Source organism: Oryctolagus cuniculus, chromosome 10 (genome assembly GCF_964237555.1).
Source record: "Oryctolagus cuniculus chromosome 10, mOryCun1.1, whole genome shotgun sequence".
NCBI lineage: Eukaryota > Metazoa > Chordata > Mammalia > Lagomorpha > Leporidae > Oryctolagus > Oryctolagus cuniculus.
The window spans coordinates 100,032,705-100,292,820 of record NC_091441.1 but is presented as its reverse complement, the minus strand read 5'-3'; the positions used below and the strand labels follow the sequence as shown (position 1 = coordinate 100,292,820).

Genomic DNA, 260,116 nt, shown 5'->3' with positions numbered 1-260,116 from the left:
AAAGGGGAATGAAGGCCCAGCGGGGGACGGCCTCTCTGCCCGTTCCTCCTTGCCAGCACACCCACCAGGGTCCCCAGGTCTAGGTCTGCACACTGCTCTCCCCAGAGGCCACCCTGGGCCAGCATGCTTGATGCAGTGGAGCAGTCCACAACACTGGGAAGGGGACCCGGGTGAAAGGGGGAGGCCAGGCTATTTCCCACCTTGCTCCCATCCTCCCGACAGCCTGGAAAGGAATAGGAAAGGGGGGAGACCTTCATGGGCTGTCCATGCCGCAGCTTACATGCTGACCAGAGGCCCGGTGAGCCTCTAGAACGATTCTCCTCCCTCTCCTTGCCAAGCCCAGCCAGGCAGTCGGCAGCTACAGGCTTGGGAACCTGAAGGGCCTTTGAGATGCTTAAGCATCACCTGGTAATTACTCAGTATTAATTAAAATCCTCACTAGCACCTCCCATACAGGCTTGGCAAACAGCCAAGAGCTCAGAGCTGCAAAGAACTAAGCTGCCCATAGCGGAAGCCCTTCATTTCTTCATTTCTGTGGTGCAGAGGCCAGTACAAGCGCTAGGCTAGGCAAGCCTGGGGTTGCAAACTGTAGTGTTTCCCTAGAGACACCTGACCCCTGTTGCCTGCTGGCTCCGTGTTGCACACTTTTGGACAAGGTTTACTGACAAAGGTAAGTTTCAACAGAGCAAGCACAACCAATGAAACTAAGCTCTCCCAACCTCAGTCTCAAGATATGGGATCCTGGGGCCAGCGCCGTGGCACAGTAGATTATTAAGCTTCCGCCTGTAGCCCAGCATCCCATATCGGCACCGGTTGGTGTACAGGCTGCTCCTCTTCCGATCCAGCTCTTTACTTATGGCCTGGGAAAGCAGTAGATGACCCAAGTGGTTGGGCCCCTGCACCCACGTGGGAGACCCGGAAGAAGCTCCTGGCTCCTGGCTTTGGATCAGCCCTGCTCTAGCTGTTGTGGCCATTTGGGGAGCGAACTAGCAGATGGAAGACCTCTCTCTCCCTGTCTCTGTCGCAAATAAATAAATATCTGGGGGGGGGGGGGGTGAGTAGAGCTGTGCTAGCTGCAGTGCTGGCATCCCATACGGGCACTGGTTCTAGTTCCAGCTGTTCCACTTCTGATCCAGCTCTGTGCTATGGCCTGGGAAAGCAGTAGAAGATGACCCAAGTCGGCCGTCGCCATGGCTCACTAGGCTAATCCTCCGCCTGCGGTGCCGGCACACCGGGTTCTAGTTCTGGTCGGGGTGCCGGATTCTGTCCTGGTTGCTCCTTTTCCAGTCCAGTTCTCTGCTGTGGCCCAGGAGTGCAGTGGAGGATGACCCAAGTGCTTGGGCCCTGCATCTGTATGGGAGACCAGGAGGAAGCACCTGGCTCCCGGCTTCGGATTGGCGCAGCACGCTGGCCAGAGTGGCCATTTGGGGGGTGAATCAATGGAAGGAAGACCTTTCTGTCTGTCTCTCTCTCTCTAATTCTTCCTCTCAAAAAAAAAAAAAAAAAAAAAAAAAAAAAAAAAAAAGAAGAAGAAGAAGAAGAAGATGGCCCAAGTGCTTGGGCCCCTGCACCCATGTGGAAGACCTGGAAGAGGCTTCTGGCTCCTGGCTTCACCTGGGCACAGCTCCAGCTGTTGCGGCCATCTGGGGAGTGAACCAGAAGATGGAAGACCTCTCTCTCTCTCTGCCTCTCCTCTCTGTGTAACTCTGACTTTCAAATAAATGGGTCAATCTTTAAAAAAAAAAAAGATCTGGGTTCCTTTGCTTCAAAGACTTGCTTCTAATCTCAGAATATGAAGACCTCACTAAGGACAGGCAGTAAGTGACCGGCTGGAGGGGAAGTGTCCCTCAATTCTTTGCTTTTTGGTAGACAACTCTTCCAAGTTTTCCAGGGTCAGTCCATGACCGCAATACTCAGGAAATCTGGATGTGAGGCCCACTGTACATCTTACCTGGGATCTGCTTTCTTCAGGAAGTCCTACCACCAACACTTTGGAAAGGCAAATTCACAACTTCACTCCTTAGTTTGCCCAGACTGTCAGGTTTTATAGGTTCAAAGGGAGACAAGTAGGATTAGAATTCCAGCCTCAATTACAAAGTAGAGAACAAGAAAGCTGCTTCAGGGCTGAGAACAGAGCTGGACCTAAGTCCTTTCGTTGCTCTAAGCAATCCCCAGTGGCCTGTGCTGGGCTGATCTGCCTGACTTATTCTCAGATACCCACAACCCAGCCAGCCAGCCAGCCACCGGGTTTTCAAAAGGCATTCCTGGGCTAGCATTCTGTCGTAGTGGGTAAAGCCAGCTCCTGCGATGTCAACATCCCATATGGCACCAATTTAAATCCCGGCTGCTCTGCTTCCAATCCAGTTCCTTGATAATGGCCTGGGAAAAAAAGTAGTAAATGGCCAGGGTGTTTGGGCCCCTGTCATCCACTTGGGAGACCTGGAGGATCCTGGCTATGGCCTGGCCCAGCCTTGGCCATAGTGGCCATCTGGGGAGTGACCAGCAAACAAAAGATCACTCTCTGTTTGTCCCACTGCCTCTGTAACTCTCAAATCAATCTTTTTAAAAAAAAATTTTTTAAAGTCATTTTATACTTTTTTTTTTTTTTGACAGGCAGAGTGGACAGTGAGAGAGAGAGACAGAGAGAAAGGTCTTCCTTTGCCATTGGTTCACCCTCCAATGGCCGCTGCGGCCGGCGCACTGTGGCCGGCGCACCACGCCTATCCAACGGCAGGAGCCAGGTGCTTCTCCTGGTCTCCCATGGGGTGCAGGGCCCAAGCACTTGGGCCATCCTCCACTGCCCTCCCTGGCCACAGCAGAGAGCTGGCCTGGAAGAGGGGCAACCGGGACAGAATCCGGCGCCCTGACCGGGACTAGAACCCGGTGTGCCGGCGCCGCAAGGCAGAGGATTAGCCTACTGAGCTGCGGTGCCAGCCTAAAAATCATTTTAAAAGGAGAGGTGGCCAGCCGGCGCCGCAGCTCACTAGGCTAATCCTCCGCCTAGCGGCGCCAGCACACCAGGTTCTAGTCCCGGTTGGGGACGCCGGATTCTGTCCCGGTTGCCCCTCTTCCAGGCCAGCTCTCTGCTGTGGCCAGAGAGTGCAGTGGAGGATGGCCCAGGTGCTTGGGCCCTGCACCCGCATGGGAGACCAGGAGAAGCACCTGGCTCCTGTCTCCTGCCATCGGATCAGCGCAGTGCGCCGGCCGCGGCAGCCATTGGAGGGTGAACCAACGGCAAAAGGAAGACCTTTCTCTCTGTCTCTCTCTCTCACTGTCCACTCTGCCTGTCAAAAAAAAAAAAAAAAAAAAAAGGAGAGGTGGCCACAGAGCTGCTCCTCACCTCTCTACAGAACAGCCTCAGAGTAAGGATGGACACTCCTTCTTCAGGTCCAACCTGGCTCCCCGCTCCTACACGTGGTCCCCAGAGCAGGGATCCATCTCTGCCCCTCCTGACCAACCCTTTGTAGCAAGTGGGGACCCAAGGGCCTTCATGGATGCCAACCTGAGCTGTCCAAAAGGCCCTGCAATAGGAGACAACACCGTTGACGTGAGACATCTTCTACCCTTGTCCTGCATTCATCCTGCCTGCATCGAGCCAGTCCAGCTGCACCAGTGGAGGTGACCATAGCAACCAAACCCACAGGCAGCCAGTAACTGGAAAAGAGCTGCCAACAGCAAGTGACAGTGGGTGAAAAGGCCAAGAGCAGAGACCTACAGAAGCGAGAGAAATACAGAGAAGACAGAGAGACACTGAACATGCTCCATCCCAACCTAGTCCTACTTAAAACCTAGCAGGCAATCAACATCCTGCACAGACACTGACACAAAGGAGCTACTTCTCAGAGATGTCTACAACTAGGGATGCAGAGTAACCCCGGTGAGCAGCAAGTTGTTTAGCCCAACAGCAGTGGGCCTTGAAAATTATTACAGTGAGGGCACCTACTGCTTTTCTGATAAAACAATGGCTTTCACGTGCTCTTGATAGGTTTATTATTTAAAAGGTAGCCCCCCTTTCCAGGAAGAAGAGAGTCTAAATCCCCTGTGACAACTCTGAGGCCTGCTCTTGGTCTAGACTCCCAGCTTGCATTCATTAAGCTTTCTCTTACCCTCTGCCTACTACAGGGTTTCAGTCACAGCAAGAACACCTCTTCAGTGACAAGTGACCACTTCTTTAAGCCACTCAAGCCCCCCACCCACCTCCTAGGAACTGCTGGTCACTTGCCAACCTCTGCATGCCAGCTCTTCTCCGATCCAGTCCTCCCAGCTCACTTAGAACCCACCACCAGTTTTTATTTGGCCTTAGATGTATTCCTGCGCCTCTGGTCGGCGGGTGGAATGGAGGAAGCAGGCCTTACCAAAGCTGTCCTGAGTATCCATCGTGCCACTGCCAGGAGCTCTGATCTGTTTTACCCAGAAGTCCACGCTCCACAAAGCAGTTAATTCCTGGACCACCTGTGAGCCCCGGGAAACTGTAGCCCAACAAAGCAATGGACTCCACAGCAGACTCATTTCTGCTTCTGAAACACTTCGGGGCAAAGAAAGAACATGGCTGGAGAGCCACAGGCCTAGATGCTTACCACAGCAGAGAAGGAAAAGGAAGCCCTCAGGGAGCACTTGGCCCTGGGCTTTCCCAGTGCCTATCAGGACTCTGTGTGCCACTCCTGGCCTTACTGAAAGGCCAGGGGCCTAGGCTTTGTCCCTGTATGACAGTCTCCTGGAGCCTGAGCCAAGTAGCCCCAGGACAGCCTCTGATAGCATCACAAGTCTTTGTTCAGGAAACCCAGACACCAGTCCCCACTCTTACCAGTTTGCCAATGACCTCTGAAGATCAGTTTACCCTGTCTGAGCTTTGGCTTCTACATCTGAAAGGGGAGTAAACATCCCTAAGCATTAAACATTGAGTTACATGGGGTTGAAGAAATGAGAATGAACCTGCAAGGAGGTAAGGTATAGGGCCTTCCAGCCTCACAAGGCTGCGGGGTAGGAACTGTTTGGGATATGGATGGTGTGACTTTATGGCAGAACGGTACTGCTGGGCAGGAAGTCAGGAATTAGCCTGTGTGTGTGTGAGACCAGCACCTACCCTGGAAGCCCCTGGAGCCCAGCAATTTGCACTTGAAGGTCCTGCTCAGTCCCTGATAACCTGGAAAGGTCTTCCCAGCCCTTCCCCCAAGGACAGCTCCCAGGAGAATTCTCTCCTCAGGAATGGGTTACCTGACTGGATAGCACAGGGCAATAAATTCATCACAGAGCCCTAAGGGAAGCCCCTCCACTATGATCCCCCAGCAAATCTGGGGAGGAATTTGTTCATTTTCACCCAACAAACCCTTCTGCTAGGATTCCCCATCCTTTTTCCTGGAGGAGAGGGGGAGGTGGGTAAACAGACTCTCTTAAAAACCCGACCAGCACTGTGGCTCACTTGGTTACCCTCCGCCTGAGGTGCTGGCATCCCATATGGGTGCCGGGTTCTGGGTTCTAGTCCTGGTTTCTCCTCTTCCAGTCCAGCTCTCTGCTGTGGCCCAAGAGGGCAGTGGAGGATGGCCCAAGTGCTTGGGTCCCTTCACCCGCATGGGAGACCAGGAGGAGGCACCTGGCTCCTGGCTTCAGATAGGCGCAGCGCACCAGCCATAGAGCCATTTGGGGAACCAATGGAGGGAAGACCTTTCTCTCTCTCTCTTCACTGTCTATAACTCTACCTGTCAAAAAAAAAAAAAAAAAAAAAAAAAAAGGAGTCTAAACAGACTGCTTGCTTGCTCAGCCCTCTGCTCTCTGCTGAGCTACTCGCCTGGCCTGCCCAAGAGTATTCTCTCCATTCAACCATATGATCTTGCTCTCCCCCAGTCCCAGTGACTGGGCACTGTTCTCTCTATCCCTTCCATTCTGATGGATGCCCTATCCCCAATAAAGCCTTATCACTGGAGTCGGCGCTGTGGTGTAGCGAGTAAAGCCACCGCCTACAGTGCCAACATCTCATATGGGTGCCGGTTCGAGCCCCAGCTGCTCCACTTCTGATCCATCTCTCTGCTATGGCCCGGGAAAAGCAGTGGAAGAAGGCCCAAGTCCTTGGGTCCTTGCACCCACGTGAGAGACCTGGAAGAAGCACCTAGCTCCTGGCTTCAGATTGGCGCAGCTCCGACCATTGTGGCCAACTAGGGAATGAACCAGCAGATGGAAGGCCTCTCTCTCTCTCTCTGCCTCTCCTTCTCTGTGTATGTGACTCTGACTTTCAAATAAATAAATAAATGTTTAAAAAAAACCCACCACCTTATCAATTTGCTCCCTGTCTAATGCCTGAATTCTTCCTTGTGTGAAGACAAGAATCCAGTGGCTTCCATGGCTCTTTTCTCTGGTGACAGTACCCTTGTGCTGCTAAAAGATCACTGTTGCAACAACCTGCCCTCTGTCCCTCACCCTTGGCCCACTTTCCCTTTTTGGTGCCTGAGCAAGGCTGCTGTCACCAGTTGGTTGGTTTAGCAATCACTGGCTGCCACTTGACTGTGACAGAGAAATTGCTGGAGAGGGCCCCAATTTGCCCCGCATCCCTTCCCCATCAGGGCAAGAACAGGTGGCACTTCAAAGTGCACCACAGAGAGAAAGCAGCAGCCAGGAGGGAGTCCTCACCATCTGCTCTGTCCCCTTCACAAGGATGCCTCCAGGGGCTTCCCTATTTGACTTATCATCTACTGAACACCCAAAGGAGTAAAAGAATCTACCATCACTAACATGAAGTAACCAAAACACTCTATTTTAGAAGGGAAAATATTTCAAAGGGCAAATTATCCAGAATAACAGAGACTGTAAAAAAGTGTCCCTAAGCCATCGGAATGGCTGGCATTTGGCTGGAATGCAAACACACTTACAAGAGCTTCCTGGCAAAGGCCAAGGTTTCAGGATAGGCTCAAGGACTGGGTGGTATTAGGGATAGCTTCAGGGGGCAGCGCTGTGGTGCAGCGGGTCAAGCTTCTGCTGGCAACTTAGCCATCTCCCACATTAAAGTGCCAATTTGACTAATCCTTGGGGCTGCCACTGTGGCACAGCAGGTTATACCATCTGCAATGCTGGCATCACATATGAGGACAGGTTTGAGACCCGGCTGCTCCACTTTCCATTCAGTTCCCTGCTAATGCACCAGAGGAAGCAGCAGCAGATGTTGCAAGTACTTGGACCCCAGTCACCCACATGGGAAACCCAGATGGAGTTCCAGGCTGTTGCAACCGTTTGGGGAATGAACCAGCCAATGGAAGACATATCCCTCTGTCTTCCCTCTTCTCTCTGTAACTCTGCCTTTCAAACAAGTAAAATAAATCTTAGGTTTAAAAACGGTTTTCAGGGTGGGCATTTGGGAGGTAGCAGGTGATGGCCAAAGTACTGGGGTTCCTGTTACTCATGTAGGAAACCCACATGGAACTCCTGGCCCCTGAATTATTAAGCCTGGCCTCAGTCTGGTTTCGGCAGGGATTTGGGACTGAACCAGTGGATGGAAGCTCTATCTCTGTCTCTGTCATTTTGCTTTTCAAATAAAAACAAGTAAGCAAACATCAAAAAATACATATATGTATGTAAATTTCCACTTGGCCATAATTTCTATCTGGTCATCCAGAAATATCTTCCCAGGAATAAAGCAGTTTTCCTTAAATTCCCAAATCTTCAGCTTCCTGCCAGGTTGGTCACACCCTCAACTCTTATAGGGATAGGTCCCTGCCCCTCACCCATTCACACAGAATCATGGTTCTAAAAGCAAAGTCCAAGGCTCTCTGTGCAGCTGCAGCAAGGCAGGAAGTGCCAGTGGAACTGTAACTGTGCCCGTGAGATGGGACGGTGCCCGCAAAGCCCAGCTCCAGCAGTTAAATCAAGCTCTCCCTGCCACCAGACAAGGACAGCCTCACTTGTAATGCTCCAACTCCTGACCTTTCCTGGCCACACTGGGGATCATCATTTGCCAGATTAGTAGAGCCAGGCTGGAGAAACCAGATCACACAGCAACCCCAAAGCCCAGGACTAAAAACCCAGGATAGCTTCTGCCCTTTGGGAACAACTGACTTTCCATCTGCTAGCTCAGACACCTGTGGGGCTCAGGGCAGAGAGGGGAATGATTGAAGGGTCCACATGCCAAGCCTGCACTACAGAAGGTGGGACAGTTACCAACCAAGGCACTCTGGTCTACCCACCCTCCCTTGAGTAGTTGGGGCAGCCAGAGAAGGCTGGGGCAGCCAAAACTGCTTCTTCCTTCCTACCCCGGGCCCCTGCCTCAGGCTCCCAGGGAAGAATACTGGAACCCTGACAGCCTCCACCTGGCCACAGGCTGCCTGCTGCAATGTCCCAGAATCAAAAGAAAAAAAAATCACACAATGCAAAAATTAGAAACAATATTTATTGCTTCCTGTTAAAATAGAGCGCTCTCATGAGAAAAGTGTGTGCAAAAAGAGCCTTCCTACACCCTGGGCTCTCACTTATCCTGGCAGGCTGGGACTGTCCCGGCTGTGTAGGAGGGAAAGCTCTCTACCCACTCCTAGGAAATCAGGTTACTCTAGCCTTTGTTTTTCTTTTATGGGCCACACTAATCTTCTCTGTATCATTCCAATTTTGGTGGATATGCTGCCAAAATGAGCACATACAGTTTTACTTTTGATTACAAAAAAATATCAAAAGTGAATAGTTAGTAGGCTATCTATTCCTAGGCATTTATACCCTGTCCACTTGGACAAACAGACATGGGCCTTAAGTCCACATCAAACTGTGTAGCCTAGGATTAGATGACACCCTGGAAATCAGATGGGGGTTCCAGGCTAGGGACTAAAAAAAAAAATCCAGCTCCAGCTGGTTGCACAGTGTCTCTAGGGAGAGGCGGACAGTGCCTCTTTAGTGAGGAGAATTTTGGGTGTAGTAGGGCCAGCAGTCAGTCAGTAGGTAGCATTCTGGTCACAGGTATACCTGGCCTAGAAGTCACTTAGTCACTCCACAAATCCTCTTGAGATCTCTTAAACTGACAAGAGCGAATTCAAGTTCCAAATTGGCCCACCAAGTTATACAAGGCAGAAGATGTCATTAAGGCAACGGTCTCCCCAAGTCCACACACAGAGCTCTGATCCCACCATCCCCCTCCCCTCACCCTTCAGGACTGCCTAGTCCTGTCCACCGCTCCTCCTCGGTGATGGCCTCCAGCATCCAAAAGCCTTGAGCAGCCTTTAACCTCACAAGTTGGGGGTTGCCCAATTAAGGAACTTCATGGCAACTTCAAAGCCAAGGAAACAGGCCTGGGAAGGGGTTGGAAGGAAAAGAAAAGCCAGCAAGAGTGACTATTCATTCACAGCCCTCCCGCACTGCCACCAACACTGAGCTTAGCCAGAGCCTCTCCCTAACTCCACTCCCACCAAGGCCCTGGAGGCAAGCTATGTTCTCTCATTCCCAAGAGGAGAAAATGCACATCCCACAACTGCCCACTTCAGAATATCAAAACCAGAGGCTGTGGCTAAGGGTGGGGTTTTGAGAAAACCAAATCCCAGGAGCAAGCAAAAGTCAGCCCAACTACATAATGCTCTGAGCTCAGAAGGAAAAACACTGTGCCCGCCAGCTACTCACCGCATTGGCTGGGAAGGCTCGGATCATCACTGCGTTGAACCCCTTGTACAAAGATGTGATTCCTTCATCCCGGATCAGCTCCCTCAGCACATCTCGGAAGCCATTAGGATATTTCCCAGGAGGTGCTGTGGGTCAGAACCCCATTTTTTTAGGCTTCAGGCAGCTTCCTGCACAGACCATGGCAACCCCCATGATGATAGCCTAGTATTTAAGTCTTCCTTCAGGGTCAGGGCCAGCACCAGGGAGGACATGTTACAAGTCATATGGGACCAACCTACAGACAGCACAATTCACCTTGGAAGAAATGCACAAATGCTTGGATTTTAGTGCCAAGGGAGTTAGAGGATGAAACAGCCCCTGTGACCATGTAGGAGAGTGACTATTTTTGTCATTGTTGTTCAGCTGATTTTTGTTGCTGGATTTGACTTCATATCTCACTTATTTGGGGTTTAGACTGACATGAAAATGAATCTAGGGTTTCTAGAAACCAAAGCACTATGAGGGAGAATGTTGGTGAGACAGATGCTACAGCTGCTGTGGAGACTTTGTATCCCTAGAATGTATTTTTTTTTTTTTAAGATTCATGTATTTTTTTGAGAGGCAGAGTTACAAAGAAAGGGAGAGACAGACAGAGAGAAAGAGAGAGAGCAAGAGGGCTTCCAACCACTGGTTTACTCATCAAATGGCTGCAACAGCCGGAGCTGAGCCGATCTGAAGCCAGGAGCTTCTCCCACATGGGTACAAGGGCCCAAGCACTTGGGCCATCTTCCACTGCTTTCCCAGGCACATTAGCAGGAAGCTGGATCAGAAGTGGAGCAGCCAGGACTCAAAATGGTGCCCATATGGGATGCCACCACTACAAGCAGAGGCTTAATCTACTATGCCACAGCACCAGCCCTTCCCTAGGGTCTTAGGAACTCTGTATGAGGGGCCAGCACTGTGGTATAGCAGTTAAGCAACCACCTGCAGCACCAGCATCCCATATGGGCACTAGTTCGAGTCCTCGCTACTCCACTTCCGATCCAGTTCCTTGCTGATACACCTGGGAAAGCAGTGGAAAATGACTCAATTCCTTGGGTCCCTACACCCACATGGGAGACCTGGATGAAGCCCCTGGCTCCTGGCCTCACCCTGGCCCAGCTCTTGCCAGTGTAGCCATTTGGGGAGTGAACCAGCAGATGGAAGATATTCTCTCTCTCTCCCTCCCTCCCTCCCTCCTTCCATCCCTCCCTCCCTCTCTCTAAATCTGACTTTCAAATAAATACATCTTAGGAAAAAAACAAAATGAGGTGACTCACTTTGAAAAATAAAAGAAGAAATCTGTACCCCACCCACCACGCTATCCACCACTTACCAGTCTGGAAGCGGGACTTGAGCACATCTGGAGGAATTGCCACCGCCCAGTTGAAGATCCCTGCAATGCCACCAGCCACCAGGATCCGGGGCGCACTGAGCTCACTGACACTACAGAACGGCAACCACAGCCTCAGTCAGACAGTGGCTGTGAGAGTGCTGTTCAGACCTCAGCTTCTGAGGCAGATAGGGCAGTGACAGGGAGACGCTGGCTGAGGGAAGGGGTCCAAGGCCAGGACTCCTGGGAAGTGGCAGCTGTCACTCCTTGGAGGAAGCTCCATGCACCTGTTTGAAACACTTGCTCTGCTGAGTGAGGCACAAAATCAGAGGCACTTGCTGGACCTTAGCAGTCACAAGAGGAAGTGCACATGGAGCCAGAAACAAGTCCTGTTTCTGCTTTCAGACCCACCCAGAGGGGAACGCAGCCAACCCATGACTGCGGAAGGTGGTTTTTAAGTTTTGTTTTCCTCACCTCTTTCCCTCTGGAGTGAAGATATTTTTCAACCATTCATAGGTCATGAAATACATCCCAGTGGCTGGAACATCTGTCAGTGGCAAGAAAGAGGTGAATCAAAGTATATAAAACCCTCACAGATTTCTTGAGTCTGAAAAAGCCAAGCACTGGACCCATCACGGTTTCCGGAGAAGTTTCTCAGAGGCCACATCCGACTGGCAGTCATCACTTGGCAGCTACCGTGCACGGCTCTAGGCCAAGCCCCGGCAGGCGTGAACGCAAACACACAGGGCAGCATTTCATCCTTGGCGTTCCCCCAGTGTGGTCACCACTGATGCCCACTGCAACAAGCAAGAACCAGCTAGTGCAGCTGGCTTTCCTCCAAGCTGCCATCACAGGTCAAGGCTGAGGCTGTCTCTACCTCTCCGACTGCCACCCCCCAGGATGTACCTCTCAAAACCAGGGCGTGCCCCATTGTCCTTATGTTATTCTTTCTTCCTACCCTCCCCTCCAGCCACAATCCCTATCCACCAACTTTCTATTTCCTGCCAACTACCAGTATCATGATTATAAATATATATATGTTTTATATATATGTTTTATATATGTTTATATATATATATATATATATATATATATATAATATTTGAGAGGCAGAGGCAGAGAAATAGAGAGAGGTCTTCAATCTGCTGGTTTGCTCTCCAAAAGGCTGCAACAGCTGGAGCTGGGCTGATCCGGAACCAGGAGCCTATTCCGAGGCTCCCATGCGAGTGCAGGGCCCCAAGCACTTGGGCCATCTTCTGCTGCTTTCCCAGGCCACAGCAGGGAGCTGGATCAGAAGTGGAGCAGCTGGGACTTGAACCAGTGCCCATATGCGATGCCAGCACTGCAGGCAGCGGCTTTACTTGCTGCGCCACAGCATCGGCTTCCACTATCATGACTTCTACCAGCAGACACTCATCTGTGTCGGTGCCGGCCATGGTTACATTAGAATGACCAAACCAGGAGGTATTTATTGGAGTTCTGGTCTGCCCAAGGCTAATTGGGCAATCCAGGAAAGACCCTCAGGGGCAGCCCCACCTCAGGTCACCTTCCCAGGTGACCCAGGGTGAAGGCCTCAGAGGTTACCTCGCATAAGGGTAAGCACAGTCCCTTTGTAGATGCCTCGGATCCCAGACTCCTGAAACAGCTTCTTGGCACAGTCCAAGGGACCAGCGTACTTAGTTTCCCCTGAAGAAGCCTGAATCTGGAAGAGAAGGGAGGGCCATCAACTTATAACAACAACATCAAAGACAACAGACACAACAGGCTACATACGGAAAATGACAGTGAGAGTAAAAGTGGCCAATGTGTGTTAGACCAATGAAAGACTGCACAGCCAAAGTGAAGTGTATTTGGAATAATAAAGGGAAATGTGCTACAAAACAAGGCTATGCAAAAATACCCCAAAATATACACAGACTGACTAAACATACAATCAATAGAAAAGCTGGAAACTAAGTTGAGGCACACTAGCAGGGAACTGGATTGGAAGCACAGCAGCCTGGACTTGAACTAGCACTCTGATACGGGATGCCAGCTTCACAGGTAGCAGCTCAATGTCCTCTGCCACAACGCCTATCCGTGTTTATGCTTTTATTACAATGACAATGACTCAGTAGAGGAAAAAAAAAACCTGTTGTTGTTCAAAGAGACAGGGGATTGAGCATTTGGTAGAGAAGTAAAGATGCCACTTGAGATCCTTGCATCCCATATTGGGGTGGCTGGGTTTGAGCTCCAGCTCTGCTTTTTTTAATTTTTGACAGGCAGAGTGGACAGTGAGAGAGAGAGACAGAGAGAAAGGTCTTCCTTTTCCGTTGGTTCACCACCCCCAATGGCCGCTGAGGCCGGCGCACCACGCTGATCTGAAGCCAGGAGCCAGGTGCTTCTCCTGGTCTCCCTTGCGGGTGCAGGGTCCAAGCACTTGGGTCATCCTCCACTGCACTCCTGGGCCACAGCAGAGAGCTGGAAGAGGAGCAACTGGGACAGAATCTGGTGCCCCGACTGGGACTAGAACCTGGGGTGCCAGCACCGCAGGTGGAGGATTAGCCTATTGAGTCGCGGTGCCGGCCCCAGCTCCGCTTCTGATTCCAGCTTCTTGCTAACGTACACCCTGGGAGACAGCAGGTGATGGCTCAAATATCTGGGTCCTGCCATCCACATGGGACATTCAGACTGAGTCCTGGGCTATTAGCTCCTGCTTTTGACCTGGAACAGCCTCAGCTGTTGTGGGCATCTAAAGAATGAATCAGCAGATCAAAGATCTCTCGTTGTCTGTCTTTCTCTGTCTCTCTGCCCTTCAAATAAGTTTGTAAAACTAAATAAATATGCCTTTAAATAAAGAGAGAGAGAATTATTAGAGTAATACCTAAGGCTGGGCGAAAGGGAATGGGACACACATAAGGCACCCAGAGTCAGGGAGAAGGAAAGGCCAATCTTGGATACAACAGCAGGTAGGGAGGTGGTGTTAGAAGGCACTCGGGGGGCAAGTGCTGTGCATAGTGGGTAAAGCTGCCGCCTGCAGTGCCAGCATCCCATATGGGTACAGATTCAAGTCCTGGCTGCTCTACTTCTGATCCAACTCTCTGCTATGGTCTGGGAAAGCAGTAGAAGATGGCTCAAGTCCTCAGGCCCCTGCATCCATGTGGGAGACCTGGAAGAAACTCCTGGCTCCTGGCTTCGGATCAGCGCACCTCCGGCTGATGCGGCTATTTTGGGAGTGAAACAGTGGATGGAAGACCTCTCTCTCTCTGTCTCTTCTTCCTCTCCTTTGCTCTCTGTATAACTCTGACTCTCAAATAAGTAAATAAATTTTAAAATAAATAAATCTCAAAAATAAAAAAGAAGGCACTGGGGATATCCTCTCTCTCTTTTTTTTTTTTTAAGCTTTATTTATTTATTTGAAAGACAGAGAAATAGAGAGAAACAGAGGCAGAAAGATTTTCTGGAGCCAGCACCGTGGCGTAGCGGGTGGAGCTGCCACCTACAGTGCCAGCATTCCATGTGGGCACCAGTTCGAGACCCGGCTGCTCCACTTCTGGTCCAACTCTCTGCTGTGGCCTGGGTGCACAGTGGAAGATGGCCCAAGTCTTTGGGCCCCTGCACCCACGCGGGAGACCCGGGGGAGGCTCCTGGCTCCCAGCTTTAGATCGGCACAGCTCCGGCCTGTTGGGGAGTGGACCAGTGGATGAGGACCTCTCTCTCTCTCTCTCTCTCTCTCTTTCTCTGCCTCTCCTTCTCTCTCTTTGTAACTGTGACTTTCAACTAAAAATAAATAAATCTTTAAAAAAAAAAAAAAAGAAAGAAAGATCTTCCATCTGCTGGTTCACTCCCCAAATGGCTGTAACAGTCAGGGTAGGTCCAGGATGAAGCCAGGAGTCTGGAACTCCATCCAGGTCTCCCATGTGGGTGGCAGGGGCCCAAGCACTTGGGCCATCTGCTGCCTTCTTAGGCACATTGGCAGGGAGCTGGATCAGAAGTGGAACAGCTGGGACTCGAACCAGCACCCACAAGGGATGCTGACATTAACTCGCTGCACAATGCTGGCCCCTCAAGTCCTCTTCTGATGGTTTCATTTTCTCAGAGAAGCAGATCATCCACAGAGAGGGTAGAGGTTGAGAAGAGGAAAGACAGGAAGGGCCTGGCGCTGTGGCAGAGTAGGCTAAGCTTGCAACCGCAGCTTTGGCTTCCCATATGGGCACTGGTTCGTGTCCCAGCTGCTCCTCTTCTGATCCAGCTCTCCGTTATGGCCTAGGAAAGCAACAGAACATGGCTCAAGTGCTGGGGCCCCTGCACCCAGGTGGGAGACCCAAACGAAGCTCTGGTTCCTGGCTTCAGATCCGCCTGGCTCCAGCTGTTGCAGCCATTTGGGAAGTAAACCAGCAGATGGAAGACCTCTCTCTCTCTGTGTGTCTGTCGCTCCCTATTTGTCTGTAGCTCTCTCAAATAAATAAAATAAAATCTTTTTAAAAAAAAACATAACGAAGACTTCACTCAGCAGAGTGCGAGGGTGCAGAGAAGACAAAGGATAAACATCCGAGTTACAAGCAGAAAAGAACTTCAGGCATGGATGAAAAACAAGAAGCTACCATAAGGGAAAAGACCGATAGACAAAGCTACTGAATACAAATACTCCCTAGGTGTAGCAAATACACAGACTTTTGTTTCCCGGGAGATAAGAGTTGAAGTACTTTTCCCTGTTCCCTGACTGCAAAAACAAAGAAAAAAATCTCCAGATGTCATTCTTCAATAGGACAAGCATCTGAAAGCTTAGAGAGAAGGCAGTTAAGTCAGTAACGCTGGGACTTGAGGGATGACAAGGTGATGAGTTCCCTGGGTTTTCTCTGCCTCTGCCTCGTATTTCAGATTTGGAGCTAAGAAGCTAGCAACCCAGAAACATTCATAGACCCAGATCAAAAATATGTCCAAACAAATGCCTGCATTTGCTACACAAAGGGCCAGAAAAAGGACAGTCTTAAACTGTGGCTTCTCCTCTAACCACATCAGCAAAAACCAAGTGGGGAGCACCGTGATGAAGCACCCAGCACACGGCCACGCAGGGGTCAGAGAAGGCCGAGCAGGGAACCAGGGATTCCATGCCCCACAGCTGGGAGCCTGCCCCCTCCTGGCCTGCACCCACTCTCAGGCGTCAACAGAGGCCAAACAGGGAACCTGAACTTCACCTCCACCCAGCAGTCCTGGAGCTGCAGCCTTCCCATTCCTGCTGAGTGATGTGATGCCACAGAAAGTGACCTGAAACTCGAAGTTTAAATAAGGTCCAGAGTTCCGGCATCGTCCATCCATATCTAAGTTTTTTGGTTTTTTTTTTTTTTTTTTTTTTTTTTTTTGGACAGGCAGAGTGGATAGTGAGAGAGAGAGACAGAGAGAAAGGTCTTCCTTTGCCGTTGGTTCACCCTCCAATGGCCGCCGCGGCCGGCGTGCTGCGGCCGGCGCACCGCGCTGATCCGATGGCAGGAGCCAGGAGCCAGGTGCTTTTCCTGGTCTCCCATGGGGTGCAGGGCCCAAGCACCTGGGCCATCCTCCACTGCACTCCCTGGCCACAGCAGAGGGCTGGCCTGGAAGAGGGGCAACCGGGACAGAATCCGGCGCCCCGACCGGGACTAGAACCCGGTGTGCTGGCGCCGCTAGGCGGAGGATTAGCCTAGTGAGCCGCGGCGCCGGCCCATATCTAAGTTTTAACTGAAAAATGACTCATCATACTTAAAGCCAGGAAGATCCCAAGATGAAAAGACAAGCAACAGATGACACCACCCAGATACTGGGAATGCTGGAATTATCTGACAAAGAGTTTAAATCAGCCATGATCCTTCAGTGGACAATATGGTCATGCTTAACGTAGATGGAAAATACAAAAGCTAACGGCAAAGAAGTAGACAGTCTCAGTATAGAAACAAGATACAACGGAAACCAAACGGAAATTGTACAAATCAAACAAAAAGCTTAGTGGGAGGCTTGCTCAACCGGGAACAGACAAGGGGGAATCAGTGAACTGGAGGATGAACAACGAAAATCAGTCAATCTGAACAACCAAGACAGAAAAGACTAAAATGAAATGAGCAGAACCTCGAGGATCTGCAGGACAATAATTTAAAAGTCTAATATTAGGCTGGCGCTGTGGCTCAATAGGCTAATCCTCCGCCTTGCAGCACCAGCACACCGGGTTCTAGTCCCGGTCGGGGCACCGGATTCTGTCCCAGTTGCCCCTCTTCCAGGCCAGCTCTCTGCTGTGGCCAGGGAGTGCAGTGGAGGATGGCCCAAGTAATTGGGCCCTGCACCCCATGAGAGACCAGGATAAGTACCTGGCTCCTGGCTTCAGATCAGCATGATGCACCAGCCGCAGTGCGCTGGCTGTGGCGGCCATTGGAGGGTGAACAAACGGCAAAGGAAGACCTTTCTCTCTGTCTCTCTCTCTCTCACTGTCCACTCTGCCTGTCAAAAATAAATAAATAAATAAATAAGAGGAAAAAAATAAAAGCAGCAGCAGCAGCTGAACAAAACCAAACAGTAAACCTAAAGAAATCTATGCCAAGACTATCAAAATTGAACTTCTGAAAACTAAAAAATAAAGAAAAAAATCTCAAGGATGGCCAGGAAAAATAAACATCTGCAGGAGATAAACAATTTGAATGACAGCAAAAATCAGGAAGTGCAGAAGGAGGAGGCCCAGCACTTTTCAAGTGCTAAAAGAAAACTGCCAACTGAGAATCCCACATTCTGTGAAAAGGGAAAATCAGACACTCCAAGACAAATGGAAGGAAGACTCTGTTAGCAGCCAATTTACCTCCGAAAAATGGCTCCAGGAAGTTCTCTAAACACAAAGGAAACAATAAAAGAAGGAACCTTTGAACACTAGAGAGTAAGAAAGAACAGGTAAGCAAAAATATGGGACATTATGTAATAAAAATAGGAGGGACATTGCATAATGATAAAAAGGTGAATCCACCAAGAAGACACAGTAATACTAAATATGTATAAACCAGGGGCCGGCGCTGTGGTGCAGCAGGTTAACGCCCTGGCCCGAAGCGCCGGCATCCCATATGAGTGCCTGTTCTAGTCCCGGCTACTCCTCTTCCGATCCAGCTCTCTGTTATGGCCTGGGCAAGCAGCAGAAGATGGCCCAGGTCCTTGGGCCCCTGTACCTACATGGGGACCTGGAAGAAGCTCCTGGCTCCTGACTTCAGATCGGCGCAGCTCTGGCCATTACAGCCATCTGGGAGTGAAACAGCAGATGGAAGACCTCTCTCTCTCTTCTGTTTCTACCTCTCTATGTAACTTTGTCTTTAAAAAAAAAAAAAAAAAAAAGATTTATTTATTTATTTGAAAGTCAGAGTCACACACACAGAGAAGGAGAGGCAGAGAGAGAGAGCGCGCGAGAGCGAGCAGTCAGGACTTGAAGCAGCACTCATATGGATGCCAGCACTGCAGGCGGTGGCTACACCACAGCCACAGCACCGGCTCCAACTCTTTCAAATAAATAAAAATAAAATCCAAAAAAAATTGTATAAGCCAAACACAAAATCTGCAAAGTGTACAAACAAAAACTGATTGCACTGAAAGGAGAAACAGATACACCTACAACTCAGGTTGAAGATTTCAAATCCTTCTATCAACAATCGATAGGACTAAATATAAAGTCAGCAATAGAGGAGAGCTCAACACCACCCCTGACCATAGGATCTCACTGGCTGCTACAGATCACTTCATCAAAGGACAGCAAAATACAAATTCTTTTCAATATCTGCGGAACATTACCGAGACGGATCATAAAAATTAACCAACAGGGGCCGGAGCTGTGGCTCAGTAGGTTAATCCTCCGCTTGTGGCACCGGCATCCATATGGGCTCTGGTTCTAGTCCCAACTGCTCCTCTTCCAATCCAGCTCTCTGCTAAGGCCTGGGAAAGCAGTGGAGGATGGCCCAAGTGCTTGGGCCCCAGCACCTACGTAGGAGACCAGGAGGAAGCACCTGGCTCCTGGCTTCGGATCGGCGCAGCTCTGGCCGTTGCACCCATTTGGGGAGTGAACCAACGGAAGGAAGACCTTTCTCTTTGTCTCTCCCTCTCACTGTCTGTAACTCTACCTTTCAAATGAATTGATCTTTTTAAAAAATTAATAAACAACAAATATAAGAGAATTTAAATCATACAAAGGATGTTCCTTGGCCACAATGGAATCAAGCTTGAAGTCAACTATTTCTAAATATCTGGAAACAAAACAATACTCTTCTACATAAACCATGGTTCAAAGAGGAATCAAAGGAAATAAACACATTGCACTGACTGTAAAATGAAAATACAATAAAAACGGGTGGAAAACTCCATACAAATGTGTGGAAAGCAACTGAAGTGGTCCTGAGAGGAAAGCGCTCAGACACAGCACTACCTGCACACAACAGAGGAGCGGCCGCGAGTCGGTAATCCAAGTTCCCACTCAAAACCCTACTAAAAGAAATCCAAAATGAACCCCAACAGATGAAGGAAGTAAAAAACCTAAAGCCGGCGCCACGGCTCACTAGGCTAATCCTCCGCCTTGCGGCGCCGGCACACCAGGTTCTAGTCCCGGTCGGGGCGCCGGATTCTGTCCCGGTTGCCCCTCTTCCAGGCCAGCTCTCTGCTGTGGCCAGGGAGTGCAGTGGAGGATGGCCCAGGTGCTTGGGCCCTGCACCCCATGGGAGACCAGGAGAAGCACCTGGCTCCTGGCTCCTGCCATCGGATCAGCGCGGTGCGCCGGCCGCGGCGGCCATTGGAGGGTGAACCAACGGCAAAAGGAAGACCTTTCTCTCTGTCTCTATCTCTCACTGTCCACTCTGCCTGTCAAAAAAAAAAAAAAAAACAAACAAACAACCTAAGAGCAAAATCAACGAAACTAAAAATAGAGAAAACCAATGAAAGTAAGAGTTGTTTGTTTGAAAATATTGATAAAATTGACAAACTTCTAGAAAGACTGAAAGAGGAGAAAGAAGTCACGAAATGATCAGTATCATGAATAAAATAAGAATACAGCCACAGATGCTGCAGGTATCAGAACCAGGGACACTATAAATAGCTCTACACACAGATCATGTAACTAAGAGGAAAAAGCAAAAGCATGACCTGCTACAACTCACCCCACAGGAAATCAAACATCTGAATTGCCATGTAAGTAACCACTAAGAGAACTGAATCCATATTTTTTTTATTTTTTTAAATAAAGATTTATTTATTTACTTGAAAGTCAGAATTACAGAGAGAGAACGAGAGGCAGACAGATTAAGAGAGATCTTCCATCTGCTGGTTCACTCCCCATTTGGCCACAACGGTGGGAGCTTGGCCGATCCGAAGCCAGGAGCCAGGAGCTTCTTCCAGGTCACCCATGTGGGTGCAGGGCGCCAAGGACTTAGGCCATCTTCTACTACTTTCCAAGGCCATAGCAGGGAGCTAGATCAGAAGTGGAGCAGCTGGGACTCGAACCAGCGCCCATATGGAATGCTGGCACTACAGGTGGCGGCTTTACTCCCTACGCCACAGCGCCAGCCTGGAATTCACACTTTTTAAGCTCCTCCCACAAGCTCTCCAAACCAAGATGGTTTCACAAGGGAATTTTTTTTTTTAAATTTGTTTACTTATTTGAAAAGCAGAGTTGCAGAGAGCAGGGAGCAGAGAGTCCATCCATCCACTGGTTCACTCCCCAAATAGCTGCAACTAGGGCTGGGCCAAGCAGAAGTGAGCTTCCTCCAGGTCTCCCACATGGGTTGCTGGTCCCAAGTACTGGGGCCATCTTCACTGCTCTCTCAGGAACATTATCAGGAAGCTGGATCAGAGTGGAGCAACTGGGACTTGAACCTGCACCCATACGGGATGCTGTCATCGCAGGCAGCAGTTTAACCAGCTACCCCACAACACTGGAGCCTTCACTGGAGAATTCTATCAAATATTTAAATAAAAATTGATAACAGGGTCCATATTGTGGTGCAGAGGGTTAAGCTACCTCCCATGTCATTTGCATCCCATATGAGCACTATGAGTCCTGGCTGCTCCACTTCTGATCCAGCTCCCTGCTAATGCACCGTAACGCGGTGGAATATAGCCCCAGTGCTTCAAACCCTGCCATGAAATAAATCATTTATTTCAGATGGGAGTCCCACATGGAGTTCTAGGTTCCTGGCTTCAGCTTGAACCTTTTGCAGCCATTTGGGGAGTGTACCAGTGTATGGAAGATCTCTGTCTCTCCTCTCTGTGATTCTGCTTTTCAAATAAATAAATACATAAATCTTAAAAAAAAAAAAAAAAGGATGACAGATGAAAATCCCTCATGAATACAGATCCTTAATGAAATATAAGCAAAAATCCTTAATGAAATATAAGCTCCGGGCTGGTGCTGTGGCATATTGGGTAAAGCCGCTGCCTACAGTGCCGGCATCCTATATGGGCACCAGTTTGAGTCCTGGCTGCTCCATTTCTGATCCAGCTCTCAGCTTGGCCTGGGAAAGCAGTAGAAAATGGCCCAAGTACTTGGACCTCTGCACCCACATAGGAGACCTGGAAGAAGCTCCTGGCTCCTGGCTTCATATCAACACACTCTGGCCATTATGGCCATCTGGGGAGTGAACCAGCAGATGGAAGAATTCTTCCCCTCTCTCTCTCTCTGCCTCTGCCTCTCTGTAACTCTGCCTTTCAAATAAATAAATAAATCTTTTTTATTTTATTTATTTGAAAGGCAGAGTTACAGAGAGAGGTAGAGACAGAGAGAGAGGTCTTCCATCCACTGGTTCACTCCCCAATTGGCCGCAATGGCCGGAGCTGCGCCGATCCGAAGCCAGGAGCCAGGAGCTTCCTCCGGGTCTCTCACGTGGGTGCAGGGGCCCAAGGACTTGGGCCATCTTCTATTGCTTTCCCAGACCATAGCAGAGAGCTGGATCGGAAGTGGAGTAGCCAGGACTAGAAATGGCACCCTTATGGGATGCTGGCACTTCAGGCCAGGGTGTTAACCTGCTGTGCCACAGTGCCGGCCCCATCAAATAAATAAATAAATCTTTAAAAAAAAAGAAATATAAGCTAACAGATTTCAACATATATAAAAAGGATTATACACCATATATATTTTAGCAATGCAAGGCTAGTTCAATAATTTGAAAATCATTAATATAATCTAATATATTGACAAGTTAAAGATAAATCACAGTATCATATCAATTGGTGCAGAAAAATATTTGAAAAAAGTCAATAGCCATTCATGATAAAACTCTGAGAAAACTATAAGCAGAATATAATTTCCTCAACTTAATAAGTAACACCTATCTAAAAACATATCTAATATTATGTCTAACAGTGAAAGAATTCATTCTTCCCTCTAAGATCAGGAACAGAGCAAAATGTACACTTTCACCACGCTAATTCAATATAGTACTGAAAGTTCTAGCCAGGGAAATAAGGAAATAAAATGCAAACATCAGATATGAAGAAATTAAACTGTCCTTATTTGCAAATAATGTGACTGTCTACATAGGAAAGCACAAGGAATCTAAGAAAAAAAAATCCTAGGAAAAAAAACAAAGTTCCTGAAGGTTGCAAGACACAAGATAAACACAACCAATTAAATTTCTATAAACTTGCAGTGAACACATGTACAATTAATTTAAAATTATGTATCATTCACTCTTCCATTTTATAAGGCAAAAAGGAGAAAAACGTTTATCTGTAAATGTATGAAAACGTGTATAGGAATTATATGCTGAAACCTACACAATACTAAATAAGAGTTCTAAATAAATGGAGAGACATATCACGTCCATTGGTTGGAAGACTCAAAATAACAAATGTGTCAATTCTACCCAAATTGAACTATAAATATAACAAAATTCTTGTCAAAATCTCAGCAAGATTTTTCTAAATTGTCCTAAAACTTTTTATGAAAATATAAGGAAATTAGAATACTTAGAATAGTCTTTTTACAGGGGCCAGCACCGTGGCTCACTTGGTTAATCCTCCACCTGCGGCATTGGCATCCCAAATCACGCCGGGTTCTAGACCCAGCTGCTCCTCTTCTTCCAGTCCAGTTCTCTGCTGTGGCCTGGAAGGGCAGTAGAAGATGGCCCAAGTGCTTGGGCCCTGCACCCACTTGGGAGACCAGGAGGAAGCACCTGGCTCCTGGCTTTGGAATGGCACAGCGCCGGCTATGGCGGCCATTTGGGGAGTGAACCAACAGAAGGAAGATCTTTCTCTCTGTCTCTCTCTCACTGTCTAACTCTGTCTATCAAACAAAAAACAAAACAAAACAAAAAACAAACAAACAAAAAAAAAACTAAAGGGGTAGACATTTGTCCCAGCAGTTAAGTTACTGCTTGGGATGCCCACATCCCAAATAGGAGTGCCTGGTTCAAATCTTGGTTCTTCCATTTTCAGTCCAGCTTCCTGCTAATGCGAACCATGTGAAGCAGCAGATGACCCCACGTGGGAGACGAGACTGAGTTCTGGGATCCGGCCAGGCCCAGCTCTGGTTGTTGCAGGCATTTGGGGAATGAATCAGCAGATAGAAAACCTGTCTTTCCCTCTGACTTTCAAATAAACAAACATAGGCGCTGTGGCACAGTAGGTTAAGCCTCGACCTGAGGCACCAGCATCCCATATGGGTGCCGGTTCAAGACCTGGCTGCCCCATTTCTGATCCAGTTCCCTGCTAATGAGTATGGGAAGGCAGCAGAAGATGGCCCAAGTATTTGGGTCCCTGCACCCACAAGGGAGACCCAGAAGAAGCTCCTGGCTCTTGGCTTAAGATCGGCCCAGCTCCGGCTATTGCAGCCATTTGGGGAGTGACCCGCAGATGGAAGACCTTTCTCTCTCTCTCTCCATCTCTCTCTCTAACTCTGCCTCTCAAATAAATAAATAAATCTTTAAAAAAATAAAAATAAAATGAACATAAATAAAATTTTTAAAGATATAAATCTGTAAGTAAAACTTTTACAGGAAAACATAACAGAAAAGCTTCTCAAAGTTCTTAGACTTAATACCCAAAGCTCAAGCCATAAAAGGAAAATTAATAAACTGGACTTCATCACAATTAAAAATATTTGTTCTGCAAAAGATCCAATTATGAGGATGAACAGACTAGGAGAATATATTTACAAACCACATAACTCATAAGACAGTAGTATCTAGAATATATAAAGGACTCCCAAAATTCAACAACAAAGAATCCAGTTAACAAAATGGGCAAAACACATGAACAAACATTTCACCAAAGAAGATATTTAAATGGCAAATAAACACGTGAAAAGATGTTTGACAGCCTTAGTTATTAAGGAAATACAAATTAAAACAAAAAGCTATCACGATTTTGCCAATCAGAAAAGCTAAAATAAAACGTTAACACATCAAATATCAAAATAGAGAAATGCCAAACAGAAATTAGACTACTCATCTTACTGGTGGAAACATAAATTGGTATAAATACTTTGGAAAACAGATTAGTAGTATTTTTTTTTTTTTTTTGACAGGCAGAGTGGACAGTGAGAGAGAGAGACAGAGAGAAAGGTCTTCCTTTGCCGTTGGTTCACCCTCCAATGGCCGCCGCGGTCGGCGCGCTGCGGCCGGCGCACCGCGCTGATCCGATGGCAGGAGCCAGGAGCCAGGTGCTTTTTCCTGGTCTCCCATGGGGTGCAGGGCCCAAGCACCTGGGCCATCCTCCACTGCACTCCCTGGCCACAGCAGAGGGCTGGCCTGGAAGAGGGGCAACCGGGACAGAATCCGGCGCCCCGACCGGGACTAGAACCCGGTGTGCCGGCGCCGCTAGGCGGAGGATTAGCCTGGTGAGCCGCGGCGCCGGCCAGATTAGTAGTATTTTTTAAAACAAAGGAGAGAGGGGCCAGTGCCATGGCATGGTAGGTGAAGCCTCCACCTGTGTTGCCAGCATCTCCTATGGGCACTGGTTCGTATCCTGGCTGCTCCTCTTCCCATTTTCTCTCTGCTTATGGCCTGGGAAAGCAGTAGAAGATGGTTCAAGTACTTGGGCCTCTGCACCGGCGTGGGAAACCCAGAAGAAGCTCCTGGCTCCGGATCAGCCTAGCTCAAGCCACTGTGTCCATTTGGGGAGTGAACTAGACAATGGAAGACCTTCCTCTCTGTAACTCTACCTCTCAAATAAATAAATAAAATCTTCACTGACATCCCATATGAGCATGGGTTTGAGTCCAGGCTGCTCCACTTCTGATCCAGCTCCCTGCTAATGTGCCCAGGAAAGCAGCAGAGGATGGCCCAAGTGCTTGTGTCTCTGCCATCCATGTTGGAGACCCGGATGGAGGTTCAGGTTCCTGGCTTCAGCATGGCCTAGCCCTGGCAGTTGCAACCATCTGGGGAACCAGCAGATGGGATCATTGGTTTCTCTCTCCTTTCTCCCCCTTTCTCTTTCTTTAACTCTACCTCTCAAATAAACAAAATATATCTAAGCTTAAAAGGTGAAAACAAAGGATTTGGGGTGGGTGCTTAGCACTGCAATTAAAACACCACTTGGGGGTGTTTTACCTGCACTGTGGCATAGCAGGTAAAGTCGCCGCCTGCAGTGCTGGTATCCCATATGGACGCTGGTTCAAGTCCCGGCTGCTCCACTTCCTGTGTAGCTCTCTGCTATGGCCTGGGAAAGCAGTGGAAGATGGCCTAAGTGCTTGGGCCCCTGCATGGGCGTGGGAGACCCAGAGTAAGCTCTCCTGACTTCAGATTGGCACAGCTCTGGCTGTTGCGGCCATCTGGGGAGTGAACCAAAAGATAGATGACCTCTATCTCTCTCTTTCTCTCTCTCTCTGCATCTCTGTAACTTTGTCTTCCAAATAAATAAATAAATCTTAAAAAAAAAAAAAAACAAAAAGACATCACTCAGGATGCCCACACATTCCTTGGCTGAGTGGCCGGATTTGAGCCCTGGTTCCATTTCTGATTCAAGCTTGCTGTTATTCCAGAGCCTGCAAGGAAACAGGTGATAGTTCAAGTACATAGGTCCCTGCTACCCACACATGAAGCCTGGATAGAGTTGCAGGCTCCAGGCTATAGCCTGGCCTAACTCTGACTGTTATAGGTATCTGGGGGATGAACCAGTGAAGGGAAGACACATCTCTGGATGTCTCTTTCTGCCATTCAAGTAAATAAAAATAAACACAAGTGTAAAACAACAACAAAGAATAAAACTACCACATAACACAGCAACTGGAATTTTGAGCATTTACCCCAGAGAAATAAACCTTATTTTTGCACAAAAATTTCTCTCCATAAGTGTAGCATCTTTATTTATAATATCCCCAAATTAGAAAGAACATAAATGTTCTTCAATGGATAAATGGTTAAATTGTGGTACATCCGGCCGGCGCCGTGGCTCACTAGGCTAATCCTCCACCTTGCGGCACCGGCACACCAGGTTCTAGTCCTGGTCGGGGCACTGGATTCTGTCCCGGTTGCCCCTCTTCCAGGCCAGCTCTCTGCTGTGGCCAGGGAGTGCAGTGGAGGATGGCCCAGGTGCTTGGGCCCTGCACCCCATGGGAGACCAGGAAAAGCACCTGGCTCCTGGCTCCTGCCATCAGATCAGTGCGGTGCGCCGGCCGCAGCGTGCCGGCCACGGCGGCCATTGGAGGGTGAACCAACGGCAAAGGAAGACCTTTCTCTCTGTCTCTCTCTCTCACTGTCCACTCTGCCTGTCAAAAAAAAGAAAAAAATAATCCCCAAATTAGAAAGAACATAAATGTTCTTCAATGGATAAATGGTTAAATTGTGGTACATCTGGCCGGCGCCGTGGCTCACTAGGCTAATCCTCCACCTTGCGGCACCGGCACACCAGGTTCTAGTCCTGGTCGGGGCACTGGATTCTGTCCCGGTTGCCCCTCTTCCAGGCCAGCTCTCTGCTGTGGCCAGGGAGTGCAGTGGAGGATGGCCCAAGTGCTTGGGCCCTGCACCCCATGGGAAACCAGGATAAGCACCTGGCTCCAGCCATCGGATCGGCGCGGTACACTGGTCGCAGAGCGCCGGCCGCGGCGGCCATTGGAGGGTGAACCAACGGCAAAGGAAGACCTTTCTCTCTGTCTCTCTCTCTGTCCACTCTGCCTGTCAAAAAAAATAAAAATAAAAATTGTGGTACATCCATACTATACCACCCAGCAATGAAAGTGAATGAACCATTCACACATGGAACAATCCAAACAAACCTCCAGAAAGTCGTGCTGGACTTTAAAAGGCCATTTCAGGTGAGCATTTGGCCTAGAGGCTGAGACACCAGTTAGCATGGGTCCCACACTGGAGTGCCTGGATCCCATACCCACCCCCAGGTCCTGAACTCCAGCATCCTATTAACACAGACCTTGGGAGGGAGCAGTGATGGGTGAAGTAGGTGGGTCCCTGACACCTGAATGGAAGACACAGAATGAGTTCCCAGCAACTGGGCCCTCCTATCCTTGCGGACATTGCTATACTGACCCAGTAGCTGGGAGCTCGCTCTCTATCTTTCCCCTCTCTATCCCTCTGCCTCTCAAATAAACAAGTTTTTAAGCCAAACTGAAAAATTTACATACAGTGTGATTCCCCTAATAAAACCTTCTTGAAATTACAAAATTCCAGAAATGAAGTATACTGGAAGGGCATTGGGCTTCGGGGCGACTGATGGAGACACACGGCTGCTGGGCAGGAGCAGCCTCCCTTTGCTCTGAGCCGGGACTCACCTTCCAAAGTTCCTGCAGTGGCTGCTAACAAGGGTGGGTAGGCCGGGGCTGACACCTCACAGGTGTGGCATTTTGGCTGATTTTTTATACTGCTCTGGTTCTCGACTCTACTAGGACTGCTTCCATGTTCCTGTAAACCTTGAAACTGTTTTGCACATCTGACCTGAGGCCTTTATAAAAAGTGAAAGGACATAAACATGCACAGAAAATTAGCCGGCGCCGCAGCTCACTAGGCTAATCCTCCGCCTTGCGGCGCCGGCACACTGGGTTCTAGTCCCGGTCGGGGCGCCGGATTCTGTCCCGGTTGCCCCTCTTCCAGGCCAGCCCTCTGCTGTGACCAGGGAGTGCAGTGGAGGATGGCCCAGGTGCTTGGGCCCTGCACCCCATGGGAGACCAGGAAAAGCACCTGGCTCCTGGCTCCTGCCATCGGATCAGCGCGGTGCGCCGGCTGCAGCGCGCCGGCCGCGGCGGCCATTGGAGGGTGAACCAACGGCAAAGGAAGACCTTTCTCTCTGTCTCTCTCTCACTGTCCACTCTGCCTGTCAAAAAAAAAAAAAAAAAAAAGCACAGAAAATTGTACACAGAGAGCGAGCCACCTCCCCCCAGACCCCACCCTTACCTGCAACAGGCACTTGATCCGTTCTCCCGGGGTCATGATCCCTGTGGTGAATACACCAGATAACATCCCAGCCGCAAACAACTGGGGGTAACTGCATCGAAAACAAAACCAGAAGCAAATCCTTGTGACTAACCGCCAAGGACAGAGGCAATTCCAGCAAAAAGGATGATTTTGTAAGAAAAAAATGGGCACTTGAACTGGGTAGAAGGCCGGCTATAAATAAGTCAACGTGCTCCATTCTTCCTGGGATGCCCGAGTGGGGACAGTCTGCAGAACAGGACTTGTGTGTGTGCACAGGGGGCCATTAGGACACTCTATAACCACCTGGCGTCCTCTGCACCCCGCACACCATCCCTGGGAGGTAGCCGTGAGTGATGGACACTCCTGAGCTTCTACCCATGGCCCTGGTAATGTTCCTTTCCCAAATGGTAATGCTTCATCCCCAGATGCCATGCAGGACAGTGGACATGGCAGGGGGCAGGGGCAGGGTCCTGCGGGTCTCAGTCTTCGTTCAGACAGGAAGATGCTGCTCTGAGTATGACATAACGGTATGAGAACACAGGCATGGCCCTTGTACAGCTGTGAGCTGGCACACATGCCAAAGGATCCGGTGCCTCAGACAGGGCACACGGTCCACTAACAGCCTAACGCAGCTTCAAAACCATCTCTCGGCCGGCGCCGCAGCTCACTAGGCTAATCCTCCGCCTTGTGGCACCGGCACACCAGGTTCTAGTCCCGGTCAGGGCGCCAGATTCTGTCCCGGTTGCCCCTCTTCCAGGCCAGCTCTCTGCTGTGGCCAGGGAGCGCAGTGGAGGATGGCCCAGGTGCTTGGGCCCTGCACCCCATGGGAGACCAGGAAAAGCACCTGGCTCCTGCCATCGGATCAGCGCGGTGCGCCAGCCAGAGCGCGCCAGCCGCAGCGGCCATTGGAGGGTGAACCAACGGCAAAAGGAAGACCTTTCTCTCTGTCTCTCTCACTGTCCACTCTGCCTGTCAAAAAAAAAAAAAAAAAAAAAAAATCTCTCACATAGCCACAGCTGTTTACAGAAGCTGGCAAGGATTCCAGAAATACTTACATAGTCTTATGTTACGTCCTAGACCCTTGCTCAGGCTACCATGGACTTCTGTGGTGACAGAATAACCACATGGCATCCTAGGCTTCTTCCCTTGAGCTCCTGGATGCCAGGGTAGGCTGCCTGCAGTCCCTCCCAGGGCTGCTCACCTGCGCGGCTCAGTCTGAGGGCACCTTGTGATCCGACATGTCCACTCAGACTTCTCCTGCATCCTAAGAAGCCCCTCTGTTTTTATTAACTACTTTGTAATTCTGAGCTACACTTCTGATTCAGCTGCCTCTTCATGCCCAAATACAACTCCTTAAAGCTTATCTTACTGTAACAGAGAAACCAGTATCTGAAATCCTTATAGTCATGTTAAAATCATGTTCTAAAAATAAGGAAAACAAAAGATGGAACATACACTTCTCTCAACCAGCTGGTGGCAAACAAGGCGGCTGCTGTCACTATTACGGCACCAAAGACCAGGCACAGTCTAGACTCATATTTTAACATTCAGACCTCCCAATGCCCTGTGGCACTGGGATTGCTGATTTCCCCAGTCACAGACGTTACCCCCTAGAAAAAATCATGACAATCTGGTAAGGGCAGAGGCCAGGGCTTTCTTCTTCTTCTTCTTCCCTTTTGGTTGCTAAGACAAAGGAGACTCAGGTACCTCCTTGATGTGGAACTTCCTGGAGTCCATCTTGGAGCCCAGGAGTGTAGTCACTGCCTGTCCACCAGGGTCCTTCTGCTAGCCCGGTCACACCATCAGCAGAACAGGGCTAAGTGCTCCAGGCTGTAAGTACTCACCTGAGCACATCCTCTGGTCCTTTCTGTTGTAGTTTCTTCCCCAAACCAAATCCAAAGAAGCATACAGCAAACATGGGGGTGACCCCGATGATAGGGGCAGCCATGCCCCGATACAGCCCTGTGACACCCTGCAAGCAAGCACAGGAGCGGAAGCTGTTTACATACACCACCATGCTTCGGACCAAGACAAGGGATGCAGTGTGTCCTCTGACCTGTGCCTGCCTTCTTCTCCAAGGAAGGAGAGCTTTAATAAGGAAGAAAACCCACACACTCACCACATCTAACTGGACTTATACACTGTACAGAAACTGTAAATAGTTTCCATTCTGGAAGCCCTCTGTCAAAGTGGAGTAGAGCCTACCCTTTTACCTGGAAATCCTTGGTCTAGAAATGTATTCTAAGGAAAGAGATATGTAAAAACAAAGACATCGGGAATACACATAAGTCACTGAAGTTTTGGAACAAACTTAAATGCTACCAAATAGGGGATAAATTACATGAATTTCATATAGGAACTACTGTATAACTATGAAATCACATTTAACATGAGAAGACACCATTAAATGAAAAAGAAAAATAAGCAGACTACAAAACAGTATATACACACACACACACACACACACACACACACATATTTTTAAACAGGCAGAGTGGATAGTGAGAGAGAGAGACAGAGAGGCCTCCAATGGCCACCACGGCTGGCGCACTGCGGCCAGCACACCGCGCTGATCCGAAGCCAGGAGCCAGGTGCTTCTCCTGGTCTCCCATGGGGTGCAGGGCTCAAGCACTTGGGCCATCCTCCACTGCCTTCCAGGGCCACAGCAGAGAGCTGGCCTGGAAGAGGGGCAACCGGGAAAGAATCTGGCGCCCCGACCGGGACTAGAACCCGGTGTGCCAGCGCCGCTAGGTGGAGGATTAGCCTATTGAGCCACGGCGCCGGCCACACATATATATATAAACAGTATATACAATGTGATGTGAATTCCTTGGGCTGAGATACAAATGATTAGAAATTTTGGGGTTGGCGTTGTGGCATAGTGGGTGAAGCCACCGCCTGCAGTGCCAGCATCCCATGTGGGCGCTGGTTCAGGTCCCAGCTGCTCCACTTCCGATCCAGCTCTCTGCTGTGGCCTGGGAGGGAAGTGGAAGACGGCCCGAGTGCTTGGGCCCCAGCACGTGCACAGGGAACATGGAGGAAGCTCCTGGCTCTTGACTTTGGATCAGCGCAGCTCTAGCCGTTGTGGCCAACTAGGGAGTGAACCGGCAGATGGAGGACCTCTCTTTCTCTCTCTGTGTAACTCTGACTTTCAAATAAATAAATAAATCTTTTAAAAAAAATTTGAGGGTGGCGCAGTGGGTTAAAGCCCTGGCCCGAAGCACCAGCATCCCATGTTGCCGCCGGTTCTAGTCCTGGCTGCTCCTCTTCTGATCCAGCTCTCTGCTGCGGCCTGGGAAAGCAGTGGAAGATGGCCCGAGTCCTTGGGCCCCTGCACCCACGTGGGAGACCCAGAAGAAGCTCCTGGCTCCTGGCTTCAGCCTGCCCCTGCAATGGCTATTGTATCTGGGGAGCAAAGCAGCAGATGGAAGATCTCTTTCTCTCTGTGTCTCACCATCTCCCTGTGTAACTCTGACTTTAAAATTAAAAAAATTTAAAAATTTTTTTGTACTTTCTAGACATTAAGTTGCAATTTTTGTTAGACCTAAACATATATTTTTAGCTGTACAGTTTAGCAATGACAGTGGCTATGCAGTAGCCAATCAATCATTACAAAGACAAACAGAGGCAGTAACAGAGGTCGTAAACCAAGGAAAAGGCAGATGAGGCACCTGCCAGGGCAGGGGTCTAGTCCAAGAGAGATGGAGCACGTGCCCAGGACGGCACTGGGCATCCACAGGAGAGTAAGAAGACAGAGGACTCCAGGAGGGAGGTTCCCAAGAAAAACAGAGCAAAACCACACACACTGAAACAACAAAAAGTGACTGTTTAGGCAGTGTGGCGCGCCAAACAGAAAGGTACTTTACAGAATAACAGACAGCAAGTCAAAGAAAAGCACACCAGAAATCAACGCAACTGTTAACCCAACTCCTGGGGCAACAAAATGCTGCACAAGGAGTAAAGTCCTAGTACCTTAGCTGACAAAGATACAAAATAGATGAACATACATATGATTAAGAGAAATAAATCAAGTTTTAACCATGAAAACAGTGAATTGGATTAAAGCACAAAGTGTGACAAAATAACATGGAGGGCAGGGTGGAGAGGACTTGGCACTGTAAGATGTATTAATAGGTTAAGCCACTGCTTGTGACTGCCTGCAACCCATATTGGAATTCTGGTTCAAGTCCCAGCTGCTCCGCTTCCAGCTTCCTGCTAAGACATCCTTGAAGGCAGCAGATGATAGCCTAAGTACTATCTGGACTCCTGCCACCGAGGTGGGAGATTCTGGATGGAGCTCCTGGCTCCTGGCTTCAGCCAGATCCAGCTCTATCCATTGCAGTCTAGGGAGTGAACCAATGGATGGAAGATCTCTCTCTTTTTCTGGGTCATTCTGCTGTTTAAGTAGATGAAAATAAACATTTTCTTTAAAAAAAGTTAAAATAATCTACAAAAACAGGTAGCTAAAACACATAAAAGCACATAAAACAGAACAATAACTGTGCGTTGTACAGATAGGCAGACAGCATAAACAATTCAAAGAGGTAAAAGTTGTTGCCTCCAGAGGGGAAGGAATACAGATCACTTTGTTACTTTGCTATAAAGCCTGTCCTAACAAGGCACGTGTCTACATAACTTTAGCATAAAATAAATGCTTAAAAGAAAAATGCTTTCATATATTTATTAACCATTATTTGCTTTTATCTGACCATCTGTTTTTATTCATTCTTCATTATGGGTTCTTTATATAGTCTATCACCATGTTTCAATATTGTCCCAAGTTTATTCTTTGTCTTTTAATGGCATTATGACTGTTAAAATACTTTTTACTGTTAAAAAAAAGTAATGCTTTCAATGTTTTTTCCCTTAAGTCTTCTATTACTGTATGTTTTAATATGAAATGTTTAACCAAAAAAAGGTTAAAGTTGCTCCTTATAGAGGACAAACAGGATGGAGAAACTGCCCCACAGCAGACCCTGGGCATCTGCACCTTTCTACACCCAAAGGGGCACAACTGTACCTCCCAAAACCTGCAGGGGCCACACACTGGTCCAGGCTGCAGGTGGACTCACCAAGCACCAGTGCAGAGGCAGTACACAGGAAAAGGACAGAGACACTTAAAAGCAGCTTCCAACAACTCTGCACATGGGCTGAGAAGGATGTCAAGGTCCTGAGGAGCCAGGATCGGACCTCCTGACACTCCCTTCTCCTGGACCGGCCACTCCGTTGCATGCATCAGCCAGGGCCCTTGCCTGATGGGCCCAGAAAGCAGGGAGCTCAGTCTGGCACAGAAACAACGAGGAACAGAGAGTTGACTCCAAATTTTCTCCCCCACTGCAACTTCTCAGTGTAGTACTCCTTACACCTATCACCATGGTGCCTTCAAATAGTCTGCCTTACAATCTTTTTTTTTTTTTTTTTTTTGACAGGCAGAGTGGACAGTGAGAGAGAGAGACAGAGAGAAAGGTCTTCCTTTGCCGTTGGTTCACCCTCCAATGGCCGCCGCAGCCGCCGCGCTGATCCGATGGCAGGAGCCAGGAGCCAGGTGCTTTTCCTGGTCTCCCATGGGGTGCAGGGCCCAAGCATCTGGGCCATCCTCCACTGCACTCTCTGGCCACAGCAGAGAGCTGGCCTGGAAGAGGGGCAACCGGGACAGAATCCGGCGCCCCAACCGGGGCTAGAACCTGGTGTGCCGGCGCCGCTAGGCGGAGGATTAGCCTAGTGAGCCGCGGCGCTGGCCTCAGATAAATAAATCTTAAGAAAAAAAAAGGTCCTTGCCACGTTGAATAGGCTTCCTTATTCCGTATGTGTTCATATGCTGGCCTTTTGTTTTGTTTAAGATTGTAAGGCAGGGCCGGCGCCGCGGCTCACTAGGCTAATCCTCCGCCTTGCGGCGCCGGCACACCGGGTTCTAGTCCCGGTTGGGGCGCCGGATTCTGTCCCGGTTGCCCCTCTTCCAGGCCAGCTCTCTGCTGTGGCCAGAGAGTGCAGTGGAGGATGGCCCAGGTGCTTGGGCCCTGCACCCCATGGGAGACCAGGAAAAGCACCTGGCTCCTGGCTCCTGCCATCGGATCAGCATGGTGCGCCAGCCGCAGCGCGCCGACCGCGGCGGCCATTGGAGGGTGAACCAACGGCAAAGGGAAGACCTTTCTCTCTGTCTCTCTCTCTCACTGTCCACTCTGCCTGTCAAAAAAAAAAAAAAAAAAAAAGATTTATTTATCTGGGCCAGTGCGCAGCTCACTACGCTAATCCTCTGCCTGCGGCACCGACACAATGGGTTCTAGTCCCACTCGGGGTGCCAGAATCTATCCCAGTTGTCCCTCTTCCAGTCCAGCTCTCTGCTGCGGCCCAGGAGTGCAGTAGAGGATGGCCCAGGTCCTTGGGCCTGCACCCACATGGGAGACCAGGAGAAGCACCTGGTTCCTGGCTTTGGATCAGCGCGGTGTGCCGGCCGTAGCAGCCATTGGAGGGTGAACCAACAGTAAAGGAAGACCTTTCTCTCTGTCTCTCTCTCTCACTGTCCACTCTGCCTGTCAAAAATAAAAAATAAAATAAAATAAAATATTTATTTATCTGAAAGAGTTACAGAGAGAAGGGGAGCAACAGAGAGAGAGAGAAATCTTCCATCTGCTGGTTCACTCCCAAGATGGCCACAACTGCGACCACTGTGCCAGGCTGAAGCCAAGGAGCCAAGAGCTTCATTTGGGTCTCCCATGTGGGTAGCAGGGGACCAAACACTGCTTTTCCCAGACCATTAGCAGGAAGCTAGATGGAAGTGGAGCAGCAGGAACTTGAACCCGAGCCCATATGGGATACCGATGTTGCAGGTGGTGGCTTTATCAGATACCCCACAATGCTGGTCTAGAAACTGGGTTTATACAAGCTATACTCACCAGGCCCCCAGTACCTAGCACAGTGTCTAACCCCTACATGGCACTCAATAATGTTTGCTGGCCTAGAGGTATGTAAACCTGTCTCTCTTCCGTAAGGTCAGAGTACTCTGAGCAGACCTGAGCCTGGAGCCTCCATGAGACTCCACCCTGCACAGCGAGATGTCAGGAAGAGGGCCTTAAAGAGAGGGAAGCATCACGCCACTGAAGTAGAACTGGCTGAACCCCAGGCCCACCTTCTATACCTGCAGGAACCCTGGGAACGTCTCCAGAGCTGAGCCAGCACTCACCAGCACTCCATTTTTATCCAGGTGACACTTACTGCTCAATTTCTACATATTTAACAGTGGTTTTCTGTTTAAGAGATTTCAGAAAGCAAAGCAAACATTCTTAATGAGGTCATTTTATGCATGTGCTAATGAAGTGAGCAATAAATATCACTAATACATAATACTTTAAAAAATCATATTTTCACTATTAAAAATATGAAAAAAATGTAATCAAATACCTCTAAGCCAATTTAGGGGCTGGCATTGTGGTGTAGCAGGTTAAGCCTGCGCCTACGATGCCAGCATCCCATATGGGCATCGGTCAGAGACCGGCCTGCTCCACTTCTGATCCAGCTCCCTGCTAATGTATCTGGGAAAAGAGTAAAAGATGGCCCAAATGCTTGGGCCCCTGTATCCACATGGGTTCCTGGCTTTTGTCTGGCTCAGCCCAGGCCATTGCGCCCATTTGGAGAGAGCCAGCAGATGGAAGATCTCTCTCACTCTGTCTCCCCTACTATCTCTGTAACTCTGCCTTCCAGATAAATTTTAAAAATAAACCTTATTTTTAAAAAGCCAATTTAATGTCCCTGTCTAGGGCTTGAAGACTCTGCTGGCCTCTCTCCAAGACTGGCTGACTTTTCCTCTAGATTTCACACACACTCTGATGCAGATCCTGGTTGAAGTGATTGATCTAGAAGTGCATTTTGCGCATTTCACGTCTACAATTATTCCTTACTAATTCCCTGTAATTTAAATTCTGTCTTCCAAACGGCAGAACCATTTTATTTGCCTTGGCCATCTGTATAAAACAGTAGCCGGAACCATCAAACACTCCAGAGTGGATGATAACAGGAGGACACAGGTGACACCACAAGGGAGGGGCAGCTGTGCGATACATCTCCAGCAGAATCACAGCAAGTTTGGGAGCACCAGACACCATACCTCTCTAATAAGGGTCTTCCGGAAACAGTCAATGGTCCCAGAGTACATGGGAGGCTGTCCAGGCAAACTGGGTGGTTGTGTCTGCAGTCGGACCTGAAATCAAAAGTTAAAATACAGTTACCAAGGCCAGTGTTGCAGTGCTTGTGATGTTGATATCCCATAATAAGAGCTACTCCACTTCTGATCTAGCTTCCTGCTAATGAGCCTGGGAAGGTAGCAGAAGATGGCCCAAGTGCTTGGGCTCCTACCACCCATGTGGAGAACCACAATGGAGCTCCTGGCTCCTGCCTTCAGCCTAGCTGTTGCAGTCATTTGGGGAGTGAGCCACCAGATGCATGATCTCTCTCTCTCTCTCTGTCACTCTTTAAAGTAGTACATACGTTTTATATATAAAGTCACCTACTAGAATCAGAACTGCCTGTCAGCAGCCATGTCCAAACTGTCTACCAAACAGAACAGTGAAACCTGAACATCTCATCTATATATCTATATATGTCTTCAGGATTTACTTAATCTGCTGGATTCAGACTTCTCTTTCATTAGTATTTCATTCCTTTTTTAGTGGGAAATAATATCCCATTGTATAAAATTACCACCTTTTATATACATTCATCAATCAATAGGCCTTTGTGATTTTCTCACTTTGATTATTATGAATACTGATATAAACAACTATATATAAGTTTTGTGTAGATATATATTTTCTTTTTTAAAAATTAATCATTTATTTGAGAGGCAGAGTTAGAGATGTAGAGAGAAATCTTCCATCCACTATTTCACTGCCCAAATGGCTGTAATGGCCAGAGCTGGGTAGAACCAAAGCCAGGAGCCAGGAGCTTCTTCTGGGTCTCTCATATGGGTGCAGGAGCCCAAGCACCTGGGCCATCCTCTGCTGTTTTCCTAGGCACATTAGCAGGGAGGTGGATCAGAAGTAAAGCAGCTAAGATCCGAATCCGTGCCTGTATGGGATGCTGGCACTGGAGACAGCAGCTTTCCCCACTATGCCACAGCCCCCTGGATATATATTTTCAAGTTTATCAGTACTATATTAAGGCTTTCCAAGGAAACAGAACTAACCCTGTGTGTTTATTTTATAAGCAATTGGCTCATGGAGTTACAGAAGCTGAGAAATCTAAAGACCTGCAGTTAGTAAGCCAGAGACTCAGGAAGAGCCAACTTTCAAGTGTGGAAGCAAGCAAAGACTGGATGTCTCGGCTCAAGCAGCCAGGGAAGTTGGACGGGTCAGCCTCTTATCCTAGCCAGGCCTTTAACTGATCGGAGAAGGGTCACCTACGTTAGGGAGGACAGTCTGCTCTTTTCAGATGGTTACTATCCAAAATATCCTCCCAGACACACCCAGAACAATGTGTAACCAAATACGGGGGTGCCTTGTGGCCCGATCAAGTTGACACATAAAATTAAGCAACACAGATCCAGAACTGTGGTACAGCCGGTAAAGCCATTGCCTGTGGCTCCAGCATCTACATGGGCACCAGTTTGAGTCCAGGCTGCTCCACTTCCAATCCAGCTCCCTGCTAATGCACCTGAGAAAACAAATGCTTGGGCCCCTGCACCCACCTGGGAACTTTGAAAGCTCCTGGCTCCTGGCTTTGGATTGGCCCCATTTGAGACACTGTAGCCCTTCCGGAAGTGAACCAGCAGGTGGAAACTCACTCTCTGTAATTCTACCTTTCAAATAAATAAATCTTTAAAAACCTTTAAGCATCACAAGCATTTTATCTATGTAGAATTTCTTGGCCATATGTTAACTCTCTTTAGGCTTCTGAGGAACTACCAGACTGCTTTAAAAGTGGTTTACGTTCTCACCAGCAGTGCGTAGAAGGTTCCACTTTCTCCACATTCTCATTAACACGTGTTATTATCTGTCTCTATTATAGGCATCATGATGGGTGTGACGTGGCATCTCATGGTGATTATGATTTGCATTTTCATCATGGGTAGTGATGTTGAACATTTTTTCATGTGCTTCTTGTCCATTTGTATATCTTTTTTGGAGAAATGTCTATTTAGGTTCTTTCCCTATTTTCAATTAGCTACTATCCAGACTAAAATATGAGAGATTTGAGCCAGACTACCCACACAAGCTGCTCCCCAAAACCAATCCAGCCTTCTGCCAATGCCCACCCTGGGAGGCTGCAGGTGACAGCTCACGTCGTCCCTGCCTCCTACCTGGGAGACCAGGATTGCATCCACCCTGCTGGCTTAGGCCTGCATACATTTGGGAGTGAACCAGTGAATGGACAATCTCTCTGTGTATGTTTCTCCCTGAATTTCAAATAAATAAATAGAATGTTATAAATATCCAAATGGTCTTTGGCAGAAAAAGGGTTCCCCACCCCTGATCTGGGCAGTGGAGGTGAACACAAGTCTATGGGGTTTTTGGGATGCAACAGAACTGTCCAGAAGCTACCATTGCTTTATGGCCAAAATTCCTTGTACTGGCCTTCAGATCCTCGGTCAGGCCCCAACGTGCAAGCCCACACTTGCCTTTAACTCCTGCCCTGCAGTCAAAAAGCACGTGTTTGATGCAAACTTAATCCCTGACGCTACAGTACTGGGAGGTGGGGCTTAGTGGGAGGTGTTTGGGCCGTGAATGGATTGATGCCAACTACAAAAGGTCCTTGGGCTTCAACTGGGTTTCTCGTCCTCTCACCCTCTCTTGCCCTTCCACTTTCTGCCATGGGATGACACAGCACCAAGGCCCTCTCCAGATGTGGGTCCCTGAATCCTGGACATCCCATCTGTGAGAACTGTAAGAAAGAAACCTCTCTTCTTTATTAATTATCCAGTCTCTAGCATTCTGCTACTGCAGCATACAAAGGGCTAAAATACTCTCCTGTGTCAGACTGTCTGGGTCTCCCTTCTTTTCTGGTCAGGGCTCAGCCGGCCCTTCAATGTGGGCCCTATGCCACCTTCCAGGGTCTTCCTGTCCCACAGCTTGGGAGTGCTGAGCTCTGGGCTCCACGAGCCTCATGGGCCATGGCTCAGTCACATGAAATCTCCAAAAGTACTTCAAGGTCAGGCTTTGGCTGGAGCCCGCCTAGCTCTCTGAGGCAAAGGGACAGCAGCCAGCAATGTGTGGTTTGGGTTTACACTAAAAAGAGGCTTTCTGGTTATTAAATATGCCAGTGAGCATTTTCAGTCAATTACAATTCAGTCCAGAGGTCACTGGGCTCCTCCTGGGAGTAACAGCAAGGGCACCAGTATACAGAGATAGGAGTAACATTCGTATCAGGCAGCAAATAAGGGTTTTATTCTTTTTAGTAATACGTCCCAGACACCGAGAACTAAGACCTCTGCATCACAGCCCAGCAGCAGTAAGAGACAACAGACAACAGTGCTACTTGGAATGACCACTGTCAAGGAGGCACTCACACACACAGCACTTGCCACCAGCAGAATCAACATCTGATCTCACGTTGCACAATGCCCTAACCAGCCCAACTCCTTTAACCCTGCTCTTGCTATAGAATGGACCCAGTATGAGCTCTGCCCCAGAGCAGCTCCTCTGTTGGAGCAATGGCAGCAGAGTTTGCTAAGTCTGCCAAAAGAAAGGACCCACGAAACGACTTCCCTGCGGGGGGAAGTGGAATCAGCATCCTATCAAGGCCCTCCGCCCGGCTGATCTGTCAGACTAACACCTGCTCCACACCCGCCCACCCCATCAGGACTGCTCAGCTTCCTTCTAGTCTGCATGCAGAAATACGACTAGCCACCCAGGCTGAAGTGTCAAAGGCTGAGCCACGGGACTCGGACTTTGGTCTCCACCAAGGCCTCGCTGGAAGGTTGCAAAGGGAAGACCTGGGAGCTGTGACCGGCGGCCTGGCCTTACTTTCCTTGTACGGGGCTTAGTCATTGAGGGCATCGTCCCTGATGCCTCTGCCCAGAAAGCTGAGCAGGCTACCTTGGGTGAGTCCCGGAATTCCCTCTCCAGGCCAGAGAGGTGTGAGCCACAGGGCTGGAGCCCTCTGACCCCGGAGACGTCTCCAGAGCGCCCAAGCCTGTCTTTAGCTGTCTTTACGAGGGCCGAGTTTCAGCTTTGATGACAGTGCCAGGGCTGTCTGAAATCAGAGCTTCGGGGAGATGCTTGCCCACCTCCACAAAACCAGTGCCGGGCGGACTGCGGGTCCGGGAGTTTCAGTCGCAACTCTTTGCGCCTTCCACTCTGGGCCGCGTCCCCGGCGTCCCCGGCGTCCCCGCCGTCCCCGCCGCTGAGAGCGGCTCGCGCGCGCACACAAGACCCCACTGGTGTCCGCGGTGCGCGCCTCGCGGGGGACCCTGCTGTCTGCGTCCCGCCCCGGCCTCCTCCCCCAGACCCGCGTCCCGGCTCCCCCGCACCTTGACCGTGTCCAGGGGGTGCCCCACGAACACGAGGCACACGCCGCCGAAGCCGCCGGCCAGGAAGTTCTTGAGCGGGCTGATGGGCTTCGGCTGCTCGGCCATGGCCAGTCCGTCAGTCAGCGCCTGTCCGTTCCCAGCCGTCCCGCTCCGCTGCCCGGGCTGCAGCGCCGGCGCCGCCGACCTTTCACCCACTTCGGGGTGGGCGGGGCACCAACCCGGAGCAGGTCGGGAGGACGGCCCAGGCGGCCCTGCCCCTGCTTCCGCCGGGGGTGCTTCCGGCATCGGCCCCGCCCCCGATGGGCGTGGCTAGCCCCACTGCGGGAGGGGCGGGGTTCAGGAGTGCCGGCTGATGGACTTAATCCTCCAGGAAGTCTTCCCGGGTTTACTTGTCTTCTTCTTCCGGTTCTCGTGCTTGCATGCCCTCCACAGAGGTTGACAACTCCCTGCTAAGTTCCGAGCGCTCTTTTAGGTGCTAGAGGGACGGCTGGCAGCACAGCACACAGGAGCTCACCGATCATAAGAGGGATACTGCAAGGTGTCCGGCGGGTAACAAATCTTCCCAGGCAGACGAATCAATAAATTCAAAGGTTTTTATTGGGATTCCGCTCCCGGGCGAGGTTCCCCGGTCCCGGTTCCCCGGTCCCAACAGAGCAACAGAGCGGGGGCCCGGGGAAGTCGCGCGTCAGAGATTGGGAGGGCTCCTTTTATAGATTCAGGGCATGGGGGTTAAAGGTTGAGGCAGGTCTGATCCTCATTGGTTGACCTTCAGGCACCCGCAGGGACCTTGACAAGGACTTTTCTTCCCCACAAGTACAGGTAGGGGCCTCTCCATTCCCGGAAGTGTAGGCCTTCCTTCCATGCGGATCCCAAAGCTTCCAGATACGTCGATGAAAAGTGCACAGTGTGTCAAATGGTAAAAGCTGCCATGGAGAAAAACAAACCCAGGAAGAAAGTTAAAGGGGGTGTGTGTGTGTGTGGAAAGTGGTATGAAATGTTAATTACTGCAGTAAGGGACTGTCTCACTGAGAAGGTGACAGCCCAGCTCCTACATACGGGTCAAAGGGAGAGGGGCCGTCCAGGCAGGGGAGACGAAAACAAGACGTCCTGAGATGCTGTGTGCCTGCTGGAGAAGCCGCAGGCCCCTAAGGAGGCCAGAGGCAATGGCGGTATATCAAGAAGGGCTTTGTGCGTCACCGTGAGGTCTCAGTCTCCCACCACGTGATGGGGAGCTGGAAGGATTTTTTTTTTTTTTTTTTTTTGACAGGCAGAGTGGACAGTGAGAGAGAGAGAGACAGAGAGAAAGGTCTTCCTTTTGCCGTTGGTTCACCCTCCAATGGCTGCCGCGGCCGGCGCGCTGCGCTGATCCGATGGCAGGAGCCAGGTGCTTTTCCTGGTCTCCCATGGGGTGCAGGGCCCAAGCACCTGGGCCATCCTCCACTGCACTCCCTGGCCACAGCAGAGAGCTGGCCTGGAAGAGGGGCAACCGGGACAGAATCCGGCGCCCCGACCGGGACTAGAACCCGGTGTGCTGGCGCCGCTAGGCGGAGGATTAGCCTAGTGAGCCGCGGCGCCGGCAGCTGGAAGGATTTTAAGCACACTGGTGACATGATCAGATTTGCTTTAGAAAAAATCTTTGGATGAGTGAATTTTTAAGGGGAGAGACTGAGGGCAGGGAGACAGGTAAGAGCAAATTCCAGGGCTGGTGTTGTGGCACAGCAGTTAAACTGCTGCCTGCTGCCCTGACTTTCTCTGTGGGCACCAGTTCAAGTCTGGGCTACTTCACTTCCGATCCAGCTCTCTGCTGTGGCCTGGGAAAGCAGGGGAAGATGGCCCAAGGGCTTGGGCCCCTGCATCTGCGTGGGAGACCTGGATGGAATTCTTGGCTCCTGCCTTCACCCTGGCCCAGCCCTGGCCCTTGCCACCACCTGCAGTGCTGGCTTCCATATGGGCGCCGGTTCGAGTCCCGGCTGCTCCACTTCTGATCCAGCTCTCTGCTATGGCCTGGGAAAACAGTGGAAGATGGCCCAAGTGCACCTGCATGGGAGACCTGGAAGAAGCTCCTGACTCCTAGCTGCAGCCCTCTTTCTCTCTCTGCCTCTGTCTCTCTGTAACTCTGCCTTTCAAATAAATAAGTAAAATCTTAAAAATAAAAAGAAAGGGGGGGGGGTGAATTTATAGCACTCCAGGCAAGGGGCAGGAAGTTACAGAAGGGCGGCGGCAAAGGAGCTAGGGCCCTAGAATGGTGACCAGGACAGCTGCAGCAGTAGTCAGTTTCAGACTCACTGCACTTAGGGTGCCCATGGCACACCTGGGAACATCTTGCCAGCACAAATATACTGTTTGGGGGGGGGGGTTATGGAGGGAAAAGCCACGATAATCCAAAAGTTGTACTTTCAAAATTTATATTTATTATATAAAAGTTTCTGAAAGCCGGCGCCGCGGCTCACTAGGCTAATCCTCCGCCTAGCGGCGCCGGCACACCGGGTTCTAGTCCCGGTCGGGGCGCCGGATTCTGTCCCGGTTGCCCCTCTTCCAGGCCAGCCCTCTGCTGTGGCCAGGGAGTGCAGTGGAGGATGGCCCAGGTGCTTGGGCCCTGCACCCCATGGGAGACCAGGAAAAGCACCTGGCTCCTGGCTCCTGCCATCGGATCAGCGCGGTGCGCCGGCCGCAGCGCGCCGGCCGCGGCGGCCATTGGAGGGTGAACCAACGGCAAAAGGAAGACCTTTCTCTCTGTCTCTCTCTCACTGTCCACTCTGCCTGTCAAAAAAGAAAAAAAAAAAAAGTTTCTGAAAAAAAGTGAAAATCTTCCACTAGATATCTATTATTAAATTTTAACTAATTTTAAAATTAAAAAATGTATTACTGCCAAATATATATATATATATATATATATACACACTGTTTAGGAAGCAGGAGAGGGACAGCGCTGTGGTGTATCAAGTTAAGCCACGGCCTGCAATGCCAGCATCCCACATGGGTGCCAGTTCAACTCCCAGCTGCTCCACTTCCAATTCAGTTCCCTGATAATGGCCTGGGAAAGCAATGGAAGATGGCCCAAGGGCTTGGGCCTCTGCACCCACATGGGAGACCTGGCTGAGGCTTCTGGCTCCTGGCTTCTGCCTGGCCCAGCCCTGGATGTTGCAACCAGCAATAGTGACCTAGCAGATGAAAGATCTCTCTATATCTACCTATCTATCTATCTATCTATCTATCTATCTGTCTCTTCCTCTCTCTCTAACTCTGACTTTAGAATAAATAAATATTTTCCAGAACAGAGAAGGCTGGTGTGGGAAGCAGGGAAGGTTTCACCGGCAGAGGGTTATCCAGCCCCAAGAAGACTGTCCAGGGGAGCAGACGAGGAAGAATCCACAAAGCAGAGGTGCTGCTAGACTTTCAGAGGAAAAGAAGAGAAAAAGAGAGAAGAGGGCCTTAGACTCCAAGGAACAAAAGGGCCAATGCCGGCCGAAGTGAAGGAGTTTTGCGCTCTCCTTGGGCTTGAGTATTGGTCGTTGGTGACATTTGGGAAAAGCTGGCCCCAGGTGTTGATGGAGGGAGATTGGAACCCAGTGGGCAGTCGGCAGGATGGCAGAAAAGAGGACAGGAGAGTGGGGGAGAAGAGTTCCACGTTTGCCTGAGCCGGGACAGAGGCTGTGGGAACAAGGTGCGGCAGGGAGGACATCGCCCCCAAGGTAGGGGCTGGGGCAGAGGGGCCGGGAGGACGGCTGGGCTGCTGTGGTCCGCCTCACTCAGAGCTTCTTCCCATCGCAGATCCTGTGGCTCGGCCTGACTCCAAAGTTCTGGAGTTGAGCCTTGGCACAAGAGTACTGCAAGCTCTGTGGGTGAGTCTGACGAGCACCCACTGTTAAGAACCTCAAGACAGAAAGAAACGTGTTCAGGCCAGGCAAGGAGACAGCTCACAAGGTGGTGGGTAAGGGTGCACAATGTGGGCACATGGCAGGTGCTGCAAAGATGACTGTTATTAATTAGAAGGATTAAGTTCTTAGCATTACACAGCGCACAGTGACCTATTTTACACTTTCTGAGCACACAGAAAAGAGAGGCTGCAAGGCTCCCATCAAAAATAAGAACAAAGAGAGGGAAATGTGAATGACCCTGTACTTGTTGGCTGCATGCATTAAAACATTAGATACACCCCAAAACTACGTGCAGTTATTTTTTTTAAAGATTTTATTTACTTATTTGAGAGATACAGTTACAGACAGTGAGAGGTAGAGACAGAAATGTCTTCCACTGGTTCACTCTCCAATTGATCGCAACGGTCGGAGCTGCACTGATCCGAAGTCAGGAGCCAGGAACTTCTTCAGGGTCTCCCATGTGGGTACAGGGGCCCAAGTTCTCGGGCCATCCTCTACTGCTTTCCCAGGCCATAGCAGAGAGCTGGATTGGAAGAGGAGCAGCTGAGACTAGAACTGGCGCCCATATGGGATGCCGGCGCCCCAGGCAGAGGATTAACCTACTGCGCCACGGCACTGGCCTCACGTGCAGTTATTGTTAATCAAAATAATATTTTTTAAGATTTACCTATTTTGTAAAGATTTTATTTATTTATTTATTTGAGAGGCGGAACTACAGAGAGAGGGAGAGACAGAGAGAAAGGTCTTCCGATTGTTGGTTCACTCCCCAAATGGCCACAATAGCCAGAGCAGGGCTGATCCAAAGCCAGGAGCCAGGAGCTTCTTCTGGGTCTCCCACATGGGTGCAGGGCCTAAGTGTGTGGGTCATCTTCTCTGCTTTCCCAGGTGCATTAGCAGGGAACTGGTTCAGAAAAAGAGCAACTGAGACAAGAACAGGTGCCTATATGGGATGCCAGCAGGCAGAGGTTTAGCCTACTACACCACAATGCCAGCCCCAGATTTATCTGTATTTGAAAGGCAAAGTTACAGAGAGAAAGAGAGAATCTTCCAACCACTGGTTGACCCCACAAATGGCCACAATGACCATGGCTGGGCCAGACTGAAGCCAGGAGCTTCTTCTGGGTCTCCCACTTGGGTGCAGGGGCTCAAGCACTCGGGCCACCCTCTGCTGCCTTCCCAGGCGCATCAGCAGGGAGCTGGATTAGAAGTGGAGCAGCCAGGACTTGAACAGGCACCCACATGAGATGCTAGCACCAAAGATAAGGGTTTTACCAGCTATGCCACAGCGCTAGCCCCCAAAATAATTTTTAAAGATTTTTGTTTGTATCCTTTTTTTTTTTTTTTTTTTTTTTTTTTGACAGGCAGAGTTAGACTGAGAGAGAGAGAGACAGAGAGAAAGGTCTTCCTTCCATTGGTTCACCCCCCAAATGGCCACTACGGCCTCAGCTATGCCGATCCGAAGCCAGGAGCCAGGTGCTTCCTCCTGGTCTCCCATGCACTTGGGCCATCCTCCACTGCCTTCCCGGGCCACAGCAGAGAGCTGGACTGGAAGAGGAGCAACCAGGGCTAGAATCCGGTGCCCCAACTGGGACTAGAACCCAGGGTGCCGGCGCCGCAGGCGGAGGATTAGCCAAGTGAGCTCCAGCGCCAGCCTGTATTCTTTTTAAAATAAGGGCCGGCGCCGTGGCTCACTAGGCTAATCCTCTGCCTTATGACGCCAGCACACCGGGTTCTAGTCCCGGTCGGGGCACCGGATTCTGTCCTGGTTGCCCCTCTTCCAGGCCAGCTCTCTGCTGTGGCCCGGGAGTGCAGTGGAGGATGGCCCAAGTACTTGGGCCCTGCACCCCATGGGAGACCAGGGTAAGTACCTGGCTCCTGCCATTGGACCAGCGCGGTGCACGGCCAGCGTGCTGCGGCCATTGGAGGGTGAACCAACGGCAAAGGAAGACCTTTCTCTCTGTCTCTCTCTCTCTCACTGTCCACTCTGCCTGTCAAAAAAATAATAATAATAATAAGATGGGTCATGAGTTGTGGCACAGCCTGGTTCAGTCTCAGCTACTCTGTGCTTCTGATCCAGCTTTCTGCAGGCAGGCAGCAGATGATGAGGTCTCCTGAGCATCCCTGGATTGCAAACATCTGTGCTCCCCACTGGACACAGAGGAGAGTCATCTCAAAGTCTAATTGGACGTGGAGCTGGCACTGTGGCATAGCAGGTTAAGCTGCTGCTGGCCATGCCGGCATCCCATATGGGCACCAATTTAAGTCCTGGCTGCTCCACTTCAAATCCAACTCCCTAATACACCTGGGAAAGCAGCAGCAGATGACTCACATGCTTGAGCCCCTGCACCCACATGGGAGACCCAGATGAAGCTCTGGGCTCCTGGCTTCCACCTGGCCCGGACCTGGCCATTGTGGTCCTCTGGATAGGGAACCAGCAGATGGAAAATCTCTGTCTCTCTCTCCTAACTCTGATTTTCAAATAAATAAATAAATCTTAAAGAAAAGAGTCTTGGCCAGTGCCGCGGCTCACTAGGCTAATCCTCTGCCTGTGGCGCCAGCACAACGGGTTCTAGTCCCGGTCAGGGCGCCGGATTCTGTCCCGGTTGCCCCTCTTCCAGGCCAGCTCTCTGCTGTGGCCCGGGAGTGCAGTGGAGGATGGCCCAAGTGCTTGGGCCCTGCACCCCATGGGAGACCAGGATAAGCACCTGGCTCCTGGCTTCGGATCAGCGTGGTGCGCCGGCCACAGCGCTCTGGCCACGGCGGCCATTGGAGGGTGAACCAACGGCAAAGGAAGACCTTTCTCTCTGTCTCTCTCTCTCTCACTGTCCACTCAGCCTGTCAAAAAAGAAAAAAAAAAAAAAAAGCCCAAAGTTCAGGGTTTGGTGGTGGTGATGCTACCTCATGTCTCTCGTTTAGGCTTGGAAGGCTGTGGCTGCAGAAGAGGACCTAGTTTACCCTCGACCTGCACTTGGAACAGCTTCAGGAGGGGATGGTTTGATACAGCGCAGCCCCACTGAGAAACCAGGGCATCTCCTTAGCAGATCTCCAGGTGGGCTCCACTCAGGCCCACCAGGTTCTATTGAGTGGCCACATGGGCAGTGGGTGCTTTGCTGAGTGGTTACGATGCATTTGAGATGCCTGTCTCCAACCACGAGTGCCTGCATTCCTGTCCCAGCTTTGTCCCTATTCCAGCCTCCTGTTACTATGCACCTGGGAGCCAGCAGGTGATGGCTCAATTGGGTAGAGAGTCCCTGCCGCCCACCTAGGAGACCTAGATGGAATTCCCAGCTTCTGGCTTCCGCCTGGCAGGACTCCACCTGTTGGGCATTTGTGGAGTGAACCAACAGTTGGAGGGCACCCCTGTTTCTCTGCCTACCTTTTTTTTTTAATCATTATTGGCAGGCAGGTGGTGTTTCCAGCATCCTCGAGCCCTGCGTCATGGTGTGCAGAGAGGAGGGAGTTGAAGGAGGGAGAGGGAGAGAGAGGGAGAGGAGAAGAGAAGAGAGGAGAGGAGAGGAGAGGAGGAGAGGAGAGGAGTAAGATCTTCCGACCACTGGTTCATTCCTCAAATGGCCACAACCGCTAGGACTGTGCCAGGCTGAAGCCAGGACACCAGAGCTTCTTCCAGGTCTCCCACATGGGCACAGGGACCCAAGCACTCAGGCCATCTTCTGTTGCTTTTGCAAGTGCATTGGCATGGCCAACGCCGCGGCTCACTAGGCTAATCCTCCACCTGCGGCACCGGCACTCTGGGTTCTAGTCTCGATTGGGGCACCGGATTCTGTCCCGGTTGCTCCTCTTCCAGGCCAGCTCTCTGCTGTGGCCCGGGAAGGCAGTGGAGGATGCCCAAGTGCTTGGGCCCTGCACCCACATGGGAGACCAGGAGGAAGCACCTGGCTCCTGGCTTCGGATCGGCGCAGCGCGCCGGCTGTAGCTGCCATTTGTGGGGTGAACCAACGGAAGGAAGACCTTTCTCTCTGTCTCTCTCTCTCACTGTCTAACTCTGCCTTTCAAAAAACAAAACAAAACAAACAAACAAACAAGTGCATTAGCAGGAGATGGATCCAAAATGGAGCAGCTGGTCTGGACCTGGCACTCATAATGGATGCTGGGGTCAATGGGCACTGGCTTAGCCTGCTGTTCCCCAACACCAGCCCCTATTTGAAAGGCAGAGGCCTTTCAAACAAGTAAAACTAATTAACTAATTAAATAAAACAAATAAATGAAAATGTCTAAAGTACAAAGAAATCCTCATGAGTAACTGATATAACCCAGTAAACAAATGCTCTCTCTGATTTTGTCGGCCCTCCACACAGTTAGAAAGCTCATCTGAAGTATGATCCAAGTCACGCTAAGTGGAAACCCCCTGGGGGACCTCATTAAGTCAGAATAAGTCGCAAGTGTCAGAGAGCACTGAGGATCTTCACCCCCGCGCTGGCTTTCTTCTTCAGCTTCACCTAGACTGACTGCAGGTCATGAAAATGGTGACTGCAGGTCATGAAAATGGGGCTGTCCCTGGTTTCCCACAAAGGCCATTCAGCCATTCATGAACTGCCCTCCCTCCAGGCCTTCAGCTCCCTCCTCTCTGCACACCATGACGCGGGGCGCGAGGATGCAGGAGACACCACCTGCCTGCCATCTGCTAGACACCCAGTGGTTCTCCGCCATTTCCAGGGGTGCAGAATGCCTGGCAACTTCTCCGCCACGTGTACAAGTGCGTTTTCACCTACCGGCTTGCTCTGTTTCATAAGAACACGTGGCTGAGCTGGCAGCCCGGACAAACAGCCTCATTCCCTTTCAGAGTAGCAGGGGTTAATTTCCTTAAGCTGTTTTCTTCCTTTGGCCCTTTTTTTTTTTTTTTTTTTTTTGACAGGCAGAGTGGACAGTGAGAGAGAGAGACAGAGAGAAAGGTCTTCCTTTTGCTGTTGGTTCACCCTCCAATGGCCGCCACGGCCGGTGCACTGCGGCTGGTGCACCGCGCTGATCCGATGGCAGGAGCCAGGTACTTCTCCTGGTCTCCCATGGGGTGCAGGGCCCAAGCACTTGGGCCATCCTCCCCTGCACTCCCTGGCCACAGCAGAGAGCTGGCCTGGAAGAGGGGCAACCGGGACAGAATCCGGCGCCCCGACAGGGACTAGAACCCGGTGTGCCGGCGCCGCTAGGCGGAGGATTAGCCTAGTGAGCCACGGCGCCGGCCTCCTTTAGCCCTTTCTTCTTGCTCTTTCTTCTCAAAGGAAAATTCCAAATTTAAAAAATTTTTTTTATTTATTTGAAAGGCAGAATTATGGGATGAGGGAAGGGAGGAGGGAGGAGGGGGGGAAGATGTGGGGTGCGGGGAGAAAGAAAGGTCTTCCATCTGCTGATTCATTCCCCCAAATGACCGCATACGTGACCAGGGCTGGGCCAGGCTGCAGCCAGGAGCTCCCTTCGGGTCTCCCACATGGGTGCAGGTACCCGGGCACTTGGGCCATCTTCTGCTGCTTTTTCCCAGGCACATTAGCAGAGAGCTGAATTGGAAGTAGAGCAGTTAGGACTTGAACTGGCACCCATGTGGGATTCTGGTGTTGCAGGCAGTGGCTTAACCTGCTATGCCACAATGGTGGCCCCTGGAAATTCTAAATCTTGACGGAAATCTACCCCACATCAGTCCTTCTTCTGGGTTCCAACACTGCCCACAGGCGTCTCCAACTCAATACACCTCAGAGACAAACGGTTCCATGAAAAAGACCCCGCTAGAAAACGTGAATTCTAAAACTGCTCCAGAAGTGAGCTGAATTAAAACATGGACACTCCTGGAAAGCAAGTTAGAAAGAGGAAAGGCCAATTTGATAAACTCTCTTTACAGGGAAGGCATTTGGTCTAGGGGTTAAAATGCCAGTTGGGATGCCCACATCTCATATCAGAGTTTCTCTGTCTTTCAAATAAATGAAAATAAATAAAAATTTTAAATTAAAAGAAAAATTTAAAGTCTACATCTCCTCTCAGACACAGATTAAGGAGCCCAACTTAAAAAATAAGAATATAAGGGCCAGCGCTGTGGCACATCAGGGTAAGCCAGAGCCTACAACACTGGCATCCCGTATGGGCGCCGGTTCAAGTCCCGAGTGCTCTACGTCTGATCCAGCTCCCTGCTAATGCACCTGGGAGAGCAGCAGAAGATGGCCCAAGTCCTTAGACCCCTCCACCCATGTGGGAGACCCAGAGGAAGGTTCTGGTTCCTGGCATCAGCCTGGCCCAGCCCTGGTCATTACAGCCATTTGGGGAATAAACCAGTAGTTGGAAAATCTCTCTATCACTCTCTCTCTGTAACTCTGTCTTTCAAATAAATAAAATAAATCTAAAAAAAGGAAGAACTGAAATTTGCTTCTTTTTAAAAAATAAGAATGTAAAATATTAGCATTATTTGAGTGTTCTTCTAGGACCCTTTCAATACATCTATCTATGTAGCTAGCTAGCTAGCTATATACACACAAACTTATCTAATCGTTTAATCATTAATTAATAAAAGATATGGAGCCAGCGCTGTGGCACAGTGGATTAACATGCTGCCCTGAAGCACCGGCATCCCATATGGGCACCAGTTCAAGACCCAGCTGCTCCACTTCTGATCCAGCTCTCTGCTATGGCCTGGGAAAACAGTAAAAGATGGCCCCTGCACCCACATGGGAGACCTGGAAGAAGCTCCTGGCTCCTGGCTTTGGATCAGCGCAGCTCCGGCAACTGTGGCCAATTGGGGAGTGAACCAGTGGATGTAAAACCTCTCTCTCTCTCTCTCTCTCTCTCTCTCTGCCTCTCCTTCTCTCTCTGTGTAACTCTTTCAAATAAATAAATATTTAAAAAAATAAAAGGTTATTAGCAGTTTTTCTTTTATCTGAAAGGTAGAGTTACAGAGAGAAAGACAGAGACAAAGAGATGTCCTCCATCTGCTAGTTCACTCCCCAAATGGCTGCAATAGCTGGAGCTGGACCAGGTCAAAGCCAGCAGCCAGGAGCCTCTTACGGGTCTCCCACAAGGGTGCAGGGGTCCAAGCACAGAGGCCATCCTCTGCTGCTCTCCCACGTGCATCACCAGGGAGATGGATTGGAAGTGGAGCAGCCGGGACTCGAACCAGTGCCCATAAGGGATGCCAGTGCTGCAGGCAGACCCTCAACCCATTATGCCATAGCACTGGCCCAGCAGTATTTTTATTTTAGTAAATACTTATTTATTTGAAGGCAGAGTTAAAGAGAGACAGGGAGAGGCAGATAAACAGAGCTCTTCCATCTGCGGATTCATTTTCAAAAGTCTTCAAATGCCAGGGCTGGGCCAGATCAAAGACAGGTCTCCCACATGGGTACAAGGGGTCCGAGTACTTGGACCAGCTTCCACTGCTTTCCCAGGCATATTAGCAGAGAGTTGAATAAGAAATGGAGCAACCAGGACTTGAACTGGTGCCCAGATGAGATGCTGGCATCGCTGTCGGTGGCTTAACCCACTGTGCCACACATTAGCCCCTGGTTACTGACAATATTGCTTTGCTGTTATCGTCCCCATTTCACAAATGAGCAAACTAAGTCACAGAGGGGTTCACACAGTCAGGGAGTTGCTAGCCTGGGATTCTAACCCTTGTTCCCTGGCTCCAGACTCGACCCTCTGAAAGCCTAAAAGGCCAAAGCCTGTAACAGAAAGCTATGGAGGGTTTTTGAACAGGGAAATCACATGTTTTATGTTTTAAAAGGTCGTGGTGGGGCTGGCGCCTGATCCCATATGGGTGCCAGTTTGAGTCCTGAGTCCTGGCGGCTCCACTTCCCATTCAGCTTCCTGTTAGTGTGCCCAGGAAAGCAGCAAAGGATGACCCAAGTCCTTGAGCCCCTACCCCCATGTGTGAGACCTGGAAGAAGCACCTGGCTTTGGCCTGGCCCAGCCCTAACTGTTGCAGCCATTTCGGGTGTGAACCAGCAGATGGAAGGTATCCCTCCATCCCTCTCATTCTTTTTCTCTCTTTGCCTCTCCTCCTCTGTAATTATTTTAAATAAATATTTTTTTAGGGGCCGGTACCGTGGCTCACTTGGTTAATCCTCCGCCTGTGGCACCGGCATCCCATATGGGCACCAGGTTCTAGTCCCGGTTGCCCCTCTTCCAGTCCAGCTCTCTGCTGTGGCCCAGGAGGGCAGTGGAGGATGGCCCTAGTGCTTGGGCCCTGCACCCGCACAGGAGACCAGGAGGAAGCACCTGGCTCCTGGCTTCAGATCGGCACAGCGTGCCGGCCGTAGCGGCCATTTGGGGGGTGAGCCAATGGAAGGAAGACCATTTTCTCTGTCTCTCTCTCTTACTGTCAAATAAAAAATAATAAGAATAAGAATAAGAATTTTTTTTTTTTTTTTGACAGGCAGAGTGGACAGTGAGAGAGACAGAGAGAGAAAGGTCTTCCTTTGCCGTTGGTTCACCCTCCAATGGCCGCCGCTGCAGCCGGCGCACCGCGCTGATCCTGGCAGGAGCCAGGAGCCAGGTGCTTTTCCTGGTCTCCCATGGGGTGCAGGGCCCAAGCACCTGGGCCATCCTCCACTGCACTCCCTGGCCATAGCAGAGAGCTGGCCTGGAAGAGGGGCAACCGGGACAGAATCCGGCGCCCCAACCGGGACTAGAACCCGGTGTGCCGGCGCCGCAAGGTGGAGGATTAGCCTATTGAGCCACGGCGCCGGCTAATAAGAATTTTTTTAAAGATCGTGGATAAGTGCTAAAGTCAGTACAGGTTGGAGATAGAGCACATGGGATTTGCTTATGCACTGAATGTTGGATTGAGAGGCAGAGATAAAGGCAGACAGGGAGAAAGAGAAAGGACTGCCATTTGCTGGGTTTATTCCCCGAATGCCCACAACGGTCCAACTGGGACTGAAGCTGGGACTTGGAACATAATCTAGGTCTCCCACGTGGTGGCAGGAACCCAGTTACTTTAGCCCTCACTGTTGCCTCCCAAGGTCTGTATTAGCAGGAAGCTGAGATTAGTTTTGTTTTGTTTATTTTTTAACCTGGGCACTCTGATGTGGGACTCAGGCGTCTGACTACTAGGCTAAATGCCCACTTATGGATGTGGTTTAAAAGGAAAGAAGAATCACGGAAGACCTATGAGATTTTTTAAAAGATTTTCTAAATTTATTTGAAAGGCAGAATTACAGAGAGAGAGAGAGAGAGAGAGAGATCGTCCATCTGCTGGCTTAGTTCCCAAACAAAGCTGCAATGGCCGGAGCTGGGCTGATCTGAAGCCAGGAGCCAGGAACTTCTGGGTTTTCCATGTGAGTGCAGGTGTCCAAGCACTCGGGCCATCTCCCACAGCCTTCCCAGACCATTAGCAGAGAGTTGTTTGGGAAGTGAAGCAATTGGGACTTGAACCAGTACCCATATGGGATGCTGGTGTCACAGGTATTGGTTTTGTCCACTCTACCACAATGCCAGCCCCAACTTACCAGTTTTTGACCTAACGATGAGAGACAGTGGTATTAACGAGCCAGGAAACATTGTTGGTGTGGCCAGTTTGGTCACACATTTGAAAATTTTGTTTGGGACATGTTAAAGTTTGAGTTACCAGTATGACACCCAAGTGAAGGTATTGAATGGACAATTGAAAATAATGAGGGAGGGGGCCGGCGCCGCGGCTCAGTAGGCTAATCCTCCGCCTAGCGGCGCCGGCACACCGGGTTCTAGTCCCGGTCGGGGCGCCGGATTCTGTCCCGGTTGCCCCTCTTCCAGGCCAGCCCTCTGCTGTGGCCAGGGAGTGCAGTGGAGGATGGCCCAGGTGCTTGGGCCCTGCACCCCATGGGAGACCAGGAAAAGCACCTGGCTCCTGGCTCCTGCCATCGGATCAGCGCGGTGCGCCGGCCGCAGCGCGCCGGCCGCGGCGGCCATTGGAGGGTGAACCAACGGCAAAGGAAGACCTTTCTCTCTGTCTCTCTCTCTCACTGTCCACTCTGCCTGTCAAAAAAAAAAATAAATAAATAAAATAAAAAAAAAAAAAAAAGAAAATAATGAGGGAGGGTTGGTGCTATGGTGTAGTGGGAAAAGTGCACTGTGGATGGTGGGTAAAGCTGCCACCTGCAGTGCCAGCATCCTATATGGGTGCTGGTTCAAGTCCCGGCTGCTCCACTTCTGATCCAGCTCTTTAGTATAGCCTGGGAAAGCAGTAGAAGATGGCCCAAGTCCTGGGCCCCTACACCCACATGGGAGACCCAGCTCCTGGCTCCTGGCTTCTGATCAGTGCAGCTGTTTCCATTGTGGCCATCTGGGGAATGAACCAGTAGATGGAAGACTTCTCTCTCTCTCTTTCTGCCTCTCAAGTAAAAAAAATCAATCAATAAATACATCTTAAAAAAAAAGAAATAGTGAGGATGTGGAACTCTGGCAATTGAGTAGGACTGGAAATAAAACCCTGGAAGTAATCAGTGTAAGGGAAAGTGATTGTGTGAGATCATGGGAATGGGTACAGAGAGAGTGGGGGCTGGGGATGGAGCCCACCAACCTTCCTGTGCAGCACTCCTCAAGGTGATCATTTCATACTTACTGAACTAGTCCACTAATGTCCACGTCTCCTACTAGGCCAGAGTTCTTGCCCTCCGGTACTGTGCTCTCTTTTATTCATCATTATATGTGATGACATAGTGCCTGGTCTTTAGCCAGGCTGAAAGAACCAGATGCATTGGAAAATTGTGATTTGGCAATATCCAATACAATGTGAAATAAGCCTAGCATTTGATCCACCAAATCCATTTCTAGGAATAAAATCCTAAATGTTTTCACAACTATGCACATAGAAGTATATCCAAGGGTATTCACTGAAATCTAATAATAATTGAGAAAGTTTGGAAGCAGATAACCTGCATTAGACCAATGCTCAAATAGATGACAATGCATTTCTATGACAAAATACTGATACAGGATACAGCACTGTGGAAAGAGAGGAGGCTCTGGAGCCAGATAGTCAGGGTTAGAATATTAGCTTAGATGGGGCTGGCGCTGTGGCATAGCGGGTTAAGCCACCTTCTGCTGTACCATGTGGGCTCTGGTTGGAGTCCTGGCTGCTCCACTTCAGATCCAGCTCCCTGCTACTGTGCCTGGAACAGCAGTGGAAGATGGCCCAGGTGCTTGGGCCTCTGCACCCAGGTGGGAAACCTGGATGAAGCTCCTGGCTTCTGTCTGGCCCAGCACCATCTGTTTTTGGCACTGTGAGAGTGAATCAATGGATGGAAAATCTCTCATTCTGAAACTCTGCATTTCAAATACAGTAAATAAAATCCTTTAAAAAACTAACTTGATGACTTCTTTGTGAAATAGAGATAACAGAACCTTGTGCTAAGTGAATGCAGAAGTCTGTTGTTTGTATAAATGTTTATGTGCATAGCTATAAATTCAGGTACATATGTAGATGCACAGAAAGTGTCCTGGAAGGATGTGCATTGAAATCTGGACAGTGGCAGGGCCAGCACTGTGGTGAGGCTGGTTTAAGTGGCTACCTGCAATGCCAACATCCCATATTAGCACTGGTTCCTTGCTCATGGCCTGGAAAAAGCCGTGGAAGATGGTCCAAGTGTTTGAAGCCCTGCACTCATGTGGGAGACATAGATGAAGCTCTTGGGTCCTGGCTTTGGCTTAGTTTAGCCATGGCCATTGTGGCCATCTGGGTAGTGAACAAGTGGATGGAAGATCTCTTTGTGTCTTATCCTCTCATACTGTAACTCTGACTTTCAAAGTAAATAAATAAATCTTAAAAAGAAAAATCTGGACAGTGGCACCAAACCTGGCTAGAGAAGAGAGGTGGATTGATATGATGGGAACATTCATATATTGCTATAAATAATTTTGCATTTTAATTAAAGATTTATTTATATGAAAGGCAGAGTTACAGAATGAGAGGGAGAGAGAAAGAAAGAAAGAGAGAAAGAGAGACATCTTCCAATTTGCTGGTTCACTTCCCAAATGGCTGCAATGGCCAGGGCTGATCCAGGCTGAAGCCTGGAGCCAGGAGCTGCTTCTGGGTTTCCCACTTGGGTGGCAGGGGCCCAACCTCTTGGGTCTTTTGTTGCTTTCCCAAGCCATTAGCAGCAGATCTGCAGTGGATCAGCAGATTAGAACTGGATTGGAAGCAAAGCAACCAGGACATGAATAGGTGCCCATATGGGATACAGGTGTCGCAGGTGGTGGCTTAACCAGCTATGCCACAATGCTGGCCCCAATAATTTTGCATTTTAATTTTTACAGCTTCATTTATCATATATTATTTATAGAATTAAAATCAATAAGGGCAAAAATGAATAAAAGATATACAGATACAATATTGCTATGTGGCAAATTATATTTTCCAAAGATGGTTGTATTAACATAGAACTCATTCTGTGTGCTTTGCTTACAATGTGATGTGCTTATTCCTCCATCAAGGGTAGGACTGCATTCCCTCTTGAAGCTAAGAGGACCTTTGTAACCGCTTTGGCCCCTGAAACGCAGAATGTGGTGACTTGGCATGTTAGATCATAAAGGATAATATTGCCCCACTTGGATCTAAAATAGTTGCCCTGGGAACCCGGCAACCACATGGCCAGGAAAGCACAGGCCACCTGGAGAGCTCATGTGTATGTTCTGGCTGATAACCGCAGCAAGGCCCCCAGCTGAAGCCACCTTCAACCACCTGATACAAAATTCAGCACCTCTTTCTGTGATTGCAGCCAGTCTTTGAGTTTCCCAGCAGAGACTTCCAGCTGAGATAAACCATTGCTACCATGCCCAGTCTGGATTGCTATCCCAAAGAAACATGAGACTTTATATATTTATATTTATGTGCATTTCTATTTTAAAAATGAAATATCATTGGGGGCCAGCGCCATGGCTCACTTGGTTAATCCTCTGCCTGCGGCACTGCCATCCCATAGGGGTACCGGGTTCTAGTCCCGGTAGCTCCTCTTCCAGTCCAGCTCTCTGCTGTGGCCCAGGAAGGCAGTGGAGGATGGCCCAAGTGCTTGGGCCCCTGCACCCACTTGGGAGACCAAGAGGAAGCATTTGGCTCCTGGCTTCTGATCGGCACAGCGCCGGCCGTGGCGGCCATTTGGGGGGTGAACCAACGGAAGGAAGACCATTCTCTCTGTCTATAAATCTGTCAAATAAATAAATAAATAATTTAAAAAATGAAATACTACATACTATTTAATACCCCCCATTTTCTTTCACTTTCTTTTGAGAGACAGAGGAACAGACAGAGACAGATCTTCCATCTGCTGGCTCATTCTCCAGATGCCTTCAACAGCCAGGGTCAGGACCAGATGGAATCCAGGGGCCCAGAAATCAATCTGAGTCTCCCACCTGGGTGGCAGGGACCCAAGAACATGAGTTATCATCTGCTGCTACCCAAGCTCGGTATTACTAGGAAGATAGATCAGAAGTGGAGTCAGAACTCAAACTAGGCACTGATTTGGGAGGTGGGTGCTCCAGGCAGTAACTTAACCACTGTGTCACACACCCATCTCTCATATTCTATTCTTATCACTTAAGAGTAAACCATAGGAGTGGGTATTTGGCACAATGATTAAGACATTGCTTAGGGGCAGGCGCTGTGGCATAGCGGGTAAAGCCGCCACCTGCAGTGCCAGCATCCCATATGGGCGCTAGTTCGAGTCTCAGCTGCTCTGATTCCGATCCAGCTCTCTGCTGTGGCCTGGGAAAGCAGTGGAAGATGGTCCAAGTCCTTGTGCCCACGTGGGAGACCTGGGAGAAGCTTTTGGCTCCTGGCTACAAATTGGCACATCTCCAGCTGTTGCAGCCAGCTGGGGATTGGACTAGCAGATGGAAGACCTCTCTCTCTGACTCTCCTCTCTCTGTGTAACTCTGACTTTCAAATAAATAAATAAATATTTTTAAAAAATGCTTATAATTGGAGTGGGCATTGTGGCACAGCAGGTTAAGCCACTGCTGGGGATGATCAAGTCCCATCTCTGCTTCTCCAGCTTCGTGGTAATGCACACCCCAGAAGGCAGAGTTGATGGCTTGAGTACTTGGCTCCTTGCCACCCATGTAGGAGACCCAGATGGAGTTCCAGGCTCCTTACTGCTGTCTGGCCAGGCAGCTGTTGCAGGCTTTTGGGAAGTGAACCAACAACATCTCTAGGTCTGTCATTCTTTCAAACAAAAAAAAATTTTTTTAGATGCTTGTTTATTTGAAAGCAGAGTGATACAGAGAGAGAGGGACAGAAAGGGGGAGACAGAGATTGATTTTCTGGCTGCTGGCTCATTCCCCAAAATATACATCAGCCAGGGCTACTGGGCCAGGCCAGAATCAGAAACTTGGAAATCCATCTGTCTCCCAAGTGGGTGACAGGGATCCAATTACTTGGGCCATAATTCACTGCCTCCCATGGTGTATAAGCAGGAAATTGGATTGGATGTGAAGGAGCCAGGACTCAAACTGGGCATTTTGATGTTCATTTTTCAATCCAGGGGCCTCTGTAACCTCAGCTTGCTATTGACAAACACACAGGCCAGTGGCATGATGGACTTGGTAAACTAATGACAGTATTTACTGTCAACTACAACACCAAGGTGAGCATCAATCCCTGCCTCAAGAATCCTGAAGTTCAGATTTTCAACGGCAACTGTGCCAAACTCAATTCCTGATGGTTTGAAATGAATCAATAGGACAGTAGACAGGCATGTAATTGCATCTTCACTGTTCAAACATCCAGTTAAATTTTTCACATTTTTTTCCCAACAAAGCTGGGGACTCTGGTTAAATTCTGCTGCAGAAGCTTTACACCCACAGCCGTCACATGCAGGATCACCTTTGTACACCTGAGGGCCTTGTTCTTCCACAATACAAATTAAAGCCATGCAACAGCCTGGTGGCCTCATTGCAGCAATTATTGCACACATTACGTCCACAGGAATTCCATAGCCATACTTCCTTGTGCAGTTAGCTGCCTCCTGGTATACCATCTGTACCTTGGATCTGTTGTGAGCTGTCCTGTTATCACACTGTCAATATTTTCAGTTATCTGAAATAAGTGAGTCACTGTGCTGGAACTGAGTAATTAGGTGCTTTCTCCTGTGTGACAATTACTGAACAGTTTTTCCCTCTGACAGCTACTGATCTAAGGCCACCCTGGTTATTAGCCTTAAAAGCATATTCTAGGGGCCCATGCTGTGGCACAGGGAATAAAAACAGCAGTCTGCAGCGGCGGCATCCCACATGGGCGCCAGTTCGAGTCCTGGCTGCTCCACTTCTGATCCACCTCTTTGCTGTGGCCTGGGAGAGCAGTATAGGATGGCCTAAGTCCTTGGGCCACTGCACCCTCATGGAAGACCTGGAGAAAGCTCCTGGCTCCTGGCTTTGGATCAGCTCAGCTCAGCTCTGGCCATTGCGGTCATTTGGGAGGTGAATCAGTGGATGGAGGACCTCTCTAACTCTGTCTTTCAAATAAATAAAATGGCCTTTCAGCCAGAACCGTCATCTTCCAGTAATTCACCAAGATGACGAACACAAAGAGAAAGAGGAGGTACTTGGTACATGTTCTCCAGGCATTTCAGAAAACATGGAGTTGTTCCTTTGGCCACATACATGCGCATTTACAAGAAAGGTGACATTGTAGACATCAAAGGAATGCCCCACGTTACCATGGCAACACTGGAAGAGCCTACTATGTTACCCAGCATGCTGTTGGCACTGTTGTAAACAAACAAGGGCAAGATTCTTGCCAAGAGAATAAATGTGGATATTGAACATATTAAGCACTCTAAGAGCCGAGATAGCTTCTTGAAGCGTGTGAAGAAAAATGATCAGAAAAAGAAGGAAGCCAAAGAGAAGGGTACCTGGGGTTCAGGTGCCAGCCTGCTCCACCCAGAGAAGCCCAATTTTTTAGAACCAATGGAAAGGAGCCTGAGCTACTGGAACTCATTCCTTATGAATTCGTGGCATAATAACTGCAAAATAAATAAAAGATTTCTGACTGCAAAGATATTTCCTAATTGAGTAGAAGTGTGGTGTCTTGTTTCCAAAGAATTATTTCTATCAAAAACAAAGAAAATGAATTTATTTTTTTTAAAGATTTATTTATTTATTTTAAAGTCAGCGTTACAGAGAGAGAGGAGAGGCAGAGAGAGATAGGGAGGTCTTCCATCCGATGGTTTACTCCCCAGTTGGCCGAAATGGTCAGAGCTGCGCTGATCCAAAGCCAGGAGCCAGGAGCTTCTTCCAGGTCTCCCATGCGGGTGCAGGGGCCCAAGGACTTGGACCATCTTCTACTGCTTTCCCAGGCCACAGCAGAGAGCTGGATTGGAAGTGGAGCATCCTGGTCTCGAACCAGTGCCCGTATGGGATGCCGGCGCTTCAGGCCAGGGCGTTTACCCGCTGTGCCACAGCGCCAGCCCCATTATTATTATTATTTAAAAAAAAGCATATTCTACTTGGCAGAGCAGAACCCTGGGTGACCAAATAGAAATCTGGTGGTCAATACCATTGCTGGAACCCTGAGACACGTTAGTGAACCCATTACTTCAAGCACACTCTCCTCCACCGCCCCTTATTTTTTAAAGTTATTTTTTGTTTTTAGAAAGGGAGAAACAGAGAGAACTTCCATCCTCCGGTTCACTCCCCTCCCCCCCCCCCCCCAAATTCCCAAGTGCTGGGAATTCAGCGCAGCGCGGATCTCCGGGTGGGTGTCTGGGACCCCTGCTACTTCCCAGTGCGCCCAGGAGCAGGGAGCTGAAGCAGAGCAGCCAGACGCCAACCCAAGCCACACGCCCGCCCCAAGCTCTCTCCTAATGCCGCTTTTCCACCAAGTTCGGGAAGTGCTCTCTGCCTGGGTGGGAATGGTTTGAGTTGTTATTTACGGACTTGCACAGCCAGGAGGCTCCCTGACACCAACGGCTTCACGCCAGCGTTTCCACGGTGGTGCAGCAGCTTGCAAGGGTCTCCCTCCCTCTCTACCCACAGCCCTGGAAGTCCTGCGAGTTCCTACACCGTGAGCAAATGTGCGGCCAGGCGGTTAAGAGGCGGTCCTGTCCGGGAAGTGGAAGCCGCACAGCTGGGCGGCCAAAGAGGCCGCCGCGCGTGATCCTGGGCTCCGCAAGACCCAGCGACTTCCTCGGCTCCCCCCGGACCAGAGAGAGGCAACCGTCCTTGCTTCTCTGCGCCCCCGACAGCGCAGTACAAGAGTGAAGCCAGGAACCGGTCAGAGACGCGTCGGTTAAAAATATCTCGCCGGGAGGCGCCGGTAGACGAACGCCGGAAAAAGGAGCTTGACCACCTCCTTCGGAAGCCGAACCCTCTGCTCTGTCTACAGTGGTCTCCGCCCGCCCTACCCGGCCTGGACTCTGGGTCGGAACACAGGATTGCCAAGTGCGAGCGACAGCGAGGCCTCCTGGCTCCGAGCCCGCGGCCACTCGGACGACCGCCGGGCGACCTCGGCCCGGAAGTGACGCAACTGTGCCGAGCACTTCCGGAGCGGCGGGGACAGCTCCGCCGGAGGAAGCAGCGCGGGCCCGACCGGCGTCGGCCCGCCGCCTCCGCCGACGCTGCGCTGCGATCCCACCGCGCTGGCCGGGCCCGAAGTGGTCTGGCCTGTTTGGGCTCAGCGGCCGCAGGGCCGCGGTTTCCGGTAAGTGCGCGACGCGAGTCGCGGCCTTGTTTACCGCGGCGGGCCGGTGGGGGGGCCCCCTCTGTGCGCGCCTCCCGGGCTGGGCCGGGACTCCGCCTTCCCCGCCGCAGCCGGCGAGGCCCGGGCGCCCCCCGCCGCTAGCCGAGGGGTGGCAGGGAGCTGCGGCCGAGGTAGCTGGGCGCCGGGAGTCTCCGCCTTTTCTCCTCCGGCCGCCGTCTCTCAGTTCGCAGAGAGGTCGGAGGCCAGCGCCTCTGGCCGGGCCGGTGCCGGCACTTCTGGGCCTTCCTGGTCGGGAGCTTCCCGGAAACGCACCTTCTCCAGGTGTCCCGACTCCAGTCCTCTGTGGGAGCTCCCGCAGCGTCGCCCGCGCGGTTTGTTAACGCCTGCTTGCGGGGAATCCCTGCAGCGCGTGGGTTCCGTGTCCACCCCGACGTTCCGGAGCCCTCGGCGCCCCCACTGGAGCTGCGGCCTCGGAGCTGCCCAGCCCCCTCGGCCAGTGCCGCGGGAGAGGCCGCAGGGCTCGCCCGTGACTTCGCTCGGGTACTGATTGTTGCTGTGTCCCGTAGAACTTTGTGTCACGGTGGACGCGTTGAGTCTGCAGCAACCAGCCAGCCACACGTGGCCATCGAACATTTTACGTGAGAGAGTGTGGCCGAAAAACCGAATTTTAAAACACTTAATCAGGTTTAAATTGTTAGGTTTAAAAAATAAACTAAATGAAACTTAACGTTAGGTTTAAATAGCCCCTCGTGGCTACTCTGTTAGGACCAAAACAGGGTGTGGGGTTTTGAAACTAAGTTGCTGATTCACAGTTTTCTGTGAAGTGGTTTTCTCTGGAGTAGATAGTAAAAGACCATCCAGCGCTGAATAACCGCATCTGGAAACATCGTTAGAGTCAGCAGACTTTGTGTTGTGTTCTTGTAGGCTTGAGACAGAGTTTGAATCCTTCCCTTCCGTGTGTGGCCAGGCCTGGTGAGCCAGCCCAGGGTCAGTTCTTCTGAACACGTGACTTTAATCCTGGCGACAAATAATTTCTGTTATTCCTTTATTCCGTTTCTTTCCGGGATGCCAGGATAATATTTAACCTCTGAAAGGAATTCAAAGTGTTGCCATCAGTTCTCTTATTAAGGAAGTAACATACTGCCCCATTTGAGCAGTCTTTCAAATAGGATACAAATATTTATCTTTGAAAAGATTAAAAGTTAAGTTTTATTTTTAAGTCTGGACCTAGAACATCAGTAAGTACGAAATGTAGTTCCTTTTCCTTTGAGGGGAATTCCTGAATATTTGGTTAATGAAAAACCGGTGGGCAACTTGTAAGCTCAGTTTTGGAGAGAATGTAGAAGTGTTGCTGGTGTGAGTTCGAAGTGTCTTTCAGTGTGCACAGTGTCAGGCTCTCTGGGAGGAGTGTGGGTAGTTGTGAATCCCACAGACCATGGGACTGATGGAAAACTGATGCTGCACTCCACCACTTGCCAGTTGTATAAACCTGGGTAATTTGCTGTCCTTTATGAACTGCAGTTTCCTCATTTCTAAGAAGGGGACACATAGCCATTTTGTAAGGTTGTAAAGAGCGAATGAGAATGAGGCTGACCTGAAATTGTCTCTGATTCAGTAAGAACTGTTATTGCTTGTGTTTTGTTTTGTTTTTGGTAAATGTAAGCAGTGTTCACAGATTTTTGTTTGCCCAGTAAGTGGTTATCTTATGTAAAAACAGACAAAAGAAAAAAGTTCAAAAAATTATTCTTCGATTATTTGGTAAATAATCTTTTATTTATTTGAAAGAGTTACAATAAGACAGACAGACAGACACACACACATACGCGTGCACGCGATTGATCTCCCATCTGCTCTTCACTCCCCAGATGGCCCTAGTGGCTGGAACTGGGGCAAGTGGAAGGCAAGAAGCTGGAACTCCACCTGGGGCCCAAGTGCTTGGGTCATCTTCCCATGTTTTCCGAGACACATTAGTGGGGAGCTCCATCAGAAGTGGAGAAGCTGGGCTGGCACTGTGGTGCAGTTGGTAAATGCGGTGCCAGCATCCCATATAGGTGCTGGTTTGAGTCCTGGCTGCTCCACTTCTGATACTTTCTGCTACGGCCTGGGAAAGTAGTAGAAGATGGCCCGAGTGCTTGGGCCATTATGCCCATGTGGGAGACCTGAACGAAGCTCCTGGCTTCAGATCAGCCTAGCTTTGGCTGTTGTGGGGCATGAACCAGCAGATAGAAGACCTTTCTCTCTGTCTCTCCCTCTCTCTGTAACTCAACCTCTCAAATAAATAAAATCTTTAAAAAATTTTTCCAGGAATTTACAAGAAAAAACTTTCAAAATCAGGATACCTGTTTTTAAAATAAAATTCTCTGTTTTCATTTTAGATGGAAATCATATGACAGAATACTTGGATGACATTTATTTGAAAGATCTTCAAGAATTACAGGTATTTTTAATGTAAAGATTAACTTTTTTTTCCTAGAGGATAAAATCCCACAGTTCAGTTGTGATTATGTAGTTTTGCCCTACAAAATATTCTGTTAAAAGTTAACTTGCAAGCTTTATTTTTTTCCTCTATAATGGATGTTTTGAGCATTTATAGTTACCGTACTAACTTAGATTTACTGATATTTTTATAACCTAAAAAGTGACTCACTATCCCCTTAGACAAGTTATATATTCAGTCTTTTTTTTTTTTTTTTTTTTTTACAGGCAGAGTGGATAGTGAGAGAGAGAGACAGAGAGAAAGGTCTTCCTTTGCCGTTGGTTCACCCTCCAATGGCTGCTGCGGCCGGCGCATCGCGCTGATCTGAAGCCAGGAGCCAGGTGCTTCTGGTCTCCCATGCGGGTGCAGGGCCCAAGGACTTGGGCCATCCTCCACTGCACTCCCGGGCCATAGCAGAGAGCTGGCCTGGAAGAGGGGCAACCGGGACTAGAACCCGGTGTGCCGATGCCACAAGGCGGAGGATTAGCCTATTCAGCCGCAGCGCTGGCCTCAGTATGCATTTCCTAATCTTTTTTAAATGATGTTTTTAAATTGAGGTTATTTATGTTATTTATATAGTTTACATTTACTTTTGTTAAAATTCAGATTTATGTAAATTGTTTACATGTTACTGAATCCAAATGTTCTTGCATTTTAAATTCCTGTTAGTTTGGGGATATAAATCATTAGTGATGTTCCTTGCAAATCATTGCTTGAAATGGTATTTCCAGAGAAAAGTTCATGGGGGTTTGCCAGGGTCTTCCCTGAGATGAGGTTATTGCAACTGTTTCACCTTCTCAGCTAGTGGTCTTTTTCATGTATATGTAATTGAGTAGTATTTTGCTTTATAAGGAGTTTTCGTTTTAGAAATTTTTTTCATTTTGTTTGAAAGGCAGAAAGAGACAGATCTTCCATCTGTTGGTTCACTTCCCAAATGCCCTTAACAGCTAGGACTGAGTCAGGCTGAAGTCCAGAGCTGGAACTCAATCTGGGTCTCCTGTGTGGGTGTCAGAACCGAAGCACTTGAGCCATTACCAATTGCCCTCCAGAGTGAGCCATAATCAGGAGGCTGGAATTAGAAGCAGAGCTGAGACTTGAACCCAGACACTTCAGTGTAGGATGTAGGCAGATGGCATTAATATGCTTGCCCTGTGAGAATTTTTAATAGTTGATTGGATTTGAAGTTTTTTTTTTTTTTTTTTAAGATTTATTTGTTTATTTGAAAGTCAGAGTTACACAGAGATAGAGAAGAGGCAGAGAGAGAGAGAGAGAGAGAGGTCTTACATCCACTGCTTCACTCCACAATTGGCTGCAATGGCTGGAGCTGCGCCAATCCGAAGCCAGGAGCCAGGAGCTTCTTCTGGGTCTCCCATGCAGGTGCAGGGGCCCAAGGACTTGGGCCATCTTCCTCTGCTTTCCCAGGCCATAGCAGAGAGCTGTATGGGAAGTGGAGCAACCGAGACTAGAACTGGTGCCCATATGGGGTGCCGGCACTTCAGGTCAGGGCTTTAACCTGATGCGTCACAGCACCGGCCCCTGAAGTCTTGTTTCTTAATCGAAAATAGATTCTAGTTTTTCCCAACCTTGATCTTGCCAGTAAAGAATATCTAGTTTCCCTTCACTATTGTGTCAGTTTCTTTACCTCTTGGGACTCCTTTTTAAAGTTAAGTAGAACCCTTAAAACTGAAAAATCAGTTAACTTTGCAGATGAGAGGAAGAAGTTGAGCAGTGCTGTGGCTTTTTTCTCTACAGGGCTCCGATTTTGCAGATATCTTAAGTGACACCTGTAAAAACAGTAGTTGTCTTTTCCTACATGTGATTGTGAGAAGGAACTGTGTCCCTACTTATGTGCTGTCTGTGTCCTAATTCAGGCATGATTAGGAAAATTTTAAACTTTGGTTGCTAAACCTCCAGGTGACCTGCCCCACGTACAGCCAGTTGTGGGAATGTGCGCCTCCCTCGAGGACTCTGGCAGGAAGCACACGCCCTTTGGAATTTAAGTACCTGACAGGGAGCAGTTCTGCCTTTTCTTGCCAGGCCCTTCATGTGAAGTTATTATCATCAAGTGCTTTTGCCTCTCCAGGGAAGGAGAGGGGTTTCCCTTTGATAAACCTAGGCCAGGGCGAGCATGGTGAGAGTGGCCCATGAGACCAGGGTTGGGTTAGGCCATAATGGGCTAGGGTCAGGGCTGTACCATTTTGATTCTTGAATGTTTTCTATTAACAGTGTCTCTGGGGGAAAATGTAACACTTGTTTTTTTCCCCCTTCCCTTAGAAGACAAAAAAACACTAATGCGTTTGAGAAAGCGGTAAATTTTGGGGGAGGGGGACAAAGCAACTGCTTTCCGATCTGCAACTTGGCTGGATGCTAAGATGTCCGTGGACATGAATAGCCAGGGGTCTGACAGCAATGAAGAGGACTATGACCCAAATTGTGAAGAGGAGGAAGAGGAAGAGGATGAGGACCCTGGGGACATAGAGGACTATTATGTGGGAGTAGCCAGTGATGTGGAGCAGCAGGGGGCCGATGCCTTTGATCCTGAGGAGTACCAGTTCACCTGCTTGACCTACAAGGAGTCCGAAGGCGCCCTCAACGAGCACATGACCAGCTTAGCCTCTGTCCTAAAGGTAAGCAGCGATGTTTCAAGTGTAATCTCCCCATTAAATCTCTGGATGTGTCCTCTAGGCTGATTGAATGGCCTTGTAGCTTGAATCCAAATTTAAGTATATATTGCATTGTTTGTCCATTTTATTCCATTTGCCTTCTTTTTGTGATATATATTTATCTAATGTTTTGGATTCTCAAATTAATAAGAATCAGGAAGGAGTGATAAAGTAGGTTGAAAACAGACCAGAAGTATGCAGTAGTTGAATTGCATAGCTTTGCACTTGTGTCAGAAGGTCTTACAGAACTTTATGAGATAGATAAAATATGCATCAAAATCACTGTTTTCTGTACGACCATGTTTGGCAAATATTTTAAGGTATTCAGATCCCCCTGGTTTGCCCTGAGTAATCTGTGAGTTTGGGCTAATGAGTTCATTTGTTTCATATACTGATGACCAGTGTCTAATGTTGGAAGAGATTTTAGCATTCACTCTAAGAATAAGTTCTAATATGTTGTATTTCATTGATTTGGGGGATATTAGTATGGAAATGTAAAGAATGAACAAAGTTGCTTATTCGAGCAAGAATCTCATTTTTAACACTTAAACCAGTATGCCTTGGATGTCTTAGTTTTGGGGCTATTTATTGCTTTCACTGTTTACATTTATTTATTTATTTGACAGGCAGAGTGGACAGTGAGAGAGAGACAGAGAGAAAGGTCTTCCTTTGCCGTTGGTTCACCCTCCAATGGCCGCCGCGGCCAGAGTGCTGCGGCCGGCGCACCGCGCTGATCCGATGGCAGGAGCCAGGTACTTATCCTGGTCTCCCATGGGGTGCAGGGCCCAAGTACTTGGGCCACCTCCACTGCACTCCCTGGCCACAGCAGAGAGCTGGCCTGGAAGAGGGGCAACCGGGACAGAATCTGGCTCCCCGACCGGGACTAGAACCCGGTGTGCCGGCGGCGCAAGGTGGAGGATTAGCCTAGTGAGCCGCGGTGCTAGCCCACTGTTTACATTTATTACAGTCATTTAAACAAATCCAAACTTTCTGGGTTCCTTTTTTTTTTTTTTAAAGATTTATTTATTTACTTGAAAGTCAGAATTACATAGAGAAGGAGAGGCAGTGAGAGAGAGGTCTTCCATCTGCTGGTTCACTCCCCAGTTGGCCACAGTGGCCGGAGCTGCGCTGATCTGAAGCCAGGAGCTTCTGGGTCTCCCATGTGGGTGCAGGGGCCCAAGGACTTGGGCCATCTTTTACTGTTTTCCCAGGCCATAGCAGAGAGCTGGATTGAAGTGGAGCAGCCAAGACTCAAACCAGCACCCATACGGGATGCCAGCACTGCAGGCGGTGGCTTTACCCGCTGTGCCACTGTACCGGCCCCATCTATTAGAGTATTTAGATAGTTTCCCAGAATGTTTTCTTCTTTAACCCTGGCTGTTGTGCGAAGATGGGAGCATTTCTCTTACTTTAGTGTTTTTTGGTCTTTCTTTTGAATGCTGCATGGGTTTTATCATCAAATTGAAGGTCAAAAGGGTGCAATGGCATGATTTAAAGTAAATTTTTTGCTTATATTTAAATGGAAATAGCAAAGATGTGTCATGTATGGTTTCTGTAAAAGTTTATCTACTGGTTTAGGGATTTTCTTTTTCCCCAAATGGTCATCAAAGGCTAAAATTTAGATATTTAGGGCTTTTAAGGAACTGGTTGAAAGCTGAAAGCTAAAGCTTTTTTGGTGGCTGATTTCTAGAAGTGATTATAGACTACTACTTTGTGCTCAGCAGAAAACTGAAGAGTGGAGACTCTTGGATCATCGTGTTTGGGATTTCTGCACCCATGGCTTGTAGCGAAGCTGCTGGGATCTGCCTCCAGAGGGCATTCCCTGGTTAAAAAAGAGGCATCAGATCTCTTCCTTCCTCACCATGGATGCCTCTCCCATGTTGGTCGGCTAGCTTTTTTGCTTCAACCATACTGTTAGGTTATATACAATTATGATTCTTTTTTTTTTTAAATATTTATTTTATTTTATTTGAAAGAGTTACAGAGAGAAGTAGAGACAGAAAGGTCTTCCTTCTGCTGGTTCACTTCCTAGATGGCCCGCAACGGCCAGAGCTGCGCTGATCCAAAGCCAGAAGCCAGGAGCTTCTTCCAGGTCTCCCACGTGGGTGCAGGGGCCCAAGGACTTGGGCCATCTTCTGCTGCTCTCCCAGGCCATCACAGAGAGCTGGATCGGAAGTGGAACAGCCGGGACTAGAACCGGCGCCCATATGGGATGCTGGTGCTTCAGGCCAGGGCGTTAACCTGCTGTGCCACAGCGCCGGCCCCTCAATTATGATTCTTAAAATAAGAAAAGAGATTGCATATGTACTATAATAGTGTCAATTTCTTTAAAATTTTTATTTTTCATTTTGTATGAAAGGCAGAGAGATCATCAATCCACTGTTTCATTCCCCAAATGCCTGCAGTAACCAGGGCTGTTCCAGGCTAAAGCCAGGAGCCCAAAACTCATTCAGGTCTCCTGCGTGGATGGCAGGGACTCAAGTACTTGAGCCGTCATCTGCTGCCCAGGGTGCAGATTAGCGGGCAACTTGGCCAGAAGCGAAGGAGCTGGGACGCAAGCCAGACACTGCAATGTAGGGTGTGGGCATCCCCAGCCGTGTGTGAATTGCTGCGCCAAACACTAACCACTGTGACAGTGTCACTTGCTGCCTCTCCTGTCCGCCTAGAGATAGTTGAGAGGCCCAATCATCCTTCCTCTTCTTTTTTGTTTTCAGTTGTGCTAAAATATATATAACATTAAGATTATCAATTTACATTCTTCATGTTCACGAGGCTGACATGATCAGTTCCTGGAATGCCTTTCCTTCACCTCTCACCTTTTGAGGCCCTCAAGTTTCCTTTGAGTCTCCCTTGTGCTTTCCCTGAATGGCCCTCCTGTTGAATTCTGAAATGGTGGTTGTGCCCTCCTTTGATCGGTGATCAAACAATTTGAGCAGCAGAGAGCTAGAGAATATACGTTCCCTCCCATCTACAGGTTCATTCCCCTACTGCCCATGATAGCCAGGGCTGAGCTGGAGCTAGAGCTGGAAACCAGGAGCACGACCCAAGTCTCCCATGCAGATAGCAGGAATCCAGTTATTTGAGTCAGTACCACCACCACCACCCATATTCTGTGTTAGCGGGAAGCTGAAGTCAGGAGTGGGACCAGGAGTCGAGCCCAGGCACTCTGATGTGGTGTACGGACATTACTAGGCTAAATGTCTGTCCCATGTATGTATTTTTTTCTCTAGATCTTGTACTGCAGTCTTTTGATGCTTTAAGTTGTTCTACGCTTTCACATATTTTGTTTGGCATGAGCTCTCCAGTTACATTGTCAGGTCCTGAAAGGCAGTGGCTGCTTTGTACCTTCTCATTTCCATCTTCCCTGGCCTAGTATTTTATTCACAGGGATTTAGTAATTTCTCGGATACTTTTAGATTTTGTTAATGATGATGATAACTACTAATACTGGTGTAAGCTAAATGTTCATTCTTTTTTTTTTAAAGATTTATTTTATTAATTTGAAAGACAATGTTGCAGAGAGAGGTGGAGACAGAGAGAGAGGTCTTCCATCCACTGGTTTACTTCCCAGGTAGCCGCAATGGCCAGAGCTGAGCTGATCCGAAGCCAGAAGCCAGGAGCTTCCTCCGGGTCTCCCACGTGGGTGCAGGGACCCAAGGACTTGGGCCATCTTCCACTGCTATCCAGGCCACAGCAGAGAGCTGGATCGGAAGTGGAGCAGCCAGGACTTGAACCGTGCCCACATAGGATGCCGGCTCTGCAGGCGGTGGCTTTACCCGCGACACCACAGTGCCCCCCCCCCCCTTTTTTAGAGGTTGGTTTATTTGCAAGGCAGAGTTGCACAGAGAGAGAGAGAGAGAGAGATTGAGATTCAGATATTGAGAGATTTTCCATCTACTGATTCACTCCCCAAATGGCTGCAAATGGCCAGAGCTGGGCCAATCCAAAGCTAGGAGTCAGGAGCTTCTCCCATGTGGGTGCAAGGGCCCAAGAACTTGGACCATCTTCCACTGCTTTCCCAGGTCATAGCAGAGAGCTGGATTGGAAGTGGAGCAGCCAAGACTCAAATCAGCACCCATTTGGGATGCTGGCTCTGCAGGCAGAAGCTTTACCTTCTGTGTGACAGTGCTGCCCCCTAGTTAAATTTTTTAGTTCCTGATAGACGTCCTTCTCTTGTCAAGAACGGGCATTGTTTTGGCCTTCAAGAATGAGAAAAGATGCGGCCGGCACTCTGGCGTAGCAGGTAAAGCCACCGCCTGTAGTGCCGGCATCCCGTATTGGTGTTGGTTCAAGTCCGGGCTGCTCCACTTCCAGTCCAATTCTGCTGTGGCCTAGGAAAGCAGTAGAAGGTGGCCCAAATGCTTGGGCCTCTGCGCCCATGTTGGAGACCCATGAGAAGCTCCTGGCTCCTGGCTTCGGATCGGTGCAGCCAATTGAGGAGTGAACCAGCGGATGGAAGACCTCTCTCTCTCTATCTACCTCTCTCTATATGTATACTTCTCCTTCTTCCTTTCTGTAACTCTGATGTTCAAATAAATAAATAAATCTTAAAAAAAAAAAGGATTAGAAGGAACAAAGAACTTGGAGCAGAGAGGGATTAAAAAGAGATAGGGGAAAGTTAAAACAGAAGGAAAGAGAAAATGGGGCCAAAGGAAGATAATTGACAAAAAATGTAACAGTCGTAGAAAACAGATTTTTCTGTGCTTTTTTTCTCCTCCTTAGACCTTACTAAGGAGGACATTAACACCCATTTTCTTTCTGGGCAGCAAGGGTCATAGCTTGGCTGTACAGAAAGGGAATCATGATGCTTTTAAGTGGTTCAGAAACTTGGTCCAAGCAGCTGTGCAGTTAAGGAGAAAGAAGAATACATAATTGTCCAATTCTCTTCATTAATTACAAAAATAAAAGCTAACATTGTTTTTATTTTTATTACTTTTTAAAAAGATCTATCTATTTATTTAAAAGGCAGAGTTACAGAGAGAGAGAAGGAGAGACAGATCTTCTGTCTGCTGGTTCACTCCACAAATGGCCACAATGGCCAGGCTGAAGCCAGAGCTTCTTCCAAGTCTTCCATGTGGGGCCCAAGTACTTGGGTGATCCTCTGCCTTTTTCCCAGGCTGAGTCATATGTGGAACAGCCAGACTCAAACTGGTACCCTTATGGGATGGTGCTGCGGTCTGTGACTTTAACCCACTGAGCCACAATGAAGACCCCTGTTTTTTATTTTTATTTTTATTTTATTTTTTGAAGATGGGAGGGAATGATAGCAGTTCTGACTTTACTTGTTGTGCTCACTAGTGTTTTGGCTACTCTTAACTCTCTCCTGTTGCATGTGTTTCTAAAAGTGGACTCAATAGTGATGGTTACTGAGATCACTGCTGTGTCCCCATCAGTCATAATGCTGTTTGCACAGTTCTGTGGCATGATGAAGCAATTAACTTTTTGGTGTGTTTTAGGTGCTATTTGACTCACAGAGAATATGCGTACGTATGTAACATAAAATTATAGCTGTATGAACAGCTGGCTATGAATAAAAGCTATCTTTTTTTTTTTTTTAATTATTTATTTGAAAGGTAGAGTTACAGAGGGAGGGAGAGACAGAGAGAAAGGTCTTCCATCCACTGGTTCACTCCCCAGGTGGCTGCTATGGCCAGAACTGAGCCCATCCGAAGCCAGGAGCTTCTTCTGTCCTTCCACTCGGGTGGAAGTGCTTGGGCCATCTTCTGTTGCTTTCCCAGGCCATAGCAGAGAGCTGGATCAGAAGAGGAGCAGCCAGGACTAGAAGTGGCACCCATATGGGATGCCGGCGCTGCAGGCGGAGGCTTAGTCCACTATGCCATAGTGCTGGCACCGAGTTAAACTATCTTATATTTGAAGAGTGACTTAAATTTTTCACTGATACTTACGTCTGGGTTACTGATTTTGTTGTATCCTGACAGTTTCCTTTGAGTGAGCCAAAGTAGAGAATAAAGTTGAGTCTTCTATTGACTTTTAGAATTTGAAATCTCTTAAGTAGCAAAATTGCAATTGTCTGGGATGTTGGACTTTTAGTTTAGTGATATCAGAGGAGATCAGAAGTGGAGCAACTGGGACTCGAACCAGTGCCCATATGGGATGCGGGCAGTGGAGGCAGCGGCTTTACCCACTGTTCCACAGCGCTGGCCCCTATTCAGTGAATCTTACTAATATTGTTCTGTGGATCTCTTGAGCCATTTGCTGACAAGTTGCTCAGGAAGAGGGTCAGTTTTGAGAAAGCCCAAACAACTCAGGCAGCTCTGTGGCTGCAGAGCTGGCTTTGATTGGTGATGGTTGGTGATTGTCTGGAAGTGCCTCCCTCCCTGTGGGCTCCTTCTCTCAGTATCATATGAAGAGTGTGACCAGGAGAAGAAAATGTTCGATACCCTCAACTTGCATGCTTCATTCGGGAGAAGTAGTAAGCCAGTTTGGGCTAGATCTGAGCCAGGAGCAGAAGTGAGCTACCTGAGCTTTGTATTGAGACAGGAGAAGGACTGTGAAGGTGAGGTGGAGAGCCAGTATAGGTTAGAAAAGTCCAGACCTTGCAGGTTGAGGATGGCAAGGTTTCCTGTTTGGTTGTAGAGTGAGAATAAGATACATAGGTAAACGGGAAGAAAATTGGTATATCCTGAATATAGCCCGAAGTGTCTGTACTGTTAGAGGAAAGGAATAGATTTGTTAAACGTCTTTAACACAAGTGGCATAATGAATTGAACTGCTCACTTCTCAAGCCTGGTGTTCCTTAGATAGAATTTTGTTAGACATCTTTTTTTTTTTTTTTTTTTCCACCCGCAACCCTCCCATCTCCCGCTCCCTCTCCCATTCCATTCACATCAAGATTCATTTTCAATTATCTTTATATACAGAAGATCAATTTAGTATATATTAAAGATTTCAACAGTTTGCACCCACACAGAAACACAAAGTATGAAGTACTGTTTGAGTACTAGTTATAGCATTAATTCACATTGTATAACACATTAAGACAGAGATCCCACATGAGGAGTGCACAGTGCACAGTGACCCCTATTGTTGACTTAACAAATTGACACTCTTGTTTATAGCATCAGTAATCACCCTAGGCTCTTGTCATGAGTTGCCAAGGCTATGGAAGCCTTTTGAGTTCGCTGACTCCAATCTTATTTAAACAAGGTCATAATCAAAGTGGAAGTTCTCTCCTCCCTTCAGAGAAACGTACCTCCTTCTTTGATGGCCCATTCTTTCTGCTGGGATCTCTTCACAGAGATCTTTCATTTAGGTTTGTTTTTTTTTTTTTTTTTTTTTTTTTTTTTTTTTTTTTTGCCAGAGTGTCTTGGTTTTCCTTGCCTGAAATACTCTCATGGGCTTTTTAATCGGATCCAAATGCCTTAAGGGCTGATTCTGAGGCCAGAGTGCTGTTTGTTAAACATCTTTAACACAAGTGGCATAATGAATTGAACTGCTCACTTCTCAAGCCTGGTGTTCCTTAGATAGAATTGGAGAACCACTTTTTTTTTTTTTTTTAAGACTCATTTATTTATTTATTTAAAAGGCAGAGTTACACGCAGAGAGAAGGAAGGGGTGGGGAGAGAAAGAGAGGGGTCTTCCATCCACTGGTTCACTCCCCAATTGGCCTCAACGCCAGAGCTGCGCCGATCCGAAGCCAGGAGCTTCTTCTGGGTCACCCACGAAGGTGCAGCGACCCAAGGACTTGGGCTGTCTTCTGGGCTTTCCCAGGCCATAGCAGAGAGCTGGATTCGAAGTGGAGCAGCCAGGTTTCGAACTGGTGCCCATATGGGATGCTAGCACTGCAGGCGTTGGCTTTACCCACTACACCACAGCACTGCCCCCCCCCCATTATTTTTTATTGTAGTGTTTTTAGAACAGTTCCTTTTGTGTTATAAATTGCTATATTAACTGCAGTAGAGCTAGGAAAATGTTTTCTAGAACACTATATTCTGCTATCCCTTTGCTTGAATTACAGTTTAGTGTTTGCTTTTCAGCAAAATTTTGCTAGAAAATCTCTTTGAAATTCTTCTGTGGAAATTTTTCCTCTTTGTGGATGCATCTTAATGAGTTTCAAGACTTTGCAGAAGTCTGTATAATCCTGTGTTCAAAGCAACTTGGTTTCTATCCCTTTGTCACTTGTAACATGGTCAACTGATGCTCTTAATACAAGTATAAATGCTTTTTATTTAGTCTCTTTCTTACTTGACACCAAGCACTTGTTTAATATCTGGTAAATAATGATTTTAATTATTAATTCAACTTTCTTTGTCCTGGTATAGCTGACTTTGAAGACTGTTTAAATTTGTTTATGGGTGGTGGTGGTGGTGGTGGTTGTTACTACTCATGGGAAATATTTTCAAGCTTGACCTAGTAACACTGAGTATTTCGGTGTTGAGCAGCCATCTGACTTCTATTTTTGTGACCTGACATCAGGTTTCTTTGCATGCCTATATCTAAGTAGATCTAGATTAAATTCCTGTGTTTCAGATAGTTGGCTGCAAATGGGTATGTTGATGTATTTCATGGTGCTTTTATCTGGCAGTCTGATGAATGTTTTACTGATATATACATTTATTTTTAAAAGGGAGAAATGTTCAGAGTGACATTGAGAATCGCCTAAGAACAACTAGTACAAAATTGTCCCTATCTTGCCAGCTTAGAAAGGTTAATCATTGTCACTGTGTACCTGGTGTCACATACATTTCACCATCTTCCAGAAAGGAAGCTTTTTGTATTTACCTGTAGGATTAAAAGAATAGTGTACATTTTATCATTTCATTAATCTACAGTAAAAATTATCTTTCCTGTTGATTATCTCTCAGGTCTTATCTGTATTCATAGATAATATTACTGTACTGCAATTCAGTCATTGGTTCCACCAGTATTTATTAAGTACCTACTATGTGCCAGGCATGGGAAAAATATCTGAACAGAACAAAAATCCCTGCGCTGGTAGACATTACCTTCTAGAAATCATTGGGTACACGTATTTATGTATTTTGCTTTTTTTCCCCCTGCTTGTTCTTGAATATAATTTGAGCTTTCTTTCCCTTTGGGTGCTTAGGTGAGTGCTTGTGTATTACAGTTGTTGGGGACCTGCTCTATTACTGTGAACGTCTTCATGGATGTGGCCTTTGTGTCTTGGGCTCTGTCCAGAGCCTGGGCTAATAGATGATTGTGTTGCAACGTCTTTTCTGCTATTTTTTATAATGTGACTTTGGGCAAGTTCCTCAGCATTGCTAAGCTTCAGTTTCTTCACATTGATGATAATGGTAATATTTCCTTCACAGTATTAAATGTGATAGAATGCATCCAAAGTGCTTGGCACGTGAGTGTTCAGACATTCCTCAGTCATGCTGAAGGTGGGACAGGAGTGGAGCCATGGGACAGTTGTTTTCACGTTTGCTTTGGTTCTCAGGATTGTGCCTTGAGTCATAGACTTGGAGCCAGATCGGACCACAGACTGCTGACTGTACCTGCGTGTGCGTATGATATTGGATCATCTACTTCAGATTCTTCTGCCTTCACATAGAGCCTCTGTGCTCTATGAGGCCTACTGATAAGAGAAGTAAAAATAGCACAAAAAGAATTTTGAATTGGGGCCAGGGAAAGGATACAAGGGAATATATCCTGTCTGTCGTTCCTACATTTCTGGTTGACTGCAGGATTTGTTTTAGTCTTGTGCCTGTAATGGCAACACTACTTAATGAAATGCTTAGTTGGTTTAAGGTCCTTGTTATTGAGGCACCTATTTTTCTTTAACTTTTGCTTTGTTCCTCAATATACCTACTACTATAGGAAAAATTTGAGAGACTGGATTTGTAGTAAAGATTTGAGAAAAGTGTCAGTGTGAAAGCAACAAGCTTCTCATCTCCTGAATGTGTGTTCTTTGTGGCTTTATTATTATTATTATTATTATTATTATTATTATTATTATTTTTGACAGGCAGAGTGGACAGTGAGAGAGAGAGACAGAAAGGTCTTCCTTTGCCATTGGTTCACCCTCCAATGGCCGCCGCGGCCGGCGCACCACGCCGATCCGAAGGCAGGAGCCAGGTGCTTCTCCTGGTCTCCCATGGGGTGCAGGGCCCAAGCACTTGGGCCATCCTCCACTGCACTCCTGGGCCATAGCAGAGAGCTGGCCTGGAAGGGGGGCAACCGGGACAGAATCCAGTGCCCCGATCGGGACTAGAACCCGGTGTGCCGGCGCCGCTAGGTGGAGGATTAGTCTATTGAGCCGCGGCGCCGGCTTTGTGACTTTATTATTTAAACTGACATGAACCATCAGAGCATGGTGCTTTTCTTTGAACTGTCACAAGTCTTTATAAACGGTGAATGGCTTCACAGTGATAACCACAGTTACTGATCGTAAGTGGAGAAAGATACAGGCAGGATAACTGAGAGGTTTGTTTGGAAATTTAAATAAGATAACTTTTTTAAAAAAAATTATTTATTTACTTGAAAGGCAGAGTTCACAGAGAGGAAGGGAGGGAAAGACACAGAGAGATCTTTCATCTGCAGATTCGCTCCCCAAATGGCTGCAGTGGCCAGAACTGGTTCGGTCTGAAGGCTGGAGCTAGGAGCTTCTCCTGGGTCTCCCAAGTACTTGGGCCATCTTCCACTGTTTTCCCAGGTGCATTAACAGGGAGCTGGATTGGAAGTGGAGTGAGCGGAACTTGAACTGGTGTCCGTATAGGATGCCGGCATTGCAGACGGTGCCGTAACCGATTGTGCCACAGTGCCAGTCCCAGCCTTGCCTCAGTTTACAAGAAATAATTTTAATACCTTCTAGCCTGGCTTCCTGGATTCTCAGTTGTTGGTACCACCATGCACCCAGCTGGAAATGGGATTTATCCTCAATTCCCTTTTCCCATGAAGCCCTCCCTGATCCCCAGAGTTTTTCACTCTTCAGTCTGTAGCATTTTGTGCATGTTTCTTTTCTTTTCTTTTTTTCTTTTTTTTTTGGACAGGCAGAGTTAGTGAGAGAGAGACGGAGAGAAAGGTCTTCCTTTTCCGTTGGTTAACCCCCAAAGTGGCCGCTACGGCCGGCACGCTGCGCTGATCCGAAGCCAGGAGCCAGGTGCTTCCTCCTGGTCTCCCATGTGGGTGCAGGGCCCAAGCACTTTGGCCATCCTCCACTGCCCTCCTGGGCCACTGCAGAGAGCTGGACTGGAAGAGGAGCAACCGGGACAGAGTCCAGCGCCCCAACCAGGACTAGAACCCAGTGTGCTGGTACCGCAGGTGGAGGATTAGCCTAGTGAGCCGCGGCGCCGGCCTGTGCATGTTTCTTGATGTGTGTTTACAATTATTGTAAGTTAGTTGTTTATAAGCCAGAATATACAATCTTTGTCTATTTAACAATTTACTTAAAAGGCACAATGAGGCAGAAGGAGAGAGACAGCAATATTCCATCTGCTGGTTCATTCCTCAAATGGCTGCAATAGCTGGGCCTGGACCAGGCTGAAGCGAGGAGCCAAAAATCCTTGGATTGCCCACATGGATGGCAAGGGATAAAGTACTTTAGTTGTCAGCTGCTACTTCCCAGGTGCTAGTAGGTAGCTGGATTGGAAGCAGAGTAACCAGAACTCAAACTAGCACTCCGATGTATATGGGTTTCCCAAAGCTGTGGCTTTAACATGCTGCACCACAATACCCATCCCCAGAGCATGAAATCTAAAAGATAGCCGGCGCCGCGGCTCACTAGGCTAATCCTCCGCCTTGTGGCGCTGGCACACCGGGTTCTAGTCCTGGTTGGGGCGCTGGATTCTGTCCCGGTTGCCCCTCTTCCAGGCCAGCTCTCTGCTGTGGCCAGGGAGTGCAGTGGAGGATGGCCCAAGTCCTTGGGCCCTGTACCCCATGGGAGACCAGGAGAAGTACCTGGCTCCTGCCATCAGATCAGCGCGGTGCGCCGGCAGCAGCGCGCCGGCCGCGGCGGCCATTGGAGGGTGAACCAACGGCAAAGGAAGACCTTTCTCTCTGTCTCTCTCTCTCACTGTCCACTCTGCCTGTCAAAAAAAAAAGAAAAGAAAAGATAGGAGTCCACAGTTTTTCTTTGTATATCAGCTTCCAACAGAATACTTTGTTATGTTGTTAGTAAGTGTTGTTTATTGTTGACATAACTAAGTCCAGATTAGTAAAGGCAAAACTTTAGAATTTCAGCCCCAAGCTCTATTGCTGTGTAGAAGATCATCTTCCATTGCTTTTCCAGGCCATAAGCAGAGCTGGATTGGAAGAGGAGCAGCTGGAACATGAACTGGCACCCATATGGGATGCCGGTGCTGTGCGCAGAGCTTAGCCTAGTATGCCACAGCACCGGGCCCCTTGCAGGCTTATTAACACTGGCTTCTGTTTCAAGATAGCTGACTGTACTCACATACATTTGTTCCCTCCATCATTTGTTTATGTTTGGGAATTCAGATGTCTATAGTAGTTTCTTCTGCAGTAGCCAAAGACAGGAAACAATCCAAATAGCCATTAACAGATGAATGAACAAATACAGATTGAGCATCCCTAATATGAAAATAAAAATGCTCCAAAAATGAAACTTTTTGAGCACCATGACAATCAACTGGTAAAGTCTATGCAAATACTTCAAAATCTGAGATATTCTGATAGCTGACATTGCTAGTCCCAAGTATTTTGGATAGGAGTACTCTAGCGGAATTCTCATAGAACAGCATACTTCTGAGCTGTGTAAAATGAATTAACTGCTCATGTAAGCATCATTGATAAATTGCAAGCACCACAGGGATAGGGACATATCATTAAAGGGGGTGAAATAAATATGGGGATGTCCCCCTCCATTTTTTTTTAAGATTTATTTATTTGAAAGATAGAGTTACAGATACGCAGAGGCAGAGAGAGAGGTCTTCCATCTGTTAGTTCACTCCGCAAATGGCTGCAACGGCAAGAGCTGAGCTGATCGGGAGCCAGGAGCTTCTTCCAGGTCTCCCATGTGGGTGGAGGGGCCCAAGGCCATGGCTATCTTTCACTGCTTTCCAAGGCCGCAGTACAGCAGCTGGGTCTTGAACCGGTGTCCATATGGGATGGTGGTACTGCAGGTGTCTTCACCTGCTATGACACAGTGCCGACCCCATCCCTCTGTTTTTAACTCCCATGAAAATGAATGTGGAGATATATAAGTATCTCCTACAAAACTTGTAGGAAGAAAAGATGAACAAAGGGCCTTCCTTCCTTTCGTTCATTCTTTCTTTTGTTCTTTCTTTCCGGACAGTGAGAGAGAGACAGAGCGAAAGGTCTTCCTTTTGCTGTTGGTTCACCCTCCAGTGGCCGCCGCGGCCGGCACACTGCGCTGATCCGATGGCAGGAGCCAGGTGCTTCTCCTGGTCTCCCATGGGGTGCAGGGCCCAAGGACTTGGGCCATCCTCCACTGCACTCCCTGGCCACAGCAGAGAGCTGGCCTGGAAGAGGGGCAACCGGGACAGAATCCGGCGCCCCAACCAGGACTAGAACCCGGTGTGCCAGCGCTGCAAAGCAGAGGATTAGCCTATTGAGCCGCGGCACCGGCTCCCCTTTCTTTTTGAAAGAAAACTGGAGGTAATGTTTATGTAATATAAAAGTAACCATTTAAAGTGTATGCTTCACTGGTGTTTGGTACATTTACATTGTTGTGCAACCCTCATCTCCGTCTAGTTACAAATTATTTTCATTGACCAAGTAAGAGATCTGGTATTAGTTAAGCAGTTACTTTCCACCACTCCCCCACTCACCCCATGGCCATTGGCAGCCACTGATCTTTTCTCTGTCTGTGGATTTATATTTGTATATGTCACATAAATGGAATCATGCAATATATATGATGTTTTGTGGCTGGCTGTGTTCACTGTATATTTCCAAGGTTCATCCAAGTTGTAGCATAGGTCAGTTGATCATTCATTTTTTTTTTTTTTTTTTAAGATTTATGTATTGAGAGGTAGAGTTATAGAGAGAGAGAGGTCTTCTATCCACTGGTTCACTCCCCAGATGATCACGATGGCCAGAGCTGCACCGATCTGAAGCCGGAAGCCAGGAGATTCTTCCGGGTTTCCCAAGCATTTGGGCCATCTTTTTTTTTGCTTTCTCAGGCCATAGCAGAGAGCTGGATTGGAAGTAGAGCAGCTGGGGCCTGAGCCGGCACCTATGTGGGATGCCGGCACTGCAGGTGGCAGCTTTTACCCTACGCCACAGTGCTGGCCCCAATAACTCATTTATTTAGGGCCAATTCAAAACTGTAGCTGTTTGCTGCCATTTTCACAGAAAACAACCAGTGCCCAGGATGTAGGGAAAGGGTTGGAAGAGGTTCCACCCAAAAATAGGCCAGGTGGAGATTCATAGAATTTAAATTAGAGGGCCGGTGGCCTCACAACTACAGAGTGAAACTAAAACGGGCTGGAGAGCAGCTAGATGGAGCAGGCCTGTCGGAGTCTTCACATCTCACAGGCCTGTGTCAAACCCAGAAAAACCAACATTGGAACAGGAAGGACCAAGGAGGCGGTCTTGTGGAAAGTTTCACAGTTCTTCCATGTTGGGAGGTGGATAAAGTTAGAGGGCACCATGAACTTTACTGATTTTGGAGAAAAATGTATTCTAGTGTTGAGAGGTCACAAAAATGCCACAGACACTGTAAAAGGCTATGCGGGGATACAAAGTTTCATGAAGCACAGTGTTCACTGACCATAGCAGGAGGGATCATGCTGCTGATAGAGAAACCATGAAATCCAAAGGGATTTCCAAGAGGTAATAACTCTGAACCAGTTAGCTAAACTTGACCCCAGGTGGACAGCCTGGTGAGATTCACAGACAGCAGCAACCTTGGAATGTCACATTAAAAAAAAAAAAAACCTGAAAACAAGTAGCTAGAGGGGTATGAAACCACCCCAGGGATCTCGGGAATTGAGGACAATACTGGGGGACAGGTGGGCAGATATACAAGAAACAGCACCAAAGAAGTTTCCTGTTCAGCAGTCACTGTCAAGGGGAAGAAGCTCTAGGAGGCAGTTGAAGAGAGCAAAGATGGCGTCCTGGAGGCTGGATTGGAGGAAAGCATGCATACCACGCTCTGGTGATGAATTGCTCTCTGCAATCCACGTGGAGAGGGTGGCGGATAGGGGTGGGTGTGTCACTGATGGAGGGTGTTGGCTGGAAGAACCTCACATGGCCACCGCAGGGAAATATGTGGCCTTTCGATCCCCTAGGGCTCTTTCCAACCTAGATGGGAAGGCATAGAGTAGGTCCACTGATGCCTGGGTGGCAGAAACCACAAGGCCTTCATATCCAAAGTGGCTCTTTTTGTATAAGTGTCAGCTGACAGGACAGTCTAGTTTGTCTTCCATAACATGGGGTCCATCCTTAGGTGGGCAGGTCTTCTTGATAGGAGACCAGCTGTTCAGCTTTTGAGGGTTTTTCTGTTCTCTGTGAAAGCTTTCCCTGGAGGAACCCCCTTGTCCAGGCCCAGGAGAAGGAGATTCGGCATTAGCCCTCCTCCCAGTCATGACTGTAGGGACTACATCTGAGCTGAGCTGTCCCTGCATTGGGCCTCTGCCCTAGGAAGGAGGTAGGGAACACAGCAGCAGTGGAGTCGCTGGTCCCCTTGATCCTGGAGGACCGCCGTGAGGAACAGTGAGACTCCCATCTTCCTCATCTTCCGTATCTTCCCCCTCAGGCAGTGGAGGCTGTAGGGACAGTTTGCTATTGGTAATTCTACTTTTGTTTCTGCGTGTGCCTGTGGCAATGGCTGCAGTGGGATTTCTTTTTTTTTTTTTTTTTTTTTTTTTTTTGACAGGCAGAGTGGACAGTGAGAGAGAGAGACAGAGAGAAAGGTCTTCCTTTTTGCCGTTGGTTCACCCTCCAATGGCCGCCGCGGCCGGCGCGCTGCTGCCGGCGCACCGCGCTGATCCGATGGCAGGAGCCAGGAGCCAGGTGCTTTTCCTGGTCTCCCATGGGGTGCAGGGCCCAAGCACCTGGGCCATCCTCCACTGCACTCCCTAGCCACAGCAGAGGGCTGGCCTAGAAGAGGGGCAACCGGGACAGAATCCGGCGCCCCGACCGGGACTAGAACCCGGTGTGCCGGCGCCGCTAGGTGGAGGATTAGCCTAGTGAGCCGCGGCGCCGGCCTTCATTTTTTTTTTTAAGATGTAATTATAGTGGCTGAGCCGGCGCCGCGGCTCAATAGGCTAATCCTCCGCCTAGCGGCGCCGGCACACCGGGTTCTAGTCCCGGTCGGGGCGCCGGATTCTGTCCCGGTTGCCCCTCTTCCAGGCCAGCCCTCTGCTGTGGCCAGGGAGTGCAGTGGAGGATGGCCCAGGTGCTTGGGCCCTGCACCCCATGGGAGACCAGGAAAAGCACCTGGCTCCTGGCTCCTGCCATCGGATCAGCGCGGTGCGCTGGCCGCAGCGCGCCGGCCGCGGCGGCCATTGGAGGGTGAACCAACGGCAAAGGAAGACCTTTCTCTCTGTCTCTCTCTCTCACTGTCCACTCTGCCTGTCAAAAAAAAAAAAAAAAAAAAAAAAAAAGATGTAATTATAGTGGCTGGCGCTGTGATGCAGTAGGTTAAAGCCCCAGCCTACAGTGCCAGCATCCCATATGGGCACCAATTTGAGTCCCAGCTGCTCCATTTCCAATCCAGCTGCTTGCTAATGTGCCTAGGAAAGCAGCAGAGGATGGCCTAAGTCCTTGTGCCCCTGCACCCATGAGGGAGATCTGGAAGAAGCTTCTGGCTCTTGGCTTTGGATTGGCTCTTCACAGCTCCTGCTGTGATGGCCATTTTGGGAGTGAACCAGTGGGTGGAAGACTCTCTTTGTCTGTCTCCACCTCTCTCTATAACTCTTTCAAATAAATAAAATCCTTTTTTAAAACAGATTTATTTTTTTATTTGAAAGTCACAGTTACACACACACAGAGAGAGAGAGAGAGAGAGAGAGAGAGAGAGGGGTCCTCCATTCGACAGTTCACCCCCCAACCAGCCGCAATGGCCAGAGCTGCGCTAATCCAAAGCCAGGAGCCAGGAGCCTCCTCCGGTCTCCCATGCAGGCGCAGGGTCCCAGGGAACTGGGTCATCTTGTACTGCCTTCCCACGACACAGCAGAGAGCTGGACCGAAAGTAGAGCAGCCAGGTCTAGAACCAGCGCCCACATGGGATGCCAGTGCCCCAGGCCAGAGTGTCAACATGCTGTGCGACAGCACTGGCACCTATAATAAATCTTAAAAAAAATTTTATTTTATTTGAGAGAGGTACATAGAGAAAAAGACAGAGATCTTCCATCTGCTGGTTCAAATTGCCATATGGCTTCTGTGGTCAGGGCTGGGCCAGTCCGAAGACAGGAGCTTCAGCTGGGTCATGAACTAGTTAGTGCCCATATGGGATTCTGGTATTACGGTGGAAGCCTTAACCACTGTGCAACAACAGCAGCTCCCTCAATTTTGCTTATTTTTTTTTAAAAAAATATTTATTTATTTATTTATTTGAAAGTCAGAGTTACACAGAGAGAGGAGAGGCAGACAGAGAGAAGTCTTTCATCTGATGGTTCACTCCGCAATTGGCCGCAATGGCTGGAGCTGTGCTGATCCGAAGCTAGGAGCCAGGAGCCTCCTCCAGGTCTCCCATGTGGGTGCAGGGGCCCAAGGACTTGGGCCATCTTATACTGCTTTCCCAGCCCATATCAGAGAGCTGGATAGGAAGAGGAACAGCCGGGTCTGGAACCAGCGCCCATATGGCATGCCAGCGCTTCAGGCCAGGCTGTTAACCTGCTGCACCACAGTGCTGGCCCCAATTTTGCTTATTTTAAAAAGTCGACAGTTTAATACTCTCTAGGCTATCCAGGAAAATGTGGCATCTATAAAACATTGAGAGACCCATTAGAGACAAAAAACAAAAGGGCTCATGGAGTGAATTATAGGTTTACCAAATTTAAAAGATATTCCATAGACAGGTCAGAAGACAAAATCAATAAAATCCCAGTGCAAAGCCAAAATACATGGGAAAAAAGAGGTATAGATCAATTCAGGAGATCCAGAAGCTACTCGAACTTTTGAGAAGTGAGGGGGAAAAAAACTGATGGTAGAACATTTCTGGGAGCTAACAAAAAGAGCAGTCTATAGTTTTTATATTGAAAAGGCTTACCACTGGTAGAGTTGTCACTGAAACTTCAGAACAAGACTAGAGAGAAGATGCTATTAGAGTCCATAAAGATGTTTCTTCTATAAGAAATGGGAATCAGACATCTCATAGAATGTGACAGCCAGAAGACAGTAGAGCATGTTTTCAAAGTTCTGAGATAAAAAGTGGTTTTGAACCTAAAATTCTGTCACTGCAAATAAGCTCATTTTTAGACATACAAGGACTCCCACAATTTATTTCTCACACCTTTTTTGAAATAGTTACATGAAGATAAAAATAATAAAAGAGGAAAATAAAGAATATGAGAAATGGGTTGTATTAGTATTCCAGTGGGGGAAAAAAAGGTTGTCAACTATAGAGCAGTCCTGCCAGCCCAAATTTCAGCGGAATTTTGGTGGGATTAAAGAAAAACTTCTTAAGGATGGGAATGGGGTGAATTCCAAGCATTAGATAGTATGAGGAACCTAGAAGACAGTTGGAGTATGATGAAGAAACCATAGAACTCTTTATTAAGGGTTGAAGGAGGAGGTTAGAATTTTCATGTAAAGCCAAAAAATTATGCCTGTAAAATATTGTGATGTAAAAATAAAGCCACATGTAATTATAAGCAAATAATGTATTTGTGCCTAACGTGTGAATATTCTCCTATGGGTAGTTCAAAGTACATTGGAATTGCAGAGAAGAAAATGGAGTTCTGGTCCTGTGAAAGATGTCTTAAGATTTTAAAAAAAAGTAACCGATAGAAGAACTAAAAATAGTGATTTAAATATCTGAAAATGGAGATTTGAAAGGGAAGTAGGGAGCAGTAAAAGTAAGCTAACTCCGAAGAGAGAGAACCTAGACAAAAGACTGGAAGAGATTGCTCCTGGGTAGGAAGCCTGGTGGTGGAGAGGAATGGAGTGGCAGTTATGTGCATTTTTCATCAGTGCGCTTTTAGTGAACCCTTTTGATTTACTTTGTTCACTGGAAATTTGGGTAGATTAAGAATTATTTCCCAGTAAACAGATGCGTGCTGGGTTGCTTCAGTTGTTTTAACTTTTGGGTAGCTTTTTGGGGAGATGAGAAGGGTCGGGGGGATTTGACCTCTATCTTAAAAAACTGAAGTTTCTTTTCATTTAATTTCTTTCCTCTCCATTTTTAGAATGGTGAGAGATGAGATAGTAAATAAATAGTGATACATTTCCTACTCATACTCTAATATGGCCACTGAAAATAACATTTCGTCTTGCTCTGTTGAAAGACTGAGTGGCTTCTCTGGATTCCAGTGTGAACTCCTTTCTGTTGCTCTTTGCCATGACCTATGTAAACTTGATTTTTGACTCCTCAAAAACACCTGTCATCTCCACCCTTCCTACAACCCTCAGGAGCCTTCAATTTTGCTTCTGTACTTTGTATCTTCCTCAGAGGATCTGTATGTGTTAAATTATGCATCCCCAAAGGCTTGGAAGTCCTTGGGTTCTGTATGTACTCAGAATGGTATAGGGTCTGGTAATGTAAAACTGGACCACAGAAGACAGGCAGGCAGAAGTGGCATTAGCATGGGACCTAGTGCTGGCACAGGCATTGTTGCAAGGACTTGGGAATGGCAGAAAAGGTAACAGTTAAAAAAAAAAAAAAAGCCCAACTCCCATTCTGTTTCTTCCATTTATGGAGTTCTAGTAAAGTAGGATTATATGTTTTGAGCGTAGTTAGGAGCGTAGTTCAGGGTAGCTTCTACCCTGTGTGGGAAAGCAGCTCTGTCTTTGAAACATGCTGTTGAGATCCTGGCTTTGACATGAACATGTCCTGGCTTCTTGATGTCTTCCCTTTTGAGAAGGGGAGGCCCAGGATGGACTGCTTAGCTGCTGTTCTTTGCCTCTTCATGGTAGCAGTAGCCAGAAGAGATGGAATATTGTTTGAAATCATTTGTGTAAAAGATGGGCTTGTGGCTACAGAAATGGCAACTCAGCTTTTAGTCCTACTGTTTGCAATTCATTTGCTGGCCAGTCCCATCTACATTTCTTTTGATTGTGGTTGGTGGATGTGAATTTGACTTACAGGAGTGGTAGTCATCTTGCCTACCTGGCATTTCCCTGGAAATCTGTTAGAATTCTAAAAGTGTCTGTAACCAGCCTTTTGTACTAAGTACTCGGCAGAGGGTTTTCAATTAAAAGTATCCTAAAGGATATGCTTGCTGGGATTTATTTCACAGTAATTAAGAGGGTGGGGGGAGGTTGGAATGGAAGTGCACTAGACCTGGCCACAAGTGGATGTTGAAGCTGTGAGATGGGTACATGGATTTCATTAAACTGTTTTTCATAATAAAGTGTACACTCATGGTCAAAAAATGACTCATTTTTTTCATTATAATTTGCATAAATAACCTTTAATTGAGTGAGGTCTTTTTTCTTTGGTTTTGACTTTCATGATCAGGAGTCATAGCGGTTAGCATTGAATGGTTAGACTGGCGAGGGACATCTTCAAATTTATGTTTAATAATCAGATTTAAAAGGATAACACATGGATTCCTTCATTATTGGTCAGCTGTCCCTCCATGGACCTCTGAAGAAAAAGTGAAAGGGGGTAAAGTTAAGGTGCCAGACACCTGACCTTTTAGAGGTTGAGAGTGTGTGGGTTTGAAGTATGGGAGAAGTGAATCTGACCACTTCAGTGTGGATTTGGAGGTGAGACTTCCCTAAGGTCAGAGCATTCTGGGACTCCACCACCACTGCCAGTGCTGATTCAGCCCCATTCCGGACTGGTGTGCATGCACCCTTTGTCTCTGTGCTTTAACCTGTTTCTTTTCTCTAACCCTTCAGTATCTTAGTAGTTCCATCCCCTGTGATCCAGATCCATCCATCTTGATCTCTTCAGGCTGTATTTCCTGTATCATGTTCCTTTCTACCAGGCTGAGAAGCTGGTCCACAGTTTACTTCTTTTCTTCATCTCTGCTTTTTACTAAGTGACTACTAGTATTTGTTAATAAATGTGATTGGACCACGAAGTGGCTTAACACAGGCTGAGGCATGAAGACCCATTCATGTAGCCTTAAAAGATTTCAGGCAGTTGGCAAGTAAGAATTCTAAATAAAAATTGAAACTACCACCTGTATTTTTTCAGGCCGTTGATGCTCACTGCCATCAGCTGCATCCTCCCTATGGCACTGGTAAGTGTGGGAAGGGCTGGTGACAGTTTTGGTGGGCTGATGGATTTCTTTTTTCTGGGGTAAAAACTATTTGTGAGCTCTGTTATTAATTGGTCCCTGAGGTCTGGACAGTTTGAGTCAGCTGTAGGAAAAGAAAAAGATGAAGAAGCAACTGATCATGTTCAAGAATTTATCCTTGGAGCATTGTTGTTAGGAACAGAAGTTACTCAGCATGTGTCTTGATTCTTACATATCATTAGTATGTTCCGTACACTATTTTAGTAATAAACATATGCTGTCCAAGTACTTGGGTATGTTGAATAGTAGCTTAAATTTTCTGACATTCTTAAAGCATTTCTTCTGAAGATAGTTCTTGGCTTTGAGAAAGGATCCTGAATGTCAGATGTGCTTACCGTTTCCTTTAGTAGCAGGATTTATCTTCCTGTGAATTACTTTGTGGTCAGGGGCTCAAGTGTTTGTTCCAATGATAAACTTAAATTCTGGTAGAGGCTTGTGTGAATTTTGGTGGGAGGAGTTTGTTGGTAGGAACCAGAAAAGAAATTTGTGGCTGTCATTTACTCACACTTCAGGTGGATTTGGGACTTGTGATTTGAAAAATTGTTATCATAGTCTGCTTTCTGCTTGGGAACTTATTGGAGAAAAGACACACTGAATAAAATTGAAACAGCAACTGCCGAAGTGTTTGCCCACCACTAAATGCTGTTGGAGTTGTTTTATCTAAGATCCCAAAAACCTCTGCTTTCTGTTTGTAGTGAGTGGGGTCAGAGGCCACATAGTTTTTATCTTATCAATGTAGTTTCCATTCCAGACTGATAATTTGATTTCTGAAGTCTAACACCCTTAGATATTGGAAGAAAGTACCTCTAGAACACCTCATGAAATGCCAAGGTTGTGGTTTGTGTGTGGTTCACAGTGTCAGGAACTGCTTGCTCATAACAGCAGCTGAAATGTGTGTTTCATTACATCCCTGTGAGAAAAATTCTTAGTGTCATTGGCCCATTTACTGAATTTCCCTATTGTTCCCACTCTGCACCCCTCAACACTGCTTGTGAAGCAGAATTAGCATTGTATAATGCATTTACTCTGTTCTTTATAAAAAAAAAAAAAAAAAACCAAGAACAACAGCAGGACAGCTTCATTCCCCAGCAACTGTCTGCTCCTTTAGACGTCTCCACAGTGTAATCAGGTGGTACTGCCGAACATGTTTGAGGGCCTGTGTCAGGGGAGAGAACCTTTCAAGCACAAGCTATTGAGGGTAAGAGAGAATGCTTGCCCACAACCTTTGGGAAGTACTGATGATGGGGTGCAAAGCCTTTCTTGACATGCACAAAGTTAAATGCTTCCTGAAATAAAAACCTGAAAACCATTTGAGGGTTATAAATGCATTGGCAAAACACAGCGATATTGGATTGAGGCCTCTGGGTAATGCAGAGCAATGTCTGGGGAGATGACAGCTCAGGTGACCCCACAGTTCATCCAAGTTGGAAGGAAAGCTCCCCAGCAGTGTCTCACACATTGTAGTATAAATTTGGAAAATCCAGGGGAGAGGGAAGAGAGGCAGGGGTGATGGGATGTACTTAGCCCCTGCCCTGACTCCATCTTGGTCCCTGTAAAAGCCTTCTCGGGGCCACCCAGAGACTTGAGGGCACCCTCACTCTTTGGTGACCTTTATGTATCTGCTTGTCTGCCTTTACCATCTCGCTCAGTCTATACTCTGTTTTTTAGCTCCTGATAAAATGATGAGGGAATTCTTGCGTTTGGGGGTTGTGTTCCCACTGATTAGGCTCAGGAATGAATGTGATTGCTTAGAGACAAGCCAGGGAAGGAAAAGAAGGCAGATGTGAGAGCAGTATCTTATGGAACAGCAGTATGTCAGGTAGATTGATCAACAGCGAGGCAGTCAATGGAGTAGGAAGAGGGCTTGCTCAGGAAGATTGGGAAAGAGCTAGAGAGAACATTGTGAAGTTTTCAGCATTTTAGACCTGGAAATGACAATAGCTATATAAGAATCCACAGTGTATAATCAATTAATCGTTAGTCAAACTGCATTTAAACTGAAAAGGGGAATTTTTCATTTTGAATATTTCTTTTTTTTGTTTGTTTTAAAGATTTTATTTATTTATTTGAGAGGTAGAGTTACAGTGAGAGACAGAGAGAAAGGTCTTCCTTCCGTTGGTTCACTCCCCAAATGGTTGCAACGGCCGGAGCTGTGCCGATCCGAAGCCAGGAGCCAGGTGCTTCTTCCTGGTCTCCCATGTGGGTGCAGGGGTCCAAGCACTTGGGCCATCTTTTACTGCTTTCCTAGGCCACAGTAGAGAGCTCGATTGGAAGAGGAGCAGCTGGAATTAGAACCGGCGCCCATATGGAATGCCAGCGCTGCTGGCGGAGAATTAACCTACTGCAGCATGGCGCTGGCCCCCTCATTTTGAATATTTCAAGTAGAAAGTTAAACTGAAGTACTTGATATGGTAGTATAAGGTTCAACTGTATATGTTGTGATATTTGCTTATGAAAGTGATTGCCATTGAATTAAGTTTCTCAAACTTTCCTCTCTTTTATTATGAAAATTTAAACATTCAGAGAAGTTTAAACAATTATACAGTGATCTATTGTATACCTATTATGTGGATTATACAGTTGCTTCATCAGTTATCTATCCCTCTGTCAACTTTATTTTTTAAAGTTTTATTGAAGTGTAATGTATGTGCCCTTAAATCCATCCATTTTGAAGTATACTATTTTGTGAGTTTTGATAAATGCGCAGTTCTAATTTTGGAACATTTTTGTCATCCAAAAAGTTTTGTTGTATCCATTTGCCGTCATTCCCCACTCCAGCCCCAAGCAACTACTGATCTGTTTGTATAGTTTTGCCTTTTCTAAAAATTTCATATAATGAAGTCATGCAGTATGTAGCCTTCGGTTGTCTGGTTCTTAACGTGTGTGTGAGGTTCATCCATATTACATGAGCAGTACATTCCTTTTATTACTGAATAATGAGTTTTGCCTTGTATGACTCTTCTGTATTTCGTTTATCCATTCATTTACCAGTTGATGGACATTTGGGTTGTTTCCACTTTTGGGCTATTAGGAAAAATATCCATTTATGACCATTTGTGTCCAGGGATTAATGTGCAGATATGTTTTCATTTTGTATAAATTGCTAGGTTGCAGGGTAAGTGTATATTTGACATTGTTAGAAGCTACCAAATGTAGCAGGTGTTGAGTGCAGCATTATAAACCACTACTTGGGATGCCTGCATCCCATTTTGGATTCTTTGTTCGAGTCTTGACTACTTTGCTTTAGATCCAGCTTCCTGCTAATGCATCCTGGGAGGCTTCAGATGATGGCTCAAGTGCCTGGGTTCTTGCCATCCAGGTAGAAATCACTTATGTGGTCTGGCTCCTGGCTTCAGTCTGGCTGTTGGCAAACATTTAGAGAGTGAACCAGCGGATCTAAGATCTATGTGTCTGTAGGTAAAAAATGAATTAAAAAAAAAAAAAAGAAGAAGAAACTGCCAAACTGTTTTCCAAGGTGGTTCTATTATTTTATGTTCTTACCAGCATTATGTAAGGTTCCAGTTTCTCTGTATCCTTGCTAACACTTGGCATTGTCAGTCTTTTGGATTATAACCATTCTGGTGAATGTGAAGTGATAGTTTGTGGTTTTAATTTGCATTTCCCTAGTGACTAAAGTTGTTGTTATAAATGTGTAATTGACGGTCTTTCCTTGGGCTTATTTGCCACTCATACATTTTTGTGTGTATGGTAAAAATGTTGGAATCTTTGGCCCATGGAAAAAACTTGGGTTGTATGTTTTATTCTTGAGTTGTGAGTGTTCTTTATATATTCTGAATTAAGTCCTTTTTCAGATATATAGGACTTGCAAATATTTACTCCCATTCTGTGACCTGTTTCTTTCTCCTTTATTTATTTGTTTAAAAAGGCAGAGTTAAAGAGAGACTGAGAGATCTTCCATCCACTGGTTCACTCCCCAAATGTCCGCAGTGACCACGGCTGGGCCAGGCTGAAGGCAGGAACCCAGAACTCCACCCAAGTCTCCTCTGTGGGTGGTTGAGGCCCAAGGACTTGGGCCATCTTCCACCAGTTTCCCATGCACATTAGCAGGGAGCTGGATAGGATGTGCAGCAGCCAGGACTTGAACTGATGTCCATATGGGATGCCAGCATCTTAGGTGGTAGCTTAACCTGCTGTGCCACAACACTGGCTCCTCTCTCTCTCTCTCTTTCTTTAAGATTTATTTATTTATTTGTCAGGCAGAGTGACAGAGAAAGAGACAAAGAGCTTCCATTTACTGGTTTACTCCCCAAATGGCTGTAATGCTCAGCTCTCGGCTTGGCCAAAACCAAGAGCCCATAACTTCATTCAGGTCTCTGTGTAGGTGGCAGAAACTCAAGTACTTGGGTCATCTTCCACTCCCTTTCCAGGAGCATTAGCAGGGAGTTGGATTGGAAGTGGAACAGCTAGGACTTGAACTGGAGCTCTGATATGGGATGCCAGCATGATAAGTCTTGACTTTATATGCTTCACCACAATGCTGGCCTGTCTTTCATTTTTTTTCTTTCTTTCTTTCTGTCTGTCTGTCTGTCTTTTTGACAGGCAGAGTTAGACAGTGAGAGAGAGAGACAGAGAGAAAGGTCTTCCTTCTGTTGTTTCACTCCCCAAATGGCCACCATGGCCGGCGCACTGCGCCATTCTGAAGCCAGGAGCTAGGTGCTTCCTCCTGGTCTCCCATGTGGGTGCAGGGGCCCAAGCACTTGAGCCATCCTCCACTACCTTTCTGGGCCACAGCAGAGAGCTGGACTGGAAGAGGGGCAACCGGGACAGAATCTGGCGCCCCAACTGGGACTAGAACCCGGGGTGCCGGTGCCGCAGGCGGATGATTAGCCTAGTGAGCCGTGGCACCGGCCTGTTTTTCATTTTCTTAATGACATCTTTTGAGGAGTAAAAGTTGTATGTGTGTGTGTGTGTGTGTGTGTGTGTGTGTGTGTTTCCTTCCATTTAAGAGCAAGAGAGCAAGAGTGAGTGAACTCATACATCTGCAAGTTCACTTCTGAAACGCCTGCGATGGTTGAGGCCAGACTGGGCCTAAGTTGGAAACCAGAAACTCAATCCAGGTCTCCTGTGTGGGTGGCAGGGACCCAGTGACTTGAGCCATCACTGCTACCTTTCAGGTTTGCATTAAGAGGAAGTGGAGTCAAGAGCCAAACAAGTCAGGAATTGAACCCAAGCACTCTAATGTGGGATGTGGACGTCTTAACCAGCGTCTTAATTGCTAGGCTAAATTCCCTGCCCCAAGGCCCGATTTTGATGACATTCAACTTACGCTTTTCCTTTTAAGGATTACTATTTCAGAGTTATAGCTAAGAAGTCTTTTCCTAACTCTAGATTGCAGAGATTTTTATCTACATTTTCTTTCTAGGCAAAGTTTTTTTTCTTTTTCTTTTTCTTTTCTTTTTCTTTTTTTTTTTTTTTTGACAGGCAGAGTGGACAGTGAGAGAGAGAGACAGAGAGAAAGGTCTTCCTTTGCCATTGGTTCACCCTCCAATGGCCACCGCGGCCGGCACGCTGCAGCCGGCGCACCGCGCTGATCCGATGGCAGGAGCCAGGAGCCAGGTGCTTTTCCTGGTCTCCCATGAGGTGCAGGGCCCAAGCACCTGGGCCATCCTCCACTGCACTCCCTGGCCACAGCAGAGAGCTGGCCTAGAAGAGGGGCAACCGGGACTAGAACCCGGTGTGCCGGCGCCGCAAGGTGGAGGATTAGCCTAGTGAGCCGCGGCGCCGGCCTTCTAGGCAAAGTTTTTACACTTTAGGTTTTTCATTTAGATTTTTGAACTGTTGTAGCTTTTGTGTGATATGAAAGGTCTGCGTTCTGTGTTTTGACTGATTGTTACAAATAATTATTCAGTTACCCCAGGAGCATTTGTTGAAAAGATTGTCCTTTCCTCTGGTGAATTATGTTGGTATCTTTGTTGAACATTAGCCATAATGTATGAGTTTACTTTTGGATTCTTGTATTGTTCATTGATATATAATTTGTCTTCAGCCAGTATCCCTGCTGTGTTGATTATAGCTTTTTAAGTGGTAGAGGCCATTTGTACATTTATAACATCATTCACAGGCGATACAAAATTGTTAGATTAAAAGTTAGGCTGCTATATAGATTCACTGAATTTCAAATCAGATGGGCAGACCAAATGGTTTCTGGGCTTTCTTTGGTGTTCCCCTCCCCTACTTTATAGTAAGGCTTGGAGTTACGTGGTATAGATCTTTGAACTTCGCTCTTTTCCAAGTTTGCTGTGGATATTCTGAATCCTTTACAGTTCCACAAATTGTAAGATCAGCTATTGGCTTGTACACAAAGGCTTGCCATGATTTTGATTGGGATTTTTATTTTGGTTGATTTTAATTGCTGTGCTCAGTCTACAGTTGTGTTGTCCAGTATGGTATAGCTTGACCACATATGGCCATGGAGCATTGGAAATGTGGTCAGGTTGAATTGAGATGTGCTGTAAATCTAAAATACACACTTGACAGAATGAAACAAAGGATAACAGTTTGTTGATAATTTTTTATGGATTACAGGTTGGAGTAATAGTTTTAATGCAATGGTTAAAATAGAACATATTGTGAATTTTACCTGTTTAAAATTGATTTTCTGTTTACGGCTCTTAAAGATAAATTTGATTTTTTATTAGGTTTTTTATACATGTGTTGACCTTATATTTTGTTACCTTCCTAAATGCATTTATTGATGACTTTAGTAGTTTGGAAGATTCTGTTGGGATTTTTACATAAACATTCATTTTTTTTTCCCCTTAAATAAACAGGCATTCTCACTACTTCTTTTCCAATCTTGGTATTTTATTTATTTTTCTTGCCTTACTGCACTGGCTAGGGCTTCTAGGATTTTTTTTTTTTTAAGATTTATTTATTTATTTGAAAGTCAGAGTTACACAAAGAGGAGAGGCAGAGAGAGAGAGAGAGAGAGAGAGGGATCTTCCATCTGATGGTTCACTCCGCAGTTGGCCACAAGGGCCGGAGCTGTGCCAATCCGTATCCAGGAGCCAGGAGTTTCTTCCGGGTCTCCCACGCAAGTGCAGGGGCCCAAGGACTTGGGCCATCCTCGACTGCTTCCCAGGCCACAGCAGAGAGCTGGATTGGAAGTGGAGTAGCCCGGACTAGAACCGGCACCCATATGGGATTGCCAGCGCTTCAGGACAGGGTGTTAACCCACTGCTCCACAGAGCTGGCCCCAAGGATAATGTTAAATGAAAGAGTAAGAGTGTACATCCTGCCATTTTTTTTTCTCTCAGCATTGACAGTTTCGCAGATGTCCCATATCAGATTCATGCAGTTGATTTTTCTTCCTAATTTGAGAATTGTCTTCAGTGAGTACTAAATTTTCTCAAATGAATTTTCTTCATATATTAAAAGGGTCATTTTGCCCCCCTTATTTTGTTAATTCAGGGCATTAAGGAGTTTTTTTTTTTTTTTAAGATTTATTTATTTATTTGAAAGAGTTACACAGACAGAGGAGAGGCGGAGACAGAGAGAGAGAGGTCTTCCATCCAATGGTTCACTCCTCAATTGGCTGCAACAGCCAGAGCTGCGCTGATCCAAAGCCAGGAGTCAGGAGCTTCTTCTAGGTCTCCCACGTGGGAGCAGAGCCTCAAGGACCTAGGCCACCTTCTACTGCTTTCCCAGGCCATAGCAGAGAGCTGGATCAGAAGAGGAGCAGCTGGGACTAGAACCGGCGCCCATATGGGATGCCGGTGCTTTAGGCTAGGGTGTTAACCGGCTGCGCCACAGCGCCAGCCCTATGTGTATGTGGTGTGTGTGTTTTAACAGTGAGTTCCAGGGCCAGCGCTGTGGCTCATTTGGTTAAGATTCCACCCACGGCGCCGACGTCTCATATGGGCGCCGGGTTCTAGTCCCGGTTGCTCCTCTTCCAGTCCAGCTCTCTGCTGTGGCCCGGGAAGGCAGTGGAGGATGGCCCAAGTGCTTGGGCCCCTGCACCTGCATGGGAGACCAGGAGGAAGCACCCAGCACCTGGCTTCGGATCGGCATAGCTCTGGCTGTAGCAGCCTTTTGAGGGGTAAACAACGGAAGGAAGACCTTTCTCTCTGTCTCTCTCTCTCACTAACTCTGCCTGTCAAAAAAAAAAAAAAAAAAAAAGAAAAGAAACACACACACACACACACACACACACACACACAAAGCAGTGAGTTCCAGTGATTCTTTACTATGAAGGTGTAAAGTTTGTCCTGTTAGTACTGGAGAGGTTTTAAACAAGGTAAGAACTGATCCTGGCAAGATATGTGGGCTCTGTAAGAATTGTCTGTTACTGGGCTGGCACTGTGGCACAGTGGGTTAACGCCCTGGCCTGAAGCGCCTGCACCCCATATGGACGCCTGTCGAGACCTGGCTGCTCCACTTCCAATCCAGCTCTCTGCTATGGCCTGGAAAAGCAGTAGAAGGTGGCCCAAGTCCTTGGGCCCCTGCACCCACGTGGGAGACCAGGTGGAAGCTCCTGGCTCCAGATCAGCGCAGTTCTGGCCGTTGTGGCCAACTGGGGAGCTAACCAGCGGATGGAGGACCTCTTTCTCTCTCTCTCGGCCTCTCCTTTCTCTCTGTTTAACTCTGACTTCCAAATAAATAACTAAATCTTTTTAAAAACTTTAAAAAAATTGTCTGTTCTTACTGGGTGTCAGGATATACTCATCCTGAGAATAACAGCATAGAGGGGTCCAGGAAATAAATAGGCAAACCCATTAGGATACCCTTCCATCTCTAAGTGATGGGGAGGCTTTTCTGATGGAAAGGCTTGAGGAGAGGAAGGTCTGGAGACTGGGCACTGGAGTGGAGGATGAAGGGTTAAGGAAGAGGAAGACATGGGAGAAGAGGCCGAGAGTTCTATGTAAGGAAAAGTGGGAATGTAGTGCCCCCCTCCCCGAGAATTTTAAGTGTCAGAATCTACCATCAAGATAAGCATAATGGTTTTTTAATTTGGTGACAAGGGAGTTTATGTTATGTGGCATATGTGTATAAAGAAATATTTATTTTTAAATAGTGATCTTTAAAAAAAAGTTTTGTTTATTTGAAAGGCAGTGACAGAAGGGGAAAGAGAGAGAGAGACAGACATCTGCCATCCACTGGTTTGCTCCCCAAATGGGGCTGGGCCAGGCTGGAGTCTGGAGCTTCTTCCGGGTCTCCCACATGGGTGCAGGGGCCCAAGCACATGGACCATCTTCAGCTGCTTTCCCAGTAACATTTGCAGGGAGCTGGATCGGAAGTGGAGCGGCTAGGACCCATATGGGTGCCCGCTCTGCCACAATGCCAGCCCCCATTGTCAGCAATTCTGAATAGATTAAAATTCAGCAAGGAAAATAAAAGTCATGCCAAATTATGAACAAATTAAAATCAGAAATAATCCAAGGATTTTTTAAATTTATGATTTTGCCAGTAAGACCTACTAAATTTTCTAAAGCATTTATAAATTATCAAATATGATGCTTGTTTTTGCTTGGTTTATGAAAAGCAGAGAGACAGCGATCTCCCATCTACTGCTTCATTTCCCAGACGCCTGTAACTGCTGGGTCTGGGCCAGGCCAGGCTGGGACCTGGGAACTCATTCTGGATCTTCCATGTGAATGACAGGGACCCAGATGCTTGTTTCCGTGGTGTGTGTTAGCCAGAAGCTGGAACCAAGAGCAGAGCCAGAACTTGAATCAGGCAATTTAGTATGGGATGTGGGCATCCCAAGCACAAGCAGCTTTTTTATTTTTTTAGGATTTATTTTGTTTATTTGAAAGGTAGAGAGAGAGAGCGCACTTCCATTCACTGTTTCATTCCCCTAAATGGCTTCAGTGGCTCCAGGCCACAGCCAGGAGCCCAAAACCCCATATGAGTCTCCCACAAGGGTGGCAGGGTCCCCCAAGTACTTGGATCATCATCTGCTGGATTTGAAGCAGAGCAGTCAGGAATCAGAACTACTCTCCTCTATGGGGTGCTGGATTTGCAAGTGGTGGCTTAACCCGCTGCACCACTATGCTGCCACCTCCCTACCCTGGCAGCATCTTAACTGCCATGCCAATATCTACCCAGAAGTAGATTCTTGAGATTAGTTTGAGTATGTACTTTAACTTGATTGGGGATGGAGATAGGAAAATAATAAAAACAAAACAAACAAAATCTTTACTATTGAGTCTGTTTAAATTGGACAGCGCTCTCATACGCTATTTGACTTCTCAGATGCCCACAATAGCAGGGCCAAAACTAGGAGCCAGGAACTCAATCTGTGTGTCCCATATGGGTTGCAGGGAGCCAACCACTTGACCTATTACCATCCTGTTATGCATGAGTGGAAAGCTGGAGTTAGGAGTGGAGCCAGGAATCAGACCCAGGCAGCATCTTAGTGCCGAAGCCAAATGCTTGCCTCTGTTGTACCCTTGATTATGGTTGTTGGTTTTTTTTTTTTTTTTTTTTTTTTTGACAGGCAGAGTGGACAGTGAGAGAGAGAGACAGAGAGAAAGGTCTTCCTTTTTTTTGCCGTTGGTTCCGCACTGATCCGATGGCAGGAGCCAGGTACTTCTCCTGGTCTCCCATGGGGTACAGGGCCCAAGCACTTGGGCCATCCTCCACTACACTCCCTGGCCACAGCAGAGAGCTGGCCTGGAAGAGGGGCAATCGGGACAGAATCCAGCACCCCGACCGGGACTAGAACCCAGTGTGCCGGCGCCGCAAGGTGGAGGATTAGCCTATTGAGCCAGCCGTGATTATGGTCTTGTGTTTAGACTGGGGTGTGATTTCTCCAGCAGTATAATGGAGATGGAATATGGAATGAGTTTGGTGGAAATAGTAGCCCATGTACATTGAGAAAGGATCCTCTTTGGCAACCTCTACCATGGAGAGAACAATAAACCCCGATTCTATTACTAGAGACTCAGATCACTCTGTAAGTTGCCCTGAAGCTGAGATGTGGGACAAGAAACTTTTTACTTCTTCGTTTCTAGTCTTTTCCTGAATTAGTGTTTCTGGAATAGGAAAAGCATTCATAAATAAGTATGACGTTAAAGCCTGCTATTATGTGTCCTAATAGAACCGCAGATTTATTGTGAACATGGCATTGTGTGTATTCCTTCCTAAGTCATTAGTGTTTTTTTCTTTCCTTTAACTAACAACAGGCTGTTAGTTCTTGATCTGAACAGCCCAGCAAAGGTTCTTATGGATTCTGCTGAAAGCTTTTCTCTCCACAGTTGAGCGCATACCAAAGAGTAACAAAGGGTGGAGGACTCTCTCCAGAAAGGGTAGAATTACAACGTGTTGGTGAGCTCCTTGAATATGAAATGATAATGGTATGAATACTAGTTCTTTTCTGAGGAAAATCAGTGTTTGCACTCAGAGACAGATTGTATCTTTAATGTGGCTTACCGTCAGCCATAAGGTTTGTCTTGGCTCTTCTGCCAGATGGCTCAGTGGCTGCCGCTTCCTCTGGAAAATGTCTTGGGGTGGGATGTGAGGAGGAGTATCCAGTTCTCTCTTGTGACTCACCTCTAGGAGGAGGTGGGCTCCCTGCTGAGACTATTTAGAACAGATTCTCTGGAGTGCCATTCTCTTGTTGTCTTCCCCTGTCCCTTTGCTACTTTTGCTTAGAGGATCCCTTTGAAACATGATCTTCCTATAAATTTTCCCTGGAGTCCATTACTGGGGGAAGTGCACCAACATTGCATTTTGCTTGAGTTAATGGCCTCAGAATCCATCAGATTTATAATGGATTTATTGAGGGAAGGAATCTCTCATCTTTTGTGTATTGTTGACATATGTGGACAGTTCTTTCTCCCTACTGCTGTGATGTACAAATCTCAGTAGCACCTCCTAAAGGCGGCTTTTGGGAGGTACATCCACCTGTCGTGTGCCTACTTCTTTATATATAGTGATGTATTCTTGGCTATTTGCACTAAAAATAGATTTATATTACTCCACTGTCAGTTTATAATATATATTTTTAAAAGACTTGTTTATTTATTTGAAAGGTAGTGATATGGAGAGAGGGAGAGACAGAGATTTTCCATCAGCTGGTTCACTCCCCACATATTCACAACTGCCAGGGCTGGGCCAGGCCAAGGCCAAGAGCCTGGAACTTCATCCAGGTCTCCCAAGTGCCCAGGTGCTTGAATTGGCATTCCTGTAGGATGCCAGTGTTTCGGGCTGTAGCTTAACCAACTGCACCAGCCCCAGTATCTTTTTTTTTTTTTTTTTTTTTTTTTTTTTTTTTTTTTTTTTTTTAAGTTGGATAAGCAAGTTTATTTGCAAATTTGGGCAACATACATAATTGACCTAAAAACTTCAATAGTAGAATCCCAGTATCTTTTTTGAAAAAAGATTTATTTAGGGGTTAGTGTTGTGGCACAGTGAGTTAAGCTGCTGCCTGCCACCCCAGCATCCCATATGGGGCTCTGGTTCAAAGCCCAGCTGTTCCACTTCTGAACCAGCTTCCTGCTGATGGGCCTGAGAAGGCAGTGGAAGCCCCTGCAACCAAGTGGGAGACCTGGAGAGAATTCCAGGTTCCTGACTTAAGACTGATCCAATCATGACCGTTGCAGCTATTTGGGGAGTGGACCAGAAGATTGAAGATATCTCTCTCTGTGTAACTCTGCCTTTCAAATGAAATAAATAATTTTTAAAAAAAGATTTATTCATTTGGGAAATACAGAGAGAGGGAGGGAGGGGGAGAGAGAGATCTTCCATCTGTTGGTTCACTCCCCAGATGACCACAGTAGCCAGGTTTGAGCCAGGCCAAAGCTTGGACCCAGAAATACCATCTGGTTCTCCCATGTGGGTGGCAGAGGCCCAGATATTTTGGCTATCTTCCACTGTCTTCCCAGGTACATTGGCAAGAAGCTGGATCAGAAGTGGACCAATTGGGGCCAGCGGGTAAAGCATCCTATAGGGGCACAGGTTTGAGTCCGGGCTGCTCTACTTCTGCTCCAGCTCTCTGCTGTGGCCTGGGAAGGTAGAAGATGGCCAAGTTCTTGGGACCCTGTACCCAAGTGGGAGACCTGGAGGAAGCTCCAGGCTCCTGGCTTCAGAACCAACAGATTAAAGATCTCTCTCTGTCGCTCTCTCGCTCTCTCGGCATCTGTAACTCTACCTTTCAAATAAATAAATAAATCTAAAAAAAAAAAAAAAAAAAAAAAGAAAAAGAAATGGACCAATTGGGACTCCAACCAGCAATCTGAAATGTAATGCATTATAAGTCAAAGTTGCACCACAGCCACAATCTCTCCATTGTCAGCTCCATAAAGTGCTGGTCCTATCCTCTCTTCATATTATCTCTTCTCCCCAGAATTCAGTGCTGCTGGAATATTCTGAGCTGGTGACTTGTATTCATCGGTATACATTTTTCTACCTCATGTTAATTCTGAGGCTTCATTGTGGCTGTTTTAGTGAGATGAAGGAATCAGACCAAACAGTGTTAAAATTTTTCAGCATTCCTGAAGAAATATAATTTATTTTTTAAATCTGCAAATTAAATACAGAATATCTAATATGATAAGCACAACATACACTGAGTGACCACCCTGCATCCAATCTAGTATCAGTGAGAGGTAGCATGACCCCTGTTCACAGGTTAAAGACCCCACCTAAGCCATCTGTGCTGACAAGAGGAAGTGGCTGCGGGGCATTGCCAGGACTCCCCTAGGTTTCCTGGGTGGCCCAGTGCCTTTGTTAAAGTTCCTTCCTTCCTCCCTCCCTCCCTCTCCTCCCTCTCCTCCCTGGTCTCCCTCCCCCCACTCCCTCCTCTCCCTCCCCTCCCCTCCCTCCTCACCCTCCCCTCCCTTCCTCCTTCCCTCCCTTCCTTTCTTCTTTCCTTGCTTTTCTCTCCTCTCTACCCTCCCCCCCTCCCCTCCCCTCCCCTCCCCTCCCCTCCCTCCTTTCCTGTCCTGTCCTGTCCTGTCCTGTCAAGGCAGAGTTAGAGAGGGAGAGAAGAGAAATCTTCCATCTGCTGGTTCATTCCCTAAATGGCTGCAGTGGCTGGGGCTGGGCCAGGCAGAAGCCAGGAGCTTCATCTGGGTCTCCTACATGGGTGCAGAAGCCCAAGGACTTGGGCCATCTTCTGTTGCTCTTCCCAGGCCTTAAACAGAGAGATGAATTGGAAACGAAGCAGCCAGGACTCAAACCAGTGCCCATATGGGATGGCAGCGCTGCAGGAACAGCTTAACCTATTACACCACAACTCCAGCCTCCACTATCATGTGTTCTTTTTTTAGGGAGGAGTGTGAGGGTGGGTTGAAAGACTTACTTATTTGAAAGGCAGAGTGACAGAGAGGGACAGAGAAAAGGAATGGGTAAGTAGGTAGGTCTTCTATCTGCTGGTTCACTCCCCAAATGCCTGCGATGGATAGAGCTAGGCCTATCCAAAGCCAGGAGCCAGGAGCTTCTTCCAGGTCTCCCTTGGGAGTGCAGGAGCCCAAGGACTTGAGCCATCTTCTCCTGCCTTTCAGACCATAGCAGAGAGCTGGATCAGAAGAAGAGCATCCAGGTCTTGAACTGGTACCCATATGGGATACTGGCATTGCAGGCAGCAATTTTACCCGCTGTGCCACAGCTCTGGCCCCTCTACTATCGTGCTTTAAAAAGATTTATATACAAAAGCTATACTGAAATAGTTGTTAAAAGTTTACATAAAATATCTGGTCTTTGTTTTCATGTTTGATAATGGTCTGTTGGGGATGAATAGTTTTGGTATGGTCACAGCAGAAATATCAGGCCTGAATTCATATGGGTGTCTGTAAGCAAGTACTATGGTAACATGTATGAGTCAGATGCCTCTTCCCTAACTAGTGTAAAAAGTGAGTGGGGATGTCCCATGTGAAGTAAGCTGTCTTCAGTCCTTGGTTTTCTCCGTGTGTATTTGGGCTGTAGTACACCAATTGCTTTTGACACCGATTGTGCTCTAGGACATGCCCTTATTTAGTAGGTGTGCACCTGTCTCCTATTGGGAGTGTCTTGAGCTGTAGGGTAGGGAATCAGGTTAGTTACCAGGTGTCTTCCCTTTTACTTCTTATCTGTGATCTACGTATGCACACTTTCACTGCCTTACAGCTTCTCAGTAGCTTTTGTTTAAGGACCCAATCCAGCAACCCAAGGACCATAGTTCAGGTTTTTTCTTGCCTTCTTAGCTTGAATGTGCTCCTTGTTTCTCCTTGATTCAGTAACATCTTCATACTGGGCAGTCTTCTCTCTGGGAGACCTGATGTAGGCCTCCAAAGACATCTTAATCTTAGGGGTCCTACCCTCGTCTTAACAGTTAATGTGTTGTGTTTTGTAATTAGCTTGCTTCCCAGTTAACAAGATATTATAGTTTTAGTGTGTAAATGGTATCTTACTGTTTTCTTCTATTTTAAAGATTTAGTTATTTACTTATTTGAAAGGCAGAGAGAGAGGGGAAGACATACATAGAGAGAGAAAGAGAAAGGTAGAGACTCTTCTGTCCCCAAATGGCTGCAACACCTGGGTCTGGGCCCAGTTGAAGCCAGGAGCCAGGAACTCCACCAGGTCTCCCACATGGATTGGAGCTCTGCTGCTTTCCTGGGTGCATTAACAGAAAGCTGGATTGGAAATAGAGCAGAAGTTCTCAAACTGGCACTGGTATGGAATGCTGGTCTGGCAAGCGATGGCTTAACCTATTGTGTGCCACAATACTGGCCTCACTACTTCTTTCTTTAACCTAACATTGAAAGATGAGCTTCTTTCTGTGTCAGTAACTACATCGTAGTCCATTCATGGATCTGTCATGTATTCTTTACCTAGATAATTTTTATTGGCTATTTAGGTTATTTCTAATCTTTTGCTTTTGTAAATAAACTTGTAGTACACATGATTTCTATCATTTGCTCAGAAGGAACCTATAGAAGTAAAATTGTTAGCTTAAAGCACCTTCTGAGGCTCTTTGGTACCTATAACCATGTGTTTTAAATGTCCCTTATGAGAATATAAGGGTCAGAGGTTGCCCACAAGCTTTTAAACTGTATTTACAGTTAGGGACTGTTGGCTGCTGGGAATTCAGGGATTTTAAACAGTTTTTTGTTCTTTGGAATTTATATAAGTCCTGGCCTGCAAATTCTCTGCAAGTAACAGACCTAACTACAGATGTGCTTCCCGTGTTTGGCTTCCTAGAGCAATTTGAGAGAATATACAAGGGTACTTTAAAAAGTTTGTGTAAAAGTGAAATTAATAGTTTATTTTGTTAACAAAAAAAAATTTTGAGATCCAGGTATAAAGTAGTCTTCAAAGTTAGTGAAAAGTATATATTATGGAAAAACTGTGAATGGATTTCAGAATTTTTGCAGTGAAGATAATTTTATCTTTTTAAATATAGATTTATTTGTTTGAAAGGCAGAGTTACAGAGAGCAAGAGAGATCATCTATCTGCTGTTTTACTCCCCAAATGGCTGCAACAACCAGATCTGGGCTGATCTGAAGCTGGGAGCCAGGAGCTTCATCTAGATCTCACATTTGGTTGCAGAGGCCCAAGCACTTGGCCTGTCTTCCACTGCTTTCCCAGGTGTATTACCAGGGAGCTGGATCAGAAGTGGAGCTGCTGGAACTTGAACCATATACCCAAATGGGATGCTGGCGCCACAGGCAACGGCTTTACGCACTACACCACAGCATCGGCCCTGATAATTTATCTTTTAATTTCATTTTTACAAGAACTTTTTGAAGTTCCCTTGTATATCACATTGGGAAACCCACAACTCTTTTGCTAATGTTGGATGCTACATTGTTGTTTATTAGAAAAGGGATAGTTTTGCTGAAGTTTCAAATGAAACTGATTTTGTTGGAAGGGTGCTAATGAAAGCAAAGATAGAAAATCAAGAGATTTGTAAAATCTTAAAAGATTGTAAGAATATGAACTTAAAACACAAAGCAGAGAACTGAGAGAAAGAATTTGGAAATCAAGCCTTGGTCTGACATAGACATGATTGTATGCTTTTCTCAAAAATGTGGAGCACTCTAAAAGAAACTACAGTTATAATTTGATTTTTTTCTTCTTCATTTTAGGTATCTCATTCAGTTGCTAAACTTATATTAGTTAATTTCCACTGGCAAGTCTCAGAGATTTTGGACAGGTAAGGTATTTGGGAGAGGGGAGATGACATTGCCCATAGCTCTCCTCTCTGCCCATGCACCCAGTGGTGATCATTGTTTATGTTTCGGAGTATATTTTTCCATTATGCATATTATATTTGTAAGCACTAGATTATATTGTACCTTCATTTCCCCCAGTATATTGTGAACATTTTCCTACATCTTCAGTGTGTTTTTCTTCCCCAGTTCTAATGCTAGCTTAATATTTCATCTTATAGATTGTTGTTGGACAGTGAAGTTAGTTTGGGTTTTCTGGCCTGTTAATTTTTAATCAGTGCCCTTCTAGTTAACACTTGCCAACATCCCAGTTATTTCTCTTGGATACATCAAGTGAGTCGTGCATCCTAACCCATGGCATATTGTCTTTAGAGCTCGACTGCTTTACCACCCAGCACATCTGTGAGCAGGGCCTTGGAGTGTTTCTTTCTACCGACTCCAGAACCAGAGCTCTTGAGGCACAGGCATTGGAATCTCGAGCTGTCTTGGAACTTGTTGGGAAGAGGGCTTCCTCCTTCTCCTACATCCTTTGGAAAGATCTCTGCCCCCCCCCCCCCCCAGCCATGTGCTTCCGTCTAGTGCTGTAGTTCTCATCTTCAACATTGTTGCCATTTTGGGCTGAGTAATTCTTGTTGTGGAGTACTGTTTTGTGAATTTTAGGATATTTGACAGTGCCTTTGGGCTCTGCCTACTAGATGTCAGTAGCAGTGACATCCTCAAGTCCTAGACAATCAAAAATATCTTCAGACATTGTCCAGTTACCTGCCGGGAGCAACATTTCACTGGTAGTCACCTCTCCCAGCTTCCTTTCTCTGCCTGGAATGATTCCATTTATTTATCTCTAGAGGAAGGTCATTCCTTTTCTTCTCTGGACTCAGCACAGCTAGAGCAGCCATACTGCTGGAATAGCTCAGCACCCTCCGGAAGAGGCTGATTCACTCGTTGCACTCTTTGGCTCTGTACTCAAGAACTGAACGTAGGGAGGGGTGGGGGAATCACCACTGTGAAGTATATGAAACTTGTATAACTTGAATAAAATTTTAGAAAAAGAACTCAATGTGTTTAATCTCCATCCAAACTCTAGGATAATTTAAGAGTAGAGATTTGGGATGGCTAAAGATATTTAGAATACTAGAGTGGGAACTAGAATAAATTGGGTCCTTCAACAAGGATAGTTGAAGAAAACATTCTGACTAGGTAAGGTAAAGAAATCACATAGATGAGATATAATTCTTTTCTTTTTCTAAAGAAGTTTTATTTATTTGAAAGAGCTACAGAGAGGAGGAGACAGTGAACATGCTGGTTCACTCCCCAGATGGCCATAACAACCAGGGCTAGGCCAGGTTGGAGCCAGGAGCTTCTTCCAGATCTCCCACGTGGGTGGTAGGGACCCAGATTCTTGAACCATCACATGCTGCCTCCCAGGGTGCACATTAGCAAGAAGTTGCATCATAAGTGGAGAGCTGGGAGTTGAACCAGGCACTTTGATATGGGATAATGGATATCCCAAGCAGCAGCCTAACCACTGTGCCAAATGCTTGCCTTTTTTTTTTTTTTTTTTTTTTTTTTTTTGACAGGTAGACTTATAGACAGAGAGAGAGAGAGAGAGAAAGGTCTTCCTTCTGTTGGTTCACCCCCTAAATCGCCACTATGGCCAGAGCTACACTGATCCGGAGCCAGGAGCTTTCTCCCGGGCTCCCACGCGGGTGCAGGGGCCCAAGCACTTGGGCCATCCTCCACTGCCTTCCTGGGCCACAGCAGAGAGCTGGACTGGAAAAGGAGCAACCAGAACTAGAACCTGGGGTGCTGGCGCCGCAGGCAGAGGATTAGCCTAGTGAGCTGCGGCGCCGGCCCCTGCCTTTGTTTTTATTTTTGAATGTATTTATGCCACAGTTCATTCCAGATTGGAATTAAATCCTTTTTCTGAGAGATCATGTGTTTTTTTTTTTTTTTTTTTTAAGATTTATTTATTTATTTGAAAATCAGAGTTACACAGAGAGAGGAGAGGCAGAGAGAGAGAGGTCTTCCATCCACTGGCTCACACCTCAATTGGCCGCAATGGCCAGACCTACGCTGATCCAAAGCCAGGAGCCAGGAGCTCCTTTCGCATCTCCCGCGCAGGTGTGGGGGCCCAAGGACTTGGGCCATCTCTACTGCTTTTTCAGGCCACAGCTGAGAGCTGGATGGGAAGTGGAGCAGCCAGGTTTGGAACTGGTACCCCTATGGGATGCTGGACTGCAGGCAGTGGCTTTATCTGCTACGCCACAGTACTGGCCCCAGGATCATGTGTTTCTAAAAAAATGTATGCGATACACGTAAACTTTAAAGAATAATAAGCACTCTCTTGTCCACTCAAATAAGAAACCTTCTGACCTTTATTCAGAGGCCTGTAATGACAATCCTGGCCTGGCTACATCCCCTTCCTTTTCTCTTCTCAAGGCAACCAGCGTCTTGAACTTAGTGTTGATCAGTTTCTTATTCTTTTTTTTTTTTAATGTAAGTTATGTCTTGTATATTTTTGGAACATTATAAACATGGAATTATACTGTATGTAATCTCCAGCTGTTTAAATGAACATAGTTGCATTTTATGTCATTCTCTTGTCAAAGGACTTTTATCCTCCTGTCAGAAAAGGTTTTGTGAATTTTGAATCTTTCACTACTAATGTAACGCAGCTTTGCAAACTCTTGTAGATGGCTCACTTAATTTTTCTTAGGCTAAGCAGGAAAAGTGAATTCCTGGGTTTTAGTGTATGTGTATCTGCAACTTTACTTGATAATGCCAGACTGTTTTCTAAAATGGTTGTACCACTTAGATGAATGTTCTTCCTACTGTCTGACTTAATTTTGCAATTGGAAGGTATAACTGGTATCTAGTCATTTCATTTTCCCTGGTTGGTAAAGAGATTGAGCATGTTTTTCTGCTACCTCTAATACCTGTTAAATCTTCTGCCCAGTGGTTTTTTTTTTTTTTTTTTTTTTTTTTTTGAGTCGTCCTTTTAAGTTTTTTATTTTGAATACTAGTCCTTTGCCAGTTAAATTGAATTATCTTTTAGTTTATGACTGTGGGTTTTCATTTTAGGTTTTCTGATAAACTGAAGTTATTAAGTATAGCATACCTTAAGATTTTTTTTTCCTTTATGTCTTAAGAAATTCTACCTCTTCTGTAGATAGTTGTTTCTTTAGATTTTCCAACTGAGATTTAAAGCAGATCTTAGTCATCAAAATGATTTTTTCTTACAGTTTAGTACCTTTGAACCAGGATTATTTTTCTTTTTACCAATTGAGAGCTCCAAATTTGAAAGGAAAGTTTTCTTTTTTTAATTTTGAGAGGCAGAGAGACAACTCGATCCACTTTTTTACTCGGATGCCCACAACAGCCTGGATTGAGCCAACAGAAGCTGGGAGATGGGTCTCCCATGTGGGTAGCAGGGTCCTAACTAGGTGAACCATCATCACTGCCTCTCAGGGTCCTCATTAACAAGAAGCTTGGGTTAGGAGCTGGAGCCAAGAATTGAACCTATGTATGTCAGTATGGGGCTCAGGTGTCTTAACCAGCTTTTTAACCACTAGGCCAAGTATCTGCCCCTTAAAGAAGTTTGTGGACTAAAGGAAAAGGGAGCTTGGTTCTGTGAGGAGGTAACTAGACACAAAACAATTTAATGTGACCACAACACATAGTGGTCTATCCTGTTCTTGTTCTGAGGCAAAAAGATATCTTCAGCTTCTAATTCCCTTTATTTCTGCTTTTTGTTTTGTAGATACAAGTCCAATTCTGCTCAACTGCTTGTTGAAGCCCGAGTTCAACCTAATCCATCAAAACATGTGAGTGTCTCTTACTTGAGTGAGGCTTTTCCCACTGCACATGCCTCTTGCCTGTGACTTGCAGTATTGGTGAGAACCATCGTTGCTTTGTTTCAGTGCAACATGCCCAAAGCATTTGTTCCAGTATAGGCCTGAGTCTTTGATTTTTGGTGTAGTTTGGAATTTTCCTTCCTTGATCGATTGTACATCCTTGTCTGCTTGTCTATTCTTGTGCTCTCTCCAGCCTTACCTTCCTCTCTGTACTTAAACTGAGCCTCACTCCATTGCTTCCGGGTATCTGAGTGCTTGAGAAAACAGCATACCTCTTTAATTCTGCTTGTGTCTTCCCTGGCCTGGAATGTGTGGATTCTGTCCCCATCTTTGCTGGTAGGAATGGAGTTCACTTTTAAAGATCCAAATCCAAGCCACCTTTTCTCAAAGGCTGTTTCCTTTCCAAACTTCTCTAATTATATCTTTGAACTTCTACGTGTGTGTTCCTGGCACAGGAATCATAATGCGTAGCAATTTTGTGTGTATCTAGGAGCTCAATGAACACTGTATATTTTTTGAATGAGATCCATATTAAAAGTGCTCTTAAGGAGAATTGGAGCTGATGTTGCTACGGGATCTCTGCAGCCTCTTAGAAGAAAGGTTTCCAGAACACACTGTTAAGCAGAATAGAGTTCTTTTCCTCGGCCTCTGACTGGGTCTGTGGGGCTTGCCGATGAGCCCTGCTTGCTTACAAAGGGAACCCAATAGCCTCCAGGAGGAGTGGGAGTAAAATGACTTCCAGGGGCTTGGGCAGTTCTGAGATCTTCGAGTTTTCAGTCTAACATTATAAGCCACTTTTAAGTTTTTATTCCACTCTTCTTTCTACATCTCTGAATCCTAGTGATTCTGCAAGCCCAGCTTAGGTGCCACCTCTTTCAGGAAGCCTTCCTGATTTGGGTTTTCTGTTTAGCACACTTGGGATTGATTCGGAGTCTTCCTGCACATGTGATTGAGCTTTGACACTTGTTGTAGGGTTATGCATCCAACTTCGTGAGGCACCCTTGTGCCCCCTCCAGACCTGCAACCTCCTCTTGGCTCATACACCTCTGCCTTTCTCCAGGTCCCCACAGCCCATCCCCCTCACCACTGTGCAGTGTGTATGCAGTTTGTGCGGAAGGAAAACCTACTTTCTTTGGCCTGTCAGCACCAGTTTTGCCGCAGCTGCTGGGAGCAGCACTGCTCAGTGCTTGTCAAGGACGGCGTGGGTGTGGGTGAGTCTGCCACACAGCTTCTGAGAGTCTAGCATCAAGTATTTACCTTTCACTGTGCATTTTCATGCACTCAACAAAACCGTTTTCTTCTAAGACTGATTAAGATTTTTATTGTCAGAACTGGAGGTTTACAAACACATCACTCCCAACTGTAGCAGGGTTTCTCATGTCCTCTGCAAAATGAGAAAATTAAAGATATTGTTGTTAATATTGAAGCATGTGCAAAGCTACCTTGTCTCCCTTTCAGGAGAATTCTCCTTTAAGCTGCCTACACGGTGTTGATTCTCCAAGTGGCAGCTGTGATTCAGAAATACACAAGAGAGGTTGCTATCACTTAGGTAACAGCGCAAATCAAATGTGATGATCCAGTTACAAAAGTATATGTTATTCTATGACTTGATGATATTGACACTAATTAGCATTAATTAGTATCACAAAATTTTACTGTGTTCATGATGATCATGCACAAATAATACTAAAAGTCACAAAACTAAATTGTTGGTCAGAAACCTTATACAAGAATTTAAAAAAAATTTTTTAGTGGTGCTTTTGATATATATACTATTTAAAATATATTTAAGTTGCATCACTGCAAAAATATGTTAATTTGCTTCCTCTTTAAATAAATTCTGTTGCTTGAAGAGTTTGTTATAGAATCTGAATTCGTTGGTTTAATACAGTGGACAAGAATGTTGTTACTGGGTCTTTGCAACACAGTTGTCCATCAGGGTGTCTTTGTTCAATAGGAGTCTCTTGTATGGCTCAGGACTGTCCACTTCGTACACCAGAGGACTTTGTGTTTCCGTTGCTTCCCAATGAAGAACTGAGAGACAAATACAGGCGCTACCTCTTCCGGGACTATGTGGAGGTATGACCAGACCCTGTTGTTCTGCCCTCTGTCTTCCTGGGCCTACCTTGCATCAGATGATCACCATAGTTACTTAATTCATGCACTCAAATACCATTAATTAGGTGCTGTCCTTTGAAGAAAGAGCTCCATAGCGTTAAAAGAGTTTGAAAACCACTGTCATGGTAGTGAAAAACACAGGCCCTGGAGTCAGACAAAGCACTGTGTGATTCCCAGGTCTTGCTTTTGACCATGGGCCCTCTCTGGAGTCTTGGTTTTCTCTTCCGTAGGATGTGGCACGCATTTCTACCTTATACACATAGTTACCTCAACAAGCTGTTTCATGTCAGGGTGAGCACAAGGCAGGCATCTCTCAGGAGTTGCTGTTGCTTTGGTTCACTGTGTGACTCAGCATAGAGGAAAGGAGTATAGTGTTTTTTGTTTTTTTGGGTTATTTTTTGCAAAATAAATATTTGTCCAAGGTTCCTACAGGGAGCCCTTTTCCTCTATTGGACTATGTGTCTGGTTTTGCAGACTTGATTAGCATAGTTTTCATCTTTGTTTTTTATGTCTAAGCTTATTGTATTGATTTATAGTCTGGATCTTGTCAATCATGTCTGAAGAATAAGCATTAAGTCTTGCTGTTTGTTTCTTTGTTTCCTTTTGTAGATTCCTGAGGGTTATTGAGCTTTTAAGAGCTGTCTTATGCACAGCTGTCTAGGCTTTGCTCCTTTCCAGCCCTGGTCAGTAGGCACATTCATCTCACAGATACAATTTTGTATTCTATTTTGTAATAGAATCTTAGATCATTCTAGTGAGTTACTACCTGGCTTAAGCCAAGCATTTAGAGGTCTTCCTCATTATTTGGCTAATGTCTGGTCTTCACGACATCTGTCCTGTGTTCATATATTCCCTTGATATATGTTGTCAGCTGGAAGAACAGAAGGCATTTGAGTAGTTGGGGGGGAGGTGTCTGGTTTGGAGGTCACAACAAAGGGATGTCTTCATTGTTTCCCCTTGGTGTGTTGACAGAGTCATTACCAGCTCCAGCTGTGTCCTGGTGCAGACTGTCCCATGGTTATTCGAGTACAGGAGCCTAGAGCTCGCCGAGTGCAGTGCAATCGGTGCAACGAAGTCTTCTGGTAAGAGTGAGTGTGAGCACTGAGCAGTCCTGGGCTCATGCCCCGTCCTCCTCCAGAGCACTGCTGCTGCTGTTCTGTGTGAGAGCAGGGCTGGCAGAGGCGGGGTCTCTGAGCCAGAAGAGCAGGTGTGCTCCAAGTGTGCGGGTTTGTGCTCAGCGTCTCAAGTTCCACAAGGTGCTTGATAAATGCTCAGTCTGGACATGAGGAAGTGGCACACATTCTTGGAGAATTCATTATGGTTTATGCTACTCATGGCCCAGAGATTATCTTTGTGGGTGTGTGTCTGCCCACAGATTTACATGTTACTGTATTTAAAAGCTATAGTCTTCAACATTTTTTAAAAACATTATTTATTTATTTATTTATTTGAGAGGCAGAATTACAGATAGAGAGAAAGAGAAAAGTCTTCTAACCACTGGTTCACTCCCCAGTGGCCGAAGTGGCTGGAGCAGACCCAATCCAAAGCCAGGAGCCAGGAGCTTCTTCTGGATCTCTCATATGGGTGCAAGGTCCTAAGCACTTAGGCCATCTTCTGCTTTCCCAGGCCATAGCAGAGAGCTGGATCAGAAAAGAAGTAGGACACTAACCAGCACCCATATAGGATGCTGGTGTTACCTGCCATGCCACAGCAACAGCCCTAACCTTCAACATTTTAATCTGTCTTGACTGATTTTTTTTTTTTGGTAAAGCTATAATTCGTAAATGTGTTCTATATCTATTCAACACTTGTTCCATTTAGTAATTATCATGGGAATAACATATACTGAGGACTTACCAGGTGAAAGCTACTATCCTGATCACTTTCTCGCATTATCACAAAGTATAATGGGTGCTGCGGTTGACCCTTATGTTCTAGGTGGGAAAACTGAGGTGCAAGATAAGTGTAACTGGCAGAGTCATCATGTAGGTCCAGATCTGTTTTCCTAATTGTGCCCCCCAGAAAGACTCATGATGGGCTTCAGAAAAACTACATGGAAAACATGATGTATGTGCACAAAAAGCAGGCCTGCCTTTCCAGTACTGTTGAGGAATCTGTGGCCCACCAGAGATTAAGAGCAACTAATGTGCTTGCTCTTTCTCCTTTGCCCCACGTCATGGACTTCTTTCTCTTGGGCCTGTGTTTGGCTTTATGCTAAGGGCTTTTGCTATCGATAAAATGCTGTTTTGGATCAGAGGCAGATGAAAGCTACACCTATACCTACAGATTTTGCAGGTTCGGGCATTTGTTCATCCTTGTGAGCACATTGGCTGGCGAGGTAAATCCCAGTCATGTCTTAGATCTGAGCCAGCAGTTCCTTCTCAGGATATCTCATCATGCCTTAAGAGGCTAGGCTCTGTGTTTGCCATCTTTTCCTGTAGGGTTGACCCCACATACATACTTAAGCAGAAGTATTCCGTTTGGGCATGTTGAAAGCATGCCTTAGAGGGGCTCAGGTTGAAGAGACGTTCAGACATTTTGTCAGTGTAATCCTGGGTAAGTAAAAGTTCCAGAGGCCTCACAAGGCGACTTAAAAGCTCTAATTCAGCATCAGTTGGCTTGGACAAAAGAAAAATTTTAAACATGAAACTCTGATTTAATAACTATTTGAATGTTTTTCTTTTCCAATTTTAAGTTTCAAGTGTCGTCAGATGTATCACGCCCCCACAGACTGCGCCACAATCCGGAAATGGCTCACGAAGTGTGCAGACGACTCTGAAACGGCCAACTACATTAGTGCCCACACTAAAGACGTAAGGACCGTATCTTAACTGTCACGGATCAGCCTTCCTTAGAGCTGCCCAGGGCTCTACCCTGGAGGTCGGTCATCTGAGAGCAAAACACCCAGAGCCCCAGGGGCCCTGCTGTGGGCTGTGAACCCTCACTCAGACTTTTCAGGCGTTTGCAGCAGCTTATCATAGCATTCATTGGGTGTATTTATTTTAATAAAATGCCAAAATACTTGTAACTGACCCAAAGGGAAACTAACTAGAATAGTTACCAGGCTTTAACCACCCTGGGAAAGAGGTAGTTAATAGCTACACTTAATAGCAATGCTGTAACACAAGCCCAAATCTGCCCAGTTATCATTTTGAAGCTTCCCACGGGAAAGCATGGCCTGCAGGCTCTAGGGGCCACTGTTTGCTATGCTAGTCTCCTGCCGAGTCAGTTCCCCCGCGAGCACAGCTGTGACTGTGACGTCACGAAATCTGGTCTTGTTCATTGCAGTGGGAGACACAGCATCAGACTCGTTCCTGCAGTTCAGGGCTGCATTGGGCTGCTGGGCTCTCAGTGGGAGAGGGGAACTGTAGAGGTGATTTCCTTGCCCTCTCTGGAAGCAGAAGTCCAGACAGGCTGACCGGGGCTTAATCCAGCGTGGCAGGTCTTGTGCTCCTTTGGCAGTCTTCCCAAGCCGGCAGGCCTTTTGCTGATTCAGCCTGTGCTTAATCTGAGCCGCTTCATGGCAGGGACAGATGGTGTATGACTTAGTGGGGCTCAGCTGGTGCTTCGAGTGTTTCAGAGCCAAACATGCTGACCTCATTTCCTTGAATTGCTATTCCAGCCTCAGCGACCTGCCACATTTAAATGAGATGCTCCTCCCCAGAAGTGCTCGCACGATGAGCTACTGGGCACGGGTGCCAGGCGCTTTGTGTAATTTGTCTTAGAACCGGCCTGATGGTGTGTGAGCCTAACGGCGCCCTTCTGTCTCCTCAGTGTCCCAAGTGCAACATCTGCATTGAGAAGAATGGAGGCTGCAATCACATGGTGAGCAGAAGCCTGTACACTTTGCATGTGTGACATGGAGCCTTTGGTCAGCGTGTCCTTAACATGTTCTCTTCTGTTTCCCTCTGACAGCAATGCTCCAAGTGTAAACACGGTGAGTCCCAGGCTTGGTGCTTAAGGCCCAGTGGCACGATCTGTGTTTCTCGTGCTTGGGTCTCCAGTGACTGTTGTAATGATATGACAAAGCAAAGGGCCACCTAAGTCACAGTACAGTCATCGTAACCGCATACAGCCCTGTTGGTTTTTTATTTTATTGATATTCAGATCCGTCATATCATCCCACTGCCATCTTGGCTGACAGACAGTCAGAAGTCGTGAGTGGGATGATCTTGTGATACTCAGGCATCCAGTAAAGTGTTACTGTGTTTTTTGTTTTTTTAATTTTTGCCAAGGCAGGTAAGCAGCATGGGTCTTACCTATGCTAACTGATAGATTTATTTTTATTTTTCCATTTATATGTGTATGTATTTTCATTTTGTTCAAAAGACACAGAGACAGAAATAATCCATCTGCTGGTTCACTGCCCAAATGCCCACAACAGCCAGGGCTGGATGAGATTTAAGTCAGGAGCTGGGAACTCCATCTGGATCTCTCATGTGGGTGGCAGGTATCCATCACCTGCTGCCTCCCAAGTTCTTCATTACAGGGAACTGAAATCAGAAACTAAGAGCCAGACTTGAACCCAAGTACTCTGTTAAGGATATGGGCATCTCAAACGGTATCTTAGTCCCTACACCAAAAACCTATCCCTAGGTACCTTTTAGAGCAGGCTGTCTATGGTTTTATAAGAGGTAGCAAAATTATAGTTTTTCCTTGAGATTTTTTTTTAAGACTTTTTTATTTGAAAGGCAGAGTTACAGAGAGGCAGAGGGAGAGAGAGAGACAGAGGTCTTCCATCCACTGGTTCACTCCCCAGATGGCCACAATGGCTGGAGCTGCACTGATCCGAAACCAGAAGCCAGGAACTTCATCCGGGTATCCGACAGGGGCCCAATTCCTTGGGCCATCTTCTACTGCTTTCCCAGAGCTGGATCGGAAATGGAGGAGCTGGGATTCGAACCGGTGGCCATATGGGACACTGGCACTGCAGGCAGTGGCTTTACCTGCTACGCCACAGCACCAGCCCCTTCCTTGAGGTTTCATAAAATGTCCAGAGTGTCTTTTTTTTTTTTTTTTTTTTTTTTTTTTTTTGACAGAGTGGACAGTGAGAGAGACAGAGAGAAAGGTCTTCCATTTCCTTTTTTTTGCCGTTGGTTCACCCTCCAATGGCCGCCATGGCTGGCGCACCGCGCTGATCCGATGGCAGGAGCCAGGTACTTCTCCTGGTCTCCCATGGGGTGCAGGGCCCAAGCACTTGGGCCATCCTCCACTGCACTCCCGGGCCACAGCAGAGAGCTGGCCTGGAAGAGGGGCAACCAGGACAGAATCCGGCACCCCGACCGGGACTAGAACCCGGTGTGCCGGTGCCGCAGGCGGAGGATTAGCCTAGTGAGCTGCGGCGCCAGCCCAGAGTGTCTTTTATTGTGGCCTCTTGGGTCTCTTCATCTATAAGGAGCAGTTTACATAGCTAGAGCCTATTGGTTTTTGCTTTCTTGAAATGGAAAATATATCCAAGTAGGTCTCCTACAAAGTTACTTCAGTGGTCTCTTCAGAGACCCCCAAGAGTTTCATTTTATAAGGGTCTGTGCTAGTGCTGTTACCAGGAGCCCTCTGTAATCAGGGTGGATGTGGTAAGGTCTAGACAGGAACAGTGACTGAAGTATAGAACAAAGATGGGCCAAGAGTAATGGCGTATTTCCTCTCTCTTTCTAGGTGTGTGAGTGAGAGAGACAGTGTATAATTCACACACAGAGTTTAAAGAAGGGTGGGCCCAGGACCCAGCACATTGCTGATTTCTAAGAAGCTCCCTGTGTGCCTCTCCCCAGTCAGCCTCCCCATCCCTCAAGACTCTGAGTTAACTACAGATCTTTGCTTTGCTGTGTAATTAATTATACTGCTTATAGGAGCAACCCTAGCCAATGCGGTATTTGAAACAGTAGCAAGCACAAGTTGCCAGGGAGAGGGCAGTATTGCCGCTGTTAGATGAAGGCTCCCAGGAGAAGTTGAACAGCCTTTGGGTCTCTGGGTTTGGCTTTAGCTTCCCTACAGCTTGACAAGAGCCTAAGCAGAGTTTACCTACCACTGTCAGGGGCTCTGCAGACAGGACATCATCTACATTATTGGACATACAAATGAACTGTGGTTGACCCTGCTCCGTTAGGCTGTAGTAATTCCTGGGATGTACGGCATCCATAAGGGTATCTTAAATTTTTCCTTTTTGCTTCCTTAGTTTGGAAGCAGAGTCATGCACCTCCCCACCTGCCCTTCCTCTCCCCTTTTCTCTCCCTCCCTCCCTTGCCCGTCTCTGTGCCTTTTAATAAATAAATAAATAAATCTTCTTTAAAAAAAAAAAATGAAGGGAGGTGCTGGCATTGAGGTGCCGTGGGTTAAGTCACCACTTGCAGTGCTGGCATCCCATATGGCTGTGGATTCAAGTCCCACTTGCTCCACTTCCAATCGAGCTCCCTGCTCATGTGCCTGGGAAAGCAGCAGAAGGTGGCCCAAATACTTGGACTCCTTCTACCCACATAGGAGACCCAGATGGAGTTTTGGTCTCCTGGCTTCAGGCTAGTCAAGCCCCTGCCATTTGGAACGTGAACCAACTAATGGAAGATATTCTCTCTCTCTCTCTCCCATCTGCCCCCCGCCCCCCACTTCCTCCTATAACACTGCCTTTTAAATAAATAAATCTTAAAAAAAAAAAAAAAAAAAAAAAGAAGAGGACCAGCTTCACATACAAACATCTTCCTAGGTCAAGTGTTAGGAAGATGAGAGATAGGATATACAGATGGTGTGTGTTGTAGCCAACCAGGTGGGCTTCAGTTGGACAAATTTCTGCTTCTTATAGTGGTACTGACACAGCAGGCCCGTGGTCCTTGTATAGTCTGCACCTACCTATGTTGAAATTAATAGACACAGAGCGCATGTGCTCATGGAATGGTGAATATCCATAAGCTGTCATATCAGCAAGGACAGGCCTCAGGGATAATGCGAGGTAATGTTCCCTCTGGAAAGAGGCAGCCAGGATGTTCTAGTCAGGTGATACCTCCGGGTCTGTCCATCCCACTGCTTTGCCAGTGCCTTGGAGGGATGTGGGTTTGTCTTACGGCTATAAGTGACTCTCCCTTTGTTCTGTGCAGACTTCTGCTGGATGTGTCTAGGAGACTGGAAGACTCATGGCAGTGAATACTATGAGTGCAGTCGGTACAAGGAGAATCCTGACATTGTCAACCAAAGCCAGCAAGCCCAGGCCAGGGAGGCCCTCAAGAAGTACTTGTTCTACTTTGAGAGGGTAGGCGTCTTTTCCTGTGCCCATCCCACCAGGGTGGGCTTCTGTGGTTAGCCTACCTGGGTGGGCTGACTGGGCTGACTGGTAGCCAGAGCCAGCCTGTGCATAGAGAACGCAGTGAATGAAGCTCCTGCCAGTAGCCCTGGTGCTACCTCTACACCTGTGCCTTTTAGGCTCTACTGGGTAGCCACAGCTGGAGAGGGACAGGGAACTGACCTCAGTTAACGATGGATGAAAGGATAATGAAGACTCATTAGACAGTTTTCATTCCAGTGCTTTTAAAAAAAATTATTTATTTATATTTAAAATAGAGAAAGAGAGATCTTCCAACTGCTGATTTACACCCCAGATGCCTACAACGACTAGGGCTGAGCCAGGCCAAAGCTAGGAGCTTTATCCTAGGTCTCCCCTGTGGGTGAAGGGGCACGAGCACTTGGGCCATCTTCCACTGCTTTCCCAGGCCACAGCAGGGAGCTGAAATGGAAGTGGAGCAGCCAGGGCATGAACTGGTGCCCATAGAATGGCAGCCTAACCCACTGCGCCGCAACACTGGCCCTCCAGTGCCTTCTTAGTGGTCAGAATTAGGGAATGGTTTCCCCCAGGGAGACCCTTCAGAAGTCAGAGTATGACAGTTGGTCCCTAAGCACAGTAGACTAGTGGGGGCCCCCGCTTTGCTTGGCTGTCAGGGCCAGAGTCCCGTTTCCCCAGCGGGATGGAGTACTTGGGCAGGCAGAGAGCTGTTCTGAGGGTTTACTGAAACTGTTCTCGTGGGTGCACTGAAAGCAAGCCCTTCCTGCACTGTGGAGGCCACACACACTCCCCGTAAGTTCAAGGAGTCTGTCGTCATGCCCTGCCAGCCAAAGGTGTGTCCTGAGTGTGTGGACCTGTGGACTTGTGGACCTCCTGGGATTCCTGCAGCTTTCTCCTTCTCTCTGTGCCCTCTAGTGGGAAAACCACAACAAAAGCTTGCAGCTAGAGGCGCAGACATACCAGCGGATTCATGAAAAGATTCAAGAGAGGGTTATGAATAACCTGGGGACGTGGATCGACTGGCAGTATCTACAGAACGCTGCCAAGCTCTTGGCCAAGGTATCTACCACCTCACTCTTGGATCCCCTCTCCAGTGCCTGGCCCCCATCAGGGCACACCTCTGAGGGTGGGAGGTCTTGTGGGGAGTGGGAGTCGTTAGCACCCTGCACAGCCTAATGTGCTTCTGCTGACAGACCCACATTTCCTTGTGCTGGGCCCTTGAGGGACTCAGTCCTTTGATGGAAGTCAGAGGCTTTTTTTTTTTTTTTTTTTTTGACAGGCAGAGTGGACAGTGAGAGAGAGAGACAGAGAGGAAGGTCTTCCTTTGCCGTTGGTTCACCCTCCAATGGCCGCCACGGCTGGCGTGCTGCAGCCGGCGCACTGCGCTGATCCGATGGCAGGAGCCAGGAGCTTTTCCTGGTCTCCCATGGGGTGCAGGGCCCAAGCACTTGGGCCATCCTCCACTGCACTCGCTGGCCACAGCAGAGAGCTGGCCTGGAAGAGGGGCAACCAGGACAGAATCCGGCGCCCCGACCGGGACTAGAACCCGGTGTGCCAGCGCCGCAAGGCGGAGGATTAGCCTAGTGAGCCGCGGCGCCGGCCCCAGAGGCTTTCTAAGAATAGTGTTCTGCTGCCTCTGCCTGCAGGGAAAACTAGAATCCCCTTCCTCTCCCTTTGTCCCATCTCTGCGTCGTGCAAAGGAAAATGAAAAGATAGTCTTCGGACAAATATTGAGATAGATATGTGGACTCTGATGTCCAACCCAAGAAGGAGAAGTCACTGAGGCAGTGCTGGTAATAAATCACAGTTTGAAAAAGGAAAGGTGGGTGTCCTGTGATCAGTTCTGTTCTGCTTTCCCCATGTCTTGCCCCAGTCCATCTTCTCCTTGGCTTGGCTCTGATTCTTTGAAGCCCAGACCTGTAGAGCCAGGTTAATCTGCATGGTGGGGCAAGAGTTTTCAGAGCCACCTGAGGTAGAGGTAGGTTAGAATCACAGACACAGGTCCCTTCTCTTCTCTCCTGCTGCAGTGTCGGTACACTCTGCAATACACCTATCCCTATGCGTACTACATGGAGTCTGGACCCAGGAAGAAGCTGGTAAGGCAAAACCGTCCCTGCACTCTGCCCTGGTAGCTTCAGAGGCGCCCTTTCCTTCAGCTCAGGATGGGCCCTGAGCGTTGGGAGGGCAAACTCAGAATGCAGCTATTGAAGTGCAGAATCGGGCAGCTCCAGGCGCATCTCAGGTGCTGTCGTTTGGGCAATAGACAGGCACATGCACCTAAGCCTCCAGATGACCAACCGTGCTTAAAGGGGGATTAGCTAAAAGATTGTGGTTCCTTGGGAGGCCCTGCCTATGCTTTGGGAGGATATCGGCATGCATGTCGCTAGGTTAGAGTCGATATTTTTATACCATTGTTCAATTTTCTTAGGTAAAGTTTTCTTCCCACTGCTTATAAAGTGGTTTGCATTTGTTAATTGTTGGAAAATATTCAAAACTTTTCATTCATGATCTCACCAGAAAGATGACCATTGTTGATTAACATTTTCTAGTCTTTAAAAAGTATATATAAGGAAAAAAAAGTATAGGTAAGACAAGGATATATATATATATATATATATATATATATATATATATAACTGTTTATTGTTAGGACAGTTTACTGTTACAGCTGTCACTATTTGATGGACTTGTAAATACCATTTGTTTTAAAGAATATTTATGTAGGGCCCACTGCTGTGGCATAGCAGGTAAAGCCACCACCTGTAGTACTGACATTCCATATGGGTGTCCATTTGAGTCCTGGCTACTCCACCTTTTTTTTTTTTTTTTTTTTTTTTTTGGACAGGCAGAGTGGACAGTGAGAGAGAGAGACAGACAGAGAGAAAGGTCTTCCTTTTGCCGTTGGATCACCCTCCAATGGCCACTGTGGCTGGCGTACCACGCTGATCCGTAGCCAGGAGCCAGGTGTTTCTCCTGGTCTCCCTTGTGGGTGCAGGGCCCAAAAACTTGGGCCATCCTCCACTGCACTCCCGGGCCATAGCAGAGAACTGGACTGGAAGAAGAGGAGCAACCAGGACAGAATCTGGTGCCCCGACCGGGACTAGAACCCGGGGTGCCGGCTCCGCAGGTGGAGGATTAGCCTATTGAGCCGCAGCACTGGCCTGGCTGCTCCACTTTCAATGTAGCTCCCTGACCATATTACCTGGGAAAGCAGCAGAGGATGGTCCAAGTCCTTGGACCCCTGCACTCATGTGGGAGACCCGGAAGAAGCTCCTAGCTCCTGGCTTTGGATTGGCCAGCCCTGGTCATTGTGGCCATTTGGGGAATGAACCAGTGGATGGGAGACTTCTCTCTCTGCCTCTAACTCTGCCTTTCAAATAAATAAACTTTTTTTTTTTTTAATAGAATGTATTTGAAGGGCAAAATGATGAGAGGTCTCGTCCATCCACTAGTTCAGTCCTCAAATGTCCATAATGGGAAGGAGGGAGAGGGGAAGGGGAAGGCTGGGCAGGCCAAAGCTAAGAGCCAAGAACTCCATCCAGGTCTCCCACGTGGGTGACGGGGACCAAGCACATGGGCCATACCTCATTGCCTCCCAGGATGCACATGAGCAGGAAGCTGGATCCGAAGCAGACAGGACTCTCTCAGGCACTCTTATATGGGTTGTCAGCGTCCCACACAGTGACAACACACTGCGCCACAATGTTTACCCCAAATATTATTTTTTAATGACTGTAAGTGCTTCATTATAGGGTTGTATGATGATTTTGGGTATTTATTATTTCTGGTTTCCACTATTGTAAATAGGAACTGAGGAAAACCTTTATACACAAAGCTTTATCTCCTCAGATTTATAAGTACTAAGTCAAATGATTAGAGTATTTTCAAGACGCTTGATTTGTAGAAGAGCTGGGAAAAAAATGAAATTAGTGTGGCTGTGCCATGTGGCCATATTCTTCAAGTAGCGTCCCCCCCTTTAACTTATTTGAGAGGCAGAGAAAGCGAGCACGTGCATACCCGCTCCGATCCACTGATTGACTCCCCGAATGCCTGCAGCAGTTCTTGGCTGGATCCAAAGCCAGAACTGAGAACCCAGTCCAGATCTTCTACATGTATGGCAGGCAGGGGCCCAATTCCTTGCTGCCTCCCATTATCTCCATTGGCAGGAGCAGCAGCCAGAGCTGGGTGTTGAGCCCAGATACGCCCATGTGGGATGCAGGCATCTTAGCCAGTGTCAACTGCTAGTTAAATGCCTGCCACTGTGCAACCTTTTGTTTGGATTTTGCTTGCTGGCCCTGGGCTCAGGGAATAACAGTGCTTTCTGAGGACAGTGTCAAGGTTGTCTGTAGCTGCATGTCCCTCTGTCTACTAGCTCTGCCTGGCTGCAGCCCCCTCCTTTTCATCCTCTCACCCTGCCCTTACAGTTTGAATACCAGCAGGCTCAGCTGGAGGCTGAGATCGAAAACCTCTCGTGGAAAGTGGAGCGTGCTGACAGCTATGACCGAGGGGTAAGTGCCTGCTGTCCTCTGGCAGATGAGAGGACTGGCCTGGTGGTAGGAGGCACAAGGTACTGCTTTGTGAACTGGAAGCTGCTGCCAAGAGGGTTGGGAAGGGCAGAGTTTTGACTTGTTTGGACCCCCTGGCATGGTACATATGGCTTTGGTTACTCTGCTCCGGAGCCTGGGCCATGCAAGCAGCCATCTTGCTTCCCTGGTGCAGGACTTGGAGAACCAGATGCATATAGCAGAGCAGCGGAGGAGAACCCTGCTGAAGGATTTCCATGACACCTAGGCTGGGACGTGGACGTGCTGGGGTGAGGAAGACGTGGCTGCAGGTCTCCTGACGGCCATGCTGCATGCTGCAGGCTCTGCCCTCACGACCCCAGGCGGCAGCCAGGGCCCCACTCCTGAGAGACGCTGGCAACACCTCCTAGTCATTTTACGTTTTCTTCTCATCTTTTTGCTTTTTGTTTCTACCAGGGTAGAGGCCATGTTGAATTGGCCTCTTTTCAGGACTTTTAATTCCCCCTGGATGATTGTTGGGAGGGAGGGAAAGTTTTTTCTGAATGGCTATTAATAGTATTAGATCATTACTTACGTAATTTTCAGAGGTTGTATGATTATACAACAAAAAAGGCAAACAAACCATAGGATAACACAAAGCCCTTTTTAAAAATAAATTGGCCTTGGAGTGTTTCACCCTCTAGCTATTTTACTTAGAATGTAACATACGCTGCCCACCCATCCTGCCTCAGAATGTTTGTGCTGCAAGTGGGCCCCAGGGCGGCCATCACTTTCCAGTTTGACATGTTTAACCACCATTGGGTCCTAAGGGGAAAGCATGGGTGACACATGGTGGGGGGTTGAGGAGGCCTGCATAATGGGCATGGGGTCACATTCAGGCCCCCACCTTCCCTTGGCAATAAGGAGACAGTTAAAAATGAGTCTTCTTGCCATGGGGTGTCGTCACCTCTGGTGGCGCTTGTGCCTGTGGGCTCATCTCTGTTCTTGAAAGTGAGGTTTGCCTGGGTCTGACTCCTGAGGCCAGAGCCCACAGGAAGGTTGTATCCTCCACACAGGAGACACAGGTTCAGCATGGTGCTTCCTTTTGTCTCCTAAAATACAGATCCACTTTTGAGGGGAGTTGTTGTCCAAAATAAATTTGCTTTACTTGGGTCCCTTATGCCAGAATCCAAGTAGTGTCGCTCTGACCAGAGTCAGGGACAGCTGTCTGGGACACTTGCTGCAGTCTCCCCTGACCGCCATCAGGATCAGACTTCAGCGTGCCTTTCCGAGGCACTGGCCTGCTGGCTCAGGGCCGGGTCACGCTGTCTGGACGTGTCGAGCAGCTCCTGAGGGAGAGGCTGTGCTCCCCTCCGCCTGTTTACGAGCTGTCAGAGGATACCGCCTCCAGGGCCTGGGAATTTAAGGCCAAGAGAGTCCTTGGTTTGACGTCCCAGCTCCTGTATGAGAAGTGGCTGACCAGAGGGAAGACCCAACTTTTGCAAGGGAGCAGGTGTTCGCCTGGTGTCGTGCCTGTCCTGAACATGGTCCTGTGGGCCTTTGAAAAGTTAGATCTGTGATCTCTGGGGTTTCTGTGGCTTTGTTCAGTGCCTCCACTCAGACTGGCAGAGCTGTCTGTGCTCAACAGGGCCTCCTTGCCCATCAGGGAGAGCTGATCAGGAGGTCTGGGAATATTGTGGTGGAAATTCTTTGATTTTTTTCATTCATTTTCACCTCCAGTAAGCTGTAAAACTTGAGTCGTTCTTGAAGACAAAAGACAGCTGTGACTCTTGGGGTCATGGGGTATGTGGCTGGCTACGGCTTCCCTTTCTATCCCTTTAGAGTTTATCTCTTCATGTCTTCTTCAGTGAGAAGAGGGACTGTGGGGTGGATTGGGAGAACAAGGTGGGACTGTAGCCAGTAAACCCAGAATGGAATGGGGTGTGTGTGTGTGTGTGTGTGTGTGTGTGTGTCAAACTGAGTGACAGGAGAGCCTGCTGGGGACCTGTGGTGGGGTGTGAATGCTGTGTTAGCAAAGGAGTAACCTGGTATCTGGAGCCTTTACCTCTCAATAGAGTCCTTTCTTTGACACCCCCATTGCACATGACCTGAGCTGCAGCTCTGTACTCCAAGTCACACCCTGCATTTGGGGGGACTGCACAGCTGCCGTGTCCTGCACTTGCTTCACCTGTGGCCCTGACCATTGGAGCTGCAGAGACTTCTGTGCCGAGACCATGGCCTGTAGCTCCTGGTCTGTGGTGAGCTTCCTTTTGTGCCTCTGGTGGCTGTCTTTCGTTCATGTTATCAGGAAGATGAGGGGAAAAGTCAGGCAGAGTTTTGTACCCTACAAAGGGTAAAAGGGAGAGAGAAAGAGATGTAGTGTTTTCATGATTACCATATTTCTTTGTTTTTTCTTCAAAGAAAAAGTTAATCGAGGCAATGTCATCTGCTCAGCATTGAGTAGTTTATTCAAAAATAAACTGTAAGTTTCTGATTATAAAAGTGTGTGTAGAGTCTTTCTTCAAAGGGTCCACCTAGCCTCCTGAACCCCCAAAGGGTCTGGCCAGTGAGCGTGAGATGAGGGACCTTCCCTTTGGAGCTGCCTGGAGAGGGAGCACCTGTATGTGGTCGCCAGGTGGAGGCTGAAATTCTGCTCAGCACTGATGGCCCAGGATGGTGGCAGGGTACTAATGTGAGTGTCCCAGGCCCCATTCAGAAAACCTCTGGGCCTCTCCGAAGCAGGCATGGGAGGTGGGGCCATGGAGCATGGCAGAGGGAGTTGTGGCTTCACAGGGACCCTGCTGTCTATGAAGAAATGAATTGGGACAAAAAGCCGTGTTTGGGGGTATAAAAAACCTTATGGAATGTAAAAAAAAATCATATTAAAAAAGATACACAGGCTTTATCCTCCAGGAGCCTCCAGTCCCTGGGCACACAGACGGAACTGGTCACAAGTGAATATTTTCCCTGAGCAGCATGGCCGGGGGCTAACAGACCTTCCATGCACAGGGCTGCCCCTCTGAGTATCAGTGGAAAAGAGTGCCATGGAGTCTGCACCATACCCTTGATGATCCTAAAAAGCGACAAGAGGAGACAGCACATTCTAGCTATGTCTGGTGGCAGGATTGTCCATGTTGCCCCCAAGGGTTCAACACCAGCAGCTGAGCATCACTTGTATGTTGGGTTCTGTTCTGGGCACTGAAGTCATGGTTGTCAGCCGACAAGCCAGGGCAGTTCATGTTCCTGCAAGACAATCACTAATGGTGGTTGCGCATAGGCCCACTCAGTCCTTACCGTCTCCCTGTGAGGTAGCTGGTCAAAACCAACTTACCCAGGGCCACTGGCCACTGCTGGTAAGTGGCAAAACAAATTATGTTTGCTGTTAGGAACTACCGTGGAAGTCCAGTTACAGACGAGAACACGGATTGACACAAGCCCCAGACTTTACTGTGTGGGTACCAGCGGGTGAGGCAGCACTACCATGGCATCAAAAGGAGCAGAGGGTTTTTTTTTTTTTTTTTTTTTTTTGACAGGCAGAGTGGACAGTGAGAGAGAGAGGCAGAGAGAAAGGTCTTCCTTTGCCATTGGTTCACCCTCCAATGGCCGCCGCTGCTGGCGCGCTGCAGCGGCGCACCACGCTGATCCGATGGCAAGAGCCAGGTGCTTCTCCTGGTCTCCCATGGGGTGCAGGGCCCAAGCACTTGGGCCATCCTCCACTGCACTCCCGGGCCACAGCAGAGAGCTGGCCTGGAAGAGGGGCAACCAGGACAGAATCCGGCGCCCCGACCGGGACTAGAACCCGGTGTGCCAGCGCCGCAAGGCAGAGGATTAGCCTAGTGAGACGCGGCGCCGGCCGGGAGCAGAGGTTTTTAAGGCCAAGAAATGGTGCTGTGTGATGTGGTTGTGAAATTCCCACGGTGGACAGCAGGTGGATAGAATAGAGGTGAGAGATTCTTGCAGCCTATTTGCCGCTCTGTCTGGCAGCCTAACTCAGTTCAGGGAAATAGGTTAAAGTATGTGAGAATTTTATGCTGACCTAATTATGCTGTTTTAAAGTCTGGAAGGAAATAGTCTCAACATTGATTCTTCGGGACCAAAAAGCAGCGAGATCCCTGGTACTAACCAAGGCTTGGGTGTGATTCTGTTGCTCTGTATTCATCATATTGAAGAATGTAGGAGAGTCCTATGGTTTTGGGAAGTTTTACTACTGTATTTGAAATTGAGACTTCTAACTGGAGCAAATTAAAAGACAAGCTGTAGGCAATTATTTTTAAGATTTATTTATTTATTTGGAAGGCAGAGAGGCCGAGGCTGAGAGGTCTTCCATTTGCTGGTTCACTCCCCAAATGGTCGCAACGGCTAGAGCTGGGCCAGGAGCCAGGAGCTTCTTCGGGTCTCCCATGAAGGTGCAGGGGCCCTTCTTCCACTGCTTTCCCAGGCCATTAGCAGGGAGCTGGATCGGAAGTGGAGCAGTGGAGTTTTGAACTGGGGCCTATACGGGATGCCAGTGCTGCAGGCAGCAGCTTTACCTGCTATGCCACAGCTCCAGCCCCGCTGCAGGCAATTTGAACAGTCCTAAATTGGTAATAGAATTTCCAGCTATTTGAGAAACATTTCTTTTGGAACTTATTTTAGGAGAAAAGGACCAGGTCCTTACTGCCTCCGCCTCTGCACCTGGCAGGTTTTACGCAGTGGGGGGAGGGGAGTGTTCCCCCCTTGCATGGCTGCCACCTGAGTTTCGCTTCCCACTCCGTCTGAAGCGGGATGCTGCACACTGGTGGTGCCTGGCTCGCACCCCAGGTTTAGCTAAGCCACAACAGTTCTCACTGATACCTGCTTCCTCTCTGTCCCCGGGAAGTCCACAGCCTCTCCTTCTGTGGGACATTGTTTCTCTGCAGTATCCTCAAGAATTGGCAACATGGCCCCTGAGGGTGGCTGGATGAGTGATGCACCATGTGCTTAAGGTGCTGGTGAAACCTGCGTTGTGTTTAGAATCTCAGGAGGCAGGCCTGCAGGAGCTCCTGGCCTGCCCTGAGACCAGACAGAGAAGACTCTGTGGGAACTGGGAAGAGGCCAGTGGGGCCTGCCTTGATAGTGTTCTTGTCCGCATGGCCACCTTGGGGGTCAGTCACTGTCGTGGGCCATGTGCGTCTCCACCTGAAGACAGCCGTACCAGAAAAGAGCAGAGCACAGACTTGCCTCCGCACTTGCTCTGCCCTCCCGCCCCTATTTCTGGGTGATGATCTGAGTTTAATTTTCCTCTGAGGTGATGGTGTCTGTCCCTGCCTGCAAAGCTTGGCAGCTTTGCGGCAAGGCGTGTTCCCGCAGCCTCAGCACTGGTTGTGTTTGTGCGAGGTACTGTCGGGGGGGCTGACCGTCCTGATATCAGAATTCTGGAGAGCCCACTCCGACCGTCCCAATCTGGGCCACAGCCGCCCGGAAGACCCCGCGCGCACTTTGGGCAGCTACTTGCTAAGGCCTGACTGCCACGGGCCTCCCCCGGAGATGCAGACCTCCAGGAACGCCCAGCAGAAAGCCCGTGAGTCCGACTCCAGCGTCACGTGCGCGGCCACGGCCTCCGCGGAGCCCCGGACCGCTGCAGGATTGAGTCATCTCTTGGCTCTGCCTCTTCCCCCCTCCCCCGTTCCAGGCAGGGCGAAAATGCGGACCGCACTTTTCTGCGAGGGGAGGGGGCGTCCTGACCCAGGAGCGGAGGAGCTCCCGGTGGGGTCTGCCTTCATGGTGCTGCTGTCATCTGTATCTGCGTTGCGGGGTGGGCGTGGGGGTCTGCCCTGGGGAGAGTACGGCCGTGCCTAGGGTTAACCCAGTTCGCAGGCCCGGTGCAGACTGGGGTCGGAGGTGCAGAGAGGCCGAGCTGCGCACGAGCCAGGGCGGCGCCGCCGGAGCGGCACAGCATCCCCAGGCGCTGTCTCCTAGTGACCGCAGGGCGCGCGGGCTCGGCGGCCGTTGCCCGGGCGACTGCGCAGCGCGGGCACCCCCGCGGCCCCTCCCCTGGGCGCGCGCGCGCGACCTGGGCGCCATGGCGGCGGCGGCGGCGGCGGCCGCTACGGGCCAGCAGCGGCCTGAGGCCGCGAGTCCGCGGTGGGCGCCGCCGGGGCGCGGCGACGGTGAGGACGCGCCGGTTCGGCCGCTGTGCAAGCCCCGCGGCATCTGCTCGCGCGCCTACTTTCTGGTGCTGATGGTGTTCGTGCACCTGTACCTGGGCAACGTGCTGGCGCTGCTGCTCTTCGTGCACTACAGCAACGGCGACGAGAGCTCCGACCCCGGGCCTCAGCGCCGCGCCCAGGGGCCCCGGCCCGCACCGACCTTGGGCCCCCTCACCCGGCTTGAGGGCATCAAGGTGAGGACCCCCGCCCCCGCCCCGCCCCGCCGCGGTCCAGGGCCTGTGGGGCCGAACTGGAGGGGACCGGGCTCAGCCCGTGGCGCCCACCCGGGGTCCCGCGCGCGCGCGCGCCCACTCGCTCGCCCCCCTGCGGCGCTCCGGGACGCGGCGGCCTTACCCTGAAGCCCCAGCGGCCCGCTGTGCGCCTTTCCCTTAGGTGGGGCACGAGCGGAAGGTCGAGCTGGTCAGCCACAGGGAGCACTTGATCCGAACCCTCAGCCTCAAGCCGCTGCTCTTCGGTAAGTCCGCCCGGGGGCTGCTCTTCGGTAAGGGCCGGGGGCTGCGGCTGGGTGGCCAACTCGGGGCTCCTGTGGACCACGTGACTTATGTTTTGAAAATGGCTGCTTCAAAGGAGCCCTTTTATCCGTCCGGAGGATGAGCCTAAGCTTCTCGGGGCACCCTGCCCACCCCGGCTCTGAGCCCTGCGGCCGCCGGCCCTTCCTCGTCGCAGGGCCGAGCGGTGTGGCCCTGGAGCAAGCGTGTAATCTGCAGTGACACCATCTTTAGACATTGAGTGCTGGCGTTATTTCGGCCATCTGGGGGGGGGGCGGGGGAAGGTCATTGATAACCGGGTCCGGGTAGATATCCCACTCCTCAAGTACATCTGCGGTCTGAGAGGAGGGGTCTGTCCCAGGGCTTCTCCCTCTGTGCCCCCAGCCAGCCTGCCCCAGCGTTTGCTGCCTGTACCCTGGGATTCTCTCACAGTGAGCAAAGCCTTGCAGAGTGGCCCTGTTGGGAGCCATGTGTCCCTGTGGTCATTTCATTCAGTTCTTAGACCCGCTCCCGGAGGTGGATGTAGTTCCCACCCTGGGGCCGGCGGGTGACAGAGTGAGGCAGGGGGAGCTGCAGAGGCTTGGCCTGGCTCGCAGAAGTGAACGTTAGAGCCCAGGCAGCCTGCCTCTGGTGCCCGCACACAAGCCGCAGTGCTGGCTGTGAGGACCCCAGAGCCCTTCGAAGACCACCCGTGTCATCATGGTGAGAGCACCAGCCCCACGGACCCTGCCCTGAGTAAGTTCATGCATCCCAGCGCGGGGCACCCCTCCTCGTGAACCCCGGGGCCCCGCCTGGCTGCTGCGGGTGGAGAGGGTAGGCAGTGTTAGGGAGCAAGGTGGGACCAAAGCCGGGCATTTAACTCCCTGCTTGTGGGCTATGCCTGGAGCCGTGAGGATGCTGTCTTTGAGCAAGTCACTTACGCTGTCAGTTCTGCCCTGACAAGCGGTGGTTGTTATTATGCTTGTAAGTACTTATTTGCTTGAAAAGCAGAGTGACAGAGAGAGAGAGAGAGAGAGAGAGAGAGAGTGGGAGACAGACAGGGTGAGACAGAGAGAGGTCTTCCATCCACTGGTTCACTCCCCAAATGCCTGCCACTGCTGGGCCTGGACCATGCCAAAGCCAGGAGCCTCTGACATGGGAGCGGGGACCCAAGCACCTGGGCCGTCTTCCACTGCTTCCCCAGGTGCATTAGCAGGGAGCGGGAGCGGAAGCAGAGCAGCTCAGGCCCTAACCAGGGCTCCAATATGGGACACCTCCGTCACAAGGGGCAGCTTAACCACTGCCCCCACACACCGGCCCTGTTATTTTTACTGCTACTGCATGACATGGAGGTCTGCTAGGTACCATTATAGGTGCTGGAAGCATAGCATTGAACAAGAAAAGAAAAGAAAAATGGGGCAGGGGGAACCCAACAAAACAAAACCCCTGAAGCTGACATTGGAATGAGGAAAGAGACAATAAACAAATACAAGAGTGAACAAACCCTGGGTGCCAGATGGTGACACGTGACTGCAAACAAGCAAGGCAGATTTCCCTGGGGTTGAGCTCTTCCGAGGGTAGTCAGGATGGGCTTCCCAGAGAAAGAGACTTGAGCAGGCCCTGTGGGAGGCCCGGGGTCGAGGCACCGTCCGGGACCGGGAGCAGCAGAGGGAACGGCTCTCGCCTGCTGCACACCGCGTGGCTCCAGCCCTGCTCTCTCCCTGGGTCCCTGTTTAATTCAGCTGCGTGTGAGGAGGAGTGAGCCATGGGGCCAGAGACCCCCAGCGTGCAGGAAATTAGAACTGAAGAGCCCAAGAGCAGATGTAAAGGAAACAGGCAAGAGCTGGCAAAAGGCGAACTGGTTCTGGGGACGCCAGCAGATGGGCCCCTGCTTCCTCAGATGACACATTCAGATTTGGGCAACTGCGCCGGCAACTCTCCCAGTCTGCCGTCCTCCTCTCCCCCAGCACGCTTTAGGCACAAGGCAGCTGGTGGACGCGGCGTCCCAGGTTTTACCCGGCAAGCGCTAGGGCTTGCTTGCTGCTTGGGGCGATGAGGTGGTGACGGGCCCAGCTGTAACAGGGGAGCTGCGGGGCGGACGGGGGCTGTTCAAGGCTGGGCGGTTCCTGACTGCCGTGTGTAGATGAGTCTGAGAAGGGGCAGTGTCTGTCTGTCTGTCTGTCGTGCCCGCCTGCCTGTCCGCCCGTTGATCTGCAGTCCCCACTGTTGTTCTTCACTCCGCAGCTGCTCTCGGCTGGATTCTACCCCAGGGTGCCTCCATCTCTGTGGAAGGGGACCCCTCCACCTCACAGCAAAGGCCCCGTGCAACCTTCAGTTTTCTGTCTTTGGGGAAGGGCTCCTGTTTCCCACCCTTGCTCCTAGGGCGTGCGGCCCCTGGGGACTGGCCTGAGCTCCCGGCAGATTCTGTCCATCTCCCAAGGATTCGGAACACGGAGACTCAGCCGAGGACCTCACCCAGTTCAGCTCAGTTCAGTAGTGAAGTGCTGCGTTTCTGGGTCATTGTCCCCTCTCTGGGGACAGCGTTTCTATGTCTGGCTCACTGCCCCACCCCACTCACTGCACCCTCATCTGTCTTTAAACAGCAGATCAGATCTTGTCACTCCCTTCCTTAATCTCCAAGATTTCTCATTTCTCTCCTAGGTCTCATTTGGTGCCTCAAAGCCCTTACCTCCGGCCACCACCAGACTCCCCCGGCCCTACTTATTCCCTCCAGGTTCTCACACACCAAGCTCACTGTTCCCCACGACAAGGCTGAGACCAGGCAGGCCTCTGCTCAGATTCACCCTCCTCAGAGACCCCACTTAGACCAGTTTTTTTTTTTTTTTTTTTTAAAGATGTATTTATTTATTTGGAAGGCAGAGTTACAGAGACAGAGAAAGGCCTCCCATCTGCTGGTTCACTCCCCAGATGGCCGCAGTGACTGGAGCTGGGCCAATCTGAAGCCAGGAGCCTGCAGCGTGGCCTCCACCTCTACCACTGCAGCAGGGGCACTGGCAGTGAGCCAGCCAGAATTTTTTGGTTTTGTTTTTACAGATTTATTTATTTACTTGAAAGCAGAATTACAGAGATAGAGAGGGAGATCTTCTATCCACTGGTTCACTCTCCAGATGGCCCCAAAGGCCATGGCTGGATCAAGAGCTTCTTCCACGTGCTATCCCACATGGGTAGCAGGGGCCCAAGCACTTAGGCCATCTTCTGCTGCTTTCCCAGGCCATAAGCAGGGAGCTGGATTGGAAGTGGACCAGCTGGGACTCGAACCAGCACTCACTCATGGGTTGCCGGCATCACGGGCAGCGGCTTTACTCGCTGTGCCACAGCACTGGTCCCTCAGCCAGAGTTTTAATCCATTTTTCTTAACTGTTAAAAGTAAATGAGTCATTGCCATCAGTACACAAAACAATTTATTTAAAAATTGTGACTGCATTGTCATAGGATTTCCGAAGGTATTCTTTTTCAGCTTAAGAAACAATGAGGCAGTGGCATCAGACTACATGCTTTTGAAAACACTGGAGGCCCAGAGGTGGGAAAGAATTGAAGTTTCTCAGCAACTTGATGCGGTTTTCTGTGGCCCACCTCGCCACACCCTGCCCTGTTACGGGCCCGAGGCTCAGCAGAGCTGTGAACTCGGGAAATGCCCAGCAGGTGCAACTGAGTCTGTCTCGGGCTGCAGAAGCAGCCTCTTGGCAGGCTGCGTGCCTGCACTGAGACGCAGTGTAGGGTGTCTGCCTGTGAGCAGTAGCAGGGCATTGGCTTGGCTCCTGTCCAGGCCTGAGGAGGACAGAAAAATGGTCTCACCTGCCCAGCACACACGGCTGCGTCTGCCGTGTTCTTGGCTGGCAGGAAGCAGTTTTCATGGAAGCTGGCCTCTACCCTGCTTGAGCCCTGGTCTCTCTGCACTAGGGTTTTAGGTGTATGTGGGGAAGCATACATGGTTTGCATGACCACTGCAGAGGCCGTGGCTACAAAGTCCCAGCCTCTGCTGGCCAGGGTCAGCCACTATTCTTGGCACTGGTGATGGTGCCACCTGCGCACAGCCAGCTGCAGATTCCGGTGGCCTCGGCTCCAGGCATAGGCTGTGGTTACCAACAGCCGGTGGTCCTGCACCTTCCCGCTCAACACATAGGTCCCTGTGTGCCTTCCTCGCAGGAGGTTGTACACGCACGTGACGTCCAGCTGCAGCGAGCGTCGCAGGGTGGGTGCCAGCTCTGTGGGGGGCAGAGGTCCCGTCTTCAGCACCTCTAGTCTTGAGTCCAGGTCACAGCCCCAGGGGCCAGAGGTTGTACTGTTGCACCAGGAGAGCCTGACCTTCACTGCTGAATGGGATCAAAGGGGTCGGGTGATGAGTTGGGCTCCTGGGGGGTCCCAGTCCCCCACCTCGTGCTCCCCCCTGGAATCCGGCTCGTAGGGATGCCACCCCCTTCACATGAGCTGTGTTTTGTTATGTTTGTTTTTGTCGTGTTAGGAATATCCCATAGTCCTACAGGTATTTATGTTGTCGCTCTAGCCTGGCATAGCACCTGGGTATTCCCTCTTACGTTTGCACTGAGCCGGGGGCTAGAACGGAGGCACTTGGAAGGGGTGTGACACGCATGCTACACACTCAGGGCTCACCAAAGTCGCTGGTGCAGAACGTGTCTAGGACCTCCTTGGATGAACCTGCGACCTGCAGCTCGCAGTCCCGGCAGCTGGCCTGTGGCACTGTGGGGGAGGGTGCAAGTGAGGCAGTGGGTCCGCTGGGGGTGGGGGTGGCGGTGGGCGGTCAGCACAAGGCCCTCCTGCTTTGCCCCTCTCTGGTACTCCCTTTGAGTCCGCCTGCGGCTGGCGACCCCTTTTTATCCGTTTACCTGCTCCCCTCGGAGAATGATTTGAAGGGGTGGGGGGAATGAGGGGGAAACCATCCGGGAAGCTGTGCAGAGACTCACATGGGCGATCCAGGCGGGAGCTGCTGGCCACGGCTCCAACACAGAGACCATGGCTAGCAGGGAAGCGTCCACAGTGCAAGATGGCTGGCCAGGGGTAGCCGTAGCAGGCCATGATGGGCGCACAGCTGGCCTGCACGGCCTCACACAGACTGCGGCATGGGTAGATGACCCTGCAGGAGAGGGCAGCGTAACCACAGGCTGGTCACCCAGATCAGCTGGGGGTGCTCTGTGCTCCTAAGAGTGCCGCGAGGCGAGGCACGCTCCGCAGTTGCTAGGCAACGACACTCAGGTCGCCTAGCAACAACTCTGCAGCCTGGCTCTCCCTCTGCCCCACCGCTCTGTGCTCAGCCCCCAGCCCTGTACTCCTCTGCAAGGCCCTTCTTATCTCCCCAGCCCAGGCTTCTTTCCAGCTTCCCAGTGCACCTCACCCTGCAGCTCTGTGGCCACCCAGCACCTGCAGGGTTCGGGAGAGCCTGCCTCTGGGCTCTCACACTCGGTCCTCAAGGGAGAGAGCAGGGCCCTCCCTCTCATCCTGCAAGACCTTCAGGGTCTTGCAGTCTCTGACCAGGGTTGGAGGTGGCAGAGAATGCAGGGGCCGGGTCCTCGAGGTCTCGAAGAGCCCAGTCTTGCTGCTACTGACAGGGCCACCCAGAGGCTCTGGGAAGGACCCTTGCTCTGTCACACAGGGAGCTGTGGCTCACAGGGTAGGTTAGGCTGGGGAAGAGGAATCGCCTCATGGCTCTGGGCTCTCCAAGAAATGGCCTGCAGAGGGGCCTGGGCTCCATCTCTTGTCAGGATCCCTTGGGCAGACAGAGCCCCCATGCCTCCCTGGAGAGAACCCTGAGGCCTCTAGGCTGCCCGCAGATCACTCGTCATGCTCAGGAGCCCTGGACGGGCCGTGGGCCAGACAAGGGGCCAACCCCATGTGCTCACCATTACTTGTCCACTGCCCTTGTCGCTGCCGTGCCATCTGCTTCCCTCTGCCAGAATCACTCTGACCAGACAATCCTCCATTTGCCCCTGCCCTGGCAGCACCCAGCACCGCTAGGTACTCGGCCAGGATTGGTGCTCTGCACTTGCAGAGCAGGCCCTGACTGAGGAGGGGTCCCTCCACCCCCACACCTTGGAGCCCCCATCATACCTGTCAAGGCACACAGGGGCAAAGAGGGAGCAGAGGAAGAGGCGGGCATCAGGGTGGCACTCCCGGGCAAGCAGGGGAAGCCAGCTGACCGACTGTTGAATGGCCTCAGCCGCTGTGGTGTGGTCCAGCAGGTTGGGCAGCCGCATCTCTGTGTAGCCAATGTCATGGCACAGTGCCATGGCTGGGGGAATGGGCATGCACCGTGTGGGGCCCCAGGGAGCCCCCGCCGCACTGTCACCCCATAGTGCCAGCAGCACCAGCAGCAGCCACGGCCCTCGCTCCATCATTCACTTTCTCTGTTCTGGCCTCGGTGAACTGTGGTGCGGGGCTTTATAGGGCTGGGCCTGCGCTCCGGGAGGAGGCCCTGCAGGTGTTTGCACAGCTCCCGGGAGCTGAGACCCACCTGGCCAGGCCCCCACATGCTGACAGGGCTGTTTGTTTTTGATTAGTGCTCCACAGGGGGCTGCAGAGGCTGGCAGCCCACCTCCACCGGGCCTGCGGATCACCGGCGCCTAATAAACTGAAGAAACCTGGACCTGTGTTTTCCTTTTCTGGCTGGCTCTCTTTGCCTTTTTTTTTTTTTAATTGTATGTGTTGAGCAATCAAGAGATGACTGTTGACCAGCAGTTTGGTCTGACCCCACTGTGCAGCAGGGCTGTCTCCTAATGGCTGTTTCCACACCCTTCCTGGGCGTGCTGCACGTGGGGGTTGTGCAGGCCGGAGTGGGAGAGGGTGTGTGGCGGTGTTGTCCTGTCCTCAGCGTCATCACATCCAGGATCCCATATTCACCTGGACGCCACATCTGGTGGTGAGCATGGGTCCTGGAGGGTAACGGCCTGAGCGGCTCCGGCCGGTGGCTGCTCTCTGCTCTCTGGCTTTCTCTCCCGTAGGCAGGGTGGGTTCTTGGGCTCCCAGGATGAGTGAGGTTCAACAAGCTGATGTATACGAGGTGCTCAGAGCAGTGCCTCGGCGCAGTCTCTGCTGCCTTGGTTTCTGCTATGCCCTGGGCTCTGGTGTCTGTTAAGAACTGCTCTCACCCTGGCTCTGGGATGCCCCCTTCCTTCTGCTTGCCAGTGACTGCTGGGAGTGTGACTGAGAGAAGGGCAGCCCGCACTGCAGGTGGCTGTGCCTGTGGCCCTTCCTCTAAGCAGGTCCTTTGTAGACCTCCTGTCCCCCAAGGAAGTCCTGTGTTCCCGGAACAAGAGAAGGAAGCAAGACCGAGGCTTCTGCCCTGGAAGTGCTAGGATGGGGGCTCCCCGAAGTGTGAGGCTGGAATTCCAACTTCCCCAAGCCTGGAAGCCGCATCTGCACGCTGTGTGTGCCTTGGGTGTGGGCACCCAGCCCCTGGAACCAAGCTGTAGGCTAAGTGACTCTTACATGCAGGGGCTCAGAGACACAGGGTAGCCACTCATCTACGTTTGTGCCAGAATGAATGGGGAAAGCCAAGGACAGCCAGGGCATCCTCTCAGAAACCACAATCTGCCAAAAAACAAAAGCAAAAAGATACTCTGAGTTACCCCACTGACCTCTCAGCCCTGGTCAGGTGACCAAGCACCCACTCGTGCAGAACGGAGGGCAAGGCCCTCAGGCTGGCCTAAAGCATTCGATGTCCTGTGCTTTGTTTTTATTTGAATGATGCTAACAAGCAAGAAAGCTAAAGCAGGAGCCAGCCGTCATCGCCCCTATATTCCCAGGAAGAAGCGGAGGTCAGCAGCCCACATCCAGCGTAGCTCCCGCTTGCCCCCAGGTCTCCCCTGGAAAACGCGCGGCGCCGTCATCGAGAGGGGCCCCACATCGCAGGCACTGACCAGTCTTTGCAGGACAGCTCAACTCTGACCGCTCCAAGGCCGCGTGAAGTCCTCCCAACCTGGGGGCCTCCAGGGGACGGGGAGGAGGATCCTGGGCGCACCAGCGTCCTGGCTCAGCCCTTGGCCTCACCCGCCACCTCTCCTGGCAGAAATCCCCGGCTTCCTGAGTGATGAGGAGTGTCGGCTCATCATCCACCTGGCCCAGATGAAGGGGCTGCAGCGCAGCCAGATCCTGCCCACCGAGGAGTATGAGGAGGCCATGAGCACGCTGCAGCTCAGCCAGCTGGACCTCTTCCAGCTGCTGGACCAGAACCGCGATGGTCGCCTGCAGCTCCGTGAGGTTGGGATCCCGGGATCCCATGGGGCGGGAGTGCCCGGATTTACCTCTGTGGCAGCCACGTCATTTGTCCAGCTCGACCTTGTCCCCAGGAGTCAGACGCCACTCCAGGCTTGTTTGGGCATGCCCTGGCCTCAGGCCCAGGGTCTCCCCTCCTCCACGGGACCCCAAGCATGGCAAGAGACGCCATCTGGACATGGTGGAGTTTATGGCCACAGTGTGTTGAGTGGCTAACATCTGTGGTCTGCATTGCTTGCTACCATGGCCGGGACCCCACAGAACACCTGGTGGATGGGATGGCCATTCTGAAGTGGCCTGCTGTCTGCATTTCCTTCGGTCTGCCCTTCACACCCGGGCTTCTGAGAGGAGACTGGGGGGTCACTCTCACCCCACTGAGCCTGGTCTTCCTCAGGGGCCTGGGTGCCCTGGCCAGGACTCCCCCAGCCCTACGTGTCCCTCCTGCACAGGCAGGCCTTGAGCAATTTCCCCCGCCCTGGGATTTGTGAATGTGACACAGGTCTCCTCCTCTCTGCCTCCAGGAAGTCAGCCGTGCTCCCTGTGGGGGCTGCAGATGTCCCCTGGGCCTCTTGACCCTCTTCCTGGCCTCCTCCCGAGACACCTCTGGACTACTCTGCCTACCCTCGCATTAGCCCAAGGACCTTGGCCGCTGTCCTGTGTTCACACCCACACGCTGCCACCTCAGCCCGTAGCTCTACAGCAGGAGGCGGGCCATCGGTGCCCTGGTAGCTCTCCACCGCTGGGCTCGCCCCACTGAGGGACGCTCTCGTGCTTTAGGTCCTGGCCCAGACTCGCCTGGGAAGTGGACGGTGGATGACTCCCGAGAACATTCAGGAGATGTACGCGGCAATCAAGGCTGACCCCGATGGTGACGGTGAGCTCACACTGCTCCGTGGCTCTGTCGCTGGGAGCTGCCCGTCCACTCCCAGGTGCCTGGCCCTTCTCCCCAGCTAAGCAGCCCCTGCGCCCAGCTTCTGTGGTGGCCAGAGCTGAGGAGGTGAGGACGCAGCCTGGCCCCCGGCCCGGGAAGCAGATCGTGACAGTCTAGAACGCAGACCATGGAGACGTTTTGGACTTCATCAGAAAAAGTCTAGAGTCCGTGGCATGGGTATAGGGCTGCTCGTTGGCAGAGGGCAGAGTGATGGAGTGGCAGCAAGGGGACAGTTCGGCCTCTGAGCTTGGCTCTTCACCCTGCTGCACCCCATGCCCCCAGCCAATGTCGGGTCTGCTCCCACGACCTCCCTGCTGCAAGCTAGGGCTCTTCGGCCTGCCTTTGGCCACCCTTTGGTGTTTTCATGCCCAAGCACCGAGAGTGGTAGTGTTGCTAACGTTGCTGACCGCTGCAGGAAACGGAGCTGTCATGCAAATGGTCCCCCCTCTGCTAACAACACACGAGAGGTTTCTGAGGTGCTGTGGCCAGCACCCTCATGCCCGAATTCTGGACCAAATGAAGAGGAAACAGCAGTCAGACAGGACTTGGAAGGATGGCCTTGTGGCTGCTGAACCCATAGTGAAGAAATGGGTGGGCCCTGTGGCTGGAGGACTGTCACACTGCTACTGCCCCCAGTACAGGGCTGATGGCAAGCCCACAGCCCTTGAATGTCCCCCTTTCTCAGAAGAATCTGGGCCAAAGGGAGGCAAGTGTCTTCCTTGGGCCAGCCAGGATGTAGCACCAGCTACTCTTTCAGACCCCCAGGGGGATGCAGCCGCTGCTCCGTGGTCCAGAAGACTTCTCACCTGGGGGAACAGCCTGGCCTTCTTGGCTAAGGTGGACTGCTAACCCAGGAGACAGTCCTGGCCAGGTTGGCTGCACCCAGGCCACGACCTGAGGTCAGGAGAGATTGCCAGGGGCTGACTGGCCTGCACTGCCTGGTGGTCAGCCCCTGACGACACCCAGGCCTGGCTGTTCCCTCCTGAGTGCTGGACTGTGGCGATCGGCCGGGCCAGACTCGGGGGCCAAGAGTGCTCGCGGGCCCGGGGCCCTGGCTGTGTGGCTCAAGCTTCCTTTGGAGACCCTGCTCCGGCCACTCTCGTTGGAGTTGGGCTGCTTCTTTTGGGGGGCCAAAACAGCCCTTAAACTGAGAAAACAAACTCTGGGTCTTCCCTGAGAGCCTGGTATGACAGAAGCCAGGTTCCCCTGGGGTGGTGGGGAGCGGGGAGGCGGTGCGGCCTGCCTCCGTGGCTCCGCGGGGCGGGTGGGCAGTGATGGCGGGCGCCCTGTGCAGGAGTGCTGAGTCTGCAGGAGTTCTCCAGCATGGACCTTCGGGACTTCCACAAGTACATGAGGAGCCAGAAGGCGGAGTCCAGTGAGCTGGTGCGGAACAGCCACCACACGTGGCTGTACCAGGGTGAGGGTGCCCACCACGTCATGCGTGCCATTCGCCAGAGGTGAGCCCCTGGGGCCGTCCTAGCTGGGGCAGGGCCTCCCCAGAATCCTTAGCCCCGGCTGAGAGGACACAACTGATTAACCAGCCTGGGATTAAGTTCCACTTGTCAGACCAGGATGGGGGCCCTCTGAAAGACAGGCAATTAACGAAGGCAAATTAGTCTGAGATGTGGGCAAACAAAATACAATTGAGATTAGAAAGAAATCATTTGTTCTTTGCTAATTGGAGAAGAGACCCCCTTATCTCTGCCCCTGAGCAGACAGGGGTTTTAGATAAATACCCTCCTTCCTAGGGGGAGGGCCTCAACCTTCCCAGTCTGCCAATTTAGTGGAAATCTCATCTGTCCCACCTGGTGGGCGTCTCCAGCATGAGTAATCGCTTCCCGATCTCACAGGCCAGGGCCAGTCTGAGATGGCTCAAGGGGGCTCCCAGGGGATGCGGGCAGGGGCAGAGCTCATGGCAGGCCCCGGGGCCCACCGTGGCGGGCTCATTCAGGCCACCACTGTGCATCAGGCTGTGCACCTGAGTGCCTTCTGCCTGGCAGGGTGCTGCGCCTCACTCGCCTGGCGCCTGAGATTGTGGAGCTCAGCGAGCCACTGCAGGTCGTGCGATATGGCGAGGGAGGCCACTACCACGCCCACGTGGACAGCGGGCCCGTGTACCCGGAGACCGTCTGCTCCCACACCAAGCTGGTAGCCAACGAGTCCGTCCCCTTCGAGACCTCCTGTCGGCAAGTACCCTGCGGGCATGCCCCTCGGCAAGCGGCCAGGAGAGTACTGGGTCAACCTGGTCCCCCCCCCCCCAGGTCACTTAGCAGGTGCAGGCATGGGCTGGCTGCCAGTCATCATGGCCACCTGAGTCCGCGCAGACTGAGGCGGCCTCCCAGGCTGAAACCTGCGCCCAGAGTTCTGAAACAAGGGCGAGGCTGGGCCACCAGCTCTTTCTGTGCCCCGGCCCAGGTGTTAACCTCGACTCCTCTGCCACGTCTCAGCTTCGCCCTCTGCAGCCGTGCCCCCTCCCCTGCCAAAGCACGAAGGCAGCTTTCTCCTCTTGGCGTGGCTGTGCTGGCTCAGGTCTACTGACTTGCCTGTCCCAGCTGGGCCCTTGCTCAGGGCCCAGCGATTTAGCTAAATGCACCTGGAATCTCGGGCCCCCCAAAACACCGTGACACACAGCAAATGAGTGGGTGTGTGGGAAGAAGGAGGGGCTAGGGACATCCCGGCAGTGGCCTGCCCTGTCGTCACCCACCCCCACCTGTCCCAGTGGCTCCAGGGCCCTAGGGGGCATCCCCAGCTGAGGACCCGCTCAGCAGCCCCCCTGCCTTACAGCTACATGACAGTGCTGTTTTATTTGAACAACGTCACCGGTGGGGGTGAGACCGTCTTCCCCGTAGCAGACAACAGAACCTACGATGAAATGGTAAGGGCCAAAGGGCCGTTGCTTTTGTGGGCTGGCAGTGCCTTGCAGCACAAACGCCTCTGGGCTTGGGATGAAGGCCCAAGTGGTCCTCGGGGCATATCCTGCTGGTTTCCCTCTGGCCACCTGTCCTGGGCTCCTGGCCGTGTGGCGGGGGCAGCTTGGAGACCCAACACTGCACTGCCCACAGAGTCTGATTCAGGATGACGTGGACCTCCGTGACACCCGGAGGCACTGTGACAAGGGGAACCTGCGTGTCAAGCCCCGGCAGGGCACGGCAGTCTTCTGGTACAACTACCTACCTGACGGGCAAGGTGAGAGCCTGTGGCCAGCCCAAGGGATTCCCTGAGAGCAGCTTCCCCTTAGCCAGCTCCCTGCCCCGCCGCGCCATCCTGGAATGCTGTTTCTGGCGGCCCTCCAAGCGGTTTGCTGTCCTTGTGCCTCCCAGAGGACTCCTGCAGGCTGCCCCAGCTCCGAGTGCCTTCTCCGGTTAGCACAACCCTGTCCTTCCCTGATGCTGCAGCCTTCCTTGCTTGGAGCTGGGCACTCAGGCTGGGAAGGCCTGTGGACAGCCCCCGCAGCAAGGGCGGCAGTTTCAAAGGGCGAGGTGCTGGCCCTCAGGTGTTTGCTAGCCAACCCGAAGCCTTGTTCCCTTGCCCCAGCCTGGAGTCCCTCCCAACCCCTCGCTGGCTCACGGCACCCCTCTCCTAGGTTGGGTGGGCGACGTGGACGACTACTCGCTGCATGGGGGCTGCCTGGTCACACGCGGTACCAAGTGGATCGCCAACAACTGGATCAACGTGGACCCCAGCCGGGCGCGGCAGGCGCTATTCCAGCAGGAGATGGCGCGCCTGGCCCGGGAAGGTGGCGCGGACTCGCAGCCCGAGTGGGCCCTGGACCGGGCCTACCGCGATGCCCGTGTGGAGCTCTGAGGGCAGGGTCAGCCCTGCCGGCCAAGGTCGGAAGCCGGCTTTCCCCCCTGTCCTGCTACAGACTAAGGGTCCGGCCCATGTCTTGCCCCATCCTCGCCTCCACCTGCGATGACGGCGCAGTTCCTATACCCATTTATTTATTATGTACAGATCCCATGCTGCCCGGTCAAATAAAACCACACGACCTCGGGGCGCAGGGCTCACAAGCACCGGGTGGGCGGGAGGGAGCGAGGCCAGGCGGAGCTGGCCGCCAGCAGCGAGGGCTCCGCGGGCGTCACGTGAGGGGGCGGGCGAGGACGGCCCCTCTGCAGGCCCAGCCAATCGTGAGCGGGATCGCGTGAGGCGCAGGGTCGCCATTGGACCGCCGCCGCCCGGGTCTCTGCTACCTGTAGCTAAGGGCTCAGTCTGCAACGCGGCGTGCTGGCGTGCGAGGCCCGTTCTCGCGAGAGTTCGGCGCCTTTCGCGGCTGTGTGGCAGCCGCAGCGACCGCAGGACCAACATGGACGCCCTCGGGGACTACGTTTGGCCGCGGGCAACCTCGGAGCTCATACTGCTCCCGGTCACGGGTCTGGAGTGCGTGGGGGACCGGCTGTTGGCGGGTGAGGCTTGGCTCGAGGCGCGCTCGCGGGCGAAGAAAATGAGCGCCTGCTTGGGGCGGGACCGCAGAAACAATGGGATGCCCTGAGGAGGAGGGCGGGCGGCGGGAAGAGGGATCCTGGGGAGATGGCGGGAACGAGGGCCGGCCTGAGGGGGGCGGAGCCCGGGCGAGCGACTGCGGTGCGGCTCGGCCAGCTGGGGGAGGGCGGACGCTGTCGCTCGCCGGCGGCGGAGGGAGAGGGGCTGCGGGGAGGAGGAGAGCGGGGGAGGCGAGGTGGGAGTGGGGCCCCCCGGGGGCGGGTCGGCTGCTAAGGCCGAGGACCGGCGGTGTCCAGTCCTGGGGAGCAGGAATGCCTGACGCGGAGCCGGTAGCGTTTGACAGCGGTCCCGAGCGCAGCGCTGGCCGTCAGGCTTTGAGTGAGCAGCTGCCAGCGCTAGGGGGTAGCGGGTGGGGGTGGGGTGCCTGCAGGCGGGGGACCCCGAAGAACCCCACGAGTGAATTAGGAAGGGGGAGTTTCTCAGGAAGTTTCTGTGAGGCGGGAACAAAGCAGGGGACTTCTGACTTTGACTTGATCCCTGGAGGCCGTGGGAGGACCCATTAAAGGGTTTAATATTTACAGGTATATAGCAGAGTGAGTTCCCGCCCACGGACTCCTCAAATGCTGGCCATCGCCAGGGCTGGGTCAGGGCCAAAGCCAGGAGCCAGGAGCTCAATTCAGGTCCTCCACACGGGCTGGAAGGACTTAAGCAGTGGCGCCAAGGTCCGCAGCTGCGGGAAGCTCCAGCATCGAACCCAGACACGGATACGGGATGCGGGAGTCTTAGTTGCTAGGCCAAATACCCACCCCCATTAAAGGTCTCTAACTTGGGAAATGCAGGTTAGAAAACTCTCCGGGTGTATCTACCCACTCTGGTGGCTTTCAAAATGGTGTTCTTAGCTACAGGTCTTGAATTCCATGCGTGTGCTCCTGTCACCTCAGTTCCCAAACGTGTTCTCTCCTGAGTTCCAGGCCTGAGCGCTCAGGGAGCTGCACCACTTGCAGTGGGCCTGCTGCCACTGGCCTGGCCCTGCAGGCGGAACACCAGCCACTCAGCTGCCCAAACCTTTCGGGATGGTGGGACGATGGTGTTCTTTAACAAGAAGCACCGCAGACAAGTTTCGGTGAACATGCCCGTTTATTAACGATCAAGCACACCTTTTAAAGGGAGGCAGAGGGGGTGTGGCTAATTCAGGGCAACACTAATTCTACAGATGAAAGCCCATATTGGCACCGCTGTGCTTCTCCAATCACCTCGAGGATCTCATAGCCTAGTAGCTTTCCAGGTGGTCCTCATGGGCCTGGGCTACACCCTGGAGCCACTTACCTTCAATGGGGGAGGGGGGTGGGAAATGTGCCTGGGGCTCCTGCCGCCTGCCAATAGGCAGGCAGTCTCCCAGCCAGACACTGGATCACTCACAAAACCCAAGAACCTGCCTCAGTCCCCAAGCCAGTTGTGTGGGTTTTTAAAAAAAATCTATTTATTTGAAAAGGAAAGATAAAGGTCTTCCATCCGCTGGTTTACTCCCCAAATGGCTGAAGCTGGGCAACCCGAATCCAGGAACCAGAGGGTCTCCCACACGGGTGGGTGCAGGGGCCTAAGCGCTTGCAGTGCTGGCATCCCATGTGGGCACCGGTTCAAGACCCAGCTGATCGACTTCCGATCCAGTTCTCTGCTGTGGCCTGGGAAAGCAGCAGAAGATTGCCCAAGCACTTGGGACCCTGTACCCGCGGGGGAGACCTGGAAGAAGCTGCTGGTTCCTGGCTTCAGATCGGCCCAGCTCTGGCCATTGGGGCCTCTTGGGAAGTGAGCCAGCGGTTGGAAGACTTCTTTCTGCCTCTCTGTAACTCTTTCAAGTAAATCTTAGAATATTTATTTGAAAGGTAGAGTGACAGGGAGAGATGGAGAGACAGATCTGCTGCTTCACTCCCCAAATGGCTGCGTCAGCCGGGGCTGGTACAGACAGAAGCCAGGCGTCCAGAACTCTTTACTCCCAGGTGTCCAGTGTGAGTGGCAGGGGCCCAAGTACGTGGGCATTTTCCACTTCTCTCAGGTATGTCAACAGGAAATTAGAAACGGAGCATCCAGACTCAAATTGTTGGTCTTACATAGAATGCCAACACTGAGGTGATGGCTTAACCTGCTGTGCCACAACGCTGGCCCCTAGTTGACTTTAATGTTATGTATTTGGCATCGGTTTCTCTGCACTTAATGCCGTCATAGTGGCCATGCCAACATATTTCTGTGATCCCCCTCAATAGTAATCTCTCTAGCCCATTCTTGAGCTCTTCATTTCCGATTTTAGCTACACTACCTGAAGCTGTTGCCCACCTCAGGCAATCACACCTGCTGTTTACTCTGCGAACATTGCTGCGAATGTCCCCTTCCGCTGCCTTGCTCTGGCTCTGGCCAACTGCTGCTGACCGTCCACTCCTCACCCTAAATGTTGCATTCTCAAGATTCCCAGTTCAGCTGGCGCCGCGGCTCAATAGGCTAATCCTCCGCCTTGCGGCGCCAGCACACCGGGTTCTAGTCCCGGTCGGGGCGCCGGATTCTGTCCCGGTTGCCCCTCTTCCAGGCCAGCTCTCTGCTGTGGCCAGGGAGTGCAGTGGAGGATGGCCCAAGTGCTTGGGCCCTGTACCCCATGGGAGACTAGGATAAACACCTGGCTCCTGCCTTTGGATCAGCGTGGTGCGCCGGCCACGGCGGCCATTGGAGGGTGAACCAACGGCAAAGGAAGACCTTTCTCTCTGTCTCACTCTCTCACTGTCCACTCTGCCTGTCAAAAAAAAAAAAAAAAAAAAAAGGGGGGCAGCCCAGACACAAACCTGAGATCATACGGGGTGCTGGCATTGCTGGCCACAGCTTTACCCGTTATGCTACAGTGCCGGCCCCTGCCCCATCTGCTTCTGATCCATCTTCATGGTGATGTGTACCCTGGGAGGTAGCAGGTGGTATCTCAAGTCCTTGGGACCCTGCCCACCCACATGGGAGACCCAGGCTTTTGGCTTTGGCTTGGCCCAGTGCTGGCTTTTGTGGGCATTGGGGAGTGAACCAGTGGACGAAAGATCTGTCTCTGCCCTTTAAATGAAATGAAGAGAAATATATTTAAGGTAAATTAAAAATGAAGCCAACCATTTCAGAAATCATTAAAAATGGGGGTGGGGCAGCATTGTGATGCAGCAGGTTAAGCCACTGCCTGCAAGAGGCAGCAGCATCCCATGTGAGCACTGGTTTGAGTCCCGGCTGCTCCACTTCTGACCCAGCTCCCTGCTGTTGTGCCTGGAAAGCAGTGAAAGATGGTCCAAGTCTTGGGTGCCTGTTACCAACTTAAGACGACCCAAGTGAAGCTCTTGGCTCATGTGTTTTTGTTTTCATTTGGGAAGTGAACAAGTGGATGAATGATCGAACTCTGCCTTAAAGACGACGGGCGGGGCCATTAGTGCAGCACAGCTGGTAAGCTGCCACTTTTTTTTTTTTTAAAGATTTATTTATTTATTTATTTGAAAGAAAGTTACACACAGAGAGGAGAGGCAGAGAGAGAAAGAGAGGTCTTTCACCCTCTGGTTTCACTCCCTAGTTGGTTGCAACGACCAGAGCTGCGCCGATCTGAAGCCAGGAGCCAGGAGCTTCTTCTGGGCCTCCCGCGACAGTACAGGGGCCCAAGGAGTTGGGCCATCTTCTGCTTTCTCAGGCCATAGCAGATAGTTGGATTAGAAGTGAAGCAGCCGGGACTTGAACCGGTGCCCATATGGGATGCAGGTGGCAGCTTTACCCACTACACCACATGCTGGCCCCGATGGCTGCGTCTTGTGTCAGTCCTAGTTCCAATCCCAGCCGTTCTTTGGATCCAGCTTCTTGGGAATGCGGCAGGGAAGGCTTAAGTGTTCAGGCCCCTGCCACCCACGTGGGACCTGGATGGAGTTCCATGCTCCTGGGTTATGCCTAGCCCAGTCCTGGCTATTGCAGCCATTTGGGGAGTGAAATATCAGGTCTCTCTTGCTCTGCCTTTTCAATGAATCAGTCTTTTTTAACAAATGAAAAGCTGAGGAGTGAACCACATCCGTGGGACCTAACACACATGGGAGCTCGGCGAGTGGAGAATGCACAGCACGGGAGCAAGCGGGGGAGTTTCTTGTCTGTCTTTTTTTTTTTTTTTTTTTTTTTTTATTGATTTATGTATTTATTCGAAAGTCAGAGTTACACAGAGGAGAGGCAGAGAGAGAGAGAGAGTGAGGTCTGCCATCCAATCGTTCACTCCCCAGATGGCTGCAACAGCCGGAGCTGCGCCGATCCGAAGCCAGGAGCCAGGAGGTTCTTCCAGGTCTCCCATTTGGGTAAAGGGCCCAAGCACTTGGGCCATCTTCTACTGCTTTCCTGGGCCACAGCGGAGAGCTGGATCAGAAGAGGAGCAGCCGGGTCTCGAACCGGCGCCCATATGGGATGCCAGCGCTTCAGGCCAGGGCATTAACCTGCTGTGCCATAGCGCCGCCCCAGGGAGTTTGTTTCTGCCAGGTGCCAGATCCTGCCGAGGCTCTCCAGTGTCTCATTGCGCCCTCTGAGGCTCGCCGAGTGGCAGCTGTACACAGCCCTCTAGCCCTCGGTCTTGAGATTTTGAAGAGGGCTTACACGGTTGGCCGGGGGCAGGTCGGTTCAGCTCGGAGCTCTGCTAGCAAAGCGTTGGCTCTTGGTGTCCGTGCTGCATGTGCTCCATCCCCTGAGGCGCAGGGAGGGGCTCCTGGCAGTCTGCTGCTATGACCCTAAGGGTGGAAGCGGGGACAGGCTCTCCACTGGCGGAGAGAGGAGCTGGAAGGATGAGTGGAGAGGTGGATGAGGGACTAAGGCGGGCAGGGCGGCTTCTGGAGCCTGCGAATGAGGTGGAATGAGGAGGCCGTGATTTGAGGAGTTCCTGTTGAACTGAACGTCAGGGCTCACTGGGAGGCGTCAGCGCTGAAAGTCCGGCTGAAGCAGCCACTGAGGACTGCCCGAGGTCCGTGTAGCTTGATATGGCTGAGGGCCCCGTGCTGTGAAGGGCCCGTGGGTCTTGAGGGCGAGGTGACTGGTTCTCATGTGGCTTTCTGCCTCCGTCCAGGTGAGGGGCCTGACGTGCTGGTGTACAGCTTGGACTTTGCTGGGCATCTGCGGATGATGAAGCGAGTGCAGAGCCTGCTTGGCCACTATCTTATCCACGGGTTTCGGGTGCGGCCGGAGCCCAGCGGAGACACTGACTCAGAGGCCATGGTGGCTGTGTTTGGGAGCAAGGGACTCCGGGTTGTGAAAATCGGCTGGGGAGAGAGCCGCTTCCGGGAGCTGTGGCGCTCTGGCCTGTGGAACATGTCTGACTGGATCTGGGACGTACGCTGGCTTGAGGGCAACGTGGCCTTGGCCCTGGGCCACAACTCCGTGGTGCTGTATGACCCTGTGATCGGGTGCCTGTTGCAGGAGGTGCCCTGCACTGACAGGTGCACCCTCTCCTCGGCCTGCCTGATTGGAGACACCTGGAAGGAGCTGACCATCGTGGCGGGTGCTGTTTCCAACCAGCTCCTGGTCTGGTACCCAGCAGCTGCTTTAACAACTAACAAGCCTGTGGCACCTGACCGACGGGTCAGTGGGCACGTGGGTGTCATCTTCAGCATGTCCTACCTGCAGAGCAAGGGCTTGCTGGCCACCGCTTCAGAAGACCGAAGTGTCCGTCTCTGGAAGGTGGGCGACCTGCGGGTGCCCGGGGGCCGGGTGCAGAACATTGGGCACTGCTTTGGGCACAGCGCCCGCGTGTGGCAGGTCAAGCTCCTAGAGAATTACCTTATCAGTGCAGGAGAGGACTGTGTCTGCTTGGTGTGGAGCCACGAAGGGGAGATCCTCCAGGCCTTTCGGGGCCACCAGGGCCGTGGCATCCGGGCCATAGCTGCCCACGAGAGGCAGGCCTGGGTGATCACGGGGGGTGATGACTCAGGCATTCGGCTCTGGCACCTGGTAGGGCGTGGGAACTCAGGCCTGGGGGTATCAGCTCTTGGCTTCAAGTCCCGTAGCAGGTCCGGCACCCTCAAGGCTGTGACACTGGCTGGCTCTTGGCGACTTTTGGCAGTGACTGATACAGGGACTCTGTACCTCTATGACTTTGAGGTCAAGTGCTGGGAACAGCTGCTGGAAGATAAGCACTTCCAGTCCTACTGCCTGCTGGAAGCAGCTCCCGGCCCCGAGGGCTTTGGGCTGTGCGCCATGGCGAGTGGAGAGGGTCGCATCAAAGTCGTCCCCATCAACACCCCTGCCGCGGCTGTGGACCGGGTCCTGTTTCCTGGGAAGGTGCACAGCTTGAGCTGGGCCCTGCGAGGCTACGAGGAGCTACTGCTGCTGGCCTCGGGCCCTGGCGGGGTGGTGGCCTGCCTGGAGATCTCGGCCGCGCCCTCCGGCAAGGCCATTTTTGTCCAGGAACGTTGTCGGTACCTGCTGCCCCCGAGCAAGCAGAGATGGCACACGTGCAGTGCCTTCCTCCCCCCTGGTGACTTCCTGGTTTGTGGGGACCGCCGGGGCTCTGTGCTACTGTTCCCTTCCAGACCAGGTCCGCTCAAGGAACTTGGAGCTGGGGGCAAGGCTGGGGCACCTGGAACAGGTGATGGCAGTGACGGGGGCAAGAGTGACGTGGCTGGGTGGGGCCCTGTGTCCACCCTGCATTCTTTGCATGGAAAGCAGGGTGTGACCTCAGTCACCTGCCATGGTGGCTACGTGTATACCACAGGGCGCGATGGCGCCTACTACCAGCTCCTTGTGCGAGGTGGCCAGCTCCAGCCAGTCCTAAGGCAGAAGTCCTGTCGAGGCATGAACTGGGTGGCTGGGCTCCGCATGGTACCCGACGGGAGCATGGTCATCCTGGGTTTCCACGCCAACGAGTTTGTGGTGTGGAGCCCCCGGTCACACGAGAAGCTGCACATCGTCAACTGTGGCGGAGGGCACCGCTCCTGGGCCTTCTCGGACACCGAGGCGGCTATGGCCTTCGCCTACCTCAAGGACGGGGATGTGATGCTGTACCGGGCTCTTGGCGGCTGCACGCGGCCACACGTGATTCTCCGAGAGGGTCTGCACGGCCGTGAGATCACTTGCGTGAAGCGTGTGGGTGCCATCACGCTGGGGCCTGAATTCGAGGTGCCCAGCTTCATGCAGCCGGACTTCCTGGAGCCTGGCAGTGAGGGCCCTGGCCTGATCGACATCGTGGTCACGTGCAGCGAGGACACCACCGTCTGCGTCCTGGCACTCCCCACAGCCACAGGCTCGGCCCACGCCCTCACGGCCGTTTGTAACCACATCTCCTCCGTGCGCGCTGTGGCCGTGTGGGACGTCGGCACCCCTGGGGGCGCTCAGGATCCTCGGCCAGGCCTGACTGCCCGCGTGGTCTCCGCTGGGGGGCGAGCCGAGATGCACTGCTTCAGCATCATGGTCGCTCCAGACCCGAGCACCCCAAGTGGCCTCGCCTGCCATGTCATGCACCTTTCCTCCCACCGGCTAGATGAGTACTGGGACCGGCAGCGCAATCGGCATCGCATGGTCAAAGTGGACCCGGAGACCAGGTAATCTGCGTTGTCGGGCAAGGCCCACGCAGGTGCCCCTGGGCTTACAGGCAACACCTGACAGCCACATTGTCTCCACAGGTATATGTCCCTTGCTGTGTGTGAACTTGATCGGCCTGGCCTTGGCCCCCTTGTGGCTGCAGCCTGTAGTGACGGGGCGGTGAGGTGAGCCCACAGAGACCCAGGGGGGTGGGGAGGTTTTCCAGGCTTGGTTCTGAGTCCTGCCCCCCACGCCCCCAGGCTCTTTGTCTTGCAGGACTCTGGGCGGCTTCTGCAGCTCCTGGCTGAAACCTTCCATCACAAGCGGTGTGTCCTCAAGGTGCACTCCTTTACGCACGAGGCCCCCAGCCAGCGGCGGTGAGTCTGGGGGTGTGTGTATATGTTTGTATCTGGGATCCCTGTTGCTCTTTCCTCGCATTGACCTGGCTGCTCTTTGCTGGCTTCCAGGAGGCTGCTTGTGTGCAGTGCAGCCACGGACGGCAGCCTGGCCTTCTGGGATCTCACCACCGTGCTGGACCCCGGCTCCCCTGCCCTGGAGCCTCCCCTGGAGCCTGGGCTTCCCTACCGTGAGTAGCCTGCAGCTGCTCCCCCAACCCCTGCCTCACACATGGCGGCCGGTGCCCTGACCACTGTTCTCTCTCCCCAGGGCTGGGCACCCCCTGCCTCACTGTCCAGGCCCACAGCTGTGGTGTCAACAGCCTGGACACCCTGCCCACACGTGAGGGCTGCCACCTTGTGGCCAGCGGCAGTGAGGATGGCTCGCTGCACGTGCTCCTGCTTGCTGTGGAGATGCCAGAGGCGGAAGAGGCTGTTGGGGGTGCCGAGGGAGCGCCCCAGCTGCACGTGCTAGAGGAGTACTCGGTCCCCTGTGCGCACGCTGCTCACGTGACAGGCCTCAAGATTCTAAGCCCAAGCCTCATGGTCTCGGCCTCCATCGACCAGCGGCTCACCTTCTGGCGGCTGGGGCACGGCGCGCCTACCTTCATGAACAGCAGCGTCTACCACGTGCCGGATGTGGCGGACATGGACTGCTGGCCCGTGAGCCCTGAGTTTGGCCACCGCTGTGCCCTTGGGGGCCAGGGGCTTGAGGTTTACAACTGGTATGACTAAGGGGTCCCGCGGTGGCCAGCGAGCTGGGCATGGGGCCTGCTCGCAGACACTGCACCAGGGAGTGGACTGTCTGTGCCCATGCCTGGTGTGCCTCGAGGGGAGGCGGTGGCGGCCGCGGGCTCCTGACCTCAGAGCAGGAGCGAGAGGTGAGTAGAGGGCTGTCCCCGCAAACCACCTACAACAGGACAAAGTTTGATAACAAACTCTTTATTGTGGCTCCAGGCTGTTAACAACAGGTGTGGGGTTTTGTTTGCTTTCCAGTCCATGAGTCTGTGAACATTCTCGGATCGGAGGCCCTGGGGCCTCAGATGTGGCTCAGCGGAGGGAGGCCCAGCAGAGCCAGGCCCGCGTGGAGCACCTCGCGGATGGCCCTCAGAAGCTGCAGCCGGGCAAACATCTGACCGAAGAGATGGGGCCGGGGCTCCTGCGGGAGAAGGGGCCGGCTGGTCTCGCCCTCCGCCCCCACGCCTTGCCTCTGCACCCCTGCCCGGCCGTGTACTCACCCCCAGGACGTGCACCCTGTTGTAGTAGGAGCTGAAGTCCATGCTGAGCTGCACCAGGAACTTGCACACCTGGACACGAGACGAGACTGAAGTCACCGCCTGCCCCGTGGCTCCTGTGTCCCCGCCCAGAATAAAGAGTGTGCGCTCCGGGCCCTGCTCTCTGCCTCACCGTCTCTGTGCGGGCAGGGAGGTGGAGCCCCGGGGTGGTGGGGGCCAGGGCTGCCAGCTGGCTCAGCAGCTCCGGGAAGGGCAAGACACTGTTGAAGAGCAGCAGCCACTCGCCCTGGGGGGAGAGAGGGGGTGGCAGCGAGAGGCCACGCCTCCTGCTTGTGCCCGCCCCCTGAAGGGGATGCTCACCTCATCCTGTAGCAGCGAGAAGTCCAGACTGGCCACGGAGGGGAAAGGAGGGTAGAGACCCTGTTCTTCACTGCGCTTATAGCTCTCAAAGAGCGTGGCGAGACGGGCACAGTTGTACATGACGAAGATCCCACTTTTTGTGCCTTTTGTGGAGATACTGCTGTCTGCCGGAGCCAGGAGGAGCTGGGTGGGGACACAGCCGCAGTGGAGGCCAGTCCCCTACCCCATCCCCTCCCTTCCTGTCCTGGTCCGGAGGGGTGGTGCCCAGGCTCACCTGACTCCGTGGAGCTGTGCTCAGCATCTCAAACTTGATGGTGGCCACAGAGAGAACCCCAGCGATCTCTGTCCAGGCTGGGTCTGAGGGAGTACAGGTGGGTCAGTCTGCAGAGGGGCAAATGACTTGCCTCTACCCCAGGGCGCAGCCAGGCGCCCCCAGCGCACCTTGGGCCGGGTCCCCACCACGCTTCAGTGCTGAGGCCTTGCACACCTGGGCATGGCGGGACCTGTTTTAGAGAGAGGGGAGGGCTGGGGGGCAGCAGAGGCCCTCCACCCCAGGGCCGTGCCCCCCGCTCAGACCCACCTGCTGCCCTCAGCCTCACTCACTCGTAGTACTCGGGGGCAGTCATCGCAGCACCCACTGCTCTCACAGGGCCGCAGACCAGGTGCTTCTGTCGGGAAGCCAGGAGGGGCTCAGCCGGTGCCCACAGCCCCCAGCCCACATGTGTCTGTGCTGCACCAGGTCCCCCTCAAGTGCAGCCCCTCGGGACTCCGTCTGAGCTCAGTGCCGTCGCAACCTATCAGCCGATGTTTTGGGGGTGCGCTTTCAGACCCCACCTGCTCCGAGGCCTCTGCCCTGCTACGCTGCCCGACGCAAGTCTACAGCCTCTCAGGTGTCAGGACTTCTCAGCTAAGCAGCTGGGTTTTCAAGGGCCCTTTCAGCTCTGTGGGAGATCCTGTGCCTGGCTGGGAGACTGCCGGCCTAGCCCATGCTGGAGGTTAAGAAGGCGGGGGGTGGGGGGTGGGTGTGTGTGGGTGTGTGGGTGTGGGTGTGGCGCGCTAACTCTACCTCTCAAATAAAGTACAGGGCATGGCACACCATGCCTCCTGGGAAGGACCCTATGACCTCAGGCACACCCCCCCCCCGCCCCCCCAGTTCTTGTTGAAGGACCTTGTAATTGGCAATCATGCAAACAGCTCCCGGGTGTGGCCCAAACCCATGAGGACCACCTGGAGACCTTCAAGCTGACTGGAGAAGCACGGCGGTGCCGATATCGGCTTTATCCCATAGAACTGGTGTTGCCCTGAACTAGCTACGCCCCTCTGCCTGCCACATTGTTAATAAACGGCCATGTTCACCCAAACCTGTCTCCAGGGCTTCCTGTCAAAGAGCGCTGTCGCCCCGCAAGCCGGCAGGGTGGGCACCGCGGGGCGAGCCCGCACACCTTCCCTCCCCTACCTGTCTGAGAGGAGCCTGGTCATCCAGCTTCCACCAAAGCAGGTCCAGTTTCTGTTGCTGGAACTCATCCTCGCAGCTCAGCACGTGCACAACCACGCAGCCGTCGGCGCCAGCACCTGGGGCTGCGGCCTTGGAAGGGAGAGGCCCATCAGTGCCGCACGCCCCGCTTTGCCCGAGGCCCACGGGGCTCGGGGGGCTGTCCTCAGGCCAGTGCCGCATGGCCTCCTGCAGCTCAGCCAGCGCCGACAGCAGGTCCTCCGTCACTGCAGAGAGAGCAGACGGCTGCAGGCTGGCGCCAGTCCAGAGGCCCCCTGCATCGCGCCCCGCCCTGGCCCCACATCCTACGCAGACAGCTGTCCAGGTTGGGGTCATAGCCAGCGGCGCGGCCCTGTTCCTCCACCAGCTCCTTCAGGGACAGCCTGCCCAGGACGCCGGGGGGCAGCGTCCCCGCGTCCCGAGCAGGGCTAAGCTCTGCCAAGGCGCGGCTCCGCAGGGTTCCGGTCGAGGGGGGAGTCGGCGAGGCTGCAGGCCAGTCCACCCGCAGCTGCTGCAGGAAAGTCAACATGTGCGGGTCCCGCACGCCAGGCACCCGGCGCGCACACACCCTGCAAAGCGAAGGCCGCCGCCTCAGCCCGCGAGCCTGGGCCGGCTCGCCGCGACCCCCACCCCCGCGGCGGCGCTGCTCGCCAGGCCATCCGACGTCCCGCCTTCTCCGTCTGGCCCCGGGCCAGCACTCCGCAGGCGCTCACCCTTGGGCACGCAGTGCTCGCGCCAGGTGATCCGCCACGAGCACCGCACGCAGCTGGCTGAGGCGGAGCGCGCCTGGGGCGCCGCGCAGAGCCGGGCAATGGAGGACGACGCGCGGGCCCGTCGAGGCGGGCGAGGCGTAGGCGGCCACAGCGCCGAGAACCCGCTCGAAGACGACGGGCCGCTGCAGCTGCAGCGCCAGGCCCGCGGGGGTCAGCGCGCAGGCCCGCACCGGGGCTATACCAGGGCCCTGCAGGCCGGAGACAGCCCGGAACACGTGCTCGGGAACCTGCGGGGGGACGAGCGGGTGAGACGGCCGCAGGGCGCCCCGGAACCCTGGGCATGCGCACTCCCGCCGCGCTCGTGCTCACCTGCCCGTCCTCGAAACGCGCCTGCAGAGCGCGCCGCGGCACCAGGAAGTCGCGGGCACGCAGGTGCCGGGCGTGCGTCTCCTTGAACCACACCGGGCCGCCGGGCCCCAGCGCCGCGTTTAGAGCCCCCAGCGTCTCCCCGACACCAAGGCGCTCCGTCGCCATGGTGACCGGAAGTCGTGAGCGGAACCGGAAGGCGGGTGCAGGGAGGTGGAACTTCCGGGGAGGGCGTGCCTGACTGGGCGGGGCCTGGCGACGCCCCACGGACAGGTGCGCTCCCCGAGAAGCCGCCCAGCGCGCCCTCCGCCCTGCCTGGCTGCGCTGCGACATCCCGGGGTCTCCGCGCGTTAGCAGCCACGGAAGGAATCCTCGCCAGCGAGTGGGGCTCCGGGCTTCCCCATCGAATCCCCAAGTTATTCGTGTTGTTATAATAACGCTTCATTCCCCCCATTTTACACGTGATTAAGACGTCAGAAAGTACCAGATGAGTTGCCATTAGAATAAGGCACCTATTTAACAAAAAAAATTCTTTTTAAAAAGTTTGTGATTCGCGGTTTCAAGCTAGTTAGAAGGCTTCTTCACGTGACACTGGTGGTCTTCATTACCAGTAACCGCCCGGTCCGGGAAGATGGCTACCTGAGGAATCGGAACCATCGTGATGGTTTCCGGAACCACCAGCTCTCCGCGTTTCCCCTTCAGCCCGGTGTTGTTCACAGAACCTGGGGCTTCCTATTTTGGGCACCGAGCCATGAGGGGCCAATGTGACCATAAAAGGCCCCGGCCACACCTCCTCCAGCCAGGGTTCCCACATGTGCTCACTTCAATAGAGTGCAGGTCCAATAGAGTGCTGGCGACCCCACCGCCCACACCCTCTGCGCTCTGAGGATTGAATCCCTCTCCCTCGCAGAGCTGGGGCCCCTGGGCAGGAAAGGCCGGGCAAGGCTCCTTCCTCAAGGGCCGGGCGGTCAGGCCCTGCTGAGAGGCGCCGAAAGAGCACTGGGCGGACACGACATTCCCGATGGCTTCCTGGGTGCCCACTCAACGGGAGTGATCGTGTCATTCCAAAGCGCTTTCCATGCCGAGAGCTCACGACTCACAGGCAGCGACCGGCGAGGCTGGGGGCCCAGGATCGAACCGGGGACTTCAGTTACTCTCCGTCCACAAAGACGGTTGGGGTGGTTTCTCCCCAGGAAGTGGAGGGCTATCTTTAGTGAGCTGCGGGCTGAGGCGGCCCTGGGGGACTCACCAGGGCCACTCACTCATCCCTCTTCCTTGCAAGGCCTAACCGGAGGCCCCAGCCCCAGCTCTCCCGCTTCTAGCCCGCACCCGAGAGACGGACGGAGACCAGGGCCCCCCAGCGCGGTGTGTCTGGGGGGTGTCAGGGGCTACCCAACCTGGGCCTGGGCGCTGCTCAGGCAGGAAAGCAGGGAACGAAATCCAAGCGCAGCTGGAATGCTCTGGAGACAACAGCTGCTTTTGGGATTCCGTTGCCCGCTGTCCAGCCGTTGGAGTGGGGCTCCTGCCCCCAGGTCACTCACCCTAGGGCCAATCCAGAACCCGCCCATCCTACGTCCCAGGAGGCGGACCTGGGAGACAGTGAAACCGAGTCCAGTGGGAACGAGGCGCTCACCTGGGCCCCAGAACAATAGCAGGGAAGGACCGGGCCTCCCCTGGGATCGGGTCCCGATCCGGATTAGATCCGAGGGCAGGATTAGCCCTGTTGGTCCCACGCAGCCCGGGGCCACTGGTGCGGTGACGCCGGGAGGGCGGGTTTCAGAATCTGCCAAGAGGGAAGCGCGGGGCCAGGGAGGAAGTGAGCCCGCGCGTCCGCCTTGGGGACACCCCCGCGCTCGGGGCCCTTTGTCCGGTGACGCTGCCAGCGCCCAGGAGCGCCAGGAGCCGACCGGGCCCACACAGCGATGGCGGGACCCCCGGCAGGCCACTGCGACCGCTCCTGGGACTCTCGCCGCCCAGGCCCCTACTGTGCCGACCCTCTCCCGCCCGCCCGGCCGGCCGGCCCCACGGCTAGCGAACGCGACAAGGTTCCCCCGAGGCTAAGACGGAGCCGGCGCGCGGAGATGCCCAAACCCGGCGCGGGCGCCACCACTCGCTCCTGTAGGCCCTTGATGCGGATCGAGACGGGGTGCGGGGCAACCTCGGGAAGCGAGCGGAGTGAGCGAGGACACGACGATGCTCCGGGCGCTGTCTAGTTCAAGTCTGGTCCGGCTCGGCCCGGCCGCTCCCCACCGAGCAGGCTCAGCAACACTAAAACGCCGTGCCCTTCCGCTGGCTCCGGCTGCCCCGCAGACTTGGAGCCATTTTATGGCGAAACTGCCTGGCCACGCCCCCTCGCGCTCTCGCGAAGCCAATCCCCGCGCGGCCACGCCCCCCGCAGCGTGCGGCGCCGCCGCTAACGGTCGCGCGGGTGACGGTTGGGGAGGGGCGTGGCTGCGAGTCTGGCCGGGGAAACCTGAGCCGTCCGCCCCGCCCACGGAGCCGGGCGCCCCAGAACCTGAGATTAGGGGCTTGGAGGTTGGCGCCACGCCCTGGCCAGGTGTGCAGGACCCGGCCAGGTGCGGCCCCGCCCCGCTCCGGGTCCCCGGAGCCCTGCGTCATGTCTGAGAGCCCGCACTACCAGGTGCCCGCACTCCCCTGGGACCGGCGGCCGGGGCGACAGGTGCGGACACGAGAGCCGCGCCGGGGACACGTGACGCCGGCGAGGGGGGCTGGCAGAGCCGCGACGCGCCCTCCGGACCGCAGGAGGCGCTGTAGTCTCGGCGGACCAGGCCTCGCCGCGACCCCAGCGGTCCTGCGTCCGACCCGCTCGCGGCGTGCGGGGCAGCCATGGCCGCCGCTGTCGCGCTGCGCTGCCTGTCCCGAGTGAAACCCACGCCGCGCTGTCCGCTGCCATGGTGAGCCCAGGCCCCACGCCCCCGAGCACGCTGCCCGCCAGGGCCAGCGGCCCCCTGACCCTCCGCCTCCGCAGGGCACCGCGGCGTGGGCACCGGCTCTCGCCGGCGGATGACGAGTTGTATCAGCGGACGCGCATCTCTCTGCTGCAGCGCGAGTCCCCGCACGTCATGTACATCGACAGCTACAGCAGCCGCGGCTTCACGGTCAACGGCAACCGCGTGCTCGGACCGTGCGCGCTGCTCCCGCACTCGGTGGTGCAGTGGAACGTGAGCCTTGCCCCGCACGCCCGCCGGTGTCCCTGGCTAACTGGGCTCGTCCCTGTGGCCCCGGAGTGGAGCTGGGGAGAGAGGGAGGCTGCGGCTTCGTCTGTCCTGAACCCGCCTCCTCCCCGCACAGGTGGGATCCCACCAGGACATCACTGAAGAGAGCTTCTCCCTCTTCTGGATGCTGGAGCCCCGGATAGGTACGGGGGGAGGGGGGGTGCGGAGGTCTGAGCGCTCCGAGCCCCCGGAAAGCCACCCGCACCCCAGCTTCACAGCAGACCCGGTTGTGGACGAGCCACGCCCTGCCTTCCCTAGAGATTGTGGTGGTGGGGACCGGAAACCGGACCGAGCGGCTGCAGCCCGAGGTACTGCGAGCCATGAGGCGGCGGGGCATCGCCGTGGAGGTGCAGGACACGGTGAGTGCCGGCCCCGGGGCGCGCTGCGGCGGGGCTCGGGCCTTGCCCTGGCCAGGCTGATGCCGGCCTTTTCTCTACAGCCCAATGCCTGCGCTACTTTCAACTTCCTGTGTCACGAAGGCCGGGTGACGGGAGCCGCTCTCATCCCCCCGCCTGGAGAGACTTCTGTGCTGCCTCTGGGCCAAGCTGCAGAGTGAACCGCCGGGAACCGAAGCACCTCCCCTCCCCGAGGGCCCTGGTCCTCCCCCTTCGGCACTAAAGCCCTTGATTTGCTTGCTAGCGTATGAGTAATTTATACCCCCATTTTGTATCAGGTGTGTTGCTGGCCAGGGATCGATGGCTACGTGGGTTTCAGTTGGCGTGTGTGTGAGGAAACCGGAGGCTAGAAGGCCTTGTTTTGTTCTAGACCTTTTAAAAAAGAGCTTATTTGAAAGGCAGAATCAGGGAGAGGCGTAGTCCATCCGCTGGTTCACTCCTCAAATGACTGGAAGGGCCAGGGCTGGGCCCCACTGAAGCCAGGTGCCCAGATCTCCATCCAGGTCCCCAGCACTGGTGGAGGGACAGCGCTCCCAGGCACATCAACATGACAGAAGAACAGCGTGCATCATGGGACGCCTGCGTGACAGGCAGCAACTTGACCTGCTGCAAGGCCTCTGCAGATCTGAGGGGAGGGACCCCAGTGGCTTTGTGTTCAAGATCCTTCCGGCTCCAGAGCTGCCAGGGAACGCCCTTTAAGATCTTTGAGGAAATTTATTAAGGCCTGATACATGGGGGTCCCTGGACGGGAGGGTGTCCCATGTACCTGTCTGTCTGTGGTGGGGGCAGCTGCAGAGCCCCGCTGCACCTCGGGCACCAGGCTAAGTGCCTACTTGCTGCTCTCAAACATCAGGCACATTTTTTATTTTTAACTTTTATTGAAAAACCAAGGGGGGTGTGCTGGATTGGATCCCTTTTCAGAAAAGCCGCTTCTCATACCTGCAGGCAGAGAGCATTGTGAGGGGAGGGGAGGGGAGGAAGGAGGCCCGCAGAGCCCCACCGACACGGCCACTTACGAGTGGAGGCCGTGGACGCCGCCTTCCACCTGAGCCGAGGACGTCCGCTTCTCAAACTTGAGCTCGCCCGAGTACATCATGGCTCTGAAGAAGGCAGATGTCAGAGTCGGGCAGACGGGCAGCCGGCCCTGTCCTAGGCCTTCACCTGCGCCCCAGGCCCCAAGCTTACCGCACTTGGGTCAAGCTCTTGGCACCAATGTCTTGGCAGGAGTGCTGGATGCCAGCAATCAGGTAGGGGACGAATTTGTGGATGGACCCTTTGTCTTGCACAGCCCCAGAGACCCCTTGTGCTACTTTGATTTTGTCAGCTTCACTGCAGGGGGAGAGAGGCAGAAGCAAGGGCAAGGTCAGAGCAGGGATGAGATTGCGCAGCGTGCGGGGGCGCTGCCGGATCCGCACGTCCGACCTGAAGTAGCGGTTCTGGCTGCTGAGATGCTTGTCCATGGCATCGAGAGAACCCATGCCCCGATACTTCTTGAGCCGGATCCCATCGGAGAAGAAGTACTCGCCAGGGGCTTCGGTGGTGGCAGCCAGGAGGGAGCCCATCATTACTGTGGACAGACAGTGCGTGGGCAGTGCCTGAGCAGCATGGGGAAGGGGTGTCAGGGCTCCAGGGACACCGGGCCTTCCTTACCTGTGGAAGCACCAAGGGCCAGAGCTTTGGCGATATGCCCCACATTCTGGATCCCTCCATCTGCGATGACGGGAACGCCAAAGCGCCGTGCGTATTCCGATACTTTATACACAGCTGTTGCTTGGGGCCGCCCACAGGCCAGCACTGTGGAAAGACGGAGGGACAAGCAGCGGGTAGGGTTAGTGGGGTCCACGTCAAAGACCCTGTGGCCACATTCTGCACCCAGGAGCTGTTGGCTACACCTGCACCAGAACTGCAGGCTGCCATGGAGACGTGTCTGGAATGGCCACTGCCCCATCTGCCTCGAACAGTACCAACAGCTGCGCTGGTCTCCACTCACCCTCGCATGTGCGCGTGCATGTGTGCAGGGCCCAGGGCAGCCTCAGGCACATGCAGTCTTAGCAGCCGGGAAAGCCCCGCCCAGCTGGTATCAGAGAGGGAGGAGGCACCGTGCAGTTAGTTCCCAAAGGGACTGAGTCAGGCCCAGCACTTCCTCCCTACGTGGTGGGCAGCTCAAGCAAGATCAGGGCAGTGGTCATGTGGAAGGGACTTCACCAGGCTCCGGCTCCAGAGGTGGTCCTTGGGCCATGCCTGCTGCAGAAGTGGGCAGCGCAGGGCCTGCCTGGGCAAGTGGGAGTGCCCCGGGAAGATGCAGCCCCCAAACCATGGTCTGTACATCAGTTTGCCCTGCCCACCCATTAGCACCACAAACCCTGGGAGCTACAGCTACAGTCAACCAAGCAGCCGGGCAGTGGGCAGCTGGGCCGGGCCAGTGGGCCGGGCCGGACTTACTATAACAGCCCGTGACAGTAGAAGGGCATTTGGGGCTGTGGGACTTTATGTCAGGAGGGATCTTGGGAGCCGCTAAATAAAACAAACAGACCAGAGTTTAGAGAGGGCGCAGAGCAGGAGCAGGGAGGCCAGGCTAGGCAGGGGAGTGGCAGGAGAAGATAACAAGAACTTGTCTTGCTTCCACCCGTCCAAGTGGCCTGTTTGACCCGATCTTGTCCCTCAAGATGCCTGGCCCCAGGGCACGTGGGCCCTTACCTTCCTGGGTGATGCAGATGGAGCCACTTCCCATGCCCACCCTCAGGGCATCCACACCTGCATCAATGAGGTTCTTGGCCTGCGCAGCGGTGACCACTACAGGGAGGGACAGGAAAGGTGCCTGTGAGGGCCTGCGCAGAGTTCCCACCCCCACCCCCAACCCCTTTCCCGCTGGCGTGGTCTTGCTTTACCGTTGCCTCCGATAACTTGGAGATGAGGGTATTTCTCCTTGATGTACTTAATCATATTGATCTGGAAGATGGAGTTTCCCTGGGAAGAGTCCTGGAACATGAACGAAGGCCCAGTCAGACTGTGACACGGTAGCCGCCCCTGCTGCCCCCCCTCCCCGCCCCCCACCTGTGTAGCAGCTCACCAAAACCACCACGTCTGCACCAGCCTGGGCCAGCAAGTCCAGCCTGTACTTGTCGTCCTCATGAGTGCCGATGGCTGCCCCACACAGCAGCTGCTTCTTGGCGTCTTTGGAGGCCAGTGGGTAGTCCCGGTTCTTCTTGAGGTCAGTCCGGGCAATGATGGCCACCAGCTCATCGTCTTCGTTTACAATGGGCAGCTTTCCTGTTGGTGGGGGCAAGACATGAATCAGGACCCTGAGCACGGGTCCCGGGCCCCTGCCCACCTCCAGGACTCACCCTTCTTGCTGCGCTGCAGAATCTCATTGGCTTCCTTCAGTGTGATGCCTGCAGGGGCAACCACTAAGTCTTCCCTCTTTGTCATGATCTAGGAGGGAGGGGCGCTGTGAGGAAGGGCCCATCAGAGGTCAGGACCCCCCCCCCAACTCTGCCCCAGGTCAGGCGTGAGGTTCCAGAGACCATACAGCTGGACCCAAATCACAACAGTTTGGAGAGCTACCACATGGCAGCACGCACAAGGGAACCAGGGGGGGAAGGCAGAGGTTACTCGAGCGACAGTGAGAGCCTCGGAGCTCACGTTGGCCCCGGGTGCAGCTGGACACCGGGCTGGGCCTTCGTCTTTCCTCAACAGAAGCCCATCTGCAGATGCAGGCCCCAGCGTCGCTGCGCTCTGCCGGCGGCACCCACCTCTTCTAGGAAACGCTCGTGCTCCTCTTCCTTGAGAAAGTCAATGTCCCTCGAGGAGATGATGCCCACCAAGCGGCTCCCCATCCGGCCTGTGTCGGTGATGGGGATTCCACAGAAGCCGTGCCGTGCCTTGGCTTCAAAAACGTCCCGCACTCGATCCCTGGGGCTGAGGACCACAGGGTCTGTGATGAATCCCTGTTCATATTTCTGGAAAGGATGGCGAGAAGGGTCATCGCATCTCCAAACTCTTTCCCTCAGGCTCTCGGTCTGAACCACGCACGGGGCCTGTGCCTCATCTGCCGCTTGGCAGCGCCACAGGCCAAAGCACATGACACCTCTAACAAGTGACTTGTGTGACCTGCAGGCACTGTCACCTGGTCCTCGGCCGCCAGTTTCTTCAGTCATGAACATCACAGTGGGAAAAAGGATCCCAAATGAGCATGATGACCCCCACCTCCCATTCCCACCCCACTCCACCTCGGTGCAATTCCCCGGAGTTCGTGGCCACGATCCTTGCCCTTCTGACCTTCACTTTCCGAACTTCATTAGCCTGGAACTCGGGTGTACAGTTGTGGTGGATGAAGCCAATACCGCCCGTAAGCTACAGGATGGAGAGAGAGGAGGGAGTAACTGGCCATACAAGCATGATGGCCTGCCTCAGGACAAGGGGGAGTCGGTGTCCCTGATCACCAACCCTCACCCCAAGGGGCTCACCGCCATTGCTATGGCCATCCCAGCCTCTGTGACAGTGTCCATGGGGGAGGAAACAAGTGGGGTCTTTAGAGTGATCTTCTTGGTCAGGGCAGAAGTCAGGTCCTGGGGAGACAAGGTTCACTAGTGTGGTACAGCACCTCTACTGTCAGGGTGCTACAAAGCCCCCCACAATATGGGCCCTCTGTATCAGCTACATGCCAGCTGTGAGGACCATTCCAGACGATCCACACCCACGCCCAATCTGACGACAGCCCAGCGATCAGGTGAGCACAGGCCCAGTCCCTGCTCCTACTCACCACCTGGTCTGCAGTGAAGTCGATGTACCCGGGGAGAATGAGAAAGTCGCTGCATGGGAGGGGAGCGAACCGGGAGCAGGGCTCTCAGGCTTATGGCAGCATGAGACACCGTCCCCGCACACCATCCCACAGGGCATCTGAGCAGCGTGACACTAAGCGGAGCACGTCAGAGGCAAGGCAGAACACAAGGTGGAGATGGGGCCAGGGGACATATTCTGCCACCCAACTGTCAGCGCTGGCGTCCTGACAATCTCACGCTGAAAATCCAAGCAGTCAAGAACCGCCCCCGCTCCCCGCCCTGTCCAGAGACCCCCGGGGATCCGTGGGTAAGGCCCGGCACCCGCTCCCCACGCCTGCGAAAGCCCGACTGAAGCCCCCATCTGGCCTCCCCGCCCCGCGTGCCGCCCTCCCCTCGCTCAGGGGAGCCCCACAGGCCCGCACTTGTAGGTGAGGCCGTCCCCGCAGTTGAAGAGCTGCTGTGCCGTGAGGCCGTCGTCCGGCACGTAGGACGTGCCCCCACTTATCAGGTAGTCGGCCATCGCCAACGAGGAGCACTGCCGCGTGCCTCAGAGGACCGCGCCGCAGAGGCCTCCGCCGCCTGGGCCGCGCCAATATAAACCCGCCCATTTCGTCACTGCGCCGCGCGCGTTGCTGACGTCAGGACGCAAAGCGAGTGGGTGGAGCCAGCGGCGAAGGCGGGCGGGGCGGGGCGGGAGCCGGCGCGCGCGCAGAAAGCGCTCCGGCCGGGGCGCACCGGGGAGCGGCGCCGCCTCCATCCCACAGCCCTCCCGCAGCATGTGGGCCGTGCTTGCACTGGCCCGCCAGACTCCTCCCCAAATAAAGACGCGTTGTTCACTAGCATGTTGAAAAGACGTGCTTGTCATTCTTAATAAACAACTAGAGTAAGAATACATAAGAGAAACAGAGTGGTATCTTTATATGATACACAAGTGTATGTTACAAGAATTCCATCAGGCACAGCAGCCTCAGGTTTAAGGCCTCAATGTTAGGCCAAAAAAAAAAAAAAAAAAAAAAGGCATGGTAAAGTTTTTACTTTAACATCTAAAATGTCACTTGTCATAAAGGCGGGTGTAATAGAAATTGTCTTTGATAAATCATAATTGAAGTTCCCCTCATTTTTCTTCCATTAAGAAGCTAAGTTTATGTTTGAGCATGGAGAAAGAACAGAACATGGCTCCCCTGTGGTCAGCGCCGTCTGCTTGTCCAGGGCGGAAGCCAGCTGGGGAGATTCCCTGGAGGTTCGATCCATCATTAGATCCCATCTTCGCTGAGGAAGGGAAGGGGCCACATTCCTCCTACCAGTCCAAACCCTTTCCCTAATCCTCAGACAAAAAAGAAAAATTCAGTCAGCAACTTCCTAGAACATCCGGCTCTCAGGAAACCCGGAGCCCCTGAGGGCTGAGGAGTCTGCCGCAGGTTTATGAAGATGCAAAGGGGGCAGTTTTCTTTTATAGTTTAAACAGAAGTAGCCTGAAAGGCTTCATAACTACACCAATAAAAAAGAAAAAAAGAAAAAATGGAGGCCTCTTCTTTAGTGTGAAAAGTCTGTCCGGTTTTTCCTGGCTGGTTTCTCTGGCACCACGGTCGAGACATCTCAGTGCATGGTGCTTGCGTTAGCCACTGCGATGGCCTCCTGAATTTCTCGTATCACCAGGATCCGGGTCAGCATCTGTCCCATCTGTTCTCTGCTGATAGGCTGGACTGAGTACCAGATTGGGCTGTTGGGGGCCACGACTGGCTCAGGAGTCAGGTAAAAGGTGTCATTCCGGCCTTTCACACTCTGGGGGCTGAAGAAGAGTGGGTAAAAGCTAGGAAATACCCTCAGAACAACCTCAACCCCCCGCCACAAACCTCCCAGACAAATGCTGTCTGTAGTTAGGAAAGCAAGGCAGCCGCCCTGGAAGGTATGGTGGCGCGGACACACCACCTCCCAGACTTCCCGGGAGGCGGTGACCAACACCAGTGCAGGGCTGCCTCCCTGCGGCCCTTCCTTCCCACGTGCCAGCTCCGATCCATCACTGACTGCATTTGCCTAAGGCTCCCCTGGGCTCATCTACTTGAGTCCATGTGTATCCCACTTGGAGCCACCTTCAGTGCCCAGAAGACAGGCTTCCAAGCCTGTGCACACACTGCATCATGATGGCCACGATGCTGAAGCCCATACCTGGGCCTCACCCACCCACTGGTGCCTTATCTCTATTGGGTACTTAGCACACTCCATCTTCTAACAGTTATTCATCCATCCATGCAAATTTACTGGACTACTGTGTACCAGGTCTGTACTAGGTGCTGGTATTAAAGACATGAACAAGAACAATAGTTCCTTCCTCATGGAGCTTACAGAAAAGAAGGAAAAGAGACAGCAATTAAACAGTTACACATATAGACACAAAGTGACAAATGGGTGGTAAGGGCTGGAGAGAACAGGTAGGGATCTGGAAATGCTTGAAGAAGCTGTTTAAATTAAGGGGGACAGCAAGATACACTCAGGGGAGGGGGCCTAGTGTGGCCGGAGAGCCAAGCACTCCATGGACATGGGATCAGAAAGGGAGAGTGCACCAAAGGCCTTGTCTACCACGTAAGAATTCAGAGAGTAATGAGCAGCCAGTGAAAGTTTTAATCTAAGTGGCATACTAAAACCTGCAGCCTACAAAGACCATTCTGGTATTGCTATGCAAGGGCAAGTGGGAGCAAAAGCTGAAAGAAAGATGTCAGGGTAGCAGTAACCGAGGACAAGCCTAGAGAATGTAGGGCCATGTCAACACGTGATGGAGGTGGCATCTCTGCATCTTCATGTCCTCTCCACAAAGGTGACTGCCAGCAACCAGGACGGATTTCTTCTTGCATCACAGTGCTGGGCACATGACACAGTCTGGAAAAATCAGCTAGACTGCCACTATCTTGAACATTTTGGAAGTGTTTATACTGTGTTGGAGACTAGAGGGTGCCTCTCTCCTGTGTTTAGATATGCACACGAGTGAGCATGTACACACGCGCACACATACACACAGTTAGGCAGTCACAATAAAGCCTCCTCACCATTTGAAGAGGTAGAAATCGTAGAGCTTGATGGGACACCTCAGTGGATTCTCTGGATTTTCTGTCTGTTCTGCATACATGTCATCTGTAACTACAAAACACACCCACCCCCGACCACAGACCTGGTATCAGACTGCTTGAGCTCAGGCCTAGATCAGGATAGGCATTGAACCACCCCACCTAGGAAATACTGGGGGTAGGGAGGAGGAAGGCATGAGCCACAGGCAGTGACTACGAAGGGACAAGGCAGCTATCTTCTCTGGGGATTCTCTGCTTCTGTAACTTAAGTTTTTGGCTGGGGAGAAGGGAGTTGAGAAATCCTGTCCAGCAAACCCAACCTTCACACTCCATCACTATCCCACAGGCACAACGGCTGGACTGGACAAGTAGCACCTGTGTCTTCCCTGCCTCCTTTTCCTACCTTTCTGGCCAGTCTGGTGTATTCCAAGAGCTTTCAGGTACCGGATACTCGTGCTTTTATCCTTGGGGTTGGAGGGGTTCTTCTTTGTTTGTCGCAAGACCTTTGAGAAGGCCAGCTTCATGTGCTGGTCCACTGTCTTCAACAGGAAGTACCTGGACCACAAGTGAAAGCAAGGCAGAGGGAGGGGTGCCAGGAGGATACCAGGACTCCCCCTCCACCCACACTCCCAGGATCTGGGCAGGCCCATATCCAAGCACAGTGTCTAGTGGAAGAGATACATCAAGATGGATGGCAGGGGTTTTGCAAGGCTGCTTGCCTCATTGACCACCACGCAGAGTGCAGCCAAGCGGGGCTAGAGGCTTTCAGTAACCCAGAGGTTCTCAAGTATGTGTCAGAGGAAGTCACAATCCTCCTGGAGAGCTTCCACCTTCCTCACTGGGCAGACGCCAGCAGCGCTACATGTGAAGCCTCTAGAACACTTACTTGGTGTTGAAGAACATGAGGGTGGTCAGCAGGGTGGAGGGGGAGTGAGCCCCAAGCTGCTTGCACTCCCACAGCATCTCCTCAGTCACGTGGCTGGGCAGCACATAGCCTAGGAGGAACAGAGCACTGCTACAACAAGTGATGGCAGGCGGCCCCTCGCAGGCACAGGACGGGCGGAGTGAGGCACAACCACCAGACAGGAGTACAAGCTGAATCAGGGAAGTCTCCCTCGAGTGTGTCAACACGATCTCGCAAACCTGTTACAACACATATGCCTGGCTCTCAGCCAAATTTCTGGCGTGGACCTCCTAAGGAGCGTTTCTAGTAGCTTCCAAGGCGCTGCTGCTGCCACGGCTGCTCTGCAAAAGCCTATCTCGAGAAGCACTGCTTCACAGACTGCTGCCACCTGACAAACTCCCCCTCCAGTCCAATGCTAACATGGGGCCAAAGAACTGCCCCCAGGGAGAATGAAGTACCTAAAATCATAACAGAAATTCTGCATCTATGTTTACTTTTTGAGAGAGGGGACAGAGCTTTCATATTTTCAAGGTGTGCTGGGCCCAAAGAACTACTGTGTATGTCCCTGTTGGCCTTTACCTTTACCAAACCTTACCTATGTCTGCTATCTATAGAAAGCAAGTTCATTCTCATCTCTTTTCCAGATAAAAAAGATACAGATATTTGAATGATTATCAATTTCTCCCAAAAGGGCAGGTGTAACTCTAAGACCCTGGTTTGTAAGTGAACCCAGAGGCAGGAAGGGGCAAAGACAGTGGTTTGAAAAAAAGCCTTGGGCAACCACATCTGCGACAAAGGAAAGTGACTCTTGGTTTGACGACCAAGTCCCCTTCATGTGCGCCACTCAACAGGCAACGTACAAGTGTTTGTACACAGGGTCATGGTGAGAGCAGCTGACACCAGGATAGTCTTGCAGAGACTCAGAATGCAGGCAGTGAGGATGACACTTTTTGCAAGAAGGAAAAGGAACATTCTACTAAACAGCCTTACAGTCTCTGTTCCTACCAAAGCTGGCCTTCTGACTGCATGTGAACTCCACTCTTGTCTACTGTTAAGGCTACTCTGTGGCCTTGGAGCAATGGGAAAAGTTTTCTTGCTCTCAGACGTATCCGAAAGCCCCAAGATGCAGGATGCGCACCAGAAGACAGCCTTCCTGAGTAAGGGACTTGTCTTAGAAACAATTCCAGGCCTACTCTGACATGCTCCACTTCTCTAGGTTCAGGCTACCAGCCAATCCTTTTGGTATCACCCCTAATTCTACTCTCTTAAACAACACAGTTTAAAATCACCTTTAACACCTGAGAACCAGGACTGTTAATCATGGGAGGAAAGAAATACAAAAACATTATATGAGTATTGAAGTCTTGTATTTCTGAATCTGAACTGCATTAAAATAATGTATTTTATTAAAAACAACAAAATTTCTTTCTCTGCTCTTGAATAAAAAAAATTGTTAAGGGGTGACACTTGGTGCAGTGGTTAAGATGTATGTAAGACACTCACGTCCACATCAGAGTGCCTGGGTTTGAGTCCTGGCTCTACTTGTGATTCCGGTTTCCTTCTAATGTGCATCCTTGGGAGGCAGCAGGTGATAGCTCAGGTACCTGAATCCCTGTCACTCACAAGGGAGAGACCTGCACAGAGTCCTAGGCTCCTGGCTTTCCCCTGGCCCAGTTCCAACTGTTGTGCTTAGAAACAATGACCAAACTACAAGCAATTAGCACTCCTAGCATCCAGATGGTGGTACTAAGCAACAGGGAGAACTGCGGGATCCCACAAGGGGACAAGAAATGTGCAAAGTCAGGAATATTCTGTCATATCAGAAATCAAGAAGTTCTCAAACACTACTAGGGTCATGTCAAAGAGACTTTGAAGACAATCTGAAGAGCTTCCAAATGACAAAAGGTAGAACAATTTGCTCATGAGTAATGATAACTGCACCAGACCTAATCACATCAAATACACATACATTTCATGAAATCACAATGATTATTAAAATACAAAACAACAAAAAACCCAGTGGTCATCACTGGGGAAAGTTAGCAAAACAATTCATTACAATGGAACAGGTAATTAGGGGGCCAGCACTGTGGCATAGAAGCTAAAGCTGTCCCTGCAGTGCCAGCATCCCATATGGATGCTGGTTCATTCTGATCCAGCTCTCTGCAATGGCCTAGGACAGCAGCTGAAGATGGCCCAAGTCCTTGGGCCCCTGCACCTGCATGGGAGACCAGGAAGAAGCTCCTGGCTCCTGGCTCCAGATCAGCACAGCTCAGACCACTGCAGCCATTTGGAGAGTGAACCAGTGGATGGAAGACTATTTCTCTCTCTCTCTGCCTCTCTTTAATTCTACCTTTCAAATGAATAAATAAAAAAAGAAAACAGGTAATTAAACAAAGAGAAACAAGCTCTTATCATGCCTCTTCTATACAATCTGTGTTGCTGAGAAATCAGAGTTGAAGAAGGAAAGTATCTTTTTATATTCTAACTATTAACAAAGAAGTAGTACCATAGAAGGCCAGCTTGCAACCCACAAAGATTTAATGGATCCAGAAATTATCATAGGCAACATAAGAAAAAGACATCCATGAAATAACCTGGTTAAAAAAAATTCACATACATACAAACTTTATTATTATTATTATTTTAGAGAAGTATAATGGCATTGTGGTATGTCAAGAATACACATCAGGGTCACAGTGTGGTGCAGCAGGTTAAGCCACCACCTGCAATGTGGACATTCCATATTGGAGCACTGGTTCGAGTCCTTGCTGGTCCACTTCCAATCCAGCCTCTTTTAATGGAAATGCAGTAGAGGATGGCCCAAGTACTTGGATCACTGCCATCCATGTGGGATATCCTCATGGAGGTCCTGGCTCCTGGCTCCTGGCTTCAGCTCAGCCCAGCCCTGGCAACTGTGGCCATTTGGGGAGTTAACCAGTGGGTGGGTGATTTCACTCCCTTTTGTTTCTCATTCTGTTAACTACCTTTCAAATAATTAAAAAACAAAACAAAACAAAACAAAAACATATCAGAGGCAAGTGACTGGTCCAACGAATACGACGCCGGTTAAGACAGTGGCATCTAGAATCTGAGCATAGGGCTGCGTCACGGCTCAGGCTCCTGAGTTTGGCCTCCTGCTAACACAGACCCTGGGAATCAGCAGGTGATGGTCAGGTAGTTGGGTCCCTCTGCTACCTACGCAGGAGATCTGGACTGAGCTGTGAGCTTCCAGCTTTGGCCTGGCTGAACCCAAGCCACTGTAAGGAGCACTGTCTTATGTCTGCATCTCTCTCTCTCTCTCTCTCTCTCACACACACACACACACACAAACAGAATACGTATGGAAATATTTATGGATAAACAGTCTAGAACTTATTTCAAAATAATACAGGAGGTGAAGGAGGCTCTGGGATGCATGAAACAAGACTGGTCACGGACACGTCCTCCTGTTATGTATGCTGAAATTTCCATAATGAAAGCTAAACATTCATCTATGAACATCCATACTGGGCTTGAAAATTTGCAAATCATATAAAATGAGTCACCTTTTTCTCTTTTATTTAAATTATTAGAAAGGTGGATAGAGCGAGAGAGACAGAGAGGTCTTCCATCCACTGGTCCAAATCCCAAATACCTACAACAGCCAGGGCTGGGACAGGCCAAAACCAGAAGCCCAGAACTCACTCTGGATCTTACATGCAGATGGCAGGAACCCAAGTATTTCAGTCCTCATCTCCTACCTCCCAGGATGCATTGTAAAAGGAAGCTGGATTGGAGGGCAGCCAAGACATGAATTCAGGCATACTGAGAAGCGGTGTCCCAAGTAGCATTCTAACCACTGTCCCCAGTGCCTGCCCTCATGCCTTTTCTGATGATAAAGCCCCTCAGAAAGGCTTCCCTCCTAACACCCGTAACACTTTCCATTCTCTTTTGCTCCATTCTTCAAAGAACTTAGCTTGCTTATTTATACCTTGTCAGCACTTACTAGACTACACACACCATAGCCTGGCACAAAGTTGGCATTCAAAAACTTTAACCAGTAACGTAAAAAATAAGAGCGTTAGTAGTATACTTTTTTTTTTTTTTTTTTTTGAGTCTTTTTTTGACAGGCAGAGTGGACAGTGAGAAAGAGAGAAAGGTCTTCCTTTGCTGTTGGTTTACCCTCCAATGGCCGCCGCGGCTGGCGCGCTGCGGCTGGCGCACTGCGCTGATCCGATGGCAGGAGCCAGGTGCTTCTCCTGGTCTCCCATGGGGTGCAAGGTCCAAGGACTTGGGCCATCCTCCACTGCACTCCCTGGCCACAGCAGAGAGCTGGCCTGGAAGAGGGGCAACCGGGACAGAATCCGGCACCCCAACCAGGACTAGAACCTGGTGTGCCGGCGCCACAAGGCGGAGGATTAGCCTAGTGAGCCGCGGTGCCAGCCAGTAGTATACATTTTAATACATGGTAATGCCAGGATTAAAACTCAACATATTCATGTGAAGTTTTTAATGTTTGTGTAAATAACAAGGAGACAGTTATATCACTAAAAAAATGCTTACCTTTTTAAGAAACTGCCAAACTGATTTCCAAAGTGGTTGTGACATTTAGCATTCACACCAGCAATAAATGACAGTTCCTGTTGCTCCCTATCCATGTCAGCATTTGTTGCTCTCCTTTGGATTTTAGTCATTCTAGTAAGCGTATAGTTCTATCTTTTTTCTTCTTAATTGATTATTTGAAAGGCAGAATTACAAAGACAGAGCAAGAGTGAGAGCGAGAGACAGAGACAAAGATTTTTCTTGTGCTGGTTCACTCCCAAATGGCTGTAACAACCAGGGCTAGGCCAGGCCAAAGCCAGGAGCTTCTTCTGGGTCTCTTCTTGCCGGTGCTGCAGGCTGTGGCTCAACCTGCTGTGCCACAGCCCCAACCCCTATCTTACTGTTTTAATTTGCAACTGCTTGATGACATATCAAGTACATTTTCATATAGTTATTTGTCTTTTACATATCTTCTCAGATCTTCTCCCATGTTTTCCTCAGGTTGTTTTCTAGGTGCTGAGTTTCAAGAATTCTCTGTGTACTTCAGATACCATTCAAACAGCTCATGTATTCATTCCTAGTCTGTGACTTGTCTTAGCAATCTAAGAGTCTCTTACGCAGGGTCTAAGTTGTAAACTTTAATGAGGTAAGCTCCTATTTTTTCTTTCATAGACTGTGTTTTTGGTGCTTATCAAAAGTCACCACCAAACGCAAGATCACCTAGGTTTCCTCCTGTTACCCTTCTAGAGATTTATAGTTTAGCATTTTACATTTAGGTCTATGATCCATTTTAATTTTTATGAATGGTATGTATCTAGATTCATTTTTTTTCTATGTGGGTGTCTAGTTGTTCCACCACCATCTGTTGACAAGACTAACCTTTCTCCTTTGAATTGCCTTTCTCCTATGTAAAATATCTGTTTCTGGGTATTCTATTCTGTTCCACTGATCTGTCTATTCTTTTGCCAAAAAGCTGTACACAAATGTTTACACAGCATTTTTATTCATAACTGCCAAAATCTGGAAGCATCAAAGATGTCCTTCAACAGGTGACAGTAAAAATAAACTGTGGCGGCCAGCGCCGCGGCTTAATAGGCTAATCCTCCGCCTGCAGCACCGGCACACCGGGTTCTAGTCCCGGTTGGGGCACCGGAATCTGTCCCGGTTGCTCCTCTTCCAGTCCAGCTCTCTGCTGTGGCCCGGGAAGGCAGTGGAGGATGGCCCAAGTGCTTGGGCCCTGCACCTGCAGGGGAGAGCAGGAGAAGCACCTGGCTCCTGGCTTTGGATCAGTGTGGTGTGCGCAGCGTGCCGGCCATGGCAGCCATTGGAGGGTGAACCAATGGCAAAAAAGGAAGACCTTCCTCTCTGTCTCTCTCACTGTCCACTCTGCCTGTCAAATAAATAAATAAATAAAATAAACTGTGGCACCTCCATAAAATGGAATATTATTTGGTGATAAGAAATGAGCCATCAAGCCATGAAAAGACTCAAAGGAAATCTTAAATGAATACCTGAAAAGGATGTTTAGGGCAGTGAAGCATTCTATGTGCCAAGACAAAAGTGGACACGTCTTCACATGTTTATCAAACCCAAAGAATATACAACACCTGTCAGCCCTAATAGTGCAACCAACAGACTTTAGTTAATAATGTATCAATACTGGTTCATCAACTGTAACAAATGTACCACATGAATACAGCATGTTGGCAAGAAGGGAAATAGTGTGTGACAGTCTATATTTAAGAATATATGGAAAATCCCCCACTTAGTTTTTCAAGGAAACTTTACCTGAAGAAGGTTAGAGAGGGACAGAAGGAGGAAGGCAAAAGGGAAAAGAAAAGAGGAATAACCCGGTGTCAGAATCTCTACTAAAAGCTTATGTTCCAATATGACATGCTGCCCAGATCTAAATGTGGGTAAAGCAAAAACTGTGTCCCTCACATGAAAGTGTCCCCCATTCATAACTGATGTAATAATTCCAATTTTTCTGAAAAATTTGACAGCAGGGACAAAGCTCCCATCCGCTGTTTCACCCCCCAAATGGCGGCAATAGCCAGGGCTAGAGCAAAGAGCTGACAACCCAATCCGGGTCTACATGTGGATGGCAGGGACACACTATTTCAGCCAGCATCACACCGTCTTGCATTCACAGGGAGCTAGAATCGGGAGCCGAGCTGGGTATCAAATTCAGGGACTCCAATGTGGGATGTGGGCATCTTAACCACCAGGTAAAACAGTTGCTCACGATTCTGCTTTTAATCAATAAATATGAATAGAAAGTTATCAACTACCCCACTAGTTCTGCAAACCCCATGTCCTTGTCATGCCTAGACCAGCAGTATTCTCTGGTGAGCAATGTCTATTCCTTATCAAGCCAAGCAGCAGATGTCAAAGCTGCTGCCTCAGATCTACAGCCCCTCACCCAAACGGTACACCACAGCCAGCCACAGAAGTTGACCATCTTTTTCATACACAGGTGGGAAAGTAATCAAAAAACAAGGGAAGCTCTTACCAAGTGGAGTGACACGGGGCTGAACATCCTTCAGAACTTCATGTAGCCACTCCGTGAATCGAACATAATAAAGATCGGAGAAAATGTCATCTACCCTCCCATTTTCAAAAAGATACTAGAAGAAAAATAATCAATTTAAGTTATTGGTAGTCTCCTCTCTCAGGCTTTCAATAGAAACAAACACTTTTTCCACCAATACCACTACTTCTCCCTTCCCATTCCACCTTGAAACTCTCCAAGCATGTGACACTTCCACAATGGACTTCAGAACATGTGAACTGATTCTCACAACACTCTTGACACCTGGGCCAATGAGGCAGGTTCTGTGAATGCTGTTGGACCCGAGTAAGGTATCCTCTTACAGAGGTAAATGAAAATCATGAACAGGATCTGATGTCAGCCTCTTACTAGGATTTATGTACATTAAATATGCCTTCAAGGACTGGGAAGAACATGGAATGAGACACAGTAGGGAAAGCAATTCATTTTGTGCCTGGGTTGGAGCCAACAAGAAAGAGGAACAAACTGGTAGGCAAACTTTTCTAAGGACAAGGCAGTAGGGTGAGTTCCAACCAGCAAGTTGTCTTCAATCTCTTCAACAGTCTTCAAGGTCCAGCATTGTGCCATAGTAGGGTAAAGCTGGTGAAGTGTTTGGGCCACTACACCCATGCAGGAGACCCAGATAAAGCTCCTGGCTTTGGCCAAGCCATTGCTACCATCTGGGAAGTGAACCAGTGGATGGAAGATCTTTCTCTCTCTAATTATGACTTTCAAAATAAATAAAAGAGGATAAGGAGCTGTGGAATGGAGGGTTGGGCCTTGGCCTGCAGTGAGGGCATTCCATTTGAATGCTGGTTCAAGTCCCGGCTGCTCCACTTCTGATCCAGCTCCCTGACGGTACACCTGGGAGAGCAGTGGAGGATGGCCCAAGTGCTTGGGCCCCTGCACACAAGTGGGAGACATGGAAGAGGCTCCTGGCTCCTGGCTTCAGCCTGGTCCAGCCCTGGCCGTTGTAGGCACCTGGGGAGTGGACTGGTGGATGGAAGATCTCTTCCTCTCTGTATCTCTGCCTTTCAAATAAATAAATAAATAATTTCTTAAAAAAAGGAAAAGAAAAAAAAAAGCCAGGTACCTGGCAAAGCCCCCAGTTTCTGATTCAGTTATTCTGTTTAGGGGTCCAAGAATTTGTATTTAAAAAAAGGAAAAAATAAATAAATAAATAAATAAATGAGAACTACCTTTTATTTTTTTAAAGATTTATTTGTTTATTTATTTAATGGGGGGAGGTGTAGAGGGGGAAGAAGAAAGAGGGGCAAAGAGGAGGAGGGGAAAAAGAGGGAGAGGGAGAGCCAGGGCTGGGCCAGGCCAAAGCCAGGAACGCAATCTGGGCCTCCCAAGTGGGTGGCAGGGATTCAAGCACTTGGGCCATCATCTGCTGTTTTCCCAGGTACATGAACAGGAAGCTAAGCTAGAAGCAGAAGAGCGAGGATGTGAACCAGGCGTTGCACAATGGGATACAGGCATCCAAGCAGAGGTGTACCCTGCTGTGCCACAATACCTGCACCAGAGAACTTGCTCATTTTAACACCGAATGGGAACACAGTTCCAACCTGTTTCTGTGAAGATCAGTTTCCTACCTTCTGAATACACAGGAAAATATAGTACAGCACATCTGGGTCATAGGGTTCACCTTCTCCGTTTCTAGCTTCCCGGGTCATTAAACATAGCCCGTAATTCAATTCAGCCACAGCAGAGGAGATGAGATCTTCCTGAAACCGCAGCAACTGGCGCCCTGTAACATAAGTCCCAGAGGTGAACAGGAGGCCTGACAATAATGATCTTTTTGCTAGTTGCTCACATTCCTGAAGAAAGGGCTTAGAACAGATATTGCTCATTATGGTACTGGGACAGAAAAGATCACCAGCATCTGAGATGAGAACGAGCCTACCAAGGCAGTAATCACATATGCTCTATTACACCAAGGGTTTCCTTCCCACAATCCTCACCTCCACTTATCCCAAAAGCTATTATCAGGACCAAGAAACAAAAGCAGGACAAAACAGAATCTATCCGCTGTGATGTGTGCAAGGATATGAACTTAATGACAAAAAAAGATGGGTTTTGAGACTACTCACTGGTTCCTTTTCACTCCAAAAAGACACTCTGTCCTGGCATGGTAGGCTAACTTCAGAAAATCACAAGCACAAAAATGCCTGGCCTGGGGCACACTCGCAAATCCTGCTTGTCTGGCAGGGTCAGGCCTGCTTGTTGCTACTGTATAAATTCAGCACTTTTTCAGATAGTTCTCGAGTCCCTACAGCAAGAGGATACCACTTTCCTACTGTTCTGTCCTCATGTGACTTTAATAGCACCATTATTTTACACACAGCTCACCCCCCTCTCTCCCAAAAACTCACTCCCGATAGGTGCCAATCTGTTCTGAGCATCCTTCTCCAGCTCAGCATTCTTGGTCTGGGCCCAGTTTTTCCATACTTCAAGCCCTTCTTCTGGCTTCAAAGAATTTGGAAGTAGAAGTTCAGGGGAAGGCTGTGGCTGTGACTGTGGTTCAACTTCTGCAACCTGCACAGTTTGAGCCTATGAAGAGAAACCATCAAAACACGTCAACATTGTTTTACAGTAGTCCTTCTACAAAGAAAAAATGTTATTTATTGTTCATGTAATTAAAAACAAAGGAACATAAAACCTCTCTTCTTGCTGTCTTATTGCAACCCCAGGACAGCAAAAGCAGCACTACAACTGGGCTAGTATGACGTAGCTCAGCACTCACTGCACTTTTGAGAGGCAAAGAAAGAAGCAAAGACGGAGATCACACATCCACTGTGTATTTGCCAAATGCAGGCAATGGCCAAGACAGGGAGACAGGAATTCAATCTAGGTCTCCCATGTAGATGGCAGAACCCAATTACCTGAGTTATCACTGCTGCCTCTCAGGGTCTGCATTTGCAGAAGCCCACAGTCTGGCAACATAGCTGGGAATGGAACTCAGGAACTCCAATATGGAATGACAGCATCATAACTAGCGGGCTAAACAACCAAACCAACTACACATTTAAATCTCTTATTTAAAAACAGCAATATTTAAGTATAAACCAGAATCTCTCTCTAGGGGGAACCTAGTATTTAGTCTTTTTAAAACTCCCTAAGTAAAATGGTAAATTTAATGTTTAGTCTCCACTGCTTCTCAAAGCAGTGCATTTCAAATTTAATGTGTACACAAATCACTTGGATATGTTCCTGAAAAAATGCTGAGATTGAAAGGGTCTAAGGTGGGGTTGGCACTGTAGAGGAGACGCTAAAGCTGCCACTTGCAGTGTCATATGGGTGCCACATCTCATATGGGCGCCAATTCAAGTCCCAGCTGCTCCACTTCTGATCCAGCTCTCTGCTATGGCCTGGGAAAGCGCAGAATATGGCCCAAATCCTTGGACCCCTGCACTGGCGTGGCAGACCTGGAAGAAGCTGCAGGCTCCTGGCTCCTGATCAGCCCAACTCTGGCCACTGCTGCCATCTGGGGAGTAAACCAGCGGATGGAGGACCTCTTTCCTTCTCACTGCTTCTGCCTGTCTGTAACTCTGCCTTTCAAATAAATAAGTAAATATTGGGAAAAAAAAAAAAGTGAAGGGTTTTGGGGCCACAGCTCTGGTTTCCTTAAAAAAAGGGAGGTCTAAGGTGGGATCTGAGATCCTGTGTTTGTACCAGACTCACCTGATAAAGTCTGTGGACTACAGACTTTATCACAGGTCAAGAGCAGTGATTTTTAAATCTGGTTGCACTTTAAAATAATCTGGACTGGAGCCAGCGCTGTGGCATACCGGGTAAAGCCACAGCCTGCAGTGCCAGCATCCCATATAAGTGACAGCTAATTCACTTCTGATCCAGCTCTCTGCTATAGCCTGGGAAAGCAGTGGAAGATGGCCCAAGTCCTTGGGCCCTGAACCCATATGGGAGACACGGAAGAAGCTCCTGGCTCCGGATAGGCGCAGCTCGGGTTGTTGTGGCCAACTGCAGTGAACCAGTGGATGGAAGACCTCTCACCTCTCTCTCTCTGTGTAACTCTTTCAAATAAATAAATAAATCTTTAAAAATAAAATAAAATAATCTGGACTGTATTTAAGAAATACTAATCTCTGAGCTTTATTCCCAGAGACTGTAATTTAATTGGCTTAAGGAAATTAGTATTCAAAAAGCTTCCCAGATGATTTTTTTTTAAGCTTTATTTATTTGGAAGGCAGAGTTAGAGAGAGGCAGAGAAAGAGACAAAAGAGAGAAGTCTGAAGGCTAAGCCATGTAGACAAGGACAGATAATGTCCATGATCCTCAATCCTAATTCCCAAAGGGCTAGACAGACACCAAGTACAGAATCTTGGGTCTCACACACCTATCCTACATTCTCTGAAAATCCCTTGAGCAATCCCCGACGCCAAGACCTATACTTCCTTCACCCAAAGGGCTGAAGAATGCCAAAATTCATTCAAATGAAGGCACAGAGATGATCCACAAATTTGTATGCCAACAAATAAAAATAAAAACAAACTTATTAGCTTTAATAATATACGTTATTAAAGACATAAAAAGCAATACAGTGTTTCTGTTATTAAGTATCAACACCTAAGAAAATATTCATATGTGGGGCCGATGCTGTGGCACAGCGGTTTAAAGCCCTGGCCTGAAGCACTGGCATCCCATATGGGTGCCGGTTCTAGTCCCGGCTGCTCCTCTTCCTATCCAGCTCTCTGCTATGGCCTGAGAAAGCAGTGGAAGATGGCCCAAGCCCTTGGGCCTCTGCACCCAAGTGGGAAACCCAGAAGAAGCTCCTGGCTTCGGATTGGCACAGCTCTGGCCGTTGCAGCCATCTGTGAGTGAACCAGCAGATGGAAAACCTCTCTCTCTCTGTCTCTACCTCTCTCTGTAACTCTGTTTTTCAAATAAATAAAATAAATCTTAAAAAAAAAAAAAGGAAAATATTCATATGTATTGACCTGGCTCTCCACCCTAAGGAAACAACAGAGAGTATATGTTATGCATCAAAATATACTGGAGGGGCCGGCGCCGTGGCTCAATAGGCTAATCCTCCACCTTGCGGCGCCGGCACACCGGGTTCTAGTCCCGGTCGGGGCGCCGGATTCTGTCCCGGTTGCCCCTCTTCCAGGCCAGCTCTCTGCTATGGCCAGGGAGTGCAGTGGAGGATGGCCCAGGTGCTTGGGCCCTGCACCCCATGGGAGACCAGGAAAAGCACCTGGATCCTGGCTCCTGCCATCGGATCAGCGCGGTGCGCCGGCTGTAGCGGCGGCCATTGGAGGGTGAACCAACGGCAAAGGAAGACCTTTCTCTCTCTGTCTCTCTCTCTCACTGTCCACTCTGCCTATCAAAAAAAAAAATATATATATATATATATACTGGAGGGGCCAGCACTGTCGTGTAGAGAGTAAAGCCACCATCTGCAGTGCCAGCAACCCATATGGCTGTCGGTTCGAGTTCCGGCTGCTCCACTTCTGATCCAGCTCTCTGCTATGGCCTGGGGAAGCAGCAGAAGTCCTTGGGCTCCTGCACCCAAGTGGCAGACCCGAAAGAAGCTTCTGGTTCCTGGCTTCGGATTGGCGCAGCTCTGGCTGTTGCAGCCAACTGAGGAGTGAACCAGTGGATGGAAGATATCTCTCTCTCTCTCCCCTCTCTCCCTCTCCCTGCCTCTCCTTTGCTCTCTGTGGAACTCTTTCAAATAAATAAATAAATTTTAAAAAATGACATACTGAAGAGTTGATTACCTTAGGGAAAATTATAAAATATGGATACCCAGTGAAAGAGGGTTATGAAAATTAGGCTCTATCCATCCAAATGGATTATACAGCAGACAGTATACATATTAATGAACACTAGAAATAGCATTTTAACTTGCTGCTTACATGGTTAAGTACAAAGAAATATGACACAAAATGTAGAATAAGTATAAACAATCATGTAAATAAACCCAATTTCCCCTCTTTCAAATTACAAAGAAAGGTGAGGAGTGGGTGTATAGCTAAGCTGTTAAGATGTCATATCCCGCAGAGTGCCTGTGGCTGATTCCTGGCTCTGGCTTCAGATGAAAGCTTCCTGTCAATGTAGACCCTTCCAGAAAGTAATAATGGCTCTCACCACATGGGAGACCTGGATTGCATCCTTGACTTCAGCCTTGGCCCAGCCTCAGACATTGCAAACACACAGGGAATAAGCCAGCAAACGGGAGCTCACTCTGCCACACAGGCACACGAGCAAGGTTAAAGTCTGAATATCATTAAAACACTTCCTGTGTGCTTTCTAACATTTAAACAATGGAAGAAAAACTCACAAAGGCTTCTTTTTGACTAACAAATTCGGGCAAGAATTTATTTATTTATTTAAAAAAAACTTAGTTATTTTTATTTGAAAGGCAGCACAGGAGAGGGAGAAACCTCCTGGTTTTCTTCCCCAGTGTACACAAGAGCAAGGGTTGGGAATGCCCAAAGCAGGAGCCTGGAATGCCATCGGGATATACATGGGTGGCAGGGCTCAACAACCACTGAGCCATCGCCTGCTTCCTCCCAGGATGGCATTAGATGGATCAGAAGTGGAACAGAAGATCCTGAATGAACAAGAATTCAGACACGGGATGCTGGCATTCCCATTGGAGGTTTAATCTTCTGTACAACACCTGCCCACGGTACAAGGTTTTATATAAATAGACAGTGAATGGCTGGCACCGCGGCTCAATAGGCTAATTCTCCACCTGTGGCACCAGCACTCCGGGTTCTAGTCCCCGTCAGGGTGCCCGATTCTGTCCCGGTTGCTCCTCTTCCAGGCCAGCTCTTTGCTGTGGCCCAGGAATGCAGTGGAGGATGGCCCAAGTGCTTGGTCCCTGCACCCGCATGGGAGACCAGGAGAAGCACCTGTCTCCTGGCTTTGGATCAGCACGGTGTGCCAGCGGCAGCGTGCCGGCCACAGTGGCCACTGCGGGGTGAACCAATGGAAAAGGAAGACCTTTCTCTGTCTCTCTCTCTCTCACTGTCCACTCTGCCTGTCAAAAAAATAAAAATAAATAAAAATAAAATAAAATAAAAAATAGACAGTGAAGTACTATAAAATTTGGATAGGCAGAGACAGGAAGAAATAAATCCCAACTTTACCTAAAGTTAGGTCCGCAACTGTCATTCTGATTACATGGCGCTCTAACCAAGGTCTGATGCTCAGTAAACCAGTTTTCATTCTCCACCACCTGACAAGAGCAGGCCTCCCTCCTTGAAATCCCTTCCATCCCAGACTCTGACTACTGGGCCAGACACAAGAGACAAACATGAAAGTACTTGAAAATGTTCACGGTAAATGGAATTAAAAGACAAGCTTATGTTGATGGAAAAAATTTTGATTCATACAGCTTTTTCATGTGTGTTTTCCATGAACGCTTTGAAAAGCCAACGTACAAATTTATGATGAATATTTGCATAAACAGGTTACTTGTTACCACATGATTTTTAAAAATTACTTATTTATTTGAAAGGCAGAGTTACACAGAGAGGGAGGAAAGACAACAAGAAAGCTTTCACCTGCTGGTTCACTCCCAAAATGGCCTCAATGGCCATGTTATGGGCTGGGTTGGGCCTAAATTAATTTTCCAGGCTGTTGGGCCGGCGCCGTGGCTCAATAGGCTAATCCTCCACCTTGCGGCGCCGGCACACCGGGTTCTAGTCCCGGTTGGGGCGCCGGATTCTGTCCCGGTTGCCCCTCTTCCAGGCCAGCTCTCTGCTATGGCCAGGGAGTGCAGTGGAGGATGGCCCAGGTGCTTGGGCCCTGCACCCCATGGGAGACCAGGAAAAGCACCTGGCTCCTGGCTCCTGCCAGGATCAGCGCGGTGCGCCGGCTGCAGCGGCGGCCATTGGAGGGTGAACCAACGGCAAAAGGAAGACCTTTCTCTCTCTGTCTCTCTCTCTCTCACTGTCCACTCTGCCTGTCAAAAAAAAAAAAAAAAAAAAAAAAAAAAAAAAAAAAAAAAATTTTTCCAGGCTGTTGCCTCATACTTAGAGAAATACAAGGCCAAACACAGCATGCAGTGTCATAAACTTTATTTACAAAGTGAGAAAAATACACAGGCTCATTAGGGCTTTATTGAGGGAGAATAGGCCACAGAAAGGGCATTATCATACCCTCCTCAGCTCTTCCATGAGGAAGAGACAGTATGCTTCTGTTCTTCCTAGCTTTTTATGAGCTTAGAAAAACGGAAGTGTTAACATGGTACCACCCCCACATCCCGGCTAAAAGGAAGTACTTTCTAGGGAGGGGTCCCCTGATTGACAAGTAGGTGAACATGGCAATACAAAGTTAAGGAAGGGGGCCAGCACTGTGGCTTAGTGGGTAAAGCCACTGCCTGCAGTGCCGGCATCCTATATAGGCACCAGTTGGAATCTTGGCTGCTCCACTTCCGATCCAGTTCCCTGCTATGGCCTGGGAAAGCAGTATAAGATAGCCCAAGTGCTTGGGTCCCTGCACTGCATTGGAGACCTGGAAGAAACTTCCGGCTTCTGGCTTCGGATCACTGTAGCTCTGACCTTTGCAGCCATCTGGGGAGTGAACCACCAGATGGAAGACCTCTCTCTCTCACTCTCTGCCTCTCTGTAACTCTGCCTTTCAAATAAATAAATGAATTTTTTTTTTTTTTGACAGGCAGAGTGGACAGTGAGAGAGAGACAGAGACAGAGAAAGGTCTTCCTTTTCCGTTGGTTCACCCCCCAAGGGCCACTGCGGCCGGTGCACCGCGCTGATCCAAAGGCAGGAGCCAGGTGCTCCTCCTGGTCTCCCATGGGGTGCAGGGCCCAAGCACGTGGGCCATCCTCCACTGCATTCCCGGGCCACAGCAGAGAGCTGGCCTGGAAGAGGAGCGACTGGAACAGAATCGGGCACCCCGACTGGGACTAGAACTCGATGTGCTGGCACCGCAGGTGGAGGATTAGTCTATTGAGCCATGGCATCGGCAATAAATAAATCTTAAAAAAAAAAAAGCTAAGGAGGTACGGCTTCTAGCTCATGAACTTAATCTTCTCCTTGATCAGTGGTATCAGCCAGAGCTGAGCAGATCTGAAGCCAGGAGCTTCTTTTGAATCTCCCACAAGGGCACAAGAGCCCAAGCACTTGGGCCATCTACCGATGGGAGGTGGGTTGGAAGTGGGGGTTAGTGAGACTCAAACTGGTGCCCATATGAGCTGGCTTTACCAGTGACGCCACAGCACTGGTCCCTATTATTATTATTATTTTTGTTAACATCTACTCTTGCAGATTCTGAGGAGATCTAAACCGTCAAATACTAACCTGGGCTGGTGTTGTGGTCCAGCAAGTTAGGATGCTGCTTGAGAAGCTGGCATCCCAAGAGGATGCTGGTTTGAGTCCTTCCTGGCTGCTCCTTTTCCAATCTAGCTCCTTCCTAATGTACCTGAGAAAAGCAGTGAAAGATGGCCCAAATGCTTGAGCCCCTGCCACCCACATGGGAGAAGCAGATGGAGTTCCAGGATTCTGGCTTTGGCTTGGCCCAGCCCCAGTCATTGTGGCCATCTGGAGAGTAAACCAGTGAATGCAGACTCACTCTGTCTCTCCAGCTCTCTTTAACTTTGCCCTTCAGATAAATAAGTAAATCTTTTTAAGATTTATTTATTTATTTGAAAGTCAGAGTTACACAGAGAGAGAAAGGTCTTCCATTATTTGGTTTGCTGCCCAGTTGGCCACAACGGCTGGAGCTATGCCAATCCGAAGCCAGGAGCTTCTTCCAGATCTCCCATGTGGGTGCAGGGGCCCAAGCACTTGAGCCATCTTCAGCTTTGCCAGGCCATAACAGAGAGCTAGATCGAAAGTGGAGCAGCCAGGACTCAAACTGGCGCCCATGTAGAATGCCAGCACCGCAGGCAGCGGCTTTATGGGCTACACCACAGCATAGGCCCCAAATAAGTAAATATTAAAAAAAAAGAAAAACTCTTAGATTAAAATTTTCAATTTCCTTAATTTAGGCACTGATTTTTTTAAAAGATTTGAAAGTCAGTGTTACACAGAGGGTGAAAGAGAGGTGGAGAAAGAGAGGCCTTCCATTTGCTGGTTCATTCCCCAATTGGCCGCAACAGCCAGAGCTGGGCCGATCTGAAGCCAGGAGTCAGGAGCTTCTTCTGGGTCTCCCATGTGGGTGGAGGGGCTCAAGCACTTGGGCCACCTTCTACTGCTTTCCTAGGCCATAGCAGTGAACTGGATCAGAAGTGGAGCAGCCGGGACTTAAACCAGCGTCCATATGGGATGCCGGTACTGCAGGAGGCAGCTTTATCTACTATGTCACAGTGTTGGCCCATAGGCCCTGACTTTAAGGGAGAAAATTGACGCTACAAGTCTTTAAAGAATGCACTTAGGCTCTTACAGGCAGTAAAAAAAGTAAATGGGGCAGCAGGTTACATCACTATCAAAGCACTGGTTCCAATCCCTGCTGCTTAGCTTCTGTTTCAGCTCCTTGGTAATGCTCCTGGTAAAGCAACAGCAGATGACCCAAGTTTTTGGGCTCTTGCCACCCACATGGGAGATCTGGATGGAGTTTCAGGCTCCTGGCTTAGGGTCATTTGGGAAGTGCGTCAGCAGGTGGAAGACTGTGTATCTCCCTCTCTGTCATTCAGACTTTCAAATAAATACGTTTTTATTGAAAAATAAACCAGGAAAAAAATTCAAATTATGCAAAAGCCCTCATTTCTCTTACTCAATGATTTAAAAAAACCTACACATAAAGCTCTTTGTTATGTCCAGGAATATAGGAACACATTAAACCACAGTGAGGAACAAACAATGATTCAGTTTTAGTGATGTGAAGAAAAATCTGGGTGTCAGTTTTTCACAGCCACTCTAGGAGTGAGGAAAAGATAACTTGCAGTAGTCCCCACTAACCATCATCCACCACGCTGCTCTCAGACACCTACCACAGGCCAAAAAGGTAGCTGAGCTTGGGGTCAGTGTACCAAGTAACACACCAAGCCTCTCAGAGCCTTGTCAATATGCCCTCCTTTTACACACAGGCCCAAGATGCGCTTCACCCACTCAATCAGCACTTTCTGTCAGCTCTTCCAGCAACACACTTCCCGGCCCCCCACCCCACTCCACTTTACTAAAGAGCTTGTCACCAGTCACTGTCCTCGTCAAAGCCAGGTCCACAGTCAGGACCTGGCACTCTTGCCCTTCCTCTTTACTTCTGACGTGAGGACTCATTCTCTGAGGTACGAGGATCTCTGATCCCTGTGCTGCATTCAGCGCTGCAATCACTACTGTGGCTACTGCAGAAATGAGCCATCACTTCTTCATTATCCTGTTGGTAGCAGCAGTCACTGCTGCCTCCACCACTACCACCAACCAGTCCCAGTACCTCCCAGTCAAAAATTACCGAAAGGAAATGGTCACATGCAATGGAAGCTTCAGCCCAAAACTACAGAATCACTCCGGCATATCCAGCAGTGCCACTTTCACAACTTTCCCTTCGTATGGTGCCCACCACTTTCTCCTGGACCTCTCCAGGCTATACGGCACCTCCCTCTCTGCCTTGGGATTGTCACTGACAGGCCCTTAAATGTCTGTCAATCCTGGAGCTCCACCTTAGACTCACTTTTTATTTCAACTACACGTTTACCCAGTATTGATTTTCATGTTTGTAGACACAGGCCTGCCAGTTAAGCCTCCAGTTAATATGTTGACATCTCTTCCTGGAGTACCTGGGTTCAATTCCTGGCTGTGGCTCCTGACTCCAGCATCCTGCTAACACAGACCACGGAAGGCAGCAATGAAAGCTCAAGTAATTGGGTGCTGCCATTTACGTAAAACTCTGAGTTCCAAGATTCCAGCTTTGGCCAGGGCCATTACTGGCACTTGCAGATTGAACAAAAAGGCAGCTGGTTCTGTCTCATCCTTTCTGTCTGTCTCTCAAATAAATTAAACAACAACAAAAAACCCGCCAGCAACAAAAACTAATGGGTATTGTATATCACCAGCTTAACATCTCAGAACTACCTCAAATTAATAACTACAGACAGAACTCATCATCTTCCATACCCAAACCAGAACCCCACACTCATGTGGTTGAATGGTAATACCAGTATCAGATATCTAAGGTTAAAATTTAGATTTCTTGGCCGGCGCCGCGGCTCACTAGGCTAACCCTCTGCCTTGCGGCGCCGGCACATCGAGTTCTAGTCCCGGTCGGGGCGCCGTATTCTTTCCCGGTTGCCCCTCTTCCAGGCCAGCTCTCTGCTGTGGCCCGGAAGTGCAGTGGAGGATGGCCCAAGTGCTTGGGCCCTGCACCCCATGGGAGACCAGGATAAGTACCTGGCTCCTGCCATCGGATCAGCGCGGTGCGCCAGCCGCGGCGGCCATTGGAGGGTGAACCAACGGCAAAGGAAGACCTTCCTCTCTGTCTCTCTCTCTCTCACTGTCCACTCTGCCTGTCAAAAAAAAAAAAAAAAAAGAAAAAAAAAGAAAATTTAGATTTCTGACTAATGAGTAGGCAGGTCCAGAGCATATGGGTCATATCCACTAAATAACATTCCTAAAGCATTTTTACAACCAAAAATTCTTCTACACATGTCCAAATTATCAATGGAGAAGGGTAGAAATCATACAAGCCTGGTTGAAGACCACTGATGTAGGGTATAGTACACTGTGCCATATTTTTTTCTACACACAATGGGAGACCTTTGAGAGTAAGCAAAACGGAGCTCCCATTTACTGTTTCACTCCCCAAATGCCCACGGCAACTAGGATTAAGCGGCCAAAGCATGTGGGTGGCAGGAATACAATTACTTCAGGCATCATCACTTCCCGAGTATTCCATTAGCAGAAGCTGAACTCAGAATCCAAGCACTCTAAAGTGGAACACAGGCAATGCTTAATAAGCCGAACACCAGCTCTCTTTCAAAATATTTAAACTGTGAAATGTAGGGCTGGCACAGTGGCGTAGAAAGAGAAGTCTGTATGCTATGCTGGCATCCCATATGGGTGCTGGTTTGAATCCCAGCTGCTTCACTTTGGATCCAGCTCCCTGCTAATGGCCTAGGAAAGCAGTGGAAGATGACCTAAGTATTTGGGCCCTTACACCCACATGGGAGACTGGAAAAAGCTCCAGGCTTTGGCCTGGCCTAGCCCCAGCCCCAGCTGTTGGGGTCATTTGGGGAGTGAACCAGAGGATAAAAGATTCTCTCTCTCTCCTACTCTCTCTGTATCTTTACTTTTCAATTTCAAATAAATAAATATATCTTAAAAAAAAAAAAAAAACCTGCGAAATGTTTTGATCTTACATTTTAAGATTACCCTGTTATTCCATGGAGAATAGATTCAACAGCAAGAGTGAAAGCAAGTGTTGGTGGCCTAGACTATAGTGGTAGCAGTAGAGTTAATTCAAGATTTTGAGGGCTGGCACTGTGGCACAGTGGGTTAAAGCCCCAGCCTTAAGTGCCAGCATCCCATATGGGCACCAGTTCTAGTCACGGCTGCTCCACTTCTAATCCAGCTCTCTGCTATGCCCTGGGAAAGCAGTAGAAGATGGCCCAAGTACTTGGGTGCCTGCACCCATGTGGGACACCTGGAGGTAGCTCCCGGCTCCGGAGTGGCTCAGCTCGGGCCGTTGTGGTCATTTGGGGAGTGAACCAGTGGATAGAGGAAACCCCCACCATGTAACACTGTATTTCAAATAAATAAAAATAAATATTTTAAGAAAAAAATATTTTGAAGTTTGATGGTAGAACTAAAATGCTATGTTCATGAACTTGTTTTGAGGACTAAGAGAAAGCAAATCAAGGATGACCTGTGGGTTTCTGACTCGAATAATGAGCAAGAAGTTTTTAATAGTGGTAGAGTTAATACTAATAAAGATACACCATTAAGAAATCCAAGTAAATGATAAACAGAAAGTTGAATGTGTAGGAAGGGGTTCTCAGAAGGGAAGGTATGGTCCACAAATTTAGATGTGTGTATCAAAGCAAAGCAGGGGTTAACAGATTAGTTCCAGGGCTTGCCTGAGGAGGACTGATTGCCACTTCTGAAACTTAATAACTGTGGCTTTCACCGTGTCTTCTAAAAATGTATTTTTCCTATCTGAAAGCAAACAGAGAGACATCTCCCACCTGCTGGATCACTCACAAATGCCCACAACAGCTGGGGTTGTTGATCCAGTCCAAATCCAGGATCCCCAAATTCTATCCAGGTTTTCCATGTGTGTAACAGGACCCAATACTTGAACTGTCATCAACTATCTCCCACAATGTGCATTAGCAAGAAGATGGACCAGAAGCAGAGGAGCCAAGACTTGAACCAGGCACTCCTATATGGGATACAGGTGTCCCCAGTGGTGACTTAAATGCTATACCAATTACAGACCCCTGACCTTGTCACTTACATCTCTCTGTACCTCAGTTTCCTTGTTTGTAAAAGAGATATATTAGAACATACCTGAAAAAGTTGTAAAAATCACATTAATATACATAAATCATTGATAACAGTACCTTGCAGTTATTAAATATTAGTAATTATCATTTGCAACATCAGAACCAAGAGTTATCTAGAGGATGGTAAATGGACAGAAACCCCTTAGGTAGAAAAGAAGGCCAGTACTAAGCCCTAGTTTCAGGTAACAAGAGGGCTCCAGCAAAGGCTCCTAGGAAGGAAGAAGATTCACACTGGAAGGAAGAAAACCAGTGTACAGCACAGAGAAAACAGTTTTTTGTTTTTTGTTTTTTTTTTTTTTTAATTTCACAGATATTTAGACAGTGAGAGAGACAGAGAGAAAGGTCTTCCTTCCGTTGGTTCACCCCACAAATGGACACTACAGCCAGAGCTAGGCTGATCCAAAGCCAGGAGCCAGGTGCTTCTTCCTGGTCTCCCATGCGGGTACAGGGGCCCAAGCACCTGGGCCATCCTCCACTGCCCTCCCAGGCCACAGCAGAGAGCTGGACTGGAAAAGGAGCAGCCAGGACTAGAACCTGCGCCCATATGGGATGCTGGTGCCACAGGTGGAGGATTAACCAAGTGAGCTACGGCGAAGTTTCAATGAGGCAGTTATGAGCTGTCGTGTTTCATGTTGCTGTGAGATGAAAACAGGCCCCGTGACCCTGTCAAGAACAGACTCGGTCATGAGCTGAGATGAAAATGGGAAGGCCAAGGGGAGCCCACTCATGAGGATAATGCTCGAGAGTTCTGAGAACAAAGCACAGCAGAGAAACGGGGAAACACGCGGAGGCAGATGTGAAGTCAAGGTAGGGAAGGCGTCACTCTACATCTTTTTCCTTTTTTTTTTTTTTAAGATTTATTTATTGTATTTGAAAGGCAGAGTTACAGAGAGAAAGAGGAAATTAGAGAGAGAGAAAGAGACGACTTCCATCCACTGGTTCACTCCCCAGTTGGCTGCAACAGCCAGAGCTGTGCCAATGTGAAGCCAGGAGCTTCTTCTGGGTCTCCCATGTGGGTGCAGGGGCCCAAGGACTTGGGCCATCTTCTACTGCTTTCCCAGGCCACAGCAGAGAGCTGGACGGGAGGTAGAGCAGCTAGGACTTAAACCAGCGCCCACATGGGATCCCCTCACTGCATGCGGCGGCTTTAGCTAATACACCACAGCACCAGCCCCCTAAATCTGTTTTTAAACATAGTCTCAAGAGAGGTGGGTATTATTCAGTCCAGCAATGAAGAGCTCTGTTCTTGACTCTAACTTCCTGATGATGCACACTCCAGAATGACTGAAGTACCTGAGTCCCTGCCAACCATGTGAGAGACCTGGATTAAGTTCTTGGTTCCTGGGGCTGATGCTGTGGCACAGCGGGTTAAGCCGCTGCCTGTGGTGCTGGCAACCCACATAGGGGCCGGTTTGAGTCCCGGCTGCTCCACTTCTGATCCAGCTCCCTGCTACTGGGCCTGGGAAAGGCAGCAGTAGATGTCCTGAGTACTTGCGCCTCTGTACCCACGTGGGAGAGCCAGATGAAGCTCCTGGCTTCAATCAGCCTAGCTCCAGCTATTGGGGCCATTTGGGGCATGAACCAGCAGATGGAAGATCTCTGTGTGTGTGTATGTGTGTGTGTGTGTGTCTCCTTCTCTAATTCTTTCAAATAAATAAATAAATCTTAAAAAAAAAAAAAAAAAGAGTTCTTGGTTACTGGATTCAGCCTGACCCAGTCCACCCATCATGAGCATTTGGGGGAACGAACCAGCAGATGGGAGATCTCGCTCTGGCTCTGGCTCTGGCTCTGCCTCTCAAAAAGTAAAAATAAATAGAGATGTGAAAGCTTTCTTAAAGGGTATGGACGTCCTCAACTCGTAACAGGTGAAGGAAGAGAATATTCTGCCACCAGCTCAGGTTAGGGTTCAACTCGTATCACAGTGCAACTACAACTGTCTTCCCCATGGGTTATAAGTGGTCCAAAGGTAGAAGAAAAGGATCTATCTCTGTTCCTCAGCACCCAGCACAGAACTTGCTGAGGAGAGCAGAATAATGTTTGGGGTATAAATGAGCAAACTCATCTTTTTTTATTGACAGGTATTCACAATTTTTTTTTTCTGGTAATAATAACTGATATAACTAGACCATCAGCTCAAGAGAGCTGAAGTGAGGCCTAAAGGACTCTATTTCTAAGGACAAAAGCTGAGTATAGAACCTCCTTACAAATCTACAGGTTGGTCTCTCCTATATGCAACCTATTCCATATAACTCTACTTACCTACTCTTATTAACTCTTAGAAAATGTAGGAAATTTCAGATTTCCTACCAAAGAGCAGATAAAAAATCTTCACTTTGAGAAAGATAAAGTCCTATGACCATACTAACTCCTTTCCCACAGTCCTCCTCTCATGTCCCAGGCCATCTCCCTTCTGTCTACCCCTGCTTCTATATTGTTTTATTTTTCTCCTAATCTAAGTTACGTAGTTCAAATCTTTTTCTATGAAGATCACTCTGCTTTTCAGTCTAGAATTTCTGAATTCCCAGTCTTTCTGTGTATCACACAACATCACAGGATTACGCTAACTTATAAAGAAATCAAAGGAACAAAAATTTTAAATTCCTGAAGTAAGGACTCTGTCTTGTTCTACTTTTAAGCCTAGGTATTTAAAAGCTAGGTATTTAAAAGCTAGGTATTTAAAAGGTCTTTAACAAAGTCACCAAAAATGCAACATTTAAAGCTGCTTCAACAAGTCTGTAGAAAAATGCCATTAAAAGACGAATTTATTTTGGTGCAATTTTTTTAAGCCCTTGAAGAGTTTCTCCCACAATACGTATTTTCCACTTTTAGAGATTCCATCTATTCTTGCTTCTTTTACATCATTCAGTCTGCTTTGCTTAATCATTTATGGCTGGAGCTGCTGAATATAGTACTTCACTAACTTATTTGTGCTAGCTCCCTCAAATGCATTCCAGGAGCCTACTCCCAGAGGCATCAGAGAGATGCCAGAGAACAGAGGCTCTAGATGCTGTGCTGAAAGTTCCACTAGACAAAAGACCAAAATGTTTACTAACAGTATTAATGAATTAATCTGGGGCCGCTGCTTGAAATGCTGGAATCCCACATTGAAGTGCCACTTCAAGTTCTGGCTGCTCTAATTCCAATTCAGCTCCCCACAAATGCACCTGGGAAAGCAGAAGATGGCCCAAGTAACTGAGCCCCTGCCACGCATGTGGGAAACCAGGATGGAGTCCCAGGCTCCTGGTTCCACCTCGCCCAACCCCAGCCAGTGTAGCAATTTGGGGAATTCAACAAATGGCTATTCTGTTACTCTGCCTTTCAAATAAATTAATCTAAAAAAAAAAAATCCATCCACACACCTGTGATATCCATAAAAGATAAGCAATCAGGAAAACGAGCTAGGGTAGGTTTTTGGCACATTAGTTTAGTCCTTGGAACACCGAAAGCCATATGGAAGTGCCTGGTTCAAGTCTCAGCAAATCCACTTCCAGTCCAGCCTCCTGCTAATGCACATCCTGGCGACAGCAGGCTCAAGTACTTTGGTCCCCATCCACAGGTCAGATGGAGTTCTGGGCTCCTGGCTTCACTCTGGCCTAGCCCTGGCTAGTGCAGACACACTGGGAATGAACCAGTGGAGAGAAGGTTTGTCTCCTTCCCTGCCTTTCAAATAAAACGAAGAAAAGAAATTCACAAATCCCAATTATGGAGTGGGCATTGTGGGGTAGTGAGTTAAGCCACTATTTGGGATGCCTGTATCCACTATCAGAACACATGGTGTGAAGTCCTAACTACTACTTTTTTTTTTTTTTTTTTTTTTTTTTTTTTTTTTTAAGATTTACTTTTATTTGAAAGGCAGAGAGAGAGAGAGACCTTCCATGTGCTGGTTCACTCCCAAAATAGCTTCAACAGTGGGGGCTGGGACAGGTCATAGCCAGGAGCCAAAACACTTCTTCCAGGTCATCCACATGGGCGCAGTGGCCCAAGTGCTTCAGCATCATTGGCTGCTTTCCCAGGAGCACTAGCAGAGAGCTGAATCAGAAACAGCAGCCAGGACTCGAACCAGTGCCCGTATAAGATGCTGGTGTTGGCCGGCGCCGCGGCTCACCAGGCTAATCCTCCGCCTAGCGGCGCCGGCACACCGGGTTCTAGTCCCGGTCGGGGCGCCGGATTCTGTCCCGGTTGCCCCTCTTCCAGGCCAGCCCTCTGCTGTGGCCCGGGAGTGCAGTGGAGGATGGCCCAGGTGCTTGGGCCCTGCACCCCATGGGAGACCAGGAGAAGCACCTGGCTCCTGGCTCCTGCCATCGGATCAGCGCGGTGCGCCGGCCGCATCGCGCCGGCCGCGGCGGCCATTGGAGGGTGAACCAACGGCAAAGGAAGACCTTTCTCTCTGTCTCTCTCTCTCTCACTGTCCACTCTGCCTGTCAAAAAAAAAAAAAAAAAAAAAAAGATGCTGGTGTTGCAGGCGGCAGCTTAACCCACTATGCTACTACACAGCCCCTACTCCATGCTTTTTGTTATTACTTTATTTCTTTGAGAAGTAGAGTTACAGAGAGAGGGAGATAGAAAGGTCTTCCATCCACCAGTTCACTTCCCAAATGGCTGCAAAGTCTGGACTGAGCCAATCCAAAGACAGGAGCTTCTTCCAGGTCTCCCATGTGGGTGAAGGGACCCAAGCACTTGGGCCATCCTCTACTGCTTTCCCAGGCCATAGCAGAGAGCTGGATCAGAGGAGGAGTAGCCAGGACTAGAACTGGTGCCCATATGGGATGCCAGCACCGCAGGCAGAGGCTTAACCTACTATTCCAGAGCGCCAACCCCTACTCCATGCTTCTCATTCAGCTTCCTGTTATAGTGTCTGGAAAGTAGCAAGTGATGGCCCAAGTATTTAGGTCTTTACCACCCACATGGGATATAAGGATAGAATTCCTGACTCCTAGTCCTTGGCTGTAGTGGGATTTGAGGAATGAACTAGCAGATAAAAGGTATGTCTTTCAGTCCCTCCCTCCTTATCACTCTGCCTTTCAAATAAATCCTAAAAAAAAAAAAAAAAAAAAAAAAAAAAAAAAGAGGGGCTGGTGTCATGATGCAGTAAAGATAAGCCACACCAGCATCCTGTATCAAAACTGCAAGTTCTAATCCTGGATATTTTGCTTAAAATCTAGCTTCCTGCTAATGCGTCTGTGAGGGCGGTGAATGTGGGCCCAAGTGCTTGGACCACTGCCACCCACATGGAAGACTAGAGCAGCATTCCTGTCTCCTGGTTTCTGCCTGACCCAGACCCAGCTGTTGGGGCCAGGTGGTAAGTGAACCAGTGGATGGAAGATCTGTCTCTGTAGCTCTGCCTTTCAAATAAATTTAAAAAAAAAGCCAACACAATCCTAACAACTTTTCTATAAAACTAAAATCATTCCAAAATAAATGTCAAAAAAGGTTTGTCAGCATAGCTGCCATGTCAAAAAGCCCCACAATCAAGGGTTAACTTATGTTCAAAGATGACAGAAACATTCTGGAAGGTCTCTGTGCATAGGTACCTTACGCAACACTCCTGAAGGTGGTCACTTGTAACACACCCACTAGTAAGTACATTAGGTCTTCTAATTCACCTAAATTGATTCCAAAGACGACAAGTAGAGAAGGAACGACCTCAGCCCTTCTACTGTAGTGAATTTACAGTTTGTGTGCTCCGTAAGTCATTCACATATGATGCAAGAGAGTAGATTCTAGGACACCACTAACATTCAGGGTGCCCACCTGTAAGTTTACTCTTAAGACAAGATTACACAGTACCTGAGGCACTTAACCCCAAAGCCTCAAAGCAGTTACTGGTCATTTCATTTACTTCCAGGATCAAATTCTTACCAATTATACTACCTCATTTGCTACTTCTCCCAAATACTGAGTAGTGTTTCACTGTAAGATTAACATCATGGCAGTAAACAAGGCAGAGGTTGCCATGCAAACTCTCTGCTGTTCTGGGCCCTGAGGGAGCAGGCAGCCCTACAGGTAAAGTCTCACTTACTGAACAAGTAACCTGGAGCTGCTGCTGCTGCTGTTGCGGTGGCGGAGTCTGTTCCTGGGGAGTTTGCTGTTGTGGTTGCTGCTGTGGGTCCCATATATGGACAGTCTGAGCCGTATTCTGGTACGTGCCTGCCACAGCCTGCACAGCCACTGGAATGTGGATGTTGCCATTCATGAACTGTGCTGGAAAGAGAGAGTTTGCAAGGGTCTGCACTACCTCTTCATGGGAGTTTTTCACTACAGACGTGGTGCCCACCATCTTCTCCTTGTCATCCTCCAGCTTTACAGCTGCCAGGGCCGTGGGTGAGCCACTGACGTGAACTGCGTTGTAGGCTTCTTGGGGAATGGCAATGTGGGTAATGCTCTGTTGTTGAGGGTCCCCCCGGGGCTGGGCAGAATAAACAGGGATGGTCCAGGTTTCTCCTGTAGGGCTAGTAATGGTCCCAGTAGCACTGTACAAGTGGGCACTGTCTACTGTCAGTAAGTCTGGCCTCAAAGACACATAACTCTGCTGCTGGCCCTGTGGAATGGCCAGCACGGTGGCCACCGGCTGCCCTGAGATGGCGTAGGACACAGTGATGGGCATGTCCACTTTGCGCTTCTTCACTGGCTGGAGGACACTGGCCGTGCCAACCCGCCGCTCCCCTTCCCGGGGTGAGCCCTGCTGGGATGATGGTGGGGAAAGGGCACCCACAGTCTGGATTTGGATCTGCTGACCCCCAGCAAGAGACTGGCCAGCCACCAGCTGAGCCTGGATTTGCTGATGTGGGATGTGCTCTTCCGGGATTTCTGCAGCCTGGATCTGCTGGGCCGCCTGCACGTGCTGCACCTGGATCTGGGCCGCTTGCAGCTGCGAGGGACTGGGGCTCTGCAGAGACGGGGTCTGGATGGAGGGGGCTGCTGACTGCGGTGCCTGGCCCTGGATCTGCACCTGGACCTGGACGGGCTGCTCGGCAGGCTGATGAACGGTGAGCTGTGGGGAGAGTTGCTGAGCCAGGACCTGCTGCGGAGACTGCTGTACCTGCACCTGTACCTGTAGCGACAAGATTTACCAATGAGTGAGACAGGCAACATAGAGAAACCAGCCCTCCCAGGGGAAAAAGATTTCAGGTGGAGTCCCTGTGTAATCTGAGGAAGGGCTACCATACCCAAGCTTCTGAGGAAGCCATAATTCCCAAAATAATATGCAAAATTCTACAACATAACACTGACACATATCCAATCCAGAGAGTAAAAAAAGAAATACAGGGGCTTGGGCCAGCACCGTGGCTTAGCAGGGCAAGCACTCGCCTGTGGCACCAGCATCCCATATGTGCAATGGTCCAAGTCTTGGCGGCTCTAATTCTTATCCAGCTCTCTGCTGATGGCCTAAGAAAGCTGTAGAAGATGGCCTAACTACCTGGGCCACTGTACCCATGGGTGGCTTTGGATTGGCACAGCTCTAGCCTTTGCGGCCATTTGGGGATTCAACCAGCAGATGAAGACCTCTCTGTAACTCTGCCTCTCAAATAAATAAATAAATCTTAAAAGAAAAAAAAAAAAAGACAAAGAAATACTGGATGACTCTCTGTCTCTCCCTCTCAAATAAATAAAACCTAAAAAAAAAAAAAAAAAAAAAGGCGCCAGCGCCGCGGCTCACTAGGCTAATCCTCCACCTAGCGGCACCAGCACACCACGTTCTAGTCCCAGTCAGGGCGCCAGATTCTTTCCCGGTTGCCCCTCTTCCAGGCCACCTCTCTGCTGTGGCCCGGCAAGGCAGTGGAGGATGGCCCAAGTGCTTGGGCCCTGCACCCCATGGGAGACCAGGAGAAGCACCTGGCTCCTGCCTTCAGATCAGCGTGGTGCGCCGGCTGTAGCGCGTCAGCCGTGGCGGCCATTGGAGGGTGAACCAACGGCAAAAAGGAAGACCTTTCTGTCTCTCTCACTGTTCACTCTGTCAAAAAATAAATAAATAAATAAATAATTTAATCACCTATGCAATAGCTTTGGGAGGTAGGAGTACAATTGGAAGTTTTTAGGTGATAAGGATTAATGCCAATTATGTAAAAAGCACTTGAGACTGTGTACTTTCTACCCCTTCCCTTCTGCCTTTTTCTATGAGCTGATGGTCAAGACAACCCTCTTCAGATGTGAGCACCTCGACCTTGAACATCCCAGTCTCCAGAGCTGTGAGAAATAAATTCCTTGTCTTTATGATTAACCTAGTCTCAGATATTATTACAGCAACACAAATGGACTATGACAAAGTCCTGAGAGCATCTAACCCCCATCAGAAAATAACATACAAGTATAAATACTCTGATGGCATTTTACATCTGAAGTAGTTAAAATTTAAAATTATGGAAATAATAATATTCAGGTCTCCCACCTGGGTGGCAGACACCCAAGTACTTGAGCCATCATCTGCTGCCTCCTGGGACGTGCACTGCAGGAAGCTGGATCAGAAGCGGAATAGCTGGAACTCGAACCAAGCATTCTAACATGGGACAAAGGCATCCCAAACAGCATCTTAACCACTGTGCCAAATGCCCCACCCTGGCAAATGGTTTGTAAAAACCAATCTAGTTTTACCACAATTTTTTTAAAAGTGCAATCTAGAAAAGTCGCAGCCCTCAAAGCTGTAAATTCTTTATACTGGCATCATTTTTATTCTTATGAAAATGGTTGGGTTGAAAGACGCTAAAAGGGCCGGTGTTGTGGCGTAATGGGTTAACCTACCACCTGTGATGCCGACATCCCATATGGGAGCTGGTTTGAGTTCCAGCTACTCCACTACTGATCCAGCTCCCTGCTAATGCGCATGGGAAAGCAGGGGAGAAGGGTATGAGTACTTGGGCCCTTGCATTCACGTGGGAGATCCTGAAGAAGCTCCTACCTTCAGACTGTCCTAGCTCTGGCCTTTATGGCCATTTGGGGAGTAAACCAGCAGATGGAAGATCTGTCTCTCCCTCTTTGTCTCTAACTCTGCCTTTTAAAGAATTACATAAATCTAAAAAAAAAAAAAAAAAAAAAAAAAAAAAAAAAAAGATGCTACCATGGGGCAAAGGGCCCTTTAACCTTTGAGCTGTGTGAAGTGCTGAGTCTGTATGGCCCCATACTCCAGCACAAACACACATCACCATCACCTTTCAGTTCTTAGATATTCACTCAATTCACTTTAGTGGCATTAGTATTTCTGCCATTTTTCAAATAAGCAGGCATGTTCCCACCTAAAACTTTTTCTTTCCAAATTTCTCAAGATGTTCCCATCTGCTTGTTCAGTATCCCAATGCCTGCAATGGCCTGGGCTTAGGCCAGGCTGAAGCCAGAAAGCAGAAACGCAATCCTGTGGGTGGCATGGATCCAACTGCCTGAGTCATCATTTGCTGGTTCGCAGGGTGTGCTTTAGAGGGAAGCTGGAATGGGAAGCAGAGCCAGAACTCAAACCCAGGTACTTCATATCAGATGCAGGTATCACAACTGCTAGGCCAAACACAAGTCACTTTGCTCTCTGAGCTTAACTCAAATGTAACCTGCTCACTGAGGCTTAACATGGACACATCTATTTTGTTTTTCAATTTATCACCATAGGGGCTGGTATTATGGCATAATGAGTTAAGCTGCCACCTGCAATGCAGTCAGCATCCCATACAGGTACCCATTCGAGTCCTGGCTGCCCTATTTCCAGTCCCTCTCTGCTAATGTGCCTGGGAAAGCAGTGGAAGATGGTCCAAGTGCTTGGGCCCCTGCACCTGGATGGGAGACCTGGATTCCAAATTCTCGTCTTGGGTTTGGTCCAACCCTGGATGGTGTGGCCACTGGGAAAGTGAACCAGCAGTTGCAAGATCTCCCTCTCAGTATCTCCCTCTTTCCTTTTCTCTAACTCTTTCAAACAAAGAAAATCTAAAAAGGAAAAAAATTTCCCATTGTGTAACACAAGGCTTTTCTTATCTATCACCTATCTCTCAGTAGCTAGAGTGTACTCTATGCAAAAGCAGAGATTTGTCTTTCACTGCTACACCAAACATCTAGTTAAAGGGCTTTATTTACTTACTCTTTTCAGAATTCTGATTTTACCTGAAAATGACACCATAAAAAACCTGATGGGTTGTATTACTTTTTGCTTTTTCAATATTTTCCATGTTTTTTAAATATTCTGTCCATTTTTGAGCTGCATTAATTCCATGTAAGCTGTAAACACCAAGTTTCTGGGCCCTTAAGTGCTTCAGTAAACATCTCTTAAAAATGAGCATAATTTCGTGGGGCCAGTGCTGTGGCATAGCACATTACAGCCCTGGCATCCCATATGGGCGCCAGTTCTAGTCTTGGCTGCTCTACTTCCAATCCAGCACTCTGCTATGGCCTGGAAGAGCAGAAGTTGGCCCAAGTCCTTGGGCACCTGCACCCATGTGGGAGACCCAGAAGCTCCTGGCTCCTGGATTCAGATCGGCACAGCTCCAGCGGTTGGAGCCATTTGAGGAGTGAACCAGTGGATAGAAGACCTCTCTGTGTGTGTCTACCTCTCTCTGTAATTTTGTCTGTCAAATAAATAAAAATAAATCTGAAAAAAAAAGGGAGGGGGGGACAATTACCTATACAGATGGAAATTATTTCCCTACATAAATAGAAATTATTTTCATAGAATCTTATGATAACTACAAAAATTAATAACTTCCTACATAAGTACTTCAAAAAGTTTGCAAAAAACAGATGTAAAATTTAAGTTTATTTTGGTTGTCAGAATTTTTGAAATTTAATATGCTTCTTATACTATTTATTTTTATTTTAATTTTCTTGAAAGATAGAGGGACAGATCTTTGACCTGTTGATTCACTCCCCAAATGCCTACAACAGCCAGGGCCGGGCTAGGCTGAAGCTAGGAGCCCACACTCCATCCAGGTCTCCCACATGGGTGGCACTGACTCAAGTACTTGAGTTATCAACTCCTGTTTCCCATGGTATGCACTAGCAAGAAGCTAAATGGGAAGAGGAGTAGCCAGGACTCAACCCAGACATTCTAATATGGAATGCAGGCATCATGTGTGGGACAGCCTTGGGGCCAGTGCTGTGGCACAGTGTGTTAAAACACCAACCTGCAGCGCTATCATCAATTGTGGGCACCAGTTTGAGTCCTGGCTGCTCCACTTCCTACCCAGCTCCCTGCTAATGTGCCTGGGAAGGCAGTGGAGGATGGCCCAAGCCTTTGGGCCCCTGCACCCACGTGGGAGACCTGGTAGAACCTCCTAGCTCTTGGCTTCAGACTGGCTCAGTTCTGGCTGTTACAGCCATTTAGGTAGTGAATCAGTGGATGGAAGACCTTTCTCTCTGCCTCTCCTCTCTCTGTGTAACTCTTTCAAGTAAATAAATAAATCTTAAAAAAAAAAAAAAATCTAGGGTGAAGGTAGGCATTTGGCTTAGCAGTTAAGACACCATTTGGGGGGCTAGTGTTGTGGCATGGTGGGCTAACGCCTCTGCCTATGGTGCTAGCATCCCATATGGGTGCTGGTTCTAACCCCGGCTGTTCCTGTTTCGATCCAGCTCTCTGTTGTGCACTGGGAAACCAGTAGAAGATGGCCCAACTGTTTGGGCCCCTGTACCCATGTGAGATACCTGGAAGAAGCTCCTGGCTGCAGATGGGACCAGTTCCAGCTGTTGTGGAACTAGCAGATGGAAGACCTTTCTCTCTATCCCTCCCTCTGTCTGTAACTCTCTCAAATAAATAAATAAAATCTTTAAAAAAACAAAAAGACACCATGTGGATGCCTACATATCATGTACAGAGTGAGTGGGTTTGAGTTCTTCCTCAGCTTCCCTCTGCCTTCCTGCTAATGTGCACCAAAAAAGCTGCAGATGATGGTCTAAATACTCAAGCCCCTGACACCCACGTGGGAGACCAGTTCTTGGTCCTGGCTTTGAGCTGGCTTAGTCCCAGCTGTTGCATACATTTGGGAAGTGAACCAGATGATGGAAGATCTGTTTTTATCTCTCGGCCTTTCAAATAAATGACAGATTTTCAAACATTTTTTAAATTTACATTTCCACAATCATCAGCAGTGTGAAGTATCTTCTGAAGTGGTGTTTAGTACAATGTGTGTCTCTTCCTTAGCTGTTAACTTATACTCTTGTTCATTTTTCCATTAAGTTTTCCTTTTCGTCAAGTTTGTAGCTGGTTTTTTGTAATAGAAATATGAAAGAACAGGCTCAAGTCAAAATAGCTTGTGTTGGGTCTGGCTCTGTAGCGTAGCGGGTAAAGCTGCTGCCTACGGTGCCGGCATCCCATATGGACACTGGTTCAAGTCCCAGCTGCTCCACTTCCCATACAGCTTTCTCTGCTATGGCCTGAGAAAGCAGTACAAGATGTCCCAAGTCCTTGGGCCTCCACACCCATGTGGGAAGGCCCAGAGGAAGCACCTGGCTCCTGGCTTTGGATCAGCACCGCTCCAGCCATTGTGGTGAATTGCGGAGTGAACCAGGAGATGGAATACCTCTCTCTGCTTCTCCTTCTCTAACTTTCTAACTCTAACTTTCAAATAAATAAATATTAAAATAAAAAGCTGTGTTATCTTTCAAATGGCTTAAACTATGATGATTTGATAGTTTTAGTTTCAAAAATTATATTTTTAAAATAAGACTGTAAAAGGCATATAGAAGAGATCAAGACACTAACACGTGGTAGGCTTTTGTGGTGTAGCAGGTAATGCCACTGTCTGCAACAACGACATCCCATATGGGCCTCAGTTCCAGTCCTGGCTGCCCAACTTCCAATTCAGCTCCCAGCTAATGTGCCTGGAAAAGCTGAAGATGGTCCAAGTGCTTGGGCCCCTGTACACATGTAGTAGTCCCAAAAGAAGCTCCTGGCTTCTGGCTTCACCCTGGCCCAGCCCTCATTGTTGCAGCCACTTGGGGAGAGAGCGAGCAGATGAAGGACAACTCTAACTCTGCCCTTCAAATAAATAAATCTTTTTCTTTCTTTTTTTTTAATTTGACAGAGTTAGATAGTGAGAGAGAGACAGAGAGAAAGGTCTTCTTTCCGTTGGTTCAGCCCCTAAATGGCTGCTATGGCCGGAGCTACGCCAATCCAAAGCCAGGAGCCAGGTGCTTCTTCCTAGTCTCCCACACAGATACAGGTGCCCAAGCACCTGGGCCATCCTCCACTGCCCTCCTGGGCCACAGCAGAGAGCTGAACTGGAAGAGGAGCAGCTGGGACTAGACCGGCACCCATATGGGATGCTGGCCCGCAGGCGGAGGATTAACCAAGTGAGCTATGGTGCCGGCCCTGCCTTTCAAATAAATAAAATAAATCTTAAAAAAAAAAAAAAAGATACGAACATACCTGTACAACAATTTTGTAACTGGTAGGCCTAAATTTCATTGTGCCATCAAATGAAAATATTTTTCAAAGTCTAGTGTAAAGTTTTTATCCATATTGTCTGGTTCATGATTTTGATATTAACACTGTCATAAAGTTTTCAGGTAACACTAGTGCAATTTTCAATCTTTAAGTTAAATCTATAAAGTCTACTTTCAGAAATACCATTTCACATAAGCTAGTTAATAATGGAAATGTATTCATGGTATAATAATTTTTAAAACTTATGAAAATAAGCCAGTGCTGTGGTGTAGTGGGTGAAGCCGACATCCCATATGGGTGCTAGTTTGAGACCTAGCTGCTTCATTTCCAATTCAGTTCCCTGATAATATGCCTGGAAAAGTAGGACAAGATGGCCCAAGTCCTTGGGCCCCTGCACCCACATGGGAGACCTAGAAGAAGCTCCTGGCTCCTGGCTTTGGATTGGCCCAGCTCTGGCTGTTGCAGCCATCTGGGGAGTGAACCAGTGAATGGAAGATCTCTAACTCTGCTTTTCAAATAAATAAATAAATCTTTTAAAAAAAATTATGAAAATAAGATTAACTTTAAGAAAGGTAAGCTAGGCTTACTATCCAGTCTTCAAAGAAAGCATGGCTAAAAGATAATTTCTAATTTTAAACAAAAGGGGGAAAAGTACTCTGGCCCATACTGTATACCACAAACCATAAAAATCTCATCAGCATCTTGCATGGTAGAAATTTGTGACAAGACTTTCAGAACTAGTTGAGTTGGGCAAAGACAAAAAAAAAAAAAAAAGGCTCAAGTAGGAATATTTTGTTTGAAAGGAAAAAATGAAGTTTTCTCTATACACTAATGACTAATATCACAGGTAATACCCCATAGGAGGAAAGGAACCACACAAAGAGTAGCTTAGTAATCTGGTCAAAATAAAGATTAATGGGCGGGGGGGCGGAGGGGGTGATTCTTATTCAAAACAACACAGATAACTATTACTGAATTATTATACTGCTAACTTGCCAATGACATTAACATTCTGTGAGCTATAAAAAGATGGACTCCCTGTATCCATGGGTTCTGCACTTGTGAATTCAACCAATGAAGAACTTAAAATTTAAAAAAAAAAAAAAGCCTGTACTTATCATGAACAGACTTCTTTGTTATTATTCACTGAACAAAAGACTAACTACTTACACGGCATTTGCATTCTATTAGGTATTATAGAGATTACATTACACATAGTATATATATTTAGGTTATATATGTCAATACCATGACATTTTATACAACGGAATTGAGCATGTATAGATTTCAGTATCTGTGCAGGTTCTTAGAACCAACCCCTTATGGACACCAAAGGATGACAATACACAGGTGTATGTCTGTGCTTCAGCAGGGCTGGCATCTGGCGCAGCAGTGCTTGGGCTACCCCCGTCCTTAGCAGAGTGCCTGGCTTCCTGTTCCAGCTCCGCCTCCAATTCCCTGGGAGGCACAGCAGCTGACAGACAAAATACCTGGGTCCCTGCTGCCCACTTGAAAGATCTAGATGGAGTTCTGGGCTCTTCTACTATAGATATCTGGGGAATAAATCAGTATATGGAAGATTTCTGTTTGTCCCTCTCCATCTCTGTGCCCTTCAAATAACTTAATTAAAATAAATAATAATAAAACCAGGACTACAGTTTCAGAGCCCATGTCCTGCCAATATACTGGTATATTTCTAAAGGGCAAAGGGCCATAATCAAACCTTTTATATTTCACCAGGCACATTTCTCCATACTCCTACCTTTCCATCGTATTTCACTTCCTTTCCTGTCCCCTTAGTGAAAAAACTATTCAGAGTTAAATGACACAAAAATAGCATTTCTAATTGGAGACTACTAATAAGAAGAAAATTTTTATCTTCTCAGAAAATGTATTTCAACATTACTAAAACAGACCATCCTTTTCATTTTAAAGCAAACGTGATTTTTTCAGTATGAGCCCAGATTAGTATTCCAATGTTGTTTCTGCCCTGGCTGGCACAGGGGAAAGGAAACCTTCAGTCACATCCAAATTCAGTCCGAGAAGACCTTAATTTTACTATATTGTTCAACTCTCCAAAGCAAACTGCAAGTATCTGTGGTCTTTTCAATTTATAGTGGTTGAATATATTTTTAATGTTAAGCAGAACTATAAAAATTCCCCTTAGTGAAAAATAATATATAACATCTGTATAAATGTGATGGTCCTACTCACCAAAACCCTGAGAGCAAATGAAGTACATTAAACAGGCTGAACCTCAAAATTTTCCATTTACCTGAACCTGCTGTGGCTGCTGAACCTGGATCTGCTGTTCTTGCTGGGTTTGTGGCTGAACACTGGTGGTGACTGGGCAGGCAAGTTCAAGCAAAGACCCAGCCACTTCTGTACTGTCTGTGTAAATGCAGTTCCCACCCTGCTGGTACACCATGGTAGTGGTAGCTGTCTGCTGGAACTCTTGCAGAGCTTCTGGCCCCTTAGAAGCCAGGGAGTCCAGAAATTCCTTCATCCTGTGTTGTGGGACAGATCGTGCCTTCACTCGGATGTACTCTTCAAAGGAGATGGTGTTCTCCAGAGAATTATTCATATTGCAGAGTCCTTAGGGTTCCTAGAAATAAAACAAGTGGACAGAGTCAAAATTATGCTATTATTTTTATATGTTAAAAATGCACAACAATCACCCTTGCATCAGCGTGGAATACTCAAGGTAGCTATAAACATCCAGAATCCACAGGGAAGTTTTATGATGCCACCTTATTTTTTTTAAATGATACCAGAAAATTATTTCTACTAATATTTCTTAAATCAAGCTGTCATCACACTGAAACCAAAAAACAAAAGCATGCTCCACAGTACTGGATGAAACAGGCTAAAAAACCAATCCCCTCCCAGCACTAGTCCAATCTCATCAGCCAAGCACTGGATGGTAAATCTCACATGCAGAACTGCTTTGTGAGCAACAGAGAGGACTACCAAACGAGGAGGATGCTAGGAGCAGGGATTCCTACTGACAGGCTTTATTCCCACTGCCAAGTATGTACTGTAGTGCATACAGGACTGCACCTAGCCGTGACAAGACCCAAAAGACACCTCTCATCACAAAATCCAAAAACCCCATTTTGCCATATACTGCTAACATCCTTTTGTAGCAAAGCTTACTGGTTAAGAGCATGAACTCTGGAGCCAGAATACTTGGATTCACAACTCAATTCAATCTCTCCTTAGCTGTGTAACTCTAGGCAAGCCAGTTAACCTTTGTTTTATCTATTAAATAGGATTAAAATTATACTTACCTCAGAATTGACAAGAAGATTAAATATATGTAAAGAACTTAGAGAAGAACCTAACACACAGACAAAACTACATAAGCATTAACCAGTTTTAATAAAATAACTGGGGGAAAGGAGTTAAATAGTACCTTAAATAACTAGGTCACTGCTTAAATTCAGAAATTAATTCTGCAACTTTTTTTTTAAAGTCAGGTATTTAAAAGTTAGACTTAAGAGAGGTGGGTAGCAATTTTCAATTACTCGAGGGAAAACTGTGCAATCTACAGACTGCTGAGTGCCCTGCTGATGCTGCCGTCGTCCCATCCTCCACTTATCAGCACCACCCCAGAATAAAAGCAGCAGCAAATGAAAGAGTAACACAAAGAGTAACACAAGCTTTTAGCCAAAAGGACTCTCCATGAATCTCAAATGACTAGAAAAGTGATTTGTTTCCTGAGTCACTAGGTTAGACATACTAGTCCTGGGGCCAGCGCAGTGCCATAGTGGGCTAAGTCTCAGCCTGTGCCACCAGCATCCCATATGAGCGCTGGTTCTAGTCCTGGCTGTTCCACTTCCAATCCAGCTCTCCACTATGGCCTGGGAAAGCAGTAGAAGATGGCCCACGTACCTGGGCCCCTGCACCCATGTGGGAGACCCAGAAGTTCCTGGCTCCTGACTTTGGATCGACTCAGGTCTGGCCGTTGAGGCCATCTGGGGAGTGAACCAGTAGATGGAAGACCTCTCTCTCTCTCTCTCTAACTCTACCTCTCAAATAAATAAATAAAATCTTTTTAAAAAATTAAAATACCAGCTTAAAAAGAAAGACAAGAAATACTAGTCTCTTCTAGTGCCTAGATGCTCTACCTTTACAGACAGAAGGGATGCAGGTAACCACCTTTTAAACTCCTGGAACACAGATTATGTCCTGATTACCTGAATAGTTTATACACAGTAGGCTGCTTCATATATAATTGTTGCATTTGGAACTCAATGTAGAAAAATAAACATTATGATGCCTTACACCTACAATGGATAATCATAATTTAATTTATAACCTTATAGTATACACAACAGAAAAGATGTATACTTCTTTCCCCTGGGAGTTAGTGTATACCTGGCAGAAAAAGCTACCAATCCAAGGCAAGGATGAAACAAACAAAACAAACTATACAGCCCATACTGCTATTAACACTAGCACTACATATTTGTGAGGCACTGTGTAATTACGGTGTACAAATCATACTCAGATGTGTTCAAAAAGAATAGACCCAAAAATGAATCTTTTACAATCTACACATTGTGAATACATTTCTCTGTAAGTAAGGAAAAACACAAATACATTATCCTATCTGAAATCCTAACTTTTAGACCACACTTACTAGGAGATCCTAAGCACAGCATACAGAAGAGCTGGTACTCATTAGGGGGCACAAGTTGAAGCCATTACTTATGTTCTCTTCTAAAACTTAATGGTCATTTACCCTTTCCCCACATTTCTTTTGCCCACGTTCCTTTCAAAGCCCCTGTGGCAAGAAGAAAGCTAGACACTTATCTTCTCTCAGAGTACAAAATTAAAAGTCTGCTATGAAACTTTGAAATTAAGCTATCAACGATGACCATGGCACATACAGGTAAGAAGCACAGTGTCCTGAACATGCTACTCAGAGGTGTGACCCGTGAGCACTCAACAGCCACACTGGCACAGAAAGCGTCAAAGCGTCTCTTTGCTAATCAAAACCGGAATTTCCGTAAGATAGAATCTCTCCACAGTGTGAAGATACAGATGAAAGGCCACGTCCCATATCAGAGTGCCAGTGTTTGAGTCTAGGCTCTGCTTGGTTCCTGCTAATTCACACCTCGGGAGGCAGCAGGTGATGACTCAAGTGGTTGGGTCCCTGCTACCACGTGGGTAGACTCTGACTGAGTTCCTGCTCCTGGCTTCTTCCTTGCCCAGTCCAGGCACTGTTGTGGGCATGTGGGGAGAAAACTGGTAAATGGGGGTTCTTTCTCTAATAAATAAGTACATAATTTTTTTTTTTTTTTTTTGACAGGCAGAGTGGACAGTGAGAGAGAAAGACAGAGAGAAAGGTCTTCCTTTGCCGTTGGTTCACCCTCCAATGATCGCTGCGGCCAGCGCACCACGCTGATCCGAAGCAGGGAGCCAGGTGCTTCTCCTGGTCTCCCATGGGGTGCAGGGCCCAAGCACTTGGGCCATCCTCCACTGCGCTCCTGGGCCACAGCAGAGAGCTGGCCTGGAAGAGGGGCAACCAGGACAGAATCCGGCTCCCCGACTGGGACTAGAACCCAGTGTGCCGGCGCCGCAAGGCAGAGGATTAGCCTATTGAGCCGTGGCGCCAGCCAGTGCATAAAATTTTTAAAATGTGTCTCTCATTATCAAGTCCCAGTAATATTACAAAAATCGTGTGTGACTTTAATATCTAAATACACATACCCTTCTGTGCCAAAGGGGACAAAGGAAAGATTAAATAAGCAGTCTTTAATAGTCCTCTATCATACTACTACATATTTCAGTTTTTTAAAATATCAATTGGAATTCATATTTCCTAAAATTTATTTTCTTCAACAATAAGTTTTATTCCCATGAATCATGGAAAGAATGCTTGAATTTTCAAGACTGCCTGTGCTACAATCATAGTTACTATGCCAATTTCTAAAACCATACAGAAGTCTTCCAGCAAACTTTTTTATCTCAAATCTGGGAGAAGGTAAGTATGAACAGATACCACTACAAAGGAACACTGAAAATTCAGGTTACAGAACTGGAAAACCTTTGTGTGAGCACTGCTCAGTAAGAGTAAAGCCAGTCCCTTGACACCGACAGTAACCTTATTTCCCCACATTCCTTTAAGTGTGAGAAATTCCAGGGGGCAGTCTAAGCTTCATCTGAAGTCCTCTCACCAAACTCTGCCAATCACATTTTTTATTTTGCTTTAGTAGATTCCTTTAAGCTTCTATTTATAGTTTCATTAATTTTAATTTCAGAGTATCTCTGAACTTCATACTATCAAAAAAATTAAGTTTCACACTACATTTCTGATAAGCATTTAGCTGAGTGTAACTTTATTTAATCAATCTTTTAATTTTAGCATGCTGCATTCATATCAAACATAAGAATATCTGTTTTGTAAATGAAGGTGCCAACAATGACACAAACCATTCCGTTGCCCAGAATCTTCCAACCAATCCTGTCAGTATTTCTAAAATAGTATCTTCACAAAAAGTTATAAGAAATTCTAATCCAAGTGAATGTATTCCTTGAGCAAAAAAGGCAAATAAACTGGATATTCAGCTATCAGAAGAAATGGAATAAAAGCTTCAAAAAGTATGTTATAAAAAAATCAAAATACATGCTTTAAATTTTCATTTAAAAACAGAAAAGACCAACTAGATTTTAGCAGGAAAAAATTATATACAAGCGTTAGAAAACATAGAAAAAAGTATACACACACATAGGTGTTCATATATATCGAACATCCTAAAGTACTTCACCTTCTGGTTACTCAACCCCCACATGTACAAAGTGTTTTGCATTCCAGCGTATAAAACTGTGCAGTGCTCCAAGCTTACAGCCAGCTCTATGTGGACAGGGCCTCAAGCAGAAGCTTCCTGGTCAAATGCTGTTTTCTTTCAATAAGCTCCCAGGGATCCTCACTGACTCTGCAAGTCCACGTAATCACATGAGAACCACTGACCAGAAGAGGCCAATATTAACAAATAATGGGTTCAATGAAGAGTTAATAACATCCCAATCTATCCACTTACAGAGATTCAAACCTACTCACTCGGCAGTATCCACCAGAAGGACACAGCCCAATAATGAACGCTCACCAAGTTACCATTTGACTGACATAAGCACTACTTAGAAGAAAAAAAATTCAGAAATATATTTAAAAGGCCTCTTTACCATAATATCAGATCATTTATGTACATTTTAGTTGTCAGTATAATTTTTATATAATACTTTGTCCATTTAGAATTTATTTTGCAAGGTATGAGGTAAAAGCCAATTTAATTTTTTCCAATATATCCCTGTATCATTTATTGAATTTCTGAAAATTCTGTTGTCCACCAAACTGAAATGTTACACACCAAATTCATATATACTTCTAAGCTTTCTGTGTGTGATCCCACTGATCTTCCAACAACACAGTAGCTTTATAAAAGCATGTAAACATTTGGAGGATTCCTTGCCCATCATATTTTTTTTATTACTCACATTTAATGACACAAAAACACATGTGGAAAAAGGCAGCCAAAACAATATTTACATATTCCAGTATTGTTTAATTATATATATATATAGAGAGAGAGAGAGAGAGAGAGAAACCTGTCAAAAGATGCTGTCAGAAAATGCTAACAGTTATGCCTGGATGATGGAATCATGGAGGATTTAAGTTTCTTTCTGTTTAATACTCTCCTGCATTTCCCAGAAGTTGTATTAAATAAAAAAGATATTTAAAAAAGACACCTCTTTCTGCACAGTGGTTATACTGTAGCAACAGTAACAAACACACAATGCTAGTTGATTATAGTATAATTTTTCCTCAAAATCTGAAACTCTTAAAGACAAACAAAACCATCAAGAACTAAAACTTGCGTACAGGCCGGAGCCACGGCTTACTAAGCTAATCCTCCACCTGCGGTGCAGGCACACCGGATTCTAGTCCCGGTTGGGGCGCTGGATTCTGTCCCGGTTGCCCCTCTTCCAGCCCAGCTCTCTGCTGTGGCCCAGGAGTGCAGTGGAGGATGGCCCAAGTGCTTGAGCCCTACAACTGTATAGGAGACCAGGAGGAAGCACCTGGCTCCTGGCTTCGGATCGGCGCAGCGCGCCAGCCGTAGCAGCCATTTGGGGGTGAACCAACGGAAGGAAGACCTTTCTCTCTCACTAACTGTGCCTGTCAAAAAAATAATAAAGAAAAATAGACAAGCTTGACCCTCCATAACCCCAAATGAGACAGCAGATTCTTAGATTCAAGTCAAAGAAACTTGCTGAGGAACAGTAAAGAAATTTAAATACTTCTGAAAGGGGCCGGCCAGTCTGTGGGAGTCAGATGAAATCAATAAAGAAAACACTGGTGCTTACTGGGGGGTAGGGGTGGTAAAGGGTCTATAAACAAGCATTTGCTTCTAAATACTCAAGTGGCTTTGTAAAAACAATAAAGATAAATCGGCCCCTATCAACAGACCCAGGAGATTTTGACTAGCATGCCCAAATGGATCACTGGCATCTCCCCCGTACTTCACTGCAGGGGCAACGAACCTTTTTTCACCCAACCGCCATTTGGATATTTATAACACCATCCATGGGACATACAAAACTATCAATTAAAAAGCTAGCCTGGGGCTGGTGTTGTGGTATAACTGGTTAAGATTCAGCAGCGCTGGCATCCCATATGTGCACTGGTTCATGTCCTGGCTGTTCCACTTCTTATCCAGCTCTATGCTTATGGCCAGGGAAAGCAGAAGATGGCCCACGTCCTTGGGCCCCTGCACCCGGACGGGAGATATGGAAGAAGCTGCTGGCTCCTGGCTTCGATCTAGCCCAGCCATGGCAATTTGGGGAGTGAACCAGTGGATGGAAGATCTCTCTCAGTCTCACCTTCTTTCCCTCTGTAACTCTTTCAAATAAATAAAATAAATATTAAAAAAAAAAACCTAGCCTGATGTAGATTTGTTGAATTTCAAGTCCCACTTATGGCCCTATCCCTATACAAAAGAGCTTAGCACAGGGTTTGGTGCTGTGACACAGTGAGTAAAGCTGCCACGTGCAGTGTCGGCATCCCATACAGGCACTGGTTTGAGTCTCAGCAGTTCCACTTCCAATCCAGCTCTCTGCCATGGCCTGGGAAAGCAGAAGATGGCCCAAGCTCTTGGGCCCCTGCACCTGTGTGGGAGACCTGGAAGAAGCTCCCAGCTCCTGACTTTGGATCAGTCCAGCTCTGACTGTTGTGGCTATTTGCCTCTGAATCTCTGTAACTTTGCCTTTCAAATAAAATACATAAATCTTAAAAAAAAAAAAAAAGTTTAGCACAATGCCTGACAGAGCCATCTCTCAATAAATGTGCTTTTATTATTTCATCACTAGAACACAAGACAGTACCATGGACAAAGGTTACTCCAAAATAAAAAACATTTCCATAGGTCTGTCTGCTAATTTACTTTTTCATTTAAGTATCTAGGGAAGCCATAAACACCGCCTGTAATCACCCCTTCTTGAATATTTTATCTCTGATACCCCTATAGATCTGGTCTTCCCCTGACTGTTCTGCAGTGAGTCTTGAGTATGTCATGGACTAGAAGATAGTACAAGCTGCCTCAGAGTTCGTCTCTTTCTTGGACCTGGAGCCCCTCTCGAGGCTCACGGCTATTCCAGCAATGGCTCCTCCTCACAGCTTACTCTGCCTGGTTTGAATACATTCACAGGAAAAAACAGTTGCCATTTTAAGGAGTTACAGTTATCCTAATTAAGACATCATTTCAAAGCACAGTGGAAGACATTTTTTTCTAAAGATTTAATTACTTATTTGAAAGGCAGAGATACAGAGACAGAAGGAGAGACAAAGAGAGTAAGCATGCTTCCATCCGCTGGTTTACTCCTGAGTAGCCTCAACAGCCAGGGCTGAGCCAGGCAGAAGCCAGGAGACAGGAGACTCTTTCGGGTCTCCCACGTGGGTGCAGGACCCAAGTACTTGGGCCATCTTCCACTGCTTTTCCCAGGTGCACCAGCAGGGAACTTGGTCAGCAGTGGAGCAGCCAGGACTCAAACCAGCACCCATAAGGGATACCAGCACTGCAGGTGGAAGCTTAACCCTCTGGCCACAGCACCAGCCCCGGAAAACATGTTTCTAGCCTCAAAAAAGTACTGTATGAACACACTACAGAGCTTATGACAGAAATTATATCCTTGGGTCATTGATATTCCCCATGTCTTTATAGAAGAGTCCCTGATTTAGCGCTTTCATCCTGGTTCCATTCTTTTGTCTAGATTTATTTATTGGGGCTGCCACTGTGGCTCAGTGGATTAAAGCTTTCCTTCTCTAACTCAAATAATTTTTTTAAGATTTACTTATTTATTTGAAAGGCAGAGTTATAGAGAGAGAGAGAGAGAGAGACCTTCTATTTACCGGTTCACTCCCTAAATGGCCCCAACAGCTGGATCTGGTCCGGTCTGAAGCCAGGAGCTTATTCTGGTCTCCCATGTCGTCACAGAGCCCACGCACTTGGGGCATCCCATACTTGCTTCCCAGGGCATTAGCAGGGAGTTGGATCGGGAGCAGGGCGGCTGGGACTCAAACTGGTGCCCATGTGGGATGCTAGCACTGCAAACAGCAGCCTAACCCACTACGCTACAGCGCCAGCCCCTATTACTCCACTTCTGATCCACTTTCCTGCTAATGTACTTGAGAAGGCAGTGGAAAATGGCTTATAGCTGGGACCCTTGCCAACTGTGTTGGATACCAGGATGGAGTTCCTGGCTCATGACTTCAGCCTGGCCCAGACCAGCAGGCAAAGTATTTCTCTTAGTCATCCTCCTCTCTAATCACTCTTTTGAATAAATAGACAAATCTTTTAAGAAATAAAAAAAATTCATTTTCTTACCAAATACTGATTGGCTGGAAAGTGCACTATCGGCCGGCGCTGCGGCTCAACAGGCTAATCCTCTGCCTTGCGGCGCCGGCACACCAGGTTCTAGTCCCGGTTGGGGCACCAGATTCTGTCCCGGTTGCTCCTCTTCCAGGCCAGCTCTCTGCTGTGGCCAGGGAAAGGCAGTGGAGGATGGCCCAAGTGCTTGGGCCCTGCACCCACATGAGAGACCAGGAGAAGCACCTGGCTCCTGCCTTCGGATCAGCGCGGTGCGCCAGCCACAGTGGCCATTGGAGGATGAACCAACGACAAAAGGAAGACCTTTCTCTCTCTCTCTCTCTCTCACTGTCCACTCTGCCTGTCGAAAGAAAGAAAGAAAGAAAGAAAGAAAGAAAGAAAGAAAGAAAGAAAGAAAGAAAGAAAGAAAGAAAGAAAGAAAGAAAGAAAGTGCACTATCTAGTGATGCTGCCAATATCCATTCCACAACACAGCAATTCTGTCCCTAGGTATGTATGACATACTCACAGGTGTAGGAGGTACTTATTCAAGAATATTTTCTAAAAGATTTATTTATTTGAAAGGCAGTTACAGGCCGGCGCCGCGGCTCACTAGGCTAATCCTCCGCCTAGCGGCGCCGGCACACCGGGTTCTAGTCCCGGTTGGGGCGCCGGATTCTGTCCCGGTTGCCCCTCTTCCAGGCCAGCTCTCTGCTGTGGCCAGGCAGTGCAGTGGAGGATGGCCTGGGTGCTTAGGCCCTGCACCCCATGGGAGACCAGGAAAAGCACCTGGCTCCTGGCTCCTGCCATCGGATCAGCGCAGTGCGCTGGCCGCCGCGGCGGCCATTGGAGGGTGAACCAACGGCAAAAGGAAGACCTTTCTCTCTCTCTCTCTCTCTCTCTCTCTCTCACTGTCCACTCTGCCCGTCAAAAAAAAAAAAAAAAGAAAGAAAGAAAGGCAGTTACAGAGAGGAAAGCAGTCACAGTCAGTGGCTTAACATCAGACCCCAGAAAAGAGTTAATAGAAATTTATTAGCCAAAAACTGGAGGCAGAGGCTACCACCTATAATGTCGGCATGCCATATGGGCACCAGTTCAAGTCTCGGCTGCTCCACTTCTGATCCCGCTCTCTGCTATGGCCTGAGAAAGCAGTAGAAGATGACCCAAGTCCTTGGGTCCCTGCATCCGCGTGGGAGACCCAGAGGAAGCTCCCGGCTCCTACCTTCAAATCGGCACAGCTCTGGCCATTGCAGCCATCTGGGGAGCGAACCAGCGGATGCAAGACCTCTCTCCGTTTCTCTCTGCCTCCACCTCTCAAATAAACAAATAAATCTTTCCAAAACAACAACGACAAAAAAACTGGAAGCAATCCAGAAGTCTATCAATCGTGGAATGGGTAAACAAATTATGGGATCATGCATGTGGCCTAGTGGTTAAGAGGTCCGTATTCCTATCACAGTACCTGGGTTCAATTTCTATCGCTGGTTGCTGATTTCAGCTTAATGCTAACGCAGACCCTGGGAGGCAGTTGTGATACCTCAAGTAATTGGGTTCCTGCCACCAACATGGAATACTTGGACTGAGTTCTCCAGCCAGGCCCAGAAGTTGAGAGAACATGGGGTATGAACCAATGGACAGGAACTAGTGTGCATGCTCTTGCTCTCTCTGCTTCTCAAATATGGACGTTGTAAGTCACAGGAGCAGGTGTCTGGCCCAGCAGTTAGGATGCTGCTTAGGACACCTGCATCCTGTGCCAGGGCCTGCGTTCCAGTCCCAGCAGCACTCCTGCATCCAGCTTCCTGCTGATGTGTACTCTGGGAGGCAGCAGGTGACGACCTGAGTGGCTGGGCTCCCGCCACCCAGGTGGGAGACCCAGATGGATTACCCAGCTCAGGGCTTCAGCCTGGTCCAACCCTGGCTGCTGCAGGCATTTGTGGACGGAACCAGTGGACAGGAGCTCTCTCTTTGGCTCTAGCATGCTCTGTCTCTCTCTACTTCTCAAAGAAATAAAATTAAGCCGAGTTCTCCTTGGTTTTTCAGCAATTCCCTGAATTTTTCTGGTTTGTCATTTGTTCCTTATTTCTGGCCGCCTTTTTCTACTCTGAACCAGAAAACCACAGTTTTTATAAAGTATCCATTAGGATATCCCAAAACACTACAAATTGGAGTTGTATGCTTAGAAATCTGCAGACAACAGCGACCAAGAATAAATATAAATTAAATTTATAAATTAGGGCATACAGGCCAGCGCCACGGTTCACTAGGCTAATCCTCTGCCTGTGGCGCCGGCACACCGGGTTCTAGTCCCAGTTGCTCCTCTTCCAGTCCAGCTCTTTGCTGTGGCCCGGGAAGGCAGTGGAAGATAGCCCAAGTGCTTGGGCCCTGCACCCGCATGGAAGACCAGGAAGAAGCACCTGGCTCCTGGCTTCGGATCAGTGCAGTGCACTGGCCGTAGCGTCCATTTGTGGGGTGAACCAACGGAAGGAAGACCTTTCTCTCTGTCTCTAACTCCGCCTGTCAAAAAAAAAAATTATGGCATACAAAACAGTATCACATAAATGAGATAACTTCAGCTGCATACAAATGCATGAATTTCAGAAAAAAGTGCTAAAAGACAAAATAATCAGGTATGATACTATTTAAATAAAATTCAAAAGAAACAAAACTGAAGTATGTTGCTGATGGATACAAAAGTACTACTATAAAAAAAAAAAAAGAATGTGATTATCACAGAATCAAAATAGTAAATCTCTAGGGGCTGAGAAACTGTAAACAGAAAAGGAACCCTAAAGGGGTGCTGATGCTGGCATTGTGGCATAGTACGTAAAGTCCCCACCTATTACAACAGCATCCCATATGGGTGCCTGTTGATGCCCCCGTTGCTCCACTTCCAATCCAGTTCCCACAAATGGCCCGGGAAAAGTAATGAAAGATAGAACAAGTGTTTAGGCCCCTACTATTCACATGGGAGTCCCATATGAAGCTCTTGGCTTTGGCCTGGCTCAGGACTGGCCACTGTGGGCACTACAGGAGTTAACCAGTGGATGGAAGATCTCTCTCTTCCCCTCTCGAACTCTGACATTCAAATAAGTAAATCTTAAAAAAAAATTTCAAAGGTGCTGCCAATTATTCTGTTTCTTGTAGTCACAATAGAGTTAATTTTTAATAGCATGCTAAAATTTGTGGGAAAATGAAATTAAAAGAGTAAGTTTAATTTGATCCAAAAAAAATTGGAAATCCATGCATACAAAGGGGTCTTTAAAAAGTTCATGGAAAATGTGTAGTATAAATTAATTACCTGGGGCCGTGCTGTGGCGCAGTGGGTTAACACCCTGGCCTAAAGCCCCAGCATCCCGTGTGGCCGCCGGTTCTAGCCCTGGCTGCTCCAATTCCTGTCCAACTCTCTGCTGTGGCCTGGGAAAACAGTAGAAGATGGCCCAAGTCCTTGGGCCCCTGCACCCACGTGGGAAACCCGGAAGAAGCTCTTGGCTCCTGGTCAGGTCGGCGCAGCTCTGGCCGTTGCAGCCAATTGAGGAGTGAACCAGCGAATGGAAGACCTCTCTGTCTCTACCTCTCCTCTCTGTGTAACTCTGACTTTCAAGTAAAATAAATAAATCTTGAAAAAAAAAAGTAATTACCCACAGATTGCAAAATTCTCTGCAGCAAAATGAACTGTTAATACATTTCCCACAGATTTTCTGAAATGCTAAAATATATAAATACACATTTCACAAATTAAAAAATAAATAAAACAGGCAGACATTTAACCTAGCAGTTAAGATGCCCACGTCCCACACTGGAGTGCCTAGGTAGGTTCAGCTCCTGGCTCTCGTTCCTGACTCCAGCTTCCTGCTGTTTCAGACCCTGGAACGCAGCAGGTGACGGCTGAAATACTTGGATTCCTGCCTCCTAGACTGAGTACCCAGCTCTGGCCTTTACCCTGGCTTAGCCCTGCCTATTATGAACACTTGGGGAATGAACCAGTGGATGGAAGCACTCTCTATCACGCACTAGTTCTACCTACAATTTTGCTGGCCTACAGAATGAGCCTAGGGGCCAGTGTTGTGGCGTACCGGGTAAAACCACTGCCTGCAATTCCGGCATCCCATACAGGTGCCAGTTTGAATCCTGGCTGCTCCATTTGTGATCCAGCTCTCTGATGTGGCCTGGAAAAGCAGAAGATGGCCCAAGTCCTTGGAGCCCTGCACTCGCATGGGAGACCCAGAAGAAGCTCCTGGCTCCTGGCTTTGGATCGGTGCAGCTCCAGCAGTTGCAGCCATTTGGATAGTAAACCAGTGGATGGAAAATCTCTCTCTCGGCCCTGCACCCCATGGGAGACCAGGAAAAGCACCTGGCTCCTGGCTCCTGCCATCGGATCAGCGCGGTGCGCCGGCCGCAGCACGCCGGCCGCGGCGGCCATTGGAGGGTGAACCAACGGCAAAGGAAGACCTTTCTCTCTGTCTCTCTCTCTCACTGTCCACTCTGCCTGTCAAAAAAAAAAAAAAAAAAATCTCTCTCTCTCTCTCTGCCTTTCAAATAATAAATAAATAAACCTTTTAAAAAGAGAGAGAGAAACCAAAGGACTATTCCTTTCCCTTTTTAGCAAAGAAATTAAGCTATCATTTCCTCATGCAGCCACTTCAGTTAAATAACAAATCACACTCCAAGGTGACAATTTGGAAAAAGAAAAAAAAAAAAACAGAAAACAAGAGAAGCGTTTAAGTGAAGCTTAAAGAGAACTTAAAGCTACTGGAACAAAAATGTAGGAAAACAAAGTAACAGAAGAGGACAGGTGCTCATGTCAATGCCTCATTCTGCAGCTAACTCAGAAGTAAAAGACCCTCACAGATGAAGGTGGCCATTTAACAACAGACAAGCAAGAAGCATAGCACATCAAGTACAAACCACAACCGGTTAAATGAAAAGCATGCAGACTTGAAGGAAGGTATCCTAGCCATTAGGGAGTCCACACCCAAAGCCCCCAACTTGTTACTTTTTTGGAATAATTCAAGTTTACAAGAAAATTTAACAATTATTTGACCTGTTCTTCGGAGAAACACAAATAAATTGTCACAAAGGGCTAGAAGTAACACATGTAGCAGGTAAATCTTAATAGGTGAGCTTATGGAAACGTCACTTACAAACATAAATTTACAAAAGGAAGCTTTCAAACTTACTTAAAGCATAATCCAGAGCAAGGAGGCCTAAAAGATTTATTAAAATTCTAAGTGTAGGATAGATAAAGCTGAGTGCTTTTCTCTGAACCATTAGGTCCTCAGAAAAGCTAAAGCCTTGCTATGCTAAAACTAGGAAGTTGCACTGTCTTCTATTTTAAGGAGAAAACTGTCCAAGCAACACACTGTGGCTGCAGTCAGAGATGCAGTTTTCCCACATCTTAAACGTTCCAGCCCCTTGCAGTTTCTGGCAGGCAGCACCCAGAATGATTGACAGGATATGTAATGTGTCAGTATTACCAGAAAAAACTGTGCACACATACTTCCAGCATATCAACGATTTAACTCACCAGTCACCATGTTGCAAGTATTTCTGCTGCTTGTCCTGAGTTCTTAAGACTTCTAACATTCTGAAGAAGATAGAACAAAGAAGTTCCTTCCATCCTCAGCCTCTTTTTAAGGTTTAACTGTGTTCTTAAAAATACGCTTTATATTAGAACTACCCCCATCATTATCAAATTTGATTGCTAATTCTACTTCCTCTTAGTTTCCTTTTCCTTAAACTTAACGAAGCAATACAAAAACACACCGAGTGGCAGACGTTCAGTCTTAGAAAAAAGAGGTCGTACTTCTCCAGGACAAACTCTACTACCAGCGCTGGGGGAGGGGTCTGAAAAGGAATGAAATCCTAAATCAAGTGACTCTGACGGAGACGCACTCAAGACTCTAGGCATTCCTCCCAGAGTTCCGAAGTCACAACATCGAAGGCCAAGCGTTTATTCTCAGATGCTTCACTTTTCTGTCAGACAACTTTTTTGGCTGAAAAAAGAGGGCTCTTAGTCTAACTGACTCAAGTAAGCCCCCACCCACGCAGGAAAAAAAAAAAAAAAAAAGGCTGCATTTCAGGATCTGAAGAGGCATTTCAGAGCTCAGAGAAGGGTCCCTTCCGAAGCGCGCACAAGTGACTTGCGCTCAGGCAGCACTGGTTTCCAATGAAAGGCAAGCAGGGCCTAGCAAGGTTACCCTCCCCCCTCCCCTACACACGGCACCAGAGGGTAAGGGAAACGGGAGGTGCGGGGGACCCCTGCCCCCTCAAGCCCATCAGGGCAGCACCGCCCCAAGCACCCACCCCGCACACGGGCCTCGGGTAACCGCACTCTTCGAGCACAGGCCATCTCGTCCGCCTCGCACGACAGCAGAGCCGCAGGCCAGACGGCAGAGACGGCCGGCTTCTCCCCAAGCCCAGGCCACAGCTGCCCGGAGACGTCACCAGAGCAGCAGGTCCGAACCCGCAACCTTCCCCCCGCAGCGGACCGCGCCGCAGCCAGCCCAGCCGCAGCTCAGCAGGCGCGCACTGCGCGCTCTCAAGGCAGCACCGCCACCCGACAGCGGGGCGCGCGCCCCAGAACTGAGGGCTCGCTAGGCGGGAGGGCGCGCGCCCCGGAAAGACGCTCCTGCCCACGGGCCACAGCTCCAGAAGCCCAAATATCCGGCCCGGGAACGCGCACGTCGGCGGCCATGCGCACCGGGAAGGCCGCACAGCGCGCGCGCACCCGCGCGTAAAAACAGGCTCGGGCGCGCGCCCGCACCAGACCGCGCTCGCGCACCGCGCCCACCCGAGTCCCCGGCCCGCCCCTCCCCCACCCAGGGGCGGGGGCACGCGAGCCCAGGGACGTTCTCGGGCCCGGAGCCGCCCCGAGGTCTCAAGGGCCCAGCGGCAGCTGCCCGTCCGCCCCCGCCCGCCGTTGTGTGGGGTGGGCCCACTGTCCCAGGCCCGCAGCTTTGATGGGTCCCCACTCCCACCGGAGCCCTCACCCGGCGACGTCACCGCCGCCGCCGCCTCCGCTCTACCCGCCGGCCCCGCCGCACCGCCCGGGGCCCCGGTTCTGCCGTCGCCGCTCCAAGACCGACAGGATTTTCTCCTCACAGCTCCCTGGGCGCCATCTTACATTCAACCCTCACAGCCAATGGGTGCCGATTGATCCTCTCGCGAGAATCGGAGTGTCGGATCACGCGAGAACTGGGGCTGCCTCCCGGCCAGACTTAAAGGGAAAGCTCCAACCCGGCATGGAGGCCGCACCTCTGGCTGCTGGAGTCCGAAGCGCAGCCCAGGGTGTGCGGCGGATCGCCCCGCCCTTAGACGCCCGTGCATGAGGGGCGGAGCCAGGGACGGAGCTCGGCCTGACAGTGGAGGCTGGGCAGGCTGGGACTCAAGCTCACTCCCTGGACCCACCTTCCGCCGTCCGCCGGAGCCTCCTTTGGTCGCGCAGCCCCACGCGGGGCGGGGCGGGGCCCAGCCCGGCCCAGCCTCGCGCTTAAGGTGGACCCCAGAAACCCCTGACCTGGGCCCGGTGCCTCCGTTCGCGCTTGGTCGGGGAAGCCCCGGGGCCGCTCCCCTCCCGGAGGACCCAGCTCCTGGGGCTCAGGCCAGGTGTTGCTAGCCAAGTATAGCCTTCCGCAGTCAGGTCCACCTTAAAGAAGGCCTCGGGTAGCCTGGTGTTTGTATACATGGAAAATGTGGAAGGCATTAAAGCTGCAGGCACCTGAGGGCCTCACCAGCAGCCCACACTGCACCACCGCCCCACCCCGGGGGCCTCCACCCTGAGGCAGACCCGCGTTGCCTCGGGGCCGTTGCACTTCTTCCCGTCCTGGCAAAGCTCTGCAAGGCCTCCGGCTCCCCTCAGATGAGACTTCCCGGGAATGGTCTTTTCCCGGCCCAGGCTGGGTCGCGAAGCTCTTCCAGGCCTGCGCAGGCCCAGGGAGGCTGCTACAGGCGCTTGGGAATCCTTGCCTAGATAACTTGGAATGCCAACCCAGCGTTTCTGGCTCATGTCACTGTGCCTGGCACACAGTAGGCACCAGACTAGGAGCCAGGTCCCTCTTGATGTAACCAGGCACACGGGCAGGACTTCCTCTGGCACAGGACTGCTCACCACGGCACCCGGCACCCAGCCGTGCGGCGCTGCTTTCAAAGCCGTGAGTACTCCTGCTCTGTCCTGGCAGCCCGCTCACAGAGAGCATGTGCCCAAGGAGCACAGCGCGCACGCGCACACGCACACGCACACACACGTCTCCAGGGCTCTCAGATGCTACAGAGGCAGACAACTAGCACACGGATTCCAAGGGGATTCAGCCTCTTTATTGACGTGGGGTGGGGCAGTGAGGAGCGCGCGGCCTCCAGGAGGAAGAGGTAGGTCCGTGCTTCCGGCTTACACCTTTCCTGGGTCCTCCTTCAGCGTGACGGTCCGGTTGAACACCAGCTGGAGGGCAGAGGGAGGATGCCCATCAACACGGCCTGCGTGGGCCCACGCCTCCCTCCGCCTCCCACGCAAGTCAGGAGCCCTGGGTTCCCAGCTACTCTCTGACTTTAGGTAAGGGGTTGGCTAGCTCTGACCTAGCTTCACAAGGATTGTAACAACCCTCGTGGCTGCTGCCTGCTTTAAGTAGGAAGCAGGCTCCATACAGAAGTGTTTGCGTGGACTGAACCTGTGAACCAGGTTCTGCACCAGAAGAGCATTCCACACTCAGCCCGACGGTGACAGTGAGCCAACAGGATGCAGCAGCCGCCACTGCTGCACCAAAGGGGCGGTTGGGTAAAGTCCAGCACCTTTCCCGGGCGGCTGTCTGGATCCACGGAGAAGTACCCGAGACGCTCAAACTGGAACTTGTCGAACGGCTGAGCCAGGGCCACAGAGCAGTCCACTAACGCAGCCTCTACCACTTTTAGTGAAGCCTGCAAGCAAGAAATTCAGGCAGCCATGCCAGCCTGAGAGGCCCACCGCCCTCACTTGATACCCCGGAGCCTACCGGGTTCAGGTCACTTAGGAATCCACCGGGCACCTCGGCAGGATCTTCCGGGTTCTTGTGCTGGAATCTTCAGTCAGAGTGAAGGTCAGACCTCCAGCTGGGCAGCCACAGCAGGCAAGGCCCATCTCACACCTGCCCCCACCCCAGCTCTGTTCACTTACAGTCGCTCGTAGAGGCGAATCTCACACGTAAGAGGCTGCGACACCCAGTGAATAAAGGCCTTGGGCTTCTCTCCAGCATCTGCCCGTCTGCAGGTCACCTCCAAGCTCTCCACACAGCCACTGGGGCCCTGAGAGCCGGGGAGAGTAGGGAGGGTTTGCAACACCCACAGGACTGCTGGCCCCAGCAGCCGCTGCAGAAGGAATGCTGCAGCCGCCTCTCACCTTGAGTACCCGCTGCAGCTCGATGACATAGCCTGTATGTCTCAGGCCCACGGGCTGGCCCGACGCCAGGCGCTTATAGCCCGGTTCAGGCTCCTAGAGGTAGAGAGTGGTATAGACACAGAGGCTGCAAAAGTCAGACCAACGAGAACAGCTTCCCCCTAACCCCTGTGGCGAAGCAGAGGGGCTGAGACACAAGGAGCCCAGGACCAGACTGAGCTACGAACAGGACCCTCTACCCCTCATTCACCTCCTTGAAGTCCGTCCTTTCAATGAAGATAACTGATGCAAAGGGAACCTGGTGGAAGCCTTTGGTTTCATCAGCTGGGAAGTTGGGCACTTGGATGTCCACAGGCTAGAAGCACAAAACAGGTATCTGAGTCACACCAGACTTAGGACCCCCGCCATGCCCAAGCCTAGGTGTACACCCATCCACACCCATACCCAAACATATGTGGAGACAGGCCTACCTTGGCAGCTGGAAAGTTGGTGATGACAACCCGTAGTGACTCCAACACAGCCATGGCCCGAGGGGCTGTGTCGTTCAGCACATCACGCACACAGGCTTCCAGCAGATGTGGCTCCATTGTGGTCTGTGCCACTGTCACCCCCACCTAGCAGGCAAGTTGGGCATCAGTACAGCCCGAACCCCACACCGCTGCACACAGCCTCCACGTGCCCATCCCGACCACTGGCTGTACCCGGGCACAGAAGTTGTTGATGGCCTCAGGTGGGAAGCCGCGCCGTCTCAGGGCTGTGAGTGTGAAGAGTCGGGGGTCATCCCAGTCCCTGTGGATGTGAGGAGAGGTCTTCGACATCACAGGCCACCAGCACCACTTACTTTTTTCTTTTAATTCAAGAGGCTGAGCGACAGAGTGTTCCATCCCCTAGGTCACGCCCCCCAATGACTGCAATGGCCAGGACTGGACCTGGCTGAAGCAGAGAGTTGGGAACTCAATCCAGACCTCCCAGGTGGATGGCGCTGAGTCATCACCTGCCACTTCCCAGGGTCCACACTGGCAGGAAATTACAATAGGGAGCCAGAGCTGGATTCAGGAATCAAACTAAAGCACTCTGGGACCGGTGCTATGGCGTAGCGGGTAAAGCCTCCACCTGCAGTGCCGGCATCCCATATGGGCACCGGTTCAAGTCCCACTGCTCCACTCCAATCAAATTCTCTGCTATGGCCTGGGAAAGCAGTGGAGGCTGGCCCAAGTCCTTGGGTCCCTGCACCCACATGGGAGACCCGGAGGAAGCTCCTGGCTCCTGGCTTCAGACAGGCACAGCTCCAGCCATTGCAGCCAATTGGGGGAGTGAACCAGTGGATGAAAGACCTCTCTCTCTCTCTCTCTCTGCCTCTCCATCTCTGTGTAACTGTGACTTTCAAATAAATAAATGAATCTTTAAAAAAAAAAAAAAAAAAAAAAAACAACTAAGGCACTCTGATATGGGATGTGGGCCCCAACTCTGACGAGCCAAACCACCGCACCTACCGCACGGCACCAGCTGCTACAAGCTGGAGGATCTTCCTCTTGGAGACAACAGCATAGTGCAAGTTCAGACGGCCATATTCCCACTGCACAGGGCAGTAGACGTCCAGGGCGTTGCACAGCCAGAAGTAGGAAGAGCGCCTAGCATGAGAGCAGGGTCATGCCTGACCACCGCTAAGGCCATGGAGAGACCACAGAAGGGTTGCTAGAATCCCACTGGCCCTGTCAACCCCATGGGCTCAGTGCCCTCACCGGGCCTGGAATTCCTTGGTGCAGAGTGAGTGGGTGATGTGTTCAATGGAGTCACAGAGGCAATGTGTATAGTCGTAGGTGGGGTAGATGCACCTGTGGGACACAAGAAGCCGGCCCCCCATGTTCATTGCTGCCCCCCGGCCCTGCTCCCCAGCCCCGGCCCCCACCCCATGCCATACGCACCATCTGTCCCCCGTGCGGTGGTGCGGGGTATACTTGACTCGGTAGGCCACAGGATCCATCTTGCCATCCTCCATCACCAGCTTCATCCGCAACGTAGCCTCACCCTCTGAAAACTTGCCCTTACGCATTGCCTGACGGGAGCAATGAGGCAGGATGGCTCTCGGCACAGGCCACCTCCTCATCAGCATCTTGTCCCGCCCAATTCCAGCTGCCCCCCCAGGACCCCACCTCAAAGAGCAGCAGTGACTCCTCTACGGGACGGTCCCTCCAGGGCGAGGGCAGAGGGTTGTGGCCTTTGAGCTCCTCCCCTCGCTGGTGGCACACATAAGCCTCACCCCTGTGGGGAAGGAGTGTGAGTACCCGGCAGGGCCATCACCTGGCCAGCCTACCTGGCTCTGCATCCCGTCCAGGCCTCACCTGCGAATGAGCTCCACAGCCCAGGCATACAGCTGGTCAAAATAGTCAGAGGCATACGTCACCTTGTAAGGTGTGTAACCTGGGGCAGGATGAGACCACATATGAGCAGCCCGCAGGAAACACCCAGTGGCAGGTCAGAGCCCAAGGAGAGGCCCGCTGAGCACCAGCCCGGCCAAGCCTCACCCAGTCCATACCCAGCCAGGCCACCATGTCAGAGATGGCGGTGAAGAACTTCGCTTCCTCCTTCTCGGGGTTGGTGTCGTCAAAGCGCAGAAAACAGATACCGTTGTTGGCCTAGGAGAGTCATGGTATCTGTGGGGTCCCACGTGATCCGTCAGCCCTCACAGTCCAGCTCTTCAAACCAGGATACTCCTGGAGCTCTTCTGTGTTAGAATCAAAAATGCCTTCAAGAAATCCTCTCGTCTACCGCCATCTAAATGCTCTGAGAAGGCATCTCTTACGCCAACTTGGGAGGAACAGCATAGGCCTCTTCCCGAGCCAATGTGAACTCACAGAGTCACCTAAGAGTTTTCTCCCAAAAAGCCTAATGAGCTCCAGGTATCTGTCACATGTGGGTCCCCCTCTGTGGCCTCTCCCACCATAGAAACAATAAATGACCACCTTGTTTGCCAGGTCCCTAATGCATGCTCACCTTAGCATAGCCAAAGTTGAAATTGATGGCTTTGGCATGTCCAATGTGTAGAATTCCATTGGGTTCTGGTGGAAACCGGGTGCGAACCTGAGATAGGGGCAATGGGATAAGAGACATGAGGTCAGAGTTCAGACTACCCTAAAAAACTGTGAAGCTCTCTCCCGGGAGGCCATGGTCATGGGTGAGATGGAACAGCAGGGAGGCTTGCCTGCCATATTCCCACGTACCTGCCCCCCAGTGATTGCCAAGTGCTGCTTCAGTAGATCCATGGTGTGTGGAGTGGTCACATAGCCTGGGGTCTTGTAGTTCTCACCTGCCAGGACCAGACCAGCTTGAGGACCAGTCTACAGCCCACAGCCACAGACACCACTAGCCTCAGGAGTCACTGCCAAGGTGCAGCCCTCCCTAGTGTTCTGACAGGGCCGCTCACCAGGCTTGTGGAATTTAAGGGCCTCCCCCCGCAGCTGCTCCATCAGAGACAGGGTCTGGCTGGCAGTCTCACCTGCAGGGAAGAAACCAAGCAGTTTGTCTGCTGGATACAGTTACCCCACCCGGCTCAGGAAGGTACCTATCCCTACTACCCCATATCCTGCAACCAGAACAGAACTAAGTAAGTGGAACCTTCTTCCCCTAAGTCCAGATACAAGAGACATTTTCTTCTGTTTTTCCTTTTTTTTTTTTAGGATTTATCTGAAAGGCAGAGTTATAGAGAAATGAGGAGGGACAGAGAGAAAGAGAGGACTTCCATCCACTGGTTCACTCCCCAGATGGCTGCAATGACTACGGCTGGGCCAACCTGAAGCCAGGAGCCCGTAACTTCTTCCAGGTCTCCCACGTGGGTGTGGGGGCCCAAACACTTGAGCCATCTTCCGCTGCTTTCGCAGGCATATTGCCAGGGAGCTGGACTGGAAGTGGAACAGCCAGATCTCACACTGGCGCCCATATGGGATGCTGGCATCACAGGCAGAGAGAGGCTTAACCTGCCACACCACAGCGCCAGCCCAAAAGCGCATTTCTGAGGCTGCTCTCCGGGCAAAGAGGAGTGGTCAGGAATCGCAGCACTAAGGCGGCCAGTAGGATACAGAGTAAATCGAGGGCTGACGAGCCTGGGATATGCGGGTTCTTCAGAGGGGTGCCCAGACGTCTGAGAAGGGCCCCCAGCCTCTCACCGTTCTCCACCACGTCCTTTGCTGTCCTTCGGTCTATTTCTTCAGGCCGAGCTTTTGCCACCTGAAAGAAGCCCAGAGTCTGTGTCAGAATCTCTCCTGGGTGGGGACTGAGGATAACCGGGCAGGCACTCCCTTCCCCTGCAGTCTCGCCCCACCCCACCTCATCCCCAGGGACCCCGGGCTACACCCAGCCCCACCTTGGGCTTCTTCTCCAGATCAGCCTCCATCTTGGGACCCAGTAGGTGGAGCACCTAGACAGAGACAGGAATGTCCTCTTTCAAGGAGGCCTGAGTGACCCCTCCCCCCACCCGAGGGCTTCCGGGCCCACCGACCAGCATCTCCTCAGAGAACCTACCTAACCCATCCCACCTCTCCCGTGGTCTGCAGACCTCAAATGCTTCCTCCCTCCTGAGGGTCCACACTGGACCCACGTAACAAGCACTGTCATTTAAAGAGAGGAACTGTGGACCCGGCCCTAAGACAAGCAACCTGGCCAGCCATCACCCTTCTGTGACTCTATACCAACCCGCAGGCGAAGGCTCTATCGCCCCTACTCAGGGGACATGGACGCTGAGGGTCAGAACAGAACGACTCACCCCGAATCAGGCATATCCCAGGAGCCCGAGCCTTTCACTGCCCCCCCACCCTGAGCTCTACTCCCCACCTTCTATCCCTCAGGGGGTTCCAGGCCCTGCTCCCCAACAGCCTTCCCACCTTCAGCTCAGGGAGGGGCCCACCTGCATGTCCACTTCGTGCTTGATCATTTTGCCATCTGCCCACTTGAGTGCAGCCCGAGCCTCTCCTAGAAGCACGTGCACCAGGTGCTGCAGGAAGACCAAGCAGGGCATGCCCCGCCCCCTCCCCAGGGAACCAGGGCCCGGGCCCAGCCAGACCACTTTCAAGGTGCTCCTGCCCCCACCCCGACCTCCTCCTCACTCCTGTGCCCGGAAAATGAGGCATGACCAGAGAGAGAACAGAGTCCCCGGCCCAGGCCCTGCTCACCCATTAGCAGCCCCATGTTGAAACGGTAACGCTCCGCCAGGAGCTGGGGCCGGTGCCTGTTTATGGTGGCCTCCACCTGCAGAAAGCCCAACCATATGGTTCAGGAAAGCTCTCTTCAGAGACATTCTAGCAACCCACAACCCTCAGCCGGGGTCTTCCTGGGTGGAGAAGCTGAGCCACTCTCCGCAGGGCAGGGTCTCAGGAGGCGGCCATGGCCAGGGAAAGACTCACAGCCTCCTCGATCTGCTCTGGGGTCACCACGACACCCACACCACATTCCTGCTCAAAGTCCGCGGTGTTGATGGGGTCCAGGGGGTGGCTCCGCACGTACTCTAGGGCAGCTGAGAAAGCACAGTCTGTGAGCTTGTGGCGTCCCGGCGCCGAGAAGCGGGCAGACAGGGGCCTCAGCCCTTGAAACCTCGGCAACGCGTAAGACCCCAGCTGTCCCCGTCAGTCTACCCGGAGCCCCCCTACCACCACCCTCATGCCCCGTGCCTGTGCAGATCTAGCTTGTCTAGAACGAAATGGGGGGGGGGGGGTCTTGATAGAACGGGCAGAGACGGGCCTTGGCTGCTTGGCTGAAGGGAAGGATTCTTGCGGAACTGGCAGGACCTGCAGGGGTCTCACCGCTTAACTGGAGCTCGGTGTGGATCTTCTTGCTGGCTATGTAGCTCACGAGGAAAGAGAGGCGCCGGGGGTCCCTGAGTCGGGAAGCCACGCCATACAGCAGGGTCCCAGTAGCCTTGTCAATGGTGGAGCCCAGAGTCTGCTGCGCCTGGGGTCAGAGGAGTCAGGAGAGAAGCCCCAGTGAGCGGCGAGAGCTGGACAAGGAGTAGGTCGGGAACCGGCCCCAGCCCCGGCCCCAGGCTGCGCCGGAGGCCGGCCCAGGGGCAGAGGGGCTCGCACCTGGATCGCCGCCTCGCGCAGCTGCGCGCTCAGAGCCGTGTTCTTGAGCGTCTCGCGGGCCTTGAGCTCGCTCAGGCCGAGGCCCGTGAACAGCGACAGGGAGTCCGGAGTCGCCATCGCCAGACACCGGAAACCAAAAGAAACTTTGGGTAGAGTCGGCACGTCGGCATTCACCCTCTGGCCAATAGGAAGGCGGAGCCTCAGGGCGAGCCAATGGCATCTTTCCTAGGCTGCAGGGGGCGGGACTCTCCAGGCTGCTGACGCCATTTAAGGGACTGAAGGCAGACAAACCGGCCGTTCTGGGCGTTTGGCTTCCGGTCCTCGTGGTGCTGGTCACTCAGAGGGCTGGCGTCAGCAGACTTAGGGAAAGTTGGCCGCCGACCTGGAGGGAAAGTGTTTAATACCGAAGCATGAGGAAGACGCGGGCGTGACCTTGTGCTGTTAGACGTTCCTCCTCCTTCAGCCGTGGGAACTGCCCCAATACTGTTCAAATGTGAGTTCCCGTCGCATTTTTAACGTCACGGCTTTGGGCGTTGTCATGGAAACCGTTGGGCATAAATGAAGCCTGGGAAATGCTGGATCCAGACACCATCGCAGATAAAGTGAGGACTGGCCCATCCATCAAGGGTGGCACTTTCTAGGTGCCCACCGGGGCCCCCCAGGAAATGGGAGGTGCAGGAGGGCTCTCAGTAGTTCTGTGATGGTTTGGTTTAGAACCTCTTGCCACAATCACCCCTTTTGCCAAAGTGTGCACAGGTCACAACAAACCGCAAGCAAATTAGGCTTTGAAATCCCACCGCAGACTTTTCCCAGGATGTTGTAATGAGGTTGAGACAGAGATGGAATATTCATGAAGGCCATTGTGTTTGGAGGTCTCCCCCAGCCTCACTGGACTTCAGGACCCGCTGGCTAACACAGAACGTACAAACTGTGCAGGTGGTAGAATGACAAGCGGGGGAACACTCAGATTTGGGGATTGCGACTAAGGCTCTTGGAAGCTTTGGTGTCATTCCTTCTTCTAGACCTTCAAGGACATGGCCGGATGCTGGCCAGCCAGTATCCATATTCTGTGCTCTGCTTTGTGCCCATGTCCCATCACTGACCCAGTTCTAGGTCTGGACCTACATCTGGGGCCCACATGCTGACTACATGCTACGTTCTGCCCAGGGCCACATACTAACATCAGTATCCCTGTGTAAATCCTGTGTTTTGTGGCTTCCCACTTCTCCATGCCTCTTTGACCCCAGCCTGATGCCCAGCCCTGGAGTATATACTACATGAAGGAGGCCAGGTGCAGGAGTTAAGCAAGGGATGCCATGCAATGGTGCCATAGACAGGCACCGAGAAACAGAGCCATTGCCACACCAGCCCTGTGCCAAGTCTGCTACTGCATATGCCCAGCCTCTACCCAAAGGTGCCTGTGATGAGCAGAGCCTCACAGAGTGCCTGCCCCTGCTATTTCTCAGTAACCAGCATTGCCAAAGGACTCACTCAAGTCCTAAGTCCAGTGGGTCTGGGTCTGCACCCCCTTCCTTGGCTCCCTCATGGTATCCTGTGGATGCTATGGCTCCTTGTCACAGGATAGAGTAGTCCCCCCCACCCACCCCATGCCACCAAGAATGCCACAAGTGGTAGGGGCAGGTACCAGTGGCCATCTAGCCAGTCCTCTGGAGCCCTGTGATTTGGCACAGAGCAAAAACATGAAAATAGGAGCTCAGCCTGACTTTTCAGAAAAGTCAAGATGACCAAGGCAGCAGCCAGTAAGACCCAGCCATGACAGAGGTAGGGCTCGGCAGCCAGGCCTGTGGACAGCCTGTGCAACAGGCTAACAGCCCAGAGACAGCTGAGGCTCCAGTGCTGGTGGCCACAACAATCTGATGAAGATGCCACCGAAAGGTAGAGTGTGGTGGCTCAGTACAGCAGGGCTGCAGAGCTGGACAGTTCTCTGAACTGTGCATCCAGCACACGCAGGCCAGTGCTGGCCCGGCTCCCTGACGCTGCAGGCCCTCCAGCACGTCACGGCCGCCAGTGCCAGCACACAGGTCAGCAATTCTACCACTTCTGCAAAGGCCCACACTCAGCTCTCCAGGCCCTTGTGCACAGTCAGCAAACCCCCCAGAAAAAGGCCAAGACTTGTCATGGGCCCCCCTCTGCTGACTGCTCTCTAGAACGCCAACTGAGGCTGATCGCTATCTGTGAAGCCCGCATGCTAAGCTTCAAGAGACTGACCCCACGGGTTTAGGGATGGGCCTACGTGGCTGCCAAGACCTTACCCCACCTACGTCTCTGTCTTACGCCCTCTCTGGCTTTTCCTTTATTTGATAGGCAGAGAGACAGAAACATCAATCTGCTGATTCACTCTGCAAAAGCCTGCAACAGTCAGGGCTGGACCAGGCAGAAGCCAGGAGCTAGCTCCCCTAAGGGGTGGCAGAGACCCAGCCTCTAGAGCCACTACCTGCTGTCTCCCTCAATGTGTATTAGCATGAAGCTGGAAGAGAAAGGAGCGCCAGGACTCAAACCCAGGCACTAAGCGACGGATGCCAACATCCCAGGATGAGGTCTTCACTGCCAGGCCGGGCACCAGCCCTCTTCTGTGAATCCCTTTGCTCCCTCTCTTCCTCCAGCTGGAGATGCCCACCCTACCCCCCGGCAACTGGAGAGCAGAGGGGGCAGCACTGCCTCCCACAAAGGCAGGCAAGGCTTCTCGGGGCTGGCATTGTGGCATGGTGGGTAAAGCTGCTGCCGGTTCAAGTCCTGCTGCTCAACTTCTGATCCCACTCCCTGATGATGTGCCTGGAAAAACAGCAGAAGATGGCTCAAGTATTTGGGCCCCTGCACCCACGTGGGAGACCCAGAAGAGGCTCCTGGCTTCAGCCTGTCCCAGCTCTAGTTGTTGCCGCCATTTTGGGAGTGAAGCAGCAGATAAAGATTTCTCTGTTTCTCCAACTCAAGTAAATGAAATAAATCTTTAAAAACAAGCAAACAAACAAAGCAGTAGCTTCTGTCAAAACTGTTTTCTTTATGTGTTTACAATGTTGCAGAGGCTCAAAGGCCGGGACAGGCCTGTAGACCCACTGTAGATGAATAATTTCAGGCAGTTTCCAGGAGCCAAAGTCTCGGACTTTTGAAGAAAGAAAGAGGTCGGCAGGTCCACCAGCCTGCTTGAATAGGAAGTCAGACAAGACCAGCTCTGGTGCTCTCTGCGCTCTTCTTTTCCAAGCAGGATCATGCCCACAGCAGTTTTCCTCCTGCTCTGTTTTCCCCTGAGATGCAGATCTCTAAGCTCAGTACACAGAGTAGGAAAGAAGATGGTTCCCGGAGAACCTCCTCCCTCCCCTCCAAGCCCTCCCGGTCTCCAGCTCATGGAGACCTCCTCCACCCTCAGCCCTGACGTGATGCTCACATCCCCTCTGTAAGGGCTTCAGAACCAGTGCAATCGAAGGGCAGCAGGCAGGTCCCAGAGAACGGATGGCGTTGGAGATCTCATGACCCACGTGGCATGAACTGAGACGACCTCTCCCCCAAACCAGAGCACTTTCAGAGCCTCACACACTCGCACACACACACGAGATGAAACGGGGGAGGTGGCCACAGCATGTGGTGATCAGTCAGTAAGTCTGCTTATTTATTATTTATTCTTAAAATATATTTAAACAGCAGCAATCACTTCCAAAATGCAAAAAAAAATTACAATTTTTAGAATAAAATTATAACATTTATAATGCAGGTCAGAAAGAATTGGAAGGTACAACTGAGAGTCACATCACACAGTACTGGAGGTGGCTGGAGAAGCCAAGGCCCACCGGTCAGGGGCCAAGCTGACAAGAGGTCCCAACCTGTGAGGTTCCCACCCCCAAGTCATACCCCCAACTCCCATTGATGGAGCCAGTGTCCTCTGGGTTAGAGAAGAAGCGGCAAAAGACAGCCCTCTGCAGGGGATTCCCCAAACCCAGCCCCACCCCCCCCCTTCAGCCAGGGACCTGCTAATCGACCTCCTCCATGTTGCTGTAGGTGGGGGCTGGGCGGTCCACAGGGGGGGCGAAGCGTTCAGGGGCTGTCCGCGTGGGGGCCACCTCGGGGGCCTGGCCAGGGCCTAGTCCCTGCAACAGAATACGAGGACAGGGGTTGGGGGCTGCCCAGCATGCCGCCCGGCATCCCGGGGGTGCTGGCTCAGAGCCCCGGCACCCAAGGGAGGGCCCCAAGGCAGGCGCAAACAGCAGCGGCGTTGAGACAGAGAGACAAGATCGGGCCTGAATAGTCTCGCTTTATTAACGCTTTAAATACAGGAAGCAAGTTGGGTAGGGCCAAACCCCAGGCCAAGGGTCGGAGCAGCAGGAGGAAGGGACAGATGGCCGGATGGACACCCACCCTGGGATGCTGTGCCCCTGCAGGAGCCTCAGTCCCCACCTCTCCCACCAGGTGCACACGCTGAGGCCCAGGGCCCAGAGCTGTTCCCCACCACAAAGGTGAGACTCCTCTGGCAGGCAGGTAGGCGGGCCAGCTCACAGCAGCTGCCCACAGGTGAGCTCATCTCCAGCGACTCTGGGATACCAGAGGATAGAACACGTTGAGCACGAGGGCCACCAGAGCTGCCACGGTGCCCAGGACAAAGTACCGGAGGCAGCCCTCATCTGGAGTGGTAGGGCCACGTGGTGGGGGGCCCACCCAGTCTTGGGGCCCCCAGGGACCCAGGGGCCCAGGCCCCTCGGGCACCGGCTCCTCCTCGGCCTCGAGCTCCTGCCAAATCCGGGAAGCCTATGGTATGGGGAAACGGCCATCAGCACCCCAGGGGTGGGAGGACCCAGTGTCCCTGAGACCCCTGGCAGTGACAGTCCTGTCGTGGGTGAGTGAGGCTAGCCCTCTGCATCCCAGGTCTAGCAGCAGGGAGGTGGGCAGGTGGCCAAGCTCAGGGCTGTCTGTACTAAGAGGACCAGGGTAGAAGGTGCAAATTTCCTGACAGATTCTTGGACTCAAGACATCTCTCCAACTCACATGTGACATCCTGTGGTGGGGAGGATGGGGGTGGGGCTATCTGGTCAGTTGGTGAGTCCAGGCCTCCCACAGAGAGGACTGAGTGATGGTAGTACAGGGTGGCCAACTCTAGGACAACCTCCTGGCTTCCTTCACCCAGGTCCAGACACTTACCACTGTCTTCTGCCACGATTTCTCTGAGCCTGACAAGGCTCAAAGGAAGCAGAAGGGGCAGAAAGGAGGTGGCCAAAAAGAGACATGTGGCTATGTCCACCAACCAGGCCTTTGGTACACTATGTCAGAAAGAGTGGTAGAAGACCCTAAAGACTAGCAGGAATAGATGCTCACCTCAGCGAGTGTGACAGCCACTCAGGGCTGTGGCCAACCCAGCCAGGCTGTCCTGAGTATGGCCCGGAACACGGGGCTGATCGCAAGTGGGGGTCTGTGGACTGGCCTGCGGGCCACATGTGAAGGGAAGCTAGGAGACTGTCAGGTATAGCTGTTCACAGCATAGTGCCTGGTGAGGCTCTCAACAGTTGTCTGTTTGACCTTTGCCCTGTGGGCATCTATGTACACACCAGCGGCAACAGGATGGTTTACGTGTCCCTTTGTGAGCGTCCCCAGGGCACGAGGGTGCCTCTGAGTGATGTAAAGGAACCTGTCTGTAACTCATGAATCCCGACACTTACAGGGCCTGTGGCTGCAGCACACCGCTGTGTCCCCCAGCCCTGCCCTCTGAGCTGTGAGTTGGCCCCTACCGGTCTATGAAGCATCCCCATGTCTCACCTGGCTGGCAGCAGCCTCAGCTGCAGGGCCTAGGTCTGGGTGGTGCTCAGAATGCCCTGCCCTGGGGGGCCTCTCCACAGGAGAGTTCCGTCGGCGGTAGAAGAGTACGTAAGCATAACGCGTCACCACCTGGCTCTCATCTACTGTCGTCACCGTGCTGTCATCAAATAAGCGCCAGCCTGTAGCAGGGTGGGAAGAGTGTGAACACAGCCTGTACCACCAGCCCACCACCTATCCTGCTGGCTGTGTGTGCCCTCACCCACGTCACTGCGCTGGCTGCTACGATCGTTGGGCAGGCGTGCGCAGGCAGTGTAGTGGCCACCGATCATGCCTCCGTAGTGGTTGATGACAGCATACAGGTCATAGTTGGGCAGCTGCTCCTCTTTCTGACCAATGCAGAACTTGCTCAGGTCCAGGTTCCTATGGTCCCAGTCAGGGAGGGGTGAGACAATTAGGTGACCGGGATGCCCACCCTGGCCCCAGTGCCCTGCCCTCAGGCACCAGGGTGCGCTGCTCACCGAACAGGGAACTCCACCAAGTCGTTGATCTTGTCACGCCAGATGAAACTGCGAAAGGAGAAGCGCTTGAGCTGCACGATGAGAACGTTGGGCAGGCGCCACAGCAGCAGCTGCTTGGAGGCCTCGCGGTGCTGTTTACACTGTGGGCAGTACCTGGTGGGAGACAGAGGTGGGGTCAAGACCGGCAAGGCTCCCCTCCACCCTGCCCCACCACCCACCTGCCCGCTTCCCTGCTCTCACCAGGCCTCCTCGGGGGCTAGCACCTCAGGCCTCGTAAAGAGGTTGAGGCACTGGTCCAGGGTGAAGTGGCCAGCCCGGGCAGCCTCGCCAGCAGAGCCTGGATCCTCTGCACATTCCAGCTCCTTGGAGGCTACCAAGACAAACTCCGGCAGGCGCTCATTGTTCCTCCAAACCAGAGCCAGGCTGCAGTCATCGCCCAGCTCCAGCGGGGTGTCTCCTGGAGATGGGCAGACAGAGAGGTCATGCAAGTGTGGAGGGCAGCCAGCCAAACCCAGCCCACGGCTCCCACCCACAGCCTCGACACCTTTGTCCTCCAGCCGCTGCTCTCGGTTGGAAGCATCGATTTTGTAGATGAAAAACTGGGGTGTGTGGGCATTCATGGCTTCACTTGGGTGCTGGTACCCAGGCACAGCAGCTGGGAGAAAACACGATCATCAGAGCTCCTTTGCCTTCCAGAGGTTAAACAAGCTGCACCCAACCTCTCCTATCTCCAGTCCCAGTTCCCAGAGCCTTTCTCCAGATCTTACCTTCAGGCCGGGACACCCTTTCACCAGCAGGCAAAGGGCCACCCTCAATGGGCCCACTAGCCAGAACCTCAGGAGAAACTCCACTGGTGCTAGGCACAGGGCCCCGATCCGGGGCTGCCCATGCCCGGGGAACCCCTGTGTCCCCCTCAGCCACAGGGTTCACCAACTGGAGCTCAGGCGGCTGAATGGGATCCCTCTCGTTGTCCCCAGCCTCTAGGGAGCTAGTGGAGAGCAGCGTAGTGCACCCAGGACCCTGGGACTCCAAGGCCATGCGGCCAGGCTGGAAGGGAGGCTGGAACACACTCACAGAGTACCTGGCAACAGAGAGCAAGGCAAGTAAGAATGCTGACCAGCCCAACTGGCACCACTGCCCTCTCTCTCTCCCACCCTAGTCTAACCAATGGGCACTTACCGGGCATAGCCCTCCAACAGCTGAGCAAGACGGGCGTAAGTGAGCCGTGAGGCAGGTACACTGACCAGGAAAGGATAGCCTATGTTCTCAGGGCGACAGAGGCCTTTGTGGTCAGGCCAGTGGTTTTTCTGGCAAAGCCTGGAGGGAAGGGGAGGGGGAAGGTAAGCACAGGGCTTCGGCCCCACCTGCTACAACTCTGTATTAAAAACTAGTCTTAGGCCCTGGGAACTGGGTCCACCAGCCTTGCCTCCCCTAGGGGCCTGATGGACAGAATGGCAGGTAGAAGTCTTAAAACCTGTGCCTCTGTGTAGAGGGGAAGGGCAGGGTGGCAAGGAAGGGTGGACGGAAGGAGGGGAGAGAATGGGGGTCCTCACTGGTTGCAGTAGCCCACACGGTAGCACCGGGTACAGCGCTTCAGCTTCTCCTCCTCTGACTGCTGCTTCCGCTGGCAGGCAGCACACTTGGAGATGGGGATGCTGGGCACCTGGGGGCGCTAGGGTGGGTCGACTGGCTCAGCAAGGCCAGGGAGGAGTGCCCTCCCTCCAGCCTGCCCCCCGCCACCGGGCCCTGTACCATCTGGTTGGCCTTCACTTACCTGTTGTACCTCTAGCACCACTACCCTTTCCTTAGCCAACTCTGGAGACAGCAGCTCAAAGCAGAGGAGCACATCGGATGGGGACACAGTGTCCAGTGAGTGGGAAGGCAGGAACACACGATGGAAGCGATTCTTAATCACCTGGGGACAGAGAACACACAGATCCCATGTGCAGTAAGACCTCTCCCCAGTCCTGCCCCAGAGCTTGGCTCCTACCTTGGGTCTATGGAGGCCCACCTCTGCTGGTACCAGTCTCAGTGCCCAATGGTACACGGAGCCTGGTACATCAGAGCCTGAAGACCAGCCCAAGGCAGGTGGCAACCATTCTAGCTCTCTTACTGAAGGCCTCCATGCTGCTTCAAGGAGCAAGGCCCAGCTAAGACTACAACATATTAGCACAGAGGAGCCACATTCAAGGAGTCTCCTCCATGGGGCCAGTGCTGTGGCATAGAACCACATTCAAGGAGTATCCTCCATGGGGCTGGGGCTGTGACGCAGCAGATCAAACTGCTACCTGCAGTGCTGGCATCCCATATGGGCGCTGGTTCGAGTCCCAGTTGCTCTACTTCCCATCCAGCTCTCTGCTGTGGCCTGGGAAAGCAGTGGAAGATGGCCCAGCTCCTTGGGCCCCTACACTCAGGTGGGAGACCTGGAGGAAGCTCCTGGCTCCTGCCTTCGGACTGATGCAGCTCCTGCTATTGCAGCCAAATGGGGAGTGAACCAGTGGATGGAAGCTCTCTCGCTCGCTCTCTCTCTGCCTCTCATCTCTCTGTGTAACTCTTTCAAATAAATAAATAAATCTTTAAAAGTAAATAAAGGCGTCTCCTCCTAACCTTGACCCCTGAGAAAAATGGCACTGCTACAGTAAAGATGGGAACCTTCTGGGAAGCCCAGCACACAGATCTAGGGTGCGATGAGAGAGCAGCAGGATGCAGGGAGAACTCTGGCAAGTGGAAGGCCACCCCTACAGCCCAAGCTGCCTATCTGAAGAGGAAATGCAGCTGGGGCTCACCACCAATAAGGGGAGTAAAGCCTGCCGACGGCTGGGACTCCTGGCACTTCCACTGTACAGCCCAAATGCATGGACTCAAACACGCCTCCAACGGGAGCACACCGTTTGTTCTTGTGTAGGGACGCACACATCCGCGGTACGTACACCTGGCCAAGCACACACGTACCTCAGCCAGACGCAGGTTCTCAGGCTTCACGTGGACACTCTGAGACAGGGAGTCCAACACCTCGCTCGCACTGGAGCTCTCCTTGCTAACGCTCACCAGGAACTGTGGCAGTGAGGGCAGAGTCAGCAGGGGAGGAGGGCCAGCTTCCCCGGGAGAGCCAAGTGCAGAGGCCTCCTCACCTTCACGGGCTTGCTGTGAGGCTCTCGGGCAAAATAGAAGACGGGGAGAACCTTCTGCTTTTGTGGCAAGGGCACCGGCAGATAAAGGAACGGGTCAAAAGTGATGGAGACCTGTGGACACGGAGGTGGCACTGGGTATCCACAGCAGGACAGGACGCTCATGCCCCAAGAACCCAGGCCAGGCCTTCTGATGGTTCTCAGGGCCCTCAATGCCAACCAGCAGACCCTCAAGCGTGGGAACGGCAGATGGAGCAGGAGGGCCCACGAGGGAATGACCCCTCTCCAGCACCGGAGGCCTTTCCAAAGCGGCCCCTCATGTGCGCCCCAGGCACTTTCCAGCCTTCCCACACCGCACACCTCGTACTCAGCCAGGAAGCCCACCCTGCCTCACCTCGTCCGTCCACGCAGAAGCCCAAGGACTCCCTGCCAGCACCCTTGCGCAAACCTCGCCCCACAGCATTCAGAGAGGCACAGGCCTTTGGCACCTGGCTAGTCCAGCTGAGCTAAAGCTGGGAGACTCTCTCCAGGGGAAGCCATCACACCTTGGCACACACAGGGCACACCAGCTTCGACTTGTACTGGCCCTGAAACAGGTCCACGATGAAGGAGTCGTTCCTCATCTTGTGCCGCTGCCATGCTTCCTCAGCTACCACCTGAGGGGCGGAGCGGTGAGAACAGAGGCGCCCTGGGGCCTGGGGTGCACCCAAGACACGCCTACCCTCGGCCTCCCATCCTGACCTCGTCGGGCCGCCCGTCTGAGTCCACGGTCTCTGTGTAGGGCTTGTTCTGGATGCGATTCAGGTCCTCGTGCAGCCCATCCAGGAGGAAAGCCATGAACTCCTGGGCATCATGCTGTGCGTAGCCTGTGAACTGGCTGGCCTTGCTTGCCACGATGGCCTGGATACAGGGACCAAAACATGGACTTGAAGCCATGGCATGCACGGCACACACAGCTGCCTGACCCTTCCTGCCCTCTCCAGCCAACGGCAAGGATGGCCACAGGTCACCTTCAACTTGGAAGGCTGAAAGGCATGGTGGGTGCCCTTCCACAGTGCCCGGAGCAAGACAGCAAAACCGATGGCCAGACGCCCACCGGTCCCCAGAGGGTTGTTGTAGTTGATCTCAGCCTCAAAGGAGCGGTCTAGGAAGAGCAGTCAAGCAAAGGTGTAAGGGACAGAGACACCCCTTCTGCCCACGCTCCAGGCTCCAGTCCCCGACCTCACCATGGAAGAAGTCTCGGAGCTCTCGAGTATTGGACAGAGACTGAATGACACTGTTCATGAAGCAGGTGTTGCCTAAATTGACAAGGCCAGTGAAGCCTGGTAGGCACACCTTCTTTTCTTCTTCCTCTTCCTCCTCCACACTGTCTCCACTCACAGGACTATGGGGCATTGGAGGCACCATACATGTGGGCTTGGGCTGTGGGAGCAAAGCGGACATGAGAGAACAGCCAGCCCCGAGGCTCTCCAAGCTCCATTCTTGGCCCTTCCCACCCCAAGACTCTCACCGAGGCCAGGTGAGGCTCTGGCTTTGGGGCTACATGCTCCAGGGGCGTACGGGCCGCCACACCATCCAGCCCCGTGTCGTCAGATCGAGTCTTGGGTTTATCCTTCTCCACAGCCCGGGCTTCCTCCTGGCCTGTCAGGGAATGGGGAGCACCTCCCGGCGGGGTTGAATCCAGAGGGGTTGGACCTGTCGGCACGGCAACCTTTGCACCACCCACTGCACCTTAAAAAGGGGGAATGAGAGGGCTGGTGGTTAGCAGCATGTGGCAGGGAACTGGGGTCGTGGCATGCAGGGCTGGGCAACGAAGGGAGCTCGTGTGCAGACCTCGTGTAGCCGGGGCCTCCAGGCCCCCCCAGCGCTGACTCTGCCGCTTCCGGAGGCAAATGTCAATCCGAGAGGCCGTGAAACAAAACGTGCACTGCTCTGGTTCAATCAAGTTCCTGTGAGAAAAGGCTGAACTCAGGGACTTAGGTGGAGCAGGTGTCAGGCAGACGGGGCAGGAAGACGGAACCCAGGGCAGGACAAGCACACCGGTGGGGCCGGGCACCACCCACCTGAGCTTCACCTGCCAACGGAAGATGGTGTGGGGCCCACAGCCTGGGTGCAGCCTCAGGAAGTTTCCGTCCCTACACAGGCAAAGCAGGGCAGGAGGCAGAGCATGAGACATGCGCCCTGCCTGAGACACACTGTCTGCCCGCGACCCGCCCACTCACCCACCTGGTCTGGAAGATGAGCGTGAAGTCCTGCTCCCGGAAAAGCACTCGCGAGGTGTCCCTGCGGATCTCCTTCACATACACATGCACCACAACCGAATGGGGCCCTTTCTCGTACGAGTCGTTCTTCACAAACGCCAGGTTCACCATGGACTCCGGCTCTAGGGTGAGACCACAGCTGAGCACCACCAGGATAAGGTCCCAGCCCGCTGCTATGCCTCTCTCCACCCACCCACCAACCTGGCAACCAAACCTAGGGCTCTGCTCTGTGCACCCCCAACCCCACCTTTACCATCCACCAAGGTCGCAGCATCTGCAGCCGCTGCCATCTCCTCCTTGACATGGTCATCTTTCCCAAGGTCTCTGTCCAGGGCCATGGCTGGGGAGACTGGGTCAGTTCCGGGGGACACCACCTTCTCTCCTGCCAAAAGGGCTAAATTCTCCTCTGAGGCCAGCAGACAGGTTGCAGCGTTCAGCAGTGGTTTGCGGAGCTGTTCCTCAGCCTCAACCTATTTACGGCAACATTGTGGGTAAAATCAGAGGTGAGTCCCGCAGATATCTGGCCCTCCTCCACTCCATACCCTTCCCCCATATCCTGACACCCAAAGAGGCACCCAGCTCTCACCTGGGTGGCCGAGTCAGCCAGGAAGGGTGGGGCATCACCCCGGGGTCCAGGGCCATCCCTGGACCCTTCCCCCTCTGGCCCTCTGCAGAGATGCACAGCCCTCTTGGCGCTGGGCCCTGCCTGGGCCCCGGGGCCAGCCCCTGAGCCTACCTCACCACGGCCCTGGGCCCGCTTCTGGTTCCGGGCCTCCTGCTTAGCTCGGCGGGGCTCAGGGCCTGGCTCCAGGGGAATGGGAGACAGCTCCTGCCCATTCTCCTGGCATTGCACCCCCGGCACCAGCTCCTGGGTCCCTAGAGGTTTCTTCTGCCAAAGATACGCCAGTCAGAGCCTGTCAGCTACTCTGGGTGTACCCACCCTCCCCTGTCCTGACACTCACCAGGAGAGAGGGCCATGTGAGCAGAGGCACCTTCTTGGGCAGCGCTAACTGTAGAAGGCCACCCTTACGGGGCTGTACTTTAGCGCGAGAACTTTCTATCTCAGCGTAAAAGACACCACCCCACTGCCGACCGCCTGGAAACAGAACAAGGCTAGTGAGCTGGGGGGCAAAGCCCGGAGAATTCAGATATACTGCTGTGCTCAGAGCAGACGGACACACCTGGAAGCCGAACCACACAGTCCGTGTCTGTGAAAGCAGCATCCACCTCCTCCAGCCGCAGGGGACCTGTTCCCACACGCAGCTTGACAATCACCTCGTCTGCACTCTGCCTCCAATCAAGCAAGAGCTCTGTAGGAGAAGTGGGGAAGGGGTCAGAGGCGCCACATGTTTCTGATGGGGATAAACAAGTTAACAGAGCTCCAGCCCGAGTGGGACGACTCAAGACAGGAGCCACGTTCCCAGGGCCTCACCCCTCCAGCACCCAAAGCTCTATCCATTACTCACCCTCTTTGGGCTGCTCCTCTCGTGGAGTAGACAGGGATCCTGACAAGACAAAGAAAGGAAGACAATCATGGGCGGAGAGCGGCCTCCAAGACCCCACCAACTCACCAAGTACCATCCTACGGACCTCAGCCAAACACCCAGGCCTCAAAACCAAGGCTCTACCAAGCCTGCCTTGAGTCCTTCTCTCAGCACCAGCCAAGGAGAGACATCTCCCAACCCCCAACTTGCGTGCCCAATGAGAAGGGAGAAAGAGAAGGCCGCTCCCACCTCTCCTAGGATCTCCATCCTTGCTCTCCTGGTTTGCTCGATCCTTTTGCTTCTTCTTACTAGTGGCCTCCTCCAGTCCAGGGGGCCCTCTCCTCGGGCCCGTAGCACTGGCCCCGCCAGACATCTTGAGCCGCTTGGATGACAGCCAGAGTGCCCCGGGGTCGGCAACAGCGTCTGGGTCAGGGCTGCGGCGCTTTCTTCCTGGCCCAGCTATCTTGGCAACTCTTTGTGGCCAAATTCTTCAGTAAGGAACCGACAGCCTAACCAAAAGGGACTAGAGATCACTGCCAAGGCCCAACAACTTGCTCCCTGGCTACAGCCGGGGCTCACCAGCCCAGGACACCCCTAACCCTACACAGCACCTGCCTGAACTTGCCCAGGACATTCCTAGGCTGTCCTGAAGAAGGGATAAATAACCAATCGAAGCCACTACTTCCAGCCAAGCCTCCTAGATACCTGCTGTAACAGACCCACAACGCTGGAAGCCTCGCGGAGGAGGTGCCAGGTCAAGGCAGCTCTGGCCTGGGCCCAGGCTCCTCCTCTGGAGAGGAGCCACGGCTCCAGCCCACAGAGCTGGCACTCACTTTTCCTTCACTCTCCCTGGCTGCTTAGTCACCACTGGAGAAGGAGAAGGTGGAGGAGGAAGGCAGAAGAAGGCCATCAAGCAGCAGCAGGCCCAGCCCAGGTGCTGTCACTGCCCATGGGGCTAAGATGCCCCACCTGCCTCCTGCCAGCTCCCGCCTTGGCCATGAACCTGCTCCTATGCACTGCTTGGCTTTCTTCAGTCCAAGGTATCTTCCTCTCCCCACCTGCTGCCTCAAAACACAGAGGGGCTGCGGAAAGCAGCTAGATCATCACAGAGCCCCCTCAGCGGCCATCCCGCTCCAGGGCCAAGGCACGGCGGGCATCCGCGGGGACTTCCTACCCAGTTTCCCACACACCTGCCGGTGGATTCTGGGCTGCTTCTCCATCCAAGATGAAGTTCTCAAGTGACTAGTCTGCTCCTCTCAGAGTGTGTACGGGGGGAGGGGTGGGATACCCGTCTACGGGTCAGATGCGACAGTGCTGGGCTGGATCTTTAGTGACGGCAGGTCCAGTGCTGAGGAGCAGACACCCGCCGCCTCCTCGAACCCGGTCCCCCAGCCGAAGGTCGCGACCCTCCCCCATGCTCCAGGGACGAGGAGGAGGAAAGGGGGCTGTTTAGGAACCCGCGCCGGCCAGATAACTGCTGCGCGGAGTTACCGACCACAGAAACAGCGCCCCGCCTGGGCTGTGACCCAGCTCCGGCCTCCAAACCCCAGGCCCACCATCACCTCCTCCAGGAAGCCGCCCTCGCCCGCCGCCAGCCCTCGCCGAGGCGGGAGACCGGCCACGGGGGTAGCGTAACGGCCCTGCCCGCATCGGTGGGTCCCACTCGCCGCGGGGCTCGAGGGGTCGGGGCTGGCACGGCCCGTGACCTTGAGCAGGCTGCTCCGGGGCCCGCGCCGCCGCCTCCCCGCCTCGGCCAAACCGGCGAGTTGCGGCCCGCCCCACTCACCGAGCGAGACAGCCGCCGCCAGCCCTCTCCAGGCCCTGGCAACCCGCTGTCGGTTCCGGTTCCGGCGTCAGGTCGGTTCCGGTTCCGGCGCGCCCCTCCCCCGTCCCGGCTCCACCGCCACCACCTAAGCCGCTTGTTTTGTTTCGACTTCTAATTACGGCCGCGGGAGGCGGGGCGCCGACACGGTGACGCACTTCCGGCGGGAGCCGGCTCTCGGCGACCGGCACTCGGGTCCGCCCCGAGCGTTGGAGGCGGGGCTCCAGGGCCTCGGCCGTGCGTGAGCCCTGCTGGTGGCAGCCTTGAGGTCCCGCCCAGAGATCCTCGCCCGCCCCCGAAATCAAGAGTCCAGACAGCACAGTGAGGGTTCACGCTGGTTTATTCGCTGTAGTGCGTGGGCAGACAGGCGTGCGGAGTGGGGCAGGGGACAGGCGGGCCCCGGCAGGCGTCACTGGCAGGTGTTGTAAATCTGGACCTGCAGGTTGATGGCTTGCAGCACACCGCGCATTCTGGCCTCCAGCCCGTCCAGCTGGGCCGCCTTGCCCTCCAGCGCTCGCTCGTTCTCCTCGTAGGTGCCCTCCAGTTCTAGGAGAGGTGGGTATCCGTTTAGGGGTCCCACTCCCACTGTCCCGGATCCCTGGCTCCTACCCGCCCTACTGCTCCTCACCCTGTAGCCGCTGCAGCTTGTCCTGGGCGGCCTGCAGCAGGCCCCGAGCCTCATCCCGAAGTTGCTCTGCCCTCGCCTGTGCGGCCAGCACACCCTCCGCCTTGCGCTCGGCCAGGGCCCGCACCGTCTGGTACCGGTCACTCAGCGGGCCCTGCAGCAGCTGCAGACACACAGGGCAGGATCAGCAGGGCAGCCCAGTGGAGGCCCAGCCTCCCCCCCACCTCCTGTGCCTCGGCGCACCTGCTCAGCCTCCCGGGCCCGGCCCTGGGCGCTGCCTGCTGTTTCTTCAGCCGTCGAGGCTGTGAGACTATTTCCTGCCCGCTTCAGTTTCAGAGCCTCCAGAAGGGAATCCAGTTGCCGAGCCCGTTCACCTGCAGAGCTCAGTGCCTGCTCTGTGCCTGCCATCCTCTCCTGTACCTGCCAGGAGTAGGCCCAGGGCTAAGTATCGATGGTGCGTGCCCATAAATCCACCCCCACTGATGTCCCACAGAGACCACACCTGGCGCAGGGTCTGTTCTGTGTCCTGTGTGTCAGCCACTGCCCCCCGGATAGCACCCTGGGCAGCACCCTGCGCCCGCTGAGCCTCCTCCAGTGCCGCCTGTACTGTCTCTGCCTTCTGTTTCTCACCCTCAGCCCGGCTCCTGGGGAAAAAAAGGGAGGAATTCAGGGCCTGCAGGTATCGGGACCAGGTGTCAGGGCCAGGGGCCAGGGTTGGGGTCAGACCGTGCCCGCTGTGCGTCCTGCAGCAGCTGCTCAGCCCGGCGCACGTCTCCCACTGTACGCGCCAGGATTGTGTCCACATCCGCCAGGCTCCGAACTCGCTCTGCGATCGCACCTGCCAGGTGCTGGATCTGCTCAGGTGAAGCTGGGATGGCGAGCTCTAGCACCCGTGTGGCCACCATCTCAATGCTATCAGGATCAGCCCCCTCCTCTATGGGGACACAGGCAAGGCTTAAGGACACAGATTCTCCAGCACAGAAATGGGGAACACAATCTTGGGATGTGGACTCAGGGGCCACACATGGGAGAGGGGGTTGCTAATAGGCATAAGGCTACAACCACTGGGATAGAGACTATACAGGGGCACAGACTCAGGGACATAGACTTGGGAACCACATATGGGCGAGGATTCAGGGGCCACACAGGGGGTCATAAACACAGGTCCAGTGCAGGCCCTGAGGCCCAAGGATGAACCCGGGGAGACACAGACATGGGGAAAACAACCACATGGCCTGGGCCACGAGGGAGGCTCACGGCTGAGGAAGTCCTTCACACTCTGGATAAGTTCTCGAAGCTCCTGGTTGGCCTGCTCCACCTGCTCCCTGGAAGCATTAGCCTTGTCCAGGGCTGCCTGGGCCCGCTGCTGTGCCTCGCCTGCCTGCCGACGAGTCTCTGCCACTCGGCTGAGGAGGCCGCCGCCTTCTACCAGTGCCCGCTGCAGCTCTGCTTGTGTGTGCCGGGCCCGGCCCAGCGCCAGGTCTGCTGTGGCTGCTGCCCCAGTGCAGCCGAGGCCCCCACAGCGGGGCTGCCCGTCCTCATCCCGACAGCCGGCACCACCACAAGGGCTCGTGGAGCAAGGTGCGTCTCCCGGGGCCCCACACACCTGCCAGGGCACAAAACAGGTCAGGAACCTGCGGGAAGAATATCCGTGCCTACCTGTCCCACCCTGTGCTTGCACCTCACCAGTTCATTGATGCTTGTCAGGCTCAGGGCATGAGTGCGGGCAGAGAGCTCGCCCAGGGCTTGCTGGTTGGCCAGGTGTTTACGGTTGAAGTCTTCTCTCTGGGCAGCCATCAGTGCTTCTGTCCTGCGCCTGGTTTCTGCTGAGTTGCTCACGGGGCTGGGCACTGCCAGGGCTGAGGTGTTGGCACGACGTTCTGCCTCTGCAGACTGGCTGTAGGCTTGGCGGATGCTGTCATAGGCACCTAAGTTGGACCGAGGCAGGCGTTCAGCTGAAGATCCATCCCAGTCTACCTGCCCAGCTGACCGGCAACTCACCCAGGAAGTTTGAATGCTTGAGCAGGTCCAGATGCTGATCAAGCTGCCGCAGGGTGAGATTCAGTGCAAGCCCATCTCGCTCCAGACCACTTAGTGCGTGGTTGGCATTGAAGTTCTCATCCTGCACATCTGTCAGCTCTGCCTCCAGCTGAGTTAGGTGCTCAGTGGCCGCCCCGATCTCACGCCTGCATCAGTGAGGTGGAAGGGTGCTTAGAGATTCAGCCCTAGTCCATCGGGCTTCCACCCCATCCCACCACGCATCCTCAGGCCCATCCGCACCGCAGCTCCTCTGTGGCCTCCATAAGCCGCGCAGTGGAGGCAGCTGAGGCGTTGCGGGCACCCACGATAGTCTGCACAGTGCCCAACTTCTCCTGCAAGTCCCAGAAGCTGCTCTCAAAGGCACCCAGCACACCCGTCTGTTGTAGCTCCTGTGCGCGCTGCTGTAGCCGCCGTGTACGGGCAGCCAAGTCCTGGACCACACGGTCCCAGTCCCCGAAGCATGCATGGCAGGGGTAGCAGGCAGGAAAGACACCCGAGAAGCCACGGGCACACTGGTCACAGCGCACACCAGACACGCCAGGGCGGCAGCTGCAGTGGCCAGTGGAGCGGTGACACTGAGGTGTGTCTATTCCACGAGGATCACAGTCACAAGCTGCAGGAAAGGGCAGACCACAGAATTAGGGCTCTTGGTGGGCATCCCGGGAAGTCTGCCCTCCACCCTGGCCACTCTGGCTGCCTTACCACGACACTGCAACCCAGGGTCTCCCCAGTGGAGCTCCTGGCACTCGGAACAGGTCCGCCCACCAAAGCCAGCAAGGCAGTGGCACTGCCCGGTAAACTAGAGTGGGAACAGGACAATGGTCAGAGCGTCCACCGGAGGCTGAGCCCTTGAGGTGAGGCAGGCAGCTGGCCCCAGCTACCCAGGAATCCAAAGATGGGTTCCGTACCTCATTGCAGGTGGGGCCTCTGGCCCGGCTTAAGTGGCAGGCACAAGGTTGGCAGCCGTGGCCACTGGTGAGGTTCCAAAAGTTGGGGGCACAGCGGTCACAGCTAGGGCCCTGCACGTTGGGGAGGCATGGGCACTGCCCAGTGGTTGGGTCACAGTAACACTGGTCGGTGGATGGACACTGCTGGGGATTTGTGCCCAACAGATTGCAGGTGCAGCCTACGCCAGCCGAGATAAGCACACCAGTCAAGAGGAGCCTGAACAGCAGAGCCCCACCCAAACCGTCCCCTCCCACACCCAATACTCACGGTGACAGCTCTGGCGGGCAGCTTGCCCGTGGAAGCCAGGCTTGCAGTGGGCACAGTGTGGCCCCTCTGTGTGGTATAAACAGCGCAGGCACTGCCCTGTGCGTGGGTCGCAGGCATCAGGATCCATGGGGTCAATGTTCCCACTGCATTCACAGGGTTGGCACCGGCCGCCTGGCCTTGACGGGTCGCCAAAGTGCCCAGGGGCACAAGTGTCACAGCGCACCCCTGCCCACAATCAAGGGGGAGCTGTGAGTGCTCAGGCCAGCCACCTCATTCTCACCCCCTGCTTACCCACTGCCCACTCACCTGTGTAGCCTGCCTGGCAGTGGCACATGATCTGCTGGGAGTACCCATCCTGGTGGCAAGAAGTAGCAAAGTGCCGCTGGCTTCCGGGGCCTTCAGGGCAAGGACAGGGCCGGCACTGACCCCCATATGGGAGCCGTGGGTCTCCATGGAAGCCAGCAATGCACCTGCAGGGAGGGGAAGAGTTGTGTCACCCCCAGCAGCCTGCCCACTTACCCTCCCACTCCTAGTGCTCCAGGCTCACCTTTCACAGTGTTCACCTCCTGTGTGATCCCGGCAGCCCAGGCAAGCGCCTGTGTGAGTGTCGCATTCATCTGCATGCCCATTGCAGACGCATGGCCGGCAGCTAGGGAATCCCCACTGGCCACGCTGGCAGCGGTCGCAGCGAAGCCCAAAGGCACCAGGCCGGCAGGGACACTGCCCACTGGTCCCTTCACACAGGCCGCTGAGTGACCCCTCGGGGCTGCACTGACAGGCTGGGGGCAGGGCAGAGGCGGAGCTGAGACAAGGGGTCTGACGGGAGTCTGGTCAGGGTCGGGGTGGGAAGCTCAGGGAATGGAAGAGAACTGCAAGTGACCCAGGGCTTAGGGAATAGGGTTCAAGGCGGAGTTAGAGCCAACGGGAGGAGGCAGAACTACAGTGGGAAGGGGAGAGAACTGGAGAGGACGAGACACATGCAAGTACCTTGACAACCAGTGGGGCCAAAGCCATAGTAACCAGGGGCACAGCGGTCACAGCGGCGCCCAACCACTCCAGGTTTGCACAGGCACTGCCCACCGTGGGGGTTGCACTCCGAGCTCAGGGAGCCTTGAGGATCGCACTGACAGGCTGTGGGGAAAGGGTCAGGGCCAAGTCATGCTGGGCCCCCACTCTGCCCCGCCATCCCAGGGAAACAGACACTCACGCAGGGCACCGTTGTAGATCAGGGCGGACAGGCTGATGAGGAGGGGGGTACAGGCCTCGGAGGGAGGACTCTTGCTGGGCAGCAAACCCTCCTCACGGCAGCGGTAGCGTTCAAAGGTGGCACGGCGCTCCAGGGCAGCAGCGTCACCCCCGCTAAACATCTCTAGCACCAGGACACGGGGCAGCAGCACCAGCTGAAAGGTGAGTGAGGGAGAGTGTGGCTCAGACCCGGGGCTACACTGGCACTGCCGTGGGCCTGCCTCTCGGGCCTCAGACCCCTCCCAGTCACCAGCACCACCAGGCCCAGCCCACAGGCCTGCCATCTTGGTTGATGTGGGCAAGGGGATTGTTCACCGAGTCAATGAGCAGGCCAGGTCCAGAGTGGGGGCTCGCAGGCTGGGTACGTCCCCCTGTTCGCACCAGCTTCAGAAGCAGCTTGTAGGAGATGCCAGGCTCAAGGCAGACAGGACTGGCAAATACCAGGTACCTGGGGGAAGCAGTTGCAGGTATGGGGGGGTCATTCAAGGTCCCTGTAACCCATCATCGGGAGCTCCTCCCACCCCTTTCACAGCAACAAAACTGTTGGCAAAGGCAGAGGCTACAGCTGGGTCAGGCTGAAGGCCTGTATGGCTGCTACGCACTGATGGTGCTGGATGGAATCACTGCATGGCTGTGCAGACCCACCCCAATAGAAACACTCAGCCAGCCCGGCAACCCCACAGGGTTTCCCTAGCACAAAGGCTTGCCAATTTTTCTTAACCATTTCACATTCTCTCTCCTCCAAACCTACAACGTCAAGTCTGGGCTTCTCTTCACTAAGGTTGTGTCACTCCCTCTATCTCTTAAGTCATTCCTATCATTCTGCAAACTCATGCTCAGACTCTTAGCCCCCTAAAAACAAAGCCTGGGGCCAGCGCTGCAGCACAGCAGGTAATTCCGCTGCCTGCAGTGCCGCCATCCCATATGGACACAGGTTCAAGTCCCGGCTGCTCCATTTCTAATCTAGTTCCCTGCTAATGCACCTGGGAAGGCAGCAGAGGATGGCCCAAGTGCTTAGGCCCCTGCACCCACATAGGAAATCCGAAAGAAGTGCCTGGCTCCTGGCTTCAGATTGGCCCAGCTCCGGCTATTGTGGCCATCTGGGGAGTGAACCAGAGGATAGAAGACTTTCTCTCTCTCTCTCTCTCTCTCTCTCTCTCTGCTTCTGCCTCTGCCTCTCTGTAACTCTGCCTTTCAAATAAACAAATATAAATAAACAAAAACAAAAAAATCTCCTTCAATCCTTTGAGTTTTCTCTTAGCTTCCACTCGTCTTTGTTTTCCTGCCTCGCACGTTAATAAAGAGACCACAGCAGTCACCAACTCTACTTTCTAGGCTCCCATTCTGTCTCTTTCTGCCCCATCCTGTGCCCAAGTTGTTGTCTCTTTCTGCCCCATCCTGTGCCCAAGTTGCCGATGCCCTCCGTGTAGCTGAAGCCAGGAGCCACTTCTCTGTTCTTCTGTGACTCCAGCACTCAGCAGTGTGCAATGAGATCGATGTCCTTTCCTTCTTCACACTTTCGTTTTCTCTTAGCTGAGGGGCCTCTGTCGCTGTGTTGCTTTCCCCCCTTCCCCGGTTCCTCCTTTTCCATTGTGCAGCAACACCAGAGTACCCCAAGCTTGGTCGGATCCTGCTTTCTGCCTCTGGTCATGGCACGCCATTTCCTACCCACATCTTAAGAAGTAGTTCCTAAATTTCTACATCTAATTTGACTCCTCCCTGTAATCCAAACACGACTGGCCTTCTCCCCCGTGTAAGTACTTCAGAATGGCTCCTTCCCATGTCTGTTTCAGTAATGAGCTCCACCCCAGAGTCGGTGCTGTGGCATAGCGGGTAAAACCGCTGCCTGCAGTCCCGGCATCCCATATGGGCACCAGTTCGAGTCCCCAGCTGCTCCACTTCCGATCCAGCTCTCTGCTGTGGCCTGGGAAAGCAGTGGAAGATGGCCCAAGTGTTTGGGCCCCTGCCTCCCCCCGTGGCAGACCTGGAAGAAGCTCCTGGCTTCAGACTGGCCCAGCTTCAGGCATTGCAGCTATTTGGGGAGTGAACCAGCGGATGAAAGACCTCTCTCCCTCTCTCTCTCTCTCTCTCTCTCTCTGCCTCCGCAAGCCTGTAACTCTGCCTTTCAAATAAATAAATAACTTTTTTAATAAATACTAAAAAAAATAATAAAATAAGAGCTCCACCCCTATTCAGGTGGCGAGATTAAAGACCCTAGAGTCATCTTTCCACCTTCTCTCCGTCCCCTACATGTCTAAGCCACGAGCTCTGCGGCTAGACTCCTCGGGATCCTTCCCTCCAATCACCACCTCCACCGCCACATCTCTCTTCAGCCAACTGTCACTCGGCCAACTCTGCAGCCTCTCGCAGATAGTCCAGCTTCCACTTTGGCCCCTTTAAGTCTGCGCTCCGGTTCAGAGGGCTCTCTGTTCACCTCACAGCTAGCAGAATGTCTCTAATGGGTACAGCCAGGTTCCTTATGCTATTCAGTCTGCTTCCTGTTTATGTGAAGCGGTGCAGGGATGGAAAAGATCCGTGGAACAAATGCCACCCAAAATATAAAACATTAATCAGACCAGTCACTTCCTGCTCAGAGTGCTGTGACGCTGCCACTCCCCCATCCGCCGCCACCACCAAGTGCCCTCCGTGGAACGACACTGATTTCTCAGTAGTGCCTGCCTTGACCTTTGGCCTTGTTTTGTCTGCTTCCTTCCTGTGACCAGTGCCATACCCAACAGTGCCTGGCAAACAGCACTCAGGAGGAAGATTTGAAGGAAGAGATGAATGCGCAGTGGGGTCTCAGCTGCTCCGAAGGGATCCAGGGCTGCCCCACAACCCGTCACCACTGCCTTTAGTGAGCCCACCTGGCGTCTGGTTGTAGCATCCCTTGGATGCGGTCATCCTTGGGCAGCACATGCCCACACACGCTGTGGGCAGACACAGGCCCCGGACGCTGCACAGTCAGTTCCAGCTCTGCCCACTGCTGGGGGACCTGAGGAAACAGGTTGATGGAGGAGATGTTCCCACATTAAGAGATTCAGCTGCAGGTCTGTGATCACACAGTCTCACCTGGGGCTCCAAGCGCAGCAGCACGTCATAGTCCATGGCCCTCGGCACAGAGGTCACCACAAACTCCAGCGTCTGACCTTCGCGAAGCCGCACAAAGCCTGGGCCAGTCCAGGATGCAGGAGTCTCCCCGGCAGTCACCAGGCGCTCTACCACATCCAGCACCTGGGAGGCATTGAAGCAGGGGAAAGGGCTCAGGGAGGCACCACGTCTTCTGACGCAGCCAGCCCCTAACCCCCTACCAAGGCCTTGCCTGGGGATGGATAACACCACCACCCATAACCCCACTTCTCTGGCCATTGTCCCACCCACACCCTGCCCTCTGCTGGTGTTCCCACCTGCCCTCGGGCATCCTCAGCCTCCCACGTTAGGTGGTCCAAGAAGGGCCGGAAGTAGCCAGGCTGCACCTGCTCACAACGTCGCCCAACCATGTGCTGGCGGCAGCGGCACTGACCTGTGGCCTCGTCACACCTGGACAAGTGTCATGGTTACTCAGGAAGGACCCCCACTCTTGCCCTTCTCTCCAAGCCCCTTTCACAGCACTCACTGGGGATCCAAGGCACCACCCACATCGCAGTCACAAGGTCGGCAGCCAAGCAGGTCGTGGCTGAGGCCCCAGTGGCCAGGCTGAGGGAGAGAGGTTGCTGGGAGTCAGAAACAGATCCCCTGGCTACCCAGCAGGGAATCCAGCCACACCTCTCCGCACCTACTGTCCCTTGGCGAAGATATGGCTGCCAGGTCCCTGGCCCACACGCTTGGCCTCCCAACCCTGAAGCTTGTCAGCCAGGACTGGGTCCTAGGCTCTCAGCACCCCACCCACTGGGGCATGGACATTGCTCCCCCCCATGGAGTCTTCTGCTCCGAGGATGAGCCCACGGCCCCAGCCCCCTCCAGTCGCACCAGGCAGCGATCGCAGCCACGTCCAGTCACTAGACGTTTGCAGAAACAGGATCCACTGCTGGGGTCACAGGGGGTGGAGCCAGGCACCGTGCCCCGTGCATTACACTGACAGCCTGCAGGGAAGGAGGCCCATCAGGACTTTGGAAGGCAGGAGGGGTCGGGGTTCAAGGTCAGCCAGCAATCAGGGCAGGAGGCACACATACGCCGGCAGCCTTGTGGGTCGCTGGCACTGAGCCCAAAGTAGCCATCCCGGCACTGCTGGCAGCGAGTGCCCATCACGTGTTCTTTGCAGCGACACTGTCCCGAGACCAGCCCCAGTGCAGGGTCATCATGGGAATCGCAGCGGCCGCCATCTTGGGAACCCATAGGGTCACAATCACAGGCTGGGGATAAAATAAGATGTGCAGAGTCAGCTACCTCAAGTAGGCTAGCACCAGGCCTCCTCTAAGCCCTCACCCTGGACCGCTGGCCTGGCTTTGAGCCAAGCTACCCACCACAATTCCCTGTATCCTGGACAGCAATCTGGTTCCCCAGTTCCTGCCCCAGGCTCAGATTTCCCTCCCCCAAACCCAAACCCAACCCCAGCCTCACAGCGGCACACGGCTGGGTCCCGCAGGTCCTTGGTTGGGTCTCGATAGAAGAAGGGCCGGCAGAGCTCACAGCGGCGCCCAGCTGTGTTATGCTGACATCCGTCACACACCCCTCCACTCACATTGCCGGACGCCAGGTATACGGCCATGTCAAAGTGGCATCTGTGGCTGTGCCCATGGCACTCACATTCTGGTGGAGGAGAAAAGACAGGGCAAGGCTACTTGGAAGACCAGGTCTCAAGGGTAAGGGACACAGGAACCCTGGTGCCATCTTACATCCCTGCCACAAGCCAGAGTTTGTGGGTGGGAACTCCGGGGCCTCAAGGTCTCAGCGTCATACAAGCCCCCACATAGAGCAGATTGCAGAGGAGGACTCAAGGGGTCTCCAGGGTCATCAAGGCCTGGAAACCCTTTGGACATAGCCTGGGTGCTAGGGCTTGACCTCCCAGCCCTGGGAACCACGTAGGGCATGGCCAGCCTACAGAGTCTGGAGGCTTACAGGGGCTGGGGTCTTACTCACTCCTACAGGCATGGCTGTGGCCATCTTCAGCTGGATGCCAGGGCAGGTCATGATAGAAATCCTGACACTGCTCACAGTTGAGGCCACGGGTGTTGTGTTTGCAGATGCAGGCCCCATGCACCTGTTGATGTGGGCAGGTAGGTTGTTGGCACCGTTTAACCATGCCAGTCCCTGCCCCTAGCCCTCTCCCAATCGTCTGAAGCCCATTACCATGCCCTCAGCATGGGCTGGTGCCCCTGGGGCAGGTGCACACTCTGAGGCATGTCCATAGCAGAAGCAGTTGCCACGCACAACCAGCTCATACAGGGCATAATAGTACTTCTCTCGGATTTCCCGCCGTGGGTCGAGCAGGTTGTCCCCCAGTGTGTGTAGCCGAGTTAGGTTCACCCGTAGGTTGGTGATCTTCAGTAAGTCTGAGTTGGGAGGAAGGGTTAGAGCCAACTGGTCAGGCAGGCCCTTGCTGCCCCATGCCTACCTAGGGGCTGCAGCTGCCAAGGTCACCTTGGGAGACCTCCTGTCTACTGCTACTCCAGCTAAACTGGGTTTGGCATCTGTCCTAGGAAGCACCCAAAATAGTTACTGAGGCCCCAAATAGTCCCCAGCCGGACGCTGGGACTGTGCCAGGCACAAAGGGTGGAGCACTCACTCTGGATCCGTGAGCTATATGGGTCTGGGATAGGGATAGCAGGATCCAGCACACGATAGATGACCTAGAGGGAAAGAAGGGAGACATTGGACCCTGGCTCAGACCCATCATTCTCCCCTGCCCAACACAGACCCCAGCCCTTACCTCGCCTTCAGTGGATGGCTCAATTTCTGAATAGCGAGATTCACAGACTACATCATCCCAGTGCCGCGGAGGGGCTAGCGGGACTCCTGGGAAGTCAGCCCCACAGTCATAGGAGAAATATCGGTACACGTGCCAGGTGCGGCCGAAGTCTGCCGAGCGCTCCACCAGCATGGCAGCAGGGCGAAATGTCTGGGTGGGGGGCACGGCTGATCAGTGAGCACCAGGACCCAAGCCCAGCCCGGGGCCATTGAGAACCCTGCTCAGCCTGGGACTGCCCTCAAAGAGCTCACAGACAGGCGAGGGCCACAAGGGAAGCCAAGCAGCGACCAGAGAGGGTAGGCTCAGGGGTCACAGGGCCCAGGGAGACAGCCCCTGGCCCAGCCTGGGATTGGGGCAGCAGAAGAGCAAGTGCAAAGTCCTGAAGGTACACAGCAACAGAAAGTGGCGGGGTGAAGGAGCCCCACCCCCACCCCCATGCAGCCTGAGCAACATGTGAGCTCAGGCACGTTGGGCTGGGGTGGGGGCTCTGCCCAGGGCAATGGAGAGCCAAGCAGGGTGATTCGGGTAGGCTCCCAGACATGCCGGCACCTTGAAGGTCATAATGAGGTGTGTGAAATGGAACTCAGCCTCCAGGTCCAGCTGGATGGTGACCATAGAGATACCTGGGGCAGGAGTTGGAGGTCAGGAGTTCGAGGCTACTGGTGGGCAGCCCTGCTCGCTCCATGCCCCCACTCACTCCACGGCCTCACCATTCTCGGATTGCCACCAGGCTGACCGACGCTGTGGGGCAAAGCTGGTGACTACGTTCTGGATGCGATGGCTGTGTGGATTGTCTCGAGCAGAGAAGGGGCGCCGGGAGTCACACAGGAAGCACTTCTTCTCGTCCTGGGTCGGACAGGCGTTAGGATCAGTGCCTGAGCCAGGGCCAGCCCCACCCGGACCCAGCCTCCCACCCCACCCCCAGCAGCACCTGCAGGTGACTGACAATACAGTAGGGCTGGGGGCCGTGCAGGCCACAGGTGGATGAGGCAGTCAGTCTGTCGGCGCGGCCCACCAACAGGTCACCCGTGGCTGGGTAGCAGCTTCCGCGAGAACAGCCAGGCACATCAGGGACCGGGGCCTGGGCCAGTGCAGCAGCCAGCACTAGAGTTGGTGGGTCAGTCAGCTCTGCAGGGCTGTGGCCTGGCAGCCCCACCCTGTGTGCCCCTGTAGCAGCTACCCCAGGCCTCCCATCACATCCCACACACCCCAGCCCTCAGCAGGCCCCCTCACCGCTCAGCAGCAGGCCCAGTCGGAGCTCCCAGGGCACTGACTGTCCCTGCCGGCCCCTCCCTTGTTCCCTTGAGGCCCACTCCATCCTGAAGAGGAAGGGAACAGGGATGAGGGGAGACGAAGGATCCAGGGCCCTGAGCGCGCCTCTTCTCTTCGGGGCCCGTGCTGACCCTGCCGGTGTGGGTTCTGAACGGGTGGGTTTCCCTCCAGGCTCTCAGTCGGGGCCGGGTCCACTCAGCGGTCCCTACACCAGCCCAGAGTCTGGCAACTTGGAGCAAAGTTGGGAAGCGGAGCCGAAAGGAAACCACGGAGTGGATCCCGTGCAGGAATGCTACACCGGGCAGAGGCTGCCTTCACCCTATCCCTGCTCTCCGGAAACAGCCCTCTTCCCGGGAACCAGACACGAGCCCCCTCACCCACAAATCTTTACTGTGGGACCGCCAGGCCCAGACCCCCGCGGGCGGGCAGAGGAAGGTTTGGCGCTTTAGGCCACCGCAGGCAGGGGGCGCGTGAAGTCGGGGGGCACGACAGGAGCAAATGGCAGGGATCTGATACGCGAGATGTGGAGCCCAGGGCCGAGGAGCCTTTAGCCATCGTCATCAGTGTCACAGGCACTTCGAAAATCAAGTGAGCTGTCGGGTCCCAGGGCTCCCGCCTAGGTAGAGGCAGCAAACTGCCCTGTTCAGGGCCCTGGGGCCAGCCGGAGAACCGGGACACACGCCGGCTGGGGAAGAGATGGGGACGTCACAGCCTGCTCAAGGCTGACTTTCCGGGTCTCCGCCGCCCCCAGTCGCCACGGCAAGTAGGCGTGAGAAGCGCAGCCTCAGTTTCTTGGTGTGAAACAGACTCTCGAACACTGGAACGGAGCTGCAGCGAGCGAAACCGAATCTTGCGCTAGTAGTTCGCTCCGGACTTTCCAGCCTTCCGGGAGCGCCGGAGCCCGGCTTGGAATGCGCGCGGCCAGGGGCGTGCGCCCCACCCAGGCCCCTGGGAGCGGAGTTTGGGGCGGGGTCGAGAGGCCCCGAAGGCCCAGTCTTCAGGGCTAGCTGCTTCTTGCTTTGGACCGCCCTAGCCGTGAAGGTTCTATCCGTGGGCAACGAGGAGCAGCCGACGCTGCAGGCCCGGGAGAGAAAGCTGGGCCTTCCTCGATCCTCCGGGAATCGCCCGCTTCGCAAAGGGGGAGGGGGAGAGGGAGGCAGTCCATCTGTAGGATCTAGGAGCTGGTCATACAGAGGCTACTGCTGGTCACGTGATTAGTCTGGGGGGTCTCAGGGATCCTAGAGATGGCCCAGAACTTCAAGTCACTGAGAAGAAGGGCTGATGGGAAGCCAGGAGCCAGGAGTTTCTTCCCGGTCTCCCACGTGGATGCAGGGGCCCTGCATGAACTTAGCCCAACCTCCACTGCTTTCCCAGGCACAGTAGCAGAGAGCTGGATGGGAAGTGGAGCACCCAGGACTTGAACTGGTGCCAGCATTGCAGACAGAGACAACCTTCTGGGCCACAGCACCGGCCTCATTAATAAATCTTCCAGGCTGGCGCTGCAGCTCAATAGGCTAATCCTCTGCCTTGCGGCGCCGGCATACCGGGTTCTAGTCCCGGTCGGGACACCGGATTCTGTCCCAGTTACCCCTCTTCCAGGCCAGCTCTCTGCTGTGGCCAGGGAGTGCAGTGGAGGATGGCCCAAGTGCTTGGGCCCTGCACCCCATGGGAGACCAGGATAAGTACCTGGCTCCTGCCTTCAGATCAGCGCGGTGTGCCAGCCGCAGCGCACCAGCCATGGCGGCCATTGGAGGGTGAACCAACGGCAAAGGAAGACCTTTCTCTCTGTCTCTCTCTCTCACTGTCCATTCTGCCTGTAAAAAAAAAAAAAAAAAAACTTCCAAGTTCAGCCCAACATAGGCCCCACTGTTCCTGAGGGATCCTTAAGACCCTGATGCCAAACTGTCCTTCATGTCACCTTGCCCAGGCCTACAATCAACACCATCCACTCTTCAGCCTCTTGGGGCTGCTGCTGATTCAGGTTAAAATGTGTTCTGAGGGCCTCAGCTGCCCCAAGCCTTGGGACACATCAACTGCCAGGACCATCTGGGAGAGGTCCCTGGTACCTATGGGGCAGAGGTTGGGGGTAACAGAGGATTCAAAGCACAGCACTAGATCCATTTGCATTGTCAGGGTACTTAAGAACCCCAAGGACCTCATGGGATCACAGCAGTCATTGAACTAGGGATGTGAGGGAGTCGAGGAGGACAAGTGGAGGACCACTTCCTGTACACTGGCCCCCAGGCCTTGAAGTGCCAGCCTCACTGGAGCCCCTTCATGAGTTCCCACCTCCTCCAGCACCCTCTGAACATGCAGAACCTGGTCCTGGGCTCTGGCCGGACCATCCTTGAAGGGCACAGATGCTCAGTTCACCTTCCAATTCCTGCCCACCCACCAACCTCTACCTCTACCTCTAGGCTTTTGGCCCTTTGTGTGGTCTGCTGTGCCTGATGGAAGACGCTTTCGGCCCTGGTCAGCTCCTGACCCACAGTGTCTGATTCAGGGAGAACACCCTGACTCCGATCCAGCAGCAGGGCATTGTTTGCTGTCCCACCTCAGGGGAGGGGAACCAACAGCCTTCATCTCGGGCAAAGCAGGGGTGGATCTTGGACCTGAACTCTGATCCCTGCCTCTGACAAGTACCCAGTGGTGTGCTAGAGTCTTAGAAGAACCAGTTGTCAAATTTTCAGAAATTTTGCAAATCAGTTGTTGAATGCTATGTAGACTGAAATTAGTCATGATAAGATTAGTTAGACCAGGGCCGGTGCCATGGTGCAGTAGGTTAATCCTCTGCCTGAGGTGCTGGCATCCCATACAGGCACTGGTTCTAGTCCCGGCTGCTCCTCTTCCAATCCAGCTCTCTGCTATGGCCTGGGAAAGCAGTAGAAAATGGCTCAAGTCCTTGGGCCCCTGCACCCGCATGGGACACTGAAGCTCCTGGCTCCTGGCTTCGGATTGGCACAGCTCCGGCCGTTGCAGTCATCTGGGAAGTGAACCAAAGGAAGGAAGACCTTTCTGTCTCTCCCTCTCACTGACTATAACTCTCTCTCTCAAATAAATAAATAATTTTTTTAAAAAAAGATTACTTAGACCACGGAAATTGGTAAGTTGTGCAAATAATTTCCCCCTAAAAATTGGACTCCTAGCTTGCTAAACATTCACCAGCACACCTGGTCAGACCTTATGAATGTTCCTCATTCTGGAAGGAGTACCATGATAATGCCTTTGATGTCCCCTGCACCGCCCATCAGCTATGAACAGACATGCAACAAGCAGATGAGGTGTTCACATATGGGCCACTGCAGCCACGCCCCAGGGCCCTCCTGCACTGTCATGTCTCCTGGGTCTGGATTCCCATGGAGTCTGCAGCTGGAAGGAGTGAGTCAGATGTCGAATGTGTCTCTAGCAAACCCACGTCCAAGCCATGGCCTCCTGT

At 51.0% G+C, this 260,116-nt stretch overlaps 12 protein-coding genes, 2 long non-coding RNA genes, 2 other non-coding genes and 1 pseudogene across 67 annotated transcripts; 4 read left to right on the top strand and 13 right to left on the bottom strand.

Annotated features, from left to right (window-relative positions):
- Positions 1-8,353: 8,353 nt before the first annotated feature.
- Positions 8,354-40,992, bottom strand: SLC25A20 (solute carrier family 25 member 20). Its single transcript, XM_002713398.5, has 9 exons — positions 40,712-40,992; positions 36,353-36,445; positions 30,096-30,223; positions 28,231-28,321; positions 12,515-12,632; positions 11,405-11,477; positions 10,934-11,043; positions 9,580-9,704; positions 8,354-9,254 (listed from the first exon to the last, which is right to left on the bottom strand). Exons 1-9 carry the CDS (start codon positions 40,814-40,816, stop codon positions 9,192-9,194), a joined length of 906 nt encoding a protein of 301 aa, XP_002713444.2. The 5' UTR covers positions 40,817-40,992; the 3' UTR covers positions 8,354-9,191.
- LOC138844105 (uncharacterized) lies at positions 13,149-28,178 on the bottom strand. The gene is made up of 2 exons (XR_011379550.1): positions 19,788-28,178; positions 13,149-19,432 (listed from the first exon to the last, which is right to left on the bottom strand). It is a non-coding gene; the product is annotated as an uncharacterized lncRNA (long non-coding RNA).
- Positions 40,993-58,971: 17,979 nt separating the features above from the next.
- LOC138844100 (proteasome subunit alpha type-6 pseudogene) lies at positions 58,972-59,950 on the bottom strand (annotated as a pseudogene).
- A 2,103-nt stretch (positions 59,951-62,053) lies between these two features.
- Positions 62,054-126,005, top strand: ARIH2 (ariadne RBR E3 ubiquitin protein ligase 2). 9 transcript variants are annotated; one of them, XM_070050825.1, is made up of 17 exons: positions 62,054-62,194; positions 64,570-64,631; positions 66,945-67,297; positions 88,551-88,596; positions 105,685-105,752; positions 109,529-109,592; positions 110,683-110,833; positions 111,580-111,701; positions 112,713-112,822; positions 114,436-114,553; positions 115,515-115,565; positions 115,656-115,677; positions 118,823-118,974; positions 119,917-120,060; positions 121,029-121,097; positions 123,426-123,509; positions 123,721-126,005. In XM_070050825.1, exons 4-17 carry the CDS (start codon positions 88,558-88,560, stop codon positions 123,790-123,792), a joined length of 1,266 nt encoding a protein of 421 aa, XP_069906926.1. In that variant the 5' UTR covers positions 62,054-62,194; positions 64,570-64,631; positions 66,945-67,297; positions 88,551-88,557; the 3' UTR covers positions 123,793-126,005. The 9 variants fall into 9 exon arrangements, with proteins under 9 accessions (XP_069906926.1, XP_069906928.1, XP_002713447.1 ...); XM_070050827.1 differs by having other exon boundaries at positions 121,003-121,097; XM_002713401.5 differs by lacking the exon at positions 88,551-88,596.
- A 1,762-nt stretch (positions 126,006-127,767) lies between these two features.
- LOC138844101 (uncharacterized) lies at positions 127,768-130,259 on the bottom strand. The gene is made up of 2 exons (XR_011379542.1): positions 130,025-130,259; positions 127,768-127,956 (listed from the first exon to the last, which is right to left on the bottom strand). It is a non-coding gene; the product is annotated as an uncharacterized lncRNA (long non-coding RNA).
- Positions 129,509-143,332, top strand: P4HTM (prolyl 4-hydroxylase, transmembrane). Its single transcript, XM_002713350.5, has 9 exons — positions 129,509-129,864; positions 130,064-130,145; positions 138,200-138,390; positions 139,183-139,279; positions 140,631-140,793; positions 141,337-141,522; positions 142,121-142,211; positions 142,399-142,522; positions 142,920-143,332. The coding sequence occupies exons 1-9, from the start codon at positions 129,544-129,546 to the stop codon at positions 143,138-143,140; spliced, it is 1,476 nt and encodes a 491-aa protein (XP_002713396.4). The 5' UTR covers positions 129,509-129,543; the 3' UTR covers positions 143,141-143,332.
- On the bottom strand, positions 134,027-136,680 carry LOC103349225 (secreted frizzled-related protein 5). The gene is made up of 4 exons (XM_051852474.2): positions 136,243-136,680; positions 135,102-135,271; positions 134,791-134,877; positions 134,027-134,492 (listed from the first exon to the last, which is right to left on the bottom strand). Exons 1-4 carry the CDS (start codon positions 136,527-136,529, stop codon positions 134,176-134,178), a joined length of 861 nt encoding a protein of 286 aa, XP_051708434.2. The 5' UTR covers positions 136,530-136,680; the 3' UTR covers positions 134,027-134,175.
- A 42-nt stretch (positions 143,333-143,374) lies between the features above and the next one.
- On the top strand, positions 143,375-153,101 carry WDR6 (WD repeat domain 6). Its single transcript, XM_051852453.2, has 7 exons — positions 143,375-143,739; positions 148,869-151,338; positions 151,420-151,503; positions 151,579-151,695; positions 151,786-151,904; positions 151,985-152,594; positions 152,710-153,101. Exons 1-6 carry the CDS (start codon positions 143,640-143,642, stop codon positions 152,446-152,448), a joined length of 3,354 nt encoding a protein of 1,117 aa, XP_051708413.1. The 5' UTR covers positions 143,375-143,639; the 3' UTR covers positions 152,449-152,594; positions 152,710-153,101.
- Positions 152,577-157,302, bottom strand: DALRD3 (DALR anticodon binding domain containing 3). 12 transcript variants are annotated; one of them, XR_007921922.2, is made up of 11 exons: positions 155,883-157,302; positions 155,514-155,800; positions 155,110-155,311; positions 154,765-155,027; positions 153,912-153,976; positions 153,750-153,811; positions 153,583-153,665; positions 153,309-153,472; positions 153,121-153,234; positions 152,952-153,020; positions 152,640-152,872 (listed from the first exon to the last, which is right to left on the bottom strand). XR_007921922.2 is itself a non-coding variant. In XM_051852465.2 (11 exons), exons 1-11 carry the CDS (start codon positions 156,376-156,378, stop codon positions 152,753-152,755), a joined length of 1,944 nt encoding a protein of 647 aa, XP_051708425.2. In that variant the 5' UTR covers positions 156,379-157,302; the 3' UTR covers positions 152,640-152,752. The 12 variants fall into 12 exon arrangements, 10 of the variants coding, with proteins under 10 accessions (XP_069906918.1, XP_051708423.2, XP_051708422.2 ...); XR_011379534.1 differs by having other exon boundaries at positions 155,110-155,369; positions 155,883-156,746; XM_051852465.2 differs by having other exon boundaries at positions 153,309-153,491.
- Positions 156,881-156,943, bottom strand: MIR425 (microRNA mir-425). The gene has a single exon (NR_162640.1). It is a non-coding gene; the product is annotated as a microRNA mir-425 (primary transcript).
- On the bottom strand, positions 157,296-157,387 carry MIR191 (microRNA mir-191). The gene has a single exon (NR_126593.1). It is a non-coding gene; the product is annotated as a microRNA mir-191 (primary transcript).
- A 918-nt stretch (positions 157,388-158,305) lies between these two features.
- On the top strand, positions 158,306-159,753 carry NDUFAF3 (NADH:ubiquinone oxidoreductase complex assembly factor 3). Its single transcript, XM_002713406.5, has 5 exons — positions 158,306-158,794; positions 158,869-159,061; positions 159,192-159,258; positions 159,374-159,474; positions 159,555-159,753. The coding sequence occupies exons 1-5, from the start codon at positions 158,727-158,729 to the stop codon at positions 159,669-159,671; spliced, it is 546 nt and encodes a 181-aa protein (XP_002713452.1). The 5' UTR covers positions 158,306-158,726; the 3' UTR covers positions 159,672-159,753.
- Positions 159,754-160,204: 451 nt separating this feature from the next.
- Positions 160,205-164,917, bottom strand: IMPDH2 (inosine monophosphate dehydrogenase 2). 4 transcript variants are annotated; one of them, XM_051852469.2, is made up of 15 exons: positions 164,714-164,917; positions 164,273-164,321; positions 163,977-164,078; positions 163,789-163,863; positions 163,263-163,469; positions 162,855-162,942; positions 162,581-162,780; positions 162,399-162,489; positions 162,208-162,303; positions 161,953-162,024; positions 161,161-161,304; positions 160,933-161,077; positions 160,696-160,839; positions 160,527-160,610; positions 160,205-160,449 (listed from the first exon to the last, which is right to left on the bottom strand). In XM_051852469.2, the coding sequence occupies exons 1-15, from the start codon at positions 164,809-164,811 to the stop codon at positions 160,428-160,430; spliced, it is 1,617 nt and encodes a 538-aa protein (XP_051708429.1). In that variant the 5' UTR covers positions 164,812-164,917; the 3' UTR covers positions 160,205-160,427. The 4 variants fall into 4 exon arrangements, with proteins under 4 accessions (XP_051708429.1, XP_008258847.1, XP_051708428.2 ...); XM_008260625.4 differs by lacking the exon at positions 161,953-162,024; XM_051852468.2 differs by lacking the exon at positions 164,273-164,321 and having other exon boundaries at positions 164,714-164,914.
- Positions 164,918-165,133: 216 nt separating this feature from the next.
- QRICH1 (glutamine rich 1) lies at positions 165,134-221,416 on the bottom strand. Of its 7 annotated transcripts, none has more exons than XM_051852454.2 (12): positions 220,280-220,776; positions 219,740-219,820; positions 219,501-219,560; positions 205,385-205,714; positions 195,781-196,812; positions 177,708-177,885; positions 176,928-177,082; positions 175,291-175,405; positions 168,237-168,345; positions 167,754-167,905; positions 167,333-167,423; positions 165,134-166,080 (listed from the first exon to the last, which is right to left on the bottom strand). In XM_051852454.2, the coding sequence occupies exons 4-12, from the start codon at positions 205,691-205,693 to the stop codon at positions 165,888-165,890; spliced, it is 2,334 nt and encodes a 777-aa protein (XP_051708414.1). In that variant the 5' UTR covers positions 205,694-205,714; positions 219,501-219,560; positions 219,740-219,820; positions 220,280-220,776; the 3' UTR covers positions 165,134-165,887. The 7 variants fall into 7 exon arrangements, with proteins under 7 accessions (XP_051708414.1, XP_069906916.1, XP_008258850.1 ...); XM_070050815.1 differs by lacking the exon at positions 219,740-219,820 and adding an exon at positions 217,275-217,390 and having other exon boundaries at positions 220,280-220,592; XM_008260628.4 differs by lacking the exons at positions 219,740-219,820; positions 220,280-220,776 and adding an exon at positions 220,966-221,395.
- Positions 221,417-222,267: 851 nt separating this feature from the next.
- QARS1 (glutaminyl-tRNA synthetase 1) lies at positions 222,268-229,892 on the bottom strand. The gene is made up of 24 exons (XM_002713413.5): positions 229,409-229,892; positions 229,130-229,277; positions 228,734-228,843; positions 228,503-228,578; positions 228,238-228,302; positions 227,698-227,751; positions 227,501-227,561; positions 226,762-226,833; positions 226,559-226,644; positions 226,332-226,418; positions 225,874-225,973; positions 225,680-225,758; positions 225,491-225,599; positions 225,263-225,393; positions 225,080-225,172; positions 224,831-224,968; positions 224,039-224,126; positions 223,808-223,951; positions 223,588-223,692; positions 223,341-223,433; positions 223,119-223,246; positions 222,958-223,024; positions 222,758-222,883; positions 222,268-222,410 (listed from the first exon to the last, which is right to left on the bottom strand). The coding sequence occupies exons 1-24, from the start codon at positions 229,523-229,525 to the stop codon at positions 222,360-222,362; spliced, it is 2,328 nt and encodes a 775-aa protein (XP_002713459.4). The 5' UTR covers positions 229,526-229,892; the 3' UTR covers positions 222,268-222,359.
- A 3,132-nt stretch (positions 229,893-233,024) lies between these two features.
- Positions 233,025-244,521, bottom strand: USP19 (ubiquitin specific peptidase 19). Of its 23 annotated transcripts, XM_051852445.2 has the most exons (28): positions 244,343-244,476; positions 243,747-243,904; positions 242,806-243,065; positions 242,539-242,577; positions 242,254-242,382; positions 242,035-242,168; positions 241,659-241,961; positions 241,320-241,542; positions 241,038-241,194; positions 240,875-240,946; positions 240,645-240,760; positions 240,322-240,542; positions 240,038-240,233; positions 239,822-239,955; positions 239,553-239,711; positions 239,357-239,467; positions 238,815-238,925; positions 238,636-238,737; positions 237,458-237,598; positions 237,237-237,355; positions 236,863-237,000; positions 236,451-236,764; positions 236,228-236,338; positions 235,924-236,140; positions 235,684-235,836; positions 235,425-235,585; positions 235,166-235,344; positions 233,653-234,163 (listed from the first exon to the last, which is right to left on the bottom strand). In XM_051852445.2, exons 3-28 carry the CDS (start codon positions 242,927-242,929, stop codon positions 233,936-233,938), a joined length of 4,092 nt encoding a protein of 1,363 aa, XP_051708405.2. In that variant the 5' UTR covers positions 242,930-243,065; positions 243,747-243,904; positions 244,343-244,476; the 3' UTR covers positions 233,653-233,935. The 23 variants fall into 23 exon arrangements, 22 of the variants coding, with proteins under 22 accessions (XP_008258859.2, XP_051708408.2, XP_008258860.2 ...); XR_011379531.1 differs by lacking the exons at positions 233,653-234,163; positions 243,747-243,904 and adding an exon at positions 233,025-233,508 and having other exon boundaries at positions 235,429-235,585; positions 244,343-244,521; XM_008260637.4 differs by lacking the exons at positions 233,653-234,163; positions 243,747-243,904 and adding an exon at positions 233,025-233,508 and having other exon boundaries at positions 244,343-244,521.
- Positions 244,522-244,700: 179 nt separating this feature from the next.
- On the bottom strand, positions 244,701-256,947 carry LAMB2 (laminin subunit beta 2). 2 transcript variants are annotated; one of them, XM_002713417.4, is made up of 33 exons: positions 256,812-256,947; positions 256,642-256,727; positions 256,340-256,512; positions 256,119-256,254; positions 255,958-256,031; positions 255,370-255,558; positions 255,226-255,289; positions 254,790-254,992; positions 254,580-254,700; positions 254,061-254,249; positions 253,673-253,852; positions 253,470-253,582; positions 253,117-253,196; positions 252,908-253,040; positions 252,573-252,734; positions 252,368-252,495; positions 249,819-249,951; positions 249,466-249,658; positions 249,246-249,389; positions 248,806-249,037; positions 248,565-248,728; positions 248,259-248,483; positions 247,952-248,169; positions 247,746-247,842; positions 247,284-247,656; positions 247,005-247,189; positions 246,690-246,931; positions 246,261-246,609; positions 245,730-245,937; positions 245,506-245,647; positions 245,247-245,423; positions 245,007-245,166; positions 244,701-244,924 (listed from the first exon to the last, which is right to left on the bottom strand). In XM_002713417.4, the coding sequence occupies exons 2-33, from the start codon at positions 256,724-256,726 to the stop codon at positions 244,788-244,790; spliced, it is 5,409 nt and encodes a 1,802-aa protein (XP_002713463.3). In that variant the 5' UTR covers position 256,727; positions 256,812-256,947; the 3' UTR covers positions 244,701-244,787. The 2 variants fall into 2 exon arrangements, with proteins under 2 accessions (XP_002713463.3, XP_069906907.1); XM_070050806.1 differs by having other exon boundaries at positions 256,642-256,941.
- Positions 256,948-260,116: the final 3,169 nt, after the last annotated feature.

Coding starts and splice junctions, on each gene's coding strand:
- USP19 (XM_008260631.4), bottom strand. CDS start 242,929: ATGTCTGGCGGGGCCAGTGCTACGGGCCCGAGGAGAGGGCCCCCTGGA. Junction 235,345..235,424: donor CAGCCAGCGCAGTGACGTGG/GTGAGGGCACAC, acceptor ACCCTGCTACAG/GCTGGCGCTTATTTGATGAC. Junction 234,164..235,165: donor CTGAGGCTGCTGCCAGCCAG/GTGAGACATGGG, acceptor CCCATACCATAG/GCTTCCCGGATTTGGCAGGA.
- ARIH2 (XM_002713401.5), top strand. CDS start 67,043: ATGTCCGTGGACATGAATAGCCAGGGGTCTGACAGCAATGAAGAGGAC. Junction 111,702..112,712: donor TCTTCCGGGACTATGTGGAG/GTATGACCAGAC, acceptor GTGTGTTGACAG/AGTCATTACCAGCTCCAGCT. Junction 114,554..115,514: donor TTAGTGCCCACACTAAAGAC/GTAAGGACCGTA, acceptor CTGTCTCCTCAG/TGTCCCAAGTGCAACATCTG.
- QARS1 (XM_002713413.5), bottom strand. CDS start 229,525: ATGGCGACTCCGGACTCCCTGTCGCTGTTCACGGGCCTCGGCCTGAGC. Junction 227,562..227,697: donor ATCTGGAGAAGAAGCCCAAG/GTGGGGCTGGGT, acceptor GGCTTCTTTCAG/GTGGCAAAAGCTCGGCCTGA. Junction 226,419..226,558: donor TGGCAATCACTGGGGGGCAG/GTACGTGGGAAT, acceptor CCCCTATCTCAG/GTTCGCACCCGGTTTCCACC.
- LAMB2 (XM_002713417.4), bottom strand. CDS start 256,726: ATGGAGTGGGCCTCAAGGGAACAAGGGAGGGGCCGGCAGGGACAGTCA. Junction 256,513..256,641: donor ACTGGGCCTGCTGCTGAGCG/GTGAGGGGGCCT, acceptor CACCAACTCTAG/TGCTGGCTGCTGCACTGGCC. Junction 245,938..246,260: donor TGTGAAGGACTTCCTCAGCC/GTGAGCCTCCCT, acceptor GTGTCCCCATAG/AGGAGGGGGCTGATCCTGAT.
- DALRD3 (XM_070050817.1), bottom strand. CDS start 156,378: ATGGCAACTCATCTGGTACTTTCTGACGTCTTAATCACGTGTAAAATG. Junction 155,028..155,109: donor CAACCTGGACAGCTGTCTGC/GTAGGATGTGGG, acceptor CTCTCTCTGCAG/TGACGGAGGACCTGCTGTCG. Junction 153,977..154,764: donor ACCAGGCTCCTCTCAGACAG/GTAGGGGAGGGA, acceptor GCTTCCCGACAG/AAGCACCTGGTCTGCGGCCC.
- QRICH1 (XM_070050816.1), bottom strand. CDS start 205,693: ATGAATAATTCTCTGGAGAACACCATCTCCTTTGAAGAGTACATCCGA. Junction 175,406..176,927: donor TTTTCCTGTGTATTCAGAAG/GTAGGAAACTGA, acceptor TTTTTCTTCTAG/TATCTTTTTGAAAATGGGAG. Junction 167,424..167,753: donor ACACCAGACTGGCCAGAAAG/GTAGGAAAAGGA, acceptor TGTGTTTTGTAG/TTACAGATGACATGTATGCA.
- IMPDH2 (XM_051852468.2), bottom strand. CDS start 164,899: ATGGGCGGGTTTATATTGGCGCGGCCCAGGCGGCGGAGGCCTCTGCGG. Junction 163,864..163,976: donor GGATGGCCATAGCAATGGCG/GTGAGCCCCTTG, acceptor TCCATCCTGTAG/CTTACGGGCGGTATTGGCTT. Junction 162,943..163,262: donor ACGAGCGTTTCCTAGAAGAG/GTGGGTGCCGCC, acceptor CCTCCCTCCTAG/ATCATGACAAAGAGGGAAGA.
- NDUFAF3 (XM_002713406.5), top strand. CDS start 158,727: ATGGCCGCCGCTGTCGCGCTGCGCTGCCTGTCCCGAGTGAAACCCACG. Junction 159,062..159,191: donor ACTCGGTGGTGCAGTGGAAC/GTGAGCCTTGCC, acceptor CTCCCCGCACAG/GTGGGATCCCACCAGGACAT. Junction 159,259..159,373: donor GATGCTGGAGCCCCGGATAG/GTACGGGGGGAG, acceptor TGCCTTCCCTAG/AGATTGTGGTGGTGGGGACC.
- WDR6 (XM_051852453.2), top strand. CDS start 143,640: ATGGACGCCCTCGGGGACTACGTTTGGCCGCGGGCAACCTCGGAGCTC. Junction 151,504..151,578: donor TGTAGTGACGGGGCGGTGAG/GTGAGCCCACAG, acceptor CCACGCCCCCAG/GCTCTTTGTCTTGCAGGACT. Junction 151,696..151,785: donor GAGGCCCCCAGCCAGCGGCG/GTGAGTCTGGGG, acceptor GCTGGCTTCCAG/GAGGCTGCTTGTGTGCAGTG.
- LOC103349225 (XM_051852474.2), bottom strand. CDS start 136,529: ATGATGGAGCGAGGGCCGTGGCTGCTGCTGGTGCTGCTGGCACTATGG. Junction 134,878..135,101: donor CTCCCGCCTGGATCGCCCAT/GTGAGTCTCTGC, acceptor CCTCCCCCACAG/TGCCACAGGCCAGCTGCCGG. Junction 134,493..134,790: donor GTTCTGCACCAGCGACTTTG/GTGAGCCCTGAG, acceptor GATCCCATTCAG/CAGTGAAGGTCAGGCTCTCC.
- SLC25A20 (XM_002713398.5), bottom strand. CDS start 40,816: ATGGCCGAGCAGCCGAAGCCCATCAGCCCGCTCAAGAACTTCCTGGCC. Junction 36,446..40,711: donor ACCCCCTGGACACGGTCAAG/GTGCGGGGGAGC, acceptor TTTTGATTTCAG/GTCCGACTGCAGACACAACC. Junction 30,224..36,352: donor GGAAGACCCTTATTAGAGAG/GTATGGTGTCTG, acceptor GCTTGCTTGCAG/GGTGTCACAGGGCTGTATCG.
- P4HTM (XM_002713350.5), top strand. CDS start 129,544: ATGGCGGCGGCGGCGGCGGCGGCCGCTACGGGCCAGCAGCGGCCTGAG. Junction 138,391..139,182: donor GTCGCCTGCAGCTCCGTGAG/GTTGGGATCCCG, acceptor CTCGTGCTTTAG/GTCCTGGCCCAGACTCGCCT. Junction 139,280..140,630: donor GGCTGACCCCGATGGTGACG/GTGAGCTCACAC, acceptor CGCCCTGTGCAG/GAGTGCTGAGTCTGCAGGAG.